Source organism: Marmota monax, unplaced genomic scaffold (assembly GCF_021218885.2).
Source record: "Marmota monax isolate L192 unplaced genomic scaffold, Marmota_monax_Labrador192_F-V1.1 WCK01_AAM20220418_F8-fsc00253, whole genome shotgun sequence".
NCBI classification, from domain to species: domain Eukaryota; kingdom Metazoa; phylum Chordata; class Mammalia; order Rodentia; family Sciuridae; genus Marmota; species Marmota monax.
Window position 1 is genome coordinate 1391302 of NW_026695237.1, and position 288358 is coordinate 1679659.

At 43.7% G+C, this 288358-nt stretch overlaps 6 protein-coding genes and 1 non-coding gene across 26 annotated transcripts; 3 read left to right on the plus strand and 4 right to left on the minus strand.

Annotated features, from left to right (window-relative positions):
• The first annotated feature begins 16482 nt into the window (after positions 1-16482).
• Positions 16483-29397, plus strand: Pik3ip1 (phosphoinositide-3-kinase interacting protein 1). Of its 3 annotated transcripts, XM_046439494.2 has the most exons (7): positions 16483-16733; positions 17690-17833; positions 17924-18043; positions 19164-19361; positions 19465-19543; positions 27348-27385; positions 27568-27725. In XM_046439494.2, the coding sequence occupies exons 1-7, from the start codon at positions 16649-16651 to the stop codon at positions 27579-27581; spliced, it is 678 nt and encodes a 225-aa protein (XP_046295450.1). In that variant the 5' UTR covers positions 16483-16648; the 3' UTR covers positions 27582-27725. The 3 variants fall into 3 exon arrangements, with proteins under 3 accessions (XP_046295450.1, XP_046295448.1, XP_046295449.1); XM_046439492.2 differs by lacking the exon at positions 27348-27385 and having other exon boundaries at positions 16486-16733; positions 27568-29397; XM_046439493.2 differs by lacking the exon at positions 27348-27385 and having other exon boundaries at positions 16489-16733; positions 17717-17833; positions 27568-29397.
• A 1021-nt stretch (positions 29398-30418) lies between these two features.
• LOC124089446 (E3 ubiquitin-protein ligase RNF185) lies at positions 30419-140629 on the minus strand. Of its 10 annotated transcripts, XM_046439487.2 has the most exons (22): positions 140474-140625; positions 138472-138541; positions 120800-121023; positions 117811-117829; positions 115222-115334; positions 113827-113881; positions 108915-109032; positions 83141-83240; positions 51103-51238; positions 50258-50367; positions 49399-49587; positions 47669-47774; positions 47152-47348; positions 45075-45261; positions 44079-44165; positions 42265-42396; positions 42016-42072; positions 39523-39588; positions 38326-38500; positions 37530-37585; positions 35876-36033; positions 30419-32195 (listed from the first exon to the last, which is right to left on the minus strand). In XM_046439487.2, exons 3-22 carry the CDS (start codon positions 120973-120975, stop codon positions 32051-32053), a joined length of 2382 nt encoding a protein of 793 aa, XP_046295443.1. In that variant the 5' UTR covers positions 120976-121023; positions 138472-138541; positions 140474-140625; the 3' UTR covers positions 30419-32050. The 10 variants fall into 10 exon arrangements, with proteins under 10 accessions (XP_046295443.1, XP_046295441.1, XP_058433402.1 ...); XM_046439485.2 differs by lacking the exon at positions 138472-138541 and having other exon boundaries at positions 140474-140629; XM_058577419.1 differs by lacking the exons at positions 138472-138541; positions 140474-140625 and adding an exon at positions 138385-138408.
• LOC124089474 (U6 spliceosomal RNA) lies at positions 118935-119041 on the minus strand. The gene has a single exon (XR_006850743.1). It is a non-coding gene; the product is annotated as a U6 spliceosomal RNA (small nuclear RNA).
• An 18652-nt stretch (positions 140630-159281) lies between the features above and the next one.
• Pla2g3 (phospholipase A2 group III) lies at positions 159282-164845 on the plus strand. 2 transcript variants are annotated; one of them, XM_046439506.2, is made up of 7 exons: positions 159282-159909; positions 160824-160956; positions 161184-161318; positions 161616-161905; positions 162706-162835; positions 162930-163046; positions 163702-164845. In XM_046439506.2, the coding sequence occupies exons 1-7, from the start codon at positions 159396-159398 to the stop codon at positions 163910-163912; spliced, it is 1530 nt and encodes a 509-aa protein (XP_046295462.1). In that variant the 5' UTR covers positions 159282-159395; the 3' UTR covers positions 163913-164845. The 2 variants fall into 2 exon arrangements, with proteins under 2 accessions (XP_046295462.1, XP_046295463.1); XM_046439507.2 differs by having other exon boundaries at positions 161184-161303.
• Positions 164846-164957: 112 nt separating this feature from the next.
• Inpp5j (inositol polyphosphate-5-phosphatase J) lies at positions 164958-176837 on the minus strand. Of its 3 annotated transcripts, XM_046439503.2 has the most exons (14): positions 176728-176837; positions 174814-175011; positions 171959-173136; positions 171519-171632; positions 171300-171408; positions 171017-171133; positions 170517-170692; positions 169988-170099; positions 169720-169829; positions 169406-169589; positions 166369-166506; positions 166140-166217; positions 165939-166043; positions 164958-165741 (listed from the first exon to the last, which is right to left on the minus strand). In XM_046439503.2, exons 2-14 carry the CDS (start codon positions 174916-174918, stop codon positions 165235-165237), a joined length of 3033 nt encoding a protein of 1010 aa, XP_046295459.1. In that variant the 5' UTR covers positions 174919-175011; positions 176728-176837; the 3' UTR covers positions 164958-165234. The 3 variants fall into 3 exon arrangements, with proteins under 3 accessions (XP_046295459.1, XP_046295458.1, XP_046295461.1); XM_046439502.2 differs by lacking the exon at positions 176728-176837 and having other exon boundaries at positions 174814-175139; XM_046439505.2 differs by lacking the exons at positions 171959-173136; positions 176728-176837 and having other exon boundaries at positions 174814-174944.
• A 6756-nt stretch (positions 176838-183593) lies between these two features.
• Positions 183594-186116, plus strand: Selenom (selenoprotein M). Its single transcript, XM_046439412.2, has 5 exons — positions 183594-183834; positions 185070-185105; positions 185237-185271; positions 185607-185685; positions 185764-186116. The coding sequence occupies exons 1-5, from the start codon at positions 183706-183708 to the stop codon at positions 185920-185922; spliced, it is 438 nt and encodes a 145-aa protein (XP_046295368.1). The 5' UTR covers positions 183594-183705; the 3' UTR covers positions 185923-186116.
• A 167-nt stretch (positions 186117-186283) lies between these two features.
• On the minus strand, positions 186284-209557 carry Smtn (smoothelin). Of its 6 annotated transcripts, XM_046439407.2 has the most exons (21): positions 209400-209557; positions 207521-207651; positions 202629-202777; positions 202180-202273; positions 202002-202080; positions 201810-201907; positions 200510-200830; positions 200356-200428; positions 199674-199745; positions 199078-199593; positions 198712-198884; positions 195444-195596; positions 195292-195367; positions 193933-194097; positions 193773-193835; positions 193487-193559; positions 191816-191989; positions 191482-191599; positions 190787-190938; positions 189699-189863; positions 186449-186587 (listed from the first exon to the last, which is right to left on the minus strand). In XM_046439407.2, exons 2-20 carry the CDS (start codon positions 207569-207571, stop codon positions 189719-189721), a joined length of 2745 nt encoding a protein of 914 aa, XP_046295363.1. In that variant the 5' UTR covers positions 207572-207651; positions 209400-209557; the 3' UTR covers positions 186449-186587; positions 189699-189718. The 6 variants fall into 6 exon arrangements, with proteins under 6 accessions (XP_046295362.1, XP_046295361.1, XP_046295366.1 ...); XM_046439406.2 differs by lacking the exon at positions 189699-189863 and having other exon boundaries at positions 186284-186587; positions 191482-191596; XM_046439405.2 differs by lacking the exon at positions 189699-189863 and having other exon boundaries at positions 186284-186587.
• Positions 209558-288358: the final 78801 nt, after the last annotated feature.

Genomic DNA, 288358 nt, shown 5'->3' on the forward strand with positions numbered 1-288358 from the left:
GAGTAACAAGAAGCTATGAAAATTGAGAACTTAAATGTAAATTAATGAAATCAATCTGAAACCTTGTAGTTTCAAACCTCATTCACCATTCGATGTATAGAATTTAATTTCATCTTGCGCAAATGTAATTTAATTTATTCCATAGTGATGTTCAATAGTTGCAAAGACTAAAGAGTTGTTTTTTTTTTTAAAAGAAATCTACCAAGGACTATTGTGAAATGTATACAGAACCTAAAGTGAAAAAGAGATAAATCAATTTGACTTCTCAAAAAAAAAAAAAGGAAGAAACTCAAAACCTCCCTTGGGGAATATACTGAGTTATACATTCTCCTTTTTGTTGCTCAATAAATAAGGAATGTTTGTGGCTGTAGTTGTAGCTCAGTGGTAGAGTGCTTGTCTAGCATGTGTGAGGGACTTGGTTTGATTCTTAGCACACATAAAAATAAATAAATAAAATAAAGGTATTGTATCCATCTACAATTAAAAACATTAAAAAAATTAAAAAGGAATGTTTGGTAATTATGACAGGAATGAAACCAATGGGAATGGGGGATGAATTCTGTTCCTAGTAGCACTGTGAGGTCACTAGGTACTTTTGACCAAGGCCCATAATCTCTGGGAGCTCCTCCTTTTTAAAGACAAGCAACTAAATATGGAAACAGCATTTATAAATGCTTGTGTAGCATGAATGAGGTTCAAAAGACAGGTTCTTTCTCATGTGTCTCTTCATCAGTATGATGTCTCAGAGATAGTAATTTATAATAAAACATAGTGTTGATGGACCTTTATTTTATTAATTTATTTATATTTAGATTATAAAGCTGGTGCCACTCTTGACCTCTGGAAAGCTTTGGTTTAAGGAAGACTTTTCTTAGCAAGCTTTCTGCTCTAGAAGATCAATCCACATTTGGCTGGGAGTATTGGTTCTGAGCTAAGGCTCATGGGAAAAGTCCAAGTTTCTGTGACAAACTAAAACCAGTAGTCAGCATTCCCTAACATTCAGGGGCTGGACTTGATAACTAAAAAATCTGGGTTCAGAAGAAATGGTGCAGCTGGGCCCATGCCTGTAATTCCCGCAGCTTGGGAGGCTGAGGCAGGAGCATTGGTTCAAAGGCAGCCTCAGCAACTCAGCAAGGCCCTAAGCAACTTAGTGAGACTCTGTCTTTTTTTTTTAAGAGAGAGATGAGAGGAGAGAGAGAGAGAGAGAATTTTTTTAATATTTATTTTTTAGTTTTCGGCAGGCACAACATTTTTGTTTGTATGTGGTGCTGAGGATCGAACCTGGGCCGCACGCATGCCAGGTGAGCGCACTACCGCTTGAGCCACATCCCCAGCCCAAGACTCTGTCTTAAATAAAATATAAAAAGGTCTGGGGATGTGGCTCAGAGGTTAAGTACCCTTGAATTCAATTCTGGTGAAGAAAGGAAGGGAGGGAGGGAGGAAGGAAGGAAGGAAGGAAGGACTTTCTAGAAACCAGCTCAGGTGAAATAAGAGCCTGGTAAAACCAATTGCAACACAGTAATTATTTTAAATGATAAGTATGCTGATTATGCAAATGATCCATATGGAAATATATGATTAAAAAAAGTGAAGGGGGTGGAGCTGTGACTCAGCGCTAAAATGTTTGCCTAGCACGTGGGGAAAGGATAATCTTTCAACAAATGGTGCTAGGAAACTGGATATCCACATGCAAAATGTGAAACCAAAAGCACAAACAAAGAAAAAACAGACAAACTGGAGTTCAAGATTTAAAATTTTTGTGTAGAAGCATATCAAGATAGTGAAACAGAACTCATAGCTGGGGAAAAAAATATTTATACATCTTATACCTGATAAGGGTCTAGTATACTGAATATATAAAGAACCACAATTCAACAACAGAAAGACAAGTAATCCACTTAAAAAATGGGAAAAGGAGTTCAATAAGTATTTCTTCAAAGAGGATATACAGCAAGCACAATGAAAATATGTGCAGTTTTGGATTTGATCGCGCATACCTGTAATCCCAGTGACTTGGGAGGCTGAGCCAAAAGGTTTGCAAATTTGAGGCCAGTCTCAGCAATTTAGTGAGACTCTCAGCAACTTAGCAAGACCTTGTCTCAAAATAAATAATAATTAAAAAAGGAAGGAATGGGGATGTAGCACCCCTGGGTTCAATTCCCAGACCTAAAAAACAAAAGAAGAGAAAGAAAAGATGCATAGCATCTTTTTATTATTCATTAGGAAAATGGAAATCAAAATTACAATAAAAGCCAGGTAGTGTAGTGCATAATTAATCCTGGCTACTCAGGAGGCTGAGGCAGAAAGATCACAAGTTTGAGACCAGCCTATGCAACATAGCCAGACCTTGTCTCAAAACAAAAAGCAAAACTATGGCAAGAGAGCAAAGGGGTTGTAAACTTGGTGGTAAAGAACTTTCCTAGCATATACAGGCCTTGGGTTGGATCCTCAGGACTGCAAAACAAAACAAAAACAAATTTACAACTAGACTTCACACTAAGATAGAAATAATAAGAAAAGGGAAAGTAACAACTGTTGGCAAGGATATGGGGAAATTAGACCCCTCATATATTGCTGATGGGAATATAAACTAGTACAACTACTTGTTAAAAAGTTTTACAGTCCCTCAAACATATATTATGATTTGGATCTTGAATGTTTCTTAAAGACTATACATATACACACACACACACATATTTTTGGAACTGGTGATTGAACCCAGGGGCACGTAACCACTGAGCCATATCCCCAGCCCTTTCTGTTTTTTACTTTGAGAAATGATCTCATTAAGTTGCTTAGGCCCCTCTAAGTTGCTAAGGCTGCTCTTGAACTTGCAATCCTCCTACCCCAGCCTCCTGAGTTGCTGGGATTACAGATATGCACCATCACACCCAGAAGGCCATATTTTGAAGGCCTGATCACTAGCTGTGATACTATTAGGAAGTGATGGAACCTATAGGAGGTAGGGCCTAGTAGAAGGAAATTAGGTCATTGGGGGGTGACTGGGGGATATGTGTACCTGACCTCTTCTCTTTCTTTCCCTGTGGCCATGAGGTGAGCATCTTTTCTCTACATGCTTCAGACATAGGCCCAAAAGCAACAGAGCCAGCTGACCATGGACTGAAACTGCTACACTGTCCTGATCTTATACTGCCTAGGTGACCTAGCTGAATTTCTAGCCCCACACTAATCTTGCTTATTTTTGAGGACAGGATGCCTGAAAATCCAGAAGTTCCTTTTGTGATGGACTAGCCAAAACTAGTTTCATCTAAAATAGATGCCAGAGTGAACATCAGACAAATGATTTCATTACAATTTCATTTACATGCTAAATGACACACACTCCTTTCACCCTGCACTGATGATTGTCATGAGGACAACTGGAATAAAATATAAAAGAAAAGAGGTGATGGAGCTGGGAGTTGTGGCTCAGCGGTATAGCACTTGCCTAGCATGTGTGAGGCACTGGACTCGATCCTGAGCTCCACATATAAATAAATAAAATAAAGATATTGTGTTCTCCTACAACTAAAAAAGAAAAAGAAATAGAGGTGGACTCCAAATTCCTAGAAAAATCTCCACCCATTCCTAGAGAATACATGAATATTTAGCCTCTCCCTCGCTCTTATTTTACCCTATGTCTATAGTTTCCTGACCATCAATGAGTTGAGAAGGTTGACCTGTGAGCCTTTCTCCATGCTTCTATACTTGTCCAAGAATAAACCTTCCTTAGCCAGGCTTGGTGGCTTACAAAGGTAATCCCTCTGGAAGTAGGGCTGAAGCAGGATAGTAAGTTGGAGGCCAGCTTGGGCAGTTTAGCAAGACCCTGTCTCAAAATGAATAAAGTTAAAAGGGGATTTATCTCAGTGGCACAGTATCCCTGGGCTCAATCCCTCGAATAGAAAAAACTAAAAACAAAAATTCTTCTTTATTGTTCAGTTGGCACTTATTTGTCTTATTGGTTTCACAATTCCAAGAGGGAAAAAAGACCCAGTTTGGGGTCAAAATTCGTAATAAAACCTCTGAAACCATGACCTAAAATAAATTTAACGTAAAATATAATACCCTGCAATCCTATTCCTAAAAGAACTCAAAGTATATATCAAATGAAAGTACATATATGCCCTGAGTAAAAGTATTTTGAAAAAAATTATGTCACAGATTTTTTAAAAGCTTGTATGTGAATGTTCATAGCAACATTTTTCATACAAGCCAAAAGGTGTAAACAACCCAAATATTTGTTAACTGATGACTGGATAAACAAAACATGGTACATTCATACACAGGGATATTATTCCATAAAAAGGAATGAAAAGTTGATATCTGCTACAATTTAGGTGACTCCTGAAAACATCATGCCTAGTATGCCTAGTAAATGAATCCAGACACAAAAGTTTAAATATAGTATGATTTCATTTATATTAAAGGTCTAGAATAGGCAAATCCATAGAAATAAAAGGTAGATCAGTGGTTGCCACAGGACTGGGGAGAGGGGAGAATGATGAGTGGCTGCTAGGTTTCTTTTTGTGGTTATGAAAATGTTTTGCAATTAGATAATGGTGATGGTTGCACCACCTTGTGCATACATGAAAAACTGCTGAATGGTACACTTTATAAGATGGCGGATTTTATGGTATGTGAATTATATCTCAATAAAATAAGTTTTTTTGTTAAATTTGCTTAAATTTATTAATTTTTTTGTTTTAAAATGTGTCTGTGTCTTAATGTCTTAATGTACAAGGTTATAACGACATCTAAGGCTTGTGTGCCCTCTCCTTACAGAGTGATTTGTCACTACTCAGTTACCACCTTACCCTCAATTCCCAAAGGCATACTAAACCTCAAGCCATTACCGGAACACATACTGCCCAGCAATTCCATACTTAAGCACCTATACACATGCTGTTCCTTCTGCCCAGAAATTTTTGTGACCTCTGTCCACCTCATTCAATCCTGTATGGTTTTTAAATATCTAACATAAAATTATTGGCACTTTGGAAGTTTTCCTCTGCCTCATCTCAGAAGATGTTATTTTTTTCAGCCCAGTAAAATGAAACACAACTGTAATTCCAGGAACTCTGGAGACTGAGGCAGGATGATGGCAAGTTCTACACCAGCCTCAGCAACTTAGCAAGATCCTCTCTCAAAATAAACATAGAAAGGTCTGGGGATGTAGCTCAGTGGTAAAGCTTCCCTGGGTTTAATTCTTAGTACCAAAAAAAATTAAAAAAAGGATAATAACAGTGCTTACACAGAGTTTTTATGAAGAATATTTATGTATATATAAAGCACTTAGAACCGTATCTATCACATACTTAGAGTTCAACATTTATTACTGTTCCAAGTTAAGCTAATGTTTGGTAATCATTGGGTGGCTGTATAAAATATACATCATTCTATGCAGATTGTTGGATTATCTATCCCAATGTCCTTAGCAGTAGAATCTCTTAGGGAAGTCAGAGAAGCGATTAAGGTAAGAGAAGGGATTAAGGTCCTAACAAGTAAAAACAATAAAGTGAAAATATTTCATTGAAAATTCTAAGCTGGCAATGACCACAAAATTGACTGGCAACCAAATAACCAAGTATTTTTCTTTCTTTCTTTTTTTTTTTTTCAGTGTTGAAGTACTGGGGATCAAACCCTGGACCTTATTTATGTTAGGCAAGTTCTCTACTCTGAGCTATATCCTCAGCCTGAAAAGTAGGCATTATAAACCCTATATCAAGATAAATTTGATAAGCCACTCAGCATAACAGAGCCCCTTAAAGACTTAGCTAAGCTTTAGCTTCTGATTCTAGATGTGTCAGTAATAATAATAGCAGAAGCTTTTAATAAGTGTGAGGCATCTCTTTACATACATGTCTTATTTATGTTAATAATTTAATGTTCATTGGAGTATATTCTCCTATTGTGGTAATATTATATCCAAAAAAGCAGAAACAGAGCAAAAAGCAGATTGCTGGGCTGAAGGTGTAGCTCAGTGGATAGAGCACTTGCCTAGCATGTGCAAGGCCCTGGATTTAATCCCCAGAACCCCACACATACACACATACAAAAGTAGATTGCTGGCAATTGGTAGCATCATTCGAGGAATGGGGAGGTACTCTCATAAACATGATGACTTATGAAGGTAACAAACTAGGCTACTCAGTGTCAGAGAGGACAAGATCCTGGAAAGTAGAAATGCTGAACTATTGGCTCGGTGGCAACATCCTGGCTGCAACTGGGTAGAATTTCTATTTCTAATGTCAGGATAATAGGGAAGCTGCTGCCAATGCCGCATAAAACTCAAGAACACTTAGCAGTGATGGCTGACTTCCAACTGAGCCATTAAGGTAAGTATAGAAGAAAGCTCCAGGTAGAAATATCCTTGGGAACTCAGAGTAACACACTGAGTGTTTGAAGTTGGTACTTAACCTCCTATTATTGAACTCAGGGTTTGCCATTCTGGGGCCAATGTGATTTCACTTATGACATCTTCCCATAATGCTGCTCATTTCTGTTAACCAGGAGTCACAGAGGTTGAGAAGGACAGCAAAAATCATATCCTATGATTGGGCCTCAAAATAATAAGATGCTGATTTCTCTTGCCCTTACATTTTCTTCCAGTCACACTCTATGACTTTGTTTGGAATTCTTTTTTTCTATCTCCATTCCACTGCCATAAAGGAATAACAGCAGATATTCTTAATATGTGTGAGGCATATATATGAAGAATATAATATTTATTAATATTTTTGACATACAAATTATTTAAAGAGCATCTCTTTTTAAAAAATATTTTTAGTTGTTGATGTACCTTTGTTTATTTATTTATTTATATGTGGTGCTGAGGATTCGAACCTGGTGCCTCACACATGCTACAACCCCAGCCCCAAAAGAACATATCTTAAAAAGAGATGAGATGGAGGGGCTGGGGGTGTGGCTTAAGCGGTAGAGCGCTCGCCTGGCATGCGTGCGGCCCGGGTTTGATCCTCAGCACCACATACAACAAAGATGTTGTGTCCGCTGAAAACTAAAAAATAAATATTAAAATAAAAAAAAAGAGATGAGATGGAGCCAATTGTGGGAAGAAATGAGTAAAAAAATGTTTCAAGGAGGAGAGTCCACATGACAGAACAAAATGGGATGGCCAGAAATGATAAAAAGAAAAGCAGTTCCTGACATAGAAGGTGTTCAGATTAGCTGAAAGAATAAATGGTAAAAATAGAATGAAATGCCAAAATTATGCAGAGAGAGCAAAGATATGTTCTCAGCTACCTTGTTCTCCCATCTAGCTCCTATTTAATAGATGAACATCTACTTTACGTATTGTTCTCATAAATACAAAATGCTAACTACAACAATTTATGATAAATTTAAAGTTATTTATGCCAAACACCTTAATCAGAACCTGATGCATCTGCAATACACAATGACCATCATTACATTCTGAAGATAGTTAAAGATTAGGGCAAAAATGTTGCATTCCTAAAGTTGATCCACAGAGCCTAAAATGACATGCCACTGCCTAGCATCTGGTCAAAGTCAATGGCTTTGGCTCTAAACCAGGACTTACCTTTTCTGTTCCTTTTCTCTGATAGCTTAGAACTTCTGGACTCCATAATTGAACACACTGATTATTGTAAATGTCCTTTATAAGCTATGAAGTCTGAATTTGAGGCCTAGTTTCTTACCTCTATTTTGAAACCTATTTCCCACCCCAGATTAACACATTCTCAATAAGTTCATCAGAACCAAAGTTCCTTTGTGCCCTCCTGCTAGCCTGCCTTTATTTTAGTACATTTAGTACCTTTAGTCCATTCCCACTCATCTGAGTCTTACTCTGATTTTTCTGTCCACTAATAATCCATATCCAATTGCTTGCTGAGCATTTCTACATGCATACCATATCCTATGTTAAATTCAAAATCACAAAGGCCAAATTCATTATTTGTTGCCAAATCAGTTCCTTTCTTTTTATTTTACTTATTTGTATTGAGGATTGAACCCAGGGATGCTTTATCACAGAGCTATATCCATGGTCCTTTTTATTTTTTATTTTGAGATAGGGTCTTTTTAATTCCTGCCTCAGCTTTCCGAGTCACTGGGATTACAGGCATGCATCACCATCCCTGTGTTCTGTTCTTCTCTTCTCAAGCTCCCTGATGTGGTTACTGACCATTCAGAATGGATGTACAACCACTCAGAATGCTGTAGGCAGTAGATCAAATTAGTGTATTGGGTCAATGTCAACCCTGTCCACAATCCTTCCTTAACTTCTTGAGGTTGTCTGTTCTCATCATCTCCCTTCATCATCTCTTTTTCCTTGCTTAATCTAAACATTTTAGTCCCCTCTTCTATCAGAATCCCTCCTGAGGAGGTCATCAATGGCCTTCTTGTTAAAATTAATGGATTCTTTTTAACTCTTATCTTACTGGACTTTTCTTGTAGCATTTAACAATGCTGACCATGCCCTCCTTCTTGAAACCCTCTTTCCTTAGCTTCTCTCTCTTTCCATACTCTCCTCCAGCAACACTTTCATAGGTTTTCCCAAACTTGTTTTTCCTCCTGTTTCTTATCTCAGTGAATGCCACCACCATGTCCTAAGCTCCCAAACTAGAACCCAATTCCTTAGTTTCTCCTACCCACTCCTAACCTCCTCTCAGTCACAAAGTTCAGCTATTCTTGTTCCTATTTTGCCCCTCTCCAGCTTGACTGCCTGTGTTTTGGGAGCATTTTACTGTGTACTAGCCAGTGGAGTTCTGATATAATCCTCACAATAAGCCTCTAAGGTAAATTTTATTATCACCTCCAATTATCAGATCAGGAAACAGGCATAGTTAAATAATTTGCATAAAGTCACACAAGTACTGAGTGGCAGAGCAGAATTCAAACCCAGGTGGACTGACTCAATTCTGAGTTCAGGTCACTATTCCCTTTCACTTAGATCATTGCAAAAGCCTCTGTTACTCTCCTGGCATTTTGTCATGGATTCCTCTAAGCTTCTGTGGCCAGAAGAACCTTTGTTAAAAACCTTTGTTAAAACCTTTGTTAAAACCTTTGTCTGACTCTTGAATTTTTTTTTTTTTTTTGGTACTGGGGATTGAACCTATGGGTTCTTTACCACTGAGCATTCCCAGACTTTTTTTTTTTTTTTAATTTTGAGACAAGTTGCTTAGGGCCTCACTAAATTGCTAACTCTGGCTTTGAACTTGCAATCGTCTTGCCTTTGCCTTGTGAATCACTGGGATCACAGGCATGCACCACTATGCCCAGCAACTGTCATTCTCTTGAATAAAACTAATGGCTCCTTATTCCCATCAAGATAAAGTCTACACTAAATAACACATTCAGGATTTTTTTTTTTTTAGTACTGGATATCAAATTCAGGGTCTTACATATGCCAGACAAGGCTCTACCACTGAGCCACATCCTTAGTATGTTTGAGAACTTCTATAATACGGCCAGTGAGCATTTACCTCTTTGGCTTCATGTTTTTGATCTTTGGTCTCATTTTAACTGTGACCCCGAATACCCAACTAGCCAAAATGATAGTTTACATTTCCAGGCTTCTGCATATCATTTGATGGGCTATGAACACTAATTTCTTCCCACCTTCACATTTTACTTTTTTTGAATAAGCTTTTTCTCACCTCCTAATAAGTTCCCAAAGCCCCAGTACAAATCCTTAACTGTGGCTGTGTTTTCAGCTCTCTACCATATCTAATACAAGATTGTGAGCTTCTTGAGAACAGGAACCGCCTGATGAAGAGTAGATGACATTCACTGAATGAATAGTCTTTATTGTCTGAATCATACTCTTTAACTCTTATATAATGTCCTATGCAATTTTTATTTTCTTGTATGTTAGCCTTTATAACCAGCCTGCTGAATTTCTTTCTTTTTTTTTTTTTCAGTACTTGGGGTTTAACCCAGGGCCTTGCACATGCTAGGTAGTACTCTGCTATTGAACTAAGTGTTTTCTTTGTTGTTGTTGTTTTTTTTTTGTGTGTGTGTGTGTGTATGTTTTTCTTTTGTTATTGGGGATTGAACTCAGTGGCACTTAATCACTGAGCTGCATATCCAGTTCTTTTTTATTTTGAGACAGGTCTTGCTAAGTTGCTTAAGGCCTTGCTAAATTGCTGAAACTGGCCTTGAACTTTCAATCTTCCTGCCTCAGACTCCAGAGTCTTTGGGATTACAGGCCTGTGTCACCTTGAATCTAGGGTCTCACTAAATTGCCCAGATTGTTCTCTAACTTTTGGCTTGCTTCAGCTTCCTCTCTAACTGGAATTATAGGTGAGTGCCCCCATGCCTGACAAGCCTGTGAATTTCTTTCTTTCTTTCTTTTGTTTTTTGGTACCAGGGATTGAACCCAGGGGCACTTAACCACTGAAACACATCCCCAGTCTTTTTTTTTTTTTTTGGTATTTTACTTAGAAACAGAGACTGAGTTTCTAAGTGCCTTGCCATTGCTGAGGCTGGCTTTGGACTTGAGATCTTCCCATCTCAGCCCCCCTGAGCCACTGGAACTATAGGCATGTGCCATCACACCAGCTCCAAGACTGAATAATAATAATAATAATAATAATAATAATTATTATTATTATTATTATTATTATTATTATGCTTGGGATCAAACCCAGGGCCTTGTGCATGCAAGGCAAGCACTATACCCAACTGAGATATATTTCCAGCCCTAAGACTGAATTTTTTGAAGGTAGAAAATATACCGAGTATGCTTAAGTTAGAGGTACACAAATTCTTTATAATGACAGCTAATATTTATTCAAGGCTCAATGAATATCAACATCCAATGATTTTGGTGATTTTTTTTCTCTTTCCCTCCATGTGACAAAATGAAGTCATAGAGTTTAGTAGCCTCCCCAAAATGTCACATCTAGTATGTGACAGAGCTGAGTTTTGAACTTTGACCCTGGTACGTGTCCTCCCACTCTACCCAGTGGTGCTAGGGATAGAACCCAGGGCCTTGCACGTGCTATCTATACCTGTACTCTTAACCAGTAAAAGAACAGACCAAGGAAATGGAATTACAAATGGTAATTAAGGTCATGCTGTTGTATTAAAACTAGAACTTAGGTCTTCCCAAAGTTCTCTTTCTTTCCCTTCTCCCTTACTCCTTTGTCCTGGGGGTTGAAGGAAGGGGCAGGGGTGCTTTACCATGAGTTATATCTCCTACTCTTTTTATTTTTATTTTGAGACAGGGTCTCTCTACATTGCCCAAGCTGGTCACAAACTTGCAACCTTCCTGCCTCAGCCTCCTGAGTTGCTCAGATTACAGCCGTGCACCTGTGTTGAAAGAGAGCCGTTTTCTAAAGCTGGTCTCAGATTCAGCAATATACTCTTCCCTTTATCCCTCAAAAATCACTGATGTGATGTTCCAAAGCTTTTTGCTTTTTTGGCTTCTCAGTTCCCACTGTGAAAAATGTCTTGTTTATGGAAGTAATCTGTAATCAACGAGCCTTCTTGGCTGTTCTGTTGATTACCCTTAAAAAATTCTGTTCTCTGTAGGCTCATTAGACTATTTTTCCTTACTCTACTTTTCTCTTTTTTGTAAAACATTTGTTAAAAATGAGCTGCGGGCTGGGGTTGTGACTCAGTGGCAGAGTGCTTGCCTCATACATGTGAGTCACTGGGTTCAATCCTCAGCATTTAAAAATAAATAAACAAAATAAAAAATATTGTGTCTATCTATAACTAAAAAAATAAAATAAAATGACTATGAGCTGGGTGCGTTGGTACATGTCTGTAATCCCAGCAGCTCTGGAGGCTGCCTCCTCTGAGGCAGGAGGATCTCGAGTTCAAAGCCAGCCTCAGCAACTGAAAGATGCTAAGCAACTCAGTGAGACCTTGTCTCTAAATAAAATACAAAATAAGGCTGGGGATGTGGCTCAGTGGTCGAGTACCCCTAAATTCAATCCCCAGTAGCATATCATATGAAGAGAATAGCCAGAGCCAACTCAATAGGTCTTACTCCAAAGATTTTTATCAACACCTTGGCACTCTTTTGCTGACAAAAATGATTCTTAAGCCTTTTAACAGCTTTATGACTTCATATTTTAGCTCCCCACCTAACATAGCCTGTTATCAAAATGAACTGCCCATCGTTTTGGGAAACACTCTGGAGGTTATTTCCTGATTTAATAGCACAGCTTAGTCTCTGGATTAGCACTCATTTAATATGAAACCAAGAGTTAAACAACTCTGAAATATTTAGTAAAATATGAGTATTCTATTTCACAATGTTGTCTTCAGGGATATAAACAATCTAAAATAAGTATTTGAGTCGTGCTGTATCATATTAATATTTTCAAAAGAAATCTGATGTTTTGAGTAATAGGCCATATTTTATGGCCTAACTGCAGCAACACATGAAGCAAAGTCCAAATGTGGATCTGAAAAAAAAGATGAAAGCATCATCAGTGATGATGAAAGACTATTACTGAAGTAAATCTTATTTCCTTGAGGAAGGAAGGTACTGAATCTATTAGAATATGCCTTTGAGGGCTGGGGATGTGGCTCAAGCGGTAGTGCGCTCGCCTGGCATGCGTGCGGCCCGGGTTCGATTCTCAGCACCACATACAAACAAAGATGTTGTGTCCGCCAAATACTGAAAAATAAATGTTGAAATTCTCTCTCTCTCTACCTCTCTCTCACTCTCTCTTTAAAAAAAAAAAAAAAAAAAAAAAAGAATATGCCTTTGAAGGGCTGTGAAACAAGTCCTTTATTTCTGAAAAAATCAAATCATGCTGATAAATTAGTTACAGGGGAGACAAAACAGAGATGAATAAGCTAAAAAAAAGTCTCCTTCTGGTTTGTCTTATATATTTTCTAGGCAATATTCTTCCTGATAGGACACATAGCACAAAATATAATTTTGCTGAATATGATAATGCATAAGTTAGGGAAAATAGCTTTTTTTAATATTTATTTTTTATAGTTGGACACAATACCTCCATTTCACTCAATTGTTTTTTACATGTGCCGAGCATCGAACCCAGGGTCCCGTGCATGTGAGACGAGCATTCTACCGCTGAGCCACAACCCCAGCCCAGCTTTTTTTTTTTTAAGCTGGGAATTTACTGTTTCCTAGGTTGGTCTTGAACACATTCACTTGTCATCCTCCTGCCTCAGCCTCCCGAGTACCTGGACCTGTATGTGTATGTCACTGTGCCCAGCTCAAAACAGCAGTTTTACATTTTTATTTATTTATTTATTGGGTACTGGGGGTTAAACCCAGGGTCCTTTGCCATTGAGCTACATCCCCAGATCTTTTTATTTTTTAAATTTCAAGATAGAGTCATGCTAAATTGCTGAGGCTGGCTTTGAACTTGCAATCCTCCTGCCTCAGACTCCCCAGTCACTGGGATTACAGGTGTGCATCACTGCACCTGGATAAAACAGATTTTTTTTTAAATAGAAAAATTTTATGATAGCTACAGGTAAGAAAGCCTTGGACTTTCTTTTGAGGTACACATATTGGCACCTTCACATGGGCACAGTAGATAATAAAAAATGGTACAAACAATGACCTTTATAGCCTGTGTCTACCATAATCAGAGGGGAAAACACAATCTAGCAGAAGTAGCTATTCAGAGTCTAAGGAGGAACATTTCATCAGGCATCAATAATTAAGCACTCAATGAATACAAAGGCAATAGATTAGGTACTGAGGGATCATCCTCAAAGAAGCCCTGCTACTCTGCAAACTATAATCTCATTTTTCTCAAGCCTATACACACACATTTTGGTGCTGGGGATTGAACCCAGGACCTTATGCATGCTTAGCATGTGTTCTATCAATGAGCTATACCCCTAGTCCTCAAGACTATATATATTTTATGTAATTAAACAAAATATACATATAGGGGCTGGGATTGTGGCTCAGAGGTAGAGCGCTCACCTAGCACGTGTGAGGCCCTGGGTTCGATCCTCAGCACCACATAAAAATAAATAAAATAAAGATATTTAAAATATATATATATCTCTTGCAGTAGTATAAGTGTAACATAGGATTTACAAGGAAAATTGTGCAAAGAATGTGTTCCTTCAGCCTTTTCCTACTTAAATATCTCATTGGCTCTCTGAAAATAGTATAAAGTTCTTTTTTTTAATTTTTATTTTTTTAAGAGAGAGAGAGAGAATTTTAATATTTATTTATTTAGGTTTTTTTTTTTTTTTTTAGTTTTCGGCGGACACAACATCGTTGTTTGTATGTGGTGCTGAGGATTGAACCTGGGCCGCATGCATGCCAGGCGAGCGTGCTACCGCTTGAGCCACATCCCCAGCCCAAGTATAAAGTTTCTTGGTGGTTTTCTTTCTTTCTTTCTTTTTTTTTTGGACTGGGGATAAAACCCAGGGGCTTGTGCAAGCCAGGCAAAGGTTCTACAACTGAGTCACATCCCTGCCCCTAATGTAAACTTTCTCACCCTGTTTTACTTTTTCTCAAAATCCTTTATACTACTTGACATTTAAAAAATTTATTAGCTGTCTCTCCTCACTAGAATATAAACTCCATGAGGACAGATATTTCAAATGTTTTCTCTTTTTTAAATTTTTTATTTTAGTTTTAATTGTAGATGGACACAATACCTTTGTTTATTTTTATGAGGTGCTGAGGATCAAACCTAGTGCCTCACATGTGCTAGGTAAGCACTTTACCACTGAGCCACAACCCAGTCCTCAAATATTTTTCTTTCATTTTTTAAGAATATTTTTTAAGGGGCTGGGGTTGTGGCTCAGTGGTAAAGCGTTTGCCTAGCATACATGAGGCACTGGGTTCGATTCTCAGCACTATATACAAATATTAAAAAATAAAGATCCATCAACAACTAAAAAATATCTTTTAAAAAAATAATATTTTTTAAGATGTTGATGGACCTTTATTTTATTCATTTATTTATATGCAGTGCTGAGAATTGAACCTAGTGCCTCACACATGCTAGGCAAGCGCTGATACTGAGCTACAACCTCAGCCCCTCAAATGTTTTCTTTATAGATACAGTCCCAGTAATTAGAACTCTATGTAGCATACAGTGCGTTCTCACAAATATTTGTGAAATTAATAAAACTGCTGAAAAGACCCCTATGTTAGAATTGTTAAATTCTAAAATTTTGGCATATGTGTGTATGTGTGAATGAATTTACAGACTTTTGTGGTGTAAGTGCCAGTGTAGACCGAGTAGAAGACAGGATCAGAAGCTTGTGTGAGGTCATAGAATGATTGCAAAAACAAAGCAATACTATCAGATGATTGAAGGAATCAAAAACTGTCAGCAAATGGCTTTGAAGAGTAAACTAAATGCATCTATCCTTTCATGTCTGAAATCTGATTAAAGTGAACTCAAATTTACTTGAGATTACTTGTGATTCACACTAGGTATCTTTTTTTTCTTCTAGCTTTTTTTTAAAAAATTATTTTTTAGTTGTATTTGGGCACAATATCTTTATTTTATTTATTTATTTTTATGTGGTGCTGAGAATTGAACCCAGGGCCTCGCACATGCTAGGTGAGTGCTCTTCTGTTGAGCCACAACCCCAGCCCTTCTTCTAGCTTTTTATCTTAATAGCAACTTTTAAAACTTAGTAAAGTTCTTTTCCTCCTCCATAAATTACTTCTTGCAAGATTGAAAGAGTCTTCCCTTTCTATTTTGGGATTTGCCTGAAGTCACAAGGTAGTCTTGGCAAATCACTCTGCTCTATCTCTCAGTTTACTGAGGCTGCCTGGGAATTTCAACTGTGAGCCAAACAGGAAGAGGACTCTTTTACCTAACTCCAAAAGGCCTAAGTCATATGGATGTGGTGAAGTTTCGTGGTAGATATAAATCACTGCAAATGGATTTCCCACAGGGTTGTGGTGGGGGAACAAAGATGTCACTCAACTTCCTCTGCAGGAAAGGGAAGACTATCACAATATAACTGAGCAAATTTTCCAATGTTTGCACAACATTTTCAACTGAAGATACCACTTCTGTATCCCTACTATATACGGACAGCCCAAACCTCAAATGTAATCAAAGGAATATTATTCATTTGACTCTGGCGAAGTTACACTGTTTAAATGTTTTTAAAAAGTATCTGTGTTCATAAACATGTATAAACGCAATGGTCTTTTTTCAAAAACTGGTGAAAAGTCATGTCTACCCTGATATTCTCATTTGTGACCCCTAATATGGTCTTGAATTCTGGTTGTATGGCTAGTATTCCCTCCCTAAACTGTTCTATGCTTTAGTGCTTATAATCCACACCCCCGCCATGATGTCTCCTGACAGAATTATTCGTTCTGTACTCACACAAATGGAAATAGAAGAGATGAAAAGCCCTGGGGATGCAGCCATGCAGGTCTCAAAATGATCTGATGCTAAACATAACCTGAACCTCTCTTCCTTTCTTCACTTGGCTGAGTTCCTCTCCTGGCTCAGGGTTAGTGATCTTGCATGGCATAGGAGGCTTAGGACCCAGGGGGCGCCTTTCAGCTGAAAAACACCTCGCTGCAGCAAGCTAGCTGGGAAGCTCCCAGTTCTAAAGAGAGGCTGTTTACCAGAAGAGCATAACAAGGGCAGGTCTGACTGCAAGGCTGAAACTGGAAGGCAAAACCGCTGCCAAGGGACCCCAGTCAGACACTGGTAGTTCAATCACCTGCAGAATGGAGGAGGCGAGGATGCTGTTGGTCTGGATACAAACATTCCTTCTCAGCAACATACTCCTAGCAGCAGCCCATGGATCTGGAGGTGAGATTACAATATTTCCTTTCTGTAGTGACTTAATGAAGTGGAATGGGTAAACCCCCATTTCCCAAACATGGCCAAGATGACAGGAAAGGAAGCTTTTAGCTGATTTTTGCTGTCCTATGAAAGCCCCCCCCCCCCCCCCGCCCTTCCTTCTCTTGCCAGGGACTTGCAGCTCCATCTTTATCATTAAGAACAAAGACAAGTGGCCACTTTCTCTTTCCCTTTCCTTACCCAGGAGTGGATGGAGTCTGGAAGTTCATCCCCCTACTCCTTAAGTTATGTTCTTTTTAAGCCCTTTGCATGATGTGTCCAGCACACTGGCCCATCTTTCCTAGCTTCCTCCTGTAGCTCTCCAGCTGAGGGGAGTGGGAGTTTGGGAGTCAAACCCAGGGCAGCGATGAGGCAGTTTCCCACCGTTTGAGGCTCTCCTGAATCTTTTGCCTGACTGAATCAAGGTTTTTGCAGAATTCTCTTGGGAGGGAGTGTTGCCTGTTTGAACTGGCAGAAGGTGGCCTTATCCGTGGAGGAAGGAACACTAGAGTTTATGTAACGTGGACACTTCAACACAGGCATGATTTTCAGGTCTGGCAGACAACTGACCCCAAACTCCTGCCATCTCCTCAGAGACCCTAAGCCAGGACTCCTCCTTCCACAGAGAGGCCACAAGTTCAAAAGTAACAACCCCTTGCTCTGCAGAGCTTCCCATTTACCAAAACCCAAACAAACAAAAAAACGAAGAGAGGGATAGGCACAGGCTATGGGCTTTATTTGAGCGCGCTCTCCCTTCACTTCGGATCTCACTACAACCCTTCAAATCCATCGGGGTTTTCCACGCGAGAAGAGGAAGATACAGAAGGGCCCAAGCACCCCCATCTCACATGGGCACCGCCGGGGTGGGCCTTGGCTCCCCCGCCTGCCACGCCCAGAGCCTTCTTTCCGTGGGCTGCCCCTTTCAGGGTCTGGGGGCTTCCTCTTCCTCCCAGGCTGCTTCTGGGACAACGGCCACCTGTACCGGGAGGACCAGCCCTCGCCTGCACCAGGCCTCCGTTGTCTCAACTGGCTAGACGCGCAGGGCCGCCTTAAGTCAGCCCCCGACTTGGGTGAGTGTCCGCCGTGGGTGGGGGACCGGGACTGGTGGGCGGTGGCCGCGATCCTGGCTCCAGCCCTTGGTGCCTTCTCTCCCCCTTCAGGATTCGGCAGCCACAACTACTGTCGGAACCCGGATCGGGATCCGCGGGGACCCTGGTGCTATGTCAGCGGCGAGACCGGAGCCCCTGAGAAGCGGCCTTGCGAGGATGTGCGCTGCCCAGGTACCCGCACTGCAACCCGGGACCCTGGAATCCCGGCGCACCCGGCTGAAGCTGAGCTGTGGTTACACCCGCTGCGCACGTGCGGCCGCACGACGCGACCGCTCCCGCTCCGCCCCCGCGCCGTCTTGATTGGTCAGAGCTGTCTCCAGGCCGCGGGGCTCAAAGCCTATTGGCAGTAGCCACCGCTCGGAGTGAGCTCATCCTCGGCGAGCCCTCGTAAACAACCGTGGGAGGCGAGCCCTGTCCTTCTGAGGGCCGCGAGGGGTGGCTCTTGGTGTTCCCCTGCTAGTATGTTTACAGAGGAGAGTATGCGTTGTGCTGGGCACACTGCTCACATCCTCCCTGAGAAGAAGCTATTTATTTGAGAGATATGAGCCGCAGAGTAGTTCAGTCACATACTAAAGGCAATGTGGGTTCAGATTTGAATTAGTTTCTTTCTTTTTTCGAACTGGGGACTGAACCTAGGGACGCTCTACTACTGAACTCACCCCCAGCCCATTTTATTTTGAGACAGGGTCTTGCTAAATTGCGTAGGGCCTTGCCAAATTGCTGAGGCTGGCCTCGAACTTTCCATCTTCCTGCCTCAACCTCCGGAATTGCTGGGATTACAGGCGTGTGCCGCCACACCCGGCTTGAATCCCAGTTTCTAAGACTCCAGGAAAGCAGTCTTGTTGTTCCTGAGGCAGCAAGAGAGTTCTCTAGATTTAATGGGATAATCAAAGTAAAGCATTTTATCACAGGGTTTTGCACAAGGCGTGTGCTCAATAAATATGAGCTGCTTGGAGGAGTAATGGATTACCTCTTGGAGTGGAGGTGGGGGGAATCCCTGGAGAGGATGGCAACTGAGCTGGGTCTCGGAAGGTAGCAAAGATTTGAAGAAATGAAGACAAGGGAGGCAGGAGAGAGGCCTTCCCCCATTTGCCTTGCATCATATCATACCCCAGCCATAGTTAGGCCCTCTCAGGCCTGCTGTTGCCCCTGGGGTAGGTAGGGTTTGATTTCAGCGTTGGGGAGCAACCTAAGTGCGTACCCAGTAGCCTCCCCCAACACTTTCCCAGATTCACTGCGGAATTCACTCAGGGGAGTCTCTGATGAGAGCTATTTCCCACCTCACTTTCAGAGGCCACTTCCCAAGCACCCCCAGATTCCACAACAGAGCCTGAGACATCTGAAGTGCCAGGTGAAGATGAGGTACAGGCATTCCCTCCTGCCAATGCCCTGCCTGCTCGGAGTGAGGCAGCAGCTGTGCAGCCAGTGATTGGGATCAGCCAGCGGGTCCGGATGAACTCAAAGGAGAAAAAGGACCTAGGAACTCTGGGTATGGCTTCCCATCCAACTGCCATGGCTGGAATTCATTGAGATGCCATTTGCTGATTTTTCTGGAATGTGGCTAATAGGACCTTGTATCGTGTCCTTGGCAGGGTATGTGCTGGGCATTACCATGATGGTGATCATCATCGCCATTGGAGCTGGCATCGTCTTGGGCTACACCTACAAGAGGTTAGTAGCTACTTTGGAGTTCTCTTGGGAAGAGAGGGGTGGAAGGGACACAAAGTCAAATCAAACTTCTTTGTGGCTTTCTTACCCCAAATGAATCAAGGTGTTGAATGAAGGAAGACCAGTTCAAGATGTAGAGATGTGGTTCTAGTCCACCAGGTCATCTTGAAAAACCCTTTCCTTTGGTGCCTTTACTCCTTAGCCCACAGCATTGTGAAATAGGGTTTCTTATTCCTCATTTTACAGATTAGGAAGTCTTTGTCAGAGATGTGAAATGAATGTCACATTGTCTGGGAGTGGCAGGACCTGGCTTTAAATCCTGCTCTTTTGATAGCAGATTCTTTGTTGTCTAACCCAAACACCTGGCATAGAAGTGAGAGGTGCTACAGAAATCAGGCTGGATACTCAATACAGGGACCTGGAGGCTTAATTCTTTTTGTGAATTATAAAATTCTGCAACTAGAAATGGATCCCAGCCCTGTTTTTGCAGATTTTTAGAAATTTTTAAATTTATCCTTTAATTTAATTTATCCTTTAGGGTAGGAAGGAGAAAGTGAGTTGGAAAAGAGTCTGTTTGCTGCTTCTCACAATGTATGAGAAAGTAAAAGGGGCTACATAGAAGCTCATACTAGGGCATCAGGAAGAGGAACACTAATTTTTAAAGTCTCCTGAGATTTGGGCTGGGGATATGGCTCAAGCAGTAGCGTACTCGCCTGGCATGCGTGCGGCCTGGGTTCGATCCTCAGCATCACATACAAACAAAGATGTTGTGTCCGCTGAAAACTAAAAAATAAATATTAAAATTCTCTCTCTCTCTCTCTTAAAAAAAAAAAAGTCTCCTGAGATGGTGTGAAAGGCTCTGAAAAATCAATGGTCCGTGATGAGAAGAGTCCCAGTCATTTTTATAGCACTGGATGACTCTGGAAAATTATTTGCTGTTCTTGAGCAAAATCAGGGGATTTGACTTCCAGCCTCTAGGGTCTGTGATATTTCCAGAGGGTTTGAGGAGTCTTCCTGATAGGGAAGTGACAAGTGGCCCACATTTTCTAGTGTTGAGAGCCGTGTCTGAGGCCCTAGCGCCAGCGGATTCACTCAGTATTATATAAACCTTAGCTGTCCTTAGAGGTGTTACAATCAACCTCATCATTTTACAGATGAAAAGGGGAAGTGTTGGGTAATAATCACAGTGGTAGCAAACACTTACCATCTGCTCAACTGTTTCAAACACTGTGCTTTAATTCACTTCTCACAGTCACTCTTATGAGGTAAATGCTGTTATTATTTCCAGTTCACAGATGAGGAAACTGATGCGAGAGAGAATAGGTACCTTGCCTGAGGTTTCACACCTAGCATTTGATGGAGAGAAGTCTTGCCCTTCCACTAATAGATATCTGTGTGAGCTGGGGGGAGGGGAGGAGTGGCACATGCCTGCAGTCTCAGTGTCTTGGGAGGCTGAGGAAGGAGGATTGCAAGTTCAAGGCCAGCCTCAGCAACTTAATGAGACCCTGTCTGAAAATAAAAAATATAAAAAGATGGTGCCAGGTGTGGTGGCACATGCCTGTAATCCCAGCAACTTGGGAGGCTGATGCAGGAGGATTGCAAGTTGAAAGCCAGCCACAGCAACTTAGCAAGGTACTAAGCAACTTAGGGAGACCCTGTCTCGAAAAATAAAAAAGGGCTGGGGATGTGGTGGTTAAGTGCCTGTGGGTTCAATACCCAATACAAAAAAAAAAATACATATATATATATATATATATATATATATATATATAAAAGATGGAATGTAGCTAGAGGTAAGGCATCCCTAGATTCAATTCCCAGTGCCACCAAAAAAAGAAAAAAGTTATCTGCGTGACTGGGCAGTTGCTTTTGCTTCTGTTTTCTACTCCAGAGCCCTGCTGTGGGGCTAAGGCATTTGACTGCTTAGTTTAGTGAGTGGTACATAGTAAATGGTCAGTAAACAATAACTATTTTTCTTTTCTATAAAATGTGGGTACTTGACTGGTATTCTCCAAGCCCTGTTCCTTCTCTGATTTTCTGTGTTTCAGGAAGCAGAGGTCCAGAGAGGGGAAGTATTGACCTGAGGGGGCATCCTGACTCCCAGATTGAGGTTGTAGTCCATAGTGGGATGGTTGACATGGCAAGTCCAGAGACACCTGCTTGTTCATTTCAGAAAGTTAGAGGAAATGAGGTAGTGACCCTGCCCATACAATTCATAATCAGACCTAAATCATGTTAGCTGAATTTAACTCTTGAAATATTTCCTCCGTCCTTCGCTACTGGATACCATTTGGCTCTCTTCCAGTCTGTGACAGTTTCTAGGCCCCTTTTGGGTTTTGAACTAACTAAATGTCCTTAATTCCAGGCTCAGTTCTGGTGTCCAATGAGGTTACCAGCTCTTTCTTTTCCCTCCTAGATTTGTTCTTTTAGCTGTCATGGGATTGCCCTGTGGCTTAGAATTTACTTTCTTATAAACTGAGGGGGAAGGTACCAAGTCACCAGATTTCTCGTCACTAACCACCAGACCACTCCTTTCCTTAGCAAATGTGCTCTGAGAACAGATTGTACAACAGGAAATCACGTGTGGGCTAGAAACAAGCTCTCAGCTTTCATCTCTCCCCAAGTGAGAGAAAATGGAGTGTCCTGGAAAGAGATGTTGGTTGAATGTTGGTGCAGGTGACGTCTGAACCTTGATATACTGTCTATTAAAAAGGGATACATCCCCCTCTGTTCCCACGATTATCATTAAGTATTACACATAAGTAGTAGTATACCAATCAGATAATAATCACAATGGCAGGCAACATTTATTTCCTGCTTTTCTCCCCCTGCTTTTTTGTGTGCGTGTGTGTTTGCTAGGGATCAAATCCATGGCTTCACACATGCAAGGCAGGCATTCTACCACTGAGCTACATCCCAAACCTATTTCATGCTTTTTGTTTGTTTGTTTTGGAGGGGACTTGAACTCAAAGGAACTTTACCTCTGAGCTACATCCTCAGCCCTTTTTATATTTTGAGACCGGCTTATGGTCTTGCTAAGATGCTGAAGCTGGTCTTGAACTTGTGATTCTCCTGCCTTAGCCTCCCAAATTGCTAGGATTACAGATGTGCACCACTGTGCCTGGCTGTTTTAAGCTTTCTAACTTTTTCTTTTTTCTTTCTTTCTTTTTTTGTGGTGCTGCTGGGGATTGAACCCAAGGCAAGCACTCTACCAACCGAGCTATATCCCCAGCCCTTCAAGCTTTCTTTTAAAAAAAAAAAAAATTATTTATTTTTTAGTTGTAGTTGGTTGGACACAATACCTTTATTTTATTTATTTTTATGTGGTGCTGAGGATCGAACCCAGGGCCTCGCAGGTGCTAGGCGAGCGCTCCACTGCTGAGCCACAACCCCAGACCCCCCCACACACACTTCATGCTTTCTTAATAACAAAGGCCCTACTGTATATTCTTCACTGATTATCTTGCCTAAGCCTCAAGAGCACCTTAGAAGCACTATTACACTGTTTTACAGCAAAAAGTTGAGACCTAGAATAGTTAAGTACCATTTCTAAGCTATGTAACCATTAATGTATACCTAAAGATTATTAGTATTTCCAAAAAGTCCATCAAAACCTAGTAGCTTCATATAAATTTGCTTTGAATTGCAAAGGGCAGTAGGAAAAGGAGAGACTTTCCAGAAAACAGCTGGGTTTAGAAGTCAAAAGAAACAAGATCTAGTTCTGGAACTCCCTCCAATTCTGAATGTGATATTAGACAAGTTATTTACCATCTCTAGGCTTCAGTTTACTAATCTGTAAAATGGGACAAGGAATTAGATATAATGATCCTCTTTCCTCTAATATTACCTAAAACAACAATACAGTCTGATGGTGGCTATTGGCAGTGCTCGTTCAAATCCCATTTCTGCTGTTAACTTGAACGGATGATTTAACCTTTCTGCATTTGCCTTCGCATCTCTGAAACAGTGATCATAAACAATACTAATATGATTGTTGTGGGATGGAATAGTGTAGTTTGGGAGTATAGTTGATGTTCATAACCTATAGTTACCTTGGGAAACCCATCCTGAGCACCAGGGTGGTGTAGCATTGCTTCTGATTGGGAAATAAATAGCAGCAGTTCACAACAATAATTGAAGAAACCTGCTTTGCCTGAAGGAGGACTGTGGTGCTTCCATAATCCTGGGAAAGGCAAGCAGAAGCTTCATCCACACCTGCTCTCTCTGGGCGGCCCAGCTTGCTATCAATTCTGGAGCAGTTGGTAATTACTGCAAGCCTTGAACTCTGCCAAAGGCCATGGGGCTTTGATAATGGGATGGAGCTTTCCCCTAGCTGGAAAGGGTGGCCAGGCACCAGGCTTCCTCTCTGGGGAAGAAGGGCTGCAGGTGGGGGTTGATAGGAACTCAGCCTGGCTGAGTCTTTGTCTTGGTTGTCTAGGCTAGAAGGTTCAGATGGCCAGTCTCCTACTGGGCAGCTCCCTGTCCCTGCTCCAAGTGTAGTGTCTGTATTAGCTCCAAAGGGAGTTCTTATTTTCTGATAAAAGGGGGAGGGAAAAACAGTAAGCCAACACCACTCCACCCCCTTGGGAGAGGAGCTGAGTCAGTGAATAAGCCTTTTGTTCTTTCTTGGCTGCCAGACAACAGCCTGCCTGTCCCCCATCCCTACCAAGTGAGAGGGGGCTGGGCTTCCTAATGGTTAGTGCAGCAGGTCTGGTGGCATTTCTCTGGTCTCCCAAGGGAGCTAGGGGTAGCCACTCCATCACCAGAACTCATAAGCAGCATTTACAGCAGGTACGTGGGGTCGGGTGTGCTTTTAGGCTTCTAAATATATGAGACTAATCCAGACTAGTCCTAGCATCTGCTTCCTTTATCCTTGGTTGCTCTTCCAGTTCAGCTCTGCCTCATTAACACAAATTGATTTTTTTTTTGTCCCCTGAAGATTTGTGTATGATACCGCCTGACAATTAGCAGCAGCTCACAGCCATATGCTTGGTAAAGGAGGGAGTTGAGAAGCAGGGCTCTCTGGAGTCAGACTCCAAAGCCTCAGTTTATTAATCTAGAAAACGGGGATAACATTATCTTACAAGGTTGGAAGTTAAAAGATGGTGCATATATAAAGTGTGTGGCATCCAGTAAGTGCATAGGTAGCTCTTCTCATCCTGGATGATGGAAAGGTCATTTCTTGGTATCTTACTAGGTATTTGGGAAGTTAGGAGTTCCTGGCTTTCCTTCTTCTTCCAGCCCCTTAGATTTTGAAATTTAGACCTTGGCAAAATATACTTGCAATACTCCATTTTGTTTGTTGTTTTTTGTTTGTGTGTGCTTTCTGAAACCTAGAGATTGAACCCCGGGGTGCTCTACCACTGAACTATATCCCCAGTCCTTCTTGTTTTTTATTTTGAGACAGTTCTCATTAAATTGCTGAGGCTGGCCTTGAATTTGCTATCCTCCTGCCTCAGCCTCCACAGTTGCTAGGATTACAGGCTTTTTTTTTTGGGGGGGGGTGGGGGTGGTTATGGCTATGTTGCCCAGCTTGGCCTTGAACTGGTGAGCCTCCCTTTTCATCCTCTGAGTAGCTGGGATTACAGGAGTGTGCAATCATGCCTAGCTCATTTCTTTTTGTAAATTGCCTTTTGGTTTTCTACAGGCTTGGGGGCTTCCTTACTGAAATTAAACCCAGACTTTCCAAATTTCTCCCTACTGTGCTGGGTGCAATGACACACACCTATAATCCCAGTGACTCAGGAGGCTGAGGCAGGAAGACTGAAAGTTTGAGGCCAGCCTCAGCAATTTAGCTAGATTGTGTCTCAAAATTAAAAGGACTGGGGGTATAGCTCAGTGTCAAAGTGCTCCTAGGTTCATTCTCTATTTTGATATGGCCCCAGGAAACAAAAATCTGTATTTCTTCCTACATTGGCAGGCTTGAAGAATGTGGCTTTTTGTTTTATTATGGAGGTAGGTATTTCCTTCTGTGTGGTGGCAGCCCATGACTGATGAAATGTCCAATGAATTTTAGGACATGAATGGGGGGAGCACTTGGTCCAGATAACCATCTTCTCATAAATAGTGTCCCTCTATTTCCCCTTTGGGTGATCTGGGAGACTTTCTGTTATGGAAGTTGATGGTGTTCAGTACAAGGCTAATGAGAAGAATGGGGCAGGAGCCTTGGCTTGCACACACAGATACATGGTCACCCTTAGCCACCCTGGGTGACTCAGGAGGAGCTCACAAATCTGCTTCCTATGACCTTACAATGACAGGGAATCAGAGCATATTTCATGTGAGGGAGCCTAGAGTGTCAAGGTCCCTGGAGATTATCAAATCCAACTCCTTATATTACAGATGACAAAATTAAGGCCCAGAGAGGAGGGGATTATTGAGGTCACATAAACAATACATGCCTTGGCTGGTCAATGGGAGAGTTTTCTTGGGAAACCAAGTTAAGATAACATTGCTTGGTGAGTCAAGTCATATTCAGAGCAAATCATAATATCCTGTGAGTTTTTATATCAGTTTTAGTATTTTCAAATGATTTCACGTTAATTATGTTGGTTTGAGACAGATAAGGAAGCAAAGCTCAGAGAGGTTGATTTGCCAAGTGTCATGTAGCTTGGCTTAGCCGCTATCAGAACACAAGTAAAGAGAAATGGATGATTTATAGACAGTTGTTAGGCAACTGTGCAAGCTCTTCTTCCTCCAAACCCCTCCCTGTCAATATTATTATCCAGTCTCTGGCTGTTTCCATTACACTTCACATCAAGATGGATAGTTAATCCATTTGATCATGGCCATGTCCCTGAGGAAATCTGAAACAAGTTCCTGTGTTATTTTACCATGTCAACCATCAGCCATTTATTTCAAGGCTCCTTCTCAGAGGATTTCCTCTGATGACTGAGCCCAAGTTGCTGGCTTTGAACAAGGATGCCAACTTGGATCTTGGGTCTTGGTTCTGGTGGGCAGTGTGCTGGGCATTCACCAAGCCCTGTGGTCAGCACTGGAGTGTGGCCAAATATAGTGCTAACGGCCCTATATGTGCAGTCAGAAAACAGGGTTTGTTTCTTAGGGGATGACCTTGATCAGGTCAGAATTTCTCTGAGCAGCCAGAGCCCACAGATTCTTGGTGAGTCAAGTCATATTCAGGGCAAATCATAATATCCTGTGAATTTTTACATCAGTTTTAGTATTTTCAAATGATTTCACGTTAATTATGTTGGTTTGAGACAGATGAGGAAGTAAAGCTCTAGTCCACAGATTCTACATTTTTGGAGTGTTCTTTAACTTCTCTGGGCCATTTAATTATCTATAAAGTGACTAAGACCTAACTCTTAGGGTTGAGCTGAGAATAAAGTAAGATAGTATATATAAAGTGCTTAGCATGGAGTGAGCACTCCCCATGAGTTAAATGGCAATACCATGGCCTGACTGTGTCACTGAGCACCATGAGAATTCAAAGATATATAAAACTCTGGGAGGTCAGATAATCATTCTAGTTTCTTCTTGACCTGAACATCCCTCAGAGCCCTTTTGGTCCCTTGCATGGGTTGGGAATGGTCCACTAACAGTCTGTGCTCAAGCCTTCCAGGACTTTTAAGACAAGAATTCTATCTCTTAGCAGGATGGTCAGATCCATTTTCTAGACAATTTTAAGGATTAGGGATGAAACTGGGTTAGTTCTCTGAATCTGTTGGAACCCTGGACCAAAAGAACAAAACAGTATCTTGCTTTTAAGACCCTTTCCTCTATATTATTTCCTCTGGACCCCCTGCCACTTTGTGAGGCTCATACTGTTATTACCCCCATTTTACAGATGGGGAAGAAGAAATCCAGATGTTCAGGAGCTTCTTGGTGAGTTTAAGGTAGTCTTAGACCTAGGTTAGCATTAGTCCTGGTTCAGCCAATGATTTTTTTTTTGTGTGTGTGTGTGGCCAGGGTGAATGACTGCTCTTGTTTGGGCCTTGGGGATGCTATCTAATTGAGTGAAGTCATGAAGTAGGCATAGCCTGATCACTTCCTTCTTTTCTTGCCAGGGGGAAGGACTTGAAAGAACAGCACGAGCAGAAAGTGTGTGAGAGGGAGATGCAGCGAATCACTCTGCCCTTGTCTGCTTTCACCAACCCCACCTGTGAGATTGTGGATGAGAAGACCGTTGTGGTCCACAGCAGCCAGACTCCTGTTGATCTGCCAGAAGGCAGCACTCCCCTCATGGGCCAGGCTGGCACCCCTGGGGCCTGAGCCCCTCCAGTGGGCAGGAACACATATAGACACTGGTGCAGGACAGCCCGCCCTCCTACAGCTGGGAGGATCGACATTTTGTGTTGTGGTTAAAACCTAACCCCACTTTTTTTTTTTTTTTTTGGGTGAATCCTCATGATAGAAGCAGGTAGGGCTGTGGGGGAGGCTGAGTAGGGTCCTATCAATGCTCATTCTTCATCCCTTAGAGCAAGATTTTGCCTGTGGATGGGGACAGTAGCATGGCTCCCAGAGTGGTGCTGCTGACAAGGGCTTCCACATGTTTTCTGTGCCCCTAAAACTGGACTGGGAGCATAGGGAGCTCCCCCAGGCTCCTCTGTGCTTTAGACAGCCTCAGCCTCTGCCTTTCTGTTTGTTCTCCATGAGCTTGAGTGGCATAAACTGTTATTCATAGTTCAGGCCAAGAAGGTCAAGAGGAGGCATTGAAAGAATATAGTTTTTTTAAGTATTTGGGATGGAACTCCCTACTGACCTTTGAGAACCGGAAGTGAGTTTGTACAAAAGTCAGAACTTTGGGCTGAGAATAGGATCTTGGCCTGGGCCTGCTGGGTGTGCTCCAGCTTGCTGGCAGTGATGTGCCTTGACAACCATGGGCCAGGTCTGGGCCCAGGGACTCTTCCTGTTTCGTAAGGAAAGGAAGGGAAGAATTGCACTAACCATTCCACTTAGGAAGAGGGTAAAGAATGATCTGCTCCTGCCTTAGGCCCCAGAGGCAGAGGTGGATCTGGGGGGCCCCAGACCATCTCTCTTCTGGGGTAAACAGTGACTTCTCTTCATTTTGTGCAGGTAGAAGAGTAGCTAGCTAACTTGTGGGAATTATTTACAGTGGGGTCTGGTGAGCTGCTTTTGACTGAACTCAGAGGCAAGGTAACAGCACTTCAGGGCTTGTCCCTGCAGTGCACTTTGGTTTGCAGGTGGCTTTGTAGTTTCCAGGCCAGCACCTTCCTGTGCAGCAGTGGGGTTAGGGTCACAAACCCTAACTTGTAAAACAATCAGAGAACATTGGAAAGGACTTTAAGATTCTCCAAGTCTCTTAGACATGGGCCCAGAGAGAAAGTGACTTGCTCAAGGCCACTCTGTGGCCAATAGAGCTGAACTTCCTGAGTACAACATTTTTCCACTGCACTGTGCTCCTGCTTAGCAGGCCCTCCAAACCCTGATGTCACACTTGGAGGACTTGGCAATGCTCCCTAGCCACAGAGCTTCCTTCCACTGCCCTGTGTGGAGAGGTGGGTGAATGGGGCCCATTTCCTTCAGCTGACTGCTCCCTGGAGCCATTTGCTGAGGGCACCTAGACCTCAGGGGGAGCTCCCCCAGGAGTCCCTTGGTATTAATGATGTTGGGGAAGAGAACATTACTGGTTTCTACTTTTCTATAAAAGGATTTCTCTGTATACATGTTTTATATACCTCATTCTGACACCTGTGTATAAAGTATGGGAAATTGCCGTGTATTTGACTTATATAAAAACAAAACTCCATGTTGCCAAGCTTTTGTGGGGTATTGTAGGTTACTTTGTCAACAACTGTGTGTGAACATTGCCCTTCTTTTCACTCACTCTAGCCTGTATGTGAAAGGCAGCAACAGTTAAATGGTTGGAAATTGCACCTTCTGTGTCCTGTTGTCATCACCAGGAATATTTCAAGTTGAAGCTGTGGGAAGGATGGATGTATGGGTGTCTCAAGAAGGAAGTTGGTCACTGCCAACCACTCCCCCTTCAATGATGTTTGAAATGAAGAGAATTAAAATGAACATCCATACTGTCCTTGTCAGGGACTAGACAAATGGATGGGTGGTAATACTGTGACAACCAAAAGAGGAATGGGTATGGTTGAGAAGGATGGATCTTTGGGCTGCCAGGAGCAGACTTTGGCGGAGGAAGCTGTCTGTGGCTGAATCCTAGGGCTCTAGATCGAAAGCTATAACACAGGAATGTTTTTTGGACTTCTGGCAGGGGATTTTAGCAATAGGTGCTCAGGCTCTAGGTATACCCAAGGTGTCCTCTGCCCATGCCCAGATATTGTTCTACAGTTCTGTCATCAGTTTTTTCAAGGAACAAATTTTGCCCTTACATTGGATTCCTCAAGCTATGGGGAGTACAAAGGAAAAATTATCTTTGTATCTTTGGGTTTATGGATTTATATTATGCCCATAAACAGGCAGCATCAACTTGCCCCATGGTCAGTCTTCCATAACATCCCTCAGGACCAGACGCACTTCCTACACACAGGGTGGGATAAATGCATGTGTTTCTCCCCATCACTAAGATGGTACATAGCCCTGTGGAAACAAAGCCAGGAAACCCAGGCTGTATGTGTTCATATATTAGGAGGTAGGAGTAGAGGGCTCCTGAGGACTTGGCTGGCAGGTGGGAGCCAGCACAGTAGTTTGTGGAGCCAAGATGAGGTCATAGCCCTATTTCCCAAAAGGGGCTGCCTCAGGTAAGATGTGCACATTCTCTGGAGCAGGCTGAGGTCTGCCTCAGGAGATGGGAACTAGTTTTGGGAGTGTGAAAACCCCCTGCTATGGGGAGTCATATGGCCTGGATGGAAAGGTGGCCAGAAGATGTTCCACACTTATGTCTCCGAGTCAGGCCCCAAGTCACTTTTTCACTCTCAGTATTGTCAGTTATGTTAACTGCTTAATTTATTTATTTAGTCTCAATGGCCCAGGTCAGGCCCACCACTCCCACACTTGCTGGGGACAGATAAAGCACAACCAACCATACAATGCTGAACCACATTGCTGCTGGAAGTCCAGGACTCAACCCTACAGCAAACCTGCAATCTCTACACAGAAGTATAGTCTAAACTCTGGCCAGAAATGACATCCCCCAACTCATCCAGTCTATGTACATTATTTCACATATCACCCAATAGATACAACAATATTAACAGCAACCACTCTTCTGTATCACACACCCCCACCCCCAATACAACCACCACACATTGCATTTATACCCCAAACCCATTCCCAATTTGTTAAATATGGTGCAAGCTCACAGACACTTAGGAGAGGCAAATCTAGTTGTGCTGTAGAATCCCTTGAGGTCTGGGAACCAAGGTGGAGGGTACCTCCAGGGCTTTCCAGTGCCCGTGGCCCTGGAGTGTGGCTCAGGAGGCATAGTCAGGAGCTATGAGCTGGGCCAGCCTACAAGGGAGGTAGAAGCCAGATGGCCAAGCTCAGGGAGCTGTCTCAGTGTCTTAGATCTGAGATTCTGCCACCACCTCATCACAATCCAAGTTGCTACTTGGAATAGGAATGTTGATGGGTGAGCAGTGGTTATAATAAGGGTGGGGCCAAGAGACTGTGAGACACCCACCCCCAACCCCCGCCTCAGACCTTAGGCCTGTGACAAAGCCATACAATCCTCCAGAACTCATCTAGTTCTAGGTAAAATGTCTCGGGCTTCTGACTGAGGAACCCACCAGAGTACGAGTTATGAGTGACTGAAGCCAGGATATGGGTTTTCTAAAGGACAGAACCTATTTCTCTCTAGCCCCCAGTCAGTTTCTGTGCTCTTGGTGACTGCTTGTTGAGAAAAGGATGCCACCCAGAATTTTTTGGCCAGTCTCTAGTAGTACACTTTGAGAACACAAAGTGGAAGATCCTCACACATTGATGTGGTTCCTAAGCTGGCTAGAGCCACCCGCTGGCAGATAGTATGAATTAACCCTCTTTAGATTCTTTGTCAGTTCCATCATACACTATAGGACTCTTCACACCCTACTCAGAACATGGAGTGGAAATGGGGAATATCACTGTCATTTTATACCCTTCAAGTGCCACTTGGCCACCAGTCTTCCTCTCATCCACACTCCTACTTGAAGTCCTTCCTCAACCCAGCTGGTCCAGACACTTCAGAGCCCATAGGCAGGTTCACCCTGGGATCCTGCCCAGCAGGTCCAAGTCATGTCAATTAGTGTAAGCAAGAGCCTCCTGGAATCCCACTGCCAGGGAGTTCCCAAGGGGTCCCGAGTAACAGATTCCTCCTGGCCCAGAGTCCAGGCTTTTTCTTCTTCACAGCTTTCAGGCGAGTGTTGGACTTACAGACAGTAACCAGGCCCCAAAACCTAGAGAGATGTGTTTTCCTGGTGTGCGCCTGCTCGCCTCCTGGGGAGGTAGTAGAGATGGCTCATTCTGCTTCTAAACAAGCCGCCAATCCACAGGAAGCCCAGACAGCCCTGCTCACAGCAGGGACAGGGCGCAGAGGGGCAGTGCTGGCTGTGGAACGCCCCCCTGCAGGGGGCTGGGCTGGGGCTAGGGGGGTGAATCCCGGGTCAGGCCGTACTGCATGCTCACAGTGTGGTCCAGCTCCTCCAGCTCTGCAGGCAGTGGGATGCCCAGCTCTCCCAGATACAGGGAAAGGGCCTCAAAGGAATCCTCCAGTTTTGAGAATGCTGGTCTAGAAAAAAATGGGATGAATTAAAGGCAGATGGAAATCAGTAGGACCATGGGGTGGTATGAAAGGAATCCAGGCAGAGGCTCAGTCACTTCCTGGTTATGACCTCAGGCAAATACTTTAACCTCCTTATGCCTCCATGAGAAATGGGCATAATATGTTACTGTTCCCTCACAGGATTACTGTAAAGGTTAAAGATAACACTGTGAGAAGGTGGGCCCAGCTGGGTGCACTGGTACATGCCTGTAATCCCAGTGACTCAGGAGGCTGAGGCAGGAGGATTGCAACTTTGAGATCAACCTCAGCAACTTAGCAAAGTTGAGACCATCTCTGAAAAATAAAAGGGCTAGGGATGTTGCTCAGTGGTTAAGCATCTCTGCGTTCAATCTTGGCCCCCAAAACCAAAAAACTTTCTTTGTGCAACTTAGCAAGGCCCCCCCAAAAAACATTTATCATGTTGGACCAGGGATTTTGGGTGTTTCAGGCACGCATTCTACCACAGAGCCATATCCTCAGCCCTTCTAGTTCTCTTATAGTCCAGAAGACAGCAATCCATGTTTAAAATTAAAGTTTGTACCCTAAACAATCTTCTTTTCTTGGATTGACTTTTTCTTCACAACATTTGTCACCTTCTAAATATTCAATATAGTTTATATTCTGTTGTTTATGAACTCCCCTTGGGAGGCATGTGCTTACCACTAAGCAACATCCTCAGCCCCAATCTCCTTGTTAGAATACTCCATGAGGGTAGGCACCTTTGTTTTTTTCAGTGCTGTAATTCAAGCACTTAGAATTGCACCTAGCACACGGTAGGCACTTAATATATATATTTTGGAATATACACAGGCATTTAGAATGACTCAGAACGGATATTAACAAACAAATATTGTGTAGTTCCACAATTTTTTTAAATATTTATTTTTCAGTTGTAGTTGGACACAATACCTTTATTTATTTATTTTTACGTGGGGCTGAGGATCGAACCTAGGGATTTGCACGTGCTAGAACACTCTGCTGCTAAGCCACAACCCCAGCCCCCACAATTTTTTTTAAAGTTGTTAACACTGTTGTTATTGAAGGATTGCTGTCTTTTGGACTATAAAAGAATTAGAAGGACTGAGGATATGGCTCTGTGGTAGAAATGTGTGCCTGGAATACCCAAAAATCCCTGGTCCAACATAATAAATGTTTGTTTGTTTTTGTGTGTGTGGTGCTGGGGATTAAACACAGAATCTCACACATACTATGCAAGTACTCTACCACTGGGCTACATTCTCAGCACTATGATTATGACTTTTTTTTTTTTTTGAGGTACAGGGGATTGAATCCAGGGTGCTCTGTCATTGAGCTACATCCCCAGGCCTTAACTTTATTTTTGAAACAAGGCTGGCTTTGAACTTATGATCCTCCGCCTCAGCCTCCTGAGTCACTGGGATTATAGGCATATGCCACCATATCTGGCAAGCCCCATGATTTTTTTTGGTACCGGGGATTGAACTCAGGGGCATTTGACCACTGAGCCACATCTCCAGCCCTATTTTGTATTTTATTTAGAGATAGGGTTTCTGAGTTGCTTAATGCCTCGCTTTTGCTGAGGCTGGCTTTGAACTTGAGATCCACCTGTCTCAGTCCTGAGCTGCTGGGATCATAGGTGTGCGCCACTGTGCCTGGCAAGCCCCATGATTTTTGATATTTGATAGCAAGAAGACAACAAGGATTCTAGTTTTCTAATGCATGAACTTAAAAAAGATATTGGCTAGAGCTGGGGTTGTGGCTCAGTGGTAGAGCACTCACCTTGCATGGCAAGTCCATGGGTTCGATCCTTAGCACCACATAAAAATAAATAAATAAAGTATTGTGTCCAACTACAACTAAAAAATAAATATTAAAAAAAAGATGTGGGCTAACTCTGGTAATATTGAAAGCCATCACTTGAGAAGAATTAAGGCAATTTTAAGAAGACATTTTTTTGTGCATGGTACTAGGGATTGAACCCAAAGCCTTGCATACTAGGAAAGTGCTGTACCACTGAGTTACAAGCTAATCCCCAGCCTTTTTTTTTTCTTTAAATATTTTATCTAGTTGTCGATGGACCTTTATTTTATTTATTTGTATGTGGTGCTGAGAATCAAACCCAGTGCCTCACACGTGTTAGGCAAGTGCTCTATCACTGAGTTACAACCCCAGCCCCCAAAGCCTCCCCCTTTTTGGGAGGCGGGGTGCTGGGGATTGAACTCAGGGCCTTGTGCATGCGAGGCAAGCACTCTCTACCAATAGAGCTATATCCCCAGCCCCACCCTACCCCAGCCCTTTTTATTTTTTGAGACAGGGTGTCACTAGGTTATTGAGACTGGCCTCAAAACTTGTGATCCTCTTGCCTCAGCCCTTTAAGTTGCTAGGATTATAGGTGTATACCACCATGTCCAATTTAAGACTTTTTAAAAGAATAAACGGGCAAGGCACAGTGGCACATGCCTGTAATTCTAGTGGCTCAGGAGGCAAGTTTAAAGCCAACCATAGCAATTTAGTAAGGCCCTAAGCAACTTAGTGAGACCTTGTCTCCACATAAAAAATAAATAAAAAACAGGCTGGTCATGTGGTTCAGTGGTTAAATGCTCCTGGGTTCAATCCCTGGTACTAGTAAATAAAAAAATAAACAAAAGAAAAGAAAAAATTAATGCATAAAGTTGCTCATTGTAGTTAGTACCTACTGTTTTGTTTTGTTTTTTTGCCGGGGGTGGTGGAGATTGAATCCAGGGCCTGAAGCATGCTAGGCAAGCGCTCTAACACTGAGCTACACTCCCAGTTTAGTACCTATTATAATGAGGAACTGGAAAAACCTGAACATTTACATTATATAGATTATAATACGTTCAGTCTCTTAATAGTATTTCATGTTGCCAACAAAAGTGATAAAGAAGAAGACTAGGTAGTAAGTAGGAAAATGCAGAGCAAAATAAAAAATTTTATTTACTATGAAAAAATGCACATTTATGGACAGGGAAATATAAAAGCATGAAGTCACTTGTATTAGAATGGCTTAGGTGAATTTTCTTCTATTATTACTTTTAAAAAATTGGTGGGGTGTGCTGAGGAATCAAACTTAGAGCCTCACGTATGCTAGTTGAGCAATCTTAACAACTGACCTACAACCCTAACACTTTAAAATTTTTTTGTAGCATTGGGGATTGAACCCAGGGCTGCCATATCTAGACAAGGGCTCTACCACTGAGCTATACCTCCAGCCCCACATTTCTTCTTTTAAACTTTGATTTAGGTCAGACTTGGTAGCACATGCCTGTAGTTCCAGCTACTTGGGAAGCTGAAGCAGGAGGATTGCAAGTTCAAGGTCAGTCTGGGTAACTTAGATGAGACTCTGTCCCAAAATAAAATAAAAAACAGCACTAGAGATGTAATTCAGAATAAAAAAAAAAATCCAGAAAATTTTCCTTTAATAGCTGTGTCTCTGTGTCCCATCCAGCTCACTTGATACTATGCCTTTGTCTCTCTCCCCTCAAACCTGGTATATGTCAGAGTTGTCAGGTAGCTTCAGGGTTTGACAGGTGCATTCTTGAGCTCAATGCTTCTGCTGCCCCTTGTGCCTGAGAAGATCTTGGAGGCGACTTAAGGCTGGAGAAGCATCCCAAGACCCTAAAGCTGGGAGAAAGGGGTAGGATACCAACCTGCTCTCAGGCTCCAGTTTGCAGCAGATAGCAGCCAGGGGAAAGAAGGCTGGGGGGCAGTCTGCGGGGACAAACTTCTCCCAGAAAAGCTTCACGTTCAGGCCAAAGTCCAGTGTACGAGGCAGGCAATCAGGATCTGCATACACTTGCCCAATGATCTGTTGATAAAATAGCTGGTTAGAAAGGACTATAGAAGGCAGCTATATGGCAGGGGAAAGGGATGCTGGTGTGCGAACAGAAGGATGCACAAAAGGAGTGGTAAAAACTAGGTTAGAGAGCTGCTTGCTTTCATCTCTCTAGAATTTGCTAATCCAGACCTCTCTTTCCACGGAGAATCTGGTTACTAAGGAGGGTATGGAAGACAGCAGAAGGACAATGTTCTAAATTGGCACCTAAAGGCTCCCAACTTCCACTCATCCCAACTTGCCCTGCCTGTTCCTCTTATGGCTGTGTTTAGAGTCAAGGCTCTGTGAGGTGAGGGGCTAGGTTTGATTCATGTCTGAAACTCTGGCACCAGCTTAATCCTTTGTACTCAGCAGATGCTCAATTGACATCTATTAAAGAAGAATCTTTTTTTTTTTTTTTTTTTCTGGGTAGTACTGGGGATTGAATGAACCCAGGGCCTTCCACTTGCTAGGCAAGTTCTTTACCACTTAGCTACATCCTCAGCAATTTTTTTAAAAAAATTTTATTTTGAGATGGGGGTCTTGCTAAGTTTCCCAGGCTAGCCTGGAACTTGGGATTCTCCTGCCTTTTCCTCTTGAATAGCTGGGATTAAAGCTGTACACCACTGCACTCCACAAAGAAAATTACTAAAACAACAACAAAAACTTTCCTTCATTGTTGTAACCACTCTTAGTCTCTCCTTTCCTTCCCACTCACAACTTTGTGGAAATGACAGAAGCCTTCAAATGTCTCATTGGTTCTATGAGAGGACTAAGCAGGTTGTTGACTGAGTGCTTTGGGATATACTGAGCTCTGTTGCTGAATGACTGCTAAATTGCTAAAGGCAGGAATCTTTCCAAGATTCAGTCTGTATCCAGTGGTTCCTACCACAGGGTTGGTACTTCCAGTTGATGGGTTTAGGTCCTGGGGAACAACGAACAGAGGGGAATTGGAAAAGGCTACAGTTGGCCTAAAAACTAACAGCACATGAACAATCCTTTGCCTTTCCTACTGGTAATTTTTAAAAATTTTTCAAAACCAGTACTGGGTATTGAACTCTACCACTGAGCTATATCCCTAGCCTTCTTAAACACTTTTGAGACAGGGTCTTGCTAAGCTTCCAAGGCCTCAAATTTGTGATCCTTCTGCCTCAGCCGCTAAATCACTGTGATTCCAGGTGTGTGTCACCACACCTGGCTTCCTACTGGAATTCTGATGTCAACTGAGCATCTGCCCCTTACTTCCATGTGACTAAGAACTACCCACTGCCCCTTTCTGAGCCTCCATTTCTTCACCTGAAACAACCTCCTTAGTCCTCTCATAGGACCAATGAGACTCAAATGTGGAATGCATTACAAATACTAAAACTTTATATCACATTGATTTTATGGTGAGCTATTCATCCCTAGGAGGAAAGGCCCTCAAACATGAAATGAGGCAGGGCTGCTAGGCTTGCTGCCTCAGACCCGGCCTCTATGCCAAAGCTCACCTCGCAGAGAACGATCCCAAAAGAGAAGACATCCACTGTCTCATCGTAGCTCTTTCCTTGGGGAATAGAGGAGAGTAGGCTGTTAAGTTTACATCTCTTACCTGCTCTGCACTGGGTGTAAGGTCAAGCCAAACCAGAGACAAAAACCAGGACTACAGAACAGGTTCTGGGGGATGCCCCAAAGGCTGCCCAATATGGGTTCCATTTGAAAATCATTTCTACTCAGTTTTGAGTGGCCTGCCTTGGAGAGACTTTATACAGCATTGCCCAGATGCAACTGCATAGTACAGGGGAAAAGAATTGCACCCACATTCATTTAGATTCTGCTTTCAGCCAGCTGTGTGTTCCACGGCAAGCCACTGAACTTCTCTGGGCCTCAGACTCTGAAAAGAATTGCATCAGGCCTTTCAATCCTGTGCCTTTCAAGAATGCCTGGGCTGGTTTGAGTATTATCCACCAGGGGGCACCATACTTCAGTTCTCAGCCTGGAGAGAGGAAAAGCTGAGGTTGGGCAATGAATACACTGAGTTCTCAGCCACCCTTGGGGTGCAAAAGCCAGTCTTTTGTGAAACCAGACTTTACCCTATGTCAAGCACAATAATCAGCGCCCACTCATAAGCTCAGGGAGGAAGGAGTTTATAAGGTCTGGCCTGCTGAAGGTTAAAAATCATCAAGCCCCCAGCTCTGGATGTCTGGCCCTACACTTCTCAGGCCTCCCCAGAAGTTCTTGGGGCTCAGCTACAAGATGTGGCTTGTTTTCATTCAGGGGCATTCCCTTCAGGGTTTCAGGACTCACCATTCAGCATCTCAGGAGCCATCCAGTAAGGGTTTCCCACCACTGTGTAGCGTTTTTTGCGGTCATTCTTGCGCAAGGTGCGTTTCTTGGTGGTGGCCTTCTCTACTGGGGGCCTTTTCCTCTCTTCCACTATAAGCCGCGACAGCCCAAAGTCTGCTACCACCACAGTCTTGTCCTGGTTGGACAAGGACCAGGTCAGGACTTGGTGGGGGATGTTCTCAAACCTGGCTGTGGGGTGTGGGCATAGGCAAGAGAAAGGGAGCAAAGGTACACAGCAAAGGAGAGTCACAGTAAAAATAGATGTGGCTGTGCGTTTGTATTTCTATCAGTCTGGTGTATGCTGTTGGCAGATTCCCAGCTCAAGAAAAGGTTTACAATAGAACCACAGCAACCCTGGAGGAGTAGGACTCTGGAACCTGTAGAATGGAATTTAAAGGTGGGACAGGGATTTGTTTTGTTTTTTCCTGTTCTGCCTTTTTCCAAAAAAGATTTGAGGTAGTTGCTAGAACCAGGATAAGAGAGAAAATGATAAGGTGGAGGCAGTCAGTGGGGGTGACTTGGTGAGATAGCTACAGGGCAGTCATGCGAGAAGGGATTAAGAATGTTTTGTGTGGGTCCAGAGAGTGGGGGCTAGGGCCGGTTGGTGGACACCAGGGAAGCCAGATTGCAAGTCAATAGGAGTAACAATAGTGTAACAACCACAGCTGAGGGGTTGTGGGAGGAATGCTAGCCTCAAACTGGTCACTGTAAATTTATTAGCTCTGTAGCCTCAGATTGAGGTTTCAGGTTCAAATGCTATAAAACAGGGTTAGCAATGAGCTGTTTTACAGGGGCAAAAAATGGCAAATCATCAGGGTTCTATATGCTATTAAAGAACTTCTAAGGTCCCTCCAACTTTTTATAGTGTTAAGGGTCAACCCCAGTACCTTGTAAGAGCTCTATTACTGAGCCACCTCTCCCAGCCATGAGGTCCCTTCTAGTTAAAAGAATTCAAAGAGGTCACATTGTATCTGCATGTGTCTGGGAACTTCCAAAAGACAGGAGTGCCTTGTAAGCAGCAGGAAGGGCAAGATAAGGAGCCCTCAGGCAACACCTGTAGCCTGAAGTCAGAACCCATGCTCAGCTTCCTTGGTGACGTGGAATTCAGGAGGGCTGGCCCTAGGGAGGCTCCAGCCAGGCCCAGAGTGAGGGACATACCAACTTGATGAGGCAGTTGTGTGAATTCAGATCCCGGTGGATGATGCACATGGAGTGCAAATAGGCCTAGAACAGAAACACCAGTCAAAGGCCAGTAAACCAACCACACTCTGATTCTGGAAACTGCTCTATTCCCAGGGCAACCCTGCCTAGCTTCAGAACCTAACCTGGACAGTGGACTCAAGCCCCCGCCACAGCTACTTCTTGTTCCAACACCAACTGGAAGACAAAGGCTGCCTGGGTTTCCTCTCCCTCCCTGCTGCCATCTCCTGCCCATCTTTTTGTTCACCAGTCACTAACAAAGCTGGTCTAAGACCTCACTGCTCTCTCTTTAAGTCCTCAATTCCATTGGGCCATGGGGTCATGGCCCTTGCAGCTCCCTATCACGTCTACCCATTTTACTTAGATCAAGGCCATCTGAAATGAATGCCTTCAGATGTAAGCTCCCTCCTTTCCCCGTACCTTGAATCTCTTGACTTCAGCCATTTTGGATCCTTTCCTGCCTGTGATAAAGAAGAAGTGACCTCCTTCCTGGTCTAACTAGCTCTATGTTCATGACACCTTTCCCCTGAGACTCTACTCTCCTTACTCGACCTATACTTTAACGTCACCCATTCCCCCTCCCCCATACTGGGGGTGGAAACCAGTGCTTCAGACATGCTAGGCAAGTGCTCTCCCACTGAGTCATATCCCCATCCCACCCTCTTCTCCCTCTTCTACCTAAATGTTTTTAAACAAGTTCCTGTTAGTTATTTTCCCTCTCCAGGGCTCCACCTTGGTTCTTATCACTTCTTTTTTCCTTCTCTACCCTTGCAAATGCAAAAAGAGCCACTGCTCCTTCTCCAGGCCCCTGCAATGCTGCTTCCAGCCTCTAGCCTCCTGGAACTGTTCACACCTGGGGCAACACACTCAAAACTGGAGCTCATGATCTGGTTGCCTGCCTTGCTCAAAGGCTGTAGGCACTTTTTCCATGTTCCCTGCTCCTAAGACCTTTGTATACCTGTTTTTTCTCTTCTAGCCTCCTCAGTGTCAGCCCTTCTCAAAGCCATCTTTCTACCCATTACATGGATGCTTTTTCTGTCCCACAACTCCAGCTGCTCCTTTTCTGCAGATGACTAGGTGACCAACAGCCCATCCCTAACCTGCTGCCTCAAAGAAATAGTTTCCTATCAGGAGATGGTGGAAGGTTCTGCTAGCAGATCAGTCTCAGGAGGCACCAATGCAAGGCCTTCCCAATCCCAGATTTTCCCTGACCATCACTGCGACATCAGGTATCTCAAGTTACCCTGACTCTTTCCCCAACTCCTGTTCTCTCACTGCCAAACAGTTTCTCCATTTAGACTCCATTATGTTCCTCTGTTGGTACCTTAATTTATTAATTAATTTATTTTTGGTACCTTAATTTAGAAATCTGAAATGCTTTACTGTCCCTCTCCAACAATCCCTTCTGAGACTCTCCCAATTCTATCCCAATCTACGGACCATTCCAGACTCACCTTGGAAAAGATGAGGCTATGGTAATGAAACATTACTTAAAAAGTGCTTAAAAATCTATTTGTCTTGGGCTGGGGTTGTGGCTCAGAGGCACAGTGCCCGGCTAGCATGTGTGAGGCACTGGGTTCGATCCTCAGTACCATATAAAAATAAAATAAAGATATTGTGTCCACCTATAACTTTTTAGTTATTTTTTAATAAATATTTTACAAAAATCTATTTATCTTTTGAAACATAGGAACTCTAATCTACTGTTTCAAACTAATACTGCCTTCATGGACCTCATGTAAAGAGCAGTGGTTAAAATCTCAGATGTGGATAGGTCAGACTAACCAGCCCAGGACTCCAGCCCTGTCTCTAAAAATTTAGCCTCAGCTTCATATCTGGAAATGGAGGGTTGTGAAGAATAAACATGTTCACATGTGTTAATCCCTCAGCTTAGTGCCTGGCACATACGAAGCACTTCGAACTTGCCAACTGTAAAGACTGATAAGATTGGATCATTAATTCCTGGGAATATACACAGTTTCTTCCTTTATCCTCCCAGGTTTTTGCTGCTGTCATCACCTAAATTTCTGGGCTTCTCTGCTAATGTGCACTTTAATCTAATTCTAGCCCATCCTTCAGAATTCATTGGGAACTCATTTCTTCCTTCTGATTTCCTAGGCAGTGAGGTCTCTGCTTGCTTCAAGGGCTCTCAGCACTTGAACACCTCTGTGATAGCAAGACCAGGCCATCTTGTGCTATGGTTTGCCTCTGTAGTTTACCTGGTCCATTCCCCATTTATCCTTAGAGATTTGGAATCCTTTGAGAAAAGGATTTGGGCTGAGAACAGTTGGCCAGAAGCAATTTCATTGGCACTGAGAGAGAAATTTAACAGCTCTTTAATGACCCAGCCTACACAATATGTACAGGAAGGGGTATCTGTCTTCGAGAGCAGTCCAGAATCTTCACACTTCTCCCTACTCCTGTGATGGCAGAATTTTAGATTGGACTCACCATTCCGGAGGCGATGCCTTTTGCAAATCTGACCTTCTGCTGCCAGGGGAATGGGTCCTGCAGGGTGGGGGAATGCCAGTCAGAGGCTGTGGCCACAAATGGTGCAGGCTCCATGGGTCAGCATAGTATGCATATGCCAGTGCAGCCTCCCTGTCTGTGCTTGTTCCCCCCAACATGATCTTTGGGGACACAGGTGTCACTCTGAACAGCCTGCCAAGGATCTTGGTGACTATGGGGCAGTATGCTCACCACACTGCGCAGAAAATCCTTCAGTGTACCCCCCTCAATGTATTCTGTCAGCAGGTTCAGCTTCTTGTCCTTGTACAGCACACCAATGAACTTGAGCACGTTGGGGTGGTCTAGGCTGCGCATCACTTTCACCTGGGTGAGGGTAGAAGGCCAGAGGGTGGATGGCTAACTTTTCACCAAGTCCTCTTCCCTCCACCTGCCAGGGAGTCAGCTCAGCAAGCATGAACTGCCTCTCCTGCCTCCTATCTTTTTTTTTTTTTTTAAATATTTATTTATTTTTTTTAGGTGTAGATAGATACAACACAATGCCTTTATTTGTGGTGCTGAGGATTGAACCCAGTCCCACCTGTGTTAGGCGAGCGCTCTATTGCTGAGCCACAATCCCAGCCCCTCTCCTATCTTATATGATGTGGCCAGGCACTAGGATCAGGGAGAGGGAAGAACACCACTATGTGGATGGGGACGGCCTTATAGGCTTGGCCCTTGGGATCTTGCCTTTCTAGGAACTTTGCTGGTGAATTGGAGTGGAAGGGCCCAAGAGTGAAACAAAGGCCTGGGGAGTAGCACCTAGAATACAGGCATTCCCAACTGAAGCTCCTCCATGGAGGAATATGGGAGGGATGGTAAAAACTATAGATTATCAAGGGGTGTCAGTTTTCTGGGAGTCCTATTCTAGGCACCCTATAGGGTGTTCAGTTGGTGACAGTAGCACTAAGTGGGGAATTAAACTGGTCTGTTTTTTTAATCCATCATTCTCATAGTCTGAGAGTTTCTCTGAACCACATCTTGTTTGTTATCACATTCCTTGTACCCAGCTTGTTTATTTTTTTAGTACCAGGGCTTGAACCTAGGGGTGGGGGTGGGGGCTTTAACACTGAGCTATATCCCCAGTCCTTTCTTTTCTTTTCTTTTTTTTTCAGTTGAAGATGGACACAATATGTTCATTTTATTTATTTATTTTTATGTGGTGCTGAGGATCAAACTAGGGCCTAGCACATGCGAGGCAAGTGCTCTACCGCTGAGCCATAACTCCAGCCCCCCTTTCTTTTTTTTTAATTTTTTTTTATTTTGACAGGGTCTTGCTAAGTTGCCAGAGGCCAGCTCAAACTTGCAATCCTCCTGCCTCAGTCTGAGTCATTGGGATTACAGGCATGTGCCATGATGCTTGGCTTTGTGCTGTTTTTAAATAAGTTTTCATTGAACAAATTAATTATGCTATAATTTAGAGGGGATAGAGATATTCCTCTAGTGCTGCTCAGTCTTTAAGACAGTGATTCCAAACTAAGTTTTCTCTTGAAACCACTAACCCTCTTCCAATGGTGACACTAAAATCCCACCCCCTACACCACTTTCTCCCTCCCTCCCTCCCTCCCTCCCTCCCCCCAAGCCTTTCTTTTTTGGTACCAGGGATTGAACTCAGGGGAACTTAACCTCTGAGCTACATCCCCCAGACCCCGCCCCCCTGCTTTTTTTTTTTTTTGGTACTGGGTATTGAACTCAGGGGTACTCGGCCACTGAGCCCCATCCCCAACCCTATTTTGTATTTTATTTAGAGATACATCTCACTGAATTGCTTAGTCTTGCTGTGGCTGAGGCTGGCTTTGAACTCACGATTCTTCTGTCTCAGCCTCCCGAGCCACTGGGATTACAGGTGTGATCCACCATGCCTGGCTCTTTCTTTTTTTAAAAAGAGAGGGTCTCACTACAGTGCTGAGGTTGGCCCCTGAACTCTGGGTTCAAGGAATCCTCCTGCCTCATTCCCCGTAGTGGTATAGACTACAGGCACAGTGGCAGCTCCAACCCTACTTTCTTACCTCAGTCAGGAAAGTCTTCTGTGTCTCCTCATCACATCGAATTAACTCCTTCATGACCATCACTTTGCCTGTGGCTTTGTGTGTCACCTACAGAGAGGATGACTATTAATTATGCAGAAACCAGAGGCAGTTCTGGAGAACTGTTTGTGGAAATCTACAGCTGTGGTATAGCTCAATGATAGAGTGCTTGCCTGGCATGCGCAAGGCCCTGGGTTCAATCCCCAGCACCACAAAAAAACAAAAACTAAGCAACTGGCTGTCCCATCCCTTGAAGATACACTGAGCCACATAAGACCAACAGAGTCCACATGTGGAGGACACAGCATGGGACAACAGGGGACTCTGAGGGAAGTACACCCTCTTCCCTGGAGAGCTGGGCATGCGCGGAGGAGAGGCAAGAATCCAGAGAAGGAAAGTAGGGAAGGAGGCAGGAGGGGACACTGCCAAGCCAAGCAGGGGCTCTGGTCATCTGGTACTGGAGTGAGTCACTTGGGTGAACAGAAGTCTGGTGGAGCAGGAGGGTCAGTGCCACAGACATGCACCAAGGAACAGGGTGGGTGGGGTGAACTCTCCAGCCCCACTGCCCCACAAGCTGAGATACATGGCTTACCTGACCCCCCCTCCCAGCTTTCAGCAGAGGAGGAGGAGAGAAAGAGAAAGAAGTTAGTCCCTGGGCTGTTTACCAGGTAAACAGGGTGGCAGGAGCCATTCCCCCATCTCTTCCTTGCAGCATGACCAGCACTGGGGCCTGTGGGTACTTTATACACCCCCACTGACAGAAAAGTTCATCCCAACCCTGGTCTCCTGAGCTACAAGCTCACTATAGAAGTGACATTGCCTTTAGATGGCTAGGGCAGGGTGGGGCAGGGCAACCCTTATATCATAAACTGCAGCCAAGGAGGCCTGATGTCCTGCACAGTGTGGAGTGTGGACTCCCCAAAAGAAGGCAAGAGAGGTGGGGGGCAGAAAAATACAGAAGCTGCTGTCTATGCTCACCTTGATGGCCTGCCCAAAGAAGCCCTTTCCCAGGACCTCCCCATGGATCAGGTCACATGGTCGGAAGATCTGCTGTGAGTAGCTGCTAGAACAGCGGAGGGATTCTGAGCGGCTGATGTCTCGGCTGAGCAGCAGGGGCTCCTTGGGGGAGCTTGGGCCAGGGGACTTAGAGATGCTATTACTGCGCCTGAGGATGAGGAAAAATGAGGGTAGAAGAGATAGTCCTCAGAGACCAGTCAGAATACCCTCAAGGTAGAAACCTCAGGTAAATCCATTTGTTCCAAAATCTGTAGTTCAGATATTATTACTGGGGAGCAGGGGCTCTTATATCGACAGATGCTACTTTTGAGTTGCAGACACCAGAAGTTTATTTAAGCATAATAAATTCAAAATGGGAAATACGGAGGCTAGGGATGTAATTCAGTGGTAGAATACCTGTCTAGCATGCATGAGGCTCTGGATTCAATTCCCAAAACTGGGTGTGTGTGTGTGTGTGTGTGTGTGTGTGTGTGTGACAGAGAGAGAGACAGAGTGGGAGGGGAAAAAAAAGGTGGTAGGGGGAACTCTGAGTACTTCCTACCTGGAAGAATTAACTAGATTATATTAATTTATAATGTCCAACATATTACAGCATTATAGACTACCTCCCATATCTGCTTGATTCAAGTTACTAATCAGGTTATAGTGACAGCATATTACCATTCAGAATTATCTGGGAGCAGTAATGATTGATGACTCTTACTTTGATTTACTGAAGAAAGGACAAGGAGGCTGAAGATCACAGCACTAGGTGAACAGAAACCCTGCAAACTTCTTTCTGGGGTATACTCCTGCTTTACTGGGATACCCAGAGAGGACTGAGGTTGGGTGGCTCTTGGCTTGTCCTGCCACACAGGCTTGCTTGTTCTTGCTCTTTTGTTTTGCTTCCCACTGAACATGCCCACAAGAGCACATAATGGACCTGCTGGATCTACTTTCCGTCATTCCCTCTCTCCTGTGTGATGGCCCTCAAGGTATCTAAGCTGATCTCCAGCCCCCCATATCTTCCCTTTTCCAGGTCATGCATTTATAGACCTTCTCTGCCTTTGGTGCTCTGCCTCTACTAACTCCATCATGCTGACTGACGCCAAGTCAGCCAGGAGTGATGGGAACAACCTGTGGGAAGAATCCTGTTTCCAACAGAGGCCAGCCGAGAGGGCCCTGACTAACTCTGCCTGTTTGACCAGGGGCTAAAGAACTGGATTTCTAAAGATCCTAATAATATTTCACATTTACTGGGTGCTGACCCTAGGCCAACCAACACTGTACAAATCTGTCCCTCTCCACATTTAATCCTAATATAAATGTGAGATAACTGACTCCTCTTCCATAAGCCTCCCACTTGGGGCTTGCACATAGGTGATTGCTCCCTTCCACAGATATGGCAGACTCTGAGGTATGGGGTGATTGTTTCCTCAAACTAAAACAACTTGACTTCACCTCTTGCTTTGCTTTATTATTTTTAAAGTCCTAATATATACTATATTTTTTCTTTTTCTTTTTTTTTTTTTTTTTGGCAGTTCTGAGGATTGAACATAGGGTCCTCTACCATTGACCTATACCCCCATCCCTTTTTACTTTATTTTTGAGACAGGGTATCACTAAGTTGCCCAGGTTGGCTTGTAACTTGTGATCCTCCTGCCTCAGCCTCCTGAGTCACTGGTATTATAGGCATGAATTACTGTGCCTGGCTCATTATATATACTTATTCAATCCTACCTGTGCCTATACTCCCAGTTCTGAGCCCCATACTTCCTCCATGTTGCCCTTTAGTGTTTAACATCACTACTTCTTTTCTAGCTCAGGAATTCAGTGGAGAGAGCCTAACTTTTGTTTCTAAGAAAACCTGGCAAGCAGCTGGGTCTGCATAGACCTTGGCTATAAAAAGTGATTCCCATAGGGTAGCTGGGTCAATATAAGCCCTCATAGCCTGTTCCTGGCCAGATGGTTTCCTTCTAATGTTGCTGGACTTCAAAAGTCAGCTCAGCTTCGGAGGTTGAAACACAGGACAGAATAGAGCTGGGGTGGGAGGTGGCACCTCAGGGAGCGTCTCCTCAGTGTCCCCTCCAGATTGTCCTTGGTGTCCAGAGTGCTGAGGGTGTGAGAATGTCCATCATTCTGTATGTGGGGAGAAAGCCGGGCATCTAACCGCAGCTGGTCCAGGCGCTGGGAGACGGGGTCATGTTCAATCAACAGCTGAAGTGTCTGGCTTGTTTGGCTAATTGCATCTTCCACCTATGGCCAAGAGCAGTGTAAGGCTGGCTCCCACAGGCTGCCCCATCCCAGGCTATCCACTGCCATCCCAGATGAGCCAAGCATTGTGGCCAATGCTCCATTTGGCTAATGGTGGTCTCCAGATACCAGCAGCCTCAGAGTAACCTCTGCCTGACATTCTGGCAGCCCTGTCATCTGCTGCCCTAAGAACCTGCTAGTAACAAAGGAGGTCACTAGTGGCCACAGGCTCAGTGCCAAGACAAAGAAATGGCTACAATCTAATCTTCTGAGAGGGTCTGTTTCATGTCCCACCCCCATAAGACAGACAAGACATGCTGTACCTCCTCCACTTGGAGTGTGCGGACAGGGGTGCCATTGATCTCCAGGATGCGGTCCCCAGGGTGGATGGCATTGCGGTTGTTGGGACTGATGTGCATCCGGTTGACCCTAAGCCAGACAGGAGTTGAAGCAGGATGAAGATATCCTAAAAACTCACCAGAACCAATTATGCTTGAGCAGAGAAGGTTCACCAGACCCCAGGCCCCACTGATCCATGTGGCCCAGGCACCCCTCCCCCCAACAGAAAGGTAACATCCTTTGCAGGATGTTCCACCTCAGTGAAGAGCATCGGCACTCACCTAGTGGTCTAAACCAGAAACTTGGACATCACCTTCCTCTCTGGAGTTCCCTCATTCCCTCCCTCCCTCCCCCCACCCCCTGCCCATTTCTGAGAATCCTGCCTTCTCTCCATCACCATAGTTACCAACACATCTTACCTGGATCACTGCAACAGCCTCCTAACTGGTCTCTATGTCTCTAGACTCTTTCTTCTCCCATGTAACCTCTATACCAGTGATCCTTCTAAAAGGTCAACCTGGTCACTTCACCTTGTTGATTAAATCCCTCAATGAACCTGCTGGATCTTCATAATCCAGGCTTTCTAGTCTCTCTTTTGTTTTTTGTGTATGCTTTTTGGTATACCCCCAGCTCTTAATTTTTAAATTTGAGACAGTCTGGATAAGTTGCTGAGGCTGGCTTTGAACTTGTGATCCTCCTGCCTCAACCTTCTGAGTTGCTGGGATTACAGGTGTCCTCCATGCTTAATAGTCCTTTCTCTGGTTACTGTCAATCAACAACAGACAAAACCACAAACTCCCCGCTCTGTAGAGATGCTTCTCTTCCTCTGCCCTGAATACAATTCCCTCCCCTCTTTTTTATTTGAAGTACTGGGGATTGAAACCAGGGGCAGTCTATTACTAAACTATATCCCATACTTTTTTAAAATTTTTGGGACAGGGTCTTATGTTGCCAAGGTTGGCCTCAAACTTCTGATCCTCCTAAGCCTCCGAAGACACTGGGATTTCAGAGTGCACCATCATGTCTGGCTCCCCCTCTTTTTTTTTTCTAATGAGACTGAAAAGCAAAGCTTACTTCCTCCTGATTTCGTCAATCCTAATACTTCTCACCTATGTTGTAAGCTCTGACTTCATGCCGAACACATACAAGCAATATTTACAGGGTAATGGCACTGGTGTCTGATTACTGGTATTGCATGAACATGACCCTTTATCTTTTCCTTGGCCTGGACCTAGGATGGAGTCTTATCCTCTTCGGGCCACGGATCTCATTTTTTCCTTTCTACATTCATTCATTTACTCAAACAACAAAACAATAATAAAAGAATGCCTGCCAATGCTAGTCACTATTCCAGTCCCTGGGCATGTAAGTATTGAATAAGACAAATCAATTTCCTCTGGATATTACATTCTAGTCAGGAGAACAGATGATAATCAAACTAATATACATTAATTGAGTCAGATAATTTTGAAGAACAAACATGATCTAAAATCTAACACCTGAAAATGAGAGACTCTGGCTCTAAGCATCTGATAGGAAGCAGTCTAGGTTAAAAAGAACTCTAAGTGCCAAGGGCCAGGTGTGCTTACTATATAGTGAGCTCCAGGAAAAGATGGGAGATGAGGATTAAGGGAGCTTTGCATAAGACTCTGGAATTCTGAGCTCTTTCAGGCACATCTTTGGACTGCACTGAAGAGTTCCTTAACATACTCACTCTTTCACTTGCACAGTGGTGGCATAGTTGGAGCAGGCACTTTCTACAGACACGGAGAAGCCCCGCCTGCCCTCAGTGGTAGCTGGCATGGAAATGAGCGTGACAGAGTAGGGCAGCTGGTCCTGAACAGATTCTGTGGAGAGCCTCTCAAACATGGGTGCCAACACCACCTCATTGTGGCATTTTCCACTGGAGAGAGAACACAAAGGGGGCTGAGCTCCTGAAGGCTCCCCAGACCCCCCACTGGAAGTTCCCTCAATACTGGACCAGGTGGCTTTAACCAATACTATCTACAGGGTCATCATCACCCTCTGTCATTATTCTTGATGGCTATTAGATAGAGGAAACTGGATTCTCTGGGGTGGGCTGGCACTGGGGATAGTGAAGTGGATCTGCAATGGGTGGTGTACTAGGAAAAACCCTCACCTAGGGGTGAGATGATCTTTGTTTTCTTGCTCTGCTTTTGATTTTTTTTTTTTTTAAGTACTTTGCTCCAGGTCCTGTCTCCCTCAGTCCCCACCACACACACACACTTCTTTTGTCAATCAAGGTAATCGGATATGGTGAGACAGGTGAGCTCTAAGGAGCCTTTGCCTTTAATGGTCTGAGATCTTCCTTGGAGAGCATCTTTACTCTGGGAGGATCTCAGGGTAGAGTGAGGTTAGATGGTAGATAAGGACAGAGGGCACAGAGATGTTAATGGTTCTGCTTATGGACAACAGAGCTGTTTCACAGCATTGCTATGATAGGAATCTGGTGCTCTGACCACCAACAGTCTTTCTACCCAATTCATGCTGCCACAGGCACCTCTTTCCTGGCCACATTGTAGAGGAGAACAGACACAGGGCCACCATCTTACCAGTAGAGTGTGGCATGCTGTACCAGGGCATATGCATCCCCATCCTCGATGATCACCTTGCAGCTCATACAAGCAAAACACTCTGGATGGTACTTGAATTCCCCAGCCACCTGTGATCAGGTAGGGAGAAGGGTACAGAGAGAAAAAGTGAGTCATCACTGTTATTGGAGGGATAGGTGAGTGACTTCAAGTCAGAGCTCTATAAACCCCAGTAAAAAATCTACTCTTTCTAATAAAGAATTAAAATCCAGCCTTTTAATCCTTGACATAGAGCTTCCAAAAGAAGTATCAGATTGGTGCCTCCTGTCACTCCTCAAGGTTAAAATAAACAACAAATAAATAAATGTGTGTGTGTGCGTTCGTGTGTATGTATACATTGATCTCAGTCATGAGAATGCATTCCTAGAAATAATCACATGCATTACAAAGGCTCATTCCTTCAACACAGGGTTGGCAAGTCTAGGCTATACTTAAAGCCTTCTGTCTAGAGCAGGTAAGGGAGACAGAAACTTTCGGCCAACTCATTCTAGGTTCTCCCTTTCTGATCCCTGAAAACAACCTAGGTGTATCTTCCTATCAATCTGTAATACTTTCATTTAAGGTCCTTATTCCACTGTACTGTGTCTCCTCCTTTGTCTATCCACCCACTCCCAACACTGGACTGTTAAATCTTTGAGGAAAGAATCATAGCTGTTAATAAGTTCACAATAGACACCTGTTGGTAGAATGAATGAAGGGGAGACCCTGACTGATAGGAAGTCCAAAAATGATGACCATAGGGAACTGGAAGCACTGTCAATAGACTGCAATGACCAAGAAGGGCAGAGATGCAGGGACCCACTCACCATGACAGGTCCTGTCATTAGCAGGGAGCACCCATGGCAGAACTCCCCAAACTTCCTCCAGTAGTCCTTGTGGCAATAAAGCTTCCCATCCTTCTCGTAGTACCAGTTGGTGAGGGAATCCTGGCATTCTGAACACCTGTTGAGGCAAGACAAGAACAGAAATGCCCTTAGATCCCTGCCACCATACACACAGGTTGTTCCTGGCTCCCAGGTTCAACAGTCCTCTCTTTGATTCAGAGGCAGGAAGTGGGAAAGTTATAGCTTAGTGCCATCTCCCCAAAGGAAGCTGGTTCAGAGTGAATGAGGCTCCTGGAGCTAGCTCTGCACTGCCGGCCTCTGTAAGCAGAGTCTTTGGGTCTTGGAGCCTTCTGAGAATCTAAAAAGAGCCAAGAAACCTCCCCCAGAAAAATGAACATATAAGGAAAATGTGCATATAATTTGGTGTGGAGTGTGTGTGTATCAAGGATTCCCTAAAGCCAATTCATGACTCTAGTTAAGAACCTTAGATCTAGACAGATATTTCAATAGGCCAAAAAAGTTCAATCATTTTCACTCTTCAAAACCTACCCATGGGCTGGGGATATAGCTCAGTTGGTAGAGTGCTTGCCTTGCATGCACAAGGCCTTGGGTTCAATACCCAGCACCACAAAAACAAAAAATAAAAAAACAAGAAACAAAAACCTACCCATTACCAACAGCATTATGATAAAATGTTCTTGCCAAAAAACATGTAAGCATAAAGAAGCTCATCAGGCAAATCCTTAATGTAGGTTATTCTATAAGGCAACTGATCTTTTTTTTTTTTAATTTTTTTTTTAGTTTTCGGTGGACACAACATCTTTGTGTGTGGTGCTGAGGATCGAACCCGGGCCGCCCGCATGCCAGGCAAGCCCGCTACCGCTTGAGCCACAGTCCCAGCCCCAGGGCAACTGATCTTGATGCTTCCAAAAAGTTAATATTGATAAGAAGGGAGAAGTATTTATATTCAACTAATTTTTTTAGGAGGGATATGGGGTCTTGCTATCTCACTATATTGTTCAATATTTCCTCAAATTCCTCAAGGGAATCTCCTGCCTTGGCATCCCAAGTAGCTGGGATTATAGGTACATGCCACTATGCATGGTTAAACTCCCAATTTTTTAAAAATGATTTTTATTGGTCTATTACAATTAAACATATTAGTAGGATTCACTGTGACATATTTGTTCTACAAGCACATTACATAATTTTTTTGTAGTTGTAGATGAACATGCCTTTATTCTATTTTTTTTTTTGTTGTTAATGTGGTGCTAAGGATCGAACCCAGTGCTTTACACATGCCAGGCAAACACTCTGCCACTGAGCCACAACCACAGCCCACAGCCTGATGCATTATGTAATTTGAGCAATCTCATTCTAAAGTACCTCCCATTTCCTTTTCTTCCTGTCTGTCTCTGATCCACTGCTCTACTGATCTTCCTTTTATTAGTAGTATTTTAATTAGAGCATTATAATTTTATGTAAATAAATAAAAGCAGAATTAATTGTGGCATATTTGTACACGGACATAAAATTTTTTTCCCCAGAATTTCCCCAAGTCCTCCCCTCTTCCCTCCCTCTTGATCCTGTTCCTCTACTCTATTGGTCTCCCTTCTCTTTTTATGTAGACACCCTATTCTTATCCTCAAGGCCTTGCATTACCTACACTGGCCACATCCTCTCTTCTAAGAGGCAGTGTGGGCTGCCTCTTGGTTTAAATTCTGATCCTGCGACTTACAACTTATGTCGTCTTGGGAAGATCACTTCTTTGATCCAATTTTCTTATCTGTAGAATGGACTGCTAGGAAATTTAATGAAATACTATGTATTAAATGTATAGATAGCTTATATAAAAGGCCTAATACAGCAGGAACTCAACAAATATTAACTTTAATTAAAGATGATAATGAGGGGTTGGGGTTGTGGCTCAGTGGTAGAGCACTTGCCTAGCATGCATGAGGCACAGGGTTCAATCCTCAGCACCACATAAATATAAAATAAAGTCATTGTGCCAACTTAAAACTAAAAAATAAATATTAAAAAAAGATGATAATGATATAGGTAAGAGATTACAGTGATGCTACTACTTCCAAGCACTGCAGGAAGTAGAGATAGGAAACAGGAATGAGTTAAAACAGCTGTGAAAAGCTGCCAAGCTAAGGAGGTCTAGAGAAGCAGGACCCTGAAAATCCCCTTATCTTCCAGAAGTGTACAATTCCTCCTGGGTGTTCAAAAGACACTGATAACTATTCCTACTTCATAGTCTTGTCCAGTGGATGCTGAATTTCAGGATCTTGAGAGCTGGGTATGGTATGGAGAGTGTGCACATTATTTATAATTGTACAGTGAAGACAAAGGAAGAAGAGAAGACCCTGTTCTGGGCAAGGGGCCCAAATTTAATGTAAGACACTTGTTGGATGAATAGTTCATTAGGAGAGAGATCTGGGTTCAAGTTCTTGGGTGCCACAAGCCCCTTTCCCTCTGTAGGTTCCCCCAACTGTGAAATGAGGAGATACACTGTCTCCCAGATCCCAACTCTGTGCATATCAGCATTTTTTCCCCAGCTGACCTGAGGTTCTAAACTAGGAATTAGCATCCACATCCTAAGTGATCTTGAGCTAGGCCTTTCACTTCTCAGTTGTGAAATGGTAACATCATCACCTTCTGGGTAGCAGTGTGGATTAAATGTGGTTCTGACCTTCAGGTACTTAGCAGAGGGCCCCACTACAAGGAGGGGCTTCCTTCTTGCCTCCTACCTACTGACTTAAAGCTCATGAGCTAAGGAGGTCTAGAGACCTTTCTCCTTCACCATACTGTTAGCTCTCTGAAAGCAGTGACAGTGTCCTAATTACTCTTGGTAGACTCAGTATCTATGCCAATGGCCCAGCAGAGTAGCAAATGTTTCCAAACTGAAAATGCGGGAGTGGCAAGAACCAGTAGTCCAGGTAGGAGCATAAAGGTTCCATAATTCCTGTCACCAGGCCCTGCCTTTCTCCTGTCTGCAGTGGAGAAAAGCTGGTACAGACACTTTTGTACCCAACTGCAGGCTTGGGCTGTTACGCCCTTGCAATGGTATGTGCGCCACAGGGCAGGGGAGCACCAGAACACGCCCTCCTTTCTATTGCCAATATCCTGCTTTTGTTCACTCCAAGTAGCCCTGGCCAGGCCCAGGAGAGGGAGCTAGGAGAGGAACGAGTGCAGGCATGCAGGAGATGGTCACACCAGTCAGCTGGGAAGAACACCTGGTTGGAGAGCGACATCAGCAATCACATCTGTGTCAAGGAAAGCCTTTGAAGGGTACAGCCAGATACAAGGCCAAAGTAATCACCACAGGTGTCTCTGAAGAACAGGAAGGTGAACAGCTGATAGGAAGACTGGTTATGGGTCCACAGCTCTGTTTTGCTACAGAAGGCAACTGGGTTCTTAGGCCACTGGAAACTTTAGTGTTCTAGCTTAGGTATTAACGATATCTGCTATTCTTTGAATGCCACTCAAATTCCAGCCATGGTATAGGATGCTTTCCTTAAATTATCTTTAATCCTGACTATAACTCTGCAAGGTGGAAGAATTATTCTTTTGTGTGTGTGTGTATGGTATGGGGATTGAAGTCAAAGGTGCTTTACTACTAAGCTATACCCCGATCCCCTTTAAAAAAAATTTTTTTGGGGTACTAGGGATTGAACTCTGAAGCACTCCACCACTGAGCCACATCCCCAGCCCTATTTTGTGTTTTATTTAGAGACAGAGTCTTACTGAGTTGCTTAGGGCCTCACCATTGCTGAGGCTGGCTTTGAACTCGCAATTCTCCTGTCTCAGCCTCTTTAGCTACTAGTATTTCAAGTGTGCCACCTCATTCAGCCCTTTTTAAAATTTTTGAGATAGGGCTTCACTAAACTGACCAAACTGGCTTTGAACTTATGATCCTCCTGCCTTAGCTTCATGAGTTGCTTGGATTACAGCCCCATACCTGGCTTTATTTATTTTATTTTTAAAATATTTTTATTAGTTATTGATGGACCTTTACTTATTTATTTGTTTATATGTGGTGCTGAGATTTGAACCCAGTGCCTCACACATGCCAGGCAAGTGCTCTACCACTGAGCCACAGCCCCAGTCCACCCTGGCTTTATTTTTTTGAGACAAGTTCCCTCCAAGTTGTGTGGGCTGGACTTGACCTTGTGATCCTTCTGCCTCAGCCTCGAGTCTCTGGGATTATAGGCATGTGCCATAGCACCTGGCTAGGATCATTCTTGCTTTCAGACCAGAAGACTGAAAACCAAAGTCTATGTCAAATCACCGTGCAAAGTTGCCCAACCCTTAAACAATAAAGTTGGAACCTGAACCTATGGGTACTTGGTGAGGAAGCCGTCTCCTCTGTACATCATCTGAATGATACAGCATGTCTCAATAGCTAGGCTTCAAAATTCTGATCTGTGACAATGAGAAGGCTAGCATCCTGATAGCTCAAGTCACTTCAAGTATTAACCCTTTGGGATTATTCTCCTTTAGCTAAACAGTGAATGTTAAATGGCACAATTCATTTTTTTCCTTCATTTATTCCAGTTTTCTGTTTTCTAGCAGTTATCTCTGTCCTTTAGGAAAAAACAAAAAATAAAAAACACATTCTGGAAATATAAGGCACTACTAAAAAATGTCTCACCTCAGATTCTTAGAGCCCATAACCACCATAGGTTTTCCCAAAGCCAAAGCATTTTTCCAGTTTTCAATTTTTGAAAGTTTAAAGTGGAAGACAAAATGTGCCATGGCTGCAGATCCAAGGGCACTCACATGGGAGGTGTTAAAGCTGGGGTCAGAAGCCAGGGCTGAGGCATTGGTCTCTAGCTTCCTGAGCAGTAAGAGAGTAAGAGCTAAAATCCTTAAATGCAGGGAGATCACCCAGAAGCCCACACACTGAGGCTGCACTTAAAAACAACCTGCCAAACTTCTCTTTCAAAACATTACAGAGGGCCTGAACAGATACAAAGTGAATGAGACTCTGATAGCCACTTTAGCAGGTCAGCTCCGATCCAAACTGAGACCTTCTGAATCATCAGAGAACACACACATAATCAGCTGAGATTTTTCACAAAAAGTTCATTTACAACATATCACCTAAGGACAGTTACTTCATGGCTCTGTGCCTCAGTCTCCTCATTTGTACAGAATATTGGCGTTGCTAAAATCTCATGGGGTTATTAGAATTATGTATAAGTACCCCACACAATGCCTAACTCACAGCAGACGACCAGTAACTGTTTTCTTCCCTCCCCAATTTGAGAATACTATAGGAAAATGCTGACAGACTTATTTCCCTCCCATGCTTAGGAAACACAGATCTGCTTCTTATCCAGAACCAAACAGATTTCTGTAAGTAGAGAAGGAAAATCTAATCAATTAGAAACCAATCAATCTAATCAATTCCTAACAATTAGGATATAGTTACTGTATATCTTGGATGTGTTAGAACAAGCAAGCAAGGTGCTATGCCAGAAGCCGCCAAGTGAGATTCGATATTGGCCCAGACCTCACACACACACCCAAATTCTTCAGACCAAATGTTTACATGTAAATTATCAACCTTATGGAGTAAAGGAGCCAAACAGTCATCATTATAGTGGATTTATGCAGGTTAAAGAACAAGCCCTTCCATGTCCTAGAGAAGGCCCAGCTGAATGCTCATCCTTAACTTGCCAGTTGTGGCAAAAGTTCTTTGAGCCTCTTGCCTGAGTTCTGACTGGGATGAACAGGAGGAAGGAAAGCTCCCTTAGTCATAGCCTGAAAGTGCCAAGAGTGGGAATGCCAATTCTCCCCTGAGGACCCAGAAGGGCAGATATAACAGGGGCCTAAGAGATTCAGGTCCACCAGAGCTAAGGCTTTTATCACCAAAGATCCTTTTATTATGTATATGCCTCCTTCCTGCAGACTCTGTGGATTGAAATAGCCAAGTAAGGTGTAATTATTATGGAATATAATTCTTTTGTAAAAAAATTAACCAACCCATAACAAGCCTCTGATCAGCAAGAAGTGTTACCATAATGCATTGATGAAGTTCCAACCAAAACCCAAGAAGCCCATAGTTTCAAGTAATTTGTGCAACTGTACTGCAATTAAAGATAGGGCTTCCATTATTTGGGGGAAAAAATGGAAAGAAGTTTGTGTGTCTCTGAGGAGCTATGTAAGTTGCAGAGTTGGGAAGCACTGACCTCATCCAACTCTTTTATGTTTCAGATGAAGAGAAAAAGAATCCTAGAGGACTGAAGGTAGCTGCCAAAGGTTACTGTTAAATTGGGCAGGGTTAATAATTTCTGCTTTTAAATGTGGGTCCTTTAGAATACAAAGATGCACTTGTTTCCTTCAAGAGATAATGTGTAAAGCCAAGCTCCTCAAATAAATGTTGGACATTAAGAAAAATTCTATAAAAAGAAAACATTTCTTTAAAGAGGTCAGATACTCACTGGGGTGGGATGTGGCTTAATGGTAGAACATTTGCCTAGCACATGCAAGAGTTTGGGTTCGATCCCCAGCACTGCAAAAGGGTGGGGGAAGATCATTCCTAATTTATTTCTGTAAATTCCAATTTGGGAGTGCTCCTACGATTCCACTACACCCCTCATGACAGTGGCATGGGCAGGGAAGATGTGGTGTGGCCTTCCAGGCAGGCATATACAAGGCACTGAAATGACATTCTTCATTCCCTCTTCCCTCCCTCACACAGTCACGCCTGATCATGTCCCCGTGGAATCTGGTTGCGTCACCTTCCTTGCAACCACAGCTCCTGAACTCTTGTGGACTTTGTACTCCTCCAGAGACATGAGGGTCAAGGACTTAATTTGTTAGATTCTGGCAAGGGCCCTGTTTAAGAGCCTAGGAAATCTAGCCTTACATTATGCCAAAGAGGAAACTAAGGCCTAGGGAAGGGACAGGTACTAAGTCAGAGATATGTCCTTGAAGATGCCTGAAGAAGGGGGTTGATGGCAGAAGCAGCTTTCCAACCAGTGAGTTAGCCTAAAACCTGGAAGAGCAGAGGATGTGGGTGGTCTCTCCTCTGGACCTGTGTGCTCTTCAGAAGTGGCTTCAGAAACGTGGCCTCTCACTTAAGGGAGGACGAAGGGTCTGTACTCAGTGACTCAGTAGTGCTTTGACTCCAGTTTGACACAAGAGTTTTGGGGGTAGGGGTGAGGTCATCAGGTTCTCTAAAGGGGCTGGGGCAGAACAAGACAAAGGATAAGCACCGGTAGCCTGGCCCTCAAAGATCCAGGGTAAGAGGTCATCATCACCTGCTCTAGCTCCAGCTCCTAAGAAGTCATGTCTTGACCCCCATAAAAGGGGCATATTAGTCTTGGCACCTAAAGGAACAACCCTTTCCCCAAACTGCCTTTCAGGATTAAGAGTAAGAGGAATTAATGAGGACTGAACTAGTGAGTGCTGCAATACTTGGCATATTGATTTCACATTCAAAATCCAACTCAAGATCAACTCCTACTGGCTCCTCAGAAAAGAATCTCTTCAACATGCTAGGCAACCCATCCCTTTTTCTGCTCTCTGCTGGGAGAGGAAAGCAAACCTGACAAGACCCCTGGGGGAGATGAGGATAGAAGGCACTGCGACAGCCCAAAGGATGAAAGATAAGAAACTCAGAAAAAGCTGGCGAGGAAGACCCTGCATGTTACCTTTGTTGAAAATGGTTGCCTCATCTGTAAAATGGGGATATGTAATCTCTTTAGGCTTGAGAGATTAAAGGATAAAATGCCTGTGATGCCTAGTATAGTCAGCATCCCAGGACTGGTCCCTCCCCTGGTCCAGATGCTTCCCACCACTCTATCAGGATCAGTCATTTAGTGAAACCAAATGGTAACTGCTTTCTGCTTAGGGCCTGGCCACCTGACAGTAAGTATCCCAGAAGCAGTGATATCTGGGCATGGAGCTGGGTTGGGGAAGCCACAAGAAAAAGTCAACCAGGACTGTTGGTGAGGGGGAGGCAGCCCTTAGAACAGCAGTTTCCCAAAGAATAAAAACAAGCCCCACCCCAGTCAGGAATGGCTCCATTCAGAAGGGACCCAGAGGGCCAGAAACCCCTTGGGGAGTTTCTATTGGAGGTGGGGTGGGGCAATGTGCAAAGAAAGGCAAGTCAGAAGAAGAAAGTTTCCATACCTCCCTCTGAAAAGCTCCAGAGAGAGAGGCCCCCATAAATACTTAGGCCTGAGGATTAGGTGTGTGTTGGGGGGGGGGCAGTGTAAGGGCTGGCCCAGTAGCTCAGAACACTCCAAAACCAATTTCTCCATTCTCAGAATCCTTGCTCCAGCCTCTCCCCAGCAATATACTCACCTAGGAACTTAGAAGCCCTTCAAGGCCAGGGGTAAATGTGCCTGCCATTAAGAGAACAGACATTTACAGGGTGCCCACTGTGTACCAGGCTACCCACACCCAGGCCTTGCCAGCTTCCACACTTTGGCAAAACCTGCCTGTCCTGCTTGTTGGGACAAATTCTTGGGCAGGCAGCATGGCCTGCAGGTAAGACATGTGAGAGCTGGAAGAACAGCACCTATTTGTGCTCTTCCCCCGGAAGCAGTAACACTAAGAGCAGGCCATGTCAGCGGTATCTTTTGGAGGCTCTTCCAGGTGTGTCTGGGAAGGAAGAGAACTGGAGCTCCCTAGAAGCCTCCTTCTGGGCTTACCCCTCACCTCACCATTTCCAGGACAAGTTGGGTCCCCTTTACCAGGCAGGTTCTGCCTGGCAGAAGCAATGGTTAAGGGATAAGTGAAGTCAGAGAAGCAGATTCAGGAAGCTTTCTGCCCTCCTCTCAGGACAGGGGGCCAGGAGAGAAGATGAGAAAGAGAACTCGGAGACCAACTCACCGAAAAGGGTCTCTGGAGGTGAAGTAAGCTGGGACGGACAAATAACTCCCCATCTTCTTCCCACAAGACTAACAGGCTCAGCTGCAAACCCGTCTGGGAGTGCCTCAGGCCAGCTGCAGACAGCCACCATGACAGGTCCCGGTTCCTCTGGCTGGGGGCGAGCTGCCCTGCACGCTCACCTCTCCCTCCGGAGCAGCAGGAGGAGGGTGAGGACTCCAGGCCACTTGGCCCCCACCAAATTCCCGCAGGGGTTCATGGCTGGGACGGCTCCTCCCTAGTTCTCGGAAGCTCAGATGGCCCCTTGGGATTCCCAGACAACCACCTCTCTGCAGAGGTTATACACATACAGGCATTCCTGGGCAGGGGTTGGTGACTAGCTAAGAAAGAAGCGCTGCTGTCAAGTTAGCTTTCTTCTTCAGTCCCACCCCCGAATGAGGGAGGGAGGGAGGGAGGAAGAGGAGGGGCTCTTGCAGAATCGAGGTGTGTGGTTGGAGCAGCTGTTAGGAAACAGACCTTGCAGCAAGGGGTGGAGCTGGGCCGGAGCGAGGCTGCAGGCAGGCGCTGCAGACAATAACTAGGGCTGGCCAAGAGCATCCATCCCAGAGCTCAGAGGAGGACAGTGTAGGAGAGGGTCAATGCATCTGACTCCAATGTCCCCAGCCTGAAGAACTACCTAAGACAGTAACTCTGCTCAGAGGTGAAGCACAGGATGCCAGCTCCAGGCAGAGCCATTCCCCCAGAAAGGGGGAACCTCTGCAGGATAGACAGTCCAGAGAGAAATCTTCAGCTCTAGGATGGCTTCTACTCTGTCCTGGTATTAGGGCCCCCATTTACCCTTTTCCTCAGACTGGTCTGGGACATCCCCAAGAGCTGGCCCATGGGAGCTGCCACTTCTATTCTGGGTCAGGGCTTTGCTACAGATGAGGAAACAAGGCCCAGACTATTAACCAACACCTAATGTGATTCTATGTGGCAAGCACTGTATGCATACTCTTGTTTCTCTGATAGGAATTAACCCCACTTTATAAACTAGGAAAGTGAGGTACAAACCAGGCGTGGTGGCGCACACCTGTAATCCCAATGACTCGGGAGGCTGAGGCAGGAGGATTACAAGTTTGAGGCCAGCCTCAGCAATTCAATGAGACCCTCAGCAACTTAGCAAGACCCGGTTTCAAAATAAAAAATAAAAAAAGGCTGAGGATAGAGCTCAGTGGAAAAATGCCTCTGGGTTCAATGTTTAATCCCTAGTACTGAAAAAAAAAAAAAAAAGCGAGGTAGAGGGAGATTAGGTAACTTACACAAGGCCAAAAAGCCAGTCAGTAGGGGACTGGGATTTATATGTTGACCACTGTGACCCCAGAGCTGCAGCTCTCAAACACCATGCTTCATTCCTCCCCTTCAGGGGAAACATCTCTTTCAAAGCCCACTGACTGTATTTGGAGCCAGGTCACTTGTGCCCTCTCATTCATTCCCAGAATGCCATCACTTGGCCTCAGTGGGCAGTGGTGCTTCTTCCATTGTGTCTAAACGTACCACACTGGCAGAAGCAATGGTTAAGGGATAAGTGAAGTCCCTTAACCATTAAAACCTATAAAATGAGGCACGATGGAGAAAGCCTGGGGTGCCTTTGGGGATGACAGGCCTAGATATCTGGGATGGGAGTCCCCTTGAAGAGTCCTCCTGTGAGGCTGGTGAAACCTGAGCATTCAATGGAGAAAGCCCCTTATCCCTCTGGCCTGCAGGGCTGTGAGAAAAAAGGCTGCTGGAAGAGACAGGAGTGCCCAGACTTCACTATTGGACTTGAAGCAGTGACACAGGCTGTCTCCCATTAAGCACATACCCCTCTCCACTGGAAAGATCCAGAGTTGCCTTGCAGCTGCTGTCTGTCATTGTGAAACATGGCAGGAAAGTCTGTGACAAAGGTGGTAGTAAGAAAAGTCTTTGGGTTACAAGAAAGTCTTTTCCCATTCCTCCAATTAGGCACAGGAATAATAATGAGTGTGGTGAGAGAGACTGGAGCTGGGTATGATGGCATACACCTGTAATCCCAGCTACTGGGGAGGCTAAGGCAGGAGGATCACAAATTCAAGGTCAGCTTGGGCAACTTAGCAAGACTGCTTTAAAATAAAAAGTAAAAAGGACTAAGGATGTGGTTACTGTTGCTAAGCAGTGAAGTGTCCTTGGTTCAATCTCATTGCTGGAGTGAGAGAGAAAGGGAAAAAGAGATGGATAGACAGATACTGGGTTTGTATCCTGTATTTATTGAGCATTTAGTATATTTCAGGCCCTGTGTTAAGCACTATCCTTCTATTACCTATCATATTTAAATTGTCACTGTATAAGGCAGAGGTTATAACCCACTTAACAGATGAGGAAACTTGAGATTTCAGTTATTAGTCTAAAGACAAAACAGCTGGTAAGTGGTAAGGGTGAGGCTGGATTTCAAACCCAGTAAAGTATGCTTCTAGAGCAGGGGTCAGAAAACATTTTCTGTAAGGGGCCAGAGTACAGAACTTCAGGTTTTGGGACATACAGATTCTGTCACTACTACTCAACTATACCATTATAGTATCAAAGCTGCCATATATGAAATATACACAAATGGACAAGGCTATATTCCAATAAAACTTTATTTGTGGACAGTGAAATCAATTTCATATAATTTTCATGTGTCACAAAATAGTCTTTTTCTTTCCTTGCAACCATTTAAAAATATAAAAATTTCAGGCAGTAAGTAAACATTTGCCCACCAGTTTGTGTTCTAAAGCTACAGAGTTCAACCATTCTCTCACTGCCTTTAATAACAAAGAGCAGCTTCTGGCATTTGTGCAGAACTTAGACACCACATCCAGCCCCAGAGGCAGTGCCCATTGAATGGGTGCTGCACCAGGCAGCACCTGGTACCTGCACCAGGCACTGCTTGCGGTACCTACCTGTATATATGAATGGATTTTAATCCACACTGTTTGGAAGAGCTGTGATCCTGGCCCCAGTTTTCTTTTCTTTCTTTCTTTTTTTTTACAGATAAAGGAACTGGGGTGCAGAAAGATTAAATCATTTGCCTGAGGTCATCTAGCTGTATAACTGAGAAGTGAAGCCAGGATTTGAACCTAGACAGTATAGACTGTGCTCTACCATGCTGTACTGGAGCGCAGCCTGGGCTCACAGCCAGACTGTCTGGGTTTGAATGCGACAATGTGCTGCATGTAAGCCCTTGGCACCAAGTCTGGAACACATTAAGGGTTGATAAATGTTAGCTGTTAATATCATTAGGACTATTGTTACAACTACCATAGGCTAGCTATGTGGCCTTTAGCAAGTCCCTGTCTCTGTCTGGGCCTTGATTAGGTCTCTAAATAGCTTTCAGCTTCAGTAGTTTTCAGCCCCGTGAGGTTGTGAAGGGCTCCCTGTTTTCTTTGGGTCTAAAGTTGAGTTGAACCTCTTGGGCTGGCCTTGCAAGGATCAGGATCCTGACTTTGGGGCCACACAAGAGACACAGAGGAGGGAGGGGTGGAAGGGTGGGGACAACACACAGGATACTGCAAGAACTACACAGCTGAAGAGCCAGAAACACTTTCTTCTAGCTACAGGGCCAACTACTTCTCACCAAAAATATATTACGTTCCCCTGTAATTCGATCAGGCAAGGAGGGCCTCTAAATTAAAACTGGAACTAGCAAATCATCTTCTAATTGCACCCTCTGATTTCCATCTGATGAAGAGAATGTAGAAGGAAGAAAATGCACGCCACAAAGAGACTTGAGGCCAGGGAACCCATGAGCATAACTCCTCTTGACATTTCACACAGCTCTGCTGTTCCAGTGGCGGCGGGCGCAGTGAGTCGGTGTCTAGGAATGCAAGCAGGAGGATGCAGGCTTTCTCTTCCCCCACTCCCCTTACAAAGGATGCAGCGGGTGGGTGGGTGGGGAACTGGTGAGAGGACTTCTCAGTGCCACAAAACTGCCTCCCCCTTCAAGAAGGGCAGCCAACTTCTAGTGTCCTGAACTAAAAGTGAAGACCCTCCCAGGTGGAACTGATTTGACCTCTGAAAATCCAGCTTCAGGAGGACTGACCATCAGATGTGATAAGACATTTTCTGCTCAGACTCAAGTGTATGGTTCCTTATGGCCAAAGTCAAAGGGCCCAAATCACCCAGAACTGGGAAGTGATAAGTTATAATGGAGGACATAATTTCCCCCATGCTGTCCTTGGAAACTGGTCCCAGAGGTCCCCAGAGCAGCTGGCAGAGGATTCAGCAGTTACCAATGCCAGAGGCAACTGCAAGGATCCTTGGACTGGCAGTTATGGTCGGGATAAAATGACAGGAGAGGTGCTAATCTCCTGCAAATTTCACAAGTTGGAAGCCTGGCAAGGAGCTGAGCAACTGACTACTCAGAGCCAGCTGGGACATGGGGTTTCAAGGTGTCTGTAACTGCCATAGCCTGGAGAACAACAGCTTCAAAGCCAGCAGCCCTCACTGAACGCTCTGGTGAGTAGTAGTGAATGAATGAATCACCTCCTTCTATTTGGAAGACAACTCTGGTTAAACAATCCAAAGCCCAGGGAACTGTGTTTGTATGAGGCCCTCTACTGGCTAGGAGGATTTTAACCAGGGAAGGTAGATCCCAAGGACTCCGGAGCCTCTGAATCCTGACTGGTAAGCGTGGCCCCTCCTTCTACTGACCGGCATTCCTGTTTCTGCTCCTCCTCTCTTCCAATTTACTTTACACTACGGTAGCAGCTGTCTTTCTAAAACAGGGCTCCCAGCAATTCCACTGCTAGAAATTTTGCCTAGAGAAATATTCCTACAGCTGCTCAATGCTAAAAGATTAAGAATAATTTGCCACTAGGATATATCTCAGTGGTAGAGTTCGCACACCTAAGGCCCCAGCACCACACACAAACACACAGATTAGAAATAGTCCATGTGTCCACCAGTGGGGGTGGGCTAAAATACAGCGAAACAGTGTGCAGCTGTTAAAAATAATGAGGTAGCACCTAGGGTTTGTTTATTTCCCCCCAGGTACTAAGGATTGAATCCAGGGCCTCTGGAATGCTAGACAAGCAAGCACTCTACAACTGAGTGATACCCCCAATCCCTTTTTAAAAATTTTATCTAGGGGCTAGAGTTGTAGCTCAATGGTAGAGCATTTGCCTAGCACGTGTGAGGCACTGGGTTCGATCTTCAACACCATATAAAAAAATAAATAAAATAAAGTTATAAAAAATATATTATTATTATTATTTTTTATCTTGAGATAGGGTCTTGCTAAGTTGCTTAGACTGACTTAGAACTTAAAATCTTCCTGTTTCAGCCTCCCAGTTAGCCAGGATAACAGTTATATGCCACTGTGCCTAGCTCCTAGATACTGAAATAGAAATTGTCCTGGGTAAGATAGTAAAAATTCAAGTTTCAAAGACAGTGTACAGTATATAGTGACCACCATTGTTTAAAAAGTGTTTATGCATATAACCCTCAGAGACTACCTGAAAGATTCTTACCATATGGTTATCAGTTTCTCCTGTAGGGTAGTGAGACAAGAAACAGGGATGAGACTACATGCATTTTCTACTATTTGGATACTGCTTGCAGTTGCTTACACTGAAATGCTGCTTTTTAAAAATCATAAATGAATAGCAACATAAAGAAGTCCCATGATTTATAACAAGCACCTCATGCTCTTTTCCTAGGGCTCTTGTCCAACAGTAAAACCTGCTAGGTGCACTGCACTCAAGACCCCAGGACTACTGCTTTCGTCTCCCCACCAGAACTGCCGCTTTGGCCACCTGCTGTCCTTCTCCATTTCCTGACAAGACAACATAAGGCTCTCCCCGGAAACTCTCCAAACCTGTATGCTCTTAGTTCCTTCTGTAATCTCTTAAATCTCCAGTTGGAGGCTATTTTCTCTTTTTGTAGACCAACTACAAAAGAACACTCATTTTCCTCTCAGAAGGGTTCCTTTGACATGTCCCTAAGCCTATCACACACAGAAAAGTTTCTGCATCCATATTTAATGCCAGGTCACTTTATGTGTGTGTGTGGTACTGGGGATTGAACCCAGGGGCACTTTACCACTGAGCTATGTCCCCAGACAGTTTAAATTTTTATTTTGAGACAGGTTCTTGCCAAGTTGCTGAGGATTTCTAAGTTGCCAGAGACTGGCCTTGAACTTGTGATCTGCCTCAGCCTCCCAAGTTGCTGGGATCACAGGCATGTGCCACCATACCTGGTTTCTACTAATAGATGAAATTACATGAGGGCAGGTGCTAGGTATTCTTGGTCCCCAGCACAGGCCTGGTCCACACCAGGTATCCAGAAATGCCCAATAAATAAACATGATTCTAGGCCCCTCTTATGAGTGACTACAATACTGTAAGAGTCATGATTGACATTAATATTTATAAAGCATTTTCAGGGCACATTTGTAATGTAAGTAACTCAGGAGGCTGAGGCAGGAGGATCACAAGTTCAAGAGCAGCCAAAACAACTTAGGGAGAACATCCCAAAATGAAACACAAGAAAGATGGGGATATAGCTCAGTGGCAAAGAGCCCCTGGAATCAATCCCTAGCAGTGAAGAAGAAAAAAAAAAAAAAAAAAGCATTTTCAATTCAAGGTTTAGTCTCTCCAACAACCTCTTGAGGGTACATACAGAATAGGAAGGGCAAGAGAAGTCCAGAGATGTTAAGTAATTTACCCAGGTGAACAGGGCTAGGTAGGGCAAGATTGAGGATAAAAGCAGGATTGCAGGATTTGCTGATCGAAAATCCTAAGCTCTTTCCTAATATGAGCCCTAGTAATGCGTTTGGGAATCCTGCCTCTATATAATATAGAGGTTCAAATTCTGGGTATGTTAAGTTCTTACATTAGAATTTTCTAGATTTCCTGCCCATAATTCTTACCATCAGGATATCATAAGAAAGCTCTGGAAATCCATGAGTGGATTTCATGACTACTAAGATAGTAAAAAACATGAAGTTAAATCTAACTAGTCATTGCTAATTTACTATTGCTGAGTCCTAAGTGATCAGCTCCTTTACTAAGTGCTCTCAGCCCACCTATTCCATCACCTGCCCAGAATTTTACTGAGTCAAAAGGAAAGGATTACAAATTTATTTTTTTGCAGGATCTCTTTTTCTTCCATTTTTGAAAATTGGCCAGTTAGTTGTCTCCATTTTAATTGCATTAATAGATCTCCAGTGCATGATATATAGCTGGTGTAGAACAAACAGTAATTATTCTTTGGGGTGTTGCTCCCATTCTCCATAATTTCTCCAAAGTTACTAACAGTGGTTTCATCATTGTGTCAATATTTTCCATTCCCTTTCTTCAGTATATGGGGAAATAATTTCCGTGGTCTAAAAATCATTTGATTGGGTACTGTCTATATCTTGTGTTTCCTAATTTGAAGTTCATAGGCTGTGAAACAAGGGACTGGACTACATAGATACCATATCAATTCTTTTTTCTTTCCATGATATCTTATTAAGGTAGATGACTTTTGCCTGGTGTTTATTAACATGGCATCCAATTCCAAAAGTGGTGAATATTTAGCTTTCATTCTAGAAAACACTGACTCAGTTTCACAAGCCAGGCACTCAGATGGGCTTGGTCACACATGCTCTCATTTAGTTCTCATTAAATGAGAATTCAAGGTTGGTTGTCATTGCTTTTTGGGGGGAGCAGGGGGGGGGTTACCGGGGATTAAACTCAGGGGCACTAGAACACTGGGCCACACCCCCAGCCCTATTTTGAATTTTATTTAGAGACAGGTCTCACTGAGTTGCTCAGTGCCTCGCTTTTGAACTCAAGATCCTCCTGCCTCAGCCTCCCAAGCCTCTGGGATTACAGGCATGGGCCTCTGTGCCAGGTCAGGGTTGTCATTGCTTTTTTGACCTATGAGGGAACTAAGGATCACAGAAACAGTGTTGTTCAAAGTCATAGGTGGAGGAATTGGCAGAGCTGGAATTTAATCAAGTCTTTGGATTCCAGGTCCAAAACACTCAAAGCTCTCTCAAACACCTATTTAATACTTGTTGTTTGATTTACAGTAGTATTTATGGACAGATAGCTGAAAGAATGACTGCACTGGATTTCTCTGAGCAGCTTGTTGAAAATGAAGTGCTTGTTGAAAATGGGTGCTGTTGATGCACACCTCTAATCCCAACAACTTGGAAGGCCAAAGACAGGAGGATCACAAGTTTAAGGCTAGTCCTCAGACATGTTGTGATGCTCAGCAACTTAAAGAGACCCTGTCTCAAAATAAATAAACACTCCTGTCTTAATAAGAAATGAGGATGTAGGTCAGAGGTAAAGTGCCCCTGGGTTTAATCCCCAGTACTCAGTGGGAAAAAGAAAGGAAAAATAGAAAAAAGAAAATGAAGTTTTCCTGGGCTTCTTCCTAGGCATACAGAATCAGAGTCACTGAGATTGGAGCTAAGAACTTGCATATTAAACAAATCCTAGTGTTTGTGATGCACACTGAAGATTGAAAGCCAAAGATTCATTCCTTTATAAGTGCCTTATCTCTTGATTTTATTTTACTCATACTAACCCCTCAAGGCAGGCAGAATAGATCACTATTATTCCCTTGTTACAAATGAGGAAATGGACGCACAGACAGGCTGTTCATCTTTATTTTGAATGCTGCTTAATAAATAAAGAAGTTTGTCAAATGTCATGTTGTTAAGCCTCAGCTCACTGAGGCTGTTCTTACTCATTTGTAACCCCATCACAGCTTCCTCCCTCCTTCCTCAGAAACACTGCAGTGGTGCTCAGGGTATGCTATGAAAAGGTGATGAGGATAGGATCAGCCCAAGAAAAGTTATCTCTGGAACAAAACAAATTCAAAACAAACACACATTAGCCAATTTTCAAATGGTCTCTGCTTCTACAAGTCAGTGCTACTGACAGTGAAATGGAGCATCCTCTGATCTGATCATAAGCGTGACCAAGTGTAGTCAGGAAAGCATAACGAGAATTATGATTGAGACACAAAAAGAAATAGCCTTAATTCAAGTCTGATCAAGTCTTGCATACAGTATTCAGGATTTTCTTGGTAATGGTGATAAGCACAAAGAATGAAAATTTGTTAGTGGCCCTTTAGCGCCTCCTGGGGTGGGGAGAGAGGGATTTTAGCCTTGGGGGCAGGCAGTGGAGAAAAAAAAAGGCAAAATAGCAAAGTGGGCTGCTATAGTTGCAGAAAGCATGTTGTCCCTTGAGGCCCTGGCTTTGATGGTTTAACATTCAGGTCTTATTCCACTGGCTACTTCAAAAGAAAAGATCTTGCTTGAGAGAATACTGCAGAGCAAAGAGATGGTGAGGGTGCTCACTGGAAGGGCTTTATTACAGTGCCCTAAGAGTCACTTGACAAATGCACCAGTCACCCAGCAAACACTTTGAATGCCTGCTGTATTCTATGCACTCTGCTAAGCTCTGGGATAAAAAGATGAATTAGGTATGGCTCCACCCTTGGAAATTTTATACTCTAAGAGCGCTGCTGAACATGTAAACAAATACCAACAGGGATATAACTGTGGTATGAGGAAGATAACAAGAGAAAGAAAAACTATCCTCTGATTGGTGGGGAGGAGTAAGGGTGACTTGGTTGGGGTTGGGGGGAGGTTCCTCCACAGAGGAGAGGATGTATCAGCTGACAACAACAGGCTGATTGCCAAGCAGACAAGAGGCTCCCAGCCTGAAGGAACAACATGTGCAAATGCACTGGGGCATAAAAGAGCCTGGTATGCTCACATAACACAATATAACCATAAGCTGTAATGCAGGGCACATGTGAGCAGGGATAGAGAAGAGCCTGGTATGACGGCAGACAGCAAGGGTAGATCACCAAAGGACAGTGATTCTGGCTAAAGAGTTGCCCACGTGCAGAGTTCTCAGAGGTATTAAACAGGCAGAGACTCCCAATATACAAAATACAAAGTCCAAGACACCAAAAAGAATGCTGGTTTTCAGTTGCCAATTTGACTGCCTGAATGGGCAGGCATTTATGCCTTACGTCTATGGCTAATTGTGTATACGTTCTCATTAAGTCTGCTGGCCAGTTAAATGTTTACTTGAACCCAGTGGTACTTTACCACTGAGCTACATCCCCAGCCCTTTTTGTTTTTTATTTTGAAACAGATCTCCCTAAATTGTTTAGGGCCTTGCTAATTTGCTGAGGTTGGCCTCAAATTTGTGATCCTCCAGTCTCAGCCTCCAGAGCTGATGTGCACCCTGGCAGCTTACTTTTTAGAGACAGGTCTCATGACTTTTTAATGTCATGCTGGGGCGCTCTACCGCTGACCTACAACCTCTCCAGTCCTTTATATTTTTATTTTGCAATGGGGTCTTGCTAAGTCGTTATGGGACTTACTAAGTTATTGAGGCTGGCTTTAAACTTGATCCTCTTACTCAGTCTCCCAAATCACAGGGATTACAGGTGTGTACCATTGGTGCCTGGCGCCCTCCCTTTTTAAAAATATTTTTTTAGTTGCAGATGAACACAAAATCTTTATTTATTTATTTTTATGTGGTGCTGAGGATCGAACCCAGTGCCTCACATGTGCTAGACAAGTGCTCTCCCTCTGAGCCCCAGCCCCAGCCCCCTTTTTTAAGTTTTTATTTTTGGTACTGGATTGAACTCAGGGGCACTCAACTACTGAGCCGCATCCCCAACCCTACTTTGTATTTTATTTAGAGACAGGGTCTCACTGAGTTGTTTAGCACCTCACTTTTGCTGAGGCTGGCTTTGAACTTGAGATCCTCCTACTTCAGTCTCCCAAGCAGCTGGGATTACAGGCATGTGCCCAGCCCTTTTTTAAGTTTATATTTATTTATTTAAGTTATAGATGGACACAATGACTTTGTTTTATTTATTTATATGTGGTGCTGAGAATTGAACCCAGTGCTTCACATGTGCTAGGTGAGCGCTCTACCTCTGAGCCACAACCCTAACCCCTTTTAAGTTTAATTTTTAGATGGGGTTTCCCTAAATTCCTGAGGCTGTCCTTAAACTTGCGTTCATCCTGCTTCAGCCTCTCAAGTAGCTGGGATTACAGGTGTGTATCACCAGGCTGCCCCAACTAGTGTTTCCTAATAGCAGACTATGCCTTTATCTTGAGGCCACGTCTCTTGCTGACCTGGTCATTTTAACAGCTGAGATTTGTCTGTAAGGGCTGTAATCTCTTAGAATGGGATTGCAATCCCTGTAGACAACCACCCACTGCTGCTTCATAATACTAATATTAGAGAATGTAGAAGCTGGGAATGTGGTCCAGTAGTAGAGTGCTTGCCCGGCAATAATGTATGTGACCCTGGGTTTGATTAACAGTACAAGAAGGAAGGAAAGGAGGAGGGAAGGAAGGGAAGGAGGGAGGAAGGAAAGAAAATGTAATGTCTGTCATTCAGTATCAAATGCTGCATTCACATGAACATTGCTCTTCTGGATGCACTGGGGGAAAAAATCCTTTGGACACCTCAACAAATCCCTAGACAATTCTAGAAGAGCCCTGCAGAGAAGGCCTGAGAATTTGCCCTAGTTAACAATAATCTTGTTGTGTGATCTTAGACAAGCCATTAAACCTCTCTGGGCTTCAATTTCTTTCTCTGTAAAAGGAAGGATTTAGGTGAGCAAAAACCACACTTAATAGTGTCAATGCCGAAAGAAGCAATGGTGGCAGGGAAGGTGGTTAGAGAAGGTTGTCTGGCTGACTACCCAGAGACCGCTTCAAGGCTGGTACCTTGGGTGAATAATCCTAATCTGAGACTGTTTTTCTTGGCTCTTAGGTCTAGAAATAGGAATTCACAATGCCCAGATAGGTACAGACATGCTTAGATGGTTCTGTTCTAACTTTACCAATTTAGGATTTGACAAATGACATTAAAGCACCATCCACCCAGGCCCTGCTTCCAGATCTTTCCTGTTATTCAGAATCTCACAGTCAGGCATGGCAGTGAGCATACCTGTAGCTCTACTTATTCAGAAGGATGAGGTGGGAGAATCACTTGCATCCAAGAGTTCAAGACCAGTCTGGGCAAAATAGTGAGATCCTGTCTCAAAAACCCCCAAATCCCAGGAACCTGGGATTGCTTGTTGCTCTGTGAACATGAACTATAGATTTAGAGGGAAATGCATAGCCATGAAGAGATTTTATCCTGAGCAGTGGTGAGTCAGCCAAACTAGCCCTGCCTACAACAAAGAAGCCCTTTCTGGTGACCAGATTTAGCATCTTTATTTAGACACATTACTAGTTTTGTCTCACTGACTTTTCTCTTTGTTTTACTGCTGTTTGTTTCACTGTTGGCCAGTTACTGTTTTGGTAGTGGCTGCTTACTAATTATTATGCTGGTTTTTAAGCTAAATTTCACTAGGAAAAAACAAAAACCTTACTTTTCCACCTTTAGATAGGTGGAATGATCACTAACTCACATACAGTTCAGTTCTGGGAGACATATGCCTCTTTAGCAGCTAATATCAAATGGCTAACACTCAAGAGCACTCACTCTGTATAAGGCCTTACAACCAGTGCTATACATGACTTCACTCCTTTACCCCTCACTACAACAGTAGGAGTTAGGGCATAGTTAATATCTCTATTTTATAGATAAAACAAAGAGGGTAAGTAACCTGCTCAAGCAATCTGGTTCTAGAGTCTGTGCTCTTAACTGCCACATGATATACTTTTATTTTATATAGATCTCATTAGTTTGACTCACAGAGGGGAAATTTCATTTACAAGTTTCTTAGGGAATTGACAAGCTATTCATCCCTCTCCCCATTATAAATCAGCTATAGTATAAATAAGAGAAAATATGCAAGTAGTCAATTTTTCTAATATGTACTTACTAGGCATCTTTGACTAATGTTACCCTGCAAAGAGAAAATTAAAAAAAAATAAGACAACTTACCACCGGAATTGGGATTTTTCATATTTCAGAGCAATACACAATCAGTCTGAGAGAGGTGAGCTGGACTCACTGTCCTGCCACTGCCTTTCTCTCCAGAGATACTAGGTACCCAGGGTCTGGATTATACCTAGAGAGAAGTACAGTCCCAGGACCTGCTGCTGGAGAGGAGGACTTGGGGGTCAGCCTCTCCAGCTTATTACTCCTGATGGTAGGACAGTTCCTTTAAAGGCAGAAGACAAAGCCTTCTCTTCTCACCTCAATCCCTGTTTACAGGCAACTTTTCAAAACAACTCAGTTTCTGGAACTGTTTCCTCCCTGCCATTTACAGGAACTGCAGCCATGGTAGCTGGTAGGGAAGAATGTGGGGAAGTGGAAGGGTAAGAAAAGGCCCCACTTACATCATACCTCTTAGCCACTTCTGGCAACTCATTCAACAAATTTTCCCTCCCATACCAATGATATGTCCCTGGTGACACAATGAGGGGCAAAAAGCCCTATGGTAATTGAGGTTGTAATACTTGCCTAGCACGCGTGAAGCCCTGGGTTCAATCCCCAGTGCTCTCCACCCCCCACCCCCCCCACCCCCGCCCCAAAGCCCTGTGATCTTTGACTAAAAGGTCACAAGATGTCATGAAGAAGTTGATTACAGGAATAAAGGTAAAATGAAAATGACAAAAGGCTTTTCAAAGGAAAAGTCTATGGAAACAGACAGGGGAGCTGACCTATTCTTCAGGGGTGAGCTATAGCTCTTTCCCTGAGCCATTCAGGTAAAGATCTGAACAATGAGTAGGAGTTAATTAGGCAAAAAGTGGGTGAGGTGGCAAAAAGAGGCTGAGGGCACAGTGTGAACATAGCTCTCATTAGCAGGGGAGGGGGTTTTGGATCCTTTGAAAAAGAGTAGTGAAGCAGAGGACATGCCAGATGATGATGGTTCCACTGGAGGGGGTGTTAAGGATTTTGGTTTTTATCTAAGAACACCAGAAAGCTGTGGAAGTACATAGGAAGGATACAACACAGAGTGTGATGTAGCCATATTTTTAAAATACTTTTTGTTTTATAAGATCACTCACTATAACTGTGCTGGAGAGAAAGGGTTGGGACGTGCAGAGTGACCGTGGGAGATTGGAGGGTAGACAATTTCTTACAGCTGTTCCAGTAAGAGATGACGGTAGCCTGGAACAGGCTGCTGGTGAGAGAAATGGAAAAGAGCGAACACATCCAAAATGTAATCTGAGCAGGGTGTAATGGCGTGCACCTATAGTCCCTGCTACCTGAGAGGTTGAGTAAAGAGAATCACTTGAGCCCAGGAATTCAAGGCCAGCTTGGGCAACAAATCAAGACCCAATCTCTAAAAATTAACCATCCAGGTGAGGTAGGTGCATACTTGTACTTCCAAGGATTCAGGTGGCTGAGACAGGAGGATCACAAGTTTGAGGCCAACCTCAGTGACTCGGCGAGCCCCTTAGCAAATTAGCGAGATCCTGTCTCAAATAAAAATATAAAAAAGGACTGGGGATGTAGCTTAGTGGTTAAGCGCCCTGGATTCATCCACTAGTGCCTAAATAAAGAAGTGACTAACTGACTAATGTAGAGGAAACTGATATACTTGGCTATGGAGGATAAAAGAGAAGCAATATTAAGGAGTCCTAGGTCTCTAGCTTAGGCAATGGTAGTACCATTCAATGAGACAGGTTACAGTGGACAAACAGCCAGTTTTAGGGGGATGGTCATAAGTCCAGCTAAGTCCAAGCTGCCCAGAAAACATTAAAATGGACTGACAGATTGACAGTCAAGACAGACATATCGGTCTAAAGCTCTATAGAAGGGCTGGGGCTGGAGATATTGCTTTCAGGGTCATCTGTGTATGAAAGACAGTGAAAGCAATGGGTGTTCAGAAGAACTTCTAGGGAGAAAACAGAGTGCACCTGGAGGAAGAGTAATATCAAAGGAGGATAAGCAAACTGGAATTACTAAAGAGATGGGAGAAAACAAGAAGTGTGTAATGTTCTGGAAGTCAAGGGAAGAGAATATTTTAAAAGGGAGAGACACTATGACAAATGCTAATATCTATCAAGTCCTAACCATGACCTTAGACTGTGAATAGATAGATGATTGAATTTAATCTGCATAACAACTTTTGGAGGCAGAAAATATTTCCCCTTTCACAGATGAGCAAACTGCGGCAGAGAGATTACACTGCTGACTCACGTTCAGGTGGCCGGTAAGTGAAGCTGGGATGTAAGCTCAAGCAGCCTGACTTTGATTCACTTTTTTCAACTATTCCAGATTGAGTGTTGCTTATCTAAAACACTTGGGAGCAGAAGCATTTTGTATTTTGGACTATTTGCATACGCATGATGGGTATTTGGGGTATGTGAACTGAGTTGAAACATGAAATTCGCTTATGTTTCACCCTTATAACAAAGCCTGCAGGTAGTTTTATACAATATTTTTAGTGTGTCTGCATCTTGATGATGATCAGTCGTATGAAATTGGGTATGGAATTTTCTACTAGTGATATCATGTTGGCAATTAAAAAGCTTTAGATTTAGAGCATTTTGGATTAGGAATGCTCACCTGTGCTTCTAGTACAATTTGTGAAGTCATATAGGAGGAAGACTGAAGAGTGGCCAGTGGACAAACTGATGAGGTCATCCTCTGCAACATTACTAAGGAACTTTGCTTCAGGGGAGAAAGAATGGAAGTCAGAATGGAGACAGAATGGAAGTCCATATTACGAAAACTCAGATGTTTAGCCTTCCTTTCTCTGTTGGTTCCATTCCACCATGGCAACAGCCAGCCTTAATGACCTGCTGACTTACTGTTTCCTTAGAAATAAACTGAACAAACAAGCAACACTTTCTGGAGAAGGCCACTGCCAGAATCAAAGGCTCGGACCAATAAATGTAATGACAACAGTACAACAGCAGAGGGCAGGGTTCCCACATCAGGAACACAATATTAATCAGAGAGGGTTAACAGCACTTTGGTTGATACTTTAGAATTCATGAAACTTTGAACAAATGCCTTTCAATATTATCTAACACTATTAGTGGATGGCAGGCAGGCTGAGGAAATAACCTCAGTGAAGTTAAATGCATGCCCATATTCAGGAATGCCAAAACTCACCAGATGTGGTGGTGCATGCTTGTAATCCCAGTGATTTCGGGAGGCTGAGGCAGGAGGATGGCAAAAGACCAGATTCAGCAATTTAGTGAGGTCCTAAGCAACTTAGCAAGACTCTGTCTCAAAATTAAAAAGGGAGACTGGGGATATGGCTCAGTGGTAAAGTACCCCTGGGTTCAATCCTCAGTAGCCCCACCCCGCCAAAAAAAAAAAAAAGGAATGCCAGGACTTGAAAGCAAGGAGTCAGAATGCCTAGGTTCAAATTCCAAATAAACTATTTACTAGCTCTATAACTTTAAGCAAGCAACTCTCATTCATTCTCTCTCTCTCTCTCCCCACTATTTATTTATTTATTTTTATTTTGGGGTGGTACTGGGGATTAAACCCAGGAGTCCTCTACCACTGATTTACACAACCATTTTTTTATTTTTATCTTTTTTATGTATAACACCATCTAATTTCTGTTTTTAAAAGATATGCAAGTCAAAAAATAGAATCAGGGGCTGAGGTTGTGGCTCAGTGGTAAAGTGCTCGCCTAGCATGTGTGAGGCGCTGGGTTTGATCCTCAGCACCACATTAAAAAAAATAAAAACAAATAAAAATAAAGGTATTATGTCCAACTACAATTAAAAAATTAAAAAAAATCAATATGAAACAACTAATTTACATTAATTAAACTTTAGTACATATTTTTTATTTTGAGATAAGATCTCACTAAGTTGCCATGGTTGGCCTCAAATACATGATCCTCCTGTCTCAGCTTCCCAAGTCACTAGAATTATAGGCATGTACCACTGTGCCCAGCCTTACTTCTCTCTCTCTTTTTTTTTTTTTAAGATACCAGGAATTAATGCAAATCAAAACTACTCCAAGATTTCATCTCATTCCAGTCAGAATGGCAGCTATTATGAATACAAACAACAATAAGTTTGGTGAGGATGTGGGGAAAAGGTACTCTAATACACTGCTGGTGGGACTGCATATTGATGCAGTCAATATGGAAAGCAGTATGGTGATTTCTTGGAAAATTGGGAATGGAACCACCATTTGACCCAGCTATCCCTCTCCCCAGTCTGTACCCAAAGGACCTAAAAACAGAATACTACAGGGACACAGCCACATCAATGTTTTTAGCAGCAAAATTCACAATAGCTAAACTGTGGAACCAACCTAGATGCCCTTCAGTAGATGTAGATTTCAGCTATGTGTCCAGGATAAAAAAAAAATGTGGCATTTATACACAATGGAATATTACTCAGCAATAAAAGAGAATAAAGTCTTGACAGTTGCAGGTAAATGGATGGCGGTGGGGAAGATAATGCTAAGTGAAGTTAGCCAATCCTAAAAACCAAATGCTGAATGTTTTCTCTGATATAAGGAGGTTGATTCATAGTGGGGTAGGAAGAGGGAACATGGGAGGAATAGATGAACTCTAGATAGGGCAGTGGGGTGGGAGGGGAAGGGAGGGGGCACGGGGTTAGAGATGATGGTGGAATGTGATGAACATTATTATCCAAAGTACATGTATGAAGACAATTGGGTGAATATACTTTGTATACAACCAGAGATATGACAAATTGTGCTCTATATGTGTAATAAGAATTGTAATGCATTCTGCTGTCATATATAAATTTTAAAAAATTAATTTAAAAAAATACAAGGGATTGAACCCAGGGGCACTTAACCACTAAGCCACATCTCCAGCCCTTTTTATTTTTTTTATTTGAGATAGGGTCTCACTAAGTTGCTTAGGGCCTTGCTAAATTGCTGAAGCTGGCTTTAAATTTAGGATCCTTGGATCTTAGCCTCCAGAGTCATAGGGATTAGAGGTATGTGTCACCAAACCCAGCTTCTCCATTTGTTTCAGGGGAGAAAGAATGGAAGTCAGACTGAAGTCCACTGTTTTTATTGGGTTGTCTTAAGAATAAATAAGGGCTGGGGCTGTAGCTCAGTGGTAGAGCGCGTGCCTTACACATATGAGGCACTGTGTTCAATCCTCAGCACCACATAAAAATAAATAAAGATATTATGTCGATCTACAATTAAAAAATATTTTTAAATATTTTAAAAAAGAATTAAATGAAACCATAACTGTGAAATGTAAAGGACAATGATTTCTATTATTATAATTCCATTAAATCTGTTTAGATGGAGGTGAAGGTGGGAAAATGAATGTAGCATAAGCAACATGAAAAGTACCTTGTCTTCCAGCCAATTACACACTGGCCTTCCTGTAGTTACAAATTTAGCAGAAATAGTTTGTTGCCTGATAAAGTGATCAGATTCTTCTATCAACATTAGCCCTTTTCCAGAGCATAGACAATACTAATCATTTCTTACAAGAGAAAGCACACATAGTCTGTGCTCATGATCCTGAGAAATGAGGCCTTGACAGTTCCCAGGAGCCTTAAGAATTGGATTTTCCTTGGATAATACTGTAGGAACCAGGTTAAACAATAGAGACCCAGTAGTATCCCTGCTCCTTGGCCGAACACCCCTGATGAAGGGGAAAAGACAATGATCAGAAAACTTGTCAAATTTCTTTAGCTTGCCAACTTGCTAAAAGCTATTCAAAACTCCACATTTTAACCTGGGCTATGATGTACACTCTGGTTGCTTTCCGGGCCTTCCCTGAGAGAGGGAGCCAGGCCCAGAGAGCTTCAGAGAGTATGACTGAGAATCAATGGCATTGTTCAAGGAAAGGAAGTCAGAGTCACTCAGAGTTTAAACAGACCTGTTGGGAAAGTGGGGGAGAGGAAGGTCAGCTATGTGTTCAGGAGATCGGAAGGATCCTGGCGAGGTGCCCAACTACACCAGCACAATTGCCAACTGGGCTATTTTCAGAAGTTTCCTCAGCTGGCCTCTACTGTACAGTCCCTGGTTCCAGCCTTAAGTGGCTTCCTATTGTGCGAGACACCTGGGGATCTGAAGGAAGGCTGTCAGAGGCAGGATTACAGATATGGCTGCAGATAGGGGGATGGGATAGTATAAGAAGGAGGTGAGGAGAGGAATTTAGACCAACTCCAGCAATTTCTCCTTTCAAAATCCAGCCCCACCCAGTGACTAGGAAAACAAAGGTGTCTGGGAAGGGAAGAAGAAAAGTAATTCCCTTTATTGAAACAGTAGGCAATCTGGGTCAGACCACAGTTGAGAGAAAGAACAATAAATTTCTCTAAGTAGCACAGAGGGAAATTCTCGCTTCCAGCAGGCCTGTACTCAGACACAAGTTCATCAAAAGCACAGGCAAATGGGGTGGAAGAGATCTTAAAAGATCACTCACAGCCAGGCACAGTAGCACATACCTGTAATTCCAGTAATTCCAGCAATTTGGGAGGCTGAGGCAGCCGGATCATAAGTTTGAGGCCAGTTCTTAGCAACTCAGCAGGAGCCTCGGCAATTTAGTGAGACTATCTCAAATTTAAAAATTTAAAAAAGAACTGAGGATATAACTCACTAGTAAAGTGCCCCTGAGTTCAATCCCCAGTACTAAAAAAGATATCACTTAAGTTGATGTCCATGTTTATTATAATTCAATTACCTCTGGGGTTAGACACACATAGTTATTCTCAATTCTAAAGATATTTCCCCCAATTTTTCTCTCTCACACATACACAAGGAGTTCTCAAAACAAGGATAACATCTGACTAGACCTATAAATGAAACAATTTGGGCAAAAGTCAAACTGACTCCATAACATAGTCACTCTCCCCAGAGAAAACGATCAGACTATATTGGAGGGCACCATGTCATTGAATTTACCATGGGAAAGCTCAGGAGTTGGGAGATATATTCCTTGGACATAGCTGGCTCTGTCCTCAAGATGAGTGGCAACTCTAGGAGACTAAATCTATATGCTTTACTTCCCCCCACAATCATGATTTTTGGTTTAATGTGCCAAGGTAGTTCAAAATTGCCCTTATTTCCTGTGGCTACACATCAGGTAACCAATGAATGTGTAATAAGAGAAATATGAAGCCGGGTGTATTGGTGTACACCTGTAATCCCAGCGGCAAAGGAGGATGGTAAGTTCAAAGTCAGCCTCAGCAATTTAGCAAGGCCCTAAGCAACCTAGCAAGACCCTGTCTCAAAATAAAAAATAAAAAGGACTGGGGATGTGACTTAGTGATTAAGTACCTCTGGGTTCAATCCCTGGGAGAGAGAGAGAGAGAAATAGGGGCAATAGGGATGGGGTAAAGTGTTTGCCTTGCATATGCAAGATCAGGGGTTTGATCTCCAGCATAATCACCACACACCCACACACACAAACACATAGCCAGGGGTTTGATCACTACCATACACACACAGAGAAACACATGGGAGAGAAGGAAATAAATGTAAAAATACACATGTATGTAGACAACACACTTATAACATAATATGAAGTGGCAAGTACTGATTATCAAGAGCTTTCTATGTGACAGATCATCTGCTAGGCACTTTAGATAGATCATCACATTTAATCCTTCCTAACAAGTACATGGGATGAGTAACATTCTTATCCTCATTTTATAGATGAGGTACCTGAAGCTTAGGGAAGTCACCCATCCAAGGCCAGTAAATAACTTGCAAAGCCAGAATTTAAAACCAGACAGTTTTATTCTGTAGCCTATGTTCTTATACTATTATCCATTGTGCTAATATGTGTTACTTTTTTAAAAAATATTTTTAGTTGTAGATGGATACAATACCTTTATTTTATTTTATTTTTTTTTATGTGGTGCTGAGGATCAAACCCAGTTCCTCTCACACATGTCTGGCAAGCACTTTACCACTGAGCTACAACCCCAGCCCAAATATGCATTACTTTTTATGTACATGCATTTGTATGTATGTTTTTTCTCTCTCACACATACACAAGGAGTTCTCAAACAAGGATAACATCTGACTAGACCTATAAATGAGCCAAGACCTCAGTTCTAAGTCCAGATCTTGTCATCCATGGCCTTTCTGAGTGATACTGAGCCCATCCTTTTGGTTTCATCTTTGATATGAAAGGGTTATATAATATAGTAGGTGGTCCCACTAAGTTTTAAAGTCCTTTGGCCCCAGAAAAATCCAGAAATTTCAATGATTAGTTTATTCTACCCTGTCTTGCTTATTTTGAATAGAAAACATTCACACAAAAAGGAAAACAGCAGAAATATATTTGACCAATGTGGGTTAGATGCCCAGATAAGACCTAGTATGGGAACTCACTGAGTTCTGATGCTGCTTATAAGCCTCAGCTATAAAATGAAGGAGCTGGCTAAAGGCTTTATATATAAGGTAACTCAAAGCTCTGACACTCTGCTCCTATCATACTAAACATCACAGAGAAGTTAACATTGATATCCCTGGGGTGAAGAGAGGAGGAACTAAGCAATCAGAACCACAAAGAAAATGAGAGCTCTGAGTTAGAGCTAAAGGGCAGGAAAATGCTGGATTCTCTCCAGTTCTTTCAGAGGCCAGACCTCTCCAGACCAACCCCCCACGTAGTTCCTGGCAGGGAGGCAAGTGCTTAAAGGTCAACTAAATTATTTGATATCAACACAGGGGATGCTTTGCAACAAGAGCAGTGTGTGGGAGCTGGAATCTATAGCACATGGTGCCTGTCTACAGGCTATCTTTCTCAGGACTGGGCACAGTCCTATTACTTGAGACCATAGGGCCAGACATGCCCACCCAGCCTCCAGAGAGGACAGCTCCTCATTCCAACAATGTGGAATGACTGTGGGCCAGGCACTATTTTAGGGTTCTGGGGAAGACAAAGACAAGCTCTCACCCTTGAGGATTCCAATCTGATGGGAAAAAGGAAGAACCATTCAGGGAGTGCCTACTATGTACTGAGTGCTTTGCATACATCATTTTATTCACTAAATCTAACACCCCTATTTTCTTTTTTCTTCCTTCCTTTTTAATTTTTATTTTATTTTAATTTTGAGACAGGGTCTTATTAAGTTGCTTAAGGACCTGCTAAATTGCTAAGACTGGCCCCAAACTAGAAATCCTCCTGTCTTAAACTCCTGAGTTGCTGGGATTACAGGCACGTGTCACTGGGCCTGTCTAACCCTGTTTTCTAATTGTGGAAACTAAGCCATAGAAAGCAGGAACAAGCTGGGTGTGGTGGTGCACACCTGTAATCTCAGTGACTTGGAATGCCTGAGGCAGGAGTATCACAAGTTTGTGGCAAATCTCAGCAATTTAGTGAGGCTTTGAGCAACTTAGTGTGACCCTGTCTCAAAATTAAAAAGGGCTGGGAATATAGCACAATGGCTCAGAAATGGTAAAGAAAGCACCCCTGGTTCAAACCCCAGTACAAAAAATAAAAGCAGGAACAAATACAAATCTGAATTCAAAATGTGTGTAACTATCAAGACACTGGGCTGCCTTCAAGCAATAATCTAAAAGCTATAATGAAGTTAACAACAAAATTAGGAATCGGGGCTGTAGCTGTAGCTCAATGGTAGAGTGCTTGCTTAGTACGTTTGAGACAACGGGTTTGATCCTCAGCACCACATAAAAATAAACAAATAAAAAAAAGGTATTGTGTCCATCTACAACTGATATATATGTATACACACACACACACACACACATGTAAAAGTGGGAACCTATGGAGGCATCCTGTGATGTAAAAGAGCCAGTACCACCATTTGCACTAAAAACAACTCTTTTTTTAAAAAAATATTTATTTTTCAGTTTTCGGTGGACACAACATCTTTATTTTATTTTTATGTAGCGCTGAGGATCGAACCCAGCGCCCCGCACATGCGGGGCGAGCACGTTACTGCTTGAGCCACATCCCCAGCCATAAAAACAACTATTGAGACACTTGTAGAATCAGTAGTGCAGACATGGGAAAGTCATTCTTTCTGGGTCTCAGGTTCCTTTATTCATAAGGTGAGGGTGCTGGGAGCAATCCTGGGAAGGACTCCTCTCATCCTCCAACCCCACCTCTAACTGCTCATTTGTGGTTCTTCCACTTTAACTAGCTTCAGGGGTGTTCTTCTTTGGCACACTTCTCTCCCTGCCCCCCCTGACTGTCAGGAAAAATTCAAATTCTCAAGTCAGAAGCTTGTTTTTCTGTTTTCCAGTAAATAAAACAGAGCCTAGCCCATTGTATGCTGGTAAAGAAAGGAGGACAGCATACTTACCGGAAGCAAGAACTGTGCCAGGCTTCATTGACAGTCCTGTACAACCTCTGACTTGGAGCAACATGTTCCCCACAGCCGTGACACCTCCAGGCATCCTCACCTACACATAAAACCAAGAAGGTCAAAGGCCTGAAGTATCAGGAAACAAAGAGACAGGATTTCTACCATGCAGAATAGAGTGAGTTAACAGAATCTCATACTGAAAGGATTAAGCCAAGGTTCGGCTCAACATCCAGTTTCCTCTCCATAAGATCTCTCTGGTAGGGGTTGAGGCTGTAGCTCAGTGGTAAAGTCCTTCCCTCACATGTACAAGGCACTGTGTTCAATCCCCAGAACCACATAAAAATAAATAAAGATACTATGTGCTCATCTACAACTAAATAAATATATTTTTAAAAAAATCTCTCTGGAAAGCACTTGGCAATTCTCAGCTCATTTCTTCAGGGACAAGAAACTCATGGCCTCAAACATAATTTCATAAAAATGGTTCTGACTGGAAAATGTAGCTCAGGGAAAGAGCATTTGCCTAGTCTTGTGTTTGATCCCCAACATCAAAAAAAAAAAAAAAAAAAGCGGCTCTGATTGCCAGGTGTAGTGATGCATAAGGATCACAAGTTTGAGGTCAGCCTCAGAAATTTAGCAAGACCTTGTCTCAAAATAAAAAATAAAAAGGGTTGAGGAGAAGCTGGTCGCAGTATCACATCCTATAATGCCAGTGGCTTGGAAGACTGAGACAGGAGGATGGCAAGTTCAAAGCCAGCCTCAGCAAAAGTGAGGTGCTAAGCAACTCAGTGAGACCCTGTCTCTAAATAAAATACAAAATAGGGCTGGGGATGTGGCTCAGTGGTCAAGTGCCCCTGAATCCAAGCCCCAGCACCAAAAAAAAAAAAAAAAAAAAAAAAAAGGTTGAGGATATAGCTCAGGGGTAGAGTGCTCTGTGTTCAATCCCAGTAAAACACACTCTCTCTCTCTCTCTCTCTCTCTCTCTCTCTCTCTCTCTCTCTCTCTCTCTCCGTACAAAAACAAAACCAGAATTTAAGCCTTCACTTACAGTTCTGAGTATAAGAAATGTGAGGGTCTCCCTGCTTTCAGTGTCAGCCTGTCTTATGACTATTCCTGGCTCATACCCAGAAACCATTCTGGGTTAAATATGTTATTGCCTTTTACTACTGCTCCAATTTTCTATCAATTAGTCGAAGAGTTTATTCATTCAACCAACAACACTGATCCTTCTGATAAAAAGCTCTATGTTAGAGACTGTTGGATAACATTGCCTCTGCTCCTCAAGCAGAAAATCCTTTGGAAAAAGACAAACTCTTCCACAATGTAACTTTTTACTTGGACATTATTTCAGAAGTAGAATTACTATTTAAGTTCATTGAAAGAAAAGTTTGGGTATAAAAAGAATAAACATGTAATAAACGTTTCTTATTTGCTAAGAACTGTCCTAAGTGCTTTCATAGACCCAATCTCATTTAATCCTCAAAATAATCCTTCCTGTGTCACAAATAGTATCATCCTTATTTAATGGATGGGAGAACCGATGTTCAAAGGGCGGGGGGGGGGGGGCATGATGGGCCAAATAGCAGATCAAGCATTCAGACTCGTAGTTCTGGCTTATCTGAAAGCATCTGCTCTTTCCATTTCGCCATACTAACTCCTGTTCATTGGAAGAGGGGCTAGGAAAGTCTCTGTAGAGAAAGTGAAAACATGAGCTGAGACTTGAAAGATGGAGAGGATTTACCAAAGGTTGAGAAAGGGTACCCCAGGGCTGTGTGGGCTAAGATCAGCATGGACAAAAAGCACAGGTAATCCATGTCCTTATGAAAGGGAGGTACCCCAAGCAAACACAATATTCTTGATGTAGCTCAGATACCAACTTTTTAAAATAAAGTGGGCAGCTGAGATCAAGCTGTGGTACCTGACTTGGCCCTAGAAAGAGGGACAAGGTTGTTACAAGACTCTCTTGTGCACTGTGCACTCTGTGTATGCAGCTTTGTTCTCTTACGGTGACTCCAGACTGCCACAGGCACAATGACGGTCACTGAACCCTGTTTCACAGGCACAGGGACAATGAATAGACAAAGCATAGCTCTAGGCACTCCAAGACTGCTCAGCACCATTTGGGGGCAGTCAGTGTACAGACAGTTGTCCTCTTTGTAACCCAGAGCAGTTAAACAAGTTGGCAAATTTTAAAATCCACTCCTCTCCTTTAGTTCCTTAGTGATGGGACATATATATGCCCACCAGTAGTTCTTCCAAGATCTAAAACTCTGACTCTTAAGAGAGGACAAAACTTTCTGAGTGGCAGAATGGCAGTAGTTAGGGAGTACACCATCATTCTCAAAAATCCAGGGTAGAAAATCTGAAAGACTCACTTGAATCAGACTCAGGTCAGATTAGACACTGAGCAAGATGACTAATTAGTGAGAGATGTGTGTGTGTGTGTGTTTACACAAGGGCATGCACACAGTTCTGGGGCTTGAAGCCATGGATTCACAGGCACTAGGTGTTGGTAAAGATGGCGCCCAGAGTGCTTCTCTTCCAGGAGCTCAGGTCCATGACGCACTGAATGGCAAGCGAACCGTCACCTCTAATCCCTGTGAATGGCGTGAACTTTGAATGGCGCACCTCCAATCCCTGAAGTGGCACGAACTCTCGGCCAATGAAGAAGTAACAGCTGACTCACCTTGCTCCTCCTCATCCTGTGTTAAGCCCATAAATATCAACACCCTGTTCATGTTCCTCTCTTACTCTTACTCTCTTTTACTCTCCCTCTCTCTCTTACTCTCCCGCCCTTCCTCTCTCTCTTCCCTCTCTTCTCTCTCTCCCCCTCTTTCTTCTCTCTCTCTCTCTCTCTCCCTCTCCCCCTTCTCTTCTGCGACTGGCCACTACAGTCCTGCTAATAAAATCTCGGACAGGTAATCGATTGTTTTGGCTTGTTGAGTTTACAGAGCTTTTCCACCATTCTTTACATTAGGCAAGTGCTCTACCATTAAGCTAGACCCCTATCCCCAGTGAGAGGGCTGTTTCTTTTTCCTTCTTCTTCTTTTTTTTTTTTTTTGTACTGGGATTGAACCTAGGGGTGCCTTACCACTGAGCTACACCCTTCTGCCTTAGCCCCCCAAGTCCCTGGGATTACTACGGTATGCTACCACACCCCGCTATAAGGGTTTTTAATAAACACTGCATCCAAATGAATCTTCTAAGTTCTGAAGTACCTTCTTGAAACATTTTAGAACCTTACATGGAAAGACTTTTCCAGTCAGTTTATGAGCATGTCTTACCCCACCCCCAGTAATCTCATTATCTTGGAGCCACACCTTGTTTCTCCTTTTTAAAATTTCAACCCAAAAGTAATAGTGTCTAAGCTGACCACCCACTTACTCAACAACTCAACATTTTGGCTCTGAATAACTTCTGACTGCTTCCAAAATGTAAAGAGGATCAGGACTTTCATTATGAGGATATTAAAGACAGCTTGTTGTTGCCACACCCTCTAGAGACTTCCCTGTTTTCTCTAGTCCTGAGAAACCTCCAAATCATTCAATCTACCCTTTATTTTATTACCTGTTCTGTATTAAGCACGAGGGACACAAAATCTAGATACCCCCCCTCACAGCCACCTGGTTCCACCTTATGCCTCTCTAGTCCGTCCCTGTTCCTTGCCCTGGTCCTACTGCAGATCTTTGGCTGCTTTTCCTTGTCTACTGTACAATATTAGTTGGCTCACTCAAGACTCCAAGTTATCTCAATTCCAGGTACTACTCCCCAATGTCTACAGAACAAAGGCTGGACTATTTAGCTTGGCACTACTGAATTCCATTCTATCTCACCTCTTAGAAAATGCAAACTTTCAGTTATCTCCACCACCACCCCCATTTTTCACTGGCTCCTTTTTATCAGTCAAATAAGCTCAAGTCTTTCCCATCAAAAACAATTCTGGACCCCATTTTCTTCTCTAGCTACCACCTTGACTTATCTGCTTCATAGCCACACCTATAAAAAGTTGTCTACATATCAATGCCCTCATTTCCTCATTTCCCACTTACTACACAATCTATTGCAATCTGGTTTCCACCCCCACCATTTCTCTGAAGCTGTCTCACCAAGGTCAACAGTAACCGCTTATTGCTAAATTCAATGGACATGCTTCAGTCATTCTTTCAACAAATATTTACTGTAGGCCAACTATGCATCTAACACTGTGTTGGGGGAAGAGCATCAAACAAGAGAGAGATTAGACACAGAGCAAATATTAAACAATAATATAATTGGGGCAAGTGGAATGAAGGAGTTATCAAGTTCATAACTAGGAAAACAGGGCTGAGGCAAAATATTCCTTGAAGAACTAATTTCCAAACTGAGTTCTAAAAGATGAATATAAATTAACTGGGCAAAAAAGGGGAAGGGAAGGACAACACTGGAGGGGTAGATGCAAAGACTCTGAGGCAGGAACAAAAAGCTCCTCACACTTCCAATAAAGATGGCTATAGTTACCTTGAAAGGACTAAGGGAACCACGTCTGGCCCCTGGCCTACTACAGTCCTTAAAGGAGTGAATAGCTCTCACAAGGTAAGCCCCCCCAAACCTTGACTTCTCATCATCCCTTACAAAGAAATGCTCTAGTTATATTTCATCTGTTTTGTATTACTGCCATACACATTAATGTTCTTGCACCCTGACATTCACACCTCAAGTTATTCATTATGTTTAGCATACTTTCCTCCATCTCTTGCCCTTAATTAGGTTTCTTCCTTGACTGTCCCCCAAAGACAGGCAGTATTTGTTCCATTTTGTCTACACCTGTTTTATATCATTTGTGTGTGTGTGTATTTGTGGTGCTGGGAACTGAACCCAGGGGTACTCTACCACTGAGTTACATCCCCAGGCCCTATTTTGAGACAGGGTCTCATTAAATTGCTGAGGCTGGTCTTGAACTTGTGATCTTCCTGCGCCAGGTTCCTAAGTCACTGGGATTACAGGTCTGTGCACAGTACCTGGCTTGTTTGTTCTTTAGTTACTGTATTTCACTGCATTACTTTTTTTTTAAGACTTTTTTTTTTTTAGTTGTAGATGAGCACAATACCTTTATTATTTTATTTATTTATGTGGTGCTGAGGATCGAACCCAGTGCCCCACACATGCAAGACAAGCGCTCTCCACTGAGTCACAACCCCAGCCCCATTGTTATATTTTTTTCATTTCAGAATTCGTTTATAACCTTTTATCACATAATTGTTGCATAGTATAATTCTGTTCATCATGCTACTTAAAAGAAAAAGGCTTGGTGCAGGGGTGCACACCTGTAATCCCAGTGACTCAGGAGGCTAAGGCAGAAAGACCACAAGTTCAAAACCAGCCTCAGCAAGTAAGCAAGCCCTAAACAACCTAACCAGGCCTTTTCTCAAAAAATAAAAAGGGCTGGAAATGTGGCTCAGTGGTTAAGCGCCCCTGGGATCAATTCCTGATATATATATTAAAAAAAAAAAAAAGAAAGCCAAACAGAGCAGCAATGTATTCACCAGTAGCATATGGAGGCACATTTTTCTTCTCAAGCACTACAGTGAACCTAGAATTCTTAGTGCACACATGGTCACTATAAGCCGACTCGTGGTTTAGAGCAGTGCAATATACTAATAGTAAACACATCTTAAAGGAGTGGTGCTGAGGATGGCGCTGTCAGATAATGAAACCAATGATAGCAGTGTAGAATCTCTGGATGCCACAGATTAAATTTTAACTATAGTAAATTTTCTCAAGTGTAATATTTCAACAATGCATAAATCAGTAACAACTAATGTGTTATCCTTTTGTTTTTTCAGACCAGAAAAGTGTTTGCTAAACTGCCATGAAGAAGTGATAATCAGTTTGGATTATTCAATTTTAATGCATATTCATAAGTATTCCATGCATCCTAATCTTATACCAAAGACAGTTTAGTAACAACTAATTTTTAAGTAATACTGGCACAATTTTTTTTGGGGGGTGGGGGTTGCTGGGGATTGAACCCAGAGGTGCTTTACCACCAAGCTACATTCCCAGTCCTTTTATTTTGCAACAGGGTGTTACTAGGTTGCTGAGGGTCCAAGTTGCTGAGGCTGATCTTGAAGTTGCTATCCTCCTGCCTCAACCTCTAAGTCACTGGGATTATAGGTGTGTGCTACTGTGCCCAGCTACATTTTTTTTTAAAGAAAAAGCTTTGAATAATGGTTGCATTCCACTTTTTTTGCAAAAAAAAAAAAAAAACCATAAAATCTGTGATGATTATATAGTGAAATAAGATATAGTTCACCCTGTATTTTTCTGTCTCTTTCAATCACCCTTGCTCAGCTTTTCTCCCTGACTCCCTCACTCCCAGTTCTAAGGGGCAAGACTTGCTGCTTCAACATCTTCTTATCTCCAGGGCCTAGGGTAGAGCTGGTACAGAACAGACACTCCTTAAAGGCAAATCCAACTGAAAGGTTATATACAACTGCAAGCTATGAAAGTAATTTCTAGTCAGATACAGTAGCATGCACCTACAGTCCCAGCAGGCAGAAGGCTGAGGCAGGAAGATCATTTGAGTCCAATGTGGGCCATATAGGGAACCCCTGTCTCAAAGAACAACAACAACAAAAGAAGTAATTTCCCAGATAATCTAGCCAGGTACAGTGGTACATGCCTGTAATCCCAGCAACTAGGGTGGCTGAGTAAAGAGGGGTGGCAAGTTCAAAGCTTGTTTCTCTGTTATGCATTCACATTGCTTATCTATTACAAAGTACCAGGGCAAGGAATATTCACCCAGAACCCTCAGCCTTCTTAGCTCAGACCTTTTTCAAGAGAAGTCTCTTAAAAAACAAACAAAAAGGGCTGGGGCTGGGGCTCAGCAGCAAAGTACTTGCCTAGCATGTGTGAGGCACTGGGTTTGATTCTCAGCACCACATATAAATAAAGAAAATAAAGGGCCATTGACAACTAAAAAAATATTTAAAAACAATACTTTTGGCTTCTTGAGCTCCCTTACAATCATGGAAGTCAATAATCCTGATTCTCTTACAACCTCTATTCCAGGAAATGCAAGAGAAATATAATGGTGTGAAGTCTTAGGGATTTTCTGTGAAGTCCAATGAAAGACCAATCCAGAATTCAGTCTATGCAGGAAGTTCTTCCTCTAGAAAAGTACCCCATTCTACCAAGTTGTTCACCCTCTCCCTCTATAGTATTTACCTCTTATATTTGCAGACTTATCAACAGTTACTGATTGTTAGAGTCCAGAAAGGGAGCCCAATGAAATATCACAGCAGTCTCCAACAATAAGGGGTCTTTATTAGGTGTTTAATAAACAGCAAGTTGTTCCTTCAATTATTATTATAATGTGCTGCTTTTAAGAAGGGGGAAAGGAGCTGGGGCTGTAACTCAGTGGTACAGTGCTTTCCTGGCACGTGTGAGGCAGTGAGTTTGATCCTCAGCACCACATATAAATAAATAAGTAAATAAAATAAACGTATTGTGTCCAAAAGTGGCATATACTGTAATATCAGAGACTAGGAGGTTGAAGCAGGAGGATCCCAAGTTTGAGGCCAGCCTCAGCAATTAAGCAGGACCCTGAAGAACTTAGTGAGACCTTGTCTCAAAACAAAAAAATGAAAAGGGCCAGGGATTTAGCTCATTGCAGAATGCCCCTTGGTTCAATCTCCAGTACAATAATAACAGTAGTAGTAGTAGTAGTAGTAGTAGTAGTAGTAGTAGTAATAGTAGTAGTAGTAGTGGGGGCTGGGGATATAGCTCAGTTGGTAGAGTGCTTGCCTCACCCTGGGTTCAATCTCCAGCACCACACACACACACACACACACACACAAAGTGGTAAGTGTGCAACACAAACAACAACTGCCAGCTTTGTGAACTCACTAGGGTAGGCACTAGTAGGACAGGATGGTAAAGATGCAGAGCCTCGGGGCTGAGGTTGTGGCTCAGTGGTAGAGTGCTCTCCTCACACGTGAGAGACCCTGCGTTGCTTTTAAGAAGGGGGAAAGGAGCTGGGGCTGTAACTCAGTGGTATAGTGCTTTCCTCAGCACCACATAAAAATAAATAAACAAAATAAAGATATTGTGTCCATGTATAACTAAAAAAAATTTAAAAAAAAAAGATGCAGAGCCTCTAAAATAATCTAATCTTGAGTTGGGCATTTAGTGCAGCTTAGCATCCCCAACCCTGGATTTGATCCCAGCACTACAAAAATTAATTAAATAAATAAATAAATCTAATCTAATATAGTCTTTCAGTATTTTGTTTTGTTTAAAGAAAAATGGGTTTGGAGAAGAAAGTTGCTTCACCATCACAAAGCTAGTGAAAGCTGATCTTGCAGCAACTCAGATCCATAGCCAGTTGTGTTTACATTATCCTTTGTAACCTCAGACAAGTTAAGACTTGTTGAAGACCCCACAGCAATTTGGTAGAAGGGTCAACTTGGTGCCCCAGCTCAGAGCCAGTACTTAACACTCACCTTTATCTTGGTCTAAACTGGGTTTCTACAAACTAGTCCTTTTCAGACATCAAAGTGGTAAGAAATTCTCAGGCACTGAGCGGTCCGAAGACCCTAATGCCTAGCCTGAACCAACACGTTCAGATCCTGTCCTTTCATTTGCGCAAATTTTTTAAAGCTTCTCATGTTTCAGCAGACAATGAGAACCAGGAACAAAACCCAGTCAATTCAGCAGAGCATAAAACAACAAGTGTGTTAACTGTTAGCCCCCTGAGAACTAGCAGGTCAGGTGCATAAATCCCACTTGTTTCAGGACAAAACAGGAAACAGAAGGGTAGGGCAGCAGCTCTGGTAAATAGCCAAAAGAAAAAGATCACATTTTAATCAAATGACTACCAAAGAGGCTAAGAGAAATGATTAACGATACTCTCTCCCCTATATCCCAAAGGGTTTTCATCCTCACTAGTTTACCAAATATTACTAAAGGGAGTGTCTCAGGAAAAATAATTAGATGATTTTTAAAGGAGCTTCTAAGTTTATTGGAACTTAGTTTTTTGTTTATAAAAGGAAGAATCAAATAGTTCCTTATAGTTCTGAGTCTGTGACACCAAACCAGGGGCCTTTCATTTTTCAGGTTAAGGCACAGACATGGGATTCTCAGAAGTTTCATTCTTGCTGTTTTCTTCTTCCCTTAACTCCTTAGTTTACCTGTTTTTTTTTTCTTTCCTTAACTCTTTATTAGAAAAAAAAAAAAAAAAACTATGCAGAACTGGAGGTAAGAGCTGGGTTTGAAATCTGTGTCCTTTGCCTTAGATAATTTATCTACCCTCTCTGAACTTGTCTCCTAATCTTGAAAAAGAGGATAATACTACCTACCTTATGGGATTATACAGCAAATTAAAAAGAAATAATGTAATAGATGTGAAAACACCCCCTACAATGCTTGGCATTTGGTTGGACCAATCTGTGAATTATTTCTCTTCCTTCTTGCATGTATATCTAGGAGGTTAGCCAGGGAAAAGAATGAACGGAACAAACTAACTTCTGAAATCTGAAGGGAATATTTTCAAAACAAATCCACGAACCTTTTGTGTGTGTATGTGTGGTGATAGGTGTACTAGGGATTGAACCCAGGGGTACTTTACCACCAAGCTACGTTCTCATCCCTTTTTATTTTTTATTTTGAAACAGGGTTTCACGAAGTTGTTGAGGTTGTCCTCAAACTTACGATCCTCCCATCTCAGCCTCCTGAGTTGCTAGGATAACACGCATGTACCACTGTACCCAGCCTGGCAACCTTCTTCTGTGTGTACATGTGCAAGGTACAGACTAGGCCGGGAACTACTGGGGCCCTGGTGAATATTTATCAGGCTTGAGGGACAAGGACATGTAGAGAAATGAAAAGTTAGAGTGGTGTCAGGAGAAGGGCAAACTCTATACTCAGAGAGACAAATGAGACAGAAGGTTCCTGTGTCTTTCAGGCTCCTACTTCTAACCATAAGCGGACTTTGCTAGGAATGAGTAGGCACTTTCTTATCTGGGGGAAGGCCTGCAAAGAATCTGTTTATCATAAAACTAGTTGCTCAATTCGTACATTCTCATATAGCATTTCTCTACCTGTTGTCCATGATTAAAAACTACTTTGAATCCTTACTATGTGCCAGATGATATTTTAAGCACTATTCAAGTATAAATTAATTGAATACAAAGATCCCATGAGATAAGGATTAGTAATATTAGTTAGACTCCAAAGTCTATGTCTTTACAGATTAAACTTTCTTTTCTGGGGATGAGGTTGTAGCTCAGTGGCAGAGTGCTCACTGAGCATGTGAGAGGCACTGGGTTCGATCCTCAGCACCACATAAAAAATAAACAAAATAAAGGTATTGTGTCCAGCTACAACTAAAAAAATTTTTAAAAAAACTTTCTTTTTTGATCAAACAAATTAAAAGTAGAAAGATCACACAAGGTGAGGGGTTCAATAAATACTTTAATATAAGCAGGCAATGGTTTCATGTTTTAGCCATTATTGGATATAAATTGGTAGATAAAAGAGTAATTCCTGCTACCATATAAGAAAGGCCAAGGGTAAGAAAGAAGATGGACTTGCATAAGACTACTATAGTTCTAGGTCCTCTCACTGAAATGCCAAAGTGATGCCTGGGGATGGGCCCTACCCCTCCCTAGTAGGCCCCTTAAACCTAGCCCTCTCAAGTTTCCTTCCCAGATCAGAAGCCAGCCCTAAGCTGGGAATTAGCTCAGTGTCCAGAAGATCCAGAGAATCTACTATGAATATGGAAAGCCTAATAGAGCCCTTTGAGCTTTGAAATTTTATAGTTCTCTTGGATCATATTATGGTCCCTCCATCCTATACAGATCCGTCCAAGTTACCCTGCCCTGTCCATATCATGGGGCATCTCCTATGCTACCTTCTCTACTGCTACCACTAACAATGTACCTAAGGGTCCACTGTACCCATCTCCAGATTGGTACTCTAGGCCCACATCATGACTTCCTGAATAAACCTGTGGTGTCTAATGCAGACTGGAAAATTACACAGTCCTCAGCCTGGCATTAAACCCTCTACAGTGTGACTTTACCCACCCTTTCAGCCTTACGTTCTGCTTCCTACAACTCCCCCAACTCCTAATCCTTGACTCTATCACATATATCAATTCAAATGAGGAGCCTGAAACTTGACTACCTTTCATCCTACTCTTACAGTTTCTTTACTAAATTATCATCCCTCCCACTTTTTAAAACCTATTTGACTTCTCAGATTCATAGGGTTGGGGATATAGCATGTACTCAGAATAACTGAGGTACTGGGGAGTGAGGAAGGGAAGCAAAGAAGGAAGGAAAGAAAGAAAAAAAAGAGAACTATTCCCTAATTGAAATTGGAGCCACCCTGGATACCTTGCTATTCTTAAAAAATGTCAAGCATAAGGCGGGGTGTGATGGCGCATGCCTTGTAATCCAACCTACTCAGGAGGCCTAGGAAGGAGAAACCCAAATTCAAGGCCAGCTTCAGCTAACTCAGTGAGACCCTATCTTGAAAATAAATGAAAACGGGGCTGGGGTGGTAGCTCAGTGATAGAGCGCCTACCTCGCATGTGTGAGGCACTGGGTTTGATCCTCAGCACCACATAAAAATGAATAAATAAAGATATTGTGTTCATCTACAACTAAAAAAAATTTTAAATAAGTAAGTAAATAAATAAATAAATGGGTGAGGATACAGTTTAGTGGTACAGAACCGCTGGGCTCAATCTCTACTACTGTAAAAATATAAGCATCAAACATATTCTGTAACTACTTACTTTCCCCACCAGAGCACATATTCCATAGGGACTGGATCTGTTCCCAGCTGTATCTCCCAGGGCCAGAAGTGCTTGGCACCTAGTAGGTACTCAATATATATTTGTGGAATAAATATATTAACAGAATTCTCCCTCACTTTTGAAACTCAATAATGTTATCCCATACCGGCCTTACAATACCTTGTCTTGATTTGTCTGGTTTTTTTTTTTTTTTTAATTACTCTAACTCGACAGTGAATTTCTCAAAGGCAAAAACATATATTATACAATTTTCACAAATATTTATTAAGGGCATACTATGTGCCAGAATTCATGTCTCAAGCAGCACTGAACACAAGCAGCATAAAGAGCACTGGAGAAGACCTATATTAGTCCTGGCTCTACCATTAGTTGAGTGACCCCGGACAAGTCCATTTTCCCCACAGCTTCAGTTTCTTCAAATGTAAAACAAAGAGACTACAATATCTCAAAAGTCTCTCCTGGCTCTGGCATTTGTTAAAATTTATGAGGTAAAATTTGGCCTAACCCAGTCTGGTAGACATCACAGACACTCAGTAAATATTTGATTTCTTTGTTGTTGAGTCTTCTGTTACACAAGAGGAATCTAAGGTGTCTTGGAGCATAGTTTGAACAGAATAACAGGTAAAAATTTAAACCCCACTTCCTCTCTGACTCTCTAGGCAACCTCATTCTGCTGTTTGTAATATCAAGAAGATGAAGCACTAAACCTGAAGTTATATGAAGTTCAGGAAATATGAACTCTGATCATGTATTTGGCTTATGGAACTTTGAAAAATAATTTCAGGGTCTTAGTCTCCTCACTCATAAAAAAGTCACTTTTTGGGCTAAGGCTATAGTTCAATGGTAGAATTCTTGCTTGGCATGTGTGAAGTCCTGAGGTTCAATTCCCAGCTCCTTCCCCAAAAAATTCATTTTGGACTTCTAGCTACTCAAAGACATCTTGTACAGTTTCATCTAAGGGGTGTTTCATGCTGTTCTGGCTGCCAGGAATGTTCTTGGCCCTTTCTTTTTCAGACTTTTACTTATCCTCAGGGGTCAGCATATACTTGCTTTTATTAAAGTTTTCCCTACTCACACCCCTAGGCCTTGATGTACCCTTTATTTAGTTTAATTAATTTATGTTTTGGTATCAGGGACACTAAGACACTGAGCCATGGCCCAGACCTATGTTTTTTGGGTTTTTTTCCTTCGGAGCCACTGGGACTATAAGGCGTGTGCCACTGCTCCTGGCGCTGATGCACTTGTATAGAATTCATTTCAATTGTTTTTCTCAACTATTGTACTTATCTCAATTATTACCATAGTTATTTATTGTCCACTTCTAGGAATAGAAGTATTACAAAGACAAGGACTATATCCTTTCCATTCATCACCACATTCCTCGGCACTTAACCAAATGTATGCCAAAGAAGTATATAACAAATATTATTTGAATGAATAAAATAATATATAAACTGATACATAAAATCTCTAGACAGCCTTTTGATTCTCTCAGAGGAAATCTGATAAAGATACTATACTCAGGAACCGGGAGCAGTGGTGCATGACTGTAATCCTATCTACTTGAGAGGCTGAGGCAGGAGGACTGCAAGTTGGAGACCACCCTGAGCAATTTAGTGAGACCCTGTCTCAAAATTTAACAACAACAAAAAACAAACAAACAAAACCCCAAAGGCCTGGTGGGTGTAGCTCGGTGATAGAGCATCCCTGAGTTCAATCTGGAGGTGGGGAAAGACTGCTCTCACACACTGGGGGTAGTTCAGTGGTGGAGCATGTCTTGTATGAGCAAGGCCCTGGATTCAATCTCCAGCACCACAAAGCAACAACAAAAATTATTGTGCTCAAATCTTTTACAAGTTTCTGAGAATCAAAGTTCAAAATCAGGAACCTACATTACATAGTGGTTTTTTAAAAGTCACTGGAAATTATTTAAGCTGAAGAACTCTGGAAGATTTAAAAGAAAAAAAAATTAAAGGAAGGGACAGTAGGCATTTCTACCCCAGCTCTCTTTCTCCAGAAGCCCATTATCACCAATGAGGAGAAAATCCAATGTTCCCATGGTCAGGAAGTGACCCACTGATGGCCTGGTCCTTGTATTCAGGATGGAGGAAGTGACTGTCCACAGGCCAAAAGCCAGGAAGCAGGGGCAGATATTCAGTCCCCCCAACCCACCCCATTCTCTCCAGGAAGCTTTTGGAAGCTAACCCTCATAGACTGCAGAGGCTGGGCTACCCACAGGTAGCTGGGAAACAGGCAACAAAAGGTTTCTGGTGCCAACGGGCAAGCGGAGAGGGCAGGAAGCTACAGGGTGATGTGTGAGGTGGCTGAGAGGAGGATGCAGGATCAGCTAACCCAACTCTGATGCTACCCTTTACCCTTAGACAACTCTTTCTTCCAGGAGGTGTCTGGCCACATCCTTCTAGAGACTTGGTGAGTCCAAAGGAGAACTTGGAACCCCAGGGGGGTTGCTTTCCCCACCGCCTGAAGCAGAGAAGCCAGGAAGAATGGTCCAATCTCTTTCTGCCCCTAGTCTGTGAAATTCACACACCTCTATTTCCTGCAAAGAGTTCTAGGATCCAAGAGATCCCAGGAACCAAGGCAGCCTCTAGAAGCCTTAGGTCTTGGAGGGGAAGTCATACCCTCCTCCATTTTCCACAGAAAACCCAGAACCCGGGATAACTCTGCCTCTCCTAACTGTACTGAAACCTAGAGGATCCTGTCCTCATATTCCACGGAGTCCCCGTTCCAAGGGAACCCTTGGCCCCTTAACTTCCTTGGGAAGGGTTTTGATTTGGTGACCTGACCCCGCCAAATGCCCACAAAACAGCTAGACCCCTAGCATAGCCAGAATCCCTTCCTCCGTGGACTTCACATTGCAGGAAGCTGCCCAACCCGCCCGCCGCTCCGAGTCCTCAGTCTTCCGGGATCCCCCACCCTCAACTGCCGGAACCCCAGACCTCCAAGTCCCCAGGGAGCGCTGTGCCCACCTCCCAAATCATCCTGAGAACCTCGGAACCACGAGGACTTCATCAGTCCGACCCCCCCCCCCCCCCCCCGAGGTTGCTGGTTACCCTCAGGCGCCTTGGGCCCAGGCTTCAGAGATATCGGCAGGATGGGGCGGCGTAGCCCTTCCTTACCCGCCAGCGTAGCCATGGTCCCGGGGGCGCGGAAATTTAGAGGAGACTGACGCTGCAGTAGATCCCCTCAACTCCCACCGCCACCTTGGGCGAGGGAGGATCTCTGCCCCAGGCGGGAGCAAGATGCACCGCCTACGGCTCCCGGGGAGGACCAAACCCTACCTGGCACTGGGGCCCGCCTGCCGACGCCCCGCCTCGAGGCCAGGCCCTGCCCCTTGACTCAGCTGGGCTGCATCTCTGGCGTCCCCTAGTGCGAGCGACGCCCTTTCTTGTTGCTCCAGTTGCCTAGGGTGATCCTGCATAGGTCCGAAATCTCAACTCGAATGTCTCTCAATGCTTATGTGGTCCAGCTTCTCCATTTTACAGATGGGGAAAGCTGAGGATCAGAAATGACAAGTTCAACTATTTCAGAATGGCTCCATTCATTAGGTGCACAGCTTGGATGGGAATCCAGTTCACTTGGTTCGCAGTAGAACGAATGCTCTTTCCAGTAGAGGATTTGGAATCAGGAATATGAATATGGGGAAGTCAGGTCTAAACCAGAAATAGCTTTGTGGAAGGAGGTTGAGGGTTGACTTCTTTAGAAACTTCTAGCTCAGAGAAACCACTTCTCTGTACCATCCTAAGCTGACATAAGTAATTTCTAGGACAAAGGCAGTATGGAGGTGGCCTAATAAACATTCCAGGAGGAGATCCTTAGCAAGACCAAGTAGTTATAGTCTTCCATTGTATTTGTAGGGGATTTGTTCCCGGACTCTCCTGGATACCAAGATCACTGGATGCTCAAGACCCGATATAAAATGGCATAGTGTTTGCATATAATCTATGCACAATTCCTATGTTCTTTAAATCATCTCTATTTATAAAACCTAATACAATGTACATGCTATAAAATAGTTGTTATACTGTGTTGTTTAGGGAATAATGACAAGGAAAAAAACCTGTACATGTTCAGTAAAGGCATAGTTTTTTCCTGAATATTTTTGATCCTGGGTTGATTGAATCTATTGATGTGGAACCATAAATACAGAGGATAGGCTGCATATAAATGAGCTTGCTAGGTGCAGTGGCACATGCCTGTAATCCTAGCAGCTCGGAGGCTGAGGCAGGAGAATCCTGAGTTCAAAGCCAGCCTCAGCAAAGGTGAGGTGCTAAGCAACTCAGTGAGATCTTGTCTCTAAATAAGGGCTGGGGCTGGGGCTCAGTGGTTGAATGCCCCTCAGTTCAATCCCTAGTAATCACCCCTCACAAAAAAAGAGCTCAGCATAATGTAGCAGTGTTCATGCCCCCATTGGAAGAAGAGCAGTGCTCTGCTGGAATGCTGACCTGCTATTGCCAGGTCTTCAGTTTCAAAACACGCCCCCAAATCCAGGTATTTAAGTTAAAGTTCCTACTTTTTATTTTTGTTTACTTATTTATTTATTGTTATTTTTGCAGTATCAGGAATTGAAACCTGGGGCAGTCTACCACTAAGCTACACCCTCAGCCCTTTTTATTTGCCAAGACAGAAGTAAGCTAAGTTGCCAAGGCTGGCTTTGAACTTATGATCCTCCTGCCTCAGCCTCCAGGGTCACTAGGATTACAGATGTGTGCCACCATACCTGGCAAAATTCCCACTTTTTAAAATGTTGGTAACAAAAAAACTTTAAACTGAGCATAGTGGCACAAACCTGTAATCCCAGTGACGCTGGAGGCTGAGTCAGGAGGATTGCAAATGTGAGACCAGCTGGGGCAACTGAGCAAGAAACTCTCAAAAATAAATAGGGATAGAGATGTAGCTCAGTGGTAGAGAATCCTTAGTTCAATTCCCAGTACCATAAACAAAACAAAAACCTTTTAAAATACCATGTAGGCCAAATGAAACACACCTGTGTGTTAGATTGCCCTGAAGGTTGTTAGTTTAGAATCTTCATTGTGGAGGAGAGAGCACTGCACAAAGAGGACAGCAGACACTTCCTTCACTGGGTTTGGGAGATTTGGGTTCTCCATGTGATGACAGGCAGGCCACATAGGTCCCTGATGTCCCTCTCATCTGATTCTCTTGTGATGGGTCACTGGCAACTGTTATTTCCCTAAATCAAATTTAGGTCATGGGAAAAATGTCCAAATGATGATAAAAGGGGTAGGGTTAGAGACCAGGGAAATGGATTCTGTGCCTTACCCAGACCCTTGGCCACAAAGTTCAGTCCAGCTGCCTCTGGCCCCAGAACTCTCATAAACAAAATTGAGCACAATTCTTTTTTTCCTACCCTGTCTGTATAGGCCAAACCAGGTGCAGGTCATATTTTTCTTCTCTGGGTATAGCAGGTGACTCCTAGTGTCCTGGTTGCATAACATGATGGGGGAGGAAGACTGTGCTTTACTTTCCTTAACTCCTATGAATCCACTTTGTCAGTCAGTTTTATGGTTTCTGAGAAAGCCAGACTATTATAAACACAAGATTGTGTCTTGATTTAAGGTGACAGGAATCCTCGGGACTCTTCTGATAAGCCAACTCACCCAAAAAGGCAGACAGGGATTTTATCCACCCTACACATGAAAAGAGGTTATAGTGTATTTTCCCAGGCATTAGGGCCCTAGCAGTCTTAGAACTAAGACCCCCTGGGTGTCTTCCCTGTCCCTCTGCCCCATGAGGCACCCATGTCTGCCTCTTCTCCCCATTTGCTCTCTCATTTCACTTCTTCCACACCTGCATGCCTCATGAACTTCATCAGTGGGTAGTTGGTATAGCCAAATCACCCAATTTCCTTTAAAGGATGTTCAGATAACTCAAGAAATGCAAATTGAAATGTAAAGGAAGGGGCCTGGCATTGTGGCACATGACTATAATTCCAGCCAAGAAAATGAGGCAGAAGAATTGCCAAGTTTGAGGCCAGCTTGGGCAACTTAGTGAGATCTTGTCTCAAAATAAAAACTAAAATGGGCTGAGGATGTAGTTCAGTGGTAAAGATAAAGCGCCCCAGGTTCAGTCCCCACTGCTGGAATAAACAAACAAACAAAAACAAAACTGTAAACCGAAGGGTATACCTATGTGTAGAAATGATATAACTAAGGTATCGTTCCAATGTGGACCCAAACACCACTCCAAAATCACTTGTGGAGTTGGTGATATGATATTCAGTGGTAGAGTGCCCAATATGGACCAGGCACTGGGTTTGATTCCCAGCACTGCAAAAACAAAAAACAAAACAGAACAAAAAATTCACTTGTGAATTCTAGGGGACCTTGATTATAGAAAACCGTCAGGACAGGGACAAAGTTGACTGGGTTTGTAGCACCTAAGTCATGTGTCCAGTTTAGCAGTTTTGCTTGGTCAGTGCCCAAGGCCAGTCCTGTTGGCTGATTCACAATCAACTCTTTGAATCTAGAATCTTGAAGATCTAGACCTTGAAAACCACTTTAAGTCAGGTGCAGTGGCATGCACCTGTAGTAGCAGCTCCTCAGGAGATTGAGGCAGAAGGATCATTTGAGCCCAGGAGTTTGAGGCTAGCCTGGGCAACATAGTGAGAACCTGTCTCAAACAAACATGCAAACAAAACCACTTCAAGCTTCTGCCACCCAAAGGGCACTGTCTGCTGGCACCCAGCTGGATTTTCCAGTTGCTTCTTCCACTTACTTCAAACTAAAGTTTCTAGTTTCTCCCATATCTGAGTCATTCCTCCTAAGATGGACTGATTAATCTTCCAAAAGTATGTTTCTGATCCTGTCAGTTCCCTGCTTGAAAACATTCAACCCCTTTCCCTACAAAATGAAGACCAACCTAAGCCCTCGTGAGTTAACTACACCTCTCATTCTGCAGCCTTGTCTCCTTATTTCCTTCACCCCATAACTTTTTCATGAGCACTTTTTGTCCTTGTGTTTTCCTGCCACTCCTACAACAGTTCTCCATGTTTTAATTTCATTATCCCTATCTGCCCAGAAGTGGTCTTGTTTCTGAACTCTAAAAACATTATTGTTATTTTATCATTTTGCAATCCCTGTTGATTAATATAAATCTGTACTGTTCCAGTATGATAGCCACATGTGGTTATTTAAATTAAGGTGGGTGAAAAAATAAAGATCAAACTATAGAAAATGGAGATGGAAAAATTCAGTTCCTCAGTCCACTAGTAACATTTCATGTGCTTGATAGCCACATATAACTAGGAGCTACTGTGCTGGGTCGTGCCAATACAGAATATCTACATCAATGCAGAAAGTTCTATTGGACATGCTGTTCTATACAATGATCATTAATGGCTGCTAATATCCTAAAGAGGAACTACAAGATTTATTACATAGCTCCTGATAAGATATGACAAGTGTATGTTGTTACTGAAGACACAGTCTTATTAAAAAAAAAAAATCAAACTTGAATCTAGTCAAGCCTTTAGATGTAGATGGGTACTCTTCCATACATGGTGGCTCTTCCTGCCAGGCAGTGGAATGGGTGGTGATATTCACTTCTTTCTGCTTTTCATGCTTTGTTATTTCACAGTGTACAAAAGGAACGGAAATGGCTCTGTTACTCTAGAGAATACTCCCGGCCTCTCAATTTCAAGCAGCACCCCCACCATCTCTTTGCTGGGGTGTGCAGAGTCTGAGCCAAGTCTCTCAGCCTGAGGGACTTAATATTACAACCAATTTTCTGTATTTAACTGGCTTCTTTACAAGATAACTGTAACTGGGAACAGTGGCACAGGTTGGTAATCCCAGACTCAGGAGGATGTGGCAGGAGGATTCCATGTTTGAGGATAGCCTTGGCAACTTAGTGAGACCCTGTTTCAAAAATAAGAAGGGCTGGGGATGTAATTCAGTGGTAGAGTACCCCTGGGTTCAAGCCTAGTACTGCAAAAATAAATACATAATAAATAAAAAATAAACTGTAAAAGAAATGTGAGAAAAACAATAGCAATTTATGGAGCTGATTTGGATCCTCAAATCACCTTCAAATAACTATATAAAAAGTTACAAAACAACTAGGGGAATTTGAGCAGTGATTGGGTATATGAGACCTGTTAAGGGATTATTAATTTTTAAAAAAAAAATATTTATTTTTAGTTTTAGGTGGACACAATGTCTTTATTTTTATGTGTTGCTGAGGATTGAACCCAGTGCCTCATGAATGCTAAGCGAGCACACTGCCCGAGCCACAACTCCAGCCTGGGATTATTAATTTTTAATGTATATAAATGGTAGGTTTCTTTTTTTTTTTTTTTTTTTTGGTAGTGATAGGAAACAAACCCAAGGTCTCATGCACAATAGGCAAATGGTTTACCACCGAGCTATACCCCAGCCCTTGGGATGTTTTAAAAAATCCTTATCTTTGAGATGCATATTGAAACATGCAAGGATAATATATGACTGAGATTTGCTTCCAAGAGTTCAGGTAGGGGGAGGAGCAGTATCAAAAGGGTATACATGCAACAGGACTACACCTGAATTGATGGTTATTGGGTGACTGGAATGCAGAAGCTTTATTGTCCTAGACTACTTTTTGTATGTTTTGTTGTTTTCCACTGAAAACAAAAATTCTGTTATTTTATTGGGCCTATGAATTCTTGAAGTTCCCTAAGGTATGTATTTACACACCTTAAAAATTAATCATCCCTTGGGCTGGGGCTGTAACTCAGTGGTAGAGTGCTTGCCCAGCCTATGTGAGGTCCTGGGTTCAATCCTCAGTACCACATAAAAATAAATAAATTGAATAAAGGTATTGTGAAAAAAAATTTTAAATTAATCATCCTGCCAGGTAGGGTGGTACACGCCTGTAATCACAGTGGCTTGGGAGGCTGAGGCAGAAGAATTGTGAGTTCAAAGCCAGCTTCAGCAAACATGAGGTGTTAAACAACTCAGTGAAACCCTGTCTCTAAATAAAATACAAAATAGGGCTGGGGATGTGGCTCGATGGTCAAGTGCCCCTGAGTTCAATCCCTGGTACCCAAAATCATCACCATCATCATCATCATCATCATCAACCCTTAACAGATCTCATGCATCCAATCATTGCTCAAATTCCTCTAGTTTTCTTATAACTTTTAAATATATTTAGTTAAAGGTGATCTGAAGATCCAAATTAGCTCCATAAGTTGTTGTTGTCTCCCTTCTTTTTCTATACAGTGTATCTTTTATTTTATTTATTGCTTATTTATTTTTACACTACTGAACTTGAACCTGGGGGTGCTCTACTAGAGAGCTACATCACCAGCCCTTTTTATTTTGATGCAGGATCTCACTAAATTGCTGAGGCTGGCCTCAAACTTGTGATCCTCCTGCCTCAGCTGCCCAAGTTGCTGGAATTACAAGGATGTGCCACCATGCCTGGCCCCTACTGTATGTTGACACTGTTCAACTAGGTAACTATTAGATTAATGTCTAAGAGGAAGAAATGAGCTGTTTTCTGAATGACTACTTGTAGCTTTGGTGTATTGGAGAGCCTACACCAGACTTGTAACCTCAACATTTTCTCCCTCACACAACACACTCTGTTACTGAGGATCCTCAGGGAGGGGCATACCCCCTGCTAAAGGGAGAGGACTTGACTGAAGGCCCACCTGTCCTGACACTGAAATGTAGAGCTGACACTGAAAAACCAGCAAATATACTAAAGGTTCTGATAGGCTTCAAGTCAAGGTCCCTCATGGCAGTTTGTTGCCTGCAAACTCAGAAATTCAACACACTTGTTAGGACTGGGGCTGCCTGTCAGACAGGTTGTACCTTGGGCAGGGCTGTACATGAAGCCAGGCCTCCAGCCCATACTTCTCATCTCTAATTATTGACAGTTGTTTGAAGACTTTTATCCTTAGTTACCAAGAACATTATCATGGCTATATAGGTGCTTCCCAAGAGGCCAGACCAGTGTGACCACTCCCCACCCATTCACCTCCCATGACACAGACATGAAGTTCAAACTCACAGTTATATAAAATCATTTGTTTAATTCTAAATCAAATCACTTTCACAACAGTGAAAATTAGTGACTGGTCAAGGTGTGCCACTGTACATATTGCCATTTTCTGATTGTGGTTAGGACTGGGTTTTAATCCACGAAGGTGAAAGGAGTGTGGAGGCTGAGGGGCACAGAAAACATATACAAAAGAAAGCTGCCTTGGCAGAGGGATAAGTGGTAAGCCTATAGAGAGATGGTGGAAATGGGTCCTGTTAGGCTGGACTAACAGTCCCAAGTTGGCTTTTCTGCCCCAGAGCCTTGAAGAGGGTGAGTGGGACCTATTAAGTTTACAAAGGGCACATGGCCAACCTGGCTTTGCCAATAGGTTCCTGGAATATCTTTGCTGGTGGAGTTTTCCCGGGCTCACTCCAATTCATTAAAGAATCCAAATGAGTTGTCATCCTACCCACAACTTTCTTTCTTCGGAAACCCATTTCTGTTTGTCTGACTGAAATTCTCTCTCTCTCCACTAGTTGGGGCCACTGCACTGAGAGATGCCATCAATTGCCTCTAGAGCAGATACTCTAGGGGCCTTTGAGACTGGGGATCTCCAGAAGGTGATTTAAAGAAGTATTCTTGAGGGGGTGCCCAAGAATGTTTAAAATCCATCAGGCACATTGTAAAGCTGGTGGCTTATTCCTACCAAGTGGATTCAGCAAACGAATCACTCAATACTTTATATTTTATCTGTTTAAACACTGAACTCTGGCATTGGCAGGTGCAAAGGAGAAAGGGTCGGGGACCATGCAGAAGGGAGGATGGCTTCCCTTATCGTCTTCAAGGTCTTGGTTTCCTTAAATTATGCAGAGCCATATCTAAAAAAAGCACCAGGTGGGGCTTTTCTACTATTGCTAGTGGTGAGCCAGGAAAGTGTGGACTAGCAAAGTGAGCCAGAGGCCCCAGCAGAAGTCCATATCCTTTCACCATCAATGTCTCTAGAAAATTAGATGAAGCCTGGCTGGAAGAACAAGAATTATCCCACCAGGTAAACTGCCCTACCTGCCTAGCACCACACTCCTACTATCAGATTCAGATGAATAAGTTTATGAAATCAAAAAAATAACAAGAACTTAGGAAGAATCATTTCCCCTGGATTATACAGGAAAGATCATCACATTTCGCTACTGTGCTGAGATTCCCTGGGCCCTGCTACCTGGTTTTACAAATCATTAGAGGTTGCCTGATCAGGAGGCACATGCTTCCTTGGTTTTAGCACACATACAAGGAGTTTTCAAGGGACTCTATCAAGCCACACCAAAATCAGGTTCACAGATGGGTTTTTCCCCAACCTGCCTCTTCATAAAGGACAACTTGGCTTCTGATGTGGTTGTCTTCCACAAGCAGCTAGGCTGACTTGATAAAGCCTCCAGTTTCCTCTGGGCAAGTTCTGGAAGAAAAAGTACTCAGAGCTTCTATGGCCTAGGGGATAGGGTCACTTGTTCCAGTTGTTCCTGTGTCAAAGCTCTGAATCCCACCAAAGGCCCAACTCCAGGTCATTTCTAATGCAGTCCCAGTTTCAGCAGTAGTATAGGCTGTTTGCCTCTGGCAAAGAGAAGCAGATGCATAGTTTTAAGGGGAAAGCTGATGGGAAATTTGTGAGTGAAGTGACATGTCTCATAAGGGCCAATCTATACCAGGAAAACGAAGAGGTCATTCAAGCTGCTCTCTGGGGCCAAAGAGTAAGGCCTAGAACCTTGGGATCTCTGGGTCTCTGGTGAATTCATGAAGTGATTTTAGTTTCAGCTGCTGTGATTATGATCTTCCTGGGACAGTAGATTCTATATCTCTGCTGAAGAAGACGTGCAGGGGGTGGGTGCAGGGGGACAGAGCAGCACTGGGATCTGGAAGCTTTCCAGGTTCCACTGGCTTCAGAAGCTACTTAACAAGGGAATTTAAAGAGATGAAAGAAAATGTTCATAAATACCATTTGGTTCATCCCTTTGTTTTTGTATAAAACTTATGTGAAATTGCACTCTGATAGTTTCTTTCTTCCCACTTCTTCCCTGTGCAGAGTCAGGACCTGCTGAGTTGGCTGGAACAGGATTTCATGGTGCTACCCATGAGTGGGGACTCAACACCAAGGCCTGAGATTAGAGAAAGGTGTTTACAGCAGTGCTGATACTTGGGAGTACTCGCCAACTGGTCTTGAGTTCCACAGCTCTGATGAAAGAGCAAGACTCCTTGAAGTGTTACTGACCCCACTGTTTACAGAGGTCAGGGTTAGCCAGGAAGCCAAACACCAGGAGTAGGGGTGGCACATCACCAATCCAGAGGACCTGCCGTGGATATGGACAGGAGCCTGGCATTAGGCAATCAGGAGCCAGAACATGATCACCAGGGCCACAAACAGGAAAAGGCGTGACAGGAACTGCTCATCCACATACTGGGGTGTCCCAGGGACAGCTGGAGAGACAGGAGGGAAAAGAGAGGCTATTAGAAGGCTCCAGTTGTGCACACTACCCATTTGGGTGAGAAGTCAAGTGCATCAATCTTCATTTCTTCTTCTTTTTTTAAAGTTAATTTTTAGTGTGTATAGTACTAGGGACTAAACTCAGGGTCTCACACATACTAGGCAAGTGTTCTAACTGCTGAGTTACATTGCCAGCCCTTTCTATTTTTCATTTTGAGATAGGGTCTTACTAAGTTGCCCAGGCTAGCCTTAAACTTGTGATCCTCATGCCCCAGGCTCCAAGATCACTGGAATTACAGGCATGCACCACAGTGCCCAGATAAAAACTGTGATTGCATAGGGGCAAATAAAAAGATCCAAAGTCTGATTGTGAAACTAACTGGAGAATCCAGGGTGAGCCTTGGATCAGGTTAGAAGGAAGCAAGCTATGAGGCAGATTCCTGCTGCCTCCCCAGAAATCCACTTTTCTGTCATTTTGTCCTTTTGGGTTTCCTTCCTTGGAGAAAATGACATGTGAACAGAGGAGAAACTTTCCAGGTGGATAAGTAAGGAAGAATACACCCACTGTCTCTTGATGCTACACTGCATTCCCCAGTTAGGTGTTCTGATGAATTCATGTAGGCAGGCAGTCACAAACTCTTATTAACTCTTATTGATTGCCTGCTATATGCCAAGTACTGGAGTGGCACAGGGAAAAACTAGAATGACTTCTGAATGGGTTACCATCTCTAGAGCATAAGTTCTTTACCAGAACAATGCATTGGTCACTTCTGTACCCTCCTTTGTGCCAAGTGCAAACAATGAGTGCAAGTAGAGCTCAATTGAGCTTAACATCTCTGTAGGCCCTATAATACAGATCTTGGCTTCAGTGTCAGAGTGTGGTAAGAGTCCAGGGCATTCACCTGACTGATTTGCTCAGCTGGCACTGTCAAGCAGCTGGAAGAGAAATGAAGCAGCAGGTGGCAGATATAGCATGATTTCTAAAGGGCCAAGACTTGGACTAGCCCATGTTGTGTTGTCAGGGAAGCTGGACAGAGATGCAAAAGAACAGAGGCCCTACCTCCTTGTGCGTTGCCTCACTCCTTCATATCCCAATATGGTCAAAATGAGGTACATGTACAGGATTAGGCTTTTCCTCAGTTGGGTATCATTTATTATCATTTTTCATTTTACAGACATGGGATATGTCTTGGTAAACATTATTGAACATTTTCTGATCTCTAAAACAGAGTCATCTGTAAACATTTCTACATGGTGGTTGTGATGATTCCTTCTGTTTGGAATGAAAGCACAATGCATGTGCCTAACATCTGGTAAGTGCTCAGAATACTGGCATGAGTACCAGTAACATAAAAAGAATTTAAGACACTTTGAAAAGGCTGGTTATACATACAGTGACAATGATCTGTAATTTATGTATTGCTGAATTCCAAGGAGCTTTCAAGCAGGATTACTAAAATATCTTCCTGATTTCTCAAAAAAACAAAACTTACCTGGAGGAGGCCGCCCATCATTTATGTTAAATGCTGTGGCAAATATCCCAAAAGGAAATGCTCCAATTCCAAAAGACATCTGGAAGCCACCATCTCCAAATCCAAATCCTTGAAATCCCTATATGGAAGAAAAGCAATTAAGAGGAGGAAAAATGAGCATGTCTCTCCTATACATATCCAATGACACATCTTACATGCTCTATTTTATACAGAACCTTACACTCCTCGATACTCTCTGCCACCTATTTCCAAGGGTAAGAATCATCTTTTTTTCCTATTTAGACCCCAAAGCAGAGGAACTCTGGTGGATCCTCTGTCTATATAGCCTTAGCTCCAAGCTATGGAACTGTGAATATGCCAAAAAAGACAAGATCATACAAAAGAGAACCACTGTGCTGATGAAACTCAGGTTCTTAGGACTTAAGGTTCTTATTCTAGAGTTCCACATTAGTTAGTTTAATTTTCTACATGTTCTAGAGTCCCACATTAGCTAGTACAATTTTCTACATGTTATATAACTCACAATTCAATTACCCCCCCCGTCCCATTACAAAAGAATATCAAAATAAGCTACAAATTATTTGTAATAGCAAAAAGTTGGAATCTAACAGGCCAGAAATGGAAGTCACGATCAAAATCATGATAACATGCTCCCAAGGACCATTATGCTGACTTATGTAGCCAAACAGAAAAACTCTTATGTCCAAGTTATCAGACAAAATTGTTTGGACATCATGGTCACAAGTACATGACAACATGTAGACAGGATATCAACATTTTCTCTCAAAAGTATTTTTTGTGGGGGAGGGGTGGTTTCTGGGGACTGAAGCTAGGAGCACTCTGCAACTGAGCTACATCCCCAGTCCTTCTTCTTCTTCTTCTTTTTTTTTTTAGTTGTAGTTGGGCACAATATCTTTATTTTATTTATTTATTTTTATGTGGTGCTGAGGATCAAACCCAGGGCCTCACACGTGTTAGGCGAGCGCTCTACCACTGAGCCACAACGCCAGCCCACATCCCCAGTCCTTCTAATTTTTTATTTTGAGACAAGATCTCACTAAGTTTTTGAGGCCACCCTTGAACTTGTGATCCTCCTGCCTCAGCCTCCTGAGTTGCTGGGATCGCAGGCATGCCCACTTGCCCGAAGTTTCTTTTAATATTATTATTTAGAATTTTTTTTTTAGTTGTTGATAGACCTTTATTTTATTTATTTATATGCAGTGCTGAGAATCGAACCCAGTTCCTCACACATGCCAGGCAAGTGCACTACTGCTGAGCCCACAGCCATTCCCCTCTATTTAAATTTTTTTGTTTCTAAAATTTAAAACATTTTAATCTTTTCTGATTGTAAAAGTAATACACGCTGTTACAAGAAATTCACACATTATGGGAATAACTGAGCAAATCAGAGGTTTCTATTTACCTTTGGATCCTTTCAAATAACCACTGTCAAAAGTTTGGTATATTATCCTCAATTTTTTTTTCTATGTGTCACTGTATCACCTTTCACATGAAGAGATTCAGTAGAAACTATAATATTATGAGTAACTCCCTTATCTATTTATTTTTGTGCCAGGGATTGAACCCATGGGTGCTTAACCACTGAGCCACATCCCCAGCCCCCCACCTTGTTTTTTTTTTTTGAGACAGGGTCTCGATGAGTTGCTTAGGGCCTTGCTAAATTGCTGAGGCTGGCTTTGAACTCATAATCCTCTTGCCTCAGCCTCCTGAGCTGCTGGGATTATAGGCATGTGCCATCATGCCCGGCAGTAACTCCATTTTTCTAAGTGCAAATTCTGTGCCAAGCACAGTGTTAAAACTCTGGGACACACAAATCATGTTTAATTCTTGTAGTAGCATCATCTGCACTTTACAGAGACCAACTGTGGGTTGGAGAGGTAGAATAATCAAGGGGTAGAGTTTAGATCTAAAAGTAGGTTAATCTAACCTAAAAATTACTTTACACACCTTTTTTTTTTCTCTGCCCCTGAATCCCTAACAAGATCTTTAGAACAAATGATAATAGAAATAATAAAATAAAATAAAAAAATTGGGCCAACCATTTTCCAAAAAAAGCTGGTATTTGTGAAACTTTTGCAAATTACAAAAGTGTCCCATACTGAGCAGCCTAGCATCTGACTCCAAATTTCTTGCGATGTGGCACTACCTATAAAACTTAATAGGTGATTTAGTTAGAGGGCAAACCTATAGGGAAGAAAAACATTTTGTTTCCATCCCCTCGCTGCACAAATGCCTTCTTCTCAGACCTAGCATGGTTGAGTCTCCTGGGACTGAAGTTGCCTTACTGGAAAAGGTGCAATTGTTTCATCAGGAACCACAGCTTCACTGAGTGCAATCCCGAGGACTGACCTTCCTGCTTCCATTCTAGTAACATCTATGTGATCTCACAAGTCCTCCCATTTGGTGGGTTTATGTTTCTGGGGCAGAGTATGCAAAATACATTACATCACTAGAGGCTGCAAGTGCTTGTGAATGCTAGAGGTGGGCCCCAAAGTCTTCAAGGCCAGGGTCTCTGGCTTCCTGGGACCTTTGATTTACATTAGTTGCTAATGCTTCATGAGAAGTTAGAGCCTAAGTTTAAAGGACTGTTGCCTGGAAGTTAAGAGTGGGGACTTAAATACCAGCCAGATCTGTGTTTTAGTCTTATGTATGGCCCTGGACAGGTCACTTCACCTACCTGGGCTTCAGTTTCATCTTTTAAATGGGTTAGTGGGAGGTTTAAATGAGATCATAATATAGTTTTATATATATTTTTTTATTTTTTAGAAGTAGGTGAACACAATACCTTTATTTTATTTACTTATTTTTATGTGGTGCTGAGGATTGAACCCAGGGCCTCGCACATGCTAGACAAGCACTCTACTACTGAGCCACAATCCCAGCCCTATCATATAGTTTTTCCCATTAACAATCATACAAGTGTTCATTGTTAACAGGCAATACAGAGAGGTCACTCTTAATTTCTATCAAGAACCTTGACTTGGCCAGGTGCAGTGATGTACACCTGTAATCCCAGCGACTCAGGAGGCTCAGACAGGAGAATCACAAGTTCAAAGCCAGCCTCAGCAACTTAGTGAGACCCTGTCTCAAAATAAAAAATAAAAAGGGCTGGGGATATGGCTCAATTATTAAATGCCCTGGGTTCAATCCCAATAACAACAACAACAACAACAACAACAATAATAATACAAAACACAATAGATCCATGACTTGGGGGCTAGGGATATAGCTCAGTGGTTGAGCACTCACATAGCCTATGAGAGATCCTGGGTTAGATCCAAGCATTGCACCTAATAATAATAATAATAATAATATTTAATTCAAGTTAGAAAAAAAAGAAATGTGTACAAAGATCATCATTGTAGTTTTAACTTATCTATTTATGGTACTGAACCCAGGGTTGCTTTACCACTGAGCTACATCTCTAGCCCTTTTTATTTTTTTATTTTGGGATGGGATCTCCTTAAATTGCTTAGGATCTCATCAGGTTGCTAAGGCTGTGATCCTCCTGCCCCAGACTCCAGAGTCTCTGGGATTACACAACGCCCAGCTAAATCTACTCAAAATTTTATCTGAGCTTAGCATGGTAGCACATGCCTGTATTCCCAGTGATTCAGGAGGCTGAGGCAGAAGGATTGAATGTTTGAGGCCAGCAATTTAGGAAGGCCCTAAGCAAATTAGCAAGACCCTGTTTCAAAATAAAAAGGACTGGGAATGCACCTCAGTGGTTAAGTGCTTGTAGGTTCAATCCCTAATACCAAAATCAAATCAAAACAAAACAAAATTGTAAATCCATCAGAATATTTAAAAAATATTTTTTAGTTGTCAATGGACCTTTATTTTATTTATTTATATGAGGTACTGAGAATCGAACCCAGTGCCTCACACATGCTAGGCAAGTGCTCTACCACTGAGTAACAACCCCAGCCCCCAACAGAATATTTTTAAAATAGAAAAAGAAAAGGAAGCAGCTAAATTTCTAACGAAGGATTAGTTACATAAATTATGTTGGGTCCACACAACTGAATACTAAATAGCCATTATGTCAAGTATTAATGGGAAAGTATCTTCAGTAAAATCTTAAGTTATACTGTTGAAAGTCTTTAATTTCAAATGTTATGAACTACACAACAACAGGTGTCTTTGCTATGTTCATTGATAAATCACCCAGAACACATAAGTCACTTACTATTTGTAGAATAAATAGATTTTTTTTCCTGGACACAATACCTTTATTTTATTTACTTATTTTTATGTGGTGCTGAGGATCAAACCCAGGGCCTCATATGTGTGAGGCAAGTGCTCTGACACCAAGCCACAATCCCAGCCCTAAGAAGTTTAAAGGAGTAACAAAGGATTCATATTATAAAATAGATCAATGTAAACACATTGAATAAAATTTATGTGTTTATAGAATTATAGAAATACAGCCACAAGCAGGGTATAGTGGCACATGCCTACTGGAGAAACTGAAGCAGGACGATCAAAACTTCAAGGAAAGCTTCAGAAACTTAGTGGAACTATCAGCAATTTAATGAGACCCTGTCTTCAAATAAAAATAAATATAAGTAAAAAGGACTGGGGATGTAGCTCCGTGGTAAAGTTCTCCTGGGCTCAATCCCCAGTACCAAAAACAAAAAGAAAGAAAGAAAAAGAAAAACACATGCACAATAACCCTTTCGACTTGTTAAAAGAAGAAAAATGGAAAAGGAAAAAGACCACATTTCCAGCTGTTATTTCTGGATGATTTGATTATTTTCCCCCTTTCTCCATTCTGTATTCTACAAGTTTTCCTTTACTTTTATAATCAAGGGGAAAAAAAATGTAGGGTCAATAGGGAAATTTCTAAAGCCATGGGCTTTCTAGAAGCTTCTCCTTGAATGTTCCTTACCCCTCTATTCTCCGGCTCTGGCCTCTGGCCTTGAGGACGAGGAGGAGTCTTCTCTCTGAAAAAGAAACGGTATAAAATAAGTCTATTACAACATGATTTGAGTTGCTCACTATGAGAACTGGAAGCCAAGAGGGTCAGGGCCACAGCCATCTTTCCTGCCCATACATAAACTACGTAGGATAAACTAAATGCGAACTCTTTATTTTACCTATAATTATTCCTCTCAAAAGATATTCATTAGACTGCACTACAGGCTATTCCTCTTACAGAGATCCTGACCCATACTGGTTATTGATGATAGTCATCGTCTTCCCTGGACCTATAAGATACTAGGCTCATAGATATCAAAAATCCCAAAGCCAAACTGAAATTTAACAGCTGAGAGTACTGAGATTCAAGGTCTCTCTGCACTGTCCTTATTGACTTTAGCTTTACCTCTCATTACTCTTGGGTAAAGACCCCATGCTATTCTTTAGGCCTCTCAGTCTCACCCCTCTGATCATTTAGAAATGCCTGACTGAGGACTTGTTACATATGAGGCCCTAGATAGAATAATAAGACTGACAGATCTTATTCTTGAGGTAATGACAATTTCAAAGGGGATTCATCAAATCATAATGCAGTGTGAGAAGGATTACCAGAGAATGATGAGAACAACTCATGTGGGAAAAAATGACCACTTCAAGAAGGAAGTGACTTTCAAGCTGCTCATAAAAGATGGGTAGACATTAGAGAAAGAGGTAGGAGTGGAGTGCTGATTTGAGAAGAGGCAGAGCAGAACTCAAACACAAAGGCTAATGAATGTGAAAGGGTAGGCTCCTTTAGGAAAGGTCCAGTATGTTTGGTGTACTGGGTATGTTGGGATGGAATGGGATGGGAGAAGGTAAGTGACATTTCAGGAAAGGTTGGAGGTAACAAACCATGAAGGGCTTTCAGTACTTGTAGAATGCTGCAGTCACCCACATCTCCATTTCTAGAAATTCTGAACTCCACAAAGTCACCCAGACTGCTTATTCCCCCTCCCTCCACACTTTATACATACATCATTGCTGAGCAATTTGAGACTCTCCTGCTATATACACAGCCTGCCTCGCAGGCTGAAGGGAGTGCTCTTTCACAGCACTTTGCACACTTGCAATTGTGGTGTCTTGTGCACTCCTGGGTCCCCAGGCCCAGCATACTGCCTACTGGGTAAATGACACTCAGTGGTTATCTATTATAGTCCAGTAAGTGGCCACTCCCTCACTATAACTGGCTGACTCTCATTTGGATCAGACTGCCTCAGAACCAAGTGATCATCAAGCACTAAGTAAAGGGTGGGGTTTGGGGGTGCTGAATGGAAGTAAATTAATATCCAAGGGATGAAGTGGGTATGAGAGACATTCAAGTCCTCACCTGGGATCCTGCTGCCCAGTGCTGCCCCTGCCATAGAGAGGGATGACCTTGTCTCGGCTGATACCAGCTTTGCAAACTGGACACACCTGTCTATTAGGTCTGGTCTCCAGCCACTGCAAGCAGGACAAAAAAATGCATGAACGGTTGAAGGCCCACTACAGAATGATTAGAAGCAGTAGGAGAACATGGGCCAGAGGCCTCAAATGGGAAACACCAACAAAATCAGTAATACCCTGAGAACCCTGACTCTGATTCCTGTACCTAGTACTCAATAAATATTTACTAGTGGCAAAATTGAAATTGCCTTTAAATGCCATAATAATTAAAGTCAGCTTCTTCATACTTTCTCTCTCTCTCTCAGGGTTGCTAGCAATACAGCAAGGAGGAGCTGCAAGCCTCAAGCTGCCAAGGGGTCTGCCATACCCAATCTTAGGTTAGACTACTGATGTGGGTATAATGAACTTTCCATTTTCCAGGCTGGGAACATAGCTCAGTGGTAGAATGCTTGCCTAGCATGTGTGTGGTGGCCCTGGTTTGATTCCCAGTACCACAAAAATAAAGAAATTAGTTTCCACTTTCCCCAAAGGGTCAAGTATATTATCCTTATGTAAGTGATATTTTTCTTTCTGTGATTTCTTATTTTTACAGCATTTCCCCAACAACTGTGTGTCCTAAACATCAGCACCTGAACATAAGCAGATCATTTTCTGGTGATTTACCATGTGTTAAAGAATATATTTAGTTCATTATCTAAATTTGATTTTTTATAAACTGTCAGTAACTTTTGCATTCAATTATTTCAATGTCAATACAAGGGGCTGGGGTGTGGCTCAGTGGTAGAGCGCTCACCTAGCATGAGTGAGGCACTGGGTTCCTCAGCACCACATATAAATAAAATAAAGATATATGTTCACCTACAACTAAAATATATATGTATATATAAAAAAACAACAACAACAAAAACCCCACAACACCCTGTTTGGGGTTTCCCAGGCCCTTTCATTGGTTAAAGACATTTTGTTTAATTTTCTTAAAAATGAACAAACAAGCTAGCAAGATAGCACACGCCTATGGCGCATGCCTGTAATTCCAAGCAATATGGGATGCTGAGGCAGGAAGATTGCAAATTCAAGATCAGCCTCAGCAACTTAATGAAGCCCTGTCTTGAAAATAAAAAATTAAAAAGGGCTGGGTATATAGTTTAGTGGCAAACAAAACAACAACAACAACAACAACAAAAAACATACACAAAAAATGATTAAGAAAAGACACTGTAGTATCTTTATAGACATTAGATAATTTCATACATATTTTTTCTCAAGTTTTATTTTTGATGCTAGGGATCAAACCCAAGACCCTGCACAAGCTAAGCACACACCCTACCACTAAACTATACTCCCAGCCCTTAAACATTTATTTCAGAACATAAATAATTGCATGTTTAGATCCAATGATATGAAGTTATATTATAAATGTGTATCTAGGGCTCAGGAATATAGAATTGGCAGCACTTAATGATTTTTATATCCTACTTTGTCAATCTGTCAATGGCTCCAAAACTTATGTGCTCGTTATAAGCTCACAGCCAACATGTTCTATGAGGATCCATTATGGTTAGAGTGCTCAGCCCTAAGTCCCTCTTCTTTCTCCCATCAAGAGTCTGAGGCTCAGGCTGGGGTTGTGGCTCAGTGGGAGAGTGCTCGCCTAGAACATGTGACGCACTGGCTTCAATCCTCAGCACCACATTAAAAAAATAATAAAATAAAATCATTGTGTCCATTTACAACTAAAAAAAATATTAAAAAAAAAAAAAGAGTCAGGCTCTAGCAATCTGAAACTTATCCTCTCCTCACATTCCTAAGTCACCTATGAGTGTGGTCACCTACAAGTGTGGTGTTCTACTACCAACAACCATGGAGACAGTCAGCTGGCAGTAATTATTCACAGGCAATTGTGAATATCAGGCCCAGCTCTGTCTCACCAAGATGGTATCTGGGTCTTGGTGAATACTAACTGGTCTTCACAATGAGTGAAAACTGGGAAAACAGACTTTCTTCCTTTACAAAAGCTCTTTGTTGCTACCAAAATAAAATTTACCCCTTCTTAACATTTTCAAGAACTTTAGGGCAAAGGTTGTGGCTCAACAGCAAAGTGCTTGCCTCACATACTTGAGTCACTGGGTTTGATCCTTAGCACCACATAAAAATAAAAATAGAAAAATAAAAAAGAACTTTAAAGGTAGGAAGTACTTTTTATAGATGGAGAATCTAAAAAATAAAAAGGACCCAACGTATTATCAAATCTAGCCCAATTCACAAATGAGGAATTGAGATCCAGAGAGGTGGTAACTGGCTAAGGCTACAATGGCCACTAGTAGCAAAATCAGGACCATTTTGGGTACCACAATAACTCCTTATTTCGTCAAGTGCCTGTCAGTGGGCAGGTGTGTAAAAAGGGTTGGGGGGTAAGCATGCAAATGAGCCCAGAAGCAAGGGAGATTGCAGATTCTGACAGCAGTCTCCGGAGACAAGGGCTGTCTTGTGCAACCATAGCTGATGAAAGACAAGAGTAAAATGAAATGCATCTTACCTGATGTAAACATGGCCAACTGCCAGAGTCCCCAGGGCAACCAGCCATCAAGGAGAAGGTTAGAAAGGGGAAAAGGAAGAAAAACGCTTTTATTAGCAGAAACATTTGATGAACAAGGTAGGAACATCAGAATGGGAAAAATGGGGGAAGCGGGGGCATTGTGTCCCCACTGAGGTTCTGCAGGAATCATTGGCATCAGAAACTAGAAAAAGACTGGGATAAAAATCACAGGAAAAACAAAATAGTGAAGACAAGATCTCAGGCTTCACAACTAGGATTCCACTACACTTGCACACCTGCAGGGCCCAGACCACCCAGACCCAACTTCTCTGAAAGTTAGCCTTCAAAAGGTTATAGCATCTGAAGGAATCCAATAAAAGCTAAGCATTCTCTGCAGAAAAATTCATGGGAGCATTCTTATGAAGTACACGCAAGTGTGAGTGCATACACATACTATTTTACACCTAATTTCAGGCTCACAAGAGATAATTCACGCCTAGTTTAACAAAATCTTTAGGCTGTCCTCACTTTGAGAGGACAAAATAAAAAGGACAGGAAGTAGCTTAAAAATTCATAAAAACATTCTAAAAACATTTAAGGAATGGAAAGGACAGGGAGGCTACATGGCAGAATGGGCTAGCTTTAGAATGTCTCATTTTTCAAAGGAGAAAAAAAGCCAAGACTCACAAACAAGCAATTACTTGTACCAGGAGTGAAAACCAAGTTTCCTGACTTATACTTCACTGCCCTTTTAACACCCAACACTGCATACAAAAAAATTATATCTATAGAATTAAAGGAAAAAATCATTCAACTCCAGATTCTTAATACTTCTTTTCTCTCTCCCCCTCATTGATTAAATAGATCAACAAATATCTACTGTTGGGCTGGGGCTGTAGCTCAGTGGCAGAGCACTTGCCTAGCATGTGTGAGTCACTGGGTTCAATCCTCAGCACCACATAAAAATGAACAAATAAAATAAAAGCATTCTGCCCGTCTACCACTACAAAAAAAATTTTTTTTGTTAATATTTATTTATTTATTTATTTTTGCATTATAATTCTTAATATACCATTATATCATAATTTATCATATCTCTGATATATAAGGTATGTTGACACCAAATAAAATCCATATGCTTCACGAATTTGCGTGTCATCCTTGCACAGGGGCCATGCTAATCTTCTCTGTTTTGTTCCAAATTTCGTATATGTGCTGCCGAAGCAAGCACATAGATTTTTTTTTTTTTTTTTTTTGGTGGTTCTGGGGATTAGAACCCAGGGCCTTGAACACGCAAGGCAAGTACTCTACCAATGAGCTATATCCCCAGCCTCCCCCCAATTTTTTTTTTTTAATCTACTGTTTACCTACTGTGTGTCAGGACAGTGGAAAATGTGGATGTCCTTGCACATCATGTATCTTTTCTAGCTAAGTAAAACTTGGACTCAGAGGATAGCTCCTTTCCCAATTCTGGAACCAATTTAGCTTCAAAACTAGATCTACAATCTTTCTAGACATAACAGAAACCTCACATCTGACTTCAACATTAACCTTGGGATGCCATTCTGATCTGATCCAAATGCAAGGCACCCTAAAGATCATGGCAGATCTTCACTAGCAGTTCTCTCAAAGGCTGTCCAGAAGTAGAGGTGAATGAATGACCCTCAGAGGAAAGTTCAGGATTATAATGATGGGGAGTCCTCTTATTTGTTAAGCAACGACTGTGGCCAAATAGCTTTTTATTTGTTAATGGTACTGGGTGATTATGTTAACCTACCAGGGGGTATAATTATTTCCATTTTACAGATGTAGAATCTAAAGCACAGAGAAGCTAGCGGATTTTCCAAAACATATACCACCCAGTCTGGAAGCCTAACGTCCTTTTAGAATCTATGTTCTTTCCAACGGTACCTGACCTTAATTCTGTCACTCATTTTAAATGTGGTTTTATGGTACTCTGAAGTATTTCCAACTTCTAGGATAAGGCTGATTACTTACAACTATTTCTATGTAAAACTATGATTAGGGTGAGAGACTTGAGAACAAAAATCTCTGCCCCATTCTATTAATAAATCAATAAATTTATCTTTTACACAGGTGCCAATTTAACCTCCTCTAAAATACTGCTTAAATAACCCTTTCTTCACACCATTTTCCTGCTCAAAAGTATTCATTAACTCTATATCCTCTTAAACAAATCTGGGTTTGATAATTTGGCTGAACTCTCTACAACCCCTTGTTTCCTCATCCAGGGTGCTTTGAGAAGTATAGAAGGAGCCTCAGGGTCTCAGATGAACCCAATACTGCACATGCCTGTCCCTAGAAATGGCCGAGCTTAGGTTAGCACATATCTTTCACCTTTCCTGCCATTATTACCCCTCAATGTTCAGCTCAAATCTCAAGAGAATAAAACAAAACTCAACATTCACCCAGATTCTCAGAGCCAGCAGGTACTTCTGTAACCATTGAGGCTGGAACGGACACTGACCTTGCCACTTTACATTGTTATGTATGTACACACACATAAAATATAGTAACAATTATGGTCATGGCTAACACGTAGTATTTGCTGCATATTTGTGAACAACCCTATAAAATGAGGCAGAGTGCATGTAAGCACTTCGTCCCAGATCATCTGGTAAGAAGTGGTAGGATCAAGATTCAGAAGAGGCAGTCTGGCTCCCTGGTCCTTGCTCATTACCACTATACTCTGCTGCCTCTAGGCTCTGCACAAGTGGCAGGTAGTAAGTGCTCACTAAATGACATCATTACTGAAGAGGTAAGGAGCAGCAGCCTAGGATGGAGATAGGATTTGCCCAAGGTCACTGAACTCATAAGGAACAGAGCTGGGACAGAAACGCAGGTCTACGAATCCTTGAGTCTGAGTGTCTCAGGACCCAAAGTGGGTCAGAAACCATCTTTCCAAAGTTGCCCAGAGCCATAGTCTTTCCAAACTTGGCAGTGTTTGGATGGCAGTGGGGGTACTAACCAGAAGAGATGGCCACACAGGCTGATGACAGCGTCCTTGGCTGTGTCCAGGCATATGTTGCACTCAAATGTACTGTCCTGCCCTCCACTCTCACCAGCACCATTGCTGCTCCCACTGGGTCCGCCTGCACTGGAGTTCTCAGGGGATGTAGAAGGTGAGGGCCCCTTGTTTGCCATCTTCGGTGGTCAGCAAGGCTTTGAATGAAGATTCTCTCCCGGAAAATCCTGAAAGGCAGAAAAACCAATTACCAATTTCTGTAGCCCACTTTGCCCACATTCCATGCCAATACCCCATCTTCTCTCAGTTCTAGAAGCTGATTACGCTGAACCCCTGAGCAGATTTCCCTAAAGGTATCAGGAATCACAGCTATGGAGCAGTGCCCTTGAACATGGCCCAGAATATACTTCACAAATTCACAAACGGCAAAAATACAGAGTAGCCTCCAGATGGTTCACCATTGGAGCTATCTCACTTGTCTCCATATTCTCCTATAATAATCAACCCAAATGATAAATACATGCTCAATTAAAATGAACCTTCAAGCTGTCCTCTAACTTTCGACAGATTCTATATATTGTCTAGGAGAGAGGAATCTGCTTAGGATTATGACTGGTATATGCTAGAATTTATATAAAGGAATTCCTGTAACTGAAAGATTAGGAAGCTAGGAGGGACCAGATGACGATTTCTTACAATGCAATCTTTTTCATTCCCTTTTTTGTCATGCTGGGGTATCATCTGCCTTGTTTTTTCTAAATCTACCAACATTTTGGCCTCAATATATTGAAAGAGGAAGTTTATGTCACTGCTGTTAATGGAAAATCAGTATTACTGGAAATGAAAAAGATAATTACAAATATAATGAAGAAAAATTTTTACCCTCATCACCTAAAGTCACACTCATGATATACTCTGGGTAATTTTTTCTTAACATTTATTTATTTATTTTTATGTGGTGCTGAGAAGGAACCCAACACCTTACATGTGCTAGGTAAGCTCTTTACTGCTGAGCCACAACCCCAGCCCCATTCTGGGTAATCTTGATCTGATCCACTCTCTTCAGGAAAATGCAGCCTGACTACTGTGGAGCTGAGACTGGGATTCATGATACCCTGTTTGTATTCAGATCACTGTACCACCATAGAGCAAGCTGGCCATTAGAAACAGACCACTGTTGACTACCACTTCCAAGTCAAAGAACTCAGCAGGAAAGCAAGGATGATGAAACATTAAGGGATATCCAGAAGAATCTGTCAGGAGCCAGATCTGGCTATCCTCATCATCTCAAAAATTGTAAGCAGAAAATGTGGGCTGACTACCATAGTCAGAGAACTGAAGGCTTGGATGCTGGCCTCAGCAAAACCTCCAGTTTGCTAGTGGTTTTGAGAATCTCCCTTCCCCTTTTCTGGCCATACTCTTCTCACTATAAAATGAGGCACTGGACTACATGGTCTTCTAAATACTGTTTCTAACTCTTAGACTGCCACTCTGGATCATCTCACTTACTTTCTCCAAAGCAGACGGCTCCTCCACACGTCTAGGACTCACCAATGTAGCACCAAGGGACCACCCTGATTTTAGCTTCCAAAATACAAGAAGATAAGGATCAAAAAGCTGCAGTCTTCTCAGATCAAGAAGCCTTCCACTGAGTCTTCACAGAGCAGGCTCATGAGCATCTCTCAGTAAGACAGCAGCTCAGTGATTTGAACAGGGAGAGGAAGCCGACTCACCGCCACTTTTTCACTCAGTTACATCATTTAACATGAAGTCCCAGAAGAACGGTTGGCTGCTGACAGTACCAGTGCCTTGTTGGCCTCAGTTCCAAAACCTTTTCTCTGACCAAGAAACCTTCTCCTTCTACATATACATCTGCTCTCTTAGAATTCTAAGGCTATAGCCTTCTTTTCTAATCATTCCAGCTCAAAAACCCTGAGTACTTGACCGATGTATGTTCCTTTTTGTTTTGTGTGTTTGAGGTGCTGGGGATGGAAACCAGGGCCTCATGCATGGGTGGCAAGCCCTCTAGCACTGAGCTATATCCCTAGCCTGTGTTTCCTTGTTCAAAAATTTTATCTTTTAAAATTAAGAACTGTAAACAGATGAAGTACAGTCAGGTTCACCAATTTTAACAACAGCCTCCTAACATGATGCAGTAGGAAATACACAGCATCAACAAGGAAGCATTTTTGCCTTAAAACACAAACTATAGGGCTAGGGTTACGGCTCAGTGGTAGAGCACTTGCCTAGCAAGTATGAGGCACTGGGTTCGATCCCTAACACCACATTAAAAACAAAACAAAACAACAACAACAAAAAAAAAAAAAACTAAATAAACAAAACAAAGGTATTGTGTCCATCTACATTAAAAACAAAAACAAAACACAAACGAAGCCACAAAAATGAATTATTGTACCCATTTATGGAAAATAAGGATGCATGTATTAAACAATTCTGGAGAATATATTCAGCCAAATCCAGAAATGTGGAACTTCCTACAGGCTAAGTAGCCCAAGCTCTTCAAAAGTTAAATAATATAGGTGGGGAGCAGAGTTAACAAATTGAGATATGAGATATACCAGACCACTTGCAGTGTGTGGCCCTCACTGGAACCAGATTCAAACAAACCAACTATTAAATTATACTTGTAAAATGACTGACAATAAAATCAACCTAGTTGACAATAAAGAAAAGACATTTATTTGGGGCTAATGAGGATTACAATCTAAGAAAACAGATTTAAGCAGTCCTGAAAATATGCTCAAAGGTTTTACAAAATAGCAGCTATATTTATAGCTTTAAACTACAAGGGAATTGGAAATTACATTATTAGTCAGGAATTATGATTGATGCTGGCATAAGTCAAGCTATTTAATTAGAAGGGGATTATGTGTAATCTTAACCTCTGGGTAGTCTGGGGAAAGAAGTTCACTGTATGTTTCAAAGGTCAACTCAATTTGGAGGTGGGTGTATTTGCCGCTGCAGAAGTATTTGAGATCTGATGAATAATGACCTCCTGATTCCATTTTCAGTGTCTCAAACAAATGCTATTCCATTTGTTCAATTTTTTTTTTCCTTGACAGAATGATTGCTAATTTTGTTGGGTATGACTATAATATTATGTAACTTTTCAAAAAAAATTCTCAATTCCTAGAGATACATTCTGAAGTATTTATGAAACACTGATGTTTGGTATTTACTTTAAAATATTTTAGGGGGAGGGACTTGGGTTGTAACTCAGTGATAGAGCACTCACCTAGCACAGGTGAGGAACGGGATTCAATCCTCAGAATCACATACAAACAAATAAATAAAATAAAGTTTAAAAAATATTTTAGGGGGAAAATGAAAGTGGGAAAAAAAAGATGAAAGAAAAACAAAGAAGTTGGTTGTTGGAGCTAGATGATGAATAGGGACTTAAATTAGTCTATTTTTGTATTTATATTTTTTCCATAACAAAATAAATGTTTTTTAAAGGATCAGGCTGCAGAAAAGTGTGTTTATGAACTTACTTGTGTAAAAACAAAGTTTATAAATGGGTGTGTGTGTATATATAAACACACAAGTATACTTGAGGATGACTAGAAGGCACACCCTAAACTATCAACAGTTATTTTTGGTATTATGAAGACTAAAAAACTTTGCATTTTTATATTCCTAGTCTTTTTTTTTTTAAGTTGTAGATGGATACAATACCTTTATTTTATTTACTTTTTATGTGGTGCTGAAAATCTAACCCAGTGCCTCCCAGGTACTAGGCTAGCACTCCACCACTGAGCCATAACCCTAGCCCTTGCTATTCTGTTTGAAAGTATTATAATCAACAAGAATTACTTTTTTTTTCTTTTTTGGTACTGGGGATTGAACCTGGGGCACTCAACCACTGAGCCTCATCCCCAGCCCTATCTTGTATTTTATTTAGAGACACGGTCTCACTGAGTTGCTTAGCACCTTGCCATTGCTGAGGCTGGCTTTGAACTCTCGATCATTCTGCCTCAGACTCCCTAGCTGCTGGGATTATAGGCGTATACCACCACACCCAGCACATCAGTATTACTTTTATAATTTTTTTTTTAAAAGGAGGGGGGATAGGGATATAACTCAGTGGTAAAGCACGCATGGCAAGTGACCCTAGGGACACTTTACCACTGAGCTAAATCCCCAGTCCATTTATTTTGACATTTTAACATTTTGAGACAGGGTCTTGCTAAGTTAATGAGGCTAGCCGTGAACTTGTGATCCTCCTGCCTCAACCTCCCAAGGAGCTGTGTTATAGCTATATGCCATCTAAACCACTTTCTAGATTTTTGTTTTGGTACTGGGAATTGAACCCAGGGTCGCTTAACTACTGAGCTGGGTGGTTATGTTTTATTTTGAGACAGTCTTGCTAAGTCCTTTGGGCCTTGGTAAGTTGCTGAAGCTATTCCTGGCCCTTTTTATTTTGAGACAAGGTCTCATTAAGTTGCTTAGGGTCTCACTAAGCCACTGAGGTTGGTCTCAAAATTGTGATTCTCCTGCCTCAACCTTCTGAGTTGCTGGGATTACAGATGTGTGCCACTGCACCCAGTTATAATAACTTTTAAAAAAGAAAAATGTATGCCTGGCACGGTGGCACATGCCTGTAATCCCAACGGCTCTGGAGGATGAGACAGGAGGATCGCGAGTTCAAAGTCAGTCTCAGCAAAAAGCGAGGCACTAAACAACTCAGTGTTTCATTCTAATTCTGTCTCTAAATAAAATACAAAAAACAGGCCTGGGGATGTGGCTCAGTGGCCAAGTGCTCCTGAGTTCAACCCCCGGAAGAACACCTCAAAGAAAAAAAAAAGAAAAAAGATAGACTGTATGTATAATACTGCATTTGTTACAAGAATAAATATAAATATTAGCAAATATCTTTTAAAATGTGGAAGAATATACCAAGCTAGTGATGTGACTATACATTGATAGGGGCTTGGTAGAAATGACTTACATTTTCTAAATCCTCCAAGTTTATAAAACTGACATTTTTACCTATAGTAATTTTGAAATCAGACAAGAGTTAACAGTAAATGAAATAATTTTTCCCCTCAATGTTCCAGTTTTCCCACCCCAAAAAGCTTTGAGTTCAAGTCCTAACTTTACTACTGACTGGCCATTGGCCTGGGTAAATTATTGATAACTTGAATTTCTTTTTTCCCTTGAGAAGTTAGGGCATCATACCACCTACTGCACTACTGAGGCACACATCAAGATAACAGAGTGACCTGGAGGGCATACCAAAGTGGGGGGAGGCTGTTGCTATTGGAGGTACATAGGCATACCATTTACCCTGGTTCCCCCTCCAAATACTCTCTGGACCCAAGGTTCTGCCTAGTCTATACTCCTACACAGAGGCATAAGGGAAAATCCTGGGTCAAGATAGGTGTTGGGGTGGGACCGATCAGGAGACACTCACTGGTAAGCTCAGAGTTTGCAGGGTGTGGCAGCTTTGCAGCAGGCCAGGTATTGGAATAGGCTTGTATGTCCCAACTCCAGACAGATCACATCACTCTCCTTCTAATTCTTAGTAGACTGATACCATTCTTCGTTTCCCTAGGACCTAGAGCTTCATCCTAGCAGGCACTGAAATATTTAGTGAGTGGGTACAGGCATGCATGATTGGCTTTGGTCAACTGCCAGGTGAGCTGCTCACAACCCTCTTTGCAATATATCCTGGGCTCCAGAGGTACACACCCATCCTAGGAGCCTCCTCTCTTTACCTCCTCCCTAACTTTATCCACAGGAACCCCATACCAATGTGTCAAAGCAGAGATAAGTAGCTTCCCCTGGTGACTATCTAATGAGCATCTACAGAACAAAAGAATGTGGCCACAGCGTCATGGGCCCTGCAGAACTAGGAAAATGGTCCAGAGAATAGAGGACCCTGGTTGGCTTAGGAACGAGACAGAATAAAAAGGAAATAGATCCTGAGCATACCTAAGATTCCCTCTTGCTAAAACTCTCCTGGCCCTATAGGGCCTATAGACTTTGACCTGACCACATCACAACTTTATTGTAACTATTTTTGTGTTCCTGTACTTTTTTTGGAGGGGTGGGAAACAGGATTCTGTTTCTCAGGATGGTCTGAGGATGGTTTCTCAAGTGATCTTCCTGCCTCAGTTTTCCAAGGATCTGAGACTACAGGCATGTGCCATCATACCTGGCCCTTCTTCACTCTAGATTTGAACCACTTTCTAGATTTTTGTTTTGGTACTGGGAATTGAATCCAGGGTCACTTAACCACTGAGCTATGTGGTTATATTTTATTTTGAGTTAGTCTTGCTAAGTCCTTTGGGCCTTGCTAAGTTGCTGAAGCTAGTCTTGAATTTGCAATCCTCTTGCCTCAGCCCCCTGAGTTGCTGGGATTACAGGCATGTGCCCCTACACCTGGCTGTACTTATCAGTTTTTTTAAATCATATTAACATCTATCATTACTTCTGATCCTCATCCCATTTTATAGATAAGGACATCAGGCCAGGGCGGCTGGAAGACTTGCCTAAGGGTGGGTCACCATACAGTGCCAAATTCAGACTTCCTAACACAACATGAGCACTCTTTTTACTCATATTATTCAAATAGCATGCAGCTTTACAAAGCTAAATACCCAGTCTTTGTTTTCCCTCAAATTCATTTTACAATGCTGTAAATTCTGTGCTTTGAAATAGAGAGCAAATTCATCACTCATTCATTTATGCAATCAACAGTTCTCTACTGACAACATTATTTCAGGTCTGATGCTACCAACTGTGAAGGAGTCACAAAGAAGCGCAAGAACAAGTTGAGTCTGGCATCGGAGCTAGAAAAGACATATGGAGCCAAGTACAGTGACTCAAACCTGTAATCCCAGTGGCTCAGGAGGCTGAGGCAGGAGGATCACAAGTTCAAGCCAGTCTCAGCAATTCAGCCAGGCTCTAAGCAACTTAAGCGGAAGCCTATCTCAAAATAAAAAGGGCTGGGGATGTAGTTCAGTTGTAAAGCGCCCCTGGTTCGAATCCCAATATAAAGAAGAAGAAGAAGATATAAGAATTCTAACAAGGGGCTCCATTAAACTCACCTTCCTTTCCCCACCACCATTTTTCCTAAAGAGGCCCCTCCCTCCATAGGGAATCTGGCTCCCAGACTCTCAGTGATTTAAATAGGATATGGATCAAGCTTAAGAATCTATTACTTTTTAAATGTATCCCTCCCTCCACCCTAGATAATTCTCTGAAGAAGAGTTTTCAGAAATCCAGCTCTAGAAGAAATGGACTCTACCAAAAGCAGAGCATACCAGCACAGCACAATGTTTGAAAGGGACAATAACCTCAGATCCCAACCTTCAGAATATACAACACCTGCTACAATCCACAGGGACTGCAGAAAGGTCAGGAAAACTTGGGGTGGAGGACAAGTCTACTAAGATTTCAGACCAGTCAGCATTTGATCCATCCAGGACACAGCTGTTCGTTTAAGAAACAAGATCACACTTAGTTTTGTAAAACATTCCTCAATTTGAGACATCCTGAGAGGTAAATGTGGTGTTGGACTGAAAGCCGATTTACAATACTTAATGATCCCTTAGGAGTGCAGAGCCTGTATTTGACTGACCCAGCATCTTCACTCCTATTACCTTTCCAGAGCTGGCCTTTGGTCCACTTGCCCTGGTCTACCTCACAGGAACTGAACAAGTGAGAGAATGCAAGAGTTGAACATCCCTGCAGGAACCAAGGAACTTGACCTCATGAGGAAATCTCTTTGTAACATTCTTGTGTTCAATTTTCTGGTAGAGAACTGTAAGAATTCATTCTCTGCCTTTTCTGCCCTCTTTTAACTCTTAAGAATTCCTAGACCAAGATGTACAGAGGCACCTAGAAATGTTATTCTTAGTTATGAAGATTACAAATTTGGGTGATAAATAGTTGGCATGACTCTGGCAGGTTTCATTCCTGTAAGTATATGCTTCTTCATAGGGAAGCTTTTTGCCAGGAATCCTGAACCTGTCTGTGCTGCTTATTAGGTTGCTGTTAGACCATATGTAGAGATGAGATGTGCATTCCAAGAATGTCTACATCATACTCACAGAAGGTTAGAGTGAAGAATTGAGTAAGTTAATTGGAACTTAGAACACACAGAAAACAGCTCTAAAATTTGAGAATCTAAATGGCATTTAGACCACTAAGCTAGCCCTCTATGACTTGGCCTTCAAGTACAGGACCAAGGACATGAATGGCCTTTCAGGTCCAGAAGAATTGGCTTCTTTCCTTGGAGATGCACTGGTCCTATTCTCTGGAACCCTGTAAAAAGCTAAAATGGGATTATGACCACTACTGACACAAACTTTTAAGGGTCATCCAAAGGCTGCCTTTTGTCATTCCAATGTCTTAAATGCTCCTTGACTTTAATGGACTTATCTTTATTAAAAACTAGCATGGCACAGAGGATTCAGATGGCTTGGAGTTCAAACCTCAGATCTTCCACATATTCTGACTTCAGACAATTTATTTTCTCTCTGAGCCTTTGGTCTCATTTATTTGTGAAAATAGGGCCATTACCTTCCTCACAAGACAGTTGTGCAAATTAAAGACAAAACAAGAGGCCAATTTCCAGACATGCAGTGAAGTGCTTAAAAAATGTTAATCCCCCTCCCTAACGAGATCTCCCTCTCTCAGTTCAGTGAACAATACTGCTTCTTTATATTCCCCCACAGACCTAAGCAATCAGCTGGGACTTGGTTATTTTGCTGAATGAATGAATTACAACTTCCCTTTCTGAATGAGCATTATTCCTTGAAGGCAGATTAGGTGAGATATCAGAACTGTATAAATTTGTGCTGAGAGGAAATCTAGAATAGGACATAATTAGTTTGATCCAGAGAAGCCAGACTTTCCACTAAAATGTTAAAATCAGAGGCACTTGTTATATTTCTTGTCATTACCAATAACATCAGCTAACCTACTCAGTTAGGCTCTTTAGTGAATTATGTCATTTCATCTTTACAGCCTGCCTTGAGGCAAACATTACTGTAACATTGTTAGCATCCCCTGTATGTTAAATTAAGGCTCAGACTAGTTAGGTCACTTGCCCAATGACAACGGAGCCAGTCACAGACAAAGCTTCCCAACCCCAAGCCAATGTGCTTGATAGATGGGACCTTAGGGATCTGTTATTGTGTTTCCTCATGCCTTGTCCCAGCTTCCAAGTGCTTTAGTCAGCACAGGGTCAGGCAGTTCAGGAGCACTTCATCAATGTATACTGTACTATCAGATCTAACACCTAAGAAAGAACACTTAGGAATGTACAACTCAATACAAATCAATCTAGCCAACCAAAGTTATGGAAAATCAGTATTCTACAAGAAAAACATTCTTCAGTGGGGTTTTCTTTCCCCCAGACTAGAAATGTACATGTAACTACATCAATACTTTTTCTTTTCTTTTCTTTTTTTTTAAGTATTAGTCCAAACTCATAAACAAATGGGGCGGGGGGAGTCAGAAATTTGCAGTGAGAAAACAGTTCAGGTATTATTCCAAAATTAGGACCCACTGTATATTAAAGGATAACACTACTTACACAGAGGATTAATTATGCAGTGAACTGTTTATTGTACACTCTAGAAAGCAAGTCCTAGGGCCAACAGCACAGTACCCCTGGGAGGAGCCATTTGATAAAATGTATGTGAATGAATGGTAGAAATTTGCCAATTTCAACTCAAAACAATATACCTGGGAGAAATACTGTACTAAGAAAAGACAGATCCCAATTGAGAACTGGATTTTAGTAAATACAGTGAAAGGAGCAATATGGAGGTAGAAGACTTGGCCTGAGACCCAGTTTTGCCATTTGCCAAGCCAGTGTCCTTCATGTGCCAATAGTGGTAACTGTGCCTGCCCTTCTTTTTTTCCCCTTTTTGGTACCCTTTCCTAGCCCCCTTGCCCCTCCCCATTCCTCCCTCACCTTTGCCCAATCCAAAGTTCCTCTACCCATCCCTTGCCCCCTCCATCATGGATTAGCAACCACTTATCAGAGAAAACATTTGGACTTCGTTTTTGGGGGGGATTGGCTTACTTTGCTTAGCATGATAGTCTCCATCCAACTCCATCCACTTACCAGAAAATTTTATTCTCTTTTAATGCTGAGTAATATTCCATTGTGAATATATATCAGTTTCTTTATCCATTCATCTATAGAAGAGCATCTAGGTTGGTTACACAGTTTAGCAATTGTGAATTGTGCTGCTATAAACATTGATGTGGCTGCATCATTATATTATGCTATTTTTAAGTCCTTTGGGTATAAACTGAGGAGTGGGATAGCTGAGTCAAATGGTGGTTCCATCCCAAGTTATTTAAGGAATCTCCATATTACTTTCCAGATTGGTTGCACCAATTTGCAGTCCCACCACCAATGTGTGAGTGTGCCTTTTCCCCCACATCCTCATCAACACTTATTGTTGCTTGTATTCTTTTTTTTTTTTAAAAGAGAGAGAGAAGAGAGAAAGAGAGAGAGAATTTTTTAATACTTATTTTTCAGTTTTTGGCGGACACAACATCTTTATTTTATTTTTATGTGGTGCTGAGGATCGAACCCAACGCCCCGCGCATGCTAGGCGAGCGCATTACCGCTTGAGCCACATCCCCAGCCCTGTTGCTTGTATTCTTGATAACTGTCATTCTAACTAGAGTGAGATGAAATCTTAGAGTAGTTTTGATTTCCTCAGCCCATTTTTAGATTTTTTTTAGTTTGAGACAGGGTTTTGCTAATTTGCTTAGGGCCTTGCTAAATTGCCTCCCAAACTGCTGGGATTACAGGCATGAGCCACCATGCCTGGCCTGCCTTTCTTTTGTTATAAGAAAAGTTTATGGGGATGGGGATGTGGCTCAAGTGGTAGCGTGCTCACCTAGCATGCGTGAGGCACTGGGTTCGATTCTCAGTACCACATGGAAGTGAAATAAAGATATTGTGTCCACCTAAAACTAAAAAATAAATATTTTTTTAAAAAAGAAAAGTTTATGAATAAGAGTTTTGTTTTGTTTTCATTAAGTCATTGAAACCTCATTGATTTTATAAAATCTCACAAATATTTATAAAATATCATTAATTCAATTTTTTTAGTTGTAGATGGACATAATACCTTTATTTAATTTATTTATTTTTATTTGGTGCTGAGGATCAAACCTCACACATGCAAGACAAGTGCTCTACCACTGAACTATAACTCTAGCCCTCATTAATTCAAATTTTAACCAAGATTGAGCTAATAACCTCTAAAATACTCTGAAGGCCGAATATTAAAAAAAAAAATTAAGCTAATAAGGTTTAACTAATTAGGGAAAAAACTTTCTGAGAGTTTAATAACACCCAGTAAATATTGACAAAACAATGATTTCACTTTTCTTTTCAACATGAGGTCCTAAAGAGGACTGACTGTGGTTAAAAATAATACAAACAAAATGACACTACTCTGAATAATCTATAATATCAACTTTCACAAATCAGGCTGTCTTCCATTAATGGCCACTGCCATTAACTGTGTTTATTGCCAGTGCAGTTTGACAAACGTTTAGAGAATGCCAACTACTAGGATCAATGATAAAAACAAAGCAGACAAGGTTCTGCTTCTTGACTTCAAGGAGTCTAGAGTAAGTCAGAATTTAATTGTAAAAAGCTTCTTATTCTGTAATGTGCCTTGGCAAAGATGATAGTGCTAAGAAAAGAAACTTTTCTGGGTTTTGGCCAGGATCCAATCTCATATCCAGAAAAGTCCATCTTTAAAAACACCACTATTGCTTACATCACAAGGTATTTCTGAAAAGTACCTATGATAATAGATACTGAACTGTTGGAAGTTAGAGACTACCATGGGGGCTGGGGATGCGGCTCAAGCGGTAGCGCGCTCGCCTGGCATGCATGCGGCCTGGGTTCGATCCTCAGCACCACATACAAAAACAAAAGATGTTGTGTCCACCAAAAACTAAAAAATGAATGTTAAAAAAAAAATTCTCTCAAAAAAAAAAAAAAAAAACAAAGAGACTACCATGGGAATTAACCTGATGACTAGGCCCAGAGTAGAATGGCCAACTAGTCATTACGGCCATTTCCACAGGACACAGAGATTTGGTCAATAACTAGAAGTGCTGCTTCAGATCTCTCTGTGTCCTTAGGCCACATGGGGGACCACTCAAATACTGTGTTCCCATTGACCTATGAAATGAAGAGACAGACCCACTTCTGTAAAGTTGAAAAATAAAGACGTGGGGTTATAATAACTGGACAACAATTAAGGTCACCACTGAGAATCCACTTGGTACTAATTTATAATCCACATTTCTAGCAATGATTTCATCCATATGACACCAAAGGTAAATCTAACAAAAGAAAAAACAAACAAATTGGTTTTTATGAAAACTTAAAAATTCTATGCACCAAGACAGAGTAAAATGGCAACACACAAAATGGGAGAAAAATTTGTGGATCATATATCTGATAAAGGACTAACTTCCAGAACATACTAACTTCCAGAACTAAATCCTAAAACTCAACAACAAAAACAATCCAATTAAAAAATGGACAAAGGATATGAATAGACATTTTTCCAAAGAAGATATATAAACAGCCAATAAGCACATGAACAAGTACTCATTATCATGAATCATTAGGGAAATGAAAATCAAAACTACAAGACACCACCTTATCACATTAGGATGGCTACTATAAAATAAACAAAAGAAAGCAAGTATTGGCAAGAATGTGGAGAAAGAGAACACTTACACACTGCTGGTGGGAATGTAAGATGGTGCACCTGCTGCAGAAAATAATATGGAAATTCCTCAAAAAATTAAAAACAGGACAGGCATGGTGATGAATGACTTTAATCCCAGCTATTTGTGAGGCTGAGGCCGGAGGATCATAACTTCAAGCCCTGCCTTGGCAAATAAGTGAGATCCTGTCTCAAAATAAAAAATAAAGAACTGGTGATGTAGTTCAATGGTAAAATGCCCCTGGGTTCAATCTCCAGTATTACCAAAAATTAAAAATAAAAAAAAAAAATTACCATATGATAATTCCATTTCTGGGTATGTATCTGAAAAAAGAACTGAAAACAGGGTCTCAAATATCTATTTGTTTATAGCAGCAATATTCACAATAGCTACAACATGGAAACATTACCAGATAAATAAATAACCAAAATGTGGTATGTACATATAATGGAACACAACCAGCCTTTAAAAGGAAGAAAATTCTGACATATACTACAATATGGATGAATCTTGATTGAGGACAGTATGTTGAATGAAACAAGTCAATCACAATAGACAAATACTACATAATTCCACTTATAGGAGGTATTTGAGGGTTGTCAGAATCAGACACATTCAGGCGCAGTGGCACAAGCCTGTAATCCTAGTGTCTCGGGAGGCTGAGGTAGGAGGATCAGATTGCAAGTTCAAAGCCAGTCTCAGCAATTTAGCAAGGCCTTAATATGGTTGCCAATAGGCAAGGGGAGGAGGGAAAAGAGAGTTATTGTTTAGTGGGTAGTGAGTTTTGGGTTGGCAAAATGAAAAGTCTGGAGACACATAATGGTAATGTTTCCATAACAATATGAAAGTACTCAAAACCACTAACCTGAAAAAATCATTAAGATGGTAATTTTTTTCTTCTTTTGGTGCTAGAATTTGAACACAGGGACACTTTCTTTACTATTGAGCTACATTCCCAGGCCTTTTTCTTTTTTGTTTTGAGACACGGTCTTGCCAAATTGCTGAGGCTGGACTTGAACTTGTGATCCTCCTGCCTCAGCCTCCGAGTTGCTGGGATGACAGGCATGGGCCACTATAGCCATCTTAAAATGATAAAAGAACTGGAGATGTAGCTCAGCAGTAAAGCTCCTCAGTACTGGTGTGGGGGGGATAGTTAACAGTGAATACCTCTAGGCCAGTTACTCTGGAGAACACGGCAGGAGGATCACTTGAAACCCAGCAGTTTGAGACCAACATGGGCAACACAGTAAGACTCCATTCTTTGGGGAAAAAAAATTACTATGTACAATGAATAGAATAAGGGATGTTTGAGGTGGGGAAAGGGAGGTTTTTTTTTTTTTTTTTTTAAATATTTATTTTGTAGTTTTCAGCGGACACAACATCTTTGTTTGTATGTGGTGCTGAGGATCGAACCCAGGCCGCACGCATGCCAGGCGAGCGCGCTACCGCTTGAGCCACATTCCCAGCCCATGAAAGGGAGGTTTTTAGTATTTTCCAAAATATCTAAAATAAGAATATATTATTTTCACAATTTAAATTACTGAAGTCTCTCTTTTAAAGTACACCTCCAGGATGATCTGATTATAGCCAAATACTGTGGGGTCAAGAGAAGCCCAGTTGCACTAAAACTTCTGTATTTATGAGCAGCTGTCCATGACAAACCACCAGACTCCTCTACTCCCTACTGATAATGAGGCAAACACCAGAGTAGCTCCCAAATGGAAGGATCCCCAAGTGGTTTTATTACATCCTGGATGATGCTGTAGTTTCTGGACACAAGTAGTATCCCTTTCATTTGACTACAGTCACCCAACTCTGCATGATCAGCAGTTGTTGGGGTTGTGCAAAGCTCCACATGATCAGCAGTCTCAGACAGACAACTTACTCTGTACTTCAGCATGTCCAAATCCAACCACATTCAGCTCAGGGAGCTACTAGTATTGCATCAGATTCTGCCATTCAGCTCACTCTGAGTTAGTTACTTCAAGCGGCTTCAAGGGATTTGCAAACTCTATTTATAATAGAAATTGTATATAATGACAAATAATCCAATTAAGAAATGGGCAAAGGATTTAAATAGACTTCTTCAAATAAAATATACAGATGCCAATAAACACATGAAAATATTTAACATCATCAGTCATTAGGGAAATGCAAATTAAAACAGTTCATACCCACTAGGATGGATATATTTTTTTTAATGGGCAATAACAAGTGTTGAGGATGTAGAGAAATTGGAATTCTCATATATTATTAGTAGGAACATAAAACAGGACATCCACTATAAAAAATAGCTTGGCAGTTTCTCAAAAAGTCAAACACAGTGTTATTGCCATATGACCCATCAATTTTCACTTCTAGGTATTTATCTAAGAGAACTGAAAATACGTTCAAACAAAAACCTGCACACAAATGTTCATAGCAGCATTATTCATAATTACCAAAAGATAGAAAAATCTGTGTCAATAAACTAATGAACAAACTTATGGATAAACAAATTGTGTTATACCCCTAGTGGAATATTACTGAGTAATAAAAAGGAATGATACACTATTACATGCTATCACATTGATGAACCTTGAAAATATGCTTATGAGAATGCCAGACACAAAAGGCCACATACTGTATGATTCTAGTTCTATTAAATGTTCAGAATAGGCAATTCAGAGACAAAAAGGAGATTAGTGGTTGCCAGGAGATGGGAAGAGGGGAGGAATAGAGTGTCTGCTTACATATAGTGGTGATGACTGTACAACTTTGTGAATATACTAAAAACCACTAAATTACACACTTTAAAGTGGTGAATTTTCTGGTATGTGCATTACATATAAAAAAAAGTTTGAAAGACATTCTACAAAATATTAGACCAGTCTTATTTAAAAGTTTACAGTCTTGAAGGACAGACTGAGGAACTGCCCCAGACTGGAGACTTGATAATTCAATGTTATCCAAGAGCTCAGATTGGATCCTGGGACAGAAAAAGAATTGGACAAATGACAAAATTTTAATAAAATGTATAGATTAGATCCAGGCACCTGCAACTTGGGAGACTGAGGCAGAGGATTTCAAGATTGAGGCAAATTTAGTGAGAACTTATCTGAAAATAAAAAATAAAGCCATGGTGGTGCCCACCTGTAATCCAAGTGACTCAGGAGGCTGGGGCAGGAGGATTGTGAGTTCAAAGCCAGCCTAAGCAACTTGGGAGGCCCTAAGCAACTCAGTGAGACCCTGTCTCTAAATAAAATACTTAAAAAGGGCTGGAGATGTGGCTCAGTGGTTCAGTGCCCCTGGATTCAATCCCTCATACCAAAAATAAATAAATAATAAAAATAAATAGCTCAGCAGTAACAGTGGTAATGCACCCGAGTTTAATACCAGGTACCACCACCCCCCGAAAAAGTCTATAGTTAGTAGGTTTTAATCAATATTAAGTTTTTTGCTTAGATAATTTTAATATACTTATGTAAAGTGTTAATATTAGGAGAAGTGAGATGGAGGGTACGCAGTAAGTCTGTGAATTATTTTTGCAGTCTAAATCATTTTAAAATAAAAAATTTTAAAAAATGTACAAGATACAGGTCAGAAGCTGGCAGATTTTTTTTTTTTTAAATGTAAAGGGCCATATAGTAAATACTTTAGACTTTGTGGACCTTACAGTCATTGTGTTAACTACTGCACAGTTACAGAATTAAAGCAGCCAAACACAATATGCAAATAAATGAGTGTGGCTGAAAATGAACACTGAAATTTGTCTTTTTAGTTGTACTTGGACATTTATTTATTTATTTTTTATGTGGTGCTGAGGATAGAACCCAGTGCCTCACACGTGCTAGATAAACAATCTATCACTGAGCCACAACCCTAGCCCCTGAAATTTGATTTTTCTATCATGAAATATTATTGCTTTTTGATTTATTCCCCATTTAAAAATGTAAGAGCCATTCTTAGCTCACAGGGCAGGCAAAAAGAAGTGGTAGAGCTAGATTTTTGCCAATTTGTGCTTCAATTAAAAAAAAAAATTTAGCCAACTGCCTTGCCTTCAAAACCTAGTGACTTTCTCTGTAAATCTTGTGTTAACTGAAGTTTTTAAAAAATATTTTTTAGATTGATAATATTTAAACCAGCAAATATTTAATGCTTTATTAAAGTTTTTAATCAGAGAAGTGAGTGAAACTTTTACTGGCCATTTGGACACCTTCGTTCAAAGTGATGAAAAGTGTGTTATGTTGATAGGCTGTAGCAGTGGTTGTAAAGTAGCCAAAAGCCACATTCTTTATTTACTGGTCTGTGGCCTTTTACTGTGCTTTGTATCAGAGTTCTTAACAAACTTAATAAATCACCTAAGTCTTAGTGTAAAAAAAAAAAAATTCATATCAAATATACTTGGCAACACTAAATTAAACAAGTAAAACAAGTTATTAGCCTAGTTTATAAAGCACCCTTTTTTGTGATACTGGGGATTGAACCCAGGGGTGGTTTACCATTGAGCTACACCCCTAGCCCTTCTTATTTATTTATTTATTTATTTATTTATTTTTGGAGACAAGGTCTCACTAAATTATGAGATTGGCCTCAAACTTTGAGATTCTCCTGCTTCAGCCTCCCAAGTAGCTGGGGATTATAGGTGTGCATTACCCTGTTGGAGCTTATATAGCCCATTCCTTTATTGCAGACTTCTCAATACCTTTAATGTGGTACTATACACTGAGAAGTTCTAAGAATAGTATGCAGCTTTTCCCAAACTTATTTTTACCATCAAACCCTTTTTTTCAGAGGCATCTCTTCAGACCAGTGGCCTTATTAAAGCACTGATTCACGTATTTCATTAATACCTGGAACTCCTGTATTGATAAGTTTTAAAAACCCCAACAAATTAAGAACAGGGGCTGGGGATGTGGCTCAAGCAGTAGCGCACTCGCCTGGCATGCGTGCGGCCTGGGTTCGATCCTCAGCACCACATACAAAGAAAGATGTTGTGTCTGCCGAGAACTGAAAAATAAATATTAAAAAATTCAAAAACAAAAAACAAAAAAAAAACAAATTAAGAACATTTTACCCAGCACCCTGATAACACCTGAGTAAGCATTTCACAACTTTTTTTTCCCCCTTGAGAAACACAAAGTAAAAAAACAGGCATAAAGTTTTGGCTAAACCAACCTTTTTTTGGAGGAGAGGGGTCTGCAGAATTGAGTGATAATTTTGAACTTCTGCTCCATAAGACAATATAATCTTAAATATTCTAACAGGTGTTGTAAAAGTGATCTACTTGGGAGTTTGGTAAAGCACAAAATAAGGAAATGTGATGTTTGATGAGAAAACTAAACACATGCTAAAGCATCATCTGTAGATTACACACAAATCAGGATGAACTGGCAAATTAATCCATCATAGAATGGGTTTTATTTGCTGTATGGAAAGCTAGCCTAGAGAGTTAAAAAAACAATTCTCTCACATCTGCATACACACTGTTGGAGAAAGAAAGGATTAAAGAGGGATGTATGTCCCAGAAAGAAGGTTGGACTACAAATTCAAGAGGCCCTTCATTCTGTGATACAGAGTTCACTGGTTTCTTCTGGTCACAAAGTCTTCAGAGGCATTTCCAATTTGTTCTTAGAAAATAAGCTATTAACCAATGGATGACATTCTGTTTTGTTATTCATAAACAGTTCAAGCACCTCTATCAGATGTTGGGGCATTCCAAAGTCCTTGAAAAGGATGGTGCACAACCAGGAAGATATTTCATAGATCAGGTGCTAGATGTAGGCTAGGGGGAATGAAGGTGTCAAGAAAAGAAAGTTGGAAAAAGAAATCTCATATTTTCTCCGAGGGCAGAGTCAGCACCAGAAAGATTCAAAGTAAAATTACTTAGAAGCAGAGACTTTGGAGTTGGGAAAGACCTTCATCTAATACTTGCATTCCTCCTTCCACAAGGAAACAATCCATCCTATCGCTAATCACCGCTGATGATTTTTCCATTAAGTTCTTCTAGTAAGCAAAAATCTTGTCCTCCTGTAGAATCCACCTATTAAGCCTAGCTCTACTTCTTTCCACCCCAAAGATGCAGTGGAAGCTCTCTTCTCCATAACTTTTTTTTTCTTACCTTTAGTTTTAAAAATATTATTTTCCTTTCAGTGTTCTTTTTTTCTAGCCTAACTATTACAGTTTTTTCAGTTCCTGAACTGGCCCAAACTGCCTCAAAGCGAAGAAAAGATATCTGGTATCCATAGCAGAAAGCACTTAAGATCATTGGGCTTCAAACATCAGAAAGATTCAAAGTAAAATTATTTGAGTATTCCAAGGCGAATACTCAAATCACGGTTTCCTAGGTCCTAAACGCAGATTCCACACTAGTTAGTTGTTTGATTTTAGCCCAGCACTTCAATGCCGGCAAACCAGGAGATTTCAAAGTAGATGGTGTGAAAAACATTTTGAGAAGCACTGTCCCGCTTTACAAGTGAGGAAACTAGGCTCAGCACAGAAAAAGGATCTGGCCTGGAAAGCACAATTTGCGGTCGGTGGCGAAGTCTCGAACCCAGGTCTTTTAACTCTCACCATAAATCTGTTCAACACATTCCGCGCCTCTCGGTCTCTCTATTCGAGGTAAACTCGTTAAATGCACCACCATATGAGAGAGGCGGTTCCGTCCAGGAGAAAGGAACGAAATCAGGGTAAGCCCTTGCCTGAAACGGAGCTCTGGGGAGCCCTTTCCTTTCTCAAGGCCTCGATTTCCCTAATCTATACTCATGGGACGAAAGACCACAACGCCAGCCTGACTGTTCTTCTGGGGACCGAGGGCTCCGGGCAGGGCCAGGTTTGTCTCTGAGGCCCTGGGCTCAGGTGTCTCAGTACGTGAGCCCCGAAAATACCGAACCGGATTCCCGGTCCCCACCTCCCTTGTCTCCTCCCCAGCCCTTCACGTACCTGCCTCCGCGCAGCTAACGCCGCAGAGGCCGCCCCAGCCTACGGGTACGTCCCGGACGAGAGTCCCACTGCCTCGTCAGTCTACAAGACTAGAACTCCGACCCCTCCTACGCGAATTCTCGTCACCTGACCCAGAGCCTCCCCTCTCAGAGGAACTTCCGGCTGCAACCGGAAAAGATACGTCCAGAGCTCTAAGGTTCCGCCTGCCGGCAGGTCGCGGAAGAGCGCAAGGTAGGACAAGAAGTCTCTCCTTGAGTAAAAGGTGATTCCGGAAGTACCAGATAAGCTTGGGATATCTTGTTGCAGCAGAATGTAAACATGATAATAATAAGAGCTACTAGCGTCAATTCAGGGCAATTTTAGGATCAAAATACACAGTGATATTAATAGAGTATAACTAATTGAATAAAATTGTAATCCGTAAGTTTTTACGACACACAGAAATGAATAAATGGGAAAAAATAAACCTTTCTATTAGGAGAATGCCATCTAATAGACATTATTAGAAAATCACAATTGAATGATAAATTAGATGTTTGCATAATACAATGTCTCCCACAAATTACTTATTGATTATAAAAGAAAACTAATGGTGTTACAGGAATGTATCTAGCATAAAAAATAAATCAAAGTGATCAAAACTATTGTCAAAGTAAGGGGTCAAGTAGAGATCTTATGCCTCCTCATAAGATGCCCTGAGAAGGTCATCTCTTCCGTGGTCTTTCTTTTACAAGTGCATGGCCCTGGGGATGGAGGTGTAGTTCAGTGGGGTAGAACGTGTGTAGCATTTGTGAGGTCCTAGATTCCATCTCCAGGAACCAAAAAAGAAAAAAAGGGTGTGGTTCAAATCTCCAAATCCAAACTGAGGGACTACTATCAACTATAAAATAACTGTCAGGGTGGAGAACAGCTGGGGAACTGTTTCTTTTTTCAGTTTAAAGAAGACTAAAGAGCACAACAACAAAATTGTGTGCCTGGGCTGGAGTAAGGTGATGTGGTCAAATAACTATAATGGACAATATTGACACAAGTAGTAAAATTCATGTATGAATTGTGGATTAGCTGCCAGTACATATTGTGTCAAATCACATACTTCTTATGTGTGGCTTTGTGATACTAGATATTGAACCCAGGGCTTTGAATGCTAGGCATGCACTCTACCAAAGGATTATATCACCAACCCTTTTTAATTTGTTTGCGCCAGGGTCTCACTAAATTGCTCAGGCAAGCCTCAGCTTTGTGATCTTCCTGCTTCATCCTCCCTGGTAACTGGGATTACAGGAGCATGCCATCATTCCAGGCCTCAAATCACACATTGATAGCCTTTCCCTGAGCTGCAGTTTGCATCCAGGCAGTTGTCCTTAGCAGCATTCTTTGTTGTTTCATTCATTCGACAAATATTTATTAAGGGTCAATAATTATCTCAGAGACTTAGGGTTTGGGCATGAGAAGGGAATTAATGTAATAAATGGTATAAACTCATAGATTAAGCTCTTAGCTGTAACCAGGAAATGCATGGGGGTATTTTACAGTCACACAAATCTGGAAGAGTCTAGGATCTAAGAAAAAGAATAACAGCCCCCTGATATCCAGGAGCTGGCCTGGCATTACAGGTAGACCTTTGCCTTCTCCTGTTGATATAAAAATTTCAACATCAAACAAAGGTGTTATATGACCATGATGAATCAAGACAACAACAAGATCCCCTCCTTAATCTTGTTTGACCCCAGACAAGTCATAAGCATTGTTCAAACCATAAAAATGATAAAATATTTCCTTATCCTCACTCCAATAGAGATTATAGCTTTATAATCTCCATCTAAAATTTACCACGGTATACATTCATAGACAGCATTGCAATTCAGATTAAAGTTCCTCTTCCTTAAACCCTCCCTAAAATCACCTGACACAAGCCCAAATCCTCTATGTTCTTTTTGTTGTTGTTGTGCTGGGGATTGAACCCAGGGCCTTGTGCATGTGAGGTAAGTGCTCTACCAGCTGAGCTATATCCCCAGCTCCCTCCTTTCTAATACTGGTACTGAGATGCCTCATTGTTTTTCATGGTTCCTGCTATACCACCAACCCCAACCCCTGTAAAAAGTGATAAACCAACTTGCTTAACCAAGTTGTTCTGATATATTCCTATATCAGAATTTGGTTGTGAGGCTATTTGGAACAGGTTCAGCACATAATAAGTTCTCATACATTCAAAGAAAATTCCTGCTTGAGCTAGTACCTTCTTTGAAAAAAAATCATAGATCATCATCATTATGAAAAAATGTTGAAGCCATGAGCTTCAATTCAGATAAACTTGCTGATAATATTTGCTCTTTGTTGTTGCTGTTGGGTTCACAAGGTAGACCAAAGGAGAGAATTCAACTTTTCCCTGATTCAGTAATGAGGTCATTCTCATGGTCTTTTCTGGAAATCCACATTCCTGAAACTATGAGGTAACAAGCACTATTTATCTCATGCTTTTAAAAACTTTCTCAACAAATAATAGAACTGACCAAGTGCTGTGATGTACGGCTATAATCACAGCAACTCAGGAGGCTGAGGCAGGAGGATTACAAGTTCCAGATCTTTCTCAGCAACTTAGAGAGGCCCCAACCCTTGTGAGATCCTGTCTCAAAATAAAAAAATAAAGAGGGCTGGGGATGTGCCTCAGTGGTTAAGTGCCCTGAGTTCAATACCCAGTGCCAAAGAAAAAAGAAATAACAGAATTCAAATTTAACAAACTTGAAAGCAACTTTAGCTTCAAAGTATATCAAGTAACATCTCCTCTGCTTTACACACTAAGGCACTTGAGGGTCCTGGAAACCCTGTTGGCGATGTTGGCATTTATCCTGCCAGGACCCAGCATAGATTTAATGTTATCCAAAACAACAAATTGTGCTGACCTAAAAAAAAATATTAATTCTAGAAGGAAAGGATTTAAAAAAAAATTCTGGGGCCGGGGGTATAGCTCAGTAGAGTGTTTGCCTCACATGCACAAGGCCCTGGGTTCAATCCCCAACAACACACACACACACACACACAGTTCTGGTTTCACCCTCTGCTTATTCTGAACATCTCAAGATTATCATTTTAATAGCCCCTACCTTCCTCCTGTGCCCTTCCCTTCTCTCTCCATACTCCTCTAATAATAATATAATGCAATTTAGTTCCTATCCTGACATTGTAAGAAAAATATTTAGATGAAGAGCTAGAGGACCAGAGAAGTAAAGCAACATGCCCAAAGCTCAACACCTGGTAAGAATCAGACTTCAAGCTTGGAATCTGGCCGGGCATGGTGGTGCATACCTGTAATCCCAACTCAGGAGGCTGAGGCAGGAGGATTGCAAATTCAAATGCAGCTTCAGCAATTTAGTGAGGTCTTAAGGAACTTATCGAGACCCTGTCTCAAAGTAAAAAATAAAAAGGGCTGGGCTGCGATTGTGGCTCAGTGGTAGAGCACTTGCTGAGCATGTGTGAGGCACTAGGTTTAATCCTCAGCACCACCACATTAAATAAATAAATAAATAAGGGTATTATGTCCATCTACAACTAAAAAAAATTAAATAAAAAGGGACTGGGGCTGGGGCTCAGTGGTAGCGCATGTGCCTGACTTGAGTGAGGCACTGGGTTCATTTCTCAGCACCGCATGTAAATGAATAAAATAAAGGTCTATCAACAACTATATATATATATATGGAAAAAAAAGGCCTGGAAATGTGGCTCAGTGGTTAAGTGCCCCTGGGTTCAATCCCTGGTACAAAAACACAACACAATAAAACAAAACCTGACTGTGGTTGAACATGCTTTGCCTCCCTGGTACAGAAAGTAGGGCTAGAAAGAGAGGAAGGGGCAATGGGAGATGGGAGTCCATACAGAGGCATTCAGATCCTTTCAAGAGAGCCTTTGAAAAAAATCATAGAGCATCATCATTATGAAAAGATGTTGAAGCCATGAGTTTCAATTCAGATAAACTTGCTGATAATATTTGCTCTTTGTTGTTGTTGTTGGGTTCACAAGGTAGACCAAAGGAGAGAATTCAACAAATATGAGGCCATTGAGGAGCCTTAGAGGGAGCAAAGGCCTGAGCCAAGCTTCTTGGGGACCAGGCAGGTTGAAGAGAAGGGAACGTTTTTTACAGGAAAGGGATTAAGGACCTGAAGCTTCAGATGTTCACCTCCCAGGGTAGAGGAGAAGAGGGACCCAGGGGATTTACTGCCTATTTGATTTTTTTTTTTTTGGTACCAGTGATTGAACCCAGGTATGCTTAGCCACTAAGCCACACTCCAGTCCTTTTTTAAAAAATATATTTTTATTGTAGATGGTCACAATATCTTTATTTTATTTATTTATTTTTATGTGGTGCTGAGGATTGAACCCCATGCCTCAAATAGGCTAGGCAAGCACTCTACCACTGAGCTACAACCCTTTTAATTTTTTGTTTTGAGGCAGGTCTCACTAAGTTGCTCAGGGCCTTGCTAAGGTTGGTCTCAAACTTGTGATCCTCCTGCCTCAGCCTACTGAGTCGCTGGGATTACAGGCATACATGGTGCCGGGCTGATTTTTTAGGATTCACAGAGGGCTCATTTTTTTAGGATTCACAGATCACTGCTCTTCTCTGGGTTTCAGTTTTTTCATCTGTACACTGCAGGGAGAAAGGATTCCAGGATCCCAGGAACCTGGAATTCAAGGATAACCCAGCTCTTGGAAGTGATGTGGAGGTGGAATCAATTTCTCTTCCAATCTCCTCCACCTGGCTTAGTTCCCTGGGCCTGACTATACTCCTACCCTCATTCCAAGTTATTCTTTCCTTATGGCTATAGAAGTGTAAAACCATATGTGTACACAGCAGAGAGACTAAGCCAGAGAAAGCACCCCTCAGTTCTCCTCAGTCCCAACCCTTTGGCAGAGAGAAGGCACATCAACTCAACAGTATGATTGGATTGTTACTAGTCACCAGATCCATGACAAAATGGTTAAATCCTTATTGTGTGCTCTCAGATATGTCACCTAAGCCCTGGGCCTTGTGTTCCTCTCATTCTCTCTGGATCCTAAGGTAGTTCAAAGCCCACTGCAACTCTGCCATCAAGTCCTCTGCTCCAGGATAAGTCAGAGTCCATTTTTTTCTACTCCCCCTGGGAATTCTGGAGGATAATCTAGAAATGAGATTGCCAGATAAAACACAGGATATCCAGTTAAATCTGAATTTCACATCAGCATCAAATAATTTTTTACTATAAGTGTGTCCTAAATATCACCTGGGATATGCTTTATGCTAAAAATTACTTGTTTATCTGAAATTCAAAATTAATTTGATGACTTTTATTTTTTGCTAAATCTGGAAATCCTAGCTAGAGGAAATGCCCACAACCTCAACAGCATGACTGGACAGAGCCTAGGACTATGGGGTTCAAAAGAGTAGCATGGGTGACATTGGCGATCCCTTCTTGGACATTGAGGAAGAAACCCAGGCATCAGCATCAGTCAGTAGGGGGCAGCCAAGATCTACATAGTTCCAGGATGAGTGGCTGGAAACTTTCCCAGGGTATAGGGGCAGTGAAGACTTAAAGGGATAAAGGTGCTCATTCTGTCGGCTTTGCCCAACCCTGTACCCCATCTGAGCACCCTCAGCATCCTCCATCCTAGGAAATTGTCTCACCCTTTGACAATGTATATTCAGGTAAAAAATCCAGGAATTACATCCTTCCTCCAAGAGTGGATATAATTTGCATTCAAAAAAGGGCAAAGTCTATGTTTAGTTCCACAAATTTTTACATAAGAATGTACCCTTCATACCACCACACAGATCAAGATATAGAACTATGCTTTCAATAGAGTGACTTTTAGCCACACATGGCCTTTGAGTGCTTGAAATATAGAATCTAAGTTGAAATGTACAGTAAGTGAAAAATGAACACAGGATTTTAAAGATAGTATGAAAAAGGATGTAAGAGACTCCTTGATAATTTTAAAATATTAATAGTATGTTGAGATAATAATTTACACATTGAATTGCATGAAATATAACATTAAAATTTCTTTTACTTAGGCAGACATGGTAACACATGCCTTTAATCTAAGCGATTTGGGAGGCTGAGGCAGGAGGATTGCAAGTTCGAGACCAGCCCAGTAACTTACTGAGACCCTGTCTCAAAAATTTTTTTTCCTTTTACTATTTACCTATTTTTACTTTCACACATTTATATATATATATATATATATATATATTTTTTTTTTTCAGTACTAGAGATCAAACCCAGGGCCTCACACATGCCAGGCAAGCACTCTACCAATTGATCTATATTCCCAGTCCTTCACCTATTTCTTTTCCTTTTTAAAAGCTGCATATAGAAAATCTGAAGTTAGGGGGCTAGGGTTGTGGCTCAGAGGTAGAATGCTCGCCTACCATGCGTGAGGTACCAGGTTCGATCCTCAGCACCATATAAAAATAAAATAAAGGTATTGTGTCCATCTATAACTAAAAAATAAATATTTAAAAAAAGAAAATCTGAAGTTAATAATTTATGTGTTAACACATTAGAGTTCTATTATTCAGGGTAGTGAAGACATAATCTGATCTGTTCATCTATACAATAAGGTCTTGGAGAAGTGAAGTAAGTAATTGGCTGACAGTCCCCAACTATAGTAGAATGGGATGGGAAATCAGGCCAGTTTGAACCCTGAACCCATGACTACCTACAGAGTTCCCCTTAGCCTTCTGACATTTGACTTTTTCCAAGGTCATATCCCTTCTCTCTTCCTTCCTTTCAAGGCTCTAAGGATGGAACCCAGGGCCTTGAATGTGCTAGGTTCCACCACTGAGCCACTATCCCAGCCCTCTCTCTGTTTTCATTTCCAGTGCTCATATCCCTTCTTCCTTCCTTTCTTTCTTTCTTTCTTTTCTTTTCTTTCTTTCTTTCTTTCTTTTTTTTTTTTTTGAGGTATTGGGGATCAAACTCAGGGCCTCTGCATACTCAGCAAGCACTTTCCCACTGAGCTATACTCCCAGCCCCACCTCCCCTCTTGAGTCTTCAACCAGTAGAGACCTAAGGTATGCTAACCCATCCTGTTGTGAGGACATAGGAGTGGGAGTGGGGACTTCCTAGAAGAATGGCTAAACCAACAGCTGAAGGATGAGTAGGAAGAAACCAGGTGAAGGAGGGTGAAGAGTGTTTTAAGCAAGGAAATTGCATGTGCACGGCCCTGAGAGAGCCTAGGCATTGAGGGTAAAAATGTAGCGGTGGCCAGGTATAGTGGCACATGCCTGTAATCCCAGCTACTCTAGAGGTTGAGGCAGGAGGAGTACAAGTTTCAGACCAACATGGACAACATAAAAGGAGACCTTATCTCAAAAAAAGGGAAAAAAAGGGGTTGGTGGTGTTAGGGATATAGCATTTACCTAGCACATGCAGGCTTGGGATTCAATTTCCAGTACTAAAGGAAGGAAGGAAGGAAGGGAGGAAGGGAAAAAAGAAAGAAAGAAAGAAAGAAAGAGAGAACAGCTTTCTATGGAGCAGAGAAATGGGGAGTGAGAGAGGGTAACTGAACCCTAATCCTGCAGAGCCTGCCAGGCTTCAATCTGAAAGCCAAAGTGGTCAGGGGACAGATTTAGTCAGAGGAAGCAGCAGGACAGGTTTGTTTTTTGGAAGATCAGGCTTACTGCCTCTTGGGGAATCCCTTTTTAAGAGAGAAACAGAAAGCCAGAGGATCAAAGGGCTTGTTCAGCATCATAACAAATCACAGGTTAGAGCTGGTACAAGGAAGACACAAGCAACCAGAAAGGAGTAGCCAGCTTTGTTCAGTAGTTTCTCAAGGAAATGCTGATATTGGATGTCCACCAGGTGGCAGAAGAGGCTGTACCCAAATCCACGGCCTCCTGCAGCTTTTTCACAAATTTTCTTCCGTGTTCTGGACCAAGCTCTTTTGTCCTGACCCCAGAGCAGCAAAGAGAACTTTTGGATGTCAGGAGTCTCAGAAACTGACCCCAGATACCAGTCTTCTGCCCTTGATCTGGGCAAATTCACAGATACAACTGCTTAAGAACTTGAGTCCTTGGCTATAGAAATGGTAGAGTTATTATTTAGTCAACAGGAGCCAAAATTTGTAGTCAAAACTCCCTCTGAACCTCTCTCTGTTTTGTTTTAAATATTTATTTTTAAATTGTATTTGGACACAATACTTTTATTTTATTTATGTACACACACACACACACACACATATATATATATTAGTTATACATGGACACATTATCTTTATTTTGTTTATTTATGTGGTGCTGAGGATCAAACCCAGGGTCTCACACGTGAGAGGCGAGCGCTCTACCGCTGAGCCACAACCCCAGCCCTATTTATTGCTTTTATGTGGTTCTGAGGATGGAACCCAGGGCCTTGAATGTGCTAGGTGAACGCTCCACCACAGAGCCACTACCCCAGCCCTCTTTCTGTTTTCATTTCCAGTGTCATATTGAACCCCAAGCCTAGAGCATCCTAGGAAAATATCCTATCATTGAGCTTTCTCGCCAGTCTCCCCCTGAGATTTGTGATAATACTTTTCTGTTCCCCACTCTCCTACCTCTTTCATTCTGTTGTAGGAGTTAGTCTCTCAGAACCTCTCAAAGGCCCCAGGCAGAGGACAGCCCAACAGGGAAGGAGGGGATATCACCTCAGGTCTCTGAGTTACATCAATACAAAACAGTCCAGATTTAAACCTTAGCAAGGAATCCTGTGTAGAATGAAAAGGATGGATAAGTAGTAGAGCTTTGGGCAAATTTGTTCTCCCTGTGCCTCCACTAGGAAGTAGGGGTGAAAAGTCCCTGCCTTCAATATCCTCCCCCTACTGGGTAGGGTTGCCAGATGTAGCAAATAAAAGCAAAGTACACCCAGTTTGGTTAAAGTTCAAAGAATATTTTTTTAAATGCAATGTTTGGTGCATACACTTACATTGAAATTATTCATTTTTTGTGATTCAAATTTAACTAGGCATCTCTATGTCATCTGGTACTCCTACTTCTAAGGTATGGTGGCACTGTAAATGTCAAGTGCCACCTAAACAAAAGGGGTTTGAGTCTTGTACTCAGCATCATTTTGTCCCATATCCCAAGGCCCTTTGTGGCTTCATTGCCCAGATAGATAGAGCTCTCAGGGTTCACACTGCCCCCATGTTCCCTACTGGGTTTCCCTATAGCTCCTGCTTTACTCTGAGGTTTTTCCCTCCAGTGAGCTCCTTTCCTCATCTTTGACCCTCACCATACTCTTGAGAAGTAATAAAGTTTATGGTTTGGATCCTAAATGTTTTCCAAAGGCTCATATGCTAGAGCCTTAGTTGCTAGTCTATGGACTACTGTGAAGTGGTGGAAATGTTTTAAGAGATAGGAAGGAATGAAGTTTGGGGCATGCCCTTGAAGGGGATATTGGGACCCTGGCCCCATCCTCTCTTTTTGCTTTCTGCTTGCTGCCATGAGATAAGCAGACCTCTTCCTCCATGTGCTCCTACCATACATAATGTATTATGCTGCTGCAAATCCAAAGTAATGGGACAAAATGACTATGGACTGAAACCTCTGAAACTATGGGCCAAAATAAATATTTTCTCCTTTTAAGTTGTTTATCTTGGGTATTTTGTTACAGCAATGGTAAGGTGACTAATGTAAAAAGGTAGGCATGACCAGCCTAAATAGTAGAACACATCATGGGGATTCAGCAAAAGTAAGTCACTTAGCCAAGGCTGCCCAATGAAGTGGGCATTAAACCCAGCGTATGAGTAAGGATCTCCTGAGCTTCTTAGGGCCCCACTACAGCTTGGAATCATCTGGGGAAATGAAAGGAGCCCACATTCTGCAGCCTGGGGAACTAGACAGCAAGTCAGTCACACTGTTGTCTGCCTGGCTGCTGCCCTAAATTCCCCAACTGAAATGAAATTCCTATTTGTTAAAAGCTACTGTATGTCAGTCATTGAAGAACCTTATTTACGCTCACATTAATCCTCATGACATGGGTTCTATAATTTCCATTTTACCAATAAAGCCCCAAAAGGCAAGAGGATGTGCCCAAGATTATAAAGTAAGGGAAAAGACATCTGTCCCGGGCTTATTTCTTTCTATCATACTGCTCTACCTACACCCTAGATGTTGAATATACTTGGAGTTTCTAGCTCAAAAATCTACAGTAACAACTTGGTTTATTCCTTTTCAAACTTGAAAATGTGTATTTCATTTTCTTGTATTGTTTATTGTCATTATAATGTCTGGGATTTTCAGTAGAATTAATTGTAGCAGCTATGAAATCTTCCTATTTTAGTGGAATGTTTCTGTGTTAGTCATCGATTGCTATGTGAAAAAAAATTCCAAAATTTTGTGCCTTAAAACAACAAATATAGGGCGGGGGACATAGCTTAATAGTAGAGGGCTTCCTGGCATATATGAAGCCCTAAGTTCATTCCCCAGCCAACACACACACACACACACACACAATCTTACACACTTTCTGAAGGTTAAGAACCCAAGAGTAGCTTAGTTAATGGTCTTGACTCAAGGTTCAAAATAGATTACAGGGGCTGGGGATGTGGCTCAAGCGGTAGCGTGCTCGCCTGGCATGCGTGCGGCCCGGGTTTGATCCTCAGCACCACATACAAACAAAGATGTTGTGTCCACCGAAAACTAAAAAATAAATATTAAAAAATTCTCTCTCTCTCTCTCAAAAAAAAAAAAATAGATTACAGCAATTATATCAGTAATGTTTCTCCAAAGAAGTTATACAAATGGCTAGTGTGCACACGAAAAGATGCTCAACATCATTAGCCATCAGGGAAATACAAGTAAAAACCACAATGAAATACCACATCACAATAGGATGATTATAAAGACAGACAATAACTATTATTGGCAAGGATATGGAGAAATCAGAACTCTTATACACTGATGGTAAGGACATGAAATGGTGCAGCCACTTTGGAAATAGTTCTGGCAGTTCCTAAGAATGTTAAACAGAGAGTGACCATATGACTCAGCAATTTCATTTCTAGGTATAAAAACAAATAAAATATATCCATACAAAAACTTGTGCATGATAGGCTGGAGTTTTGGCTCAGTGGTAGAGTGCTTGCCTAAACATGTGAGGGGCACTGGGTTGGATCCTCAGCACCACATAAAAATAAGTAAATAAAAAACTTGTGCATGAATATTCAGAATAGCATTATTTATGATAGCCAAAAAGTAGAAACAACCCAAATGTCCATCAGATAGTTAGACAAAATTTGATATTCATACAATAGAATATTATCTATTCATAAAAAGGAACAAAGTATTGTTACATGGTACAACATGCACAAACCTCAAAAACATTGTGCAAAATGAAGGAAGCCAATCACAAAAGATCATATATTGTATGCTTCTATATATATTCTTATACCACATAATGATTAACAATGAACTACCTATACAGTGGTGGTCCCATGCTCTCTGCTTCCTGATCACCATGTCCTGAACTGCTTTCCTCCACCCTAGATGTTCTGCCATGATATGTTCTGCCTTATACCTTGGGCCCAGAGCTATGGAGTCAACAAGCATGGACTGAACCTCTGAAATTGTGAGCCAAAATAAACTTTTCCTGCTATATTATGTTCTTATTCGGTCTTTTTGTTACAGAGACAAAAAAGGTGACTAGAATAGCAACTTAGTGAAATGATCTCAAAATAAAAAAAGAAGGGTTGGGGGTGTAGTTCAGTTTTGGGTGCCCCTGTGTTCAATCCCTAATACTGAAGAAAAATAAAAAGAAAATGAAAGAAAAACAGTAGAGAAAATCAGAGACAAAAGGCTAGTTCCATTTAAAAGGTTCACAAAACAATCAATTTCTAACAGGAAAGGAAAAAAAAGACATGCATTAACAATTCCAGGTATGAGAGAATAGACAACACTATGAATACTACCAAACTTAAAAGAAAATAAGACAATAGTACAATAAACGTTATGCTTATATTCAACAACTACCTTAAATGAAAATATTCCTTAAAAGATAAAAATTACTAAAGCCCATTCAAGAAAAAGAACTTTACTAAAATAGTTCTGAATTTACCAAAGAAATTGAATTTAGTTAATCATCTTCCAACAAGAAAACTCCAGACCCAGACTGTGTCACTGATGATTTCTACCATTTAAGGATGAAATGATACCAATTATATGCACTCTTTTACAGAAAATAAAATTGGTGTCAACACTTTCCAACTTGTTTTTTGAGGATAGTGTTACTTTAATACAAAAACCGGCCTGGGGATATAGCTCAGTGGTAAAGCACTTTCCTGATATGCTAGAAGCCCTGGGTTCCATACCCAGCACTACAGAAAAATTCTGTGTGTGTGTGTGTGTGTGTGTGTGTGTGTGTGTGTAAGAAGAAAATGAAAGATGTCTGGAAAAATATATATATATATTCTTCAAATAGGGCTGAAGGTGTAGCTCAGTGGTAGAGTGCTTGTCTGATATGTGTGAGACTCTGGATTTGATTCCAGCACTGAAAAAAAAAAAGTTGACAATAGTGGTCTCATAAGATTATTAATGGAGCTGGAAAATTCCTATCACCTACTGATGCCATACTCATCATAATGTTGTAGCACAATGCATTACTCACATGTTTGTGGTGATGCTGGTGTTAAGAAACCTCTTGCACTGCTAATCACATAAAGTACAGCACATACAATTATGTCGAGTACATGATACTTGATAATGATAATAAATGACTATGTTTCTGGTTTATATATTTACTATACTTTTTGTCATTATTTTAGAATGTACCCCTTTTAATTATATATTTAAAAAAATTACTGTAAAACAGTATGCCATGTTACATTGGCAGCCAGCCCATACATTTCATGCTTAACCCTTCTCTTGATTGTATTGAAAGCCCACGTTAAATGATTGAGTGATACCATTTAGGTTTGTGTAAGTACACGCTGATGTTTGCACAACAATGAAATCATCTAATGACACATATATCAGAAGGTATACCACGTGTTAAGTAGTGTGTGACTATATATGAAATGTATGGAATAGGTAACTCTATAGAGACATAAAATAGATTCATGGTTACTAGGGGCTACAGGGATTTAGAATGACTGTTACTAGATTTCTTTAGGGGACAATGAAAATATTCTGGAATTAGTGGTGATAGTCACACAACTATAGATGTTGTATACTTTAAATGGATGAATTGCATGGTACTTGAATTACAGCTCCAAAAATCTGGCACATGTGTACAAAAAGTCAAATGGTGCTGTATTCATCTGAAAGCTTGTCTGAGGTTTAATGCTGTGCTTCCAAGTAGCTCACTCACAAGGTCATTGACAGGAAAACTTAGTTCTTCCCTCATGACATAGGCCCCTTCATAGTGCTACTTGAGTAACATGGTCCAGCTTCCCCAGGATGAGGAGTGACCCAAGAGATGGAGGACGAAGAAAATCACAATGCCTTTTAGGATTTAGTCTCAGAAATAACATCACTTCTACCACATTTTATTTATCTATTTTTTTTTATATTAGGAATCAAACCCAGGAGTTTGAGCTCTGAGCTATATCCTCAGCCTCTTTTCATTTTTATTTTTGAAACAGGGTCTTGATAAGTTGCCAGGGCTAGCCTTGAACCTGTGATCGTCCTGCCTCAGTCTTCCAAATCGATGGGGTCATAGTGTGTGCCACCACATTTTATTTGTTAGAAGCAAGTCACTAAGTATAGCTCATACTCAATGGAGGGGTTTTAGGCTCCTCCAATTGAAGGGAGGAGTATCAAAGAATTTGTGCACATATTTTTAAACCACCACAGCTTCTAATGAGGTAGAATGGTTTCTGTAATCTCTCTGACCTTCCCCTCCCTTCTGTTTTAGTTTAAAAAGCTGTTGAACTGAATATAATGTGTTTCTTTCCATCTACTGAGATGTTCAGTTGGGCCTCATTCTTTATTCCCTCAGACCTAGGACTGGGCTTAGTTGGGATCAGGAGTTTGGGGAACTAAATCCTACCTGGGAATCTTACAGGCATGGTCCTGTACCCACAGATTCCTATTCCATAACCTGGGATCCCCTGGAGGAAGGTTGATTTTTCAGCTTCCACTGTTTATCTCACTGAGTTTCCCCTCCTGGTCTGTAGTGGTGACTGCCCCAGTCAAATGGATGTCTAAAGTCCTGGATGTAGCAGCCATCAGCTTTAAGAGAGCAGTTGGCTGGCAGCATGTTCAGGATCTGCAGCAGCATTGGAGCAGAGACCACTGTCTTCTTGGGAAGCCTCCAGTCAAAGACAGGCACAACTGGGTCACTAGGTCCTGGCTGTTTCTGCCCAGCTGGGACTCCTCTATTGGAAATTTCTGCACCAGAGCTCCCATGTTGGCTGGCCAAGACTCTCAGAGCCCCAGTGAAATGTGAGACCCTTCTTACCCAACCTCCTTCTTGCCCTCTCTCTTCCCATAGATGTCAGAGCTGAAACATGGTCTCCCTGCACAGTCTTGCTTCCTCTCCTTTTATCTCTCACAGGCATTTCCTCCAATAAATCTCTTGTACTTCTGACCCTGTCTTGGCAGTGGCTTCCTGGAAGACCCAATTGACAGTGGGCCCTATCCCCTCTGGCGCTGCCAGACCCCATTCTCCCAAGAGATGTTTCCCCTCCTCCCTGCTCTTGGGCATGCTGTGTTCCCCTTCCTTGCCTTTCTCATGCCCATGCTCTCTCCAGGGTCTCCCCCTGTGCCTGGCACATAGTAAACTCAGTAACTATTTGTTTTTGAATGAACACTGCATGCTCTGGAGCTAGGCACTGTCCGCCCCATTATCCCTGCACAGAGAGCACAGAGAACCTTCCGGGTAAGACTGGGAGTGCCAGCTCCAAAGGCCAGAGGGAGGACACACTTCAGGCCAGTGGGGAGCAAGGCCCCTGAAGTTGAGATGTTAGGCATGGGGGCCTGCAGGAGATGGGGGTGGGGGGAGGGGACCAAGCACTTCCTAGGCCCTAGGAAGTCTTCCTGCATGCTGGGGGAAGTCAGACCTGGATTCTCTCTTGATTTGCTGGGCAACTGACTCCAGCAAGTCACCCCTCTTCTTAGGTCTCTATTCTTCTCAATTCAGGGTGAGAAGCCCCACCCTACCTCTCCCTAGGGAGGGGCAGGGGTTGTGAGACAGGAAAAATGTAAATGAAAGGGTGGAGCATACCCAAGGCTCTCATGTCCCTACCTGGGGCCATGGTGTAGAGGGGGAGGGTGGAGAAAAAAGGAGGAAGAGAAAAAAATAAGGAGAAAGGGAAAAGTGGAAACACAAAAGGAGAAAGGGAGAGAAATACAAACACACACACACACACACACACAAGATGGGGAGGGAGGAGAGAAAGAGAGGAATAAAAAAATAAAGGTGGGGGGGAGGTGGAAAAAGCGAAGTAAAGAGGGTAAAAAGCAGGAGAGAACCCAAAGACAGCGAGACAGGCAGGAAAACTAAGAGAAAGAGAAAAAGGGAGTGTTCACGGGTTTATAAGAGAGAGGAAGGGAGGGAGAGAGAGAGAGAGAAATTAAGAAAGAAATGGGAAGACATGCATGGTGGTGAACACCTGTAATCTCAGCTATTCAGTAGGCTGAGGCTGGAGGATCTCAAGTTTGAGGTTAGCTTGGCCAAGTCTCAAAAGACTGGGGGTGGGGTGGATGTATGGGGATGTAACTCTGTGAAAGAATGCTTGCCTAGGACGTGTGAAGCCCTGAGTTTGAACCCTGACAATGCAAAACAGCAGGAAAAGAGAAAGTCGGGGAGAAGCACAGAGAGGTACCCTTAGAGATGGAAGAACTGGAAAAATAAGAAAGAAATATGAAAGGAGGGAGGGAGAGAAGGAGGACAGAGAGAGAGCGAGAGAGCGAGAGCGCGCAAGCAGTTGGCAGTGGAAAACTAAAGAGAGGTAGAGGAAATAAAAAGAAAGAAATGGAGCCAGGCATGATGGCGCACATCTATGACTCCAGCAACTCAGAGGCTGAGGCAGGAGGATCATTAAGTTCAAGGCCAGCCTCAGCAATTTAGTGAGACTCAAAAGAAAAAAATAAAAAAGCCTGGGGATGTAATTCAGTGGTAGAACACCCCTTGGTTTACTCCCTAGTTAACCCTTACCCCCACCCACCCACAGGAAATGAAGAGGGAAATGGAAAAGGCGGAGAGGTAGAATCAGAAACAGAAAGATGGGGAAAGAAAGGGATGGAGGAGACAGAATTACGAAAATCTCAGCCAGGTACAGAAAGAGAACAAGAGTTGGAGGAGGATGAGAGAGAAGACAAAAGATGACAAAGAGTGATAGGGACTGGTGGAGAGAGGGAGGAAGGAGAGAACACCTCCTATGTTCCATTCACTCACTCCCCATTGGCACCTGCCATGGAGCCAGCCCAACCCAGATGCATGGGAACTCAGGGGAAAGCTTAGTCCCCTTTCTGTAGAGCAAATCCTGTCCCACTGGTTTGACCTTCTCCATCCTGTGAGAGGGCACCCTGGGTGGGAGGCAAGGCACCAAGCCTGTCCTGTAGGCTGACTGACATGGCCACCAAGGTGGAGTATGAACCTAGTGAATCCCTCCCTCCTGGAGGCCTAAGCAGGTTCCAGCCTGCCTCTCTTTGGGGCCCAGATAGTGACCTCAAAGGTCAATTCCATTGTACCTCTTACTGCACAGAGGAGAAAACTGGGGCCCAGAGAGGGACAGGGACAAGCCTGAAGTTGCATAGCCAAGTAGTGGCTTCACCATTAGTTGCACAGTTCCCATCTAAACAGAGCTGGTAGACATCACAGACGCTGTGGCCTGAAAACCTTGAGACTTGGTTTATCCTGGGTAAACCACTTCCTGAGGCTTTAGTGATAGTGTTTTAAATGTCAGGCATGGTGCTAAGAGTCTTACCAACATCCTGTGAGGTGACTACTATGATTATATTCATCATACAGAAGAGGAAACTTAGAGAAGTCAACTTCTAAGCCCATGGTCACACTGTGCTAATACCTCCCATCCTCTCTGAGTGATGAGCAGGGAAGGGGTCTATAATGTGGAAAAGCAAGTAGAGGTGGGTGGCAGGTCCTATGATATGAGAAAATACCAGAATGATGTTATTTTTTTTTTCAAGTGTCAAATTCTTCTTAGAGGGATTCAACTTGGTTCAGTTCTGTCTCTGCCCTTGTAAGTCCTTGCTCTCTTTCCCATCCTGCCACTTGCTCTACTCTACATCTCCTTTCCCAAACCTCTGGAAAGAAAGAGTTTGGCTCCTTGCTGGGCATGGTAGCACATGCCTGTAATCACAACAGCTCAGGAGGCTGAGGCAGGAGGAATGAAGTTTCAAAGCTAGCCTCAGCAACTTAGCAAGGCCCTAAGTAACCTAGCAAGACCCAGTCTCAAAAAAATTAAAATGGCTGGGGTTGTGGCTCAGTGGTTAAGTGACCTTGGGTTCAATCCCTGGTGGTGGTGGTGGTGGTGGTGGAGGAGGAGGGGGGGGGGGAGGAGGAGAAAGAGCTTGGCTGCTTGGCTCTTGGACTCCTCCCATCCATCTCCCTTCTCTTCATTGTCTCTAGCTATGACCTTTGGACCACAAACCTAGGTTGGTTCTGAAGCATAGAGATGGGCTTGTCTACCCTACAACCTCTTTCCCCTTTAGCTGCACACTGAGTTCCCCAGCTCTGCCTGGCTCTGCCTTGCTGGGGCTGGTCTATGTGGAGAGACTTAGATGGAGATTGACCAGATGTTGGGGAAGCAGTAAGCTGACAGGCAAATGCACAGACAGACAAGTCACTGTCCAGGCTATCCTTGATTCCCAGTCAATCCCCGTAAAAGCTTCACTCCTAACCTCTAACCTCTCTTTAGCTATGGCCTGATTGTTACCTAAGGTTTCCCCACCTGTACAGAGCCTCAGTTTTTTCATCTGTACTATGGATATAAACACCTTCACCAGATGGTTGGAAACTGAATGATATGACAACTTGGGGACACAGGACCAAGTACTAGGTATCACCCCTCCCTTGAAGAGACCCCTGTCTCTTGGAGCAACATGTGATGCCTGCTGAGTCTCTCAGGTAGCCATAGCTCAGGGATAGAGGTGGCATAGACCTAGCCTCCTGGGCCACTCTATTCCTCTGGGGATCATAATTCCTTCAAATCCAGAGTGTTGGCCATGCTCTATGCTGTTTTCAAGGCCTGTTCCAACTGTCTCTCTCATTCATCAGACCAGGAGAATTGCTGCTAAGCCAGGTCTGTGCTTGGAGTCCTAGGAAGTGGCGAACCCTGTAGCACTGTTCCTTTGTTATGTCAAGAGTCTTTTAACAATCAGAATTAGGGAGTGAGCATCAGGGCCTGTGCCTGGGAATAGTCACTTCCTTTCCCAGAAGACTAGGGAACTCCCAGGGTGGTAGCCCCAGAATCCTCAGCCCTGCCCTCATGTCTTTTACCCAGCTCTGGCTGAGGTCCATGGCCTACTGCCAATCTGATGGCAGTGGGTGTGTCAGACACCACGGAATAGGGATACAAGGATAGGTTTTAGAGGTCTCCTCCAAGCCCCTTAACTTTCTTCCTTCCCCAAGGAGCAACAGAATGTGTCCCCCCACCCCCCACCACGTTCCCTCAACACCCCGCCTTGGCCCAGGGCTTTGGTTCCCACAGTCCTCATCCAGGCAGGGCTGGCAGCAGGTGACTGGATGGCGCTGAGAAGGGCAGGGTGAGTGGAGGCGTGGGCCCCACAAGTGCACTCCTCAGCCAATCAGCAGCCTGCCCAGCCGGTGGATTCGGTTACAAGCCCAAGATCACCCCATACTCCAGCCTCCTTTCTCCTCCTCCTGCTGCTCCATTCATTGGCCCTGCCTCACAGGGCCTGCTGGACATAGCTTCCGCTGCCCCCCCCCCCCCCTTAGCTGCTGCCTCGTGGGCCGCCAGGGGGCTTTGTCTGACCAGGCTGGGCTAGGGCAGAATGGGGGTTCTGGCAGTGCTGCTAGGGGTGCTTGGCTTTCTGGGGTTGACTCCAGGGGGCTCCCATGCCCTCCACTGGGATAGCACTTCTTGCCACTTGGCCAGATCCATCCCTGGCAGCCCTCTTGGGTCCTTGAGCTTCCTGGGCAAGGATACCCAGGGACTGGCACTGTTCCACGCCCGCTGGGATGCACACAGAAGGCTGCAGGTATGTAGCAGGCTGGATGAACCAGAGCTCACGGCAACTTTCGGTGCTCTCTGTGTTCATGAGATCACCCAGGGCTTCTTCATTCACACCCCCGGACCTGAGCTTCAGAGAACACTGGCCATGCTTCAGAGTCAGTGGGAAACCTGCCGAGGACCTGAGGAAGGTCCAGCAAGGGCCAGGGAGAAGAGAATGGCAGGGCAGAGTGAAGCACCTGGCAGAGGGCATCTGCGAACAAAGAGAGGCTGGACCATGCCTGGCACACTGTGGTGTGGAGTTGGAGACTCTGCTGGGAACTCCTCGGAGTTGGGTGAGCCCCAGGGGTGTGAGCTGGGTATCTGATGGGGGAGGCACAGGCTTCAGCACTGGATCCCACTTTCCCGTCTGAGTGTCCTTTGAGGAGTGACTTAACCATTCTGAGCCTCAATTTCCTTATCTGTAAAGTGGGGGTGACCATGAGTTTTATCATGGGACGCTTAAGTGATATAATAGATGCAGAAGGTCTTATTCAAACCTGGGAGTCCTCATTAATCACCTTCTGAGGAAGGGAATAGACTGGGGAGGATTCAAGGTGCTGAGCCAAAAAACCTGTACCCATAAGTCTAGGTTCGAATCTCAAATAAGCACATTCATACTTAGCAAGTCACTTCCCCACTGAACCCCAGTTTCCTCACCTGTAAAACGAAGGTGACACCTCATTTTCAGGACTGCTGTGAGTTTGGGCGTGGGATGTGCTGGGCACTCAGGGTGTGTTCAGTAAAGGGAGCTACTGCTTGGACTGTGATAGGTTACTATCTGTGTGGAGGGTTAGGGGATGACTTAGCACCTGAGTCTGGTAGGTCAGCAGTACCTCATTTTGCCAGTAAGAAAGGCTGTACTCTATCTGTATACCACTCCATTACACACACATTCCTAACTTTAGGGTTTTATTTGGAGCATGAGCTTGGGAACCCTAGGGGCAGACTCCAATTCCCCTAAGGAAGATCTTTCCATATGCTCATGGGTGGGCTGTCTAGCACTGGGATTTGCCCAAAAAGGGCTGCAGACTGGCTGTTCTCTTGAAACTTTGAAACAGAGGCTCTCATAGAGGGAGAATGACTGGCTTGAGTTTTATGTCAGGGTTGGAGTGAGAACCAGAATTCTGTCCTCTTGATATCAGGTGGGCATAGCTGGTGGGTGGTGCTCAGGACCCTGATGAGCTGGTGTTCTTTCCCCTCCATGCAGGGATCTTCCAGGGCCCTGATCTCTGCTGCCGGGAACATGACCGCTGCCCACAGAATATCTCGCCCTTGCAGTATAACTATGGCATCCGAAACTTCAGATTCCATACCATCTCCCACTGTGACTGTGATACCAGGTTGGCAGAGGGTCTAAGGCTCAGGGACAGGGCAGAGTAATTCTTAGGATTCCAGAGAATCCTAAAGATCAGCCAGCATGGACCTCATAGTGCTGATGGAAAAACAGAACTGAGAGAGGGAAGGAACTTTTGAACCACAAACATTTGGCTGATAGTAGCAGGGTGGGTTGCTGGAAGAGCCAGGAGCTCTCTCTACTACGAGGACCTGAATGCTGACTCTGGGGCAGGTTCCAGCAATGCCTGAGGAACCAGCATGACTCCATCTCGGACATTGTGGGTGTAGCCTTCTTCAACGTACTGGAGATCCCCTGCTTTGTGCTGAAGGAGAAGGAGGCGTGTGTGGCGTGGTACTCGTGGGGAGGGTATGTGGCTGCACCCCTTGAGTCCTTTCCCAATCAGCAGGGGAACCTGGGTTTCAAGTCGGGTGAGGGAGGGCTGTCTCTCCATCAGGGAATGATTTCTTGTCAGGCTTGTCCTTTCCTTAGGGCAGGGTTCAGGCACCTTCTTCAGTGCCTCCCACAACCCAGTAAGATGGGGAAGGGGACTGGCAGACATACTTGGTCTCTTGGGGACAACTCCAGAGGTTTCTAGAAGCACCCTGGGGGCTTCTGGAGGCAGGGTATCTTGGTCACCAATTGCCACCAACTGCCATCTTCCAGGTGTAGGTCGTATGGCTCGGTGCTACTCGCCCATCTCCAGCCCACTACCTACTACAATGCCTCCTGGAGATCCCCCGTCACCTCCCTGACTCCAAGTCCCCAAAGCCTAGCCCCCACCAAACTGCAACAAAAGCAGCACCCTCAGAAGAGGCAGCCACAGCTAAAAAACTCCAGGTACCCCAGTCTGACCAACACCACAGTCTTCCAGGCCACATCCTCCAGGACTGATGTAGCCCCCACAGCTGATACATGGGCTCCCCATCCAGTTCTCCAGCACCTAAAACCTCAGGGTAAGCTCAGAATCTAACCTTCGGAGTTCCTGATATGAAGGGGGTGTCCTCTGTGTGCATTTTGGTGGGTGAAGTATATGTTGTTTATTTTCCTGCTCCAAGTGCTCATAGGGTATCCCAACCTTTACCATCAAATGACACCGAAGTAAGGGATTTTCATAATATGCAAATTTTACCTCATCACTTCACATCTACTGAGCTCTTCTCCTGTGATGTCATGGCTACTTTTTATCACAGTTGACAAAAGTCCCAATGACCAGTGGTCCTGAGGCCCTATAAACCCCATCCCCCAGTCAAAATTCCAGTTTAACAAATTTAATTTGGCTCCTCAAATGCAGTCTTCAAAGACTGGAGATGTAGTTCAGTGGTAGAGCATTTGCCTACAGTGTGCAAGGCCCTACGTTTGACCTCCATCACTGCAAAAATAGAATAAAACCATGCAGCCTGCTCTTTCTCCTCTGAGCTTTTGCTCATACTGTTCCTTCTTTCTGAAGTACTCTCCTCCCTCTTCCTCTCTCAGCCTCAGTTTAGCAGTCTCTTCCTCCAGGAAGCCTTTCCTGTCCACCCTCAGCAGCAGTCTGGGTTTCCCCATGGGACACTTTGTGTGTGTGTGTGTGTGTGTTTGTATGTGTAGGGGCACATCCCACATGGGCAATACCCTAAGAGCACGAAGGGCAGGAGACAGAGACTGCATTTGTGTTGACTGAGCATATGTTCTAGTGTTTCTCCTGGATGGTGGCAAACATTGGTGAAGCCACTCTGGTATACTGGGCAACACTCATGACCATATATCCCCCCAGGTGCCCACAGGGCCTGCCGTAGCTTCCGCCGCCTAGACCAGTGTGAGCACCAAATTAAGCCCCAGGAAACCAAGTTCCAGCTGCTCAACAGTGCCCATGGGCCCCTTTTCCACTGCAACTGCACACAACGGTGAGGCCTGCAGGGCTCCCTGGTGGTGGGCTGTTTGGAAGGGGCACCTTGCTGGTGAGGTTCAAACCTAGCCTGAGCCTAACTCTGCCCCCAGTCTGGCACGCTTCCTGAGGCTCCATAGCCCACCTGCAGGTGCCAACATGCTCTGGGAGTTGCTGGGCACCACCTGCTTCAAATTGGTCCCTCCACTGGACTGTGCTGAGGACAAAGGGTAAGTGATGGCAAAGCCAGGAGATAATGTTGTTGTTTTTTTTTCCCCCAAGGGATGGGTTACCTATACCCCAATTGTGTGCCTGGGCCAAGGGGGTGGGGAAAGGGTCAGGAGGTTTCTGAGTTTCTTTGTCATCTGTCCCCTATCCCCTATTGCCTCAGATTCAGTTTTGCAGTTGGCCTGTTGGGGTTGCATCTTGGCTCTGTCATGTAATTCTTGTGTGTCCTTGACAAGTTGATTCACCTTTCCAAGCCTCCATTTCCTTATCTGTAAAGTGGTTATACAAGCCAAGGAAATGTCTTGTGTGATATACCAAACTTGCCTGAAACACAGTAAAATGCTTAATGTTCATTCCTAATCCACAATCTCATTTGGATTCTGATTCTCAAAGCCAGCCCCTTATTATTCCCACTTTACAGATGAAGAGGAAACTGAGGCCTGCACTGGCTCAGGTTCCCATAGCCAGGTAGTAACAAAACCCAGGCCTCTGGGGACCAGATCAGGTTTATTCTGCCTACCTTCTAGGTATAACCGTGCCCTCTCTGCCTTGTTGTGACCTTAGCTTCACTCCTGATCCTCTCTGGGCATTGATCCCATTGTCTGCAGAGTAGGCTGGAATTCTGCTAGTGCTGACCATCTGGTTCTCTTCCAACAGCTGTTCCAAAGACTCAAGGGCCATCAAGGTGTCAGCACGGCACTTGCGGCGACTTCAGAAGATACGATTCCAACTCAGGGATAAAGACACAGAGGAAGGGCAGGCATGGCCATTGGAGCCCGCAGGGACTCCTGTGTCATTCTACAACCAGTGCCTGCAGCTAACCCAGGCAACCTGGAGACTTAATGGGCAGCAGAAATTCTGGAGCTAGTGACCTCAGTTCCAGTTCTCTTGAGCATCAGCTTGGACCTTATCCCTAGCTTGACCAAGCACTGGGAATCTTGGTCTCTTCTCCATGGGTTAGACTGCAGCATGGCAGAAGCTCTTATGGAAAGCCGGGAGGCTAGAGGTGGGGGACCTTAAGGCTCAAATACCAGAGCATGTCTCCTGCAGTGCTGGGTGACCTTAAGCTGGTGACAAAACCCCTCTGTGAGGTTTTGTGAACATGGTATTCAGGAGGCTCACTCTAATGCCCTGGGCTTAGGGTCTTATACAGGAAACTTCACATTTGAATGGAAATGGGGAGAGTAACTTATTGCAGCAGCCCCAGGAGGTCCCAGAAGGAGGTACATGCATATTCATGTTGCAAAATTAATACATGTCTCAATAACCTGCCTAGGAAAGCCCTAGCACCTTGTCATGAAGCCCAGGGCAGCTGGTAGGAAACTAGGAATGTCACAGAAGTGCCTGCATCTGAATCCAGGATGGGGGCACTGGAGAGGGCTTCCCAACTCCTCTCTTTCTAGGGGGCTCCTTCTTTTAATAGCTGATACAACCTTCCTAGCCTAGGCCTGGACCATTCTTTCTGCCCTAAACCTAATTCAAATCTGTTCTGTGCACTGGGGCAAAGGACCTCCCTCCCCTGTTCTAAGCCTTGATTTCCTCCTCTGAAAAGGGTGTGTGTGTATACCAGAGCTACCTCATAGTCTTTTGGGGATCAAGTGAACTAATATTTACATACTTATAGCACTTAGCACCTAGTAAATATTCCTTCTCTAACACAGCCAAACTGCTTTGGTATAACATCCTGAGAAACTGATGTAACCTCTTGGAGACCTCAATTTGCTCTCCCATGCCTGAGTCTAAGAATGGCACTGAACCCATTTGGTTGTGGTACAGATTAAAGGAGATGGCATGAATCCCATATATAGTACCTGGTAAATGTCAATTCTGTCATTCTCTTACCTCTTTATTCTCTGCTTCTGACTAACTACCCCCATCCCCAGACTGCTAAGAAGTTAGGAAACAGCCAGGAGTGAAGCTGGAGAATTTAATTCCTAATGGATGTACTCCAAGATTAGGATTTCTGCCAGTGCTTTCCCACCAATCCAGATGGGGGTCCAGGCGGGGCTTTGCTGATTATCACAGTTAAAGTGCCAGGACTGAGTTTGGGGGGACCCTAGTTGGCCACCCCTGGCCAGGACAGAGTGGTAGGTACAGATACAGCTGGAGCAGCAGCAGAAGAGAGGCAGGCAGGTTTGTGGAAGATTGAGGCAGAGTGGGGCCACCAGGGCCCATCTGCCCACCCTATCCTCATGGCCCTAGGCCCCCTTCCTCTAGTCCTTGATGGCCCTGGGGACTGGGAGATAGGCTGTCAGGGTCAGAGGTCTCCCGATCAGGTCCCCAGGAGCCACCACCACCAGGATCTACAGCCTCCAGACGCAAAGCTGGCAGCAGGCCCAGGCTTCGAGGCACAGCTGGTTGAAAGGTCCAGGGGCCAGGAAGCCCAGAAGGCCCCTCCTCACTACTTCCCCAGCTGCCGCTACTATTGCTCTTATCAGGGGCCACCCAGGGCAGCCGGCGGCTCTGGGGTGATGGGCTACGGCTGGTACCACGGTGTTCACGGGATGAAGGCCGAAGGGCAAGACCAGGGAAACGGGCCAGGCCTGGACTGCGGCTACGGTGTCTCTTGGACTTGCCAGGACTGGGGCTGCGGGACTTGGGTGCAAGCAGCTCCAGAGTGCTGTCATCCTCACCCTCTGAGCTGGTGCCCGAGGTGTCTGTGCTGCTGCTGGCTGACTCCGAGGTAGGCAGCGAGATCTGAGGGGAATGCTGGTTACTGGAGCACCCCACTCCCCAACCTGGGCACAGAGGCCTCTTGAAACCACTCTAATCCTCCCATTGGCAGACCTAGGGAATTGGGCCACTGGTCTGAGGTCTAGGAGTAGAATGTGGAGGCTTTGGCATTTGAACAGGGCCTTTTGGCATCCCATGACCCTGCAGTCTGGCCTGCTTACCTGGAAGGGTTCAGTGACACCAATGAGGATGCTGTGGTTGTGGCTATAATAGCCCAGGATGAAGTCTCCGTGGCCTTTTGGCAGCGATTCTTCACTGAATGTCACCTGGTGGGCCCAGGGGTATAAGCCCAAATTGGGATTAAGGGGGCTACCTCAAGATGAGTCTTGAGGTTTCCCTACATTCCCTTTCCTTCTAAGTACCTGGTAGATATTCCCATCCACGTCTTCATGTTTGGCCCAGACATAAGCCACATAGTCCTTGCAGTGGCGGAAACCCACCTGGGACAAGAAGAATGAGGACTGTGACCTCTAATACCGCATCCCAGTAGCCTTTGGGAATAACACCAAACACTGGACACAGCAGTGACCCTCAGCTGTTCCTCCAGGGCACTTCCTCCCCTAATACACCAACCACCCTTGCCCTTCTTACCCGGTACAAGCCGATCCAGTCCCAAGAGCTGCGGGCGAACACTGTTTCCATGCGATACTTTACTACAGCTTGCTCTGGCCGCACCCACTCATCTGCTACTTCCAGACGCACGAGTGGTAGATCGTCCCTGAAGGCAAACTGTCCAGGCAAGGCAGGGTTAGGGGGCAATCTCAGGAGAAACCCTCTAGCATTCCACACACCCGGGGTTCTTGGGTTGGAGTCAGCACAAGTCAGCAGAGACAAAGGAATATGAGGCCATTTCATAGACTGGGAAACTGAGGTACAACAGGTCTAGGATAAACATCAAGCTTTCTGCCTTCTAGCCCAGGATTCCTTCTACCCATTGCCTCCTCAGGGAGTGAGTGGAACACAGATTTGAGGCCAGTAGACTCTCGCAGTTTGATCCTGGTTCTGCATTGCACTTTATGCAATGAACAAGCTCTTCAGCCTCTATGAATGCCAGGGCCCCTGTCTAAACTAGAGGCTGTTATTTAACACTTGGGGGTGGTTCTACAGATTCATTAAAATACCATTTGTAAAACATTTTATAAACTTTACAGTATAAAAGTAAGTAAGTAATAAGAATTTGCCTACATGTTAGCAAGGGGGACAGGAAAAATCCTATGATATATTGGGTATTCTGGAATAAGCTGAATACTCCTGAGCTGGCAAGAACAGCACACTAACAACTGCCTTGTCATCAGTCCACAAAGACAAATTATAATCATGAGTATCCTTCCCCCAGGATCAACCGTACTGACGGAGGTTAGGGGAGTCACCTAAATGGGTGGGACTGCAGGGGTGGCAGATAACCAGGGTATTGGCTCTACTGGTGTCCCTAGGAGAAGTGCTCAGGTGGTGCCAGCTTCAGGTCTTTGTCTGCTCCCCTGTTGATCTGGTTTCAGGTTTCCTTCCCTCAGTTTCTAAGCCAAGTTATTCCAGAAGAAACTGGCACATTCCCTCCCTGTCCCTGGGTTTCTAACAGACAGTCTGGTGGAAATGGCCTCCATCTCCTCCCAAGGTCAAAACCCCTGCTAAGCCCTATTCTGATGGCATTGCTTTGGATAATACTTAAGGTTCTCTGAGCCTCAGTTTCTCTCATCAGTAAAACAGGGAGAAGAATTTGGACATTTAAAAGGACGACACACGTAAAGTGCCCTACACAGGGCCTGACACATTGTAGGTACTCAACAGGTAACATTTTTTGAAGGAGATAGTCTTAGAAAGGGCAGGAAGGACAGGGTAAAAGGAGCAATTTTATGTGTGTGTGTATGTGTGTGTGTGCGTGTGTTGCTAGGAATAAAACCCAGGGCCTTGTACATGCAAAGCAAGCATTCTACCAGTCAGGTTCCTGACTGAGGGTTAAACCTCAAGTCCAAGTCCTTTACCATAGGTCATGGGAGGGGGAGGCCAGGCATGGGCACATTTCCACTCCCTGGAGACATTGGCCCTTGTCCCACTTACTGACGACAGGACAAAGTTACCAGGAAAAACATTTTCTGACCTGCAGGATTTCTTCTTATCAGATTGACAGAATTCAGTGTAGAGTTTCAGAGTTGGAAAGACTGGATCTAGCCTGCTCCACTTCTGCCAATGAGCCTTTATTTGTATAACTTGGGGTCCATTAGGAACCTCAGATTCTCCCACAGAAAAAAAGGGAGTTTTACTACATGATTTTTTAGATCTGGTTCTGACATTCTAGAATTCTTCCCTCCCTCCCCATCTTTTGTTTATTTTGTTTTGCAGTTTTGAAGACTGAACCTAGGGGTTCTCTATGACTGAGCTACATCTCCAGTCCCTATCTCATTTTTAAAAATTCTGACAGAGTCTCACTAAATTGCTGAGACTGATCTTAAACTTGATGTTTACCTCAAACCTGCCTCAGTCTCCCAAGTAGATTACAGATATATGCCATCATGCCCAGCTGGATTTTCACTTTAACAACCAGGAACCTCAACCCTAAAAACAATATAGTCATCCCTCAGTATTTGTAAGAAATTGGTTCCAGATCCCTGGTGGATACCAATATCCAAGAATGTTTAAATCCCTTATATAAAATGGTATAGTAATGTGCATATAACCTTGCACATTCTCCTGTATATTTTAAATCATCTCTGATTACTTATAATACCTACCAATGCAAATGCTGTGTAAATAGTTGTTATACTGTATTACTGAGGGGAAAATAACAAGGAAAAAATGTCTATACATGTTCAGTACAGATGAAATTTTTAAAATCTTTGTGTGTGTGTGTGTGTGTGTGTGTGTGTGTGTGTGAGAGAGAGAGAGCGAGAGAGAGAGAGAGAGAGAGAGAGAGAGAGAGACTAGGGATTGAACCTGGGAATTCACAGATGCTAGGCAAGCACTTGACCACTGAGATATTCCCCTTCCCCTTCCCCTAGTCTAATTTGCCTAGGCTAGCCTCAAACTTGTGATCCTCCCGCCTCAGCACCCCAAGTAACTGGGGTAACAGGAATGTATCACTGTGCTGTCAGGACACAATTTTTCTCTGAATATTTTCAATTTGCAGTTGGTTGAATCTGTGGATGTGAACCCATGATACAGAAGATGATACTAAACTCTAGTAACTATTTTGAGATTGGCTCTTTATTTTTTATATCTCTATTCCCCTTCTCCATTACTACCTTACTGTCATAAGGCCGGGCATACGATCAGATAGTAAGTAAAAATAATGAATGGTATATGGGGGTTTTGAGTAACATTTTGATTTTGCTGATCTTATTATACATGTGAATTTTAACATGTTACCCTAAACCTTTCTTAGAAGAAGGTTTAGGGTAACTGACTTGGGTTCAAATCCTAACTCTTCTTACTTAGCTGTGTAACCCTGGACAAGTGATGCTATCCTATCTCTGAGTCTCAGCCTCCTCGTCTGAAAATAGAGATTATAACCCATTCCCATTCTGTTAGAATAAATAGATGGTACTAAAGGCAGATGCAAGGGGTTACAGGTGGGCAATGGGAAGCTGAGCTGGGCCAGAGGATGTCATGAGGGGAAGATGAGGTCGGAACTCACCTGCAGGACAAACTGGGCAGCTACAGGCTTGTGGTCACTGACTGTGTATTCCATGTGGCTGCGGTAGCTGTGCTGGGTCACTTGAAGCCGGTGGCTCTCCCTTCCTGAAGGACTGGGACCTCCACCTGGAGCTTTGACCTTCCACAGGATACGATCTGTCCAGGCTGGTTTCCGCTTCTTAGCACTGCAGTGGACAGAGATAGCCTGAGTTACAGGGGGCTATGCCTTAACCTCCGGCCTTGCCTCCTGCCCCTCTTCCCACAGTCTTCCACAGGAGACCTCAGCCCACATCTTCTTCCCATTTCAGAGCTTACCTGGTATCATATTTGTTGGTACCCACATCAAACTTGAAGGTGGGAGCGAAGTTAAGGGGCCCCTCCTGGAAGCCCTTCAAGATGGGCCAGGTGTTCTTGGCCATGTTGAGCTGTGGAGGTCCAGAAGGGCAGAACTGGACAACAGCTTGGAACCTTCCAGCACCCGGGAGTAGGGATGAGGGCAAGGACCATAACCTAAGGTACAGGTGTGTCCCAGGAATATGCTCTGTGTACTTGGGGGTTTGGGGTGGGGGCTAGGATTCCCCACCTGATCCTTCTCCCAAAGCTGATGGAGCTGGTCACTGTCAATGGCAAACTTGACAAAGTGCAGGTCGAAGCTCTCAATGCGGAAGTTCAGGTCCCCAAACCAGAATACAAGGCTGTTTGTGGGTGGGGGTTCAGTGGGTCAATGGGGTGGAAGGATCCAACCCAGATCCTTCTGGACCCCCATCCAACCCAACAGCACTAGAGCCTCTAAAGATGCCAGTGGGTGAGTGGGTGGCACCAGAGCCTTCAGACATCAAGGAGCAAAAGGAAGTAGAGGGGTGAGTCTGGAGGAAATTAGGTTCCAACCTTCAGTCCCTCGAGGCCCTCAGCAAAGCTACACCCTTAAAGCTCAGCCCCCTCGATCAAATTGCTATCTGTCTTTGTATTCCCACAAGTACTTTGGATGGTCACTCACCCCAATAGGCCTCTCTCCACAAGCATCACCCAGAGGGTGCTCCACACACTGTCACTAGCCTTCACACCTCCACCCACACCTTGCTGCCTTGAAGTGGCAGCGCTTTGGCTCATACTCATGATCCAGGATGCCGTGGGCACCAGGTCCCTGGAATTGCTGGAGGCTAAGGATGGTTTGAAAGTTGTCCTTCCGCTGCTCCGCCTTGTCCATGTGTGCTGGCAAGTGGCAATTCAGGAAGCAGAGCATGTGCCCGAAGGCCGCCAGTCGTATGCTCACTCCACCCTTGTTACCCTAGGGAGGCCGGGTTGGGCAGGTCATGGGCGGAGCCTAGGCGAGGAAGTGAGTCGCTGGGAGGGCATAGGAGAGGATGAGGGTGGATGAGGATTGAACAAGGGTGGGTCCTAGGAAAAGAGCAGAACTTTGGGACAGGGGGGGTAAAGAATAGGGGCGGGGTCTAGAGAAATGGGGTGTGATGTTGTTGGTGCTTGGGGAGAGGCAGGCCGCTGGGTAAGGGGGTGCAGCGTAAGGAGGAAACCTTGCAGATGCATGGGGGCCAGGGGACTAATTAAGGGCCACCTTTGGGGCTATTCCCTCCTGGACCTCTCCCATGCTCACCCAGTAGCCACCCAGGCCAGTGCGAGTGCAATCGGTCTGCACATCCCTCAGGAAGGGCAGGTGATAGTACTTGGCGAACAGCAGAAGGATAACGCCTTGCATCCTCACAGTACTCACCTGCAGGGAGAAGCCGGAGGCAGGCACTGCTTTTGAGGATTAAGACACAATACCTTGTCCCTATCTTGCCCACGGGACAACAGAGGCCCAGCAGTTCCCACAAGAGTCAGAATAAAGATGGGGCCAGGAACCCAGAAGCTCTTCCAAAGGGTGAGGGAGGTATTACCAGCACAAAGTTGAAGGGCCCCAGGGCATCCATGAAGAGCTCGCTCCACTGGTCAGTGAAGAGAGCGTCCTTGAGCCTCTTGTTGATCATGGAATTCACTTCCTGCAACCTGGGGAGGTACCAGGGTGGGGGCAGCCATGGATTGGAAACCCCTATCATAGTTGAGGGCCTATGAGGCCTGAGGGGCTGAGAAAGGGGTATATGAACTTTGCCCCTCACCCTATGGCGATCATGTCTGCACCGTCACTGTCATTGCCACCGCCCAGGTGGAGGAGGGATGTGACATCGTCTGGGGGCATAGCGGTGCCCACATTCCACGTGACCACAGTGATCCTGGGGGTAGGGGCATGGAGAGGTTACTACTGGGCACCACTTACCCACCTTCCCCTGCCCTCCCACAGGGCTGTCTCTGGAGAGGCAGATGTGGGTAAAATCCTTTAGAAGAACCCACACTGGACCCAGAATCCCTCCTACCAGATTCACCCTGGTGATATACACTGAGGTCGGAGCAAGTCCCTTAGGAAAGGATGATGTCTTTTAATTGTCCCAAAGTGGGCCCAGCACCCCTCCTAGGGACAAATCCTCAGGGAGGCACTCTGAGTCAGAGTAAACCATCACCCTGGAAGAATGGCTAGTCTCCAAGCTCAAGGTCCACTCACCGGAATCCAGGGTCGCTCTTGCATGTAGGCTGAGCTGACCAAGAGGAGGAGGATGAGGAGGACAAAGTGGATGTAGAAGAGATGGTGACTGGGGCTGGAGTTTCTTGGGTCTGAAGATTAGGGCTTGGGCACCTGCCAGGTCCTGCACCCTGGGTGACAAGCCCTGCACTAGAAGTGCCAGGTCCTGTACCCTGGGTGCTAGACCTGGGGAGGGCCACCTCAGGGGCTGGGGTGACACAGGAAGAGCAGTTGGGAGATCGGCTGGGGGAACGGCTGGGAGACCGAGGTGGCTTGGGCAAAGGTGGGGGCACAGTCTGACCTGAGGAACTCCCTGGCCGGAAGGTAGGGGACAAAAGTCCAGGGGAGCGAGTGCCAGGCTCTGGAGGGCCCTGGCTCACATCCAAAGGCAGGGTCTGGGGTGGCCGTGGATCCTCAGGGCTGTTGTGGGGAGCCTCAGGCCGGGCTCGGAAGGAGGAAGAAAACCGGGGATCTTGGGAGGTTTGGATGAAGGATGTGGAGCCTGTCGGACCAGATGCCTGAGCTGGAGGCTGGAGATGCCCTTCAGAAGTGGGGAGAGGTCTGGGGGCTGGGGCGTCCCTCTGTCTAGCTGGTGTCCATCCTACAGAAGCTGGAGCTGAGACCATGGCTGTTGGAGCCAGGGTCCGCTCCTGAGAGGGTGACAGAATTGGACTGAGCACTGGGGAAGGACTGGAGTGGGGCTGGAGGGGCTGCTCCTGAGAAGCCAGGGCCAGGCTTAAGCCTGAGGCTGCTAGTGCTGGCTTGGGTCCCACAGAGGTGGGTGATAACTGCTTCTGGTCCCTGGAAATTGGAGGCAGAGTAGATGGGGGAGGCCTTGGCACTGCTGAGGCAGACATCACCAGTTGCCCCAGGGATGCTGGAGCCAGGACTGAGCCTGAGGTGGCTGGGGGAGGCTTTGGTCCAGCTGAGGCAGACACCACCAGCTGGCCCACAGATGTTGGAGCCAGACTAGAGCTGCGGTGGGAAGGAACTCTTTTCTGTCCTCCAGGAGTAGACATTGGAGCCATGATGGGTCGGGGAGATGCCAAAGCCAGCCTCGGCCCCTCTGAGGAAGGTGACATAGCTGTGTGTGGCCCCACAGGTGCTAGAGCCAACTTTGGTTCCATGGGTACTGGGGCTGCATTCTTCTTTGCTGGGAGCTGAAAATTTGAGTCCACCTTGTAGAGGATCTCTTTTTGGTACCAAGAATTAAACCCAGTGGGAGGGGCACCTAACCACTGAGACACATCCCCAGTCCTTTTTTATTTTTAATTTTGAGACAGGGTCTTGCTAAGTTACTTAGGGCCTCCCTAAGTTTCTGAGGCTGGCTTTGAACTCTTGATCCTTCTGCCTCAGCCTCCGAAGCTTCTGGGATCACAGGCGTGCGTCACTGTGACTAGCTTCAGCTTCTCTGAGCAAAAAGCTCTCTCCCCATCTTTGAAGTCTAAAACCCGTTTCACATATGGGGAAACTGAGACCTGAATTGAATAAAGCAGAGTGAGCCTGAATCTGAGGGTTCTCCTGTTCTTTCTGACTGGAACCCACTCTGTGCCTACCCTGAACAGTTTCCCTGGGAAACTCTCTCATTGTAGTCTCTGCAACTCCCTGGCCAAGGGCAAATGACCTGACACTCCAGGTCCACCCACACTGGGTCCAGACTGTTAAGTACTTCTCCTTTTCTCCATGGTGGCCAGAAACCCTCAGATCCTGTGTCGTCATAGTCCGTCACCTCCCCACCCCGTTCCCCCAATAAAACATCCCCAACTCCTTGGTCACATTCCTCCCTGTGTCATCCATTATCAAAGCTCCTCACAGGGGCAAAAACTGAGGACTGAGACTAGCCATGTACATTCCTGGCCCAGCTCTGTGTGAATTTAGGCAAGCACCTTTGTGCTCAGGGCCTTGGTTTCCTTGTCTATAAAGCAAAGGGACTGGGTGAAGGGTCCTGGACCACACCAGATTCTGAGGAGTCTTGGTCTCATATTCCCTACATGTTATGGAATTAAACTACCCTCACCAAGTGTAATTGTACCATTCAGAGGAAGTTGATCCTGATGTCACACCTCTCCATGTCCAGGTCGTACCTTCCTACCCTCTTCACCCTCTCCCCCACCTGTGAGGACAGATCACCAGGTATCCCCTTTATGTCTGGCAGGTAGGGGACAATAGTGCTGCAGGGATCCACTCTCCCTTTCCCATCCATCCTCTGTTTATGATGTCCTGTCCCCAGAAGACAGGATAAAGTGTCCTTTGTCAGGGAGGACAGAAGAAGGTCTACATTCACCCCAGGGTGGCCCCATCCCTGCTTCTAGAGACGCAGTTCTGTCTCTGTCCTGTGTCCTTCTCAGTTCGGAGAACCTGAAACTGTGCCTCCACCTCCCTTCCCAAACTCAAGCTCTTTAAGGCTGCGTTTTGGGCATCCTTCTTGGCTCCAAGTGTCCCACTGTGTACCCCCCCACACCGCCTCCAGCACTAACAACTTAGACATCCCAGATGTCACAGTTTTAGTCTTCAGAGACAAGCCTCCTCATTTTGCAATAGCTCAGAGAAGACAAGCAACTTGCCCAAGGTCACACAGCAAATCTAGAGAATAATTGGGTCCCCTGACACCCAGTCTAGGGCTCTTTGGGGGATTCCTGGAAATGGCTAACTCCATCTCTCTCTCTCTGGGCATTCTGTCACTGACACTCAGCCTCCAGGGTGACCTCTTTGCTCAGCTCATGCTTGGTGGGCACAGGAGAGTGCCAGTCCCTTATCCAGGGGTGCCAGGGTGCCTGCAGTGTGGGGGGCGTGAGACCAGGGGTCAGGAATGGGGGGCTAGGTTTTGGGGGTCTTACCTTGGAGGGTGTCCCAGTTTGAGAAACCCCATGTGGCCCAGATAAGGGGCCCAATCGAGTCCCAGTCCCTGGTCTCGGGCTACCACTGTTGCTCTGGCCCTCCATGTCTGCAGCCCCCAGCAGCCCGGGCTCCCTCGGGCTCTGGCTCCAGCTCCTCCGCTCCCGGGAACCAGTGATGTCATCAGTCGTTTCAACCTGCTGAGAATTTAAAGGCACAGGCATCCACTTTCCTGCCTAGAGGTGGCCCTCACAAGGAGGCTGCCCCCTGGGAAAACTTCAAGTTGGCTGCTGAGGCTGAAAAGACCATGGGGGTCAGAGAATGCCCATCACCTAGCCCAGGTCCCAACTGGAACCCAGGAGTAGGCATTCTGTTTGCCCCCACCCTCCTGACAATAGGCCTGGCCAGACCTTCTCCAGGGAGGGGCATTGACACACCTGCAGGTGAGACAGGCACAGGTGGTTCAGAGGTCAACAACCTCTCCAAAGCCTCAGAGACACCTGAGTCCCTGCCCTACTCTTGTAAACTTCCTACCTCCCTGTTAGCCCAGGCCTTGCCTTGGCCCCCACCCTTGCCCCATTTTCAGGCCTTGGTACCTGCCCCCCCTCCACCCTCCCTCCTGCCTGGCTCCATTCTTTCCCATTCCAGAACTAGACACTCAGGCTCCAGCCACTGGAGTCCTTTCCCATCTCAACCTCAGCACCAGCCCCTCCTCTTCTGTAAACACTCTGCTGCCTGCAGCTGGCCCCACATCCAGGCCTGTCCTAGCCCAGCTTCTCAGCTTTCCTTTCTCCAGTACTCACTGGGTGTGGTTTGGGAGGGAACTTCCTCAACAAGGTCACCTGGTAAACTAGGAGGGTCTCCTGAGTTTCAGTGAGGATACTCAGTAACCATGGGGGTATGGAGGGGATGGGTACTGGGGTGGAGAAAGTTCCAGGAGTGGGGGATTGGACTTGGCACCAGGGTCAAACAGGCCTCAGAACTCCAATGGCCAAGACCTTGCACAGGACCTGGTCGCAAACAGGCCTAGGGGAATGATTGCTGAATGAATGAACAAATGAATGAATGAATTAGAAGAGTGAATAAGTGATGAGGATCAGATTTGGCCAGGGATGACTGTGGTCTATGATTCTGTCTCTTCTTCACACTCTCTTCTATTTGCTTAGCAGTCCCTGAAATATCAGTTTCTTCAGAACTGCTGGATTGCTTGGGGAGGACTGAGCCCACCCAATTCAGGCTTAAAATGTTCAGGGTTCTATCCCCAGAGCTTCCAGTTGGTTGACAGTCACATCTGTATTTTCATGGGCCTCTGTGGTCCCCTATGTGAAGGTCATGTGGACAAATGCCTCATTCTCCTTTACTCTCCCACCTCCACTTGACTGCCTCTGGGTCTATTCTATATTTCCAGCCCATATCTTTATGAGGCTGGAATTTGAAAAGACAAAGACAGACCATATTAAGGTACTGTAATAGAAAGGTCTTTGGATGTGATGGCAGAGATAACAGTGCTAATGGTGGAGGTAACTGTGATGATGGGTATGATGATGTACATAACTAACAATGGAAGTGAGGAATTGACAGTGATGGTGGTAAACGAATCGAAAGTGATAGTGACAGCAAAGGCGAGGTGATGATGGTTGGGATAAAGTTGGTTGTAGAGATAGTGCAGGTGTTGAGAACAGCAGTGGTGGAGGTGATAACAAAGGTACAGATTATGGTGCTGGTAATGGAATGAAGGGAAAGTGTCATTGGGGATAAACAGAGGACAAATGGGGGGCAAAAGAGATGATGGGGTGGTACTGTGATGATGGGAGAGGTGGTGGTGGGGTTGGAGTTGAGGTAAGGTGGCAATGAGGGAGGATGTGAGAGTGGACATGGAGGTGATTATTAGAAAGGGAAGAAAAATTTGAACTCACCTTGCCCAGTCCTCTGACTCCTATTAAACAAGTAGAAAACTGAGGCCCCCAAGAGTACCAGCTTCTGATGCAATTCTGGAGGGGATGGGAGGAAGATACAGGCCTCTGGGACCAGTCCTAGGGTTAGGACAGGGCACCAATGCCCATTGGAAGCTACGCAAATGTCATGCAAATGACTGCACAGAGAGCTCCTCTGTGCCAGGAGGACAACCCAGGATTTCTCATGATCTCCTCTCCCTGAGCTCGGAGCTGGCAGGGGACTTTGTTTCTGCCCCTGTTACTGATTTACCTGGTGAGGTCACTGAGATTCTTGACTTGTTTAAGGGAGGTAAAAAAACACTAGATGCCTCCATAGTTTGCTGTGAAGATTAAACAAAATAATAGATACAAAGTGTTTAGCATAGAGCCTGGCATAAGCAAGCTCTCAGTAAAGGCTCCGTAGTTATCATCATCATTATCATCATTTCTTCATCATCATCATCATCATCATTATCATCGTCATCACCGTCATTATCTACTCCAGCCCATCCATTTGGTAGATGCTGAAACTGAGGCCTGGAGTGGTTGTATTCCTAGGAGGAAGGGGAAAGGAACAGGAAGGGGGTGGTGGAGGGTGGACCCCAGCTGAGAAGGGAGCGAGTAGGAGCTATATTTGAACTCCTGGTATGATGACTCAGGAGGTTGATAACAGGCTCTGGGGCTCAGGGCGGCAGGCCGGGGGCAGCTGCCAGGGAGAACCGCCCCCCTGGAGACGGCTGTCTCTTGAGGCTCCTCCTGGCTCCCTCCTTTCCTTCATTCTGCAGGGAGGAGTGGTGTACCAAGGCAGAAGGTACAGCTTGGCCAGCCCCTTTCTGGAAACTCTTAGTGCTTCCCTTTAGGCTGTTTGGGTGATAGGAAGGGAAGATGGGTGGTTGACAGTTATCCCATTTACTCTCCACAATTACCCTGAAAGATTGGTCCTAAGACCCATATTTGACAGAAGAAAATACTGAGACCCCCATAGAGAATGGAGCACTAGAGAGGGAGAGGATAATTCTGCTTTGCGGAAGAGATGACTATTGAACCCTTGCTTGGAAGGAAAGTACATGATGCCAAGTTGAAGAGGATAAATGCCCTAGGAAGCAGAGAGAATGGCAGGTGCAAAGAGATGGGGTGTAGAAGGTTCTGACTGTGAGAGGAAACAAAATTTGGACATGTGCCCTTCCAGCCTTTTGGCTCAGACTAAACACACCATGAGCAGGGGAAAGAGAGAAATAAAAATTCCTTTTTCCTCCTCTTCGTTCTCCTTTTACTCCTTCCATGGGTATTTGAGGATGGCAATGGTACAGAAGGGTTTGTTCTTCCTTCTCTGGTCACCCTGACCCAGGCCCATCCTGAAGGAGGTCACACTATGGCCACTATGTGGGAAATGTCTAGAAAGATATAGAGGATGAAACAAGGTATTGTAGAAAGGTGACAGAGGTAAGCATTAGGGAGAACGAGGTGAACAGGGAACAAAGGAGCATTTCTTTTCCCAAGACTTCAAATTTCCTTGCTGGTAACAAGTGCCATATGTTATATATGTTATATCACTGCCCCCTTTGTTTCCACTCTCTGGGGAAGGTCGTCCCCACCCCACCCCCATTCTGCCACTCAGGAAATGGGCTTGAGAAGGAGTGACTTTCCCAAGGTCACACAGCTGGGGCTGAGCTCAGGCATCCCTCCTCCCTCTCCTTGGCTCCCCCTCCTCCCAGGCAGCCTGGCACCCGCTGTCAGCTGCTCTGAAGTGAGTGGCTATTTTTATTCTGGTGCGAGGGGATCTTGAGCAGCAGAGCCATGTAGGTTAGAAGGCTCTAGGACACCCGTCCTTAGCAAGCAAGGGAAAGCTTACTGCAGGGACTAGATTGTACTAAGCTTAGCTGGGGGCTCTCAATTCTTGCAGACTGACCTGCCCTGCTCCCATGTTTCCAGAAACATCTCTATTGGGGTTCAGAACAGAGCATAGAGTCACAGTAAACTCTGGTTATGACCCTGATCCCACATCCAACTTGAGCCCTAATCTTGGTGTTGACTGAGCCCTGATCTCATGTCAAGACTGAGCCTTTACTCCATCTCTAGACTAAGTTATGACCATTGCCTTAGAATAAGCCCTGACTCTAGTCACATACTGAGCCCTGATTCAAGCTCAGCAAAAGGCCAATCCCAACTTGAGACCTTGATTCTGGACCTAGACTGAGCCCTGATCCTAACCTAAGACTGAGCCCTAATCACAGACTGATCACTAACCCTAGTCCAAAATAAACCTTGTTTTTGACTGAATCCTGACTCTGGTGGAAGCTTAAACCCTGATCTTGTTCACAAACTGAGCCCCAAATTTAATCATTGACTGAACCCTGATCTCAGACTAAATTCTGACCCTGGGTGGTGCAAACTTTGGATTCCTTGGTTATACACTGAGTCCTGACCTCTGGCTATGCCCTGAATTTGGTCAGAGTTTGAGCTCTGAACTTAATCATGGAGTTTTGTGAAGTCTGAGCCTAATCATTCCAGCCCAGACTCAATTCTAAAGCTGCCCCTTTCAAGGTGCAGGAGACTCACCCCAAGGTGCTCTACCATTGAATTATATCCTCATGCCTTTTAATTTTTATTTTGAGATGAGGTCTTGCTAAGTTGCCAAGGCTGGCCTGGAACTTGATATTCTCCTGCCTCAGTCTCTGGGATTGCAGGTCTATGCTACCACAACCTTAAACCTTAAACCTGTTCTTAATCTAAGTGTTCACTTGACACTATTTGAACCTGACCCCATCACAGTCTAAACTCTAGTCCTAGCCCTATTTTGGTCTAGATTGCATGCCTCCACATAAGGGGCATTAATTATGAACAGAGATCTTTCCTGGGAGATTTTAGGCCTCCTGTACTGCTGATTGCCAGAATGTTCCTGGTACTATTGTGGCCACTGTCTCCACTGCTGGTTCCACTGGCTGGCTGGTCAACCCTCAGCAGCCCAAACTATGGCCCCTTCAGGCCACAGAGTCCAGGTTAATGCAATGAGAGTGGTTTGGTGGCATTTGTCCAATGAACAACAAGGGCCCATGGGGGCACTGGGATTTGGCTCTGTCAGCAAAAAAACCACAGACTCTGTGGGGCCTCTGGCTTCAGTCACTCTGGGGCCCTTGCTGGGTAGTTTGGGGTTGAAGTAGAAGCAGAGTAAGGGAACTAGTGGGATATGTTCCATTGTTTTGGAAGAGTTTACCATTTGTGTTTAAGTAGTACACACTTACTATAGAAAATATAGGAAAAAGCATAAAAGAGAAAAAATTTCACCTATAATTTTATCCACCAAGAGATGATCATTTTCATTTTTTGAATTATTTCCATCTAGATTTTGTCTAGGCATATGTATTCATACATACATTTATAAAATTCGTTGGTGGCTATGTTGTCATCACAACATTCATTGCAGTTTATCTTCATAACAGGAACCAGAATATGATTGACTTTAAGAAGGGGTCTTGGGGACTGGGGATTTAGCTCAGTTGGTAGAGTCTTGCCTCGAATGCACAAGGCCTCTGGGTTCAATCCCCATCACCACATACACACACACAAAAATTGACAAATCTTACTGTATGTTAATTGTACCTAAATAAAATTGGCACAAAAAATGTTTAAAAAAAAAGCAGGGGGTCTTGGGTAGAATGCTTGCCTCACATGCTCAAAACCCTGGGTTCAATTTCTAGCACCACACAAAAAAAAAAAAAAAAAAGGGGAGGGGTCTCAGGGCTGGGGTTGTAACTCAATGGTAGAGTGTTTGCCTAGCACATGTGAGGCAATGGGTTCAATCTTTGGCACCATAAAATAAATAAATAAATAAAGTTATTATGTCCATCTACAATTAAAAATATTTTTAAGAGAATAGGTTTCAATTGGTTAAGCTGAGTTTTAAAAATCATTGAGCCTTTATTGTTTAAGCCAGTTTAAGTTACAAAGAGCATCACAACTTGCAACTGATATTACTATATTGCAGTTTCAAAGCTTTTTTGCTTTTGTTACTTAATACCATAACTATGAACATTCTCCATGTCATTCAACATTATGATACATCATTTTAAACAACTGCATGGTTTTCCATTGTGTGGAACTACTATCATTTACTAAACTCATCCTCTGCTGTGACAAACTTACAGTATATTTGATAAACAACCTTGACCTAACAATTGGTCCCTTCTCTGATGATTACTTTGGGGCAAATTCTGAGCAGTGGAATTATAGGGTCAAACAACTGTTTGTAGGGTGTTGACATACTGAATCAAATTGCCCTTCAGGAAGTTTGGATGAATTCATACTTCCATGGCTGTGAATAGTGTTAGAGATAGTCCACTCCAATCATATTCTCAATGTCCTCATGTATTTATAGAAAACAGATATTAAAAACATCTCCAAGGCAATTATTTTTATATCTTCAAAATCAAGTCAGTGAAGGGGAAGTTGCAAGGTGCAAGCAAAGGGCTCAATGCAGGTGTGACTTATCCAGAGGCACAGTAGGTTCAGTGTCTAGGGCCCACAATACTTTCATGGGTCTGTGAAAATGTTTTAATTTAATTTTTTTTCTTTCTTTCTTCCTTTTGTTTATTTTGGCACTGGAGATTGAACCCAGGGGCGCTTAACCACTAAGCAACATCCCCAGCCCTTTTTAAAAATATATTTTACTTAGAGACAGGGTCTCACTAAGTTGCTTAAGGCCTCACTAAGTTGTTGAGGCTGGCTTTGAACCTGTGATCCTCCTGCCTCAGCCTCCCAGCTGGGATTACAGGAGTGGGCCACTGTTTTAATTTCTTTTAAAATGGAAAAAAAACCCCACATAACAACAACAATAAAATGAATCTAGCCTGGATTCTATCATCTTTTTTATGAAGGCAGTTGTAAAATCCAATTTTTAATATGTATTTTTATTCACTTATTTTTATTATTGTATTTGGGATTGAACCCAGGAGCACTTTATCACTGAGTCATATCCCAGTCCTGTTTATTTTTTATTTTGAGACAAGGTCTTGCTAAGTTGCTTAGAGCCTCATTAATTGCTGAGACTGGCTTCGAACTTGAAATTATCCCGTCTTAGCCTCTGGGATTAAAGGCATGTGCCATCATGCCCGGCTATTTACTCATTTTTGAGACAGATTTTGCTAAGTTGCTAAGGGTCTCACTAAGTTGTTGAGGTTGGTCTGGCAACTTGGAATCCTTCTGCTTCAGCCTTCCCAAATGTGCACCACTGCTCCTGCAGTAAAATGTATCTTTTTTTAAATGGAGGAAGAAGTCCAAGAAGTCAAAATTCCTACAATTTACGCAGCTTTGGCTCAGGGTTGAGAAGGATTCTCTAGATTCAGTGGAAAGAGCACAGTGATCTCTCAGTATCTGCAGGGGTTTGATTCTAGACCTCCTCCATAATGAAATATGAGGATATTCAAGTCCCTTATATAAAGTTGGTGTAGCCTTTGCATAAAACCTGTGCACAACCTCCTGTGTACTTTATTTGTGCAGAACTGGAAAGTAAACTCAGGGCCTTGCTCATGGTAGACAAGCACTCTACTACTGACAGCACTGGGGCTCTATATCCCTAGTTCTGTTTATTTAGACAGGGTCTTCCTAAATTGTTCAGGCTGGCCTTAAAGTTGAGATTGAGTGAGTGAGCCGGCCCCCAGCTCCAGCACCACAACCTGAAATCTACCTGAGAGATTACAGGCATGCACCATGCCTGGCTCCATAAATTATCTGTAGATCACTTACAATGCCTAATACAATGTAAACAGTATGTTTAGTTGTTAATACCATATTGGTTGAAATAACAATAAAAAAGTCTGTATGTGTTCAGTACAGATGCGATTTTTACTTCCAAATATTTTTTTGAAAAATTTTAGTTGTAGATGGACACAGTACACTTATTATACTTGTGTATTTAAATTTTTTTTGTAGTTGTAGATGGACATCATGCCTTTATTGTATTTGTTTATTTTTATGTGGTGCTAAGAATTGAATCCAGTGCCTCACAAGTGCTAGGCAAGCTCTCTGCCACGGAGCTACAGCTACATCCCTAGTTTATTTATTTTTATGTGGTCCTGAGGATGGAACCCAGTGCCTGACAGTTCCAGTCGAACACTCTACCACTGAGCCACACCACCAGCCCCTCCAAATATTTTTCAACTTGAGGTTGGTTGAATCCACAGTGTGACAAAGGGCTGACTATACTTGCTGTGTTTGCTGAAGGCATGAAGAGGGGAAATGGTACTTTGATCTAGTTATCTTTGGTCTGGTGAGATGAGCACAGAGATGTTTGGGGTTCAAATCCCAGATCCACAACTTAATCTATTTCACCTTTTTAAGTCTGTTTCCTAAACAGCAAAATAGAGTTTAGGGGGCCTAGTAAAGATGAGGTAAGGAATGAACTGATAATGAAAGCCAGCACTGCCCAGATCCTGTTCTAATGAGCTTTAAGTCTATTAACGCTTTTAATATCCCAGCCCCCACAAAGTATTAATATTCTCTTACTATAAAATATGCTCTGGGCAATTGAACATTGATCGAAATTTCGTACAAAGATATTAAATGCACAAATAAGGATTCCCCAGGTTTCAATGTCCCTATATTAAACTCAAGGATCTGACCCAGAAACCCGTGTCTGTCCACGTCCCGTCTGCACCCTCTGTTGGCGTGAGGTGGCGCTGTCTGGCCGCAGCATGCGGGAGCGTCCACGCTCTCATTTGACAAAAGAAGCCTCGACATTTTCGTGATTCGGGAAGTGAAGGTTCGGATGTCAGAGAAGAGTCAAGACAGAGCCAGGAGCTAGCGGGAGGCATCCACGAGAGCCAGGGGTGGAGACCTAGAGCTGGGGGCGTGGTCTCGGGCGGGGCGGGGCCTCTGTTGGAGACCCTGCCAGCTTGCGGGCCCAGACGTGGCGCAGTGGCCGGGTGGTTGGCCTCCAGCCTGCAGATCATCAGCTGGGTACCGATGAGCTTCCTGCTGCTGCCGCCGCCGGTGTTGCTGCTTCTTGCGGCGCTTGTGGCCCCAGCCACCACCGCCACCACCTACCGGCCGGATTGGAACCGTCTGCGCGGCCTGGCCCGGGCCCGGGTAGAGGTGAGTGAGCCAGCCCCCAACCCCAGCACCACAACCCGCAAGCCCTACATGCCCCACAGCCTTGAGATTAGTGTTCGCTCTGGCTCCAGGGACACCCCGACCCCCGACCGCCCTCCTTTCCTCCCCAAAAGCGCAGGACCATCCCTCCCCCTCCCCAGCCCCCGGATGCCCACCTTGCAGCCTGGCATCCCAAACCCTTGCCTTTCTCTCTTTCTGGCCCGACAGCAGATCCCTGGACAAACAGGCCCAGTCTCTGACTTTTTGCTGGTCTAGGACTCTCCCCAAACCTGCTTCTGGGATCCCAACTTCCCATCCCCCTTATCACTCCACTTATTCCTGGAATTCCTCCCCCATCCCAATTCTAGGGCTTGGCGCTCCAGAGAATCTCTCTTCCTTCTTCTGGGGAGGAATGACTTTCTGGGCACCTCCCTTTACTCTAAAGAAGCCAGGGAAGGGGGCTGGAAACTCCATTATCAATACTTACTATGCAGCAGTCCCCTTCAACCTCCCCGACCAGGAAATTCCACAGCAAAGTCTGTCTTACAATGTGATTTGAACCATCTCAGCTTCTCTCAGAACCTTAGTTTCCTGTCTGACAAAAGTGGGTAGGATGAAGGAGACTGGAATGGGCGGTCCTGGGGTCTGAACTCCTGCTGAGATGGCCTCTCCTCAGGGAATGCTTAGAGGGATGCTCCCATCCTACGTTAGGGAATCTGACAGATGGTCTGTGGAGCTGGGCCACAGGTGGCTAGCAGGGCCCCATTCTGCATGGGTGGGGCAGGGACCAGATGGCAGGTGCCTCTAATGGGGGCCCCCAGGGCAGTTCTGAGTTGTTTCCTTCTGGTCTGCTTCTTTATTGAGATTTCAGGGGCAAAAGGTCAGACCCAGGTCTCTACTTCCTGAGAAGTGCAAGGCTATCATGTCTGTCTCTAGTGCATTGGGAATTAATGATCAATAGGTTCATGCAAGAGCCCCAGGGCTGGCAAACCCCCTGTGGGTGTCTGGCCCTGCACCTATTTCATTAGTTTCTCTAGGCTTGAGTTTCTCTCACCATAGAGTTCCTCCTTCTGCCCACAAGGGACCTTCATTCACCTCCTTCATTCCTTGGGAATTGCTCTTCTAGGGATAACTCAACAGTTCAACCCAATTCAAGGATGAAGATGTAATGGTCTTGGGGGTGCAATTAGGGTAAAATATGAGGCACTTCTGACCTATCCCATTTTGTCCCCCTCCAGACCTGTGGAGGATGACAGCTGAACCGCCTAAAGGAGGTGAGTTTGAAAGAAGGGGATCTCTGGCTCTGTATCCCTCGAGCCTCTTGGGGAGTGGCCAACATGATTCAAAAAAAGATTGGGAACAGAGGGAAGGGGACATGTTCTCTGATGCTCTGGTTCCTCCCCAGGTGAAGGCATTCGTCACTCAGGACATTCCATTCTAGTATCCTTTTATTCTGGAGAAGGGGACATGAGGAGGGCATCTGGGAGAATCTCCTTTTATTGAATTTCACAGATAAGAGATGGTAAATAGTTTTCATTGGACAACAGAATTGATTGGTATTGACTGCCCAGAGGATTCTAAAGTGGTCTTCAAATTGGGTAGGCAAGAAAGAAACTGGAGATAAAGGCCCTTTATTTCTTTGAACCCTAATTTCCTTGCAAGTAAGTGGGGATCCCATTTGGGCACAGAATAAGCATTCAGCAAAGGAGGCATTGCTGGCTCCAGGAGCCCCAGCTCCCTCTGTCCACCACTACTCCCCTTAACACTCCTTTCAGCCACAACCTGGTGATGAAACACCTCCCTGGGGCCGACCCCGAGTTGGTGCTGCTGGGCCATCGCTATGAGGAACTAGAGGTGAAAACTTGGGAGGTGGGTGGGGGCGGAGCGAGAGGCGGGGTTCGATATGCTGACCTCACCCCTTCTTGGCCTCAGCGCATCCCACTCAGTGAAATGACCCGCAAGGAAATCAACGAGCTGGTGCAGGAACTCGGCTTTTATCGCAAGGCTGCGCCGGATGCGCAGGTGCCTCAGGAGTACCTGTGGGCGCCGGCTAAACCCCCCGGGGAAGCTTCTGACCGCGCCGACCTGTAGGTCCGGAGGTGCGGCGGGGCTGGGGCCACCCTGCCAGAGTCCCGGAGACCGAATGAAGCGCTCAGCATCCCGGGAGCGCCTCCCTTGCTGAGGGCCGACACCTCGTCTCCGAGCCAGCAGAAGTGGGGTGGGGGAGGTTCTTCCTAGCCCCCTTTTCTTCCCTCCTCAGCTCCACTAAATTTCTTCCACCTTAACCGAGGCTCTTCTCCTTCTTTGCTACAGGCAGATGGTATGATAGGTCGGAATGGGTGCTCCAAATACCACTGGGAGACCTCGCGTTCCCAACGCTTGGCTGCGGGAATTGGGCCCTTCCAGGGATAATTCGCAGCTCGGCCCCCTCCCCCAAGAGAGGCAGTCAGGATCGTTGAAAACCAATAATTTATCAAAACGCGTGTGTATGCGGAGGAGGGTGTCGCGACAGACAAGGCAGCGGTGGGCGGGAGCACAGGGAGGAGACAGTGCCGGGAGGGTGGGGGCGGCAACCTGCTGCAGGCGGGCGGTGCAGGCGGTGCAGCTAAACATTCTTGCCGCGCAGGCGCAGCTCATGGCGCCGCAGGTGGTTGTAGAGCGACTGCACGTAGGTGAAGACGCACTTGGGGTCGGGCTTCTTGCCCATGATCATCATGTCCTCCACCTCCACCAAGGGCACGCAGTCCACCAGCATCCTGCAGGGAGCGGGTACCGGGATTCTTGTCAGCACCAGCCCACATTTTGTGATGCTCCTCTACCCGAGGTCTTTTCATTGCTGCAGCCTATTGGTCTTTCATAAACTCTACTGTTCATCGATTGGGGAAAAAGCCTTCCTGGAGCGCAAGAAGCCCTGGTCCCACCAGCCCAATCCCAGAGATAACACTACCCATATTACACTAGGCAGGTAGAGGAGATTCAGGGGTGGGGATGGGGACAGAGCCTGCCCCACCCCAAACAGGTTGTGGGTCTCTTTTACCAGCCCTTCAGAACTGGGGAGTTCCTGACTCCAGACTTTTAAGTCTCCTGCTCACCCTCACTAACACACTCGAGTGGGTAAAAGCCTCTGAGCTGGGCCATTGCACACAGGGGTGTCATCATTGACAAATCATTTCATGGCTAGGATTTTGGGCCCTGATAATTTTCTGTCAGCTTCCTGATTTGGTACTTACTGTCAAGCAGCCTAAGGATTCTCTTATCCATGCTCCAGGGATAACCCTGCTGCTGGAAAGGGAGGCCAAGAAGTGTGTGTGTATGTACATGCATGTGCACTTGTGTGTGTCGGTGGGGGTTCTTCCTCCTCCTGCCTCAGTAGTGGAGATTGAGCCCAGGGATGCTTTATCACTGAACTACCATCCCCAGGCCTTTATTTATTCATTTATTTTAAATTTTGCTAAGTTGCCCATGATAGCCTGAAACTACAATCCTTCTGCCTTAGCCTCCCAAGTTGCTGGGATTATAGGCGTGCACCATCACACCCAGCGAGTGTGTGTGTGGGGTTCTTGCACCCTAATCATCTGCCTTGGGTAGAGAAGGGGACACAAATGAGGGTTCCAACCAATACCAATGGACTATCTACAACATGCTCAGAGTTGAGCTGGACCATCCTTCAGAGTGCAAGCTGCACTTTACAGATAGGGAAACTGAGTCACAGACCAGAGGAGTTGTTTGCTTAGGGATCAGGGCTGCCCCTTGTTTGTTTCAAGCCTCACAGTAGATGTAGGGCTGGACCTGACAGTTTAGGCACCTGAGTAAAGCCCTATCTTCCCTACTGCAGGAGCCCTTTCCATGCTCTGGGGTGAATAGGTTGTGACTACGATGCAACTGACAACTCCAGAGCTGTAAAGCTGGAGTCTCTGGCTCTATTTCCCCCTCTCTCCCAAAGCAAGGCCTTTCCTGCCTTATTTCCTCCCATCTGCCATGTATGGCACATAAAAAAAAAAAGCACTTGATCAACGTTGCTGAATAAGTTTGCTTGGCAGGGAAGACATGGGAAGGATTGATCCTGTTTCCAAGACACAAGACAGCCCAAGACCACCTCCCGTCTTGTACCTTTGCAGACACACTCAGGCCAATTCTCAGATCACCTGAGATTCTTTCAAGAAAGAAGCCCGGGAGGCAGAAAACCTGTTTCAGTCCAGATTATACCCTAAATCATCTGTGGATACTAGATAAGGCCTTGACCTGTTTTGTGACTCTGTTTCCTCCTCTTTATGACAGTATAGCCTTTCCCTACCTCATTTCAGATCTTGAAAACACTTAAAGATGAGTGAAAGGTTCCTGGCTCTGCTGTTGATGTGCTATGTGCCCTTGGGGTCATCCCTGTCCCACATGGGGCTTGTTTCCCCAGCTGCACCATGGAACAGAAGCAGCCTCTTCTCTGAAGCTTCTTCCAGCTGGGCTATCTTCCCGGGGATCCTGGCCTCCCTCCCCCAACCTGGAGCCCCCTCCCGCCCCTGGTGCCTTCCCTGGAGACCTTATAAAGCCATTGTTTACACTGGGGTGCACGGCTTGGGGCTCAGGCTGCCCCAGTGACAGGCCAAACACCAGGCAACTGGAGCAACAGCATAGCTGAGTCACACTTTCCAACTGGATCAGGCTGCAGTAGGCCCCTCTCCTTCCAGGCTGGCCTGCTGGGCAGCAGTTCCCAAGTCCATATATGACCTGGAGACAGCATCAAGCCCATCTTCCCCTTACCTGCACCTGAGTATGTATGTGCATATGTGGGCTGCCCTCCACAATGACTGCAAACCCGAAAGGGCCTCTCTGAGTGTACCCTATTGGCTTTCTCCCTCATTACTTCAGGCAATCCCCTTGCTCTCTCTGGACCTCTGGTTTTACTTCTGTCTACAAAATGGATAGTAAAACAGTGGTGGGGCACAGAAAAGAGCCACTAAATGGGGAATCTGGAGCCCCACTTTCTGACCTCAGCTCGGATTTAAACCCTCACCTCTGGAAACACTCTAAGCCTACCTCTCCCAGCTCTGAGCTCCTATCTATAATGAGGCAGTTAATTAGAATCTGAATTTTCTACTGTGGCCCTGAAATAAAATGACAAGAGAGGATATGCCATAGCTAGCTTGGGGAATCCAGGACATTCAGCCAGAAACACCTTCCTGTAACTGGCCCTATTCCCAAACTTCACACCTTGGAGTACTCCACCAACTCTTCAGGATCCACACTGACCCTCCTGCTTCCTTACAGATCAGGAAGCCTGTACCCTGTACTTTTTATTCTGGTCTCAGCATTTAGTCCATCTCAGGCCTCATTTGAGGATTGTTCTAGAATACTGACTTGCCTACAACTATCCTTCCTCAGTTCAGAAATCTTTTAGGACTCTTCTTGTCCTCAGGAAGAAGTTCAAATTCCTGCCTGTGGCCCTTTCCTCCATCCTTACATTCAGACTCAAGCTCCCTTCCTTCTGGGGTGTGCCATCCTCTCCATCTCTCTCACCCCACCCTCTCTGCTGGAAACTTTCTCCCTTTTTTAGCCTGAAATTGTTGTACATATCCAAGCTTATTTTGCACTTTGGTCAGATAGCCATTCTGGACCTGCAGCCTGGATCAGGAGCCTCCCTTGGGTTTTCCCCATCATAATTCCGCTCACCTGGGTCATTGCTGACTATGAATAATGGTTTCACCTGCTAGGCCCTGAACTATCAGAAGATAGGATCCTGTCTGCACCCTCTGCCTTTTATAAGGGCCCTCCAACATTCCCCAATGCCCCATCCACCTCCCGGGCCCCACTCTGAGCCCCGATGAGTAGATTCCAGTTGAAACAGGGCAGGTGGGAGAGGCGGCGTTTCTCACCGTGGGGCCCCAAGCAGGGGTTAGGACTTTTTGGTTTTTACCAGCCCCTTCTGGACCAGACAGCGGTAGAACTCCTGGATGTACGTGTACACGCACTTCCAGTCAGGCTCTCGAAGCCGCACCATGTCCTCTGTATCCAGAAGCTGCGGGCAGTCCGCATGGGTCCTGGGGAGGGTAGGGGGCCAGGAAGGGGCAGGGGGCAAGGGCCCAGTTGGGGAAGAGGGGGAAGAGGCCAAGAAGAGAAGGGAAAACAGAGAGACACACACATACACACACACATAGAGACATGAGTTCAGTTTCATTCTTGGTGCTGCAGTCTGCCAGCCCCCCGCATGCCCCCTCCCAATTGTGGACGTGCCGCTCACTACCCATCACTAATGGTGTGCAATGCAGACAGGGGTGGGGGGCAAAACCAGTCACAGGTGCAGAGAACTCTTGGGGCAAGCGGGAACGCAGGGTGGGGGGGCAATGGCTTGGCGCCATGGTCAGAGAGGAGGGCTGTGCCCCAGGGAGTGGGGGTGAGGGAGGCGTGAGAGGAGGTGGAGGGAGGAGGAGGAAGAAATCTGGTGGGAACCAGAAAGAGAAGGGAAGAGACGGAAAGATGGAGGAGGGTGCTGAGGGTGAAGTGAGCAGAAGGGGCAACGATTCCAAAGTGGAGGGCTTGCTGATGTCCTATATAAGTCTTTGGCAGCACCTATATAGGCTGCACGGGCACGGTGCCCGGGCCAGGAGCCTCCTTTTGGAATCTCCAGCCAGGACCCCGTGGGAGCAGGAAGCTCTGGTGATAGTGGGAAGAGAGGAGGACAGAGAAAGGGAGAAAGGAGGGAGAAGGGGTAGAAGGAGGAGGGAGGGAATATGGACAAGGCCACCTGGTGGGCTTTGGCCTGGGCTGGTAGGTGGACCTGTAGCTCCTTCCTTCCGACGGGCACCTGGCACACTCAGGAGCAGGTGGGTAGGGGCAGAGGAGGAAGGGGACTTTCTGGGGAAGGGGATCTCAGCCACAGACCCACAGTGTGGCTGGCCAGCTCCAGAGGGTCTTGAGTCAGCTGAGCCCAGCTGACACCAGCAGGGCTGGGGCCCACACTTACTCAGCAGATGAGAAGGCCACCTCGAAGTTCTGGCGCCTGTTCTGTGGGCTAAGCTGCCCATAGTCGAAAGCCTCAGGGAAGAAGTTGTGCACTAGGGCACAGAAGGCCATTCCATCACTCCAGCTGGAGGAGAAGTTCTGGATGTCCACATGCTATGGGAGGTAGAAGGACTGGTCAGGACCCTGGGGGCAATTCCTCCATGCCCACTATCCTTTAGTGTTTTGGCACTCCAGACCTAGGCTCAATAGCTTGCTCAGGTCTGCACAACAGGTAAGTACTCAGAACACAAGCCTCTTCCAACTCAGTCTGTTTACTCCCATGTCTGTGATTTAGGGGGATGGAGCTATGGAGAGGCCCAGTGCCACCCAGCTAAGGCAGTGGTCATGCCTCCATCACTCCTTTCCTCACTTGGAGAAAATTACCCAACACCCTCCACAGTGCAACAGGGTGAAGGCTTCAAGAGTTGGGTTGGGCCCTGAGCCATGCCCACCCAGCAAGGGGCTCTCATTAGGCCCTGCTACTTAATCCTTATTCTGGGATGTAGGACATGTCATGTGTCCTCTCTCTCAGATTCAGTTTCCTCATTGCAGAAGGCTTTCCATATTCACTGCTAGAAGCTGTGGAAACTCAGAGGGGAGTGAGTTTTCTAAAGAAGGAGGTGATAAGCTGGGGTCTGAGGAGGCTGCTGGGCTCACCTCATAGCCACGGGTCTTGGCTCGGCACCAATCTAGCAACATCTGCTTGATGCTGTTGGCATTGGGGACACCAAAGCTGGTGGAGCGTTGCACAGCTGCACGAGGTCCGCCAGGGCTGCTGTGGGAGCCATGTTGGAGCAAGGTCACAAGGCTACAGGTCACCACCTTGGTGGACCCACCTGACAGACCCCCAGGCCCTGTCTTCTATGATGTTCAGACCCTTCCCATCACAGTTCATTCCTGTTCTACCTGCCCCCTGGACCCGCCCATCCCCCCCAACATGTGGTCACCAAGCCCAACTTCCACTTCCCAACCCTGGCCCTCTGCTGCTCACCCCGTGGCACCTTCTTTCTCCAACTTCTCAATCATGGCCTTGCGTGCTTGGGAAGCTGATGTCTTGGGCAGACTCTGTGCTTTCATCAGCTCTTTCTTCTTTTCTGCCTGTCGTTTTTCCAGTGCGGCCAGGCTGCCAGGCCGCGGGCTGGCCTGATCCTCGCGGTCAAAGATGCTGGAGGGTTGAATGGGGTGGCAAATTATGGAGCTGGAAGAGGGCCACATTGAGCCTCTGCCACTGCTTGATGAGGAATGGATCTTATTGTGCACCAGGATCTCCCATACTGTCGTATCTCTACCACCTGCAATTCCAACCAGTGAGGGAGCAGTATTCTTTTTTTTTTTTAATATCATTTTTTACTGTTGTTTATTTATTTATTTATTTATTTTTATGTGGTGATGGGAATTGAACTCAGGGCCTCATGCATGCTAGGCAGGTGCTTTACCACTGAGTTATCTCCCCAGCCCAGGAGCAGCATTCTTTTTTTTTTTTTTTTGGTGATGCTGGAGATTGAACCCAGGGCCTTGTGCATGCAAGGCAAGCACTCTACCAACTGAGCTCTTCAAACACCCATTTTTTTTTTTTTTAATATTTATTTTTTAATATTTTTATTTTTTAGTTTTCGGTGGACACAACATCTTTGTTTGTATGTGGTGCTGAGGATCGAACCCGGGCCGCACGCATGCCAGGCAAGCGCGCTACCACTTGAGCCACATCCCCAGCCCTCAAACACCCATTTTACAGAGTACACGGTGGCTCAAAAATAGGAAGATGGGAGCCAGGGTCTTTTGATCAGACTTGGCCCCCAGGAATTACCTGAGAAGATTCATTATTTTATCAAGTTATAGGCCCATTCAGAATCTGGGCATTATCAAGTAATAAAAATTATCAGCATAATAATAATAATAATAATGCCAAAAATCATAGCTCATGTCCCTTGAGCCTTTTCTGTGTGCTACTTTCTTTCTTTATTCATTCATTCATTCATTCAGTGCTGGGGATAGAACCGAGGGTCTTCTTTATGCTAGACAAGTATTATGTTTTTAGATTACATACTCAGCCTTCCTATGTACCATTTTAAGTTTAACAAAGGGAGAAAGGGACACATGCTATTACCAATTAAGATGAAGAAACTGAGGACCTTGGCAGTACTTTGCCTAAGATTTCAGAGGGAATTCAGAGCTGGAACTTGAATTCAGAGAGACAGAGATGCAGGTTTGATTCAGAGTCCCTGGACTGGATTCTAATCCACTCCCAGTTTTGCCAACTCTGTCCTCTTCTGCAACATGGGAGTTTACCCACCCACTCACAGAACTAAGGTATAAAGGTGCTCTGTGACCTGGGAGGTAGTTTGTAGACAATGGGAAGTGGCAGTGCCAGGAGGCAGCTCAGCATGATAGGCAGGCTTCTCTGAGGGTTCAATGTTATTGCTGCCACTCAGAGGTGTTGGACCCTAAGCAAATCTCTAGTGTCATAGAACACCTATCTTCCCACCATGGTGTGGCTGAGAATTAAGTGAGACCACAATGCAAGTCTGACTCCCACTTTGTCCCTTCTTGGCTATACACCTGTCACCTCACAGCATCTCAGTCTACCCATCTGCAGAATGGGTATGAAGCGAGGTACCCTGTGGCACTGATTCCTCTGTGGTATGGGACACACCAAGCTCACCTGCCCATTTTCTTGGATGAAGAGGAGGAAGAGGAGAAAGTTTTGGTTTGCACTGTGGTACTACCACTGCCATCTGCAAAAAATGAAGAATACAGTGAGGTGAGAGGCCCCGGGTGGAATATCAAGAGACCGGAGGGAAGGCTGTACAGGAAGATGGTGATAACCACAGGTAGAAAAGAGAAAGTGAGAGCACAGCTGAAGATGGACAGTGCTTGAGGAAGAGCTTGAGGCGGCGAGGAGACGAGGAGGCAAGTGGCAGGCACAGAGCCACGTTAGGCAGCCTTACTCTCCGAGCGCCTCACAAAGCTTGACTCCACTGTGGTGGTGCGGGCTGTCCGTGTGCCATCATCTGGAGAGGTAGATGAGAGGAAGGGTATTAGAGGCACAGGAGTTCAGTGGGAGGATTTATTCCCACCCTGAGCCCCAAGTCCCACTTGGTCCCTTACTGGAGTGGACTAGCCGCTCAGTCTTGGTAACAGTGCTGACAGTTGAACCATCGGCTGCACGTTGGCTGTGCCTTGTGGTGGTCTCTGTGGCTGTGTTGCTTCGGGCCTCCCCTGGTCGGGCCCGTGCCTCCTGCAGCCGCCGTTCCCGCTCCTTTTCCCTCTGGTCTGGGTTGGGGATGCCCCATGCATACCCAGAAGGGCCACCCAGTGCCCACACGGCACATATGCACAGGCACACAGGGCACACAAAATGGAGTGGAGGGCAGCTTGTTAGAAACAATAATGACACAGTCTAAGTCTACAGGGGCCTCTCTAGGAGTAGCTGGGGTGGGAGGGCAGCTGTAACTTGGCAGGGAGTGGGTTATGAATAGGGGGGAGTGGACTCAGGCAGAAACTGGGGAATACAGAATAACTGATCTCAAAAGCATATTTTGGATCCAAGAAAGAAGTTTCTATAGGAATGCACAGCTGAGTCAGAAGGGAGCATCTAGATTAGAGAGGGAGTAGCTGACTAAACAGTCTGACTGGACCATCAATTTGTTGTAGGTGGGGAAAAGAGCAGCTGAAGAAAGGATTATCTAGGTCCAGGGAGAGAGTGATTGGAGGCATTTAAGAAGCAATATGATCCAGGGAAAAAGTAACTGGGAAGGAGCTATTGAAGGGGGTTAACTGGGGCCTAAAGAAGAACTAGATAAGTGGGGATAGAGGCTGGGTGGCCATCAGTAGGCCCTGGAGGAAGCAGCTAGATTCAGAAAAGGAGTAATTGAAACTATCTGGAGAAGTAAGGAATCTAGAAACTGAGGCAAAGAATAGCTGTGTTCAGTGAGGAGTAACAGGGAGAGAAAGTAGATTTGTTCAGGAAAGGGGAAGCTGGATGGAGGCAGAGACTAAGGTGGCTGTCACTGGACCTCTGGGAGAGAGAAGCAGCTCAGGGAAAGAGTATCTGGATTCAGGGAAATAGTTTTTTTTATTTTTTTGGCAGTGCTGGGGATTGAACCCAGGGCCTTGCGCATGCAAGGCAAGCACTCTACCAACTGAGCTATATTCCCAGCCCCTCAGGGAAATAGTTGACTGTACTTAGAGAAGCAACTGGATCCAAGGAAAGTATGGCTGAGGGAGGGAGTTACTGGGTCTAGGAAGGAGAAGGGATGCTGATTGGAATGGCCAGGGGAAAAAAGCAGCTAGGGAAGGGAGCAGTCAAATCCAGGGGAAGAAAGCAAGGGAACAGCTGGGTCTAGAAAAGGCGAAGCTGGGTAGGGTAGTTATATAAGCTTGAGCATCCATAAATGGACCCCAGAGTGAGGGAAGCAGCTGGGGAATGGAGTAGCTGGATCTAGGGTAGGAAACCTGACTCTCTACCTCTCTTCCTTTGTCGGAGCTCCCGGAGTGCAGCCCTGATGAGCTTCCGTTCCTCAAAATCCGTGGCCTGATCCAGCTGCAAATAAAGGTGTCATTGTCTACCAGCACGTTCCCACCTACTACCAACCCCTAACCCACCAGATCCATTATACCATCTTGTCAAGGACTCCTTCATCCTCAATGGTCATCAGATCCTCGGCACTCAGAGGACTCCGCCCTTCTGGTGCTTTGTCTACCCGAGTCAGCTCAGCACCATTGGCTGTTTCCACTGCAGCAGAAGGGGGCTCCGCTGGTTCTGGCTCCATCTTTGGGGTGGGGGAAAGCATGGCCTTTAAGTAAGGATGAAACTCACAATGTCCACAGTGGTCAGAGGGCCATATCCTGGGGTTGCTGGCACAGCCTTGGAAATAACCAGTAGTCTGCCAGTCTGCCTGCTCCAGGATGGCCATGGTGGTGTCAGACTCATTGAAGAGAAACTAATAGTTTTGGTGTATGCTTTCCCACATATCCATAATCATATTAAACCCAAGTGGTGGTGGCATAATAATGATTTCTATTCAATAACAAGCATTTGTATAAACACTAGGGATTTTATTGTCCCTATTTAACAGAAGGGAAAACTGAGGCTCAGGGCAGCTGAATGATTTATAGTCCTTCTATAAATGTGATGCAACCTGGGATCTGAGGTAAAGATAGTATAACTTCTGAACTTGAGTTCCTTTTGCTGTTTTATTTCCAGCCCTTTCCCAGGAAAGTTCTTTTGCATCCTGCAGCTCCTGAGACCTGGGATACTGGGTCAGTACCCAGGCGGCACATATCCCATCTTCCTTTGCCAAGGGGGTTGGATCAGGCCTGCAGGATCCTAACAAGGTATCTGACTGGGGCTGCTCTAAGCCAAGAACTCACTGAAGTTCTCTTCTGAATCCCTCCTCCCACTCTCCCACCCTTGCTAGAAACCATCCTTTAAGGGCCTCCAGCCCTTACCTAACTCCCACTCTTCCCAAGACATTTCCTTATTATTGAAATAAAGGCCCCAGCCCAACTAATACAGTTTCTCCCTATCTGGCAGGGCCTCTCTATCTGCCATAATGGTAAGGAGAGCTGAGGTGGCAGCTGTTTCAGGGAGGCTCAGCCTGGCTGGAGTGTGGGGGTGGGGGTGGGGCTGGGCCATGGCCATGCCAGGGGATGCCAGGGCAGCTGCGGAGAGCATATGCCTCAGGGTGAATCTGGCGCCCTCTTGTCCTGATCTTGGAGCACTATTACCCTAGTCTCCTGTATAGATAGGTAAACTGAGGCTCAGAGGAGGTGATAGCACACCTAAGGTCACTTAGCAGAGGCAGGACCTACCTCAAAACCACCCACTCCCACCAGCTGAGAGGGACTTACAAGACTGCTGCTGTGGGTGGGGCCGGCAGAGGAGCAGCGGCGGGTGCTGAAGGCAGGCGGGTGGGCCACTGGGGTCCCGGCATCCTCAGCTGCCTGGAAGAGGGCCTCGGGGTCGGCAGCAGCCAGGAGCAGCTCACTGGGCTCCAGCTCAGGCTCAAGATCCGGCACAAGTGGGACCCCCAGCCGAAGGCTCAACACTTCCACCTGCCTGCTCAAGGCATCCAACCGCCGGCTCAGTGCCGCTGTCTCAGCCCGCAACTCTTCAGCCGTCTGGGCCACCGGCTCCATGGCGGCTACAGCTGCCTCAGCTGCCTGGGTCACTGCCGCCCGGCCTGCCTCAGCCACCGCCTGCAGCTCCTCCAAAGCCTGGCCCAACCGTTCCTCGAGGGCTGCAGCCATCTCAGGCCCAGGCCCTGGTACCCCCGGCATAGTGCAGGATAAAACTCTAAGGGGTGTAATGGTGGGACAGTAGCAGGGACTGCTGCCTATGGCTGGCAGAATCAGAGTCTTTGCTGCTGATCGGAGGGCGAAGGCAAGGGCAGCAGGCCTGCCCCGCCCCTGCCGGCCTCCCAGCTCACCACCAGCCAGCTGGAGCTGCAGCCCAAATAGAAACCTATTCTGGGCTCCTCTGTAGTGGGGACAATGGGGGAGGGGTGGCCTGTCCAAGTAGGCTGACCGCCAGGCCTGGCCCTGGCCCCGCACAGATCACAGACCACAAGCACAGCAAGGCTGCATGTGTTCTGAAGGATTAATGAGACCAGGATCCCAAGCCTCACAGATGAGGAAACTGATGCAGGGAGCAGGGAATAGGGCTATTCGAACCACCATATACATTAACTGTAAGGATCTATTTGCTAGACTCTAGAGCCAATATGCCTTTGCCCTCATGCGATTCCATTTTAGAAATCCTTGGACAGATGGGGAAAATGGAGGCACAAGAAGACTGGACTTTGAGCAACCTGCTATAACAACTGTAATAAGTGTTATAGCCTTGAGATAAATGGACCCTAGCCTGCCCATGGTGCTCAGATCCAATCACAAATTTTAAGCAAGTGCATTACAGATATGCTATCTGATTCCCCTATATGGGGAAACTGAGGTGAATTGGCAGTGCAAGATCCAACTCTCACTGTAGCATCTTCTATCCACTCAAGGGTCTCAGCTACAACCACTCCCTCCTGACATCCCACCCCAATTTCTTAGCAGACAGCACTGGTCTTGATGTTGGACAAAGATGAATTATTGTCTTGACTCTTTCCCTATCATTTCTGAGAAGACACAGAGCTGGCTATAGCCATCTCACCTCAACCAAAGCCCCATCCAGTTTCTGGTTAGGCATACAGGGTATTACCTGGGCAGCTGGGTGGCCTGCTGAGGATCCCTTCCCCAAATGAGCTCCTAGCCAGTTGATCCCAGGCTTAGGAATGAATAATGGAAGGATGCAGTGTATTCAGTTCCCGTGGCACCTGCTAGGCTGCTTCCTCGCCGACTGGTGCCCACTCCCCCTCCTGTCTGTCCCCCATCAATGCTTCTGCCCAACCCCCACAGGGAGGTTGACGCAGATGCTAATCACTAATCTCTAATCTTCTAATGGGTCAGGCTGATCTTGGATCAGCTCATGAGCAGCTCTACACTTCAGGACTGATGTCTAGTGTTGGGTGGGAACAGGGTCACTGGGCTGCCACAGAAAGCGGGGCAAAGACCTAACATCCTCTCAGCCTCAGTTTTCCTATCTGTTCATTAGGAATGAAATCAACAAATTCTGGACTAAAGATCAGAGATCGGCAAGTAGGAAGCTTAAGATCAGTATTAAATGAGCTTCTGGTATGCCTGGTGGCTGATACACTAGAATTTGGTCTTAGCTTGGTCACCAACTGGCTAAGGAATCTGCTGTAACAACAGTAACAATTTTCCTTCTCTGAGCCTCAGTTTCTAGGTATGTACAGAGGGGAAGGAGAGAAAACCTGCAATCCCTATGACCTGAAGCAGTTTGACATGATGGATGGTGAGCTGGTGGGATGAGGAAGAGCTCACCTTAATGCTGCAGCCTCCTCGGCTACCAGGGGAAGCGTGGCTGAAGGTGGTGACATGAGTAACACTGCCCAAGCGCGACAGGGTCCCAGGGCTGCTGACATGGGTGATGGTGCTCTTAGCCCCACTGCTGGTGCTGAGGAGCGTGGAGGGCGCCCGCAGCCCCAGTGTCAGTTCTGGGTAGGGAGAAGGGCTGCTGTCAGGAACTGGTGGGATGATGGTTGTGCCAACCAAGGTTGGTGGCGCTCTTGTTCCCAGCGCACCCTTTGGAGATACCCTGAGCCTTGGCCACAGCACCTGTCCTCTGTGCAGAGCTGGGTAACTTCAGGCACTCACCCCCAGTAGTGGGGAGATGGTGGGGAGGCCTACCTGCCCTCTGGTTGCCTGTGGGCAGCAGCACCCGGCCTGTGGAGGCCTGGCCACGGCCATCCTTGATCTCGATGGTGAATGTAGTCTTCATACTGCTCCCTGGCTCAGCAATACCGATGGCCACGGGCAGCTGGGTACTGAGTTCCTCTGAACAGGCCACAGGCCCCCCTGCTCTGTTTTCAAGGGACCTGGCAGCCAAGCTCCGCCCCTTGGGGCCCTCCTCTTGGGGGCAGCTCCGAAGCTGGGCCAGGGGCTGGGCTGTTCCTCCTTGCTTGAACTGGGAGGAGGTGTCACTGGGGCCCTGAGAGGAGGAGCTGTTAGAGGAGGCAGCAGGGGTGGTGCTGATGAAGGAGGGGCCCAGGAGCTTTGTGGGAGTCGGGGAACCTAAAGCTGCCCGGGGTGGGCCATCCTGGAGCCTGGCAGCTGTAGGAGAACTGGATGTGAGCTTCCGAACGCGGTCCCTCACAGAGCCAGCCCGCTGGAATGGAGAAGGTCCGCTGGCAAGGGGAGTGGACTCTAGAAGGGACAGGAGGGCTGTTAGTGGCTAAGTGGGACAGGGACTTCCCAGATCCTGGGGTGCTGAGAATAGGTAGTACCTTGGTTCTGGGCTGGCTGGTGGGGGCTCAGCACAGATACGGAGCGTTGGCAGGGTCGGGGGCTAGCCAGATCTGGCAGGTTCAGGAGTAGGTGGCAGCCATGCCCGGGAAGAGAAAGAAGAGTGAATGGAGGGGATCCATTTCTTATATTCCCTTCCTCTACATCTCCCTAGCCTCTCAACCCCTTTGTGTACCCCAAACTTCCCCACCCCCTCCTGTATCATCCAGTGCTAAGGCCTTCCTACTCAGCCACATCTCTCCCATAGGCAGTCACTTCCCTTGCCTCCTACCCTGACCCCAGGGTGACTTGGGACACTTCTGGGGGCCAGGGCTAAACCTGGGCTGGAGGAATGGTGTCTAGATCCTCCCTGCTGATGGGGATAGGGGACAGCCCCCCTGGCCAGCACTGCCCATGGCTCTGGCTGGGAGATGGGCGCACTCCCTTATTGGGAAAAAGAATGTGCCTGAGGCCCGTTGCCTTTCAAGGCTGCAGGGAGGCCTCTGGCCATGGGTGGCAGGGGTGGGCCTGGCCAGGGGCGGGGACACCTCAGGGGCAGTCAGGGATTGCCTAAACCTGAGGAGGCTGCAGCTATCCAGGCATCAGTGCATTCTACAGTCAGGGAAAGGGAGTCTGGGGCAGGGAAAGGCAGATGCGTATTGCTATCCCTGATGGAACTCTCACCTGCTCTTTTTGTATTGGAAGGACCTCTGGTGGGGCTCTGGGTGGCAGGAGGCTTTGTGGGCCCAGGCAGGAGCTGCAAGGAGACATGATATAAGCAGGGCTGATTCCAGATGGATCTCATTTGCTTGGCATCCCATTCCTGTTCCAGACTCACCTTGGTGACCACCTGCCCCTCAGTGCTGAGGGTGGCTGGCGACTCAGGGGAATCAGGTCTAGGGGTTCCCAAAGAGCTAGGAGGTGGCTCAGGGCTGCCTGGAGCCTCGGCAGCAGGGCATTGGGTTCCAGCAGGCTCCAGGGGAGGCTCAGGAGAAGCAGTGGTAGGTGAACTGTTGGGTGAGGCTGATGAGCTAGGTGTGCCCCCAGGTGGGGCTCTCAGCAGGAGTGTCACTGTGGTTATATCCTGGCTGGTCCCCTCGGGAGTTGGGGTTGGCTCTGGGACCTCTGCCTGCTGCTCCTGTTCCTTGACTTCTGATACCTGTGGGGGACCCATAGGATTCAACCAAGACTTTCCTACCTTGAGTGCTATCCCCACCCATGGAGGGAAAGGCTGGCAGGTGCCCAAGGCAAGAGCATGCAAAGTAGAGGAGCTGAGCACGGCTTCCTGTGGACACCTGCACAAGAATGGAGCTATCTCTGATCCTTACTTTCCAGTCTCTTGGCATTCCCTAGCCAAAGGTGGTTCAGAGAGGACCAGATCCTAAAGTTAGTGTTTGGGAATGGCAGAAGACCTGTTGGGGATTCCTGGCCCTAATAGATCCCTGGAGCAAAGGCCCTTGACCCTCACTCAGCCTATTTAATCAGTGAGTAGGTAGAGAAACCTGCCCGGACCGGTGACCCAGCGGCCTCTGCTGGTCATTTAGGGAATCTACACGGCCTGACTTTACCAGCACTCCTGGAGAACAGATAGCTCTGACTCTCAACAGTATTCCAACAGTTTGCTAGGATCTGACACGCAGGCCTGGGTGAATCAAGGTAAGGATGCAGGCTGTCTGGAGGGTAAGGGGCAGCCTGGGATGGGTTTAAGGAGGGGAGGTAACATCACCAGGGTCAGGTTTGCATTTCTGTGAGATCCCTCTGGCTGCTAGGTGCAGGCTGGATGACAGGAATGGGGTTAGAAAGTGAATGGGGTTAGAAAGTAGGAGTGAAGGTAGGAGAGGTACCTATGTTTCAATAAAAGTGGTAATGGGGAAGGGGCAGAAACTTGGGAGCAGTGTAGACAGGTTGGCTTTGAGAGGAAGGCCTGGATAGAAACTAAGTCTGGTGTAGAGGACACGTGGCCGGAATTTGCCTGAGAGAATGGGCAGAGGCCTGAGAGCTCCAGTGTCTGCAAACACAGCCTGGGGTCCTCCCTTAATAGTCAAATACCAGTGTACCAGACAAACAGGAGCTCTGTGATGTTGGCATCTGTGGGCACAGACACTGAGCCCCCCTTCTACCATGGCCGTGCGCCTTACCTTATGCTGTTCCAGCCTGTATGCTGCCCGCCCCTTGCTGTCTTCTCCGGAGCCACTGTTGGAATGCCTGCTGTACAACCTCCCAGCCACAGTGGCGGCTGGAAGGGCAGAGGCAAGTGTCAGGCGAGTGGCTGGGAGGTGCTATAGGCAGCACACAGCAGGGCAGCGGTGGAGCCAGGAAAGGGCACATACCCTCAATCTCCTGAGCCCGTACACGGCGGATGGCAGCTCGGATCAGCTTGCGTTCCTCGTACTCACCAGCACCTCGCAGCTGAGAATGAGAGGCAGGTCATGAGTTTTAGGCTGGAGAGTCAAGGTGCTTTACCTGCCCTGTCCCAGTCCTGTCCCCATCCCCTGCCCTGGGCCATACCAGTGTGGTCAACTCCTCCACATCATTCATAGACTCCAGCCGCCCTGCCAGTCGTGTGAGGGCAGCCTGCTGTTCAGCTTCCCGCTGCTGAGAGCTGCAACGATATTATGACTGTAGCTATCATTGCCAAGGCCAGGTCATGGAGGATGTGGGCTAAAGGGAGGGTCAGGTCAGGGTACCCAGAACCTTGACAGTGGGATATGTAGCTGCCTGTGCAGACTCTCTGGCTATACAGTGATACACAAATGCCCCTGGATGTGGGAACTAATACCACACGCTTAGACATGCTGTCCACACCAGTGTGGCTAGGACATCACCATAAATACATAGTCCATGACAATAGACATACCTGTATTCACACCTTCCTATACACAAGTTGAGCCCTGGTGCATTCTTCCCTTCCCACATGCATTTCCAATGTAACTCCCACCCCGAACCCTGCCACTCACTGCAGCCAGTTCTCCTTGTTGTCCTGCCGCTCTGCACGGAAGCGTTTAGATGCCAGAGCCTCCTCTTCGCGTTCCAGCTCCTGCCGCTGCAGCTCCCGGATGGCTGAGCGGATCCTTCGCCTCTCTGCCAGATCTGCTGTGACCTCTAGCTGCAAGGGTAGGTGTGGGTGAGGGTCATTTTGGCAATCAGGGATGGAAGGCTGGCACCAACTGCCCACGGCTCTGCCTATGGCACAATGAATGGCCTGTCTCTACTCTATCTGTTCCAAGCCCTTCACGTGCCTGACCACCCACCCAGGGCAGAGGTCTCAGGGGGAGCCCCAGCTCACAGCACCAAGGATCCTGGGCAGCCTGCTGTGCATTGTGGTTCACAGAGTACCCACTGTAAATGAGCTTCCCACCTGTGTCAGGTGCCAAGCAGCCAAGTACCCCTCCCTGTTATTTGACTTCTGAGAGCCTTTCATCAAAACCCCAAGACTAGGGAGCTGCTGCAGAAGAGCAGTTATTCCTGTGAGTCATTAACACAGTCCCTAGAGGGAAGGGTGATTTGGGTAGCTGGAGTACCCCTGTGAGCAAGGGAGACTCCCACAGTTCAGTCCCAGAGCAACACAGCCTTGCTGATTGACAGATGGAGAAACAGGGGTAAGTGCTCAGGAATCCTAGCTACCTATCTGACTGGGGGCTATTTTTCCCCCTCATTGTCCTAGTCCTAGATACCTTTGAAGGAGCCAGAACCCAGAGAGGGAAGGCAAGCTCCACAGAGAGATAAGGCAACTGGCCCTAGGGGTTACCCAGAATCCTAGAGAGGGTGTCTATGGAAGACAGGTGCTCCCACCAGCTTTTCAGCCCTATAGCTCTTGACCAGGTCCAGAAAAAGACATCTTCTCTGGACTGAGCTAGCTAATTCTTGTGGTTCCCCTGCACCACCTGATAAAGGCCCCATCCCAGGGATCATGTGTAGTTCAAGGGAGGAGGTTGGCCCATAGCCCCCAGGAGGAAAGTGGCAAAAAGAAGGCAAAAGCCTTCAGTGTGGGATCTGATAGCCAGATAGGAGCAAGCAAAGGCAGGTGATTCTTTTTTTTTTTTTTTTTTTTTTTTAAGAGAGAGAGAGAGAGAGAGAGAGAGAATTTTTAATATATATATATTTTTTTCGTTTTCGGCAGACACAACATCTTTGTTTGTAAGTGGTGCTGAGGATTGAACCTGGGCCGCACGCATGCCAGGCGAGCGGCGCTACGGCTTGAGCCACATCCACAGCCCGCAGGTGATTCTTTTATCCCTATCCCCCAAACCAATTAGGGGATAGAGCCAAGGAACCCTCTTTCCTTCTCCTTTTTAGCCTCCCCCTTTATCATTTCTTTCTGCTCAGTGGGGGAGCAGGGTGGCTGGGGTGTGGTTGGGCTGGAGATAGATAGGTTTCAGCAGGGAGTGTGGGCTGGCCCAACTCAGCCATGAGCCAATTCATCCTAGACTAAATAATGGGGAGCCTTGGGGGATAGAGCCCTCCAGGTTCCACATTCATGAGGAGGTATGGGAGGGTCTAAGCCTCAGTCTAGTCTTGGAGGGGTGGTGAGGGGCACACCCCTTAACCTCTCTGTATTTTTGTTTCCTTATTTGCTGGATAGAACAATGGCCCTCACCTCAGGGCAGAGGATAGGGATGGAGCAGTGATTCAGTTCTCCCCTGCATGTGCAATAAGCAGATGCAGTAATTATCACCCCCCCCCCTTTGTTCTAGCCAATTAGGAGGGAGAGAGAAGAGAGGGTAAATGTGAGAGACAGGACATGTATATTGAGAATCTGTGTGTCAGACATGGTAATAAGCCCTCACGGTCCTCATCTCACAAATATCCTAGATACATTGTTATTCCCATCTGACAAAAGAGGAAACAGGTTGAGAGAGAAGTGATTTGCTTACCTGAGTCAGAATTTGAACCCAGGTCTCTCTGATTCCAGGGCCTGCCCCAGACTGTGACAACTGTGATGCTAGGGTCTGTGGGTCATGGTGGGGAATCTACAGGGCCCTGGAACTGTATTTTGGGGATCCCTTTAACTTGGAGACCCCTTTAGAGATTCGTAAGCCTGAGGGGCAAAGGGAGGGAGAATGAGGCTAAAACACCTAAAGATGGGGGACCTTCGTGGTTAGTAGGTTCAGCTCCTGTTACGCAGAAGATAAACAGTCCAGAGTAACTAGCCCTTTATCTTCTGGGTCACCATTTCCAATGAGCTGGGCTCTAGAGATGGGGTGTTTGTCCCCCAAAAGACTGATGTGGTAACTTGGACACTTCTGCAAGCCCTGCGTGCCTCAGCGTCCCCATCCAGAAACTGGAAACTTCCCTCTAATTCCCCCAAGTGGGTGGGGTAGGGCTGAGGGATGGAACTCATTCCACTGGTCACTCCCTGGCATGACCCTTTCCTTTGGCCTGTGGGCAGAGGTTGGCCCAGTGTCCACAGTGTCTCTGTTGTATGGCTTGTGTTCCCCACCCTCTCAGGCACAACCGCTGTGTGTGGAGGGGGCTGAGGGAAGGAGGGAAGGAAGTACAAAGAGCCATTGTCCACCAGGGGGAAGGGGAAGGAGATGGGGCGGGTTTCCGAAACTGCCCAGTGAAATTCTCCCGGGAGGAAAGAGGGTGCTTCCTCCTCTGCAAGGAGGGGCGGGGGGGGGGGGTGCTCCCGGTACTTTCTGCTTTCCTTGCTGGGGTCGTCTGACAGGCCCAGCGTCTCTCTGTGCCTCATTCTCCCCATCTGCAAAACCCAGGAGATTCTCCAGGCATTTGCTTAATCCCAAGGCCCCAGTTGCCCACCCGGGACCAGCTAGCAGTGGAGCGACGCCTCGCCAGGGGGCGCTGTATGTCCAGAAGCTCCAGAAGCGCCTTTGCGCGTAGGGCCCGCCCCCGCGTCTGCCAACAGCGTCGCGCTAGGCGCCTAGGGGGGAACCAGACAGGAAGCCCCTCGCCGCCGCCGGCTTTAATGTCCCCTTCCACAGAGAGGAAACAGAGGTTCACAGAAACTAAGCTGCTTCCTCAGGTCACCCAGCAAGGGTATTAAGAGTGCGAACCCAGGACCGAGGCGGAGGGCGTCCGGCATGTGGCCGAGGGGCACGCAGGATACATGTCCTCAGACGCCCCCATTCCGTGCAGCCCACCGCCAGGTCCTCAGGAATGTGAGAGAGCCGAGGCCGGAAGCAGCTGCCCGGGTCCCCGAGTTGGTTGGGGTTCAGGGCGGACGGAGCTAGCCCGACTTTCCCTTATAAGGCCGGGCCCCGCGGGGAGGAGCCCGGCTCGGGACGCCTCGGTTCCTGCCACGAGGCCGGCGAGGGCCGGGCCCTGCCGGAGCACGGGGCGGGACTCTCCTGCAGCCGGTTGCAGAAATGGCGGGCGCCCTGGCGGTGGAGGAACTGGTCTCAGGGTGGGAAAGACCTTTGGCGGCAACACGGTTCTGAGACAAGGGGCGGGGTTTCGTTTGTCCTCTCCCAGGGAGGGTACAGAGTGACTTCCATCACTGCTTCCAGTGCCCAAACCTCACATGAAAGTGGGAGCTGGCGGCTTGAAAACCCTGAGCCTCAATGCGGACCCCTAGAGACGGGGATTCGCGGGAACCAGGCCTGGCTTTCCTCTGTTTGCAGCGCTCTGACTCCGCTACTCCCATTAAGACTCTGACTTCCTGAGGAGAGGAGAGCTGACCAGTAGCCACCTTTAAAAACCAAATCCCTGCCCTTCCAGGCTGCTCATAGTAGTGGCGACTGGTGGCAGCAGACGCCCAGAGAGAGTCTAAGGCACTGGTCTGAGGACTCACAGGCATAGTGCCTTGGGGAGGTCGCAGCAGTTGGACTGCGTGCTGGGTAGCTGGCCTAGCTGGGTCCTTCCATCTTCTGCCTTCAGGGTACTCCCTGAAGTACGGGGGTGGAGTGGGTCATTTGTCTTCTCCTAGGAAAAGTAAATCTTTAATTTTCTCCTCTGGACAAGGGTCAGGGACTAGGGGGTGAGACTCCAGCTCTTTCCCGAGGTGTACTCCTGCCTGGCTCTCAGGTGGTCATATCACTTCCTTGCTATGTCCCCCCACAGCCTTTCTGTAGATAGGGGTAGGAAGAAACTGGGAAAGGGGATGATGGGGACCCATTCTGCCTCCATCCCAAGATCTGGGCCCACACCTCATTCCACCCCTATGCCAATCCAAGGACCTAGATTTTGTGGTCATATACACTTCCTCCGCTCCCCCCCCCCCCACCATTATACAGGTAAAGAAATTGAGACACTGAAAAATGACGGACCAGAAGTCAGACAGAACTCATAGGGGTCCACAAAGCTTGTTTCTGTCTCATTTATTCTTCCAGCCTTGACTCTCCCAGGACTCTTTGTCCCCCATAAACCTCTTTGGGGTTTGGATCTTGGTACGGCTTCTAACTGCATGCTTTTGGGCAGGTGACTTCACCTCTCTTGAGTGTGCTGGCTCTTGGAATTACTGTGACTATTCTGTGAGATGATATATTGAGCACCTAGCCTGCCCCACACTGTGCCTTGACATTATTAATCATTACTGCTACTTTTGTTATACAGCTTTCAGGGGTAGGCACTGTCCAGGCTGTTGCTTAGCAGAGGCAGATCCAGCCTGCCCACACCTGTGACTGCACATGGGCAAGTCCTCAGTAGTTACTGTTTAAACAGGTGGTGGCAAGGTGGGGGGGTGGGTGCTGGGAGGGACCAGGCTTTAACACCTGGCACAGACAGGCACATGCCACAGGGGCCTTTGCATCAGCCACATGGAACCAGCTTGGCCTTGTTCCCTTGACCCCTCCCACCCATCTCTTCTTGTTTGTTGAGAGGTAGCTTTGACTGATCCTGCTTCTCTAGCCTAGTGTGCCTACCCCACAGTGGGGGTCATGGGGCCACTTACCAGTTTCCGGAGGGCTCCTTCATCCAGCCCAGCTAAGGCCTCGTCTGCCATCTCACTGGCTCTTGGCTCTGTCTGTCACCTCCTGGTGAGCTCCCCACTGCCTATGGCACTTGACACCCGCTCAGAGAATTCTGCAGACGACAGACATGAGTTAGGCCTCTTGGGGCTGCTAGAAAACCATAGGCACTTAGGCCCTGTGCCTCGGTTTCCCTCTAACCTGTGATCATCCATTGCTGTCCTATTCTTGCTATCCCATCCTGTGTTGTGCCTTCTGGCTGGGAGTTGCCCTCTACCCTAGTGTGGTTTTCTGGAAAACCCACCAAACCAAGAATAGGCATCCCTGTCCCAGCCCTGCCAGCTCGTCTGCCAGTGGCGCAGGCTGGGTCCTCATCCCATTTAAGTCTCAAACAGGGAGGGCAGGGACTTGGATTGAGAAGCCTGAGTCCAGCAAGGCCCACCCAAACTGGATGCACCACCAGGGGGTGCACACCAGTCTCCACAGTTTCCTGCCCCACCCTCCCATCCCCACAGCCTGCCCAACCTCCACCCAGTGCACAAACTCAGCTTCTGGCTGTGGGTTGGGTCTTGATGCCACCATCATTCTCATTCCCCCAAGTACAGGAGCTGCGAAACTGGGTCTTCCAACTCTTGAGAGTCAGCCCTTAGGGCACACAATTCTCCACTCCTCTCATCCCCCTGAAGCCAACTGTCCTGACCTTCTGAAGCCAAGGATCCAGGCACCCAGCTCCTTCTGGCAGTCACACACTTAAACAATTCATTTTCCAGCTGAGAGTGCCTTCAGAAGCTGATTCACCCAAACTCTGGACTTCAGGCAAACTGAGAGGATCAGAGAGGGCCAGGGATTTGTTCCAGGGAAAAGGAAGAACCCAAAGATTCAAAGGACAGGAAAGGATACAATAAAAATCTTCGTCACTTACAGCTTCTGAAGCATCCTTCCAAAGTGCCCCCAGGAGCCCAAGGCACTCCCTCTTGCCCCATCACTACCCATCAAAATGGACCCCTAAATCATGATCCAGGGTCCTAGCCCAATTCTCCTTCATCTTGTAGCCCTAATGTCTGTTTTTCTGGAAATCAGGAGCCCATGGCCTAGCACACCTGGGTGCTTAGTTAATATATGGTGACTGAAAGAGTCCCATGATTTCCACCCCCTCCTCCACTTGTTGATTCATCCCTCAACTATCCCCTTCCCCTCTCCAGAACAGTCACTTAGCTAGTCACCCCATCTGGTGAATGTGTCTCAGGAAGTCCTAAGTGGGGTTTGTCACACCTGCTTGCTCAGGTCACTGCTTGCTTTTCCCATCCTTGTAGGTTCAGACAGGTGTCAACTTTGCAACCCTTGCCTGTGAGGGTCCTTGCCTCTTCTCTACCTACTTTGTCTGAGATACCCTCCCACCCCAAGAGGATCACACAGTGGTCACCAGCCTTAGGTTCCATGAACATTCGGTTTCCTCATGTTTTTTCTTTTCTGGGGCAGGGGTCCCTACTTTCTTATTTAGGACACCCAGGTGTTTGTGAGAAGTCTTTTCCTTCTTAGAAATTCCTGCTGCTGCCCCTCATTAGTCCCACGGATTCTTATCACACAGTCTGGGGACCCTGGAGACTGAGGGGCCTCAAGTTTGTAGGCACTTCCTCAAGGTATCTCCCCATCCCCCATAGACTATAGTTCCTGGGGGTCGAGGACCTCTTGGAGGTATGAGGGCGTTTTCCTCCACGGCTCAGAACCTTCTCCTTTACTTGGAGCTCCCGTTATTGGGTGGGTTCCCACATATGGATTTCCAGAGCCCCTGTCCAGATATCCGGGTTCTACCCTCTAGACCCGTCGGGGGTCCTGGAGCCGCCCCGAGGCCCGCCCACCTACCTTTCAGTCCAGACCGTCTGTGTGGGGCGGCCTCGGGTTAGCTCGCTCCAGACTCAACAGATGGATTATAGACCGTCCGGCGGGAGACGCCGCAACCCGGGATACCAGACTCGCCCGGCAACCGTCCTCTGGACTCTGCTGGAGTGGTCCGTCCAGCCGCGCCAGCAGCCTCGCTGGCTCCTCCCCACCCTGACGCAGCAGCCAATTCTCTGTCGGGTCCCGCCCACCCTTGTGCCCCATTGGGGAAATTCAATTTGACAGCCACGCCCTAAAGTCCCGCCCATTGCCGGCCAGTGGTGTTGGGTACTGCAGTCTTGGAGCTAGTGGCGGGTCGGGTGGGCGTCTCTAAGTTAGGTGTAAAGCTCTATGCCAAAGTCTAGAAGTGTGCCCCAAGCCGGGGTAAGTGGCCTGGAATCATACAAATCTCAGAGCCATCGGTGCAGTTCTTCTCCGCCCTTCTCTTTGTTGGTGAGATCATGTCCCCTCCTTCGACTCCACCTACTCCTCGCGTCGATGCTCAAGCTCTGCCGCCGCCTCCAGGCCGCTTTTGGGACACCTGGTCTGGGCCACCTCAGAGCAGGGATTGAGTGACCAGCAGCACCTTGATCCCGTGTTGGACTGCCTGGGACCATCTCAGATGGAGCAGGATCAATCACACAGCATGTCTTCCCCCGCGCACATACTTTTGCACAGATACCCTCAACTAGCGTGCTTCTTCCAAACCCTTATAGGATCTGCCTCTTGGAGCGCCAGAGTCCTAAACAGGGAATATGGACTCTAGACTCTCGTTCAACAAATGGAGGAAATTAAGGCTCAGAGAGAGCCAACATTTCCAAGAGCAAACAAAAAGTCAGCCAGACTCACTCTATTCCACATGCTGGTGTCCCTGGAACCTGCTACCCCAACTATTCTCCTTGGGGACCAAAGAGGGTGGAGACTGGGAACATGGAGTCTGAATTACTTGCCATTAAATAAAAAGTATAAAAATATAACTCATTTGTTTTGTACTTGTCATGCACCAGGTACATAATCCCTGCAACAACCAAATGATACCAGAATTATTGTCCCAATTTACAGATGAAGACAACCCATAGGTAGTGGAGCTGTGATTCATACTTAATACCTTCTGAGTCTAGTGCTTCTAAGCAGTAGAATGTAGGATTATGGGAAGTTGGAAGTTGGTTCCAGTTGCCCCAGAAGAACCTGGATTCAGATGCTATGCTACAGCAACTCCCCCCCACACACATATTTAAGGAGAGATCTAGTATACACTTTCTTTTCCATGTTTTTTCATTTCATCCCCCAAACCCTGTGAAATAGTTTTATACATTGGAAAATCAAGGCACAGAGAAGAAAGCCATCTTCCAATCACCCTGGAGCAGGGGTAAATAGAGAACATTTTGGCAGATAAAGTTTGAGGTCCTCAGGTGTCTCTACTTGGCTTAGGACCCATGTTATTTCCTGACGGAATGTGAATGCCCTCCAAAGCCAACTCTGTTGTACCTCATGCACCCCTTTGGACCACTCCTTCTTGCAGAGCACACCTAGGCCTCCTGGATTCTTAGGGCTTGCTTGAGGTGTGGCTTTTGGCTCCAGTGAACTGCCTGCTTGGTGCTAGCTATGTTCCTTCACAGGCTGGGAGGAATTATACAGATGAGGCCCATATGCATTCACTTAAGTCTTGCACTCACAATCATTTACCCCTGTGGTACAGTAAGGATGTGAGGGTCCCAATCAGTCCCTGCTGTCAAACTCTCAGAGCATACCTACCTGTCTGCCTCTTTCTCTTCCTACTTGCAGAGGGTGGTGCTGGTGCAGAGGGCAACTGGTGGTGGGGGTGATCTAGAGATCAAAAGGTAGCCCAGCACTAGTATGGGGGAAGTTTATAGCCACAGACCAGGAAAGAGTAAACATCACATGAGGAGGGCCCTGATATTTGCTGAGCACCTGTTGCATGTCAGACAACTATTGCAAGTTAACCACTATGCAAGATAGATGTAGCTGGATTCTACAGAGGAGGAAATTAAAGGAGGTGAAGGCACCTTGGGCTGGCATGATATGTGAACAGTGGAATTCTGCCCAATTCTGAAGCCCCTTCCCTCCACCTTGCAGCCTTGAGGATGGGGAAAATCCTGGAAGGCTTCTGAAAGAAGGTGGTTTGTGAACTGACCCTTGAATGTAAGAGGAAAGAAATTCACTTCACAGAGAAAAGGTAATAGGCATGGAAGAGCATTTTTGGCAATGCAAGTAGAGGCCAAGAGGCTTGCAAATAGGAAAAGGAGGATCATTCTCCTCTGAGTAAAACAGGAGATGGAAGTGGCCCTCTATCTGCCCATCTTTAAAAAGAAGAGATTGGACCAGTCTGCTCTAAGCTCTCCTAGAGCAAAGGGCTATAACAGGAAAGATCCAGATTCTTCCAGGTCCAACCCTGGACTGGCAGAGTAGGGAGTGGCAAAAGCAGCTGTGGGGCCAAGGGTAATATTTTGCTCCAGTGCCCAAGTCTGAGAATGAATATTTTACCAAACTGGTGGTGTTGAATCCCTGAGTCACCATGGCTTCCCCACCCCCTAGTCAGGGTCCTGCAGAGAAAATCCAGCCCTGGGGTTAAGAGGCAAAAAACAGGGGCTGGGGATGTAGCTCAGTGGTAGAGCACTGGCCTAGCATGTTCAAGGCTCTGGTTCAAACCCCAGTACCAGAAAAAAAAAAGGCAAAAATAGTTATGGGTCTTAGTCCTGGTTCTACCCCATGGAAGGCCTTGGTCCTCTCAGTTTCAATTTTCTCATCTATTCAATGTAGTTGTGCTCTGAGCTCCCTAAGCTCCCTATACCTAGCCTGGACAACATAAGATTCCAAGGCTTTCAGAGAGAACACCATCTTGGCTAAAGTGGATAAAAGCCAAATGAGACCAGGAAGCTACTAGGCAATAGAAGGGTTGGAGGAGTGTGAGAAGGGTTGGAGTTGGGCCTGCAGTTGGAGTCTTCAAGAGAGACAGATGGTATCTGGTTTCTAGAAGTTATGGAGAACAAAGCCCTTACTTGCTTTGGTATGTGGAAAGGACAGAGGAAAAGCAGTCTGGAGAGGAGAACAACATAAGCAAAGGAAGGGAAGTAGGACCATGAGAACTGTGTAAAGGAACAGTCAGGCAAGTGAAGCTGGAACATGAGGTCCCTAGAGGAGAACTGCTTCTTGCTGGGGTTGGTTTGATCCAAGGACTGTGATCCTCCTCCTCGTGAATGGAACTGGAGGCTCCCGAGGTAACGCCAACAGCCCTAGGGGTACAAATGAGGACCTGTTTCTCAAACCAGTTTGGCAAGGCCATCACCTCCATGATGTCATCCAGCTGCTGTGTTCTCTGAGCAATAGTGCCAGACAAACTTCCGGCCTTGGAGGAGGAGAAGGAGGCCCCTGCAATGCCCACTAGGCAGCAATGAACTCTAGGAGAACAGCCTCATAGACAAACAGGAGAATTCTGGATGGGCCAACCTGGACCTTTTGTCCTTGGCGCCTGGAGAGGGAGTTTAGGTTCAAGGTGGGGGCACTGTGTAATCATCTCAAGTGGGTTCAACCCTGGTTTCTAATCACTTTTATAATACGTGTGTAGCATTTTTATCACTATGACCCTCATAGCTTGAATCCTGTGAGTTCTTATAATTATAAAAGGCTCAGTGAAGCTCAGCCATACCAGCACCTCACACACAATTCTAACCCACACTCTTGTTCTTAATACACCATCTGACATTTAGAAGTTTGCCGATTTGAGGTCTTGTCAGATGGGTGTGTGTGTGTGTGTGTGTGTGTGTGTGTGTTGAGTACTGGGGATTGAACTAAGGGGCACTCTACCACTGAGCTACATTCCCAGTCCTTTCTATTCTTTTTTTTTAAATTATTTTTTTAGATGTTGATGGACCTTTATTTTATTCATTTATTTATATGTAGTCCTGAGAATCGAACCCAATGCTTCACACATGCTAGGCAAGTGCTTTGCCTCTGAACCACAGCCCCAGCCCCCTTTCTATTCTTTTTTATTTGGGGATAGAATCTTGCTAAATTGCTGAGGCTAGCCTCGAACTTGCAATCCTCTGTTTCAGCCTCCCATGTCTCTGGGAGTACAGTCATGTGCTGCTACTACTACAAGTGGCATCAGATTTTTAAACCGACACTTTTCATTACTTGTGAATACAGCAGCTGAGTGTTAGCATCACACAGTCCTGAATGTTAACCTCATGGACCATCTAGACAGGTACCCTGTGTCTCAGAGAGGGCAAGGGACAAACTTTAGGTCACAGAGCAAGTTAAGGGTAGAGCCACTCTGCACTTCAAATCCCCAGCTTTCCAAATCCCTTATTTCTTTCTCAGGGCCTGGAACACCCAAATGTAAAATAGCAATAGTAACTGGCATATATTGAGCACAACTATGTGCCATACACTCATTTAAACATCACCACAGCCCGAGTAGATGCTAAAATTATGTCAATTTTACAGATAAAGAAACTGAGATTCAGGGCTGGGGCTGTAGTTCAGTGGAAGCGCGCTTGCCTAGCACATGTGAAGTACTGGGTTCGATCCTTAGCACCACATAAAAATAAGCAAATAAGGGGCTGGGGTGGTGGCTCAGTGGTGGAGCATGCGTCTTGCACGTGTGGGGCACTGGATTCAATCCTCAGCACCACATAAAAAAATAAATAAAGGTATTGTGTCCCTCTACAACTAAAAAAGAAAATTTAAAAAAATAAAATAAAGGCATGCTGTCCATCTAAAACTACAAAATAAAAATTTAAAAAAAAAGAAAGAAAAAGAAACTGAGAGGGAGGTCACTTGTTTGAGTTGACAGCATGTTGTTGGTAGGGCTGGGATTGAACCCAGCTTTGTGGGCCCTTCTCCTTTAGCAGATCCGATAAATCTCAACAGAGGCAGGAAAACCTTTCTTTGCAGACTCCAGAGGTGAGCAGTATCTGGTTCAGAGCTTCCATGCAGGCCTGGCTTCTCTGGGATGGTAAGAAAAGTGCTGAGGCTGCAGAAGGAGTCTGAACCTTCCCAGAGGAGGCAGCCACAGTAGGAGGGACTGCTCAGCACCAACTTCAGAGCCAAGTGTAAACGTGGCTGCAGGACCAGCTGCAGCAAGGGAGGGCAGGCAGACGGGGTGGGGCCCAAACCCAAACCCAGCCTTCCAGTCACTTTCCCAGCCATCCAACAGCCAGGCCTGGCACTGCACGCCCTTTTCACTCCCCCATCTGGATTTGAGATGAGGACACTGGGCCTAATAGCTAAATAGCAGTGGAGGAGTGCCTGGAGTCACAGCCACTGGGGGACTGGGGACCCCATAATCTCATGCAGGCTTCAGAACTTAAAAAAATAAAAGCCAGTTTTTATGAAGTTCATATTATGTGCCAGGCACTGTGTTAAAGCTTAGTGGACAGTAACTCACTCATTCCTCATGATCATCTCAATGGAATAAGACTATTATGAGCCCTTTTGTTGAACAGAAAAAACCTAAGCACGTGAAGTTAAGCAAATTACCCCTGATGACAATATGAATTTGGCAGCCTGAAATTGCTGAGCATGTACAATATCCCTTCTGGGCACTGTGCTAAGCATTTTTCATTGATTCTCCACAGTATTATGAAGCAGTTTCTAATTTATTAAGATGAGGAAAAAATGAGGCTCAGAGAGAAAAGTGACTTGCCCTAGGTCAGACAGTTGTAGTGGACACAGTCAGGACTCCAACCCAGGATTTTCTAGCCAAGAGAACTTGAGAACTCAGTTTCTAGAATCAGACAAGCCTGAATATGATGGTGACATCATTGTTTTTTTAGCTATATGATGTTTGTAAGTCACTGCTGAGCCTCTGTTTCCTCCTCTGTAAGATGGGGTTTTAGTTGTGATGATATCAACATCACTTGCCAGCCATTAAACCAGCCTTGGGTATGACAGATAATTTATTTTGCTGTACTGGGAATGGAACCCTTGGCCTTGCATGTGCTAGGCAAGTGCTCTACCAGTGAGGTACAGCCCCAGCCTCAGGAGGTACTTGATTGATTGACTGATTGCAGAATCCAGGAGCACTTTACCATGGAGCTACATTCCTAGGCCTTTTTTTTTTTTAAAACAAAAAAGTAGCCAGTGGGTACTTTAGGTGGTGCATTTACATTGTACATTCCTTCATTCAGTTCTCACAACAGCCCCAATATGGTGACTCCTGTCTTCTTGTGCCTATTTTTTAAAGGAGAAGTATGCGGCTCAAAGGGGAAGAAGGCTTGCCCAGAAGTAACAGCAAGTGAATCAGGCTGGCCATGGTGCCACATACCTGTAATCCCAGCTATTGAGAGGCTGAGGCAGGATTATCAAAAATTTGGGAGTAGCTGGGGCATCTTAGTGAGACCCAATTTCAAAATAAAGGACTGGGGTGTAATTCAATGGTAGAGCACTTACCTATGATGTGTGAGATCCTGGGTTCAATTTCTAGCAAAATAGCTCTAATCCGGTTTTGAGCCCAGTGCTGTGATTCTAGAGGCTGAACTGTTGCCTGTTGTTTCCTTATATTTTGTACCCCAATACTGAGGCACAGAGGGGGAGTGGGATATGCCTGGATCACACAGTGAAATAGGTCTCTGGGGTCATCAAATTTTCTTTTCTTTTTTTTTTTAATATTTATTTTTTTAGTTGTACTTGGACATAATAGTTTTATTTTATTTATTTTTATGTGGTACTGAGGATCAAACCCAGGGCCCTGCACATGCTAGACGCTAGACGATTGCTCTACAGCTGAGCCACAACCCCAGCCCTGGGGTCATCTAATTTTCAAAGACCAGGAAGGGAAAGCTTGCCTGCCAGCCTCAGGTCACTATAGTCACAGCTTTTTAGGGCTTGAGCTCAAGCGTTCCCCAGTCCCAACTTTGTGAAAAGATGCCCTATTATTCCAAAGCCTAGATCAAGATCCTGATATTTTAGGTCCCTTTTTCTGGAAGCCTGGGTACTGAATTCCAGTTCAATTGGCAGAGGTGGGAACCTCCTAACCAAAGAAGACCAGTCTGTGAAGTCACTAGGGATGCCTGGGGCATAGCAAGAGCTTCAGGTTTTGCTTAAACCCTGATTCATGCAGTCACTGGGTACTTTACCTCCCTGAGCTTCAGTTTCCTGGACTTTCAAATGAGGGTACTGATACCACCTAGAGTAGATTTTTATATACCAACTTTGGTATATATATATATATATATATATATATATATATATATATATATATATATGTATATATTGACTGACTTCAGCTTGCCCCCCTGTTTGCAATGTTCTTTTGAAACTCTTCTGTTATCTTATCTGTTGGGCTCAGCCATGTGACTTGTTTTGGCCAATAGAATGTAGTAGACGCTGCTAGTTCTGAGACTGGGCCTTACTAAGTCTCATAGCTTCTGATCTTTCTCTTGGACCCTCCCAGCTATAATGTGAACAAGGCTGGCTATCCTGCTTGGGTATAAGAGATTACTGGAACAGGTCAAATTGACTTAGCTGAGGCTACCCTGTCAGTCATCAATTGATCCAATAGCCAAACACAGATGAATGAGTACATCCAACTGAGACCAGAAGAACTTTTAGCTGAGCTCAACCAAAAATGCCAATCCATGAAATCATAAACCAAATAGATGGTTGCTGTTTTAAGGCACCAAGTTTTGGGGTGCAGCATTGTTATGGCAATTGATAACTGATATATACTTTTTTCCCCTTTGTAGACTATTCTTTTTTATTTTAATTTGTTCTTTTTTGATGTATATGACAGTAGAATATATTTTGACATATTATACATACATGGAGTGTAATTATGCTAATTAGTGTCTTATTCTTGGGGTTGTACATAATGTGGAGTTTTCTGATACACACTTTAATTCAGTGTTAGTACTAATTGCTGTAATGAACCATAAGTCTCAGTAGCTGAATCAGGATTTTCAGACCACACATCCAGCACAGTCTGCACTAACCCTGGCTTTTCCCCAGCTGGACCTGATTATATTGAGACCCTTTTGCTCTGCCCTCTTCCCAGAGAAGGAACAATCCTAGAGGTGGGTTGAGAAGGGGACACATTTTATGGACCTAAGAGTTAGCCTAAAGGAAGCAATAATGAAGGTATTTCAGACATCTTTCAGCAACACAGGTGTAGGTGTTTAGAAGTTTTGTGCTTATAAATGTTTGTTGAGTGACAAAAATACAACTGGGTGAAATATTTCCTTCTCTTAACCAAGAAAATAAAACCACACCACAAGAGGTAGGGGGAAGGGACAGGTTTTACCCAAAACATAATAAAGACTCCTGGCCAAATTTATGTACTGTGGGAAGATAAGATCAAAAATAACATCAACTTCTTCCAGGTGACTCACTGTTGTTAAGCAAGCCCTTGTAAGGGTATTAGGATTTGAACTAAGTTCTGGACACAGACAAACTCCCTGAATGATCACCCCCAACTTAATGAGATTGAAATTATTCCTCTCCCCACTTTACCGATGAGGAAACTGAGGCCCAAGAAATTAGTCAATTGTCACACAGCAGGGAGTTGGGATTTACACCCTAATCTGTCTACTTCCAGATGTTTGAGCCCTTTACTACCACAACATAACTACTGCCTTGACTGATTTTGGGAAAATCCCTCAACTCATGATACATAGCAAGCCTGATGGAGCTCACAGTCTAGAAGGGAAGATATATTCAGTAAATAGACTCCCACATAAAATTTTTAGAGATTATGGTGAGGTCTCTGCAGAAGGAATCACATGGTACTATGCCAGCATGTACTGGAGGCCTATTTAGATGCTGCTGCTGCTGATGATGATGGTGTGATTTGTGGTGCTGAGGATTGAACCCAGGGCCTCATGCATGCAAGGGAAGTGCTCTGTTACTAAGGTCTATCCTCAGTCTTCTTCTTCTTCTTCTTCTTCTTCTTATTATTATTATTATTATTATTATTTTAAAGTAATTTTGTCTAGTTATTTTTAAATTTTAAATTTTTATCATTATTGTTTGGTTGAATCAGGGCTTTGCACATACTAGACACGCATCCTACCACTGAGTATACCACATGCCCTAATTTATTTTTTAAGTTTTGTTTTGAATAGGTAAACAGGAAATCTGTTAAAGAATTGAGTTGGTCTTGGAGTGTGGGTGGGGGTGTTCCAGGCAAGGGGAGCAGGCTCTGTAAATGTCCTGAGCCAAGAACAACCTTCAAGAAGTGATTGAGAACTAATGTGTCTACAGTTTAAAGGGTGAGGGAGCCATGGGGTTTGAATGAGAAAGAAAGGGAGCAGGGGCCAGATGAAAGAGTCTGGGGACAGGTCTATAATTTGAGGGGTCTGATACAAAATGAAAACATGGGGTCCCTTATTCAAATTTATTTAGAATTTCCAAACGGTGGTTGCAGAGCACTAAAAAAGTGTGAGACCCTGTGCCTGTGCACATGTTGAAATTGGTCCTGGCTGTGGACCATAATAAGAAGGGAGGACTTTGCTGTGGGGGCTTCAGGGAGCCAAGGTCAATAAGATCTAATTTGCAGAAACCTTAGTTGTTGTCCTCTCTACACCAAACCTGGATGGTGAGTGACTCTGCTCAGGTGGCTTGTTTCATTTTCCTTTTCAGCGTGTTACTATCCTGCTCAAGAACCTTCAGTGGCTCCCACTTCCTATCAGATTGAATCAACCTCCCTAACCAGACACTGAAGTCTCCTCATAATCTTCCTTCATTGGTTTGGTTAACTTAATGTCAACATAGGCTATAAACTGAATCCCAGAGAAATAATGAGCCAATCCAAGGTTTTATGGCAATTACAGGAAGGCAGGTCAGCACTGGAATCCGGCCCACCCAGCCCTGGAGGAGGGTGAAGTTTCATGGTGTGCTTTGTACATCCTAGCCTGTCACTGAGCCATGCAAACAATAGATGCTCAATATATGCCTGTGGTAGTGTGATCTTACTAGGACACAAGTGGGGGTGGGGTTGTGTGTGTGACAGCATCCAACCTGACTCCTCCTGTCCCTCACCAATACCTCCAGGCATTCACCATGCTCCACTGCACCCAAGCCTGTGGACCAGGTCCTGCCATATACATGTTGTATTTGGCCTGTACAGCTTTTAAAGCTTTTTAAATTCGTTGTTAGCATTTAAAAATCAGGAAATCTCACATAGCAATCTGCATTTTTGTTTCTCTGCAAAGTCTTGAGCCTGGATCTGGATTCCTCCAGGGCATCAGTTGCTTCTAATCTAGGCTCCCCAGGGCATTTCACCCTGCTCCCCAGGGGCGTGGTAAAATTTGGGACCTTGAAATAAAAGTGCCCTAGTTACTACCAAGGACCAATCAAAATTCTGAAAACTGGCCAGTCAGATGAACAATTCTTCCTTTTGAGGGCAGGGCAAGGAGGAGCAAATCCCTCCAGCAACTGTGCCAACAGGGAGTGAGAAGGGTGTTTTAACCCAAGTTTTACAACCAGCTCCAGCCTGATAGGTCACTCCTGAAATCTGTAAGGCTTAATAGAGGCGATGGATATTCCACAGTAGGCCATGATTTTTTCTCCCACCTGGTATTTGCCTTCGTAGTTTTCTTTGCCTAAACTCTTCATTCTCCTCATCTTTGCTCTTTGACTCAACCCAACTCAAATATCACCTCCTTAGAAAGGCCTTCCCAAGAGTACCTGTCTGAAACTCTTGAAAATTACTCTGTACTGTATTATACTTATCCCAACGCCCATCATAGCATTTATTACCTCAAACTACTTATATGTTGTCATTTGTTTCCTGCTAAGACTATGAACTTCATAAAGCTAAAGCTAGTGATGGAATCCAGCTTGCTTAAGAGCCCCCAGGGCCTAGAACAGGTCCTGGCTTCAAAAGCACTCACCACACATTTGTGGAACAAATGAACCATTGGATCCACAAAAGACCTTTCCCTGGAGGATGCCTGTCAGCTGGTGTGGGTGGGAGCCCAGTAAAAGGCCAGCCAATTTGCAATTAGGGAGCAATTAGTCACTAGCTAATTGATGCAAAAGACAGCTGAGGGATTGTGGGGGAGGTCAGGAAGCCTCTGGTCTTTCTCTGGGAAATATTCAGAGGCCAAAGAAGAATCCTTGGGATAACCTTTGAAAACCTCTTCTGCTCAAGGCCAGCTTAGTGGCCCATGACTGTTAACCCAGCAACTTGGGAGAGTGAGTTAGGAGGATCACAAGTTCAAAGGCCAGCCTGGGCAAATTAGTGAGACCTTGTCTCAAAATAAAAAGAACTATGATGTAGCTCAGTGGCAGAGGGCTTCCCTAGCACGTGTCAGGCTGTTGGTTTGATCTCCAGTATTGCAAAAGAACAAACAACAACAAAACCCTCTTCTGTATTACTGAAGGAGATTTAAATGATCAGTAGCTCCTAGGGTACTTAGCAAGGTGAAGGGGCCTGTGTCTGTAATCCCAGTTACTTCTAGTTATTTGAGAGCCTGAGGCAGGAGAACCACAAGTTCCAGGCCAGCCTGGGCAAATTTATGTGAGTTTATCTCAAAATAAAAAGAGCCGGGGATGTAGCTCAATGGTAGAGTGCCTCTGGGTTCAATCCTCAGTACCCAACCCCAGCCACAAAAAGACTTGGTTCTTTTAAGAAGCAGGCGGGTCTAACCAGGCTGGGGAGGGTGGTGCTGGAGGATCAGAACTGAAGTGAAGGGGTAGGACTGAGGAGGAGTCACTCTTTCCTATTTTGAAAATACTTGCTAGCCTCAGTAACTTAGTAAGACCCAGTCTCAAAAGAAAAAAGAAAAAAGACTGAGGATATAGCTCAGTGGTGGATTAATACTGGATTTAATCTCCAGTATTCCCCTACCCTGCCAAACAAACCCAAAACCAAAAAAGACTTCTGAAGTATTAAGAAAGATTCTTGCTGGGTGCGGTGGCACACACCTGTAATTCTGAAAGTGGCTTTGGAGGCTGAGGTAGAAGGATCTCAAGTTGAAAGCCAGTTTGAGCAATTTAGTGAGGCTCTAAGCAATTTAGAAAGACCCTGTCTCAAAATAAAATGTAAAACGGGTTGGGGATGTGGCTCAGTGGTTGAGTGCCCCTGGGTTCAATCCCCATTACAAAAAAAAAAAAAAAAAAAAAAAAATTCTTTTGGGTTGGGGGTGTAGCTCAGTGGCAGAGCATTTACCTAGTGTGCACAAGGCTCTGGGTTCATCTCCAGCATCACAGGCACTAAAAAGACAAACAAAACAAAAACCTTTTGTTTGTAAATACCAAAACCTTCTTGGGTTATCTTATGCAAAAAAAGAGAGTTTATTGGAAGGCCATCATCAGAAGTGGTATCAAGATTATAAAAATTTCAAGATTAAAAAGGAGGCCCCTTAAGCTAGGCATGGTGGTCCAGGCCTATAATCCAAGTGGCTCCAGAGGCTGAGATGGAAGGACCGCAAGTTCAAAGCCAACCTCAGTAATGGTGAGGTGCCAAGCAACTCAGTGAGACCCTGTCTCTAAATAAAATACAAAATAGGGCTGGGGATGTGGTTCAGTGGTTGAATGCCCCTGAGTTCAATCCCTGGTGCCCCACCCCCCAAAAAAGGGGGCCCCCTCAATCTCATTGTTTTAGTTCACTCAAAATTGATTTCTGGGAATTGGAGGTGTGGTTCAGTAGTACAAAGCATGTACCAAGTTGTAGGTTCAATCTCCAGTACCATCTCTCTGCCCCACAAAAATGAAGTTTATTTTCTGGTTTCCAGATCTCCCTCTAATCAACCTGTCGGTTAGAGCTTAGCATCTCTGGCCTTACTCTATTTCTACTGAATCAAAATCTGCACAGTAGTCCTCCCTTATTTGTGGTTTCATTTTTTGTGGTTTCAGTGATCCACAGTTAACCACTGTCCAAAAATATTGCATAAAAAACTCCAAAAATAAACACTTCATAAGTTTAAATTGTGCACCATTCCAAGTAGCTGTCCTGTTTCTCTGTTCTGTCTAGAATGTGTACATCATCTGTTCAGAGTGTCCACACTGTATAGAATACTTGCCTGTTAATTGCCTTGGTTTTCAGATCAGTGGTCATGGTGTTACAGTGCTTATGTTTAAGTAACTCTTGTTTTTCTTAATAATGGCCCCAAAGTGCAAAAAGTAGTATTGCTGGTAATTTCATTACAGTACCTTGCCACAATGGTCCTATTTTATTTTAAGATTTAATTTTTTTTTTTTTAGTTATAGATGGACACAATATCTTTATTTATTTATATGTGGTGCTGAGGATTGAACCCAGGGCCTCACACATGATAGGCAAGTGCTTTACCACTGAGCCACAACCCCAGCCCGATATTTATTTTTTAGTTGTAGTTGAACACAATACCTTTAGTTATTTATTTTTCTGGGGTGCTGAGAATGAAACCCAGGGTCTTGCACGTGCTAGGTGAGTGCTCTACCTCTGAGCCACAACCCCAATCTCTCTATTTTATTATTAGTTATTCTTGTTACTCTCTTCCTGTTCTCATTTCATAAACTGAACTTTACCATAGATATGTATGTATAGGAAAAATCATAGAAAGTATAGAATTGGTTACTCTCTGTGGTTTGAGACATCCATGAGGACTTTGGAATGTATTCTCCACAGAAAAGAGCCCGCAGCTCCCCCTCTCCACTTTCTTTTTCATTAAAAAATTTTAAGTTGCTGAGGCTGTCCTCAAATTTAGGCTCCTTCTACCTCAGCCTCCTGAGCTGTTGGGATTACAGGTGTGTGCCACCACTCCTAGCAAGGGGAATATTATATTTTAAGAAGATTCTTAGGGGATTTATATGTGCATTATAGTTTGGATTAGTGACCAGAGAAACAACTGGGTGATAGGGGTTGGGGGTTGTCTCTTAAATCCAAAGTTTCTTAGGCCAGAGGATCAGTTTCCCTAGGGCTCACCAGAGGAGGGAAATAAAATCAGCAAATAGAGCTGGGCGTGGTGGCTCACGTCTGTAATCCCAGCAGCTAGGGAGGCTGAGACAGGAGGATCATGAGTTCAAAGCCAGCCTCAGTCACGCTGGGGATATAGCTCAGTTGGTAAAGTGTTTGCCCCCTATGCAAAAGACCCTGGGTTCAATCCCCAGCACCACAAAAACAACCAAACAAAAAACTCAGACTGTCTCTAAATAAAATACAAAAAAGGACTGGGGGGGTGGCTCAGTGGTTGAGTGCCCCTGAGTTCAATCCCTAGTACACCCCCCTCAAGAAAAATCAGCAAATAGTCTTTAAATTTTTTTTTGTAGTTGTAGATGGACATAATGCCTTTATTTTATTTGTTTATTTTTATGTGATGCTGAGGAACCAATCCAGTGTCTCATGCATGCTAGACAAGCGCTCTAGCACTGAGCCACAGCCCCAGCCCAGCAAATAGTCTTAAGCTACTATCACTAATTATTGGTCAGGTGCTAACTGAACAGGAGTCCAGCACTACAGGTGCTTCCTCCTATAGGAGATAGGCCTGGGAAACCCAAACCTGTGACTTGCCAAGGGGGAAACTGTCCTAGGACAAGGGAGAATCTCCTATATGCTACTGGGTCTGTATTTAAGGGTCTGTACTTTGAGGGGTTCTTCTGAAGGAGAGAGTGGCCTGGCTGGGCTAATGTGAGGGATAGGGACCTTTAACATGCTTGCTGAGCTCTAGGTAAACAGGAATTAAGAATCTGCCCTTTGGCTATAGCATGGGAGTAGCTGGTATTTACAGGCCTGTAGGAATTTCAAAGTTGCTTCTTTCACCCTTTATCATATTTGATCATCATGACAATCTTGGATAAAGGGCCAACAAAAGGCAACCTAGTGTGCAAGGCTCATGCCTCTAAAAAGGATTGAATTCAACCCCAGGAATGCCTGTTACAGTTGAGTTGAGTGAGAGCTGTTACTTGCATTTCTCTCTGTTCTTTTAAATCTAGTCTCAAATTAAAAATGCTGTTGGCTTTGGAGACTGGATCTGGGGTGAGTTCATCCTTTCATGTTATAAAGTTAATTTCAAGTGTGTCCATGTTAGATCTCTCAGCAAGACAAAAGTATCCATTTGGGCTTCTTCAATACTCTATGGAGTTCAAGCGTTTCATTTTTAGGGCCAAAGTATTGTTGGAGGAAGTCAATTCCTACTTCTCCCACTTATTTCCATCAGAGGAAGAAGAATTTCCTGTCTACCACCCACAGGTTCCAGGCATCAATTAACACCTTGAGGCAACCCCCCAAATTGCAGACAGAGCCTCCAGAAGGAAATTGGCAGGCCTCTCCTTGTGTCTACAGGGCTCTCCTTGTGTCTCCAAAATTTATTAAATGACATCACAAGTAAGTGTTGGCAAGTAGGATGAGAGTCATGCCAATGACAGAGAAAAGCTTGGGGGCATGGACAGAGGAAGGATGGGAACAGAGGCTGCAAACAGGAGGAGGTGAGGCCAGAAGTGAGTGCCTCAGAAGGAGAAAAAACAAACAACCTCAGTTAGTATTACTGAACAGTTTAATGAGCACAATTCCCCTCAGCAGCTCTGAGTAGTAACATATAATTATGCCCATTTTTACAGATAAGGATATTAAGGCCCATCAAGGTCATGGAGCTACACATAACACATAACTGAACTATGAATCTTAGACCAGTGCTCTTTTTTGTTGGCATACTCCTGGGCATAAACACAGATGACATTCATTGAAAAGTAGATGGTGTGCATTTGATAGCACTTAAAATTTTTTAATTTGTTTTAATTAGCTATACATGACAGTAGAATGCATTTTGATATATCATATATAATGGAGCATAATTTTTCATTCTTCTAGTTATACATGATGAAGAATCCCACTAATTGTATAGTTATATATGTACATAGGGTGATAATGTCTGATTCATTTTACTATCCTCTCTACCCTTATACTCCTTCCCCTCCCATTTGGTAGTACTTTTTAAAAAGAACTGTAAATGATGAGAAATTTATACTTTTGCATGGCCTTATATATCTCCCCAGAAGATACTAATTATAACGGGGCACTTTATGAAAGAAAAACCTAGCAGACACCTCCTTAACCTCATGATCAATGTTAATAGCCAGTAAGAAATCATATCAACAGAATGTAGCTCTTAATCTGATGCACTAATAAGGACATAACATTACTTCTATGATATTCTTGCCAAAAATGCACTTCATTCTACTCATGAGAAAAAAAAAATCAGACATTCAAACTGAGAAACAGTCTATACAATGAGAAGTATCTTTCAGAGTCAAGGTCATAAAAGGAGAGAAGGAAGTGTTATAGAATGGAGGAGATTAAGAAGACATAACAACTAAATGCAATATGGGATCCTGGATAAAATCAAAAGGAAAACTGGCAGAATTCAAATAAGGTCTGTGGGTTAGTTAATAATATTGCACCAGTGTTAATTTCCTGTTCTGATCATTTTACTAAGGCTAGGCAGGATGTTAACATTTGGGAAAGTTAGGTAAAGGTATAACAAATGAAGGGTTTGGAAGAACTCTAAATTATTTTTACAACTTTTCTGTAAGTTTAAAATTATTTCAGAATAAATGCTTTTATATAAAGAAATTATAAGTGTCTGAGGTGTCAGATATACCAATCACCCTTATCTGATCATTTCACATGTATTGAAATGCCACACTGTCTTCCACAAATACAAATTATTGTCCATTAAAATATATACATTCATATAATAAATAGAATGTTTTTAAAAGCTATAAAATGGGCCTGGGGGTATAGCTCAGTGTAGACTACTTGCCGAGCATGTGTAAGGCCTCAGGTTTGATCATCAGCACCACAACAAGATCAACAAACTATAAAATACATTCAATTTTTTTGTTTGTTTGTTTTGTTTTGTTTTGGTACCAGGGATTGAACTCAGTGGCACTCGACCACTGAGTGACAGCCCCAGTTCTACTTTGTATTTTATTTTGAGATGGGGTCTCACTGAGTTGCTTAGCACCTCGCTATTGCTGAGGCTGGCTTTGAACTGGCAATCCTTTTGTGCTCCTGTCTCAGCCTTCTGTGTTGCTGGGATTACAGGGTTTTTTGTTTGTTTGTTTGTTTTTGGTACAGGGAGTTGAACCCAGGGCCGCTTAACCACTAAGCCACATCCCCAGACTGCTTTATTTTTTTTTATTTTGAGACAAGGTCTTGCTAAATTGCTCAGGACCTTGCTAAATTGCTGAGGCTGGCTTTGAACCGGCGATCTGCGCCCAGCATTTAATGTGTATTCTATGTCAATTTAAAGGACAATACAAATCTTGACAAAGTAAGACATTAGTATATAGCTCCTTCAGATATCTTCTCCCCTACCAGTACTCATCTTTCTCTTCTAAATTGAGACAGCATTTAAAATCTTTGTATGTCCCAAAATATTCTCAGATTCCGGAACCAGCTCAAATGCCAACTCTTCTAAGAAACTCTAATTGATTTCTACAGCTAGAAGCTATTTCTTTTTCCCTTGAATACTCATCACACTTTCGTCTATTAGGGCATTTTTCCTCTCCACAGGGAAAATCTATGGTATTTTCACATACCTCTCCTCTTTTCCCTGTTCTGACTTCAAACTTTAAGTTCTCACAAGACCTGCCATGTTGTTACAGGCCACGTAGTTAATTGGTCCAGAGGTAAACACGTGACCCAGTTGGACCAATCACACGCCTTCCCTGTCTCCCCTCCCCCACCTTCTTTCATTCTGGATCGGGAGAAGTTACTTTGTTGGTCAGTCTCTGGGAGCTCAAGTCATGAAGTGTGAAAGGTGGAGCTTGTTGGACACCATGTTCTCTGTCACAGGGAGAAACCCTGTTCGCTGGTAGTGTGATCAAAGAATAACAAAGAAGCAGAGAGAGAGAAAGAATGGGTCATAAAGAGAGAGAAAAAAGAGACCTGATTCCATCTGTTCTTGAAGCTTTCCATCTGAGCTGGGAATGGTTAATTGGTGACCTCTTTGTCCACAACAGAATAGAATAAATCTTCTAAATAAAACTCCCTTCCAATAAATCTTTTTTTTTTTTTAATTAAGGTAGCCATACAGTTTTATGTGGCTCTCAACCCCGAAACAATGAATATACCTACTCTGAGTTATTTACATAGATATTTATCTCTCACTCATCAGAGGGTTGCCAGAAGTTTCTTAGATAACTGTTCTCCTTGCCCTGAGGCTAGTGAGAAAACCAGGAAATTACTTACACAGGTAGGTTTTTAATTTGCCAAATTCTGAGATTAGTCCTTGCTATTAAATTTTATGAGATGGTGGTAACAGTAGAAAGTAGTAATTTATTTTTCCTTTTCTTTAATGTTCTTGGACATATAGCAAAATGTTGTTAACTGTGTACCCCACTTTAGGAGGAAACTTTCCTGGGACATGAAATTCCCGAGTTTGGGAGGTGTTGCCCAGGCAATGATTCCTCTGGGGCTGGGACCTTGCCCAGCAGTCATGGCAATGCCTGGTAAGTGCGGGAGCTCTCTTCAAAATGAGTGAGATGAGCTAATGGGTTTGGAGAGCTGTTCTGGTCTCCTGCCTGTCATGCAAAGATGATCCAATTTGAATTTGTTACAGCTTGTTCATTCACCTGATTCATTTATGATTTTCAAAGGAGGCCTAATTTCCTTATTTATTTGCAAAATACCCTACTAGTTCTGCCTGACCAATCCACTGACTGACCCACTGGCCTACCTACCTTTCTTTTTCTCTCTCTCTCTTTTTTTTTTTTTTTTTAAATTATTTACTTTTTAGTTTTAGGAGGACACAGTATCTTTATTTTATTTTTATGTGGTGCTGAGAATCGAACCCAGTGCCTCATGCATGCTAGGCAAACGCACTACCACTTGAGCCACATCCCCAAGCCCCTCTTTTTCTCTCTTTTGTCTTTCTTCTTCCTTCTTCCCTTCCTCCCTCCCCCCTTTCCTTCCTTTTTTTTTTTTTTTTTTTTTTGTGCTGGGGATCAAACCCAGGGTCTTATACATGCTAGGCAAACTCTCTACCACTGACCTACACCCCCAGACCTCTACCTGATGCTTGCTTTCAAGTGGGTCTCAATTTTTTTTCTTTTATCCTAATCATCTGTCTAGGGGTAAAAGGAGAAGTAAAATGTCTCCTCTTAGTGTGTGGAGGGTCAGCTCATTGTGGTGAGGAATGAAAGCCAGATAGCACTACAGTCCACCTTTGGTTTCTCCTTTTGTTGGTGGTTAAGGTCTTAGGTTGTTTGCTTCACTTCTTTGAGCCTCAGTTTCTCTACCTGTGAAATGGGAATGGTATTTAGATTATGTTTTGCATAGGACTATTGCATAGAACTTGAATAAGGCTTTAGCAGCAATTTGGAAATTGGAATCATTGAGAACAGATGCCAAATGTTTTACAAAAACTGCTGGGAATATTTGAGGGGGCTGATTAAATTACAGAAATGAGAGTGTAGGGAAGTATAAAGAAGCTATAAGCCCTTCTTAGCTTTTCCTGGTTCTTTTCCTTACTTGCATGAGGACTCACCTCTCTGTACCTCAAGTTCCTCATCTGGAAATTCAGGTTCCATGATCAGGAAGTATCTTTGGATACCTCACACTGGGCACTGAAGGATACATAAGGGTTGGTGAGAGAGAGAGAGAGAGAGAGAGAGAGAGAGAGAGAGAGAGAGACTGACTGTCTAGCTGGAGGGGACTGCATGAACAAAGATTTGGAGTTTAAAAATTACTGTGACATAGATGAATGACATGTTTTATTTCATGCAGACAATTATAATCTTTTTTATTGTGATAAGAATTACACAAGACAATGTCAGGAGAGTGTTTTAGCACAGTCTGGCACAAAATAAAAGTCTATAATGGTGCCTTGTCTTTACCACTAATATATTATTTTACAGATAAAGAAAATGAAGCTTCTAAGAGATGTTGCTCTGGTCCAAAGTTAGAAGAGCTGTCAGCAATTGAACAGGATTTGAACCCATATCTTGACTCTAGAGGCCAGGCTCTGAACCACTGTGTTCCAGTTACCCCACTGTTAGTCCTCTATTCTTGACCATAGCTGCCTCCCTGACTCAGCAACTGTGGGTGGCCTTGCTCTTGTGTGTGGGCAGTGAGCGAGTAAGAGGCTTCCTAGTTCCTTGAAAACCAAATATGGCCAGACCTGGCCCACAGAGGCCAGACCCCCAGGCTGGGCCTGCTCCTTCCTGCCTGCTTATGTGGGCCATGGGGCCCTAATTCCTACTTAACCTTCTGGCTCTGCTCCAAAGGATCCTGGGAGAAGCTCCATTCAGATCCCCCACCTCAGGATCTTGTTGAGCAAGTTACTAAAAGAAAACATGAGACCAGTGTCTCTTATCCATGCTGCAATAATGCCTAAATCCAAGCCTTTGAGTATACAGTCCCATCCACCAGAGTCTTTTTTTGGATCTCTAACTAACACCCTTCAGTGCCTCATGTGAGAGATCACGTAGAGTTACTTGTTTGCCCCTTCAAACATGTGAGGACACATAGAAATGCCATCTGTGAGGACTGGGCCCACACCAGATAACACATCTGCTGGCACCTTGATCTTGAACTTCCCAGCCTCCAGAACTGTGAGGAATACGTTTCAGTTCACTATAAATGATTCTGTCTAAGATATTTTGCAATGGCAGCAGGAATGGACTAAGACAACAGACTGAGACTTGTCCTTACTAGAATCCTGGTGGGGATATTATCATTATCACCCCATTTCATAGCTGGGAAGTCTCACTGTCAGAGAGGGGAAGTCCAAAGGACTATAGCTAGAGACAGTGGTTTGGAGACTTGAAGCCAAGTTCTTCACCCCTAGGCAGTACTTCCCAACTTCCAATAGAAGGAGGAACCATGCTGAGCATCAGGCCCTGGGTGACAGGGACAACTTCTCCTTCAGTATCTGACTTCCAAGTCATACCCTTAACCCAGATTCTTTCCAGTTGTGAGGTGGCTGCCTCTTACTCCTCTTCCTTTCTCCAGCTACTCTGTGACCAGATATGGTCTGACACTTGCCAGGGTAACTGGGAGACAATTCATTCTTTCCCCTGTCTCCCATTTGACCAAGTCTTTCCCAACTCAGAGTCTACAAAGTCCTTTTTAAGGGTACTAGTGGTCTTGTGGGGGTGACAGGGTGGGGGAGATCTCCCTTTATCCCTAGATGGTGGAATTGAGGTCTCAGCACTGCCCAAGTCATGTACCACAACAGCAGGTAGCCCAGAATTTCTGGACGTAGAATTTCTGGCTTCAAGGAACTAAGCCTGGACTTGGCTGCTAGATCTTTCTAGCAGTATGAAGTGCATAGAGTCTGACAAATCCAAACTCTGCTGATAATCAACTGTGAAATAAGGAGTCACATCACCCCTCTTAACCTCAGTCTTCTCCTCTGAAAAATGGGGATGGTGCCAGTACCTGTTTGAAACAAGTTGGGAAGATGAAATTAAACAATATTTGTGAAGCACTTCATGTGGTGCCTGGAACACAATGGCTCTGACAATTAAGGGATTATTGTCCTAAGTATCTGAAAAAGAACATCAGAGCTGGAGGATTGTCCATGCAAAGGGTAATATTATTTAACATTTCTTTATTGTTCTTATGTGCCAGGCACACTCATTTGGACAATATTCCTATAACTTAGTGCCATTTTATAGGTATGGTAACTAAGGCTCAAAGAAGGAAATTGATGTGATCTAGCTCCCTCCTCAATCCAAAAGAAGAGTCATGGCTTGAACCCAAGTTTGTGTTCATGACCTCAACTCTATTGTACCATGCTGGAGTCTCAATTCCCATCATTCTGAGGCCCAGTGTAGGGGGTAGTTACTTGGGGCCCCACAGTAGTTTGGGGTAGGCCAGACCATGCTGGTGAGGTCTTTGCTTTCCTGGCAGCTCCACGTGGATCTGGATAATTCTTCAGCCTTAAGGCAGGGTCTGATGGACACATTCATGGTCTTCAGAGAGGTCTGAGGGGCCTGGGGGGTCTGGTTTTCAGCCCCAGCTCAACTGGAAGATTCAATCTTCCTCAGGCACCTTCAGTCCCCACTCTACCCTGTGGCTACCCCCTCCCCACTCCCAGCTTTAAGGCATGGGGTCCCCTTTTATATATCAGCTGAACCTTCTGCCAAAGAAAACTCATCAGTGCCCACAAACCAGCCAGCAGCTGCCCTGGAATGTTGGAGGGGGGTCACCAAGCTGTTTGTGAGAAGCCAGCAGAGATTTGTGCAGTGAAATGTGAGCAGCTACCTTTTTTGGGGAAGTCAGAACTCCATCTGTGGGAAAAGATCCAGAGGAGACTAGCTTAGAGGCCTCAGTTTCCCACCACAGCCTTTATGGGGTCTGAATAACTTCAGCTATAGATTCGACAACTCTCAAGTTGGGTACTTGCACTGTGCCAGGCACTGAGACAGCTGCTAGTGACATAAAGACAGAGCTAAGGCCTGTCCTTGGGGGGCTGACATTTTAAAGAAAAGCAGCTGTTTAAGAAGTTCCCTCACAAGCTAGAGTCAGGGGCTTCAGGCCCACCACCCCTGATCAACATTTTTGGGGCTGGATGGGTTTTTATGGTCTTGGATTTTTGAAGGTGATCCTGTGAGGTCTGGGTCCACCCATCTCCAATCAAAGGATTTCTGGAGCTAGAAGTGTGTGTGTGTGTGTTTTGTTTATTTAGTATTATTTTTTATATGGACTCTAGATGTTTTTGGATGTTGCCCAGGCTGATCTTGAACTTTTGAGCTCAAAGGATCCTCCTGGTTCAGCCTCCGGAGTAGCTGCACCACTGTGTCTGGCTTAAAAGTGTGAATATTCCTGTCAGTGGGATACATAAAGACTCACAGTCTTAATTCATTCAAATCAAGGAAAGCAGTATGGAGATTCCTTGGAAAACTTGAAATGGAACAACCTTTTGACCCAGCTATCCCACTCCTTGGTCTATACTCAAAGGATTTAAAAAACAGTATACTACAGGGACACAGCTACATCAATGTTTATTGCAGCACAATTCCCAAATGAATTTTCTTTGAATGTGCAGAAAAGGCTTTGGTTGGGTTTTCTGACCCATGGAGGTGCAGATAAAAGATGAAAGACTTGTTTCTCACCCCGTTGTACAGATGAGAAAACTGAGACTCAGGGTTAGGGAGACATATCCCCAGGGTCCTAGAGCAAGCAAAAGATGTGAGTGGGTGGGAATGCAGATGTTGGTGACTCCACATTTGGGGCTTGTCACCACCAGGGACTGTGCCTGGGAGAGAGGCAGGAACTGAGTGGAGGAGGCTTCTTGGCTAAACCCCGGGGGTCCACTAGCTAGAAGGCCCACCAGTCGGTTCTGCCAGGAAGGAGTTAAGCAGGAGCTGGGCGGCAGCCAGCCCTCTGCACCATGGCTCTTCACAGGGCCTGCCTGTCTGGGGCCTGTTTACCAGCTGCGCTTGCATCATTGGCTCCAACATGCAGTGCAAACACACTCACATTCTTGGGTCATGAGAAACACACAATTGTGGTGACATCATGCCCAGCCAGGAGACTCTTGCCAGCCTCTCTCCTGCCCTAAGTCAAAGCTGTTTAATTAGTGCCTTTAACTGGAACTCTGACTTCTTATAAAAACCACTGGAGAAACTTACCCGGTGGGGGTTTGAGTGTGTGTGTGTGTGTGTGTGTGTGTGTGTGTTAAGGGATAAAAATAGCCATCTGGGACTTCTTTTGGGGTATTTGTAAGTATTAATGCATCACTGTTTACATTAAATCTATGTCACACTGGACATCTTCTTCTGAATTTGGCTTGAAGATTGGATGAGAGAAATCACCCCTGTCTTTTTGTTCCCTCTGGTTTTTCCTTTTGGGAGGAAGACACGTAGGCCAAGTAAAAGGGCCCTTGGAGACAATTAGACCAAGCTTTTGTTAGCAGAGGAGAAGGAGGCCCAGAGAGGGGAGGGCCATGCCTGAGGTCACACAGCAAGAATCCAAGTTCCATTTTTATATATCTATCAGATGAATTTTGTAGCAGGACACTCAGCTCCCACTTCAGCTTTGTGAGTTATTTTTCAGGGTGTTTGGGAAGAGAGGTGCTTCTGGTTGTATTTGTTTTTGTTTTGCAGTGCCAGTGATTGAACTCAGGTCCTCATGTACTAAGCATGTACTCTATCACTGAGTTACAAACCCAACCCCTCATGGTTGTGTTTCGGGATGAAAATGGACATGATGGTAGTAGTGATGCTGCTGGTGGTGGATGTGGCATTGGGGTGGCAGCAATGAAAAGTAAATGGGACCTCAGGAGACTTTAACCTCCCCACCCACTTTCATTTTTCTGACCCAAGACTTGCCTCAGGCTTCAAGATAGCTATTCCTCTCTGAATCACCCCAGACCTCCTGAAAACGTCCTACCCGCCCCCCCCGTCTCTCTCTCTCTCTCTCTCTCTCTCTCTATATATATATATATATATATATATATATATATATATATATATAACCAAGTTAAATTTAACCTTAGATAAATAATAAATCATGTTTTCCTATGAGTATGTACCATGGAATATAGACACATATTTATCTGGCAATCCAGATCTGCCCCTTTATCATCTTCATCATGGGACACTTTTGGCCACATCCCCATCAGAATTCCTTCCTTCTTCTTTTGGATCCCCAGCCCTTTTTATTTTTGAGACAGGGACTCACTAAGTTGCTTAGGTTATTGCTAAGTTGCTAAGGCTGGCTTCCAATTTGTGATCCTCCTACCTTAGCCTCCCCTGAGTTCCTGGGATCACAGGTATGCACCACTGCACCTGGCCCTTCCTTCTTCTTTCTTGTTAACTGAACTCTGATTTTTATCTGGGGTGGCAGGGTGTCCCAGGTGATGAATCATGATAGGTCTAAGCAGGTCACTATAATCCTGTTCTCCTTTGCTTTCCTAGACTTCCTGTCATCAAGGAGGATCTGGTGGTTTTAAAATATGTCTATGCAAGGTCTTTGACATCTCTCCTTTCAAAAGATGGAGACTCATTTCCTCCCTTGGATGTAGGTTGACTTAGTGACTCATTCCTAAGAGTGACTTCTAAGGGTGGATCATAAAAACCATTGTTACTTCTGCCTTGTTTCTTAAATTACTCTCACAGGGGGAAGCTGGCAGCCATGCTGTAAGGATGCTCAACAGCCCTTTAGAGAGGTCCACATGGGGAGGAACTAAGTTATACCATCAATAATTTGCTGTAACTTGCCAGATGTGTGAGTGGGCCACTGTGGACATGGCTCCAGCTCCAGTTAAGCTTTTGTATGACTCCAATGTGGACAACATTCTAACTTCAGCATGTAACAGAGTTATGCTTGTATTATCTATCTATCTATTTTTTTTTTCAGTATTGGGAACCCAGGGCCTCCTGTACGCTAGGCAAGCAGTCTACCACTGAGCTGCATCCCCAGCCCAATAATACTTTTAGTTTTTTATATTTTATTATATTTTGACATCCTTTTTGGGGGGCTTACTGGCAGGGGAGAGATTGTCTTTGTCAGAGCTAGTTAATTCCTACAGACAGTAAAGCAACTTGCCCGTGAACCTGCCTTTCATATACAAACCAACCAATTCTCAGCTCACACTTCCAACCTCTTTTATGTAACTCTGAACAATACTCTGCTTTATAACGACTCAGGCCAAGATACCAGACAACTAGGGACAGCCTCTCTGCCCCCAAACCCGCTGAAATTATTCAAACTAACCAATCTTAAGCTATTTACCCTTTCCTGCCTTGCCTTTCCCATGGAAACCCCAGTAAGTGCTTCGGCCTGGATTCGGGAAGTAGCTCAATGTTAGAGAGCCTGGCTAACATGCATAAAGCCCTGGGCTGAACGCTCAGTGCGGAGGAGGGGTGTGTGTGTAAAAAAAAGTGCTGTGGCCTATGCCTTCTGTTTGCTCCTTCTATACCCTGACTGACGCTGGTGTGTTCCTCTTTGGTCTTGCATGGCATGCTATATCTCTTGTTTCTAGGGAACTGTGAATACTATCAAACTTTTCTTTGAAAGACATTAACCTCCCTATATTTTCACTTAGTCACCATTATCAACTTACAGATCTTGAGCCAGAAACCATTCTTGAATATCTGACCTACAAAAAGCTGGAGAGTTAGTGTTTACTGTTGTTCTAAGCAATTAGGTTTTGGGTAACTTGTTGCACAATAATGGATAATTAATACAGGTGATCATGTGACTTAAGTCTGGCCAATGAAGCATTGGGAGACGTATACAGGGATGCTTCTAGGAAGCTTTCCTGATGAAAGAATTAGAAGGGAGGGGAAGCTCAGTGATACCACCCTCCTTGAACAAGGATGATGTTTACAGATGTGACTATCGTCTTGGAATCATGAAGCACTGAAATAAAAGGAAAGGAGGAAAAGAATAGAAAGAACTTGTATCTCACATATCATTGAGTTGGTGGACCAACTTTATGACCAACTGCTACCAGATCCGTAGATAAGCAAACATACATATATAGTTTAATACACTTTTTTTTTTTTTTTTGTACTGGGAATTAAACCCAGGGGTGCTTAACCATTGAGCCACAAATCCAGCCCTTTTTTGTTTTTATAGTTCATTTTGAGGCAGGATCTCACTAAGTTGCTTAGGCCTCACTAAGTTGCTGAGGCTAGCTTTGAACTCATGATCCTCCCACCTCAGCCTCCTGAGCCACTGGGATTACAGGTGTGTGCGTCACATGCCCAGCTAATCCTCTGTATTTAGAAATTTGTAGTCTAAAGCATTCTTTTTTTTAATATTTATTTTTTTGTAGTTGTACACAATAACTTTATTTTGTTTATTTATTTATTTTTATATGGTGCTGAGGATCAAACCCAGGGCCTTGCACGTGCGAGGTGAGTGCTCTACCGCTAAGCCATAACCCCAGCCCCTCTAAAGCATTCTTAACTGATACAACCAGCACATATGGTATCATCACATTTAAGTGGAGTAATTTATCCATTGACTTGACTTTTCTAGAATCTGAAAAGACAACTGAGCAGCAAAACCAGAGACACAATGTTCATACCAGAGTCCAGGCACTTTACACTCTAATAAGCTTTCCTGGCCTTTATTCATAACCTTTCTACTTTTATTTGAGACATCATTTTAACAAGCTGATCTATGGTGTCTTCCCAGGACTCAGCAGCTAGTAATCAATCATCTGCTATGTACAAAGCACTGTGGGATGCCCACTGGCCACCTAGTATTCATAGATGTGTTTTAAGTAGGAAAGCAACGTGATCCAGAACTGGCTAGGTAACTTGGACTATGAGGTAGAGATTGGAACGAGCTTCGAAAGAGGAAAACAAGAAAAGAGTGTGTCAATTTATTAATAAAATATATATTTAAAAATATTTTTCCATGGAAAATTCTATCTACAGGACAAACTACTTTAACTCTTTTTAATAATAGCAAATGTTGATTTCTAAAATACTCAGAACACTCGTCTGTCTTGATTTCTTGAATCCCTTAAAAGTTTTCAAAAGAAAAATACTGTGCCAGGCCTGGAACTGAGTTCTGAGGAGATACAGAATGTAGCAATATGAAAATACCCCCAAACATAGTTATTCCACCTGGATATCTCATAGATGGGAACCTAAAAGGGACAGCCTAGAGTGACACTGAGTGGGGACTGGAACCCAGAACTCTGAACTTTCCCTTTTCCCAGGCAGCAAGGAAGGCGACATGGATTTCCTCAAATTACTCAAACATTTCCTTTCATGAGGAGGTGATTCTTGACCTAGTGTTGCTGTGAGCTCTCCCCGGGTCAGGAAACTCTGCCTGCCCTGGATTTCCTGTTTGTGGGAATGAAACAGGATGAGCAGATAAATCCTCCATGGCTTTTTTTTCAAGTTCATGAAGTTTCTCCCTGATAAGTCTGCAGCAGCTCTGGCCAAGATGACCAACCATTGACATTATTTGCGTTTCTAAACAGTCCTCAAAAAAACTGAGTACTCATGAAGTGTGAGGCTGGATATGGTAGGGGAAAAGAGGGTAGGTCACTGTTCCTATCCCTGTTTTATGGGCCAAGCCAGGAAGTGCCACACATCCCTTCTGTTCACATTTCTTTGGCTCAAATAGTCACTGTCCCTGGAGAGCTGCCTTGATTTTGGTGCTCCCCAAAGCAGACTTCAAGACAACTATTTAAGTATAAGGCATCTATCTGGGAAGTGACCCTAGGGAATCCCTGTAGGGGAGTGGGAAGGTGAGATGGGGAAAGTAAGGCAGCTGGGTAAGGAATCATTATCAAGCCAGTTACTTTGGAGGGTAGTTGAGCTCAAACTCTTTAGAGATCTGTTGAAGACAATATAGAACATGCCACAGTCATCCCAAACAAGAAGCAAGGGAGCTGGGGTATCCACCAATTTCTTATCTTTCACCAATTGAGGGCTGCTTCTAGAACTCTCAGCACTTAGTAACTTGCCAGAGCAATGTAGTCAGGCAGTTATCTGCATTTGCAATAAACAGCTTTTGGTGGTAGAGGTCAGGGGGATATGGGCAATGTATGCTACAGGCTCTAACCACTGATTAGTTTTACATTCACAGGAAAAGGTGGACCCGGGCCCAATAGACATGCTTCCTCCTCCCAGGGTGGGGATGCAGAAGTTGTATGTAATGCAGAGTAAGGTTTTGCCTGTCCAGGCCTCTATTACCCCATTTTTTCTTATGTTGGCAGAGTTGGTTGGTATGCCCGAATACCACAGCCTTCCCTTCAACACTCAAATAGACCACATTTTTTTCAGCCTCTCTTGAAGTAAGGAGGGGTCATATGACTGATTTAGGCCGAGCAGAAGGGATATGTGGCACTGCCTGGCTTGGTCCATAAAAACAGACCACTCATCATCCTTTCTCTGTCTTTCTTTCCATGGTGACTCTGGAAGCCACTTCTTTAGTGGTGGAACATCTTCAATGGTACTTTGGAAGAAAACAATATCACATAAATTACTACAAAAATCACTACTGCTAGTTGGGGTTGATGGTAAGAAGGAAAGCATTAGGATGCTTTGGGTACTTTTCTTTGTGATCCAGGCAGAGAATGGCATCAGCAAAGGACCTGAGGCTGGAAGAAGGATCCCAAGGCAAGCTAGTGTGATTGGAGGTGAGTGAGGGAGAGTGACATCCTGAGCTTAGAAACTCAGCAGAATTTGGGTTTGTGTGTGAACTGGATAGACGTGGAGTTCAGTCGTCTCCATGCCTGGAACTGCCTTTGGGGTCAGAGCTCCCACTGTGGTCTGTGGTGGGGGTGGGGATTTTCTAATTCCTGGTCACTGCCAGATTCACTTCATTCTCAGGTCATGTGGTCCAGATTTGGCAAGTTTTGAAATCATGTGGTTCAGAAACTCTGTAGTCTGGGTGCCTTTAGTCCTAGAGAGATGGCTCTCCAGTATCAGTGCAATACACTGTTCTTGTGGGCTAGCCTGGGAATCTTGCTCCACTGTTTTGTTAATGTTTTAAGTAACTAACTTAGTAATGAACTGTTGGGCAAAACTGTTTGCCTGACCTCCAGGGCAGCCTCTCACTTGCCCTACTCTCCTCCCCCATCATGGTATCCTCTGGGGAAATGTGCCTGACCCAGCTGCATCCGTGGGAAGGACTGGCCCCCACACCTCGGCCTCCCAGCCCCACCAAGGCCACAGGAAATGACCCTCTAGCAGCCGCGAGCTGTGATCCAGAAGACAATGACAGAGAGATGGAAGGCCTTTTGTCCCAGCTAACTTGTCCTCTTGGGTGAATGCCAACTGCTGGAAATGCAAAACTGAAGATTCAGTGGGAAAAACATTAAAAAAAAACAAAAACAAAAACAAATAAACAATCCTATGGGTGTGAGCCAACTTCTGAGGCTCTGAGGGGTTTTTGTTTTCTTTGTGTGTGTGCATGCAAGTGCATGTGTATATATGTTTAAAATATAAATAAGACTCAGAGCAATCAAAGAATGTAACGATCACAAGACCTACCCACACATCAGGCCCCATGTGGTATCTTTCTTTTTATGGTTGGGCTGTACCTCTTCAGCCACTGTGTTTTTTTTTTTTTCCTGGTACCAGGGATTGAACTCAGGGGCACTTGACGACAGAGCCATATCCCCAGCCCTATTTTGTATTTTTTGTTTAGAGACAGGGTCTCACTGAGTTGCTTAGCTCCTTGCCTTTGCTGAGACTGGCTTTGAATTCACGATCCTCCTGCTTCACCCTCCCAAGCCACTGGGATTACCAGCATGTGCCACCACATCCAGCTTGTTCTTCAGTCATTGTTAATCCAGTCATTTGGCTTTGGTCCACTGGCCCCTCTACCTCCCACTGACACCTCCAGTCACCACTCAGAAGCTAGAGATCTTCTCAAACCTAAATCAGGACACCTCTCCCGGGGCTCTTACAGGTTAGCTCTGTCTCATTTTTCAGGTCTCAACTCAAATGGCACCTCCACCAAAGGGCTTCCCTGACCTTTTACATGGAACAATAACTTTCAATCTCTTTCTCCAATAGCACCCATAGCCCTTACCACATCTGGAATGATCTGGTTTGTTTCCGCATCTTGGCCCATAATAGGTACTCAATAAATGTTTGTTGACTATTTTTCAGTGGTTGTTCTACTCAGATCAAATGTGACTCAGAAAATCCAGATTTCATTGTATTTCAACAAACATTATTGGCTACAAACAGTGCCAGGGCTGGAGATCAATTAGTCAGGATTCATTCATTCATTCATTTACTCACTCACTCACTTGCTTGCTCATTTATTAGGATATTAGAACCCAGAGGAAGTGGGAATTCAATATGGGGATACAGAGACCCCATAAGTTTCATGATGGAGATGGATGGTGCATTTTCCTCTTGAAACTAGGGTTTGAGGGTATGAATATTAATGTCTTTGGAAATGAAAGGAAACCTTAGAGTACAGAATTTAATTTATTTATTCCCACTTATGACCCCTATGGGTGGCAGGGATCTGGTCTTTTCTGGAACCACAGGGAGGACCTGCCTTGTGCTTGCCAAAGGATTGGGCTGATGGGTATGAAGGGCTGATGGGGATAATGAAGTTGCTTAAGAGGTTTCTGTGGAGGTCTTAAATGCTGTGCTAAACCATCTGGGCTTTCCTCTCTAGACAACAGAGTCTAGTAAAAATAATGATTTGCAGAGCCCTGTTTCAAGTGCCTGGATGTTGTGGACTTCTGAACTTCAGACTACTTTAGGATGCTTTTGGAAAATACAATTGCCTGGGCCATATCATTAGAACTGGATTCTCTGAATTCAGAGTTGGAGCCTGGTCTTCTTCATTTTCACACATTTCCCACTCCTTCTCTTCATTTGCTAGATCTGGTGACCTTTGAGGATCAGAGAGGTGAAGGCTTTTGCCCAAGGTCTGCAGGTGGCAAAGGGCATTAAAATCCAGTTGGTCTGTCCCTCTGTATTTCCCTGCTTCACTGCAGCCTCCCCCTGGACTAGCTGCTCCCGCTAGTTCTATTTTCCCCTGGATGCAGAAATCTGGGCCGTGGCTGTTCTCCCTTCCCCTCCCCACCCCCAGCCTCAAAGGTCAGGTACGTCCCAGCCTCCCTCAGTCATGTCCATTTATGGCTCTGTTGTTCCAAAATGTGGCCAAATTTATAAACTCCCCTTTCCCGGAGACAAGAAACAATTTGTGCAGAGCGCAATGCGGGGGCAGAGCTGGGAGCTTCATCGGAGGCCTGGACTTCAGCCCGGCCCCGGGGCCCAATGAACTCCTACATTGGGCAGGCTCCAAGCCTCTTTGGGGCTCAGTTTCCCCATCTGCAGAGCAAAGGAACTGGATAAGATCATTTCTTAAGTCCTTCCTTATTCTGGAAACAGTTTACTACTTCAAAATGACAACATTCTTGGGCTGGGATTGTAGCTCAGAGGCAGAGTGCTCGCCTAAGATGCCTGAGGCACTGGGTTTGATCCTCAGTACCACATAAATATAAAATAAAGACATTGTTTCCACCTATAACAACAACAAAAAAGTCAATGCTCTAAAACTATGGGTGCAAGCATCCCAAAAGATAGTGCCAGGGGATGGACTGTAGTCTCTAGGCCCTCTCCTTTGCATAATTTATTTTATTTTTCTCTTTTTGAATTTATTTTTATTTTATATTTTATGTTGTGTAATGCCGGGAATCAAACCTAGGGCTTTGTCCATGCTAGTCAAGCACTGTACCACTGAGCTATACCCCCAGCCCTAATTTATATCTATCTATCTATTAGTTGTAGATGGACACAATACTTTTATTTTATTTGTTTTTATTTTTATGTGGTGCCAGGGATCAAACCCAGTGCCTCATGCATGCTAGGCAAGTGCTGTACCATTGAGCCACAACCCCGGCCCCCCTAATTTTTTTTAATTAAATGATTTGGGGACCCTTGTTTTAAGTGCCTGGATATTATGGACTTCTGAACTTCAGACTACCTAAGGATGATTTTGGAAAATACAACTGCCTGGGCCATAACATTAGAAGAGCTGGATTTTCTGAATTCAGAGTTGAATTCTCTGAATTCACTTCTTCTCTTCATTTGCTAGATCTGGTGACCTTTGAGACTCAGAGGAATTAATTTTCATTGTAAAACAAAAAGTCTCCCTCCTCAGCCACTCACTCCTACTCCCCACCTCAAAAGTTATCAGTTGTAAAAAGTGTGAGGTAGATCTTTCAAAACATGTTTCTTTATATATATTGGTATGTGTGTGAATGTTCCATATGAGGGTTTTAACTTAATTTTTTTTTACCTAGATGGAAATTACTGATTTTTTTTCTTACTTTTTCACTCAATGTCTTCTTTTTTTTCCATATTAACCTCATTAAAAAAAAAAAACAGACTTTTGGGGTGGGGGTCTCTCTCAATTGTAGAGCACTTGCTTAGCATATGCGAAGCCCTGAATTCCATTCCCAGCACCACAAAAACAAAAGTGAAAACAAAAAAACCACTTTGAGCCAGGCATGGTGGCTCATGCCTCTAATCCCTGTAACTCAGGAGGCTGAGATGGTAAAGTCTCATTTCCAGGCTAGCCTCAGCAATTTAGTGAGACCCTGGCTCAAAATAAAAAAAATAAAAAAGGATTTGGGATGTAGCTCAGCGTTAAAGTGCCCCTAGGTTCAATCCCCAGTGCCAAACAAAACAAAACAACAAATAAGTTTCACTTTGATTTGAGATATAATTTAAGTATTATAAAATCCATCCACTGTGAATGTATAGTGCAATGATTTTTAGCAAGTTAATAAAGTTGTGCAACCATGATGACAATCCAGTTTTAGAACATTTAGAATTTTTCTATCTCCCTGCCCACAAATGCCAGTTTTTTAGTCAATCCCCACTTTCATCCCCAGCTCTTGGTAACAACTGATCTACTTTTCTGTTTTTGGACTTGCTTTTCCTAGGCATCTTATGTTAGTGCAATCAAACAATATGTGATCTTTTACATGGCTTCTCTTATTCATACCTATTTGATGCTCATCTAGGTTGTAGAGTGTATCGGTAGTTCATTCTTTTTGTTTTCTTTCTGTGCTATCTTGCCCAGACTTGCTCAAACTCTTGGCCTAAACCATTTTCCCACCTTAACCCTCCCACCATGCCCAAATCAGTAGTTTATTTCTTTATTCCTAACTAATATTCCATTGTTTAGATACATCATATTTTGCTTATTCATTTATCATTTCATGGATGTTGGATGTCTCCAGTTTGGGGCTATTGTATATAATATTGGTATAAACATTCACCTACATGTCTTTATGTGAACATACATTCTCATTTCTTTGGTAGATACCTCAATCCAAACCTGGACAAGAAGGATAAAAGTTAATTCTGGGGAAAAGTCCCCAGGATGCACAGTCATAGGATGGCTGAGGCCAGGCAAGAGAAAGAAGAGGCTGGGTTAGGGATTAGAATTCCTTCTTCCAATCTTCACCTTTGCAGGCCTATCAGTGTAATGAACTGTTGGTCCCTGGTGGTATGTAAATAGAGGCTGACCATCCGTTTTTTGGGGGGGGGGCGGGGGGGCTCTAAAGGAGCTCTCAGTCTAATGGAAGACTGGATGAATAATTTCTAAGGGAGAGAGTTAAGAAGGTGGACTTTACTGGCTTAAACCCCGGCTGTGCCATTTCCTAGCTCCGTGACCCTAAGCAAGTGAATTCAGCACTCCATAGCTTCAGTTCTCTCAGGTGTAAAATGGAGGATGTGATATCACCTCCCATTGTTTCTAAGAGAGGTCAGTGATGTCATGTGGGTGAGGCCTCAATTGTTGGGTCTATGATTGTGACTCTTAGTCCTGGGGTAATGGGCTTTACTGACTGACCAGGGAACCCAGGAGCTGGGCATGACTAGACAGTGGCATGTGCCCCGGAGCCTCCATGGAAGGAATGACCTTAACAACTCTCACAGCCTGTGAATCACTATTGGGAGCTGATGAAACCCTTAAGAAATGGGACCTAATGAGACATCTTCAGGTCATTGGGGGCACTCTCTTGAAGAGGATTGTGGGACTCTAGTCCCTTCTTCATCTTCTGTTTTGTTTCCAGACAATGAGCTGAGCAATTTTTCCCTGACATTGGCTTTTGGCCATGATATGGCACTATATGCCCAAAGCAATGGGGCCAATCAATCAGAGACTGGAAAACTATGAGCCATAATAATTTTTTTCTCTTTATAAATTCTTGTGGCTGCATTGTAGAGAGCAGAGCTCTCCTTTTTTTCTAATCCTTCACTAGCCCTTTAAGGTAAGTACCATAGAAAAAGATGCTCAGAGAGGTGGGATAACTTGCCCAAGTTTGCACAGCTTGTGAAAGGTTGAGACAGGATTCAGGCCTATTGATTATCAAGTTCAAGCTTGCACTTCTTTGCTCTGGGGAACCAGCTCATACCTGCTAGCCCTTCCTTTAAGCCTTGAACCACTAGAGGGAGAGTACAGAATTCCCATGGACTGAGGCTGTGCACTTCCCTTTGCTGCATTTCTACTGTTTTTTCTCCCACTCTGGGGGTCAAACCAGGATTTTTTCTTGGCTGTGGATCCTGTCTGTTTCAGCTCAATCAGACGTGGGGAAAGGCATAATTTGCCAGCAGCCCCCCTCCTGTACCCTGGACTTGGGCTCTGGCTGGTCTCACTGTTCTTTGTCCCCTTCCAGCCTGCTCCCCAGGGACTGTCTACCTTGGGGCCCTCCTAGACCCCCTCTCTGAGCTTCCATCAAGTGACTCCAAATGGCAGCATTTTTCTAAGTGACTTTTTTTCCTAAGCAATGAGCATGAGATTATACATCTGGGCCAGTGGTTACTGACGTCCTGAGTCACCCAGCTGGTTCCTGTGAGTGAATGAGTCTTTCAGTTAAACTATTGGTTTTTTTAAAGGGTCCATGCCTCAGTTTTTCCAAACATGTACAAGTCTAAAGCAGAGGGGGAAAATGTGTTTCAAAGAAAAAGTTTTCTTCACAGGAGCAAAAATTTTCCAGGGAAGAAAATATTTAAATCATATGATATAATTGAGTGGTTTTTTAAAGAAATATTTTTTCTGTGAATAAATCCTTTTGTAGAAGCTATTTAAGTTGAAGGTCAATGTACAAAACAGTGAAAGTAGAGACTGTGTGATAGAAGGAGGTTGGGGGGAGTTGTGCAGTGACGCAGCTTCTCTTCTATTCTCTCACCACTTACTTCTCTATGAACCACCACCGAGTGTGGAACCCAGTTTGAGAACCCCTGAAAGTTGAAACCCTGGGCCTGAGCCTAAGGGCCACCATCTTTTACTAATGAGTGACTTCAGGAAAGTTAGCAGACTTCTCTGGGCTTCATTTTTTTCTATCTGGAAAATGGCATGATAGGACTAAATACAGTTGTCCTTCAGTGTCTATGGAGGATTGGTTCCAAGTCCTTGACCTCTAATACATGGATACCAAAATCTATAGATGCTCAAGTCCCTTACATAACATGGTGCATTTATATATAACCTACCCACACTTTCCTGTGTACTTGAAATAATCTCTAGATTAGATATCTAATTCAATGTAAATAGTTGTTATACTGTATTGCTTAGAAAATAATGACAAAAAAAGTCTGTGCATGTTCAATATGGATACAATTCCCCCCCCCCCCCCCAATATTCTCCATCAGAGGTTGGCCATGTCCTCCAATACAGAATTGAGAGATATGAAGGACTACATTTCCTGAACTTGTTCTGTTTTTTTTTTTTTTGGTACTGGGGATCTAACTTAGTGGTGCTTTACCACTAAGTTACATTCACAGCCCTTTTTAATTTTTTATTTTGAGACAAGGTCTAAGTTGCTGAGGCTGGCCTTGAACTTGGACTCCCTGCCTCAGACTCTGTCACTGGGAATTATAGCTGTGTGCCATCATGCCTGGCTCTCATATTCTTTATTGCTAGAGAAAATTCAGTTCACAGTAGGGAGCTATTTGAAATATATGCTTTTTTCAAAAAAGGAACAGAGTTCCCTTCTTTGAAGCAATCTATTAATAAACAACTGCTTAAAGTATTTTCCAAACAGAGGTGCTGTGCGCCTCCTAGCATGAATGGATAGAAAACAACCAACAGCTTCATTTACTGGGTGATTAATTTGCCAGTAATCCTTCCGTCATGAAAAGTTCTAAGTAATGAAATGTCAAACTGAACATTAATATAAATAGTTACTGAACGGTAATGTAGACAGTTAAAAAAAAAAAGCCAACATACATGTATAGCTAGCATGACCGCTTGTCTTGCTTTGCATAGACTGAGAGATTTCCTAGGATGCAAGATTTTGAGTGCTAAAGCCAGGAAAGTTCCAGGAAAACTAGGATAAATTGTTCACCCTATATATAGCAATTACTATGTGCCTGTCTCAGTTCCAAGCATTTTTCACATGCTAACTCTTTCAATCTGCATCATAATCCTATGATGTCAGAACTATTATTATCTTCATTTTACAGATCCTTAGGGGGATCTGAGGCTCAGAGAGGTTAAGTGGTTTTCCAAGGTTACACAGCTGGTCAGAGGAGCTGCGGTGAAAAGTTACGAAGAGTTGACTCTGGAGCCGGGCTGGTAACAGCTCTATCACATTGTTTTGATCCTAAATTGTACCTGGTGAATTGCTGAGCCATGGCTAGTCTGTGATCAAGGCCAGATGTGCACTCAGGAGACCTAGGCATGACTCTCTGTGATATAGAGTGGCCCTGGGCTTCTCTGAACCCTAACTTCTAGCTTGATTGAAATGAGGAGGATGGTCTGGAATATTTTCCAGTGTTTTTTTTTTTAAAGCAAGAGAACTTGTCAGACAATTTTACTGGGACCTCAATATGTAAAACAGACCCTAGTCAAAAACGTTTACATCTTCATTATTTAGTTGGAAATTCTTCCTGGCTGAAAACTTTTCAAAACTCCGCCCTATAACCTGAGGCTTCCAGAAGTAGAGTGTGAAAACTTGTGGTATAATTGGTCTCTCAGGACCTTTCAGGCTTTAAAATTAAATCAACATTTAATTCTAACATTTTATTCGTTCATGCCACAAAAATGTTTGCGTTTGAGCAGTATATAATTTGCCAGGCGACAGGCTAGACCAACGTTGCCATTTCCCTATTGTTATGTGTGGCTGGATAATTCTTTATAGCATCCTGTGCTTTTTAGGATGTTTAGCATAAACAAATCAACTCTGGTTAGGATTTGCTAACTTGACTAAAAAACGATCTCCCATCTTACGTTCCCTGGAAAAAAACCAGAAAGCAAATACATTGAAAAAGAAAAATAAATGATCAGAGAATAATACGAGTAAGATAAAAATAAAGTTGGGTGATGATACAGGTATTGTCTCCTCCTTTTCAAGGTGAGTGAGTAGCAAAGGCTAATAAGCTAGATGAACTTGGTTTGCTTGAGGAAAAAAATGAAGGCTAGTGTGACAGAAACACCAAGGTAAAATTTAAAAAATATATATTTTTGTAATTGTAGATGGACACAATACCTTTATTTTATTTGTTTATTGTATGTGGTGCCAGGAATCAAGCCCAGTGCCTCATGCATGCTAGGCAAGTGCTCTACCACTGAGCCATAGCCCTGGCCCCTCAAGGTAAAATTTTTAAAAAATGTGCTGAATCCTAGGTTAGGTGCTAATCATACAAATATGAGTTAGTCAGTTTACCTGTGAGCCCATAGAGGCTGAGGCAATTAATTCTATCTGGGGCCAGTCAAAAAGTCTTCATGTTGGAGGTGATGTTAGAATTTACCTTGAAATGATGAACAAGAATCGTCATAAGGAGAAAAAAGCGTAGTGGCAATTGCCTTACACTATCCTATGCAACTGATTCCCTCTATGTAAGTTGTCAGGTTGCTGACTCCTGGATCTTGTCCCCAGTGATGCTGGGGCCCAAGAATCTGTGTTGAACCAACATGCAATGATTCTGATGTCAGTAGGAAGACCTTACTTTGAGAAAAGTGCTTAATAGCTTTAAAAACATTTGTCTACTGCAGTATGGATGTCTTTGATCTGGGGATAGAAGATAAAAGCAGAAGGACTCAGACTCTGCTTCTGTATTTCTCCATTTACCTTCTTCTTTACCTGGGGAAAAGCAGACTTGAAGGGACTCCCTTAACGTTACATAGTTCAAAGGAGGTCCATCTGGACATTGAATTTAGGTTTAGAGACTCCCAATCCAGGGCTCTTCCCCTCCCTCTCTTGCTATACTTGGGGTATTTTTCCCTGGAGAAGAGCCCTGCACAGGCCATCCACAGAGCCAGCATCCACTAATTTGAAAATCATCTCTGATTCATACCAGAGGGAGTCACATGGAGCCAATCAGGCCAGTTGCCAAGAGGGATATGGAGTAGAATATACACAGGGCGCCATACATAAGGGCATGAATACACAAGCTCCCCAATTTGTTTTCTTTTCAAGGTGACACACATGGAGATGAAGAGAAAAAATCCCACAAAAATGTGCAGAACACAGGAAATATGTTGGCAACTGTTGGAGGTGTGGACAGGAGGCTTTTGCCAAAAGGGCTGGTATGAGTCAGATGAGAGAGGACCTTGCTGGGAGTGTGACAAGAAGCCTTCCTTCTCTGAAATTCAGCCCCTTTCCTTTCTCCAGCATGTGTTTCTGTTCTGGGACACCACTAAGCTGGAGCTGGAGCTATAGAAGTGGGTAAGCAGGTAATTATGTAAACTTATACGCACCTAAGTGTGTAATTGTGTCAATATATATCAGTGGTAATTGTATAATTGTGTAAGGGAGTGAGCAGGTAAAGGGTAAGCATGTAATAGGATAAACAGATAAGCATTATGTATATAATTATGCTAACATGTGAGAGTATAAGCATATACCATGTATACATGTAAGAAGGTAACATGTAAGCAGGGAAACATGTACATTGAATGTATAGGCATGTAAGTGGGTAAGCATACCATTGAGTCACTGGATCAGGTACAATTATATACACTGAGAGTCTGTAAATAGGTAAGCTTATAAACAGAAAATCACACTAGGTGATCAGCAAGAAAGCAGGTAAGTATGCAAGCATGTGAGCATTTGGCTTGCTGTTCAAGGTGAGACATGTAGCTCCCACATGCTACACTCATGTAAACTTAGCCTTCTTTCAAAATTTTAACCCAATCATCATTTTGCTCTTCAATGTAGCATCAACATCTAAAAGCCAAAATGGCTTTTGATCATTTTGGAGTTCAATGATACTCACCATACTGTCAGGCAGGGCATACAAAGCTTCAGTGTGTCAGTGTGCTATAGGGCCTGTTCCTCAAAGTGCCTTGGGTGTTTTTGTATGGAGATAAAATACTTTTTCTAACCAATCAACCATTCCATGTACCTTGGAGGAAAAGTTACAACTAGTTCTCCAGACTCATGATTTCATTATGGCCATTATTTCTTAAGTGAGTTTAAACTGGTAATATGTGTATTTGAGATTTTTAAAAAGTTGACCCTACTCCATAACTGGAACCCTAGTGGGAAGCCTGATTTACTGACAGCAATGGCAGCAGTGAATCCCTGGATCATTGCAGCAGCAATCATTCAGTGCATCGGTGATGGTTCCAGTGGCAATAGGAACACATTTCTATGTTTCCTTGTCCTCCACTCAGTAGCATAGGGAGACCAAGCCCAGTGGCTTCTGCCTGTCTTACCCCTACCAGAAAGTCTTCAGCCGTTGTCACAGAACAGCACCTCTTTCCCCAAACATGCTGCCAACAGGGATTGAGGAGGAGCTTCAGCATTACCAGAATGTAACAGATCAGAATAGCCTGGCAAAGGGGCTGGGGTTGTGGTTCAGTGGTAGAGCACTCGCCTCGCATGTGCGAGGCACTGGGTTCGATCCTCAGCCCACATATCAATAAATAAAAATAAAGATTTTGTGTCCAACTACAACTAAAAAAATATTTTAAAAAATAATAGCATGGCAAAGGCTCAGAAAATAAGCAGTCATATAAACCAAAGTCCACAATAGTAGGCCAGAACCTATAACTAAACAGAGTGACTGCTAAAATACAAGAAACCATACTTCAGGAATGAAAGGGAAAATAAAGTCATTTTCAGATGAATGAACCAGAGAATTTGTTGCTAGAAGGCCTGTCACTGAGGAATAATTGAAGGAAATTCTCTAATCAGAAAGGAAATAATAGCAGAAGGAGGATGGAACCTTTAGAAAGAAAAGTAGACCAATAGAATGGATAAAAATTGAAGTAAATTCTCTTTTGCTTCATTGATATTTTAATCATGTAATCAAAAGTTACGATACCATTTGATGTGGTAATAATGTATGTAGAGAAAATACTTAAAACAATTATATTTAAAAAGTGAGAGGAACTTGGTGTGTGTGGTATGACATGCCTATAATCCCCGGGACTGAGGCAGGAGGATTTCAAGTTCAAGTTAGCCTCAGCAATTTAGTGATACCCTGTCTTAAAAAAAAAAAAAATGGTGGGGGAGCTGGATGTTGCTCAGTGGTTAAGCACCCCTGGGTTCAACCCTTAGGTCCAATCCCTGGTACCAAAAACAAAACAAAAAGCAACAAAACAAAACTGGGAGGACAAAAGGACCTAAATAGAAAGTATGGGTTTTATACTTCACTGAAAGTGATAAAATATTGACACCAGTAGACTGTGATGAATTCTATAATTACACAATTATACCCAGAACAAACACTAAGCAAACTATGTAATATGCTAAAATCATCAACAGATCAAGTTGGAACTCTAAAAACATGTTTAAGTAACCCACACAAAGGCAAGTGAAAAGAAACAGAGGAAAAAACAAAAACCAAACCAAACCAAAATAATAACAAAAACATAAATAAACACATAATAAAGTGGCAGATTTAAGCCCAAACACATCAACAGTTACTTTAAATGTAAGTGGTCTAAATATACCAATTAAAAGGCAGAGACTGGCTGAGTGGCCTAAAAAAATATTATTCAGATGTATTGTAGGTACAGGCAGTTCATTTCAGACATAATGATGCAGGTAGGTTAGAAGTAAAATTGTAGAAAAAGATATGTTAACACTTATTTGTGTGTGTGTATTACTGAAGATTAAACCCATGGCCTCGCACATGCTGGGTGAATTGTCTACTACTGAACTACAATCTCAACCCTTTAAAAAACTTTTATTTTGAAACAGGGCCTTATTAAATTACTGGAGCTGGCCTTAATTGTGACCCTCCTGTCTCAACCTCCTCAGTAGCTGGGATTACAGGTATGCACCACTGAGTCTGGCAAAACATTTGATTTTTCAAGAAGCAGGAATGATTATATTAATGGTTGCTGAAGTCTGGCTGGGCACAAATCACCGAGCTGCCACAAAGCACTTGTATGTTCAAACAGGAAACTTTATTGCTGGAACTCCACCAGCACTCCACGCACACTCTCGGAAACTCAGCTCTCCTGGGCTCTGCGCCTACCCCACTGGGACCCACAAGAACTCAATGGGAACTCCAAAGTAGCGGGCGCCTGAGGCAGCAGGAACCACCCTATTCCCAGAGCCCTATTCCCTTGAGCCACCCTATTGCCGGAAAGCAGGGGTCCATATACAACTGAATACCCACAGCTTAACATAACCATAACCATCATCATGGCGTCACCTCTCAACCACCCCCTTCTGGCAGAATGCCAGACTTGGCTGTGGCCCTCAACAAATGGTGGAAAAGTTGATTTCAGAGCAAAGAAAATTACTAGGGACAAAGAAGGACATTACATAATGATAAAAGGGTCAGTCCAAGGCTAGTGGTGTGGCTCAGTGGTAGAGCACTTGCCTGGCATGTGTGAGGCACTGGGTTCTATCCTCAACACCACATAAAATAATAGTAAAAAATCCCAAAGGCATCATGTCCATCTACAACTAAAACAAAACAAAACAAAACAAAACAAAAAAGGGTCAGTCCATGAAGAAGCTATAGTTGTTCTAAATGTATGTACCCAGCATCATGACTTAAAAACACATAAGCAAGGAGTGGGGATGTGGCTCAAGCGGTAGCGCGCTCACCTGGCTTGCGTGCGGCCTGGGTTCAATCCTCAGCACCACATACAAACAAAGATGTTGTGTCTGCCGAAAAACTAAAAAATAAAATAATAATAATAAAAAAAAAACACATAAGCAAAACTGATAGAACTGAATGGAGACATGCAAAAACTGACAATTATAATTGGAACTTTAACATCTAATTTTAGCAACTGATAAAACTACTAGGCAGAAAATCAGCAGATATAGAAGAATTGAACAATACCATTAAGCAAAAGAATCTAATGAATATTATTTGTAAAACGCTTCATCTAAAAACAAAATATATATTCTTTTCAAATGCCAAAGGAAAATTTACCTAGGAATATAAACATTCATTCTGACTATACTGGGATCAAACTAGAAATCAACAACTGAAAGATAACAAGAAGACCTCCAAATACTTGAAAACTAAACAACACACTTTTTAATAATCCATAGGTTAATGAAAAAAATATCAAAGGAAAACTTTAAAAATACATAACTAATGAAACTGGGCCTAGTGGTACATGTCTGTAATCCCAGCTGTTTGGGAGGGTGAGGCAGGAGGATTGCAAGTTTGAGGTCAGTCTTGGCAATTTAATGAGATTTTGTCTCTAAATAAAATAAAATAAAATAAAATAAAAGGGTGGGGTTGTAGCTCAGTGGTAGAGCACCCTGGGTTTCATCCCCAAAACTGAAAAAAATTGCATGAAAATAAAAACAACACATATGAAAATCTGTGTTGTTTTGAAAATCAGCTAAAGTAGTTCTGCAGGGAAAATTTATAATATCAAGTGTTTACATTAGAAAAGAACAAAGATTTCAAATCAATAATCAATGTTCTTACCTCAAGACACTAGAAAAAGAAGAGAAAAATAAACTCAGGGCAAATGGAATGAAGAAAATAATAAAGAGAATAGTAGAAATTAGTGAAATTGAAAACAGATAAAAAACCCAGTAGAAAACATTAATGATATAAAAAACGATTTCTTTGGGGAAAAAAAATCAGTAAAATTGACAAACCTCTAACAATACCGACAAACGATAGAAATCACCCATATCAAGGTGAAATAGGGGATATTACAACAGATTAGGTGGCTATTAAAGGATAATAAGAAATACTAAAAATAATTTTATACTATTGCACTTAGAAGAAATGGACTAGTAAATTACCAAAACTTAGCCAAGATGATATACATAGCATTAATGATTCTATAACTACTGGAGAAATTGAATTTGTAATTTAAAAACTGAAAAAAGAAGAAAAAGAAAAAAAAAGGAAAAAAAGTAAAATAAACCCTACCAAATTCCATGTCCTTAGTATATAAGAAAGTAAGAGAATTTACCTGTCATTCAAAAAACAATGTCAATTTTATAGTCTTTCCCAGAATATAGGTGAGAAGGGAACACTTACTAACTCATTTTATGAGGTTAATATTATCTTGATTTCAAACACAAAGATAGTCATCCCCAAAACTTACAGACCAATACTTTTCATAATTTTGAATACAAAAATCCTCAACAAAATTTTACCATGCCAAATTCAACAAGTATAAAAAGAATAATACGCCCAAGAACAAGTGGATATTTTTCTAGGTATGTAAGTCTGCTCAAAATTTGAAAATCAATTAATATAAACCACATTTATATAAAAATGACACACTTAGGTACAAAATCTAGCAAAAATGTCTGATGAAAATTACAAAAATTTGAGGAAAGCAATAAGAATACATAGATAGAAATACTATAAAGAAGTATTTTTTTTTAAAAATATTTATTTATTTATTTTAGTTTTCGGCGGACACAACATCTTTGTTTGTATGTGGTGCTGAGGATCGAACCCGGGCCGCACGCATGCCAGGCGAGCACGCTACCGCTTGAGCCACATCCCCAGCCCTAAAGAAGTATTTTTTAAAAAATATTTATTTATTTTAGTTGCACATAATACCTTGGTTTTTATTTATTTTTTTAAGTGGTGCTGAAGATCGAACCCAGGGCCTTGCACGCTCTAGGAGAAAGCTCTACCACTGAGTCGCAACCCCAGCCCCCATAAAGAAATATTTTAAGAAGTACTTTAAGAAGACCTAAATACATGAAAGAAATAGTATATTCATGAACTAGAAGATTCAACATAGAAAAAGGGAAGAATCATTTCCCAATATTAAGGCTTATTATATTGCTATATAGGAACTGATATAGGGATACATACATGGATAAATAGAACAGAATAAAGAACTCAGGAATTGATCCAAATAAATAAGGCCTAATTAAAAAAATTTTTTTGTGTGTGGCACTGGGAATAGAACCCAGTGCTTTGTGCATGCTAACCATGCATTGTACCACTGAGCCACACTCCAGCTCCTGCTCAATTAATTTTTGACAAAGGGGTTAAAGCAATTCCAAGGAAGAGAGATAATTTCAATAACTGGTCCTGAAATAGACAACAATAATAAAGAGCAAAAAGAAATGTAATCTAAATTTAACATTTATAAAAATTAGAAATTACCTCAGATTGGATTATGCACTTGAGTAAAACAAAACTATAAAATCTCTAGAAAAAATTAGTAGAACATTTATGGGACTAGACAAGGAGTTCTTAGATTTGATCCCAAAAGCCTGATCCATGAAAAGAGAAACTGGTAAGTTAGACCTGACCAAAATTAGAAAATTCTGTTCTATGGATGACTGTTAAGAGAATGAAAAGAAATCATGGGTTGGGAGAAAATATTTGTAAAATACATATCTGACAAAGGAATAGTATCTAGAATATATAAAGAACTCTCAGAAAATATTAAACTCTCATTAAATATGAAACAATCTAATTAGAACATGGGTACAGACATTTCACTAAAAGAAGATACCTATAGAAGGCAAATAAGCATATGCAAATATGTTCAAACTCATTAGCTGTTCACTATTTGCTATAAAAGCAAATGAAACAATGAGATATGAGTACATATTATGAGAATGGTTAAAATAATAATGATAGCACTAAATGCTGACAAGGATAATGGAGAAAGTGAATCATTCACATTGTCAGTGGAAACATAAAATGGTATCCAGCCCCCTTGGAAAATAGTTTGGTAATTTATTTTAAAACTAAAAATGGAGGGGCTGGAATTCTGGCTCAGTGGTTGAGCACTTGCCTAGCAGATGTGAGGCACTGGGATCGATCCTTGGCATCACAATAAAATAAATAAATAAAGTAGAGATTGTTTCCATCTACAACTAAAAAAAAAATGGGCTTATATGACCCAACAATTGCACTGTTAGACATATCTCAGAGAAATTAAAAGTTCAATTTTTACAAAAACAAATGTTCATAATGCTATGAACAATAGCAGCTTTATTCACAATAGCTCCAAACTGGAAACTCCCCAAATGTCTTTTAGTGGTACATTTATACCATGGAATACTACTTGGCAGTAAAAAGAAAACAAACTATTGATACATGGAATAATCTGGATGAACTTCGGGAAGGGTATTCTGAGTGAAAAAAGCCAACTTCAAAAGGATATATACTACGTGCATGATTATATGCATGATATATATGACCTTTGTAATTATAAAGTTGGAGAATAGATTAGTGGTTGACAGGGGTTAGGGTTGGGGGTAAGGTAGGTATTGCTACAAAGGGTAACATGAGAGTCTTATAATTACATGAAGCTATATACATGTGATAAAATTGTATATAGACACACACAAACACACACACACACCACTTGCATACACCAATGCATGTAAAACTAGAGAAATGAACTCTGTAAATTGCAGCAATGTCAATTTCCTGTTTTTTCTACTATACCACAGTAATTAAAGATGTTACTATTGGTGGAGGCTAGGTCAATAGTATATGGCAGAGCTAGGGTTGTAGCTCTCTGGTATTGTGTTTGCCTAGCATGCACACAGCTCTGGATTCTATCCCCAGAACTGACGGAAAAAAAAAAAAAAAGAATAATGCACGGGACATCCATGTACATTTCTTTGTATCTTTCCATGGATCTATAATTATTTTAAAATAATTTTTAAAAACATGAGTTGATTTAAAGGAAAATATTATATAAACAATAAGAGATAAAGATACAGCAAAAATCATGAAGGTTGTAATTCATGAAAATGACTATCATTATACTGATGGAAAAGGTACAGAGCTTGGTGTCCTGGGTTTAAATCCTGTCTCCCATCAGTTATAATCTATGTGACCTTGGACCTCAGTTCTTCATCTTTGAAATGGAGCTACTCATGGCCACAGTGTGTGTGGGGTTGTGTGAGGCTCAGAGGTGAGTGGGTATCCTGAAAGGGCAGGTGCATTCTGATATAGACCTCCAGGAACCAGAATCATCTATCTGGTGGAACTGCCTGCTTTGTACACATTTAGGACAAGGTCCTAGATATGTTTGACTCTGGTAAAGTAGCTGATTGTGTCATATGAGGTGGATGGAAGGTATTTTAGGAGGCAAATACAGGGGCAGTCTGAGAAAGAAGCAGTGTCACTGTTCTGTCCTTGGACCCAGCATTTCCTTAGACAGGTCTGAATTAATGGAGAATGTCTGTCCCTAGTATGCCCTGGGCAGATAACTGGAAGAGTGCTGGCCTAGAATGCACAAGGCCCTGGGTTTGATTTCTACTCACCACCCTTTAAAAAAAGAGACAAAAGGAAAAAAAAGAAAGGATCCTCCATTCTAATTTTTCAGGACACTGATGACCCCATGGGCTGGCCTTGCTTTCAAGTCATGGGAGGGAGAAAAAGGCAGCTGGAGTGGTGACATGGATAGCAACCACTTCTTGACCATTGGTGAATGGCTCTGAATATGGAGAAGAATGCAAACCGCCTGCTCTAGTCAGAGCATCTTCTCCAGCTCTTGCCTGAGTAAGACTGAGAGCCAGGTCACAGGGCCCTGGAGGAAAGGTTTATTACCAAAATAAGCTGCCCTCTGTCTCTACAATGAGTTCACCAGGAGGAGCTGGGAGATAACACAGTGAAGTGGAATTGGCATCCTGGGTTTGGGCAGAGTGGTCACCATCCTTTCTTCTACATAATAGTAAGATTTGCAAATGTTCACAGGTGCCAGGATGCTAATAGGAATACATGAATGAGATGCCCTAAGTGCAAGGCCCTGGGTTCGACACTCAGCACCACATAAAAATAAATAAAATAAAGGCATTGTGTCCAATTGCAACTAAAAAATAAATTTAAAAAAAAGGTGGGGGGGGCTGGGGTTGTGGCTCAGTGGTAGAGTGCTCACCTAGCATGCATGGGGCCCTGGGTTCGATCCTCAGCACCACATAAATGTAAAATAAAAGATCCTGTGTCCACCTAAAAAAACTAAAAAAATTTAAAAATTAAAAAAAAAAAAAGAAATCAAACAGACTAGTGAATATAAGGAACAAAACCTACATAATCACCTCAATATATATACATGCTTCTCCATCTATGATAGGATTTTGTCCTGATAAACCCATTATAAATTAAAATATTTTTAAGGTTAAAACACATTTAATACACCTAACCTATTGAATATCATAGCTTAGCGGAGGCTACCCTAATGTGAGTGTACTTACTTTGTTGCACTATCAGAAAACTTACATTAGCCCTACTGTTAAGCAAAATATCTAGCACCAAACCATTTTATAATAAAGTGTTGACCATATCATGCAATTTATTTATTTATTTATTTATTAGCAGCTTTGGGGATTGAACCCAGGGGAGCTTTATCCCTGAGCCACATCCCCAGCCCTTTATATCTATCTATCTATCTATCTATCTATCTATCTATCTATCTATCTTAGTTGTAGATGGACACAATACCTTTATTTTATTTTTATGTCATGCTGAGGATCAAACCCAGCGCCTTCCACATGTGAGGGAGCACTCTACCACTGAGCTACAACCCCAGCCCCCCAGCCCTTTTTATCCTGAAAAAGTACCTTGGTATTTGGGCCTCAGGCTCCTGAGTAGCAGGGATTATATGTATGTGCCATCACACCCATTTCTATTGCTGTTTTCTAAGATTCTATCCATAAACCTCTCTACTTTAACTCTACAAACTCTCCCCAAGCAATTTCAACCACTCCTGGGCTCTTCTACATGCTCACTGACGATACTAATCTCTGTCTATAGTGCTCACATCTCTCCTGAGAGTCAGTGTATCCAACCATTTATTAAAAATTTCCACCTGGCTAATCTAAAAGCACCATAAATATCTGCTTTGATTCTAATGTGTCCTTCCAAATACTGTATCCTGAAAGTGGGAAAGAGAATAGTTGTATTATACTGTACAGTTTCTACGAAACACATATCATTTTCAGATCATCATAAAGTAAAAAAAAAACATAAATCATCCTTAGTTAAGGACTATCCATACAGAAAAAGCTTCTGACAAAACCCAACACCCAGTTACGACAACAATTTGTAAAACAAACCTGGAATAGAAGGGAACTTCCTCAATTTGATAAAAGATCTAAGCTACAGCATACTTATGAAAGACTGCAGGGCTCTGGGGCCTGGCTCTCAGCATTGGCAAATTGCTAAGGTCAGGAATAAGGCAAGGCTGTCCACTTTTGCCACATATAAGCAATATTGTACCGGAGATTCAAGACAGTGCAACAAAACAAAAAACAAAAAGAAATTCCACCCATCTGGAAAGAAAGAAGCAAAAGTCTTTACCATGTATGAAGGAAATCCTAAAGAATTCCCTATTCACCACACACACAAACTATTCAAACTAACAAAGGAGTTCAGTAAGGTCACAGAATACAAGATCAACATGGAAGAGAAAAAAAAAACTAATTGTATTTTTCTACATTAGTGAAGAATACTAAAAAAAAAAAATTAGGAAAATAATTCCATTCATTGTAGCATCAAAAATAATAAAATACTTAGGAATGAATGTAAACAAAGGATTATAAGACTTGTACACTGAAAATGACAAAACATTGCTTAGAGAAATTTAAGATTATCTAAACAGATGGTGAGATATTTATGCTCATGGACTCCAACTCAAGATTGTAGTTTTCCCCCAAATGATTGGTAGATTCAATATAATCCCTATAAAAATTCCAACAGGATTTTTGTAGTTCTATCAGACAGATCCTAAGATTTACAAGAAAATTGAAGGAACCAAGGTAGTCAAAAGAATTTGGATGAAGGACAGTTGGGGGACTTATAACAGATTCAAATCTCACTATAAATCTTCTGCATGGTACTGGTGAAAGGCTAAACATAGATCAATGGGACAGAATTAGAAGTCCAGAAATAAACTCTTACATTTATGGTTAATTGATTTTTTAAAAAATATTTATTATTATTTTTAGTTTTCTGCGGACACAACATCTTTGTTTGTATGTGGTGCTGAGGATCGAACCTGGGCCGCACGCATGCCAGGCGAGCGCTACCGCTTGAGCCACATCCCCAGCCCTGGTTAATTGATTTTTGACAAAGTGTTAAGGCAATTTGGTAAATAAGGAAAAGAGTTTTGGCAGCAAATGGTTCTGGGAAAATTGGATATCAATATACAAAAGGACAAATTTATACCCTTTCCTCACACTATGCAGAAAAATGGATACAAAATGGATTACAGACATAAATTTAAGAACCACAGCTATAACATTTCTAGAAGAAAACAGAGGAGAAAACTTTGTGATCTTGGATCAGGCAAAAGGTTCTTAGATGTGACATCAAAATGATTATCCAGGGCTGGGGTTGTGGCTCAGCAGCAGAGCACTTGCCGGGCATGTGTAGGGCACTGGGTTTGATTCTCAGCACCGCATATCAATAAATAAAATAAACCCATCAACAACTAAAAAATATTTTTAAAAATATTATCCATCATGCACAAGGCCCTGGGTTCAATCCCTAGCATCATAAACAAACAAACAACTATTCATCAAAGAAAAAAATGATAATTTGGACATAAGCAAAATGAAAAACTTTTGTTCTATAAAAGACTTGTTTTTAAGAGGATGAAAAGACAAATTACAATGTAGAAGAAAATATTTTCAAACAACATATAAAAATTTTGGGTCCATAATATATAAGTAATTCTCATAATTCAATAGTTAGAAGACAATCCAATTAAAAATATGCTAGAACCCAACCAAGTGGTCTATATTCTAGAATGCAAGTTTTGTTTAGGATCCAAGAATTAATTTGTGTAAAATATCAATAGAATAAAGAGCAAAACTACATGATCATCTCAGTAGACAAAGAAAAAGCATTTGACAAGCTCTAACACCCTTTCATGATAAAAATACTCAACAAAGTAAGAGTACAGGGAACTTCATCAACCTGATAAAGGCTGTCTATGAAAGACACTGGTTGCTGAAAGACTGGATGATTTCCCGAAAGATCAGAAAAAAGACAAAATGTCTACCCTTTGACTTCTACTTAACATTATATTGGAGGTTTTATCCAGGAAAAGTTGGAAAGAAGAGACCTGGGTTGGAAAGGTGACATGACATGACATATACATAGGAATACTAAGAAATTCACACACACACACACACACACACACACACACACCAACAATGGCACTAATAAACAAGTTTAGCAAGATATGAGATTGATATGCAGAAATTGATTACATATTTATACGCTTTCAATGAAAAATCTCAAATGAAACTTAGAAAAATTGCATTTACAGTAACATCAAAAAAATGAAATATTTAGAAAGAAATTTATGATGGTGGATTAGAGGAAGGATGCATTTCCAGTTGCTTTATTTAAGGCTCAGAATTCAAACAGTGGGAATACTGATTCTCAGTGAGATGCTGGGAATTTATAGGAAAAGTACAAGTTCATATGGTAGAAACTCTGCTGCTGGACTTAACTTCTCCAAGAGACAGCTACTTGATCCACATACAAATTAACCACACTCAAACTTCAGCAATACTTAATAAAAGGATGAAAGAAATAAAATCCCCAAACTAATTATTGAGCCCCAAGTAGGAACAGGTGTGTGTGTGTGTGTGGCGGGGGGGGGGCTCAGACCTCACATATGGACATCTACTCTACAGCAAAAACAAAGAGAATTAACACAAAAGCTGTGGATACCACACCTATGGGGGGGGGGGTCTCAATCTAGATCATTTTAGGATACTATGGCAAGAGAAGCCTTTGCCCTAAAACAGCCCATAAGTAAAAATGGAAAAGAAATCCATCCTAACAATTGCATAAAACTCAACACAAGAATACCAGAAATATGAAAAAACAAAGTAATATAACACTTCCTAGAGTACATAATTTACCAGCAACTAACTCCACAGATATTTGAGTGGACGAAATATCAGGTAAAGTATTCAAAAAATGTTTATAGAGTGCTCGCCTAGCACCTAAGAGGCACTGGGTTTGATCCTCAGCATCATGTTAAAAAAATAAATAAATAAACAAAATAAATATTGTGTCCATCTACAACTAAAAAAGAAATTCTTTTTTTTTAAATTTTTTTATTGTTGACACTTATAGGAGCTTACACCGAGCACGGAGCGGCCGAGTTCCGGCTCCCGGAACTGTCCTGGAACCGCCCTGGCTCAGGGCTGCGGAGCCTGCGGAGGCTGCTTCTTGGACCCTGCTACTATCAGAGCAAACACCAAGCACTAAGCAGCTGAATTCTGGCTCCCGGAACTGAGCCCGCGGGGGCTGCTTCTTGGAGCTTACACTTATAGGAGCTTACACTGAGCACGAAGCGGCCGAGTTTCGGTTCCCGGAACTTCCCTGGACCGGGGATAGGAGCCCACGGAAACTGCGTCTCGGTCCGGGTCCTGCTGAGGGCCGGTCAGGACTCACCCATTGCTTGGGTTGCCCGGCAAGGGGAACGAAATGCTGCCATTCGCATAGGATACCAACATGGCAGAGATCTGATGTCAGCAGAAAGCGGTGGAGGAGAGATCTTCATCAATACCAGCGGTGACATAAGCAGTTGGTCTCCTGGTAAGGGGGGTGAGGCTCAGTCACCCGAGTCTCCTCAATTTGTCCTCGAGCCAGAGGGGAGGAGCCGGGCCGCCGCCAGCCCCCGGAGCAGGCCCAGCGGCTCGCCAGCGTGGTGACCGCGTGACCCCAATTGGAGAGGGGGCGGAGCGGAGCCGCCACCCACACCCGCCAGGTGGGCAGACCCACGACCCAGTAGTACATGGGCGTGGTAGGAGGGGCAGGGCAGAGCCGCCCTTTGCGCTTGCAAGGTAAACAGACCTGTGACAGCCTGGCGGGTCAGGCCCAGTGGCCTGCCAGTGTGGTACACACGTCACCCCAACTGGAGTAGGGGCAGAGCAGATCCTTCTCCCACGCCCGGATCAGGCCCTGCCGGTGTGGTGGTCACGTGACCCCAATTGGAGTGGGGGCGGAGCGGAACCGCCACCCGTGCCCCCAGGGTGAGCAGACCAGTGATCAACCTGCAGATCAGGCCCAGGGGTCCGCAGGCGTGGTAGGAGGGGCAGGGCAGATCCTCCGCCCGCGCCTTCAAGGTAGGCAGACCTACAACAGACCGGCGGATCAGGCCCAGGAGCCTGCCGGCGTGGTACAAACACCACCCTAATTGGAGTAGTGACAGAGCAGAGTCGCCTCCCTTGCCAGGAACAGGCCCAGGGTCCTGCAGGCGGGGTAGTCACGACACCCCAATTGGAGTAGGGGCAGAGCAGAGCCTCCACCCGTGCCCGAAAGGTGGGCAGATCTGCGACCAACCAGCGGGACAGGCCCAGTGGCCTGCCGGTACGACAGACACGTCACCCCATTTGGAGTAGGGGCAGAGTAGAGCTGCCGCCCGCGCCTGCAGGGTAGGCAAACCTGCAACCGACCGGCAGATCAGGCCTGGTGGCCTGCCGGCGTGGTACACTCGTCACCCCAATTGGAGTAGGGGCAGAACAGAGCCGCCGCCAGCTCCCAGAACAGGCCCAGTGACCTGCTGGCTTGGTAGCCACGACACCCAAATTGGAATAAGGAGAGAGCAGAGCAGCCGCCCGCACCTGCAGGAAAGATACGCAAGCAGTATGAAAAGACAAGGAAAGAAAGGACCACAAGCAATGCAGGTCAATGCAACTTTAGAAGAGGTAACAGCTGCAGCAGATGGAATGTCAGATAAAGAATTCAGGATATACATGCTTCAGATGATCTGGAGTATCAAGGAAGACATTAAACAGCAAAATCAGACAATGAAAGATCACTTCGACAACGAATTACGCAAACAAATCCAGGAAGCAAAGGATCAACTATACAGGGAGATAGAGGTTATAAAAAACAAGCAATCAGAAATCCTAGAAATGCAGGAAGCAATAAACCAACTTAAAAACTCAATGGAGAATACTACCAGCAGAGTAGAACACTTAGAAGATAGAACATCAGACAATGAAGACAAAGTATTTCAACTGGAAAAGAACATAGACAGCTCAGCAAGACTGTTAAGAAACCATGAGCAGAACATCCAAGAAATATGGGATAACATTAAGAGACCAAACTTAAGAGTCATTGGGATACAGGAAGGTACAGAGCTCCAAACCAAAGGAATGAGCAGTCTATTCAATGAAATAATACAAGAAAACTTCCCAGACTTGAAGAATGAGACAGAATCCCAAATCCTAGAAGCCTACAGGACGCCGAATGTGCAAAATCATAAGAGATCTACACCTAGACACATTATAATGAAGATGCCCAACATACAGAATAAGGAGAGAATTTTAAAAGCTACAAGAGAAAGGAAGCAGATTACATTTAGGGGTAAGCCAATCAGGATAACAGCTGATCTTTCAACACAGACTCTGAAAGCTAGAAGATCCTGGAATAACATATTTCAAACACTGAAAGAAAATGGGTTCCAACCAAGAATTGTGTATCCAGCGAAATTAAGCTTCAGGATGGAGGATGAAATTAAAACCTTCCACGATAAACAAAAGTTTAAAGAATTCGCAGCTAGAAAACCATCTCTTCAAAACATCCTCGCCAAAGCATTACAGGAAGAGGAAATGGAAAATAACAATGAAAACCAACAGTGGGAGGTAGGACAGTAAAGGGGGGGGGGATAATCAAAGAGGAAAACAAACAATGTTTAGTAACAGAAATAAACAAATATGGCTGGAAGAACAACCCATATCTCAATAATAACCCTAAATGTTAATGGCTTAAACTTACCAATTAAGAGACACAGGCTAGTAGAATGGATCACAAAACAAGACCCAACAATATGCTGCCTACAGGAGACGCATTTGATAGGAAAAGACATACATAGGCTGAAGGTGAAAGGTTGGGAAAAATCATATCACTCATATGGACTTCGGAAACAAGCAGGCGTGTCCATACTCATATCAAATAAAATAGATTTCAAGCCAAAGTTAATCAAAAGAGATAAAGAGGGACACTACATACTGCTTAAGGGAACCATACACCAACAAGACATAACAATCATAAATATTTATGCCCCAAACAATGGTGCAGCTATGTTCGTCAAACAAACTCTTCTCAAGTTCAAGAGTCTAATAGACCACCACACCATAATCATGGGAGACTTCAACACACCTCTCTCGCCACTGGACAGATCTTCCAAACAAAAGTTGAATAAGGAAACTATAGAACTCAATAACACTATTAATAACCTAGACCTAATTGACATATATAGAGTATACCACCCAACATCAAGCAGTTACACTTTTTTCTCAGCAGCACATGGATCCTTCTCAAAAATAGATCATATATTATGTCACAGGGCAACTCTTAGACAATATAAAGGAGTAGAGATAATACCATGCATCTTATCTGATCATAATGGAATGAAACTGAAAATCAATGATAAAAGAAGGAAGGAAAAAGCATACATCAATTGGAGAATGAACAATAGGTTACTGAATGATCAATGGGTTATAGAAGACATCAAGGAGGAAATTAAAAAATTCTTAGAGATAAATGAAAACACAGACACAACATATCGGAATCTATGGGACACATTGAAAGCAGTTCTAAGAGGAAAATTCATTGCTTGGAGTTCATTCCTTAAAAAAAGAAAAAACCAACAAATAAATGATCTCATACTTCATCTCAAAATCCTTGAAAAAGAAGAGCAAAACAACAGCAAAAGAAGTAGAAGGCAAGAAATAATTAAAATCAGAGCTGAAATTAATGAAATCGAAACAAAAGAAACAATTGAAAAAATTGACAAAACTAAAAGTTGGTTCTTTGAAAAAATAAACAAAATCGACAGACCCTTAGCGATGCTAGCGAAGAGAAGAAGAGAGAGAACTCAAATTACTAGCATACGGATGAAAAAGGCAATATCACAACAGACACTTCAGAAATACAGAAGATAATCAAAAACTATTTTGAATCCTTATACTCCAATAAATTAGAAGATAGTGAAGGCATAGATAAATTTCTTAAGTCATATGATCTGCCCAGATTGAGTCAGGAGGATATAGAAAACCTAAACAGACCAATATCAATTGAGGAAATAGAAGAAACCATAAAAAGACTACCAACTAAGAAAAGCCCAGGTCCGGATGGGTATACAGCAGAATTTTACAAAACCTTTAAAGAAGAACTAATACCAATACTTTTCAAGCTACTTCAGGAAATAGAAAAGGAGGGAGAACTTCCAAATTCATTCTATGAGGCCAACATCACCCTGATACCTAAACCAGACAAAGACACTTCAAAGAAAGAAAACTACAGACCAATATCTCTAATGAACCTAGATGCAAAAATCCTCAATAAAATTCTGGCGAATCGGATACAAAAACATATCAAAAAAATTGTACACCATGATCAAGTAGGATTCATCCCTGGGATGCAAGGCTGGTTCAATATACAGAAATCAATAAATGTTATTCACCACATCAATAGACTTAAAAATAAGAACCATATGATCATCTCGATAGATGCGGAAAAAACATTCGACAAAGTACAGCATCCCTTTATGTTCAAAACTCTGGAAAAACTAGGGATAACAGGAACATACCTCAATATTGTAAAAGCAATCTATGCTAAGCCTCAGGCTAGCATCATTCTGAATGGAGAAAAACTGAAGGCATTCCCTCTAAAATCTGGAACAAGACAGGGATGCCCTCTCTCTCCACTTCTCTTCAACATAGTTCTCGAAACACTGGCCAGAGCAATTAGACAGACGAAAGAAATTAAAGGCATAAAAATAGGAAAAGAAGAACTTAAATTATCACTATTTGCAGATGATATGATTCTATACCTAGCAGACCCAAAAGGCTCTACAAAGAAACTATTAGAGCTAATAAATGAATTCAGCAAAGTGGCAGGATTTAAAATCAACACGCATAAATCAAAGGCATTCCTGTATATCAGCGACAAATCCTCTGAAATGGAAATGAGGACAACCACTCCATTCACAATATCTTCAAAAAAAATAAAATACTTGGGAATCAACCTAACAAAAGAGGTGAAAGACTTATACAATGAAAACTACAGAACCCTAAAGAGAGAAATAGAAGAAGATCTTAGAAGATGGAAAAATATACCCTGTTCATGGATAGGCAGAACCAACATCCATCAAAATGGCGATATTACCAAAAGTTCTCTATAGGTTTAATGCAATGCCAATCAAAATCCCAACAGCATTTCTTGTAGAAATAGAGAAAGCAATCATGAAATTCATATGGAAAAATAAAAGACCCAGAATAGCAAAAACAATGCTAAGCAAGAAGTGTGAGTCAGGCGGTATAGCGATACCAGACTTCAAACTATACTACAGAGCAATAGTAACAAAAACAGCATGGTACTGGTACCAAAACAGGCGGGTGGACCAATGGTACAGAATAGAGGACACAGAAACCAATCCACAAAACTACAACTATCTTATATTTGATAAAGGGGCTAAAAGCATGCAATGGAGGAAGGATAACATCTTCAACAAATGGTGCTGGGAAAACTGGAAATCCATATGCAACAAAATGAAACTGAATCCCTTTCTCTCGCCATGCACAAAAGTGAATTCAAAATGGATCAAGGAGCTTGATATCAAATCAGAGACGCGCCGTCTGATAGAAGAAAAAGTTGGCTACGATCTACAGTCGGTGGGGTCGGGCTCCAAATTCCTCAATAGGACACCCATAGCACAAAAGTTAATAACTAGAATCAACAAATGGGACTTACTCAAACTAAAAAGTTTTTTCTCAGCAAAAGAAACAATAAGAGAGGTAAATAGGGAGCCTACACCCTGGGAACAAATCTTTACTCCTCACACTTCAGATAGAGCCCTAATATCCAGAGTATACAAAGAACTCAAAAAATTAGACAATAAGAGAACAAACAACCCAATCAACAAATGGGCCAAGGACCTGAACAGACACTTCTCAGAGGAGGACATACAGTCAATCAACAAGTACATGAAAAAATGCTCAACATCTCTAGCTGTCAGAGAAATGCAAATCAAAACCACCCCAAGATACCATCTCACTCCAGTAAGATTGGCAGCCATTAGGAAGTCAAACAACAACAAGTGCTGGCGAGGATGTGGGGAAAAGGGTACACTTGTACATTGCTGGTGGGACTGCAGATTGGTGCAGCCAATTTGGAAAGCAGTATGGAGATTTCTTGGAAAGCTGGGAATGGAGCCACCATTTGACCCAGCTATTCCCCTTCTTGGTCTATTCCCTAAAGACCTAAAAAGAGCATGCTACAGGGACACTGCTACATCGATGTTCATAGCAGCACAGTTCACAATAGCAAGACTGTGGAACCAACCTAGATGCCCTTCAGTAGATGAATGGATAAAAAAAATGTGGCATTTATACACAATGGAGTATTACTCTGCATTAAAAAATGACAAAATCATAGAATTTACAGGGAAATGGATGGCATTAGAGCAGATTATGCTAAGTGAAGCTAGCCAATCCCTAAAAAACAAATGCCAAATGTCTTCTTTGATATAAGGAAAGTAACTAAGAACAGAGTAGGGACGAAGAGCAGGAGAAGAAGATTAACATTTAACAGGGATGAGAGGTGGGAGGGAAAGGGAGAGAGAAGGGAAATTGCACGGTAATGGAAGGAGACCCTCAGGGTTATACAGTGGAGGGGGTAGAGAGAGAGGAGGGGAGGGGAGGGGAGAGGTGGGGAGGGGGGAGGGTGGAGGATGGGAAAGGCAGCGGAGCACAACAGACACTAGTATGGCAATTTGTAAATCAATGGATGTGTAACTGATGTGATTCTGCAATCTGTGTATGGGGTGAAGGTGGGAGTTCATAACCCACTTGAATCAAAGTGTGAAATATGATATGTCAAGAAATTTGTAATGTTTTGAACAACCAACAATAAAATATTAAAAAAAATTTTATTGTTGGTTGTTCATTTTATTCCTTCCTCCCTCCCTTCCTTCCTTCCTTCCTTCCTCCCTCCGTCCCTCCCTCTACCTCTGGGATAAAGAATCCACTCCTGTGATAATGCCATTAATCCATTCTGGGACAGACCTCTGGGCCTATTCACCTCCTAAAGGTCTCCTCTCTTATTTCTGTTACAATGATAACTAAATTTCAACATGAATTTGAGAGGGAATAAACATTTAAACCATAGAAAAGTTACTATTGAAGTTGAGTAATGGAAAATGGGAGTTTATAATGGGTTGAATTTTGATCCCAAACAAATCTGTTCAAGTCCTAAACTCCAGTACCTGTAAATATGACTTTATTTGGAAATAGGATCTTTGCAGATATAATCATGTTAAGATAAAGTCATGTGAGATCAGAGTGGCCCTAAAAATGATGGGTGTCTTTATAAAGAAAGGGAGACTTGGAAACACACAGGAAGAAGGCAGAATGTGAAGATGGGAGGTAGAGATTGGGATTGTGCTGCTATAAGCCGAGGAATACCAACTGCTGGAACCACCAGAAATAAGCAAGAAGCAAAGAAGAATTCTTCCCAAGACCCTTCAGAGGGAGCAAGGTCCTGATGACATCTTGATTTTGAACTTTTCACCTCCAGAACCATGAGAGCTGTGTTACAACAGCCTTAAGAAACAAACACAAGGTTTGGCTTACTATTATTCCTAATTTGTTCATATTTGAATTTTTCAAAATAAAAAGTTTAAAAACAACAATACTGCCATCCAATCATTGGCTTCCTTGTTGGGGAGTAGTAGGGAGTGGCAGAGACTGTGGCTCACACCCATAGAGGGTAGGTATCTCAGCTCTGGTGATTGTGGCACTATGGAATATTGCACCCATGATGCCAGAGTTTCCAGTTTCTCCAAATAAACTTGAGAATCTGTATTTCCTGAATTGGAAATGTTTGTAACTAATTCGAAATCTTAAAAAATTTCTGTGGCTTTTCATAACAAGAACAGGGCAACATACACATTTGTGTTTGCACATACACATGTGTGTATTAATTCTTGAATCTCTCACAAAATAAGACAGACTAAGTAAGATAATAAAAGAACGCTCCCCACCCTAGTAGACACATAGCCTGTTTGGGTCAACTAAGACTTCTCTGATTAGATGTGACCCTTCATTAACACTGGGAAAATGGGTTTTTTAAGTGCTTATTACATGTCAAGCTCTTTGAAGGTATTTTATAGGCTGCATTTCACTTAATCATCATAAGGTAAATATTCATCAGGAATTTTTTTACACATGAATAAAATGAAGCAAGGAGTTCATATCTTTCTATTCCACCATAACCAATGAGCTATTTCAACATGTCTGCAGTGGTAAAAAGAGTGAGCCCTAGAATCGAACAGCTCTGGATTCAAGTCATATTTCTCAAGTTAAATACTATAAACTGTGGGACAAACAAACTATTTGTGTTGGGAGTCGGTGGGATCCAAAGACTAACTTCCCCAACCCCAAGAAGAGCCATCCAATGGTGAGCCCTGCTGGCTCACATGATCCTTACCCACCAATTAGACTAGCCTTACTGGCTCACATGATCCTTACCCACCAATCAGACTAGCCCTGCTGACTCACATGATCCTTACCCACCAATCAGAAAGCACCCCATGACAACTGTCAAACCGGTCAACCATTAAACTGTCATAACTGTCAAACCACCCACGCTCTATAAATATGCAGAGCTGTTCCTCAATATAGGGTATTTTCTCCAGTGAGGAGCCTGTTCGTTCTTTCAATTTGGGTATATTTTTATTGGTATGTAAAAAAGAGATGATGCTGGGCATGGTGGCACATATCAAAAGGCTGGTCTGAAAGATCACAGTTTGAGGCCAGTCTAAGTAACTTAGCAAGACTCTGTCTCAAAATAAAAATAAATAAATAAATAGAAAGGTCTGGAGATAGGTTAGTGGGAGAATGCCCCTGGGTTCAACACTCAGAACAATAACAACAAATAAAAGGCTGGGGGTGGTGATGGGTAATATTCATGTTTAATTCATGGGGTGACTAAATGAGACAGTGTATGTCATATGCTTAGCCTATTTCCTGTACATGCCACTGGGAACTAGTAGATGTAAGCTATCACTATTGTTATTTTTGAAATACTATTGCTAGACTCAGGAGTACATTTCTTTAATATTCTAGCACATTCAAAATTTCTTTTTTTTTCTTTTTTTAATATTTATTTTTTAGTTGTAGTTGGACACAATATCTTTATCTCACTTATTTATTTTTATATGGTACTGAGTATCAAATCCAGGGCCTCACGTGTGTAAGACGAGCTCCCTACCACTGAGCCACAGCCCCAGCCCTCAAAATTTCTAACTATAAAAATTCAACCAACACAAACTTTCTAGAACTCTTGTGAAGGAACCTTTGCCATGTATAACCATACATGTGATCTTTGAAAAGCTATGTTGCTGAGCCCTTCTGGAGATTTCATAGTTGCCAACAACAAGATTTTCTTTACTATGTTCTGGTATAGGAACTTTGTTCTCCTGACTCTTTAGAAATAGTTTTGTTCTCTTGAATCAAGACAGCAGGGGCTGGGGCTGGGGCTGAGAGATAGAGCACTCCTCTTGCATGTGTAGAGCCCTGGGTTCCATCCTTAGTACCACATAAGTAAAAATAAAGGTTAAGGGGCTGGGGATGTGGCTCAAGTGGTAGCCCGCTGGCCTGGCATGCGCGAGGCACTGGGTTCAATCCTCAGCACCACATAAAAATAAATAAAGATATTGTGTCCACCTAAAACAAAAAAATAAAGGTTAAAAAATAAAAGGGACAAGTTAAAAAAAAAAGTCAGCGATGATTCCTGTTCTCTTGATTATTTCTTCCTGTCTGCTCAGCATGTGAGAGCAAATGTCTATTGAGGTTTTTGTTTTTCTCCCAATTTAAGTCTGGAATTGGAGTTAATAAAAAAAAAGACCCAGGGAAGAATCTGATGGGCTCAGCTGGAATATATTGTCCACTGTGGGTCAATCAGCTGTGGTCAGCAGTGATTCTTGGGTACCAACTTAAAATCAGAACATGGGATACCAGCAATTGACAGGATTATCCTGCCCATGTAGCCAGGCAAGAACTACTGGGATGTACCTGGTATTTGCTGTTGATGCCAGAGATGACAATTATTCTTTCAAGAAGGGGTAGCATCCACTGAGGATACATTATTGGGAGATATTGCTGATCATTTTCTTTATTTGAATATGTACCAAATTTGCTAATGGTTATCTCTAGGGATTAGGACAGAAGGGAACCATCTTCACTTTCTGCATCTTTGTGCTATTTAAAATTTTTTTCCTGAAACACTTATTTTTAGAAGAGTTTTAGATTTATAGGGAAATCAAGAAGCTATATTGAGAGTTTCTATATGTTGTACAGTTCATTTCCCTATATTTAATATCTTACATTATTAGTGATCCATGATTACAATCAATGAACCAATATTGACACCTTGTTATTAACCAAAGTCCTTAATTTCTTGAGATTTTATTAGTTCACTGTGCCCTCTTTTCTGTTCCAGTTTTCCTCCAGGATATCACATTACATTTAGTTATCATTTTTGCTTAGGTTCCTCTTGGATGGTGACAGTTCCTCATACTTTCCTTGTTTGATGTTGGCAGTTTTGAGAAGTTCTGATTTAGTATTTTGTAGGATGCTCCACTCTTGGACGTTTTTCTTATGATAAGACTGGGTTATTGTGAGGAAGAGCACTAGATCTCCATTTTTATCACGTTGTATCAAGCATACTTACTATCAGTACGATTTGTTTTTCAGTATTAGTGATCAAACCTAGGGCTTCACACATGCTAGGCAAGTGCTCTACCACCTCAGCCTTTTTAAAAATTTTATTTTGATACAGGGTTTCACTGAGTTGTCTCTGTTGGCCTCCAACTTGCAATCCTGTGTTTGCCTCCCAAATAGCTGAGGTTATAGGCATGCACCGCCTTGCCTGGCTCAACATGATTTTTCACTGTTGGTGCTGGCTTCGATCACCTGGTTGGCTTAGTGTTTATCAGTTTTCTCAATTGTAAAATTACTCTTTTTTTCCTAATAATAATCACTAATAATGTAAGATATTAAAATTACACTTAGAAAGGAAGCTCCTAAGCACAGTCTATGCCCAATGAGTGGGAAATGATGCTGCCCCTTTTTGAGAGCAGAGTATCTACAAAAAGTTTTTGGACTTCTTTTGTGTGTTACTTTCCTAAAGCTATCATGGCAAATTGGCAAGTAATTTAAATGGGAATTTTTTTAAAATATAATTTTTAGATGTTGATGAACCTTTATTTTATTCATTTATTTATACGTGGGGCTGAGAATCAAAATCCAATGCCTCACACACGCTAGGCAAGTGCTCTGCCACTGAGCCACAACCCCAGCCCTAAATGGAAATTTTTTATCTCTGAGTTTTGGAGACAAGTCAAGGTGTTAGCAGGGCTGTGTTCCCTCTGTCTAGTTCTTTCTTGCCTCGTCCTGCCTCTAGTGGCCCTAGTGTCTCTTGGCTTGTGGCAGCATAATTCTAACCTCTATCTCCATCTTCAGTCACGTTCTTCTATTTTCTTCTATGTCCTTTTCTTTCCTTATATTGACATCAATCATTGGATTAAGTGCCTACTCTAAGTCCAGTATATCTTAAGATCCTTTAACTAATGGCATCCACAAAGGCTATTTCCAAATAAAGTCACATTCTGAGGTTCTGAATTTTGGGGGGGAGGTACTATTATCTCACTTTATTCCTCATGGGAAATTTTTCTCTTTTCCCTCATTTATTAATATATAGTCATTTATTTGTCTCATTCTGCCTAGTGGATTTTATTTTATACTTTTAATTATAATCTAATATTAACTTTTAATTTTCCCCTCAAAGTATTTTTGCTCTGATCATTGGGAACTCTTTCAGTTGGCTCTTGTAACATTATCTTCAACATTTTTTAAGCACTTCCTTATTTTCTTGTACTACAAGATGCTCCAGTCTCATCTTGTGTATTTCCTATCCCAGTCCCTAGAATCAGCCATTTTTCCAAAGAGCTCTGATTATTTTCACTGGAGAGTGGCATTAAAAATCAAGATCTTATCATTTGGATTTCTCTCAGCTACTTGTGTAGCGTATCGTTAAGGCCCTCTCAGCTGACAGAAACCAAACCAAACCAATAACAAAAAAAGCATTTACCAACCCATGTATATATACATATCTTTCAATATTTCTACATGTTACTATATGCCTCTGTTAGGATAAACATAGTTCATATTGATGTATCCAACTTTATTCCATTACCACATGGTTCAGTCTAACCTCATTTTGATAACTGTAAACTTTTACTCCAATAGTGGGAAAGCTGGCTTACACTATTTGACATCTATTTATTTAATTGTTCCATTTCATTATACATGTTAGCAGTATCAACTTTGTTACCTGAATCCCCAGGAAACAACTTTAACAACTTGTGTACAATGCTTATGTGCAGTTCCCTTTTACTTTTAGTCTACAGGGGCCATCCATTCTAAAAATTTTTTTAGTTCAGCCCTTTGTTGCTCTCTCTAATGCCTTTCAGTGGAATTGTTATACACATTCAAACATTCATATAATCAAACTCTCTAAACACATCTGTACTCCTTCCTAGGATCCGTTAATCTCCTAGATGATTTTTTTAAAAAAAATATATATTAAGATTAATTCTTTGTGTTATAGAGTTCTATAGGTTTTGAAAATGCAATAATAAAGCTTAGCCACCATTGTGGTATCATATAGGATCATTTTATTTCTCTAAAAATCCTCTATGCATCACTATTCATTCCTCACTCCGAATCTCTAACATTTATTATTTTATTCTCTATTGTTTTGTTTTTCAGACTGACATATAGATGGGATTACGCAATATATGTAACCTTTTCATACTCACTTCTTTTGCTTAGTAATAAGCATTTAAGTTTCTTTTACACCTTCTCATGGCTTGATAGCTAATTTTAATGTTGTTGAATAATATTCTATTGTATGGATATACCACAGTATGTTTATTCATTTATCTATTCAGAGTCATTTTGGTTGCTTCCAGGTTTTGACAATTATAAATAAAGCTGCTATGAACATTTGCATGGGGGTTTTGTTGTGAGATGCTGTGAATTTTGGGGGGCCTTGGAGTCTGGTTTTATGCCCTGTTGATTTACACTACCAGCCTGTGTTTGAAAAACATCCTTCACAGGCTTGCAGTTTGGTAATGGTCATTCTGAGGCTCACAGAGAGATTATCCCTCTGGCTTGGAGACTCCTCCTCCATTTGCAGAGTGTAACTGCCCAACACACTGAAAACTGTTCCTGTTCTGGCCTTCCTTAGAGCATACCATTCATATCTCATCTTATGTCCCACAGCTCATTCTTCCTCTGCCTTGGACTTGGTGAATTGCAAACTGAACTGCTTACCTCCTTTCTCAGACCTACAGTTAGTTCTTTATTCACTCCTCTGTTTGGGGTATGTGTCCCTCATCTCTCATACCCTTCTCCATACCCCCTCCCCATACCTCATCAGTTATCAAGTCTGTGGATTCACACTAAGATCTCCACCTCTCGGGTTCCACTGCCATTGGTGTTCCTCAGAGGAAATCTTTCTCCCATCCTTAGAACCTGGTGGGAGAAAAATTAAGGTATTTCATGCCTCTACATCATTGTGTAAGCTGTTCCTTTTGCTAAGGCATATGTTTCCTTTCACTAACTACATGGGAAACTCATACTCATCTTTTGAAACTCTGCTTAGGCATCTATAAAGTTTGCTTACTTCTATTTATTTGTAGAATGTCATCTGGAAACTGGTATAAGTGCAGAATCAAGTTCCATACCAGTCCTACTAAATCAGGATCTGTATTTTAAAAGATCTCCAGGTGATTTGTGTGCGGTTAAAATTTGAGAAGTCTTCTGAATCACTTCTGACACTGAGTTTCTATTATGACATGAATTACATTGTTTTGCAGTTATCTATGTCTATCTTCTCCTTTAGACTATGAGTTTCTTGATGTCAGGGTCAGACAAGGTGGCAGCAACTGAAATGAAGCCTAGATGTTTGTGTGACATCAAGGATTCTTCAGTCCTAAGTCTGAGGTCAATGACAAGGAGAAAAATTATATAAGGGAAACTCATTTCAAATAATATTTTGCTTTATCCTCATAAAGACATTGTTAAACAATACATATATACCCTTTTTCTCTTCTTAGAAAGAATTCCAGTAAGAATCAAATGCGACAATAAAAAAGGGTTTATGTTCAAGGATGTTTGTAATTATAAAAAATTAAATTACATAAATGTCCAACTATAATAGAAGCAATTAAAATAGTTATATAGATATGTATTTATATGGAAAGATGATATAGTCACATAAAACATGAGTTTTTATAATCTTTTAAAACTACAAATTATGTAATAAATTTAAAAATGCAAACAATATAGAATTGTATATAGGAAAGCATTAAAAGTAATTGTCTCCCAGCATCTGTTTGATGGTTTCCATTCTCCTAGAATTTCTAACTTACATATAAAGAGTAAGTAATATTTTATAAGTTGTGAGTGGTGACTTCTAAAGGCAGCTCATAATGAATTCTTTATTATTGTCAAGCTTACTTTTAAAATACATTTTATAAAGTTTAGATCTGTAGTATACACCTTTCTTACATGTATGTACTTTCCTCAGTAATTCCAATTAATTTTCCTATATCAGGAAACAATTTTTTCAGCTAGTATTAATTTGCATTTACAGGTCAAGTTGAACTATATATCCACACATACACATAAATTTCTATCTCTTTGTTGATGTCTGTGTCTCTCTATTTTTCTTGGATACCTATCCCTTTGAGTTTAGGAAATTTAAATTGAGCTCTGTTTCTTTTTTTTTTTAAATATTTTTTAGTGTTGATGGACCTTTATTTTATTCATTTATTTATATGTGGCGCTGAGAATCGAACCCAGTGCCTCACACATGTGAGGCAAGCACTCTACCACTGAGCCACAACCCCAGCCCCTGAGCTCTGTTTCTTTCTATAAACATTTGAATATATTTTTAAAGTTTCTTTCCATAAGTCTGCTATATCATCTTTAATAATTACAAAATTCTTTATGGGAGTACCATAATTGAAATATTTAATTCTGTTACAGATGGACATTGCAATCATTTACCATTTTTTGTTATGAACATTGTCATGAACATCTTTTACATATATACTTGGCTTTATTTTATGAAAATAACTTTTTATGTTTTAAAAATAATGCACATTCATGGTTAAATATTTAAAGATAATTACAGAAATCATAACTATAGAAGAAAAATTAAAAATCACCTTTAATTTCATCACTATGAATTATCATTTAAGTTTTCCAAAATAAAATTAAATTTGATAGAAGAAAAAGAATAATGGGGCTGGGGTGGTAGCTCAGTGGTAGAGTGCTTGTCTAGTGTGTATAAGGCTCTGGGTTTGATCCTCAGCACCACATAAAAATAAATAAGTAAAATAAAGGTTTTGTGTCCATCTAAAGCTAAAATAAATATTTTGGAAAAAAAAGAAGAAGAAAAAAAAAAGAGTAAAACTAGTCATCTACCTGTTGGGAAAACAACGGCAGCTGCACCCCAGAGAAAAACCCCAGCATGGCGTCTAACGACTCTCCTTCTCTTTTTTGTTTCTTTCACTGGCACGAAAAGTTCCCGCTGGCGCCAATGTTCAAACCCTGCCGGTAGGAAGCCTTAGCCCCAATTAGAATTAACTTCTTGGGCCCCGGAACTGACATATGGAAGGGCTTGCCAATAAACGGGCGACCTGTTATCTACCTCAGCCCCTGCTACCTCTCTTAGACCTATATAAACACACAGCCATTTTTAATAAAGGGAGACCTCTTTGGTAATCTGTGTCGTGTGGTGCGGCATTTTTCCAGTCTTACACTACCCTGTCCCCACATTCTTCTACATTTAAAAAGAGATTGTGAAATAGTAAGAGAATGGGAACAATGTTTTTGGTCAACTTTTTTTTAAAATTCATAGGCATATCTTCAAATTTTCATGCACTAAAACTTTATAACCTGCCAAATAAAAATCAGAAGACACCTATGATTGTCAAATCAATGGTACACACACATGCAAATACACACATATTTAAAAAATTTATTAACAAGGAACCAAGTTCAAAACCTGAGTACACTCTGTCCAGGAGAAAGTAATAATAAAAAAGGATGATACTTAATAAAAATGTCCAATAGAACTGACAAATTACTTGTAGGAGAAAAAAAGATCTCCTGTACCTATTATAAATCCAACAAATTAATCATGAATTCAAAATATTAATCTTATTCATCTCTCCTTTTTTTGTCCAACAGGGATTGGATTGTAAGGGTAAAAGAAATTGAAGATAAAGCGTAAAAGTTAAAGGGTAAAAGACCGGGTATTGTAAAGTTTCTAAGCTGCAAGGTCTGAGTTAAAATGTAAAGGATTAGGTATTGTTAGGTTTCTATGCTACCTGCAAAACCTGAAATTTCTGTAGCTGTTAAGACAATGCTTGGAACTGCCCAGTAAATATTTCCCCTGACTACTTGGTTGTTTAATAACTGAAGGGCTCTGTGTAACTGGTCACGTAGTCATTTAGGCCCTAAAACCAATCAGTTTAAATGTAACCCCCTCCTTAGGAATGACCTATCACTCCAGCCTGACCTGTTCCCGCCAATGAATGAACTAATCATATTTAGGAGTTGTTGTCCAATTTTCCCGTGCCTCATGATGATTTGTTCTGATGTATGTAAAATCCCCCGCCCTCCCCCAAAAAAAGTGTACTTAAGCAGTGCTCAGCCCCTGCTCGGGGCTCTGGGCTGCTTTCCCTTCTTGAGTGGGCACGGAGCCCCAGCATGCTGGTTCAATAAATCCCCTTCTGCCAATTGCATGAGTGGTCACTTGGTGGTCTCTTTCTCCGACGTTTCGCGGGACCCTTACAGGATATTTCATGCTTGCTTAAATAACAACAACAACAAAACTTTGCTAATTTGAATGTGCACTCTTAAGCACCTCTACTAAATGACCTGAGGCCTGGTGAAATATTTTATAATCTGTTTTTGTTCCTAGTATCAGTGACACAGAACCTGAAGATGACTTAATCGTCTGCTTTATGATTCAATCAAAATCATATATTTATGATCATAAGTCAGCCTCTTTCCTTATTTGGTACTTATGCTTTTTTCGTATCTCTTTTAATTTTTGCTCAGAGACATCTGTGAAACTTGTGTTTAAGTGACACAGCTCTTTTTGCCAAGGAGGCAAGAAATTTACCTTTGCTTTATGCTGCAGTCTGGCTGGGCAGAAATAACTGAGCCGCCACAAAGCACTTGTATGTTCAAACAGGAAACTTTATTGCCCGAACTCCACCAGCACTCCACGAAATCCACCAGCACTCCACGCACATTCCCCAGTAACTCTCTCCCACTCCACTGGGCTGCGTGCAGACTCACTCTCGGAACCCCACGAGAACTCAACGGGAACTCCAAAGTAGCCGGCGCCTGAGGCAGCAAGAGCCTCCCTATTACTGGATAGTAAAGGTCTAATATCCAATTGAATATACAGCTTAACATAACCATCATCATCTCAATGGCTCGCTGGAGTCACCTCTCAACCAATCCCTTCTGGCATAATGCCATGCATGATCCTGACTCTGCTGTGGCCCACAACAGCTTAGATTGCTATTTGTTGGTCTTTGTTCCTTACTATCAGTTGTCCCAAATCCTGTGCATTTTAGTTTGACCATGACTTTCTAGAATAGATTTTGCCCACCCAGAGTTTTTAACTGTACTCTCATTTCTTGTTAGTGGAAATTTTATCCTTGTTTCATCTTTAAGAACTTCCAGATTTCAACTTTACTCAATTTGTACATCTATATTTTCTTCTTGAAGTTTCTGTCCCAGACACCTCTAATTTCCAAATCCAGTTTTGCTAAATTGTATTTTGGGTCTGCAACATAGTTGTCAAATTAGGATTTTTTCCAGTCCTCTCATGCTTTAGCACCAAGGTCTGTCTCTGGTTTCCCAGATGTTTTTCTAGGATTCCTTTATCAATTTGTTTAAGTACATCCTCAAGTAATTTTTTTTTTCAGAGAGGGTGCACAAGAGAGAAAATCAGAGTCCTAGCTTATCCTCAAATGTCTTCTTTTGTCCTCACATTTGACAGTATGACTGGATATGGAATTTCTGTTCAAAATAAATTTCTTTATATAAAAGTTTATGTAACAAGTAAAAATTTCACTATTTTAACAGCTGGCACCAGAGTTTATCTAAGGGGGGAACAACCTAAGAAAGAAGAAAATACTGAGATAAACCCTTATAGGCTGGAGAGCAGGAGTGTTTGGGTGACAACACTATAGGAGAGAAAGGAAATTAGCTATCATTGCTCATCCATTTCAGAGAATGGAACTCATGAGAAAGTAGAGGACTGGAAGGATAAAGAGAAGTCACTTAACATTCCATGTGAAATGGATTGTATTGTTGGGGTTGTGCTTTTGAAAAACATCTGTCCAAAAATTCTTTGATATTACTCCCTTCAAGAGATGGAGCTTGGGGCTGGGGATGTGGCTCAAGCGGTAGCACGTCCGCCTGGCATGCGTGCGGCCCAGGTTCGATCCTCAGCACCACATACAAACAAAGATGTTGTGTCTGCCGAAAAAAACTAAAATAAATAGAGACTTTAAAAAAAAAAAAAAAGAGATGGAGCTTAATAGAGTGTAGGCTAGACTTAATGATCCACTTCTAATGCATAGAATAAAGCACATGGTGTATAGCTTTAAGGAAAAAACATACAAAGGTACCATGACTTCTTTATGGGACTTGTTGGGAAAAGTATAAACGGCAGCCATACCCCAGAGAAAAAAAACCCCAACATGGCGCCTAAGCACCTCTTCTTCCTACCTTCTTCTTTTCTGCAGTGGCGCGAAAAGTTCCCACCCGTGTGAACTCTCCCGCCGGAGCCAATTTCAAATCTCGCTGGCGGGGAACCTTAGCCCCAATGAGAACTAATTCCTGGGCTCCGGAGCTGATATCTGAAAGAACTTGCCAATAAACGGGTTGCCTGCCATTTATCTAAACCCTACCATCTCCCCCTTAGTTCTATATAAGCACACTGCTTTTTACAATAAAATTGGAATTCTCCCGGGGAAGTGTCTTTGCGTGGGGAATTCTTTCATTCTGGTGCTGTGACTCGGATACGGGTGAGCTCTTTCCAACAAGAGCCCCGTACCCGCTCCGCAGAGACACCGCCCTGGTCAGCTCTTTTCAGACTCCGGCTGCCTGCACTCAACACACTGATCTGGCGTGGTAAGGATCCCCTGACCCCGGCTCGCCAACTCCCTTCGGGCTATTGCTGTATTTGTGACCGTGATCGTCCGGCACACTCCAGACGCCCGGTGGGGGAGAGGGAATCCACCCCACTAAGACCTTTACTGGTTGAAGTGGACCCTCTGGTGATCCGTTTCCCTTTGGGGCGTGAGGCTTCTGAGTTTACACGAGAGGCTCTGTGGTTTTTTTCCCTCCTCCGCTGCCGCTGCCGCTGCCAGCTAAGAGTTGCTGTTTCCTGCGGGGCTGCTGTGTCTGGCTGAAGCTGCCTCTCTGCTTGGGAAAACTGAACTCCTGGCCTGGAACTGCGTTCTGCCGGAGCCGGAGTTCTGTTTTCATTACTGACTTCTTCCACTGTGGTCGAAAACTTTCCTGACGTCAGGTTGCCCATGGCTCCGACCCCATTGGGTCTCACAGATCGCACTTCACTGGTGACGACCAGGTAGTGCCCTCTGTATTTCCTCGCGACGGCTGGTCATTTTGGGGACGCCCACCTGACCCCCGTTCGCCCTGGGCTTCCTGGAAGCCGGTCCAGCCCGGGTTTTCTCTTTGTCTCTCTTGCTTACTCTTATTCTCTCTCTCTCTCTCTCTCTCTCTCTCTCTCTCTCTCTTCCATCTTTCCCTGTGACTATGGGCACCTCTTCATCTATACCTGAAGCCTCACCTCTCAAATGTTTAATAAAAAATCTGGCCACACTCTCCCTCACACCAGACATCAAGCCCAAACTTCTAATCAAATTCTGTACCCAAGATTGGCCTACATATCCACTGGATAATGGCAATCATTGGCCTCCAGAAGGCTCCTTAGATCCAAACCTCCTCCGGGACCTTTTTAACTATTGCCAGCGTCTGAAAAAGTGGAGGGAAATTCCCTGCGTTGAAGGTTTTAGCCTTCTCGCACAGCACCCTGCTCTCTGCTCCTCCTGCCCTCCCTCTCAGGTCCTCCTTGCTTGCAAACCCCTCTCTTCCCCTACTTCTACTCCTGACTTCGCAGATTCTTCCTCATTTGACCCAGCAGATGAACCCCCACCTTATCCCCCAGCCCCATCTGCCCCTTCTCTCCCACTATACCCTCCTCTTCCTCTGCCTGATTCCACAGATCCTCAGCCTTCCATTTCATCCCCCTCCTCTCCGCCCTATTCTGCCTGCTCCACCTCCTCCTCCTCCACAGAGACACTCCCTTCCCCTCCCTCTCCTTCCTGTCCGCCGCCTGCCTCTTTCAGTCCTCCTGTTACCAGGTCTAAGAGACTCCTTCCCACCCCCAAGACAATCGCACCCCTTGGTGAGGTAGCTGGTCCCGAGGGTGTCATCAGAGTCCACGTGCCCTTCTCCATATCGGACATTACTCAGCTAGAGAGGAAGTTAGGCTCATTCACCACTGACCCCACCACTTACATTCGGGAGTTTCAATGGGTCCTACAAGCATATAGCCTCACTCATCATGACATCTACATGCTCTTGGCCAATACACTTCTCCCTGAGGAAAGGCGACGGGTCTGGGAGCTAGCCCAAGCCCATGCTGATGAAAATCATAGGACCAATCCTAACCACCCCACGGGCCCTCATGCTGTCCCAGAGCAGGATCCCCTATGGGATTACAACACCCCTGAAGGCTTACAGTCTCGTGACCTTTTTACATCCTGCCTCTTGGCGGGCCTAAAAAAGGCCACCAGCAAGGCTGTTAACTTTCAAAAGGTACAGGAGGTCATTCAAAGGAAGGAGGAAACACCTTCAGAATTCCTGGATAGACTAACCAAGGCCCTTCAACAGTACACAAACCTCGACCCAGAAACCCCTGATGGCCGTCATGTCTTAATGACATATTTTCTGGCCCAAAGCTACCCTGACATTAAAGCCAAGCTTAAAAAGCTTGAACAGGGCCCTGCTACTCCTCAGACCGAAATCCTCGCTGTCGCTTTCAAGGTCTTTCATGGTAGAGAAGATGAAAGTGAAGCCCAGGAGAGGCTGGAAGTCCTTACCAAATTGACAATGGAATTAAACTTAGACTGGGTCAAACTCCTTCCCTTGGCTTTGCTTCGAATCAGAGCTCTCCCTAAGAAACCATCTTTACTGTCTCCCTTTGAGATAATGTATGGAAGACCTCTTATACCCCCTGGGCTGGTCATTTCACAAGGACCTCTCACCCGAGATTTGTCTTTGCCTCTCTTGTTTCATCTCCGCTCGGAACTCTGGAAATATCAGGACTGGCTTCTTCCGGACCCAGTCTCCTCTCCAAACACTCCTCCCTTAACACCTGGGAGTCTAGTCTATTATAACACCCCAGAGGAGAAAGGGCCTCTTGCCCCAAAATGGGAAGGCCCCTATCCTGTCATTCTCTGTACCCCCACTGCCGCCAAACTCTCCTTACCAGACAACCGTCTCACTCCCTGGATTCACATTTCTAGGTTGAAGCCATATCACCAGGAGGCCCCACCTGCTGACGACAGGACCACCCCAGAGGAACTCCAAGAATCACCTCCTGAACCTCCCCTTTACTCCTGCTCTCCACACCCATCTCACCCCTTTAAGTTGCGGCTCACACGGTGTTCTCCACAGCCCAATTCCTCTTAAAGAAGGCACAATGAGCTCTCCCAACACCCTAGTCTTCTCTCTCTGCTTGTTTTTTGTGCTCTGCTTATTTTCTGTGCTCTGTCGGGACTGGCCTTTACCCTCCTCTCCTACCATGTATTTATTCACTCTTCGGGAACTATACTCAGAACATGGCATGCAGAAGGTCCGCGCAGTGGATGCAACTACTTGCTTCATCCACAACTGCACTTCTATTTCCCTAAAATTATCACCTTCAAGGACCTTCGTCCCTGGTAGCTGGAACTGGCCTTTCATTTGCTTCCTTTTTGATCAAACCAAAGACTATTGTCATTGGTGGCCTGAGATATATAATGGGTGCCCCTATTGGTCATGCAGGTTCCATGCAGCTATTCTTACCACTCACTTGGTTACCCTGAAGGGTGGACTTCTAGGTACCTAAAGTGGCATAAAGGCTCTTCATCCGATAACAATGGATGGTATACTTTAGATATACCTGACCCCAAGGCCAAACGTTGGGACTATGTTGAGTTTGCTGTCTATGCTCGGACAACCTCAGCCAGACCCACAGGGTGGATGACTGTTGGCCACACCCTGATTACGCCACCTAAAGCAACCATCCAGGTAGTCGAACACATCAAGGAGTCAGAATCAAAACTTCGAGATCTTATCCATAGCCCATCCAAAGAAGATTCAGAGCCTTCAACCCCCTTAGGCCCCCCTCCCACATGGCTCAATTTGCTACACCAAACTCTTCGATTATTAAACTCCACCCCTCTTTCTGTGCCTACTTCTCAGTGCTTTCTCTGTGCTTCACTTAGTCGTCCACTTCTAGCAGCAGTCCCATTAGTGGCAGGAAATATTTCAGCAAAAACCTACAATTTCTCTAAGAAAGGACAACCCCTACATGTGACACGTATCCCACTGTGGGAAAGTTATTCCACCAATACTTCATTTCCTTTCATCTGTTTCCACCTGCCAACAATGAATCCTTTACCCATTTGTTCCTTGAGCTATAGCACCCCATTGAGCCCTGCGTTTATGCAACCTGGACATTTCCTCTGGTGTAACGGGTCTTTAAGTACCTCAACAATCAATGTCTCTGGCACCTGTTTCGTGGTTACTGTAGTGCCTCAGCTGTCTTTGTATACTCCCACCGAATTCCGGCAGCTGGCCCCACCTTCCCGCACCCGTAGGGCAGTCTTTCTGCCAGTTCTGGTAGGCCTCACTTTAACAACCTCAGTGGCAAGTCTCGGACTCTCTGGTGGAGCTATAGGTCATGCTCTATGGGCATCCAATGACCTGCAACAAAAACTGCAGGAAGCACTCGATACCACTGCTGAGTCTCTGGGCTCCTTGCAGCAACAGGTTACTTCATTGGCACAAGTGGCTTTACAAAACCGAAGGGCGATTGATCTTCTCACTGCAGAAAAAGGGGGTACATGCCTGTTCCTCAGAGAGGAATGTTGCTACTATGTTAATGAGTCTGGGCTAATAGAAAAAAATGTTGTTAAATTGCAGGAATTATCGACCCAACTGCTCAAACCCACCTCCTCTAATCCCATAACGGGGTTCTTCCAATCCTCTCTTGCCACGTACTTACTACCTATCTTGGGGCCCCTTATTGGGATGCTCCTTTTTTGTGCTCTCTTGCCCTGTATAATGAAGTTCCTTCAAACCCAATTACAAAAAATTTCTAATCAAACTTTCAACCAGCTTCTGCTTAGGCACTACCAGCCTCTGATGACCGATGAACCCCCAACATCTCCAAGACAACAGTTCACTCAGTGCTGAAGCTCACTACCAGGCACAATGGAATGCAACGGACATCAGACAGCGGGAGACAACGAGCTCGGAGAACCTCTTAATCTGCCATCCTGGATTCATGAGTCTTTATGTCCTTCTAAGCTTCCTCATGGCCCTTGGCCTCTTCTCTGTCAGTCCCCCAACATGGAACTTCTGCCAAAAATTGACCTTTGCTTTAATTTTTATCTTCATTCTGTTTTTATTCGTTCTGATCTTCTTCAGGTGCTGGTGACGCCATGTCCAGGCAACACTTCCAGTATTTCCTAGAGTCTCTGTTACAGGACCAGTGGCTGATACCAACAATCTCCTCCATCCAGGACTGGTTCGATGCCATCGACAACTTATGGCTTCAGGGAACTTTCACAGACTTCACCCCTACGGAAGTAGCTGTCTATAGCCACTGGGTTTTATTTCTGGCTGCCATGATATCCCCAGACCTGCCCCCTGAGCATTCCTCCACTTCCCTTTCTAGGCCCCACAGCGCCCCCACACAGCAGGAAGCAGCCGGATCTGACCAACGACGTCCCACTTCCTAAGAAAACAAAAAGGGAGGAATGTTGGGAAAAGTATAAACGGCAGCCATACCCCAGAGAAAAAAAACCCCAACATGGCACCTAAGCACCTCTTCTTCCTACCTTCTTCTTTTCTGCAGTGGTGCGAAAAGTTCCCGCCCGTGTGAACTCTCCCGCCGGAGCCAATTTCAAATCTCGCTGGCGGGGAACCTTAGCCCCAATGAGAACTAATTCCTGGGCTCCGGAACTGATATCTGAAAGAACTTGCCAATAAACGGGTTGCCTGCCATTTATCTAAACCCTACCATCTCCCCCTTAGTTCTATATAAGCACACTGCTTTTTGCAATAAAATTGGAATTCTCCCGGCGAAGTGTCTTTGCGTGGGGAATTCTTTCAGGACTATGCCTTTAAAAGAACTAGCAGTTTCTCTTCTTTTTTGGAATGCTGCAATGTAGAAGTTGGTTTTTCTTTGGACTCCCATGATAAGAGGAAGCCCACATTGGCCAGGTGAAAAAACATGCTCAACTTGCATCTAGCTGTCCAACTGTTCCCAGTGCAGATGCCATAGAAGTGAAGGAGCCATCTTGGACATTCTCATCCCAGGAGACACTGGAGACATTCTCATCCCAGGAGACACTGGAGACATTCTCATCCCAGGAGACACTGAAGGTCTAGACATATGGCCTCAGTTGAACTGTCCCAGCCATCTTCAGCCATCCTAGGCATTCCAGTTGATACTCAGATGGCTAAGCACAGTAATGAGCTGTCCATACTGTGCCCTGACTAATTCCTAACCAGAATCATATGTATATGCTATAGTTTGGATCTTGAATGTTCCACAAAGGCCCCTTGCTTGGTACTACTGGGAGGTGATGGAAACCTTTAAGATGTGGAACCTAGTGGGATGTCTTAGGCCACTGGGGGATACTAGGACTTCAGTCCCTTCTCTCTCTTTTGATTTGCAGCCATGAGTAAATGGCCTCTGCCACCAACCACATGCTCCTGTCATGATGTACTGTGCCACCACAGGAGCCAGTCAGCAATGGGGCCAATCAGTCATGGACTGAAACATATAAAACTATGAGCCAAAATAAACTTCTCATTTTATGTTGATTTATCACAGATATTTGCTGTAGTAACAGAAAGCTGACTAATACAACACCTAAAATAGTTTTTGTTTTGGGATGTTCTATTGTGCAGCAATAAACAAATGGAACAATGCAGTTTAAAAATGTTTAACTAAAGCATTCTTTTGAAAGTCTTTGTTAGACATTATTCCTTCATTGCAAGAGTAACACTTGTGCATTGTGTCACCTATGCATTATGTCACAAATAAAGCATTGTTTAGGGTGAGAACATTGTCCTACTTTTTTTTTTCTTTTTGTAGCTTCAGTATGTAGCATATTGCTTGGCCTTCTAGAGGCTTGATGAAAATTTAATGAGTTAATACTTCTCACTTCCTTTCTTCCATCTCTTATATTACTGTCCTTCCATTCTTATTAAAAAGAAGGCTAAACCCTAGAATTCTGGAATGATGCTCTAGGAATTGAGCTCCCACTGCTCTAGAGGCCTGGGGAGGATAGTGCCTCATGGATGGGCTGGCCAGGGCTCAGGCAGAGGGCTGCTAGCTTCACCTGATTCCAAGTTCCTGCAAATACCTTCCTTGTTTGAAGGTGAGACTGTGACTTTATAAGAATGAACTCTGATTAATACTTCCAAGATTAACAGCTTTAAGGCACTGTGTGGGCTTTGGGAATACAGCAGCTAAACTACAATGTTCTGAGGAATTTGGAGGGGGAGAAATCTCTGAATACCAATAGGTTATCTGGCCTTGGGCATGTCCTCCCCTCTCTGGCTCAGATTCTTCTTTGAGTCTCCTTAGCCAAAGCACAATTAGGGAAAAACCTGAGGTAATCAAAGTGGGCTCTGGCAATGCCCCAATATGTCAGAGACAAATGCACCCCTGTAATGATTCAAATTCTTTAGAAAATGTGGGCGGACACTATGGAAAGAGAAAGTTACAAAACAGTCAGTACAGAGCGTTCCCTTTTTGAAATTTTATCCAGCCTCTCTCTGGAACCAAGTTGGGGAAGGCTGTTTGCCAATGTGTTATCTGTGGTTATCTGAGGGGGCAGGAAGAAATTATTCTGGGTAATTTTTATTTTATTTTTGGCATGCTTCCAAACATTCTTCAATAAACATCTATTACTTTTCATAATCAAGAAATTAAAAAACATTTTAAAAAGCAGGCTGTTTGGCACACATCCTTTGTCATTTTTTTTTGCTAAGCACATAAATTGCTTCTAAATAGAAATAAAAAAGAGAGGAATCATCCATGCAGCCTTGTAGGTAGAGATTGTGGGGTTATTTAACTTATTAGTTGTTTACTTCTGTATAACAAATCACCACAAATTTAAGTGGCTTAAAACAGCAAAATTTCTGTGGGTTGAGAGAACAGGCATGCTGTAGCCAAATCCTCTGTTAAGAAACTCAAGGGGCTGGGGTTGTGGCTCAATGGTAGAGCACTTGCCTAGCATGTGTGAGGCACTGGGTTCAAGTCTCAACACCACATATAAATAAATAAAATAAAGATCCATCAACAACTTAAAAAAAAAAAAAAAGAAACTCAAGGTGTTGGGCCAGGCTGTCTTTATCTGGCAGTATGAATAATACTGTGGTTTGAATGTGTTCCCCCAAAGTTTATATATTATAAATTTATCCCCAAAGCTATATGCTAATGGTATTTGAGGGTAGGGCCTTTGGAAGATAATTAGGATTAGATGAGGTAATGACCCCCATGATAGCATTAGTTTTATATATGAGGAAGAGAAATCTGGGATAGCAGATTTGCTGTACCTTGTCATATGATACCTTCTGCCATGTTATGATGCAGAAAGAAGGCTTTACCAGATGTCAAGCAGATGCTAGCACCTTACTTTTGACTCTCCAGCTTCTGAGACTATAAAAAATCAATTTTCTTAAAATTACCCAATTTCAGGCATTTTATTTTAGCATCAGAAAATGGAAAGAAAAATGAAGAAGACTCCACTTCCATGT

Coding starts and splice junctions, on each gene's coding strand:
- Pla2g3 (XM_046439506.2), top strand. CDS start 159,396: ATGGGGGTTCTGGCAGTGCTGCTAGGGGTGCTTGGCTTTCTGGGGTTG. Junction 159,910..160,823: donor TGGGAACTCCTCGGAGTTGG/GTGAGCCCCAGG, acceptor CCCTCCATGCAG/GGATCTTCCAGGGCCCTGAT. Junction 162,836..162,929: donor CACTGCAACTGCACACAACG/GTGAGGCCTGCA, acceptor CTCTGCCCCCAG/TCTGGCACGCTTCCTGAGGC.
- Smtn (XM_046439410.1), bottom strand. CDS start 207,571: ATGGCAGACGAGGCCTTAGCTGGGCTGGATGAAGGAGCCCTCCGGAAA. Junction 200,429..200,509: donor AGGGGCAGGTGGTCACCAAG/GTGAGTCTGGAA, acceptor GTCTCCTTGCAG/CTCCTGCCTGGGCCCACAAA. Junction 195,368..195,443: donor AAGGAGTCCTTGACAAGATG/GTATAATGGATC, acceptor CTTTATTTGCAG/CTGGATCAGGCCACGGATTT.
- Pik3ip1 (XM_046439492.2), top strand. CDS start 16,649: ATGGAGGAGGCGAGGATGCTGTTGGTCTGGATACAAACATTCCTTCTC. Junction 16,734..17,689: donor AGCAGCCCATGGATCTGGAG/GTGAGATTACAA, acceptor TGCCCCTTTCAG/GGTCTGGGGGCTTCCTCTTC. Junction 18,044..19,163: donor CGAGGATGTGCGCTGCCCAG/GTACCCGCACTG, acceptor CCTCACTTTCAG/AGGCCACTTCCCAAGCACCC.
- Inpp5j (XM_046439502.2), bottom strand. CDS start 175,035: ATGCCTGTGCCTTTAAATTCTCAGCAGGTTGAAACGACTGATGACATC. Junction 170,100..170,516: donor CACGGCATCCTGGATCATGA/GTATGAGCCAAA, acceptor ACCCACAAACAG/CCTTGTATTCTGGTTTGGGG. Junction 166,507..169,405: donor CTGCCCAGTTTGTCCTGCAG/GTGAGTTCCGAC, acceptor TTGCCTGGACAG/TTTGCCTTCAGGGACGATCT.
- LOC124089446 (XM_046439485.2), bottom strand. CDS start 120,975: ATGGCAAACAAGGGGCCCTCACCTTCTACATCCCCTGAGAACTCCAGT. Junction 51,239..83,140: donor TGGCACAGTTCTTGCTTCCG/GTAAGTATGCTG, acceptor TTGCCTCAACAG/GTGTTCAGAATGCCAGGATT. Junction 49,588..50,257: donor CAGCATGCCACACTCTACTG/GTAAGATGGTGG, acceptor TTCTCTCTCCAG/TGGAAAATGCCACAATGAGG.